The sequence below is a fragment of the Aethalodelphis obliquidens genome, unplaced genomic scaffold, assembly GCF_003676395.1.
Source record: "Aethalodelphis obliquidens isolate GAN/ISIS:26980383/991018 unplaced genomic scaffold, ASM367639v1 scaffold9, whole genome shotgun sequence".
Lineage (NCBI taxonomy): Eukaryota > Metazoa > Chordata > Mammalia > Artiodactyla > Delphinidae > Aethalodelphis > Aethalodelphis obliquidens.
Genome location: NW_020837953.1, coordinates 8,398,861 through 8,644,928, shown reverse-complemented (window position 1 = coordinate 8,644,928; position 246,068 = coordinate 8,398,861). Strand labels below are relative to the sequence as shown.

The window sequence follows — 246,068 nt, the reverse complement described above, 5'->3', positions numbered from 1 at the left end:
CTCTTTGCCTAATCCAAAGTCAAGAAAATTTTCTCCCATGTTTTTTTCTAAAAGTTTTATAGTTTTAGCTCTTAAATTTTGGTTTATGGTCATTTTGAATTAATTTTTATGTAAGGTGTGAGTTAAAGGTATAAATAATCTTTCTGCATGTGAATATACAATTCTTCCAGCACTGTTGGTTGAAAAAACTTGTTTTTGTTTTCTAATAACCCTATTGTGGACAGAGAATGAGGATCTATGAGAGTAATCCTTTGAGATTTGTAGAGATTTGCTTTATGTCCCAGTGAATGTATGATTTTTATAAATGTTCAGCTTGTGCCTATAAAGAATGTGTATTCGGTAAATGATGGGTGCAGTGTTATATGTATATCCATTAAATCAAACTTGAGAATACATTAGTTCAAATCTTCTATATCTGTACTCATTTTTTTGTGTGTTTGATCCATCAATTACTGATGGGTGTTAAAATCTAACAACATGATAGCAGATTTATCTTTTTCTTCTTGTCCTTTTGATTTGAAATGTATATATATATATTTTTAAATTTAATTTTATTTATTTTTTTATACAGCAGGTTCTTATTAGTCATCCATTTTAGACACATCAGTGTATGCGTGTCAATCCCAATCACCCAATTCATCCCACCAGCACCACCCACCCCCTGCCGCTTTCCCCCCTTGGTGTCCATATGTTTGTTCTCTACATGTGTGTCTAAATTTCTGTCCTGCAAACCGGTCCATCTGTACCATTTTTCTAGGTTCCACATATATGCGTTAATATATGATATTTGTTTTTCTCTTTCTGACTTACTTCACTCTGTATGACAGTCTGTAGATCCATCCACGTCTCAACAAATGACCCAATTTTGTTCCTTTTTATAGCTGAGTAATATTCCATTGTATATATGTACCACAACTTCTTTATCCATTTGTCTGTCGATGGGCATTTAGGTTGCTTCCATGGCCTGGCTATTGTAAATAGTGCTGCAGAGAACATTGGGGTGCATGTGTCTTTTTGAATTATGGTTTTCTCTGCGTATATGCCCAGTAGTGGGATTGCTGGGTCATATGGTAACTCTATTTTTAGTTTTTAAAGGAAGCTCCATACTGTTCTCCATAGTGGCTGTATCAATTTACATTCCCACCAACAGTGAAAGAGGGTTCCCTTTTCTCACACCCTCTCCAACATTTGTTGCTTGTAGATGTTCTGATGATGCCCATTCTAACTCGTGTGAGGTGATACCACATTGTAGTTTTGATTTGAATTTCTCTAATAATTAGTGATGTTGAGCAGCTTTTCATGTGCTTCTTGGCCATCTGTATGTCGACTTGGAGAAATGTCTATTTAGGTCTTCCATCCGTTTTTGGATTGGGTTGTTTCTTTCTTTAATATTGAGCTGCATGAGCTGTTTATATATTTTGGAGATTAATCCTTTGTTCACTGATTCATGTGCAAATATTTTCTCCCATTTTGAGGGTTGTCTTTTTGTCTTGTTTATGGTTTCCTTTGCTGTGCAAAAGCTTTTAGGTTTCATTAGGTCCCATTTGTTTATTTTTATTTCCATTATTCCAGTAGGTGGATCAAAAAAGATCTTGCTGTGATTTATGTCAAAGAGTGTTCTTCCTATGTTTCCCTCTAAGAGTTTTATAGTGTCCAGTCTTACATTTAGGTCTCGAATCCATTTTGAGTTTATTTTTGTGTATGGTGTTAGGTAGTGTTCTAATTTCATTCTTTTACATGTAGCTGTCCAGTTTTCCCAGCACCACTTATTGAAAAGACTGACTTCTCTCCATTGTATATCCTTGCCTCCTTTGTCATAGATTAGTTGACCATAGGTGTGTGGGTTTATCTCTTGTTCCATTGATCTATGTTTCTGTTTTTGTGCCAGTACCATATTGTCTTGATTACTGTAGCTTTGTAGTATAGTCTGAAATCAGGGAGTCTGATTCCTCCAGCTCCGTTGTTTTTCCTCAAGACTGCTTTGGCTATTCGGGGTCTTTAGTGTCTCCATGCAAATTTTAAGATTTTTTGGTCTAGTTCCGTAAAAAATGCCATTGATAATTTGATAGGGATTGCATTGAATCTGTATATTGCTTTGGGCAGTATAGTCATTTTCACAATGTTAATTCTTCCAATCCAAGAACATGGTATACCTCTCCATCTGTTGGTATCATCTTTAATTTCTTTCATCAGTGTCTTACAGTTTTCTGCATACAGGTCTTTCGTCTCCCTAGGTAGGTTTATTCCTAGGTATTTTATTCTTTTTGTTGCAATGGTAAATGGGAGTGTATAAAAATCTTTCAGATTTTTCATCATTAGTGTATAGGAATGCAAGAGATTTCTGTGCATTAATTTTTTGTTTGTTTGTTTGTTTGTTTTTTTCTGCAGTACGCGGGCCTGTCACTGTTGTGGCCTCTCCCGTTGCGGAGCACAGGCTCCGGACGTGCAGGATCAGCGGCCATGGCTCACGGGCCCAGCCGCTCCGCGGCATGTGGGATCCTCCCGGACTGGGGCACGAACCTGTGTCCCCTGCATCGGCAGGCGGACTCCCAACCACTGCGCCACCAGGGAAGCCCTGTGCATTAATTTTATATCCTGTAACTTTACCAAATACATTGATTAGCTCTAGTAGTTTTCTGGTGGCATCTTTAGGATTCTCTATGAATATTTGTAATGAAAAATTGTTGGAAAAATAAGCAGCTCAAAAAAAAACTATGTGTTTGTTCCTGACACATAGTAGATTCTGCATACATGTTTGTAGACAAAATATTTGTAGACAAAAAAACTAACTTGTTTTTGGTCTCAGTTGCCTTCCTTAGGACCTGGTCACTTGCTTCTGATAGGTCCTGGTAAGCCTTGTAACTGATTTTGAATGAGTTACCAAATTCAGATTTTCAAGAACTAAATTTTAGGTAGAAAACAATTATTAAAATTAAAAATGAAAGTAAAACCAAAAAACTCCATAAAGTCAAAAGGCAAGTGACAAACTGGGAAAAATTATTTGTAACTCATGTCACAAAGGATTAATCCCCCTAATATCTAAAAAGCTTCTAGAAATAAAGGAGAAAAAGAACATCGATCTAATAGAGATGGGCAAAAGACAAGCATGAAAAGTTCACAGGTAAATACAGATGGCCCTTAAACATGTGCAAAGATGGTCAACTTCATTCAAAATAAGAGAAATATAGATTAAAATGACTAGAGGGTGTAATTTTTTACCTGAAAGATTGGCAAAAATCCAACAGATTGTATTTGGTGAGTTTGTGGTGAAACAAACATTCTCATCATTGCAGACAAGAAAGCAAAAACCTCTGTGAGCAGCAAACACCATCTATGAAATTTCCAAATTCATTTGCCCTTTGATCTTACACCCCACTTCTAGGAATTCATCCTCTGACTCGAATAAATGTGAAATGACGCATGCACAAGGGTATTAAGTATGGTAATAGCAAACAGTAATAGCAAAAGATGGAAATAACCTACAATCATTAAGCGGGAGATGGTTAAATACTCCATGGTATATCCACACTACGAAAGCATAGGAACGTACAGAAAATAATGAACTTTGTGTTTAATAGAAAGATCTCTAGTGCACGTTAAGTAATAAAACTAAGATGCAGAATAGTAATTGTATAAGAAGGGGAAAAACAAGAATGAATATTCACGTTACTGCTATTTACAAAAGAGACACTGGAAGGATACATCAGAAATGAAGAGAAATGTTTATTAGACTAGAGCAGTAGTTCTCAAATGCCAGCATGCATCAGCATCACCTGGAGGGCTTGCTACAACACAGATTACTAGTCCCACCCACAGAGCTTCTGCTTCAGTAGGTCTGGGATGGAGCCCAAACTGTGCATTTCTAAAGTTCCCAGGTTACCAGTCAGGGGATCATATTTTGAGACCTACTGGGCCAGAAAAATAGAATAGAGTCAGAGGCTGGAGTAAGTCTTCTCAAGGTTTATACTTTTTTATCACTTTGATTTTTTTTTAAACATACGAAAGTATTACCTACTCAAAAAGAAATCTCAATTTAGAGAAACCAATGTGTCCAATAAAATAACCTGCTCCTCAATCACTCTCTATCCCTTGAACTGTTTTATTTTTCTTTATAACACTTATTATTATACCTAAAATGATGTTATTTTGTTTACATGCTTTTCTCCCTGTCCCCCCCTCACTAGACTAAAGTCAAGACATTGCCTTTCTATTGCTCACTAATTTCCAACATGCTATGTATCTGGCACATAGTGGGTGCTCAAGAAACAGCTGTCGAATGAATAAAGTATCTGCTGAATTCTCTTAATAGACAGTCAGTGATCCTTGGTTGATCACCTGGGGAGCTTTTAAAACTTACCACTGACCCTGTTAAATGCCCGGGTTTTGATGTAATGTGGGGAGGTGGACCCAACATTAGGTTGAGGCTGATGGGAGTCATTGGTCTAAACCACAGCAATTTAGAGACTTATGGTTTGTATTCTTAACATAAAATGTATTAGTATATAGACCTTGCTGCATTTTTGTACATTGCTTTTGGGACCGGTTCCAAGACCCTTTTTGATCGGGAGACTGATGTCCTCTGTCTCCTATCTCTTTAGGCTGCCTATTGCAGATCTGGAAGCCTCACTGAAAAGATACCCTAATGCCCAAGACCCTCTTCTGGGCAAGGTCTAGTTCAGGCATTGATTGATGGAACACAGTTAACTTTAATGGTCTTCAAGTAGGTTTCCCCCATTGTGAAGCAGAGCAAGGCAATGAGTCTGAATGCTGGGCGCACAGACTTTGCCCACTGCCATGACATTATACTTCTGCTGTGAAGTCGAGGGGCCTATGGGCTCAGGTGACACTGTGTTGCAATCTTGCAAAGTCATCAGAGTGAAAAGAGATTGGGTTTCGGAGGCACAGAGAGGTGGCATTCAACCCTATTGGCCCCTCACCAGTTGTGTGATCTTAGGCATCTCTGGGCCTCAGTTTCTTCATCTGTAGAATGGGAGTGCTAATGCCCATCTCTTGAGGTTGCTGGGAGAATCAAATGCTATAATGTGCATGACACATAGAACCCAATTAATGTTAGTTGTTTCTTGGCTTTTCAATTTAGTTGTTGCATCAGCTGCTTTTATAGTTCTCCCCTGGGGTTTATTAAGTAATAGCTGTAAAAGTTTATAACAGGTCACAAGTTGGCAGCCTGCATCTTTATTTTGATTGGCTTTCAAAGTGTTTTACAAAAATCCGACTTAATTGCCAACATTTAAAAACTAGAGATCTTACATAAAAATCTGGATTTGTGGTTTCATTAGAAACATCTGCACGACCATAATCACTGGAACGAAGTGCTGGCTTCTTGCTCTGCCTGCAGTCCCCATGACTCCTCCACCTTCCACCTCACCACCCCGCCTCTCCCTGGGTTCCCTGAACAGCTACCCGCTGAAGGCTTTGAGTCCTAGATTAAGTCCTCAGTGTATAAAGGGCTTTCACTTACTTCATCTCACTTGAACCTTACCCATGAGGTAGATGTTACTACAATCCCCCATTTTACAGGGGAAGAAACTGAAGCTGAGGTGTTATGTGACCTACTCAGGGTTGTTCATACCAGCGACAACAATCAATAGCTAATGTTTATTGGGTATTCAACATGCGCCAGGCATTATTCTAGGCACTTTACATTGTCTTGATTAATTTAATCCTCACCACAATGTTATTAGATGTTTTCATTATCCCTATTTTATAGATGAGGGAATTGAGGCAGAGAGAGGTCAACTAACTTCCCCAGGGTTAGACAGCTAGAAAGCACAAAGTAAACCCAAGGCTTCTGAGTCCTAATCTGCACTTATTCTACTGCACTGCAACATAGTCTTGCCTGCCTTCCTCCCTTTCTCTTTTTTAAAATAGGCAAATCTATGGCCCCCAGCTTCTGGTAAGATTTTGTAAGGCTTTTTTTGGTGGGGAGCAGGTGGGATTACATTTTGTAATATTTACTTCCTGCTGTATCCTCAGCACCTAGAACAATGCCTGTAGCATAAGCATAAGAAACACAGCAAAGGAAAGAATATAGTAATAAAGGTATTAATCATTATCATCAGCATTTAGTATTCCTGGTGTCTGTAAATAAGTTAATTGGTTAACTAATTAGCATAAAGATAAAGAGGACCTACTGTGTGGACATATAATGGGTTCCCTGCTCTTGAGTAGCTCAAGTCCAGGTGAGAAATACTGACAAATATAATTCAAATACAAGATATACGTGGACATGTCACTTGCCAAGAAAGTTACTTTTCCCATTAGAAATGATCAATGATCTACTTGTGATGTTTTCAGTAAAGGCTAAAAATATAATCAAGTTAGTTTAGAATGATAATTATCTTACTGAGTTTTTATTTTCAATAGTGAAACTGGGTCCATGAGACAGGAAGACCTGAAGTCTGGAAAAGTTTTATGATGAAAACACAAGACAAAATGCAATTTGAAAGAATTTCCTGCTAAAATATTCCTGTGTCGCTGGGGTAGGCTCATGGGGATCCAGCAGAGACATTGAAGTTTAACATGTTTGATAAAACTAATTTCTACCACTGTTTCCCTTACCAGGGCTTCTGCAAAGTCCAGGTAAGGACTGCAGCCTTCCTGAGACAGGTGGGAAAAATAGAACCTACACAATTTAAATATTCAACGTGGAGCTTCAAGAAGTTAAATATATCCAAAGAAGATGAAATTCCTATCTTGAAGAGATCGCTGCACTCCCCACAGCAGCATTATTCACAATAGCCAAGACATGGAAACAACCTGAATCCACAGGCCCCTCTACTGCAGAAGTAAAATGCTAGGGCAACGGGCAGAGTCAGTGGGCCCAGCATTCAGACTCATTGCCCTGCCCTGCTCCACAGTGGGGGAACTTACATGAAGACCATTAAAGTTAACTGTGTTCCATCAATCAGTGCCTGAAGTAATTCTTGCCCAGAAGAGGGTCTTGGGCTGAAGAGGCAGAGGGGAAATACACATCACACAGACCTTGCCAGTGGAGATACACCCTTCCCTGCCACCACGGCCCACCAGTCAGTTTGTACCTGTACTGCCCGTCTCGTTCCTTTTTTCAGCTAAAAAAGAAAATGCTTCAAAGAATATGTGTTCATTGCTGAAAAGTAAGAAAAACACAAAAATATCCTGTATTCTAACACTCAGAAATAGCTTTTTAGTTTATACTCCCATACATTTTTCCTTTTTTTTTTTAACATCTTTATTGGAGTATAATTGCTTTACAATGGTGTGTTAGTTTCTGCTTTATAACAAAGTGAATCAGTTATACATATATTCCCATATCTCTTCCCTCTTGCGTCTCCCTCCCTCCCACCCTCCCTATCCCACCCCTCTAGGTGGTCAAAAACCAACGAGCTGATCTCCCTGTGCTATGCGGCTGCTTCCCACTAGCTATTTTACATTTGGTAGTGTACATATGTCCATGCCACTCTCTCACTTTGTCACAGCTTACCCTTCCCCCTCCCCATATCCTCAAGTCTATTCTCTAGTAGGTCTGTGTCTTTATTCCCGTCTTACCCCTAGGTTCTTCATGACTTTTTTTTTTTTTTAAGGGTACTGGGAAAACTGGACAGGTACATGTAAAAGTATGAAATTAGAACATTCCCTAACACCATACACAAAAATAAACTCAAAATGGATTAAAGACCTAAATGTAAAGTCAGACACTATCAAACTCTTAGAGGAAAACATAGGCAGAACACTCTGTGACATAAATCACAGCAAGATCCTTTTTGACCCACCTCCTAGAGAAATGGAAATAAAAACAAAAATAAACAAATGAGACCTAATGAAACTTAAAATCTTTTGCACAGCAAAGGAAACCATAAACAAGACCAAAAGACAACCCTCAGAATGGGAGAAAATATTTGCAAATAAAGCAACTGACAAAGGATTAATCTCCAAGATTTATAAGCAGCTCATGCAGCTCAATAACATACATTTTTCTATGTTTAAATATTGTTTTGCAAAAGCTTTCATATTGCTTGTTTCTTTTTCCCTTGCGCTAAAATATGCGTAACACAAAATTTACTCTTTTAACCATTTTTCGGTGTATGGTTCTGTGGCATTAAGTACGTGTACAGTGTTGTACATCCACCACCACCTTCCATTTCCAGAACTTTTCCATTCATCTTTCCCAACTGAAACTCTGTACCCTTTAAAAACCAACTCTCCATTCCTCTCTTCCCCAGCCCCTGGCAAGCATCATTTTACTTTCTCTCTCTGTGAATTTGACCACTCTAAGTACCTCGAATAAGTGGAACATATACTATTTGTCTTTCTGTGACTGGCTTATTTCACGTAGCACAATGTCCTCAAGGTTCATCCATGTTGTAGCATGTGTCAGAATTACCTTCCTTTTTAAGGCTGAATAATGTCCCATTGTATGTATATACCACATTTTGTTTATCCACTCATCCATCCATGGACACTTCGGTGGCTTCCACATTTTGGCTCTTGTGAATAACGCTGTTATGAACATGGGTGTACGAATATCTGTTTGAATCTCTGCTTTCAATTCTTTGGGGTATATACCCCAAAGCGGAATTGCTGGATCACATACACACTGCTTTCTTTTTCCAGTTTTTAAAAATTGTAGTAAAATACACGTAAAATATAACTTATCATTTTAACCATTTTTGTTTTTTTGGCCGTGTGGCTTGTGGGATCTTAGTTCCTGACCAGGGATTGAACCCGAGCCCTCGGCAGTGAGAGCACGGAGTCCTAACCACTGCACCACCAGGGAATTAACCATTTTTAAGTGTACAGTTTAGTAGTATTAAGTACATTCATTTTCTTGGGCAATTATCACTACCGTCCATCTTCAGCGCTCTTTTTATCTTGTAAAACTGAAACTCTGTGCCCCTTAAACAGTGACTCGCCATTCTCCCCAACCCCCAGCTCTCAGCAACCACCATTCTACTTTCTATCTCTATGAATCTGACTATTCTAGGAACCTCATATAAGTGGAATCATATGGTATTTGTCTTTTTGTGACTGCCTCATTTCACTTAGTATAATGTCCTCAAGTTCATCCATGTTGTAGAATATTGCAGAATTTCCTCCCTTTTTTGAGGCTGAATAATATTGCTTATCCATTCATCTCTCAATGGACATGTGGGTTGCTTCTACCTTTTCACTATTGTATATATTCCTTCTTGATATATTATGAACATCTTTTCATATGAATAACCAAATTTCCCCAAGGCCTTCTTTATAGCACATTATATGGCTGTTCCACAATTTAGTTGACAAATCCCCGTTAGTTAAAAATTTGGTTCGTTTCAAAATTTTTGCCCAAGTGGTTTGACAAGATGTTTTTAAGACATGATAAGCATTTAATCCCTGACTTTTATCATCTCACTCCTGGGAACGTAGTTTGAGGATATGATGCCAATTAAAATTTTCATTTATACTAACTTTTGGGAAGAAGTATGGCTTAATGACAAAGTGTGGGTTTTGGAGACAGACTGACCAAATTCCACTCCAGGCACCCCTGCTTCCTAACTTTATGAATCTTTGGGGACATGTTGATTTACCTCTTAGAGCCCCATTTTCTTCATCTGTAATACCCATCTCCCCCCTCAAGCTCCTTTTTGCTTCAAAGAATTATTGATTGTGAGGCTTAGATAAAACCACACAGAGGGAAGTGTCTGGGCATGTGGTATCATAGGCACAGCATAAGTGGTGGTATTATTACTATTATTTTTCACTGCAACATTATCTGTAACAAAATGTTTGGAAATAGCCTAGATATGTAACAATAGGGATATAATTAAATAATTCATGCCTGCAGCTTCACTCTATGAAATATAAGCATGAACACAATGGTGGAGACAAGGGGGTCACATGGGATAATGTCTCCATTCTGAAGTTGAATGAAAATAAAGAATTGTGAATACTAGTTTTATAATACTCATAAGTATAATGAATGGAAGAGAATATGAAGATATAGAAAGAATCAATATGCCTGGTGAGGATCTTGGGTATTTTTTTTGTTTCTTTTGAAAACTTTTAGGTGGTTTTAACAGTGTTTCTATAAACATAGTACTCAAAATCACACAATTATTTGACCTGAGTAAAAGAAATTTCTTCCTATGGGTGACTATTCTTTTCCTATGGCTGCTGCAACAAATTACCACAAACTCAGTGCCTTAAAACAACAGAAATTTATTCTTTCACTGTTCTGGAGGTCAGAAGTCCTAAATCAAGGTGGCAGCCATATTAACAAATTGAAGAATAAAAACCATATGATCATCTCAATAGATGCAGAAAAAGCTTTTGACAAAATTCAACACCCATTTATGATAAAAACTCTCCAGAAAGTGGGCATAGAGAGAACCAACCTCAACATAATAAAGGCCATATACAACAAACCCACAGCAAACATCATTCTCAATGGTGAAAAATTGAAAGCATTTCCTCTAAGATCAGGAAAAAGACAAGGCTGTCCACTCTTGCCACTCTTATTCAACATAGTTTTGGAAGTCCTAGCTGTGGCAATAAGAGAAGAAAAAGAAATAAAAGGAATACAAATTGAAAAGAAGAAGTAAAACTGTCACTGTTTGCAGATGACATGATACTATACATAGAAAATCCTGAAGTTGCCACCAGAAAACTACTAGAGCTAGTCAATGAATTTGGTAAAGTTGCAGGATACAAAATTAATGCACAGAAATCTCTTGCAGTCCTATACACTAACAATGAAAGATAAGAAAGAGAAATTAAGGAAATAATCCCATTCACCACTGCACCAAAAACAATAAAATATCTAGGAATAAACCTACCTAAGGAGGTAAAAGCCCTGTACTCAGGAAAGTACAAGATACTGATGAAAGAAATCAAAGATGACACAAACAGATGGAGAGATATACCATGTTCTTGGATTGGAAGAATCAACATCATGAAAATGACTAAACTACCCAAAGCAATCTACATATTTGATGAAATCCCTATCAAATTACCAAGGGCATTTTTCACAGAACTAGAACAAAAAATCTTAAAACCTGTATGGAGAAATGAAAGACCCCAAATAGCCAAAACAATCTTGAGGGAAAAAAACAGAGCTGGAGGAATCAGACTCCCTGACTTCAGACTATACTACAAAGGTACAGTCATCAAAACAGTATGGTACAGGCACAAAAACAGAAATATAGATGAGTGGAACAGGATAGAAAGCCCAGAGATAAACCCACACACCTATGGTCAACTAATCTATAATAAAGGAGGCAAAAATATACAATGGAGAAGAGACAGCCTTTTCAATAAGTGCTGCTGGGAAAACTGGACAGCTACATGTAAAAAACTGAAATTAGAACACTCCCTAACACCATACACAAAAATAAACTCAAAATGAATTAAAGCCCTAAATGTAAGACTGGACACTATAAAACTCTTAGAGGAAGAACACTCTTTGACATAAATCACAGCAAGATCTTTTTGATCCACCTCCTAGAGTAATGAAAATTAAAACAAAAATAAACAAATGGGACCTAATGAAACTTAAAAGTTTTTGCACAGCAAAGGAAACCATAAACAAGACAAAAAGACAACCCTCAGAATGGGAGAAAATATTTGCAAAAGAATCAATGGACAAAGGATTAATCTCCAAAATATACAAACAGCTCATCCAGCTCAATATCAAAAAAACAAACAACCCCATGAAAAGATGGGTGGAAGACCTAAACAGACATTTCTTCAAAGAAGACATACAGATGGCCAAGAGGCACATGAAAAGCTGCTCAACATCACTAATTATTAGAGAAATGCAAATCAAAACTACAATGAGGGGACTCCCTTGGTGGTGCAGTGGTTGGGACTCCGTGCTCCCAATGCAGGGGGCCTGGGTTCAATCCCTGGTCAGGGAACTAGACCCCACATGCATGCTACAGCTAAGGTTTGCATGACGCAACTAAGGAGCCCTCCTGCCACAACTAAGACCCAGCATAAGCAAATAAATAAAATTAAAAAAAAAAAAACTACAATGAGGTATCACCTCACACTGGTCAGGATGGCAACATCAGAAAATCTACAAACAATAAATGCTGGAGAGGGTGTGGAGAAAAGGCAACCCTCTTGCTCTGTTGGTGGGAATGTAAATTGACACAGCCACTGTGGAGAACAGTATGGAGGTTCCTTAAAAAACTAACAGTAGAATTACCATATGACCCAGCAATCCCACTACTGGGCATATACCCAGAGAAAACCATAATTCAAAAAGACACATGCAGGACTTCCCTGGTGGCGCAGTGGTTAAGAATCTGCCTGCCAATGCAGGGGACACGGGCTCGAGCCCTGGTCCAGGAAGACCCCACATGCTGCAGAGCAACTAAGCCCGCAAGCCAAAACTACTGAGCCCACGTGTCACAACTACTGAAGCCCGTGCACCTAGAGCCTGTGCTATGCAACAAGAGAAGCCACTGCAATGAGAATCCCATGCACTCCAATGAAGAGCGGCCCCTTCTCACCGCAACTAGAGAAAGCCCACATGCAGCAACAAAGACCCAATGCAGCCAAAAATAAATAAATAATTTTATTTAAAAAAAAAGACACATGCACCCCAATGTTCATTGCAGCACTATTTACAATAGCCAGGTCATGGAACCAACCTAAATGTCCATCAACAGATGAATGGATAAAGAAGATGTGGTAAATATACACAATGGAATATTACTCAGTCATAAAAAGGAACGAAATTGGGTCATTTGTAGAGACGTGGATGGACCTAGAGACTGTCATACCGAGTGAAGTAAGTCAGAAAGAGAAAAACAAATATCATATATTAACGCATATATGTGGAATATAGAAAAGTGGTACAGATGAACCTGTTTGCAAGGCAGAAACAGAGACACAGATGTAGAGAACAAATGTATGGACACCAAGCGTGGAAAGGGTGGGTGGATGAATTGGGAGATTGGGATAGACATATATACACTGATAAGTATAAAATAGATAACTAATGAGAACCTGCTGTACAGCATAAGAAACTCTGCTTAATGCTCTGTGGTGACCTAAATGGTCAGGAAGTCCAAAAAAGTGGGGATATATATATATACATATACCTGATTCACTTCGCTATACAGCAGAAACTAACACAACATTGTAAAACAACTCTACCCCAATTAAAAAAAAAAAAGAAAGAAAGAAAATCCCAGCTCCCTGGTGACAGAAAAAAAAAAAAAAAAGGTGTCAGCAGGGCCATTCCACCCCAGAACCTCTGGGGGAGAACCCATTCATTGGAGAATCATGCCTCTCTCCAAGCTTCTGGTGGCTGCCAGCAATCCTTGGCCTTCCTTGGTTTGTGCCTGCATCTCTCCAGTCTCTGTCTTCACATTGCTTCTCCTCTGTGTCTGTGTGGCCCCCCTCTGACTCGCTCTTATAAGGACACTTGACATTGGATTTAGGGTCCACCTGTATAATCAAGAATAATCTACTTATCTTAAAATCCTTGATTTAATTACATCTGCAAAGATCCTTTTACCAAATAAGGTCACATTCACAGATCCCAGGGAGGATGTGGGCATATCTTTTTGAGGGGCCATCATTCAACCCACTATAAGCCATTTAAGAGAATTCAGAAACCGGGGGGGGGGGAAATTCAGAAACTTGGGGGAGGGAAACCAAGCTGAAACATCAGAACAGATGATGGTTATTGGGGGAAGAACTAGTGGAAGAAAAGGAAGACAACTTTAACACAACAATAACAAATAAAAATGTTTGTTGAATGGATGGAATGAATTGAAGGGAATTGAGGATGAGCTATAATAGAAGCCTGAAGTCCCAGATTTATCTCCCAGCGTCAATAATAAACCATGGACTTATTAACTGTCTGCTGTCCACTCATCACTGTGCTGAACTCCCCTCCTCACCTCTTAACCCAGCTTTGCCTCTAGCTTGTGTCCTATTTGATAAATGTCTCAATCTGAAAATGAAAATCATAGATGTGTGTGTGTGCTGAGAGATCAAATATATAAACACAATTGTCAGATCATATTTGACAATTGAATTTTGACCCACAAACTCTGCAGCAACCAGCTTGGGAAGCAAAACCACAACCTCTGCAGTAATCAGCCCAAAACAATCAGGACTGAGTCAACAATGGTCAGCTGTTTGAATCTTTGCCCTCACTTCAACTCAGGACCAGCCAGAGAAAACCAAATTTGCTCCCCAAACCAATTACACAGATGTCCCTCTTCTAGTCAGCTGTTCCACTCCTCTTTGCCAACAACCTCCAATCAGAGTACCCTTGAAGCCTTCACTTTTTTTCCACTATAAAGCTTTCCTGCTCCCTTGCCTGCCACATGCAAGTGATGGTAGCCGTCTCCTTTGCTATAGCAAGCTTGGAATCAGCCCCTGTTTGTTCTCATTTGGGTGGTCTTTATTTCCACAGTGCAGTCTCTTCCTTCTGCTCAGTTGAGAGCACTTAGGCCCCTACCCCTTGGCTATTCCTAGAAAGTTGAACCACTCTAGGTTAAGGTGAAGTGTGTTGCTGCAGCTTCAAGTTCTTAAATTAAATTCTGGGGAGTAAGTCCAGGAGATTTACTTTTAGAGAGATTCCAATGAATTCTTGGTTATTCTGAATTCTTTGGAAAATGGAGCTTTCTAGTTAACTGAACTTTCTGGTTGACTCAATCAAAGGGTCTGAATGCCCTCAAATATGGCCCTCACTGAACAGACCTTAATGATTCTTAAAGATGCAAATGGCATGTTATAATTTCACAAATGTTATTGTGAAAAGTCTTGAGTGCCACGCAAAATGAGTAGAAGTTAGATGGTGCCAGCTGAGGGGCTACACCCACCCAGGGGGCTATTTTTGAACTAAGTGCCTAACAGGAGCATGTTTTCTTATTATTTCTTGCTCATAGAATGGAATACAAACTGCTCTCATATACCATCACCACCGTGGGGTTCCCTGATTCTCTTGGTTGTTTAGATTGTGGATAAACAGGCTGTTGCTTGGTTACTGGGGAGAAAATCTGGAGGCAGCAGAGATGAGGAAAGCAGTGGGCCTGTAGAAAGAAGCCTCAGAAGAGGCTCCTGAGAGGTTGCTGTGCCCGTGAGACACTGGGACCACAGGATCTTCCACTTCTGTTAACTATGCAAGGTGGCAGTCACCAGTTCCAAAGCCCTGAGAAGACAATTTCCCTCAAAACAGCAAGAGGTTCTTCTGACTCTGCCCCACCCCCTGCCTTTTAGAATTCAAAATATCCTCTTCAAGTTATTTAGCTCTTTTCATAACTGTGTTTACACAAATTGAATAAATAAAATTTACTTAACATTTCAAGTTCAAGACCTTTGGCTGGTCACTGCATATTCTATGTTTGAATAAAATTTTGAGTTTGCACATCAGCAAGAATTGTGCCATGAAAATTTATTTACCACAAAGGCCAAAGGCTGTTCTCCTTGTCTACATCTCTCTTTACTTTCCCTTCTCTTCTCCTTCCCCTTGCCCCACCCATACTGAAATTCCTATCATTTCCCCAGCATACCCATACCCTTCCTTGTCTGAGTCTTGCATACGCTGTTCCCACTACCTGGAATGCTCTCTCCTCTCAGTCCATCTAGTGTACCAAACAATCCTTTAAGACTAAATACAAGAGGGGGTTCTGGGAACAGAGCACACTAAGAAACACCAGGAATCTATCTTCGCACCTAGACAACAATTGCTTTGGCACAATCTGTCTGATGTACCTATTTTGGTACTCTGGAGTCTGTTCCAGGCTTGCAACTTCCAGAGGAAGGCTTGGATAGTAAATTGCAGTTAATTTTGGTCAATTTCAGTTCTTCGCACAGGAGCGGCTGCCCACCCTCCATCCCAGCCATGTGGTAGGCAGCTGCGCATATGTTCCTGGAGTAGCTTGCTGGAGCTGGAGTGAACAAAAAGGGTCCTGTCCTCCACATGTCAGGGGTCTGTGCTCTGATCACCAATTGCTGTTTCTGATCACAGAGGCACAGACAAAGAGGTGGCCCAGCATTGTTGCTGTATCTCCCCTATCGTTGAAATCCCCTACCCATCCAGCCGAAGTGACTTCAAGGGAATTTAAAAGGCTGGTCCCCTTCCCCCTTCATTTTTTTCTTTTTTTTTTAAACATCTTTTTTAGAGTATAATTGCTTTACAATGGTGTGTTAGTTTCTGCTTTATAACAAAGTGAATCAGTTATACATATACATATGTCCCCATATCTCTTCCCTCTTGCATCTCCCTCCCTCCCAACCTCCCTATCCCACCCCTCTAGGTGGTCACAAAGCACCGAGCTGATCTCCCTGTGCTATGCGGCTGCTTCCCACTAGCTAGCTATTTTACGTTTGGTAGTGTATATATGTCCATGCCACTCTCTCACTTTGTCCCAGCTTACCCTTCCCCCTCCCTGTATCCTCAAGTCCATTCTCTATTAGGTCTGCATCTTTATTCCCATCTTGCCCCTAGGTTCTTCTGACCATTTTTTTCCTTTTTTTAGATTTCATATATATGTGTTAGCATACAGTATTTGTTTTTCTCTTTCTGACTTACCAACCCAAGAACATGGTATATCTCTCCATCTATTTGTATCATCTTTAATTTCTTTCATCAGTGTCTTATAATTTTCTGCATACAGGTCTTTTGTCTCCTTAGGTAGGTTTATTCCTAGATATTTTATTCTTTTGGTTGCAATGGTAAATGGGAGTGTTTTCTGAATTTCACTTTCAGATTTTTCATCATCAGTGTATAGGAATGCAAGAGATTTCTGTGCATTAATTTTGTAACCTGCTACTTTACCAAATTCATTGATTAGCTCTAGTAGTTTTCTGGTAGCATCTTTAGGATTCTCTATGTATTGTATCGTGTCATTTGCAAACAGTGACAGCTTTACTTCTTCTTTTCCAATTTGGATTCCTTTTATTTTTTTTTTTCTCTGATTGCTGTGGCTAAAACTTCCAAAACTATGTTGAATAATAGTGGTGAGAGTGGCAACCTTGTCTTGTTCCTGATCTTAGTGGAAATGGTTTCAGCTTTTCACCATTGAGGACGATGTTGGCTGTGGGTTTGTCATATATGGCCTTTATTATGTTGAGGAACGTTCCCTCTATGCCTACTTTCTGGAGGGTTTTTATCATAAATGGGTGTTGAATTTTGTTGAAAGCTTTTTCTGTATCTATTGAGATGATCATATGGTTTTTCCCCTTCAATTTGTTCATATGGTGTATCACGTTGATTGATTTGCGTATATTGAAGAATCCTTGCATTCCTGGGATAAACCCCACTTGATCATAGTGTATGATCCTTTTAATGTGCTGTTGGATTCTGTTTGCTAGTATTTGGTTGAGGATTTTTTGTTTGTTTGTTTGTTTGGGTTTTTTTGCAGTATGCGGGCCTCTCACTGTTGTGGCCTCTCCCATTGCGGAGCACAGGCTCCGGACGCACAGGCTCAGCAGCCATGGCTCATGGGCCTAGCCGCTCCGCGGCATGTGGAATCTTCCTGGACCAGGGCACGAACCCTTGTCCCCTGCATTGGCAGGCAGACTCCCAACCACTGTGCCACCAGGGAAGCCCTTGTTGAGGATTTTTGCATCTTCATCAGTGATATTGGCCTGTGGTTTTCTTTCTTTGTGACATCTTTGTCTGGTTTTGGTATCAGAGTGATGGCAGCCTCATAGAATGAGTTTGGGTGTGTTCCTCCCTCTGCTATATTTTGGAAGAGTTTGAGAAGGATAGGTGTTAACTCTTCTCTAAACGTTTGATAGAATTAGCTTGTGAAGCCACCCTTCATTTTTTTCTGTTTTCCCTTTTGGGAGAGACATTAAACACTAAGAAATTCAAAAACAACTGCATATGTGGGGAAAATTAGAAAGTGTGTTTGCCCAGGGAAAGGCTCAGAAAAGACCTGAGAAGACCTTTAATTTATACCACAGGCTGGTCCTCAGCACAAAGACAACTTACAGCAATTAAAAAAAAGAACAGTAAACAAAACAATAACAAAAAAAACAGCAAATCCTGGGGAAGGGGGAGAATCTGATTTCCAGAGTTACCACATTATTAGATTCAAATGCCCAGTTTTCAACAACAAAAACAACAACAAAACCCACAAGGCATACAAAGATCAGGAGAGTATGGCCTATTCAAAGGGGAAAAAAAAAATCAACAGAAACTGTTCCTGAAAAAAACCTAATGGCAGATATACTAGACAAAGACTTTAAAACACCTGTCTTAAAGATTCCCAAAAAACTAAAGGAATATATGCAGAAAGTTAAGAAAATGATGTATTAATTGGAGATATCAATAAAGAGAGAGAAAACCTAAAAAGAAATAAAAAAGAAATTCTGGAGCTATAAAGTACAGTAACAGAAATGAAAATTTCACTAGAGGAATTCAACAGCAGATTTGAGCAGGCAGAAGAAAGGTTCAGTGAACTTAATTATAGAACAATGGAAATTGCTTCCTTATACTTATGTCCTGGACACTGAGATGAGGGGAGACCAATAGATGGGGTGTCATGGCTCATGTGGGCAAAACAGGGCTGGAGACAGTCCCCTGAAATTCTCCCCAAAGTGGACCTGTTGAAGTGTGAAAATAACTGAGAGAGAGAAAGAGAGAGGGAGAAGAGAGAGAGAGGGAGAGAGAGAGAGAGAGAATGTGCTGTGGATGGACTTCCCCATGACAGGAAAGTGGCTGAATTCTTAAAGTACTGGGATGGTTAGTTTAATGCGTCAACTTGGCTGTCCACAGCACCCAGATATTTGGTCAAACAATATTCTGGATGTTTCTGTGAGGGTGTTTTTGGATGAGACTAACATTTAAATTGGTGGACTTTGAGAAAAGCAGATTGCTTTCCATAATTTGAGTGGGCTTAATCTGATAACTTGAAGGCCTGAATAGAACAAAGACTGACCTCCTGTGAGTGAGAAGGAATTCTACCAGCGAATGGTCTTTGGAGTTGAACTGCAACCCTTGCCTGGGTCTCCAGCCTCCTGGCCTACCTTGCCGATTTTGAACTTGCACCTCCGTAATACGTGAGTCAGTTGTCAATTCCTTAAAATCTCTCTCTCTCTCTGTCTCTGTCTCTGCCTATGTCACTCACTCTCTCAAAACACACACCCACACCCACACCCACATATATATATACATATATATATATATATACACACACACACGTATCTCCACACATTGTTGGCTCTGTTTCTCTGGAGAAACCTAATTCAAGTATCTTCCATGCCAGGGAGTCTAGGTGGGAACCAATTAACCACAGAAGAATGTTAGGGGCTCTGTTCAAATGAATATTTGTCACTTCTTGGCAGACATGGAAAATTATCCAAGAGCAGGAAGCCAGTTCAGGATCCATCAGAGGACTCTCCCTGACTTCTTCCACTAATCCCTGACCCTATTAATTCATCTAGTGACTGATCCTTTCTACTGCCTGCATTTTCTCTCTCTTACTGCTACCACCCTAGTCTGAGCCATGCAGAGAAATTCCCAACCCATCACACAGGGCCCTCTATGGACTAACTGTTGCTAACTCCCAGCTTTTATCCCCGCCACTCCCAACATTGGCTCCATGTGCTGGCTGCGAAGAACTCTTTGCCACTACTTTTATAATCCATGTTTTTTTATGCCTGTGTGTTTTTCAGTCATCTAACAAATCTCTAATGAACGTAGATTGACCTTGTGTTCAGCCCTATGCTAAAGGCTGACCCCATAGCACCAGGCCTCAGGAGCTCAGGGTCTAGGGGAAAAACAGGCATGGAAGCAGTAAAGTGTGACCATGGGTTGGCAGTGCCCCAAGAGAGATCCGTACAGACCATAGAGGAGAGGAAAGAAGCACGTGGTAAAGACACTTCGCAGACGGCAGAAACATCACAACTTCACACATGCTCTTCCCTCTGCTGCCTTGTACTTAGTCCCCAGTGAACTTACCCGGCAGCTGAGTATCATGTCAGCCCAGCTAAACATCATCTCTCTACTCAGTAGAGCTACTGTAGCCTCCACTGCTCTCTCCAGAGACCATTCACTGTTCCCTCTCCAGGGCTCCCTAACATTTCATAGTTACCGCTTTCCTCATTTATCACATTGAATAATACCTCCAAATACCACTTGTTGAGTGTTTACTCTGTGCTAGGCGTGTGCTCGCCCTGCAACCACCCTGTGTGGTATCTATCACCATTGGCTCAGAGGGGTTAAGTCCCTGCTCAGCATCTCATGGCTCATGAGCTTAATCATTTAAAACCCCAGGGCTGAGCATCCTGCCTGACGAAGAGTAGTTAGTAAATTCAAATGGAACGACATTGTAAAAAGTTGCGCAGCTTTGCAAGCTCACTGGACTGGAATAAAATAAACTAGAGGTATTTGTCAGGGAAGTCTTCAGAAGCAGAGAGATTTTGTTTCTCTTTCACCACCACTGACGATTCTCACCGTCTGGGGACAGGGCCAGGGAGGGAAGCCGGATGGTCTCCCTCTTTGGTACAGGTCACAGCACCTTGCTGCCACTAGCCGACACGGCGTGGAACGCTGCAGCTCTGTAACGGCCATTTGGGAAGCTCTCCCTTCTGTGTGCCAGTTGGGGTCTCTGCTGGCTGGAGGTGGCCCTGCTGAAGGCCAGACATTTGCAGACAGGATTTACAAAGTTCTGAGCTTTTGTGATCTCACCCGAACGCCTGGCTGTGGGGCGCAGACTGTTTTTCCTAGGCTATCAGCTCTGGGGTGGTGGAAATTACACCAGACTTGGGCTCTGATGCCTGGGTCTGGTTCTCAGCCCTGCCACTTTGCAGCAAAATGACACTGAACCTCAGTTTCCTTTGCTGTAAAATGTAAATGATGATTGTTCCTCCCTCACAGGGTTGTTATGAGAAGTAAGACATTACACATGGGATGTGTTTTTAACTGCTTGTTGCTGTAACATGCGAGAGATTGTTAGTAACTCAAGGAAGCAAGAGTTCCTCAAGCCGCAGTCTCAGGGTGATGTACCCAGCATGGTGAGTACACCCTTACTAGCAAATGCCAAGATGTCTAGACAACCCAGTCGGTTTATCTGAGTTTATTATTGACAGCCACACAACAGGGAAATTACTCGTTGAGCTGATTGGACCAGATTTGGTTATTTATAGAGGCCCTTTGGAACTAGCCCAGGATCTGGAAGCAGGCATTCTGGAAATGAATCCTAGATCCCCAATTTCTCTTTGTGTGAGCTAAGCGTTGTTTTCTCAGCTCTAAAACTGGGACTAAAATCTCTACTTTGTACGTGCCCTGTGACCCAGCAATCCTGCTCTTGGATTATAGCCAAGAGAAGTTCTCTTACAGGTGTATAAATAAGGGGACATGTTGGAGGATATTCATCATGGTGGTGTCTGTGGTAGTAGACAGCAAAGGGCTTGAAGGTTTTCACTGCCAGAGGAAAGGATGAGTAAACTGTGGTGGGTGCAGCTATAGGATTCTGAGAGCAGGTGCAAGCAATGAACTAGACGCACATACAGCAGCAGGGATGATTCTTCAAAACTGACTTGGGTAAAAGCATAAGAGGCAGGACGTGTACCATGATACCACAGACATGAATAAAAACCAGAAGCACACACAAAACAAGAGAATATATTTTACAAGGATACATGCATATTTACAGAGCTATATCAAATGCACTAGAATGGATGCCTATGAGTGGAGATTAGTGGTGAGGGGGGAAATTGAAACCAGAAAAGAGCATTGCACAGACCAATGACAGTAATGGGCCATTAACCAAGAGGTATGATCAACTTGATTTCCTGCATCAAAAGTTTAAATATATCCTTCCCTCAAGGTGTTGTCAGAATTATACACATTGTCCATAAGCACCCCTGGCACAGTGCTTGGCACATGGTAGGTGTTCCATCAGCTTTTTGTCTTTCACTCATTGAACACAAAATGTACCAAGTATCTACTTTGTGCTGGACATAGTACAAGGAGCTATGGAAGAGAGAGACTGTGTGTCTCTCGGGGACTTGAGATGGCAGAGGGGATGTGATAGCATCAGGAGGAGGGAACCCTCATCTGGGATAGCAGAGATCATGCTGTCAGAGCCCTTCGCTTTCCAAATTGAGGCTGAAAGAAGCGACTTGTTCAAGGTCACACCGCAAATTACTGATGGAGTTCAGGGCAGCTATCCGGGTCTCCAGGGCCCTTTCCAGAGCATTAGCCAATCCAGCACCTCTGAATCCTAGACCACTGTGAGGCTTGTCACACCTTTTACCCCAATAGTCCTCCATGAGGCCCCTTCCTTGTTTAAACACCCAGCTCTGTGTGTGTGTGTGTGTGTGTGTGTGTGTGTGTGTGTGTGTGTGTGTGTTTAATGGAGAAGGGAATCAACAGAGTGTTTTTAAAATGCAGTTTGGTAGCTAAAACCTTTCAGGAGACAGAGTTGAAGCTCTAAGGAGTCAGCTTCCTGCTCTTCTTCTTCTGGGCTTGTCCAGCTGCTTGAGTGACTCTAGGTCAGAGGTTTCCAATCAGAAGCAACCTCGACCTCCAGCCCTCAAAGTTGGCCCTCAAATCTTCCCACCCAAATGCTACTCCAAGGAGAGGGAGATGGGTCCCTATATTCCCCTTCTAGCCTTTATTATCCTTTTACTCATCCCTAAAATATCCTATTTCCCCCCCAGGTGACAGGTCCTCCAGAGGAGTAAGGAAGTCTCTGATGGAGCTCCGGACTCTGAGATTTGATGGAGGGGATGGGAGAACCCTGGGCTGGCTCACCCCACTCACATGGGGTGCTGTGTCTCGGGCAGCAGGTCCTTGTGAAGGCTCCAGGAAAGTGAGGAGGTGGTCAGAGAAGCCCAGAGGAGGAGGGGTAGACATGGGAAAGGGGAAGGACCAGTCCCTGAAGACTCTGCCAACATCTTGCCAGCCTTGATTCACAGGGCTATAATAGCCTTTTTCTACAATTTTAGAAAAACTCAAAAGTTTTCCCACAGATTTCAAAATGAGATTGGCAAAGAATGGAATAACATACTGACTTTCCAGGACAAGCATGATCAGCTGCGTGTCAGATATAAAGCGAGATGAAGAGGAAATAATTCTCTCGGGTACGGGAACTCGCCATCTCCTGGGAGTTCGGCACAGCCCTGAGCTGGGATAATGGCGGTGCTGAGGAGAAGCAGGATGGCTAACATTTAATAAGCACTCTCTCTGCCCCAGGCGCTGTGCTAAGCCCCTGCTAGATTATCTCCATTGAGAGCTCACACAGCAACCCCATGAGCTGGGCACTGTCATGTGACCATTTTATAGATGAGGAGATAACATGCAGAGCTATGGATTGCCCAGGATCACAGGATTGGAACCCAGATTGTCTCACAGCAGAGTCCATGGCCCTAACTGCTAAACCAAACAGCAGCTAAGCCATAGTCTGGTCATTAGGGATCTCCCAGCAAATGGCTGAGAACGCGAGATAAACAAATCCTTTCCACTCAGGGCAGGAATCCAAGTGCCCATCATTCAGTGCTCATTTTCCCTTATATTTTTTAGGAAATGCATTCCGGGAAAACATCAGTCTATAGCCCCTGCAGCATACTTTTGCTTTCTGTATTCTCAGTATCACCGCTAATATTTTATGGCGTGCTCTCTGCGAATTGAACAGCAGGGGTTTTATCACATCTAACCTTCCTTCCCTCGTAACTGATTTCCAGCAATGTTTTTCAGAACTCTCAGCAGCACCACTGTTTATGGAATGTTTGGATAACATTATTATAAGATATTTAAAGAGATTTTAGAACACAAAAAGCAAATACAAGCTACCACGGTTACTCGAAGAAATTCTGGAGCGTGTGAACTGGAGGGTTGCTGGTTCACACAATTTTGACGGGACCCGGCAAGGATTTCTGTTTACCGGCTAAGGTGGCGCCACCATGTGGCAAGAATGTGAACACCGTCCACAATTGACTTGGATAGCCAGTCTTGGAAGTTGTGGGTCCTGATTGTTTTTAATTCAGGAGAGTTGCATTATTTTAAAGTTGTACACATAAAGGCAGGCTTTATTAGCATCTCATATCACACCATTTCAAATTATCAGGGAGCCTCTAAAGTACAGTGTGGGTGACCTATAGATCATGGTTCAAGACTCCTCCTCCTGTCACTTTCAGCTGATTAAAGCCATGTGTAGTAGATGGAAATTCTGATAACCTAACATTAGGCGCATGATAGAGGGGGCTTGGTTGCACCCTATCTGGCAAGTCCTCAAAAATATGGTGACAGATCGACTTTAAATGGCACTCTGAAATTGAACCAAAGAACCTTGGGCTTTCTGGGCCAGAAGAATATGAACGACAATATGGGGACCCTTTGGGAAGGTACATGTTAATTGTGTGAATTTAGTCACAGTCACAAGCTTGTTTGACTCAGTAGGGTGTCTTTACATATATGTGATTTGAGAACCCATCCTGGATAGATTTCATTGGTTAAACTCTTAAAGTTCTGGATCTTATGACCTATGCCTATCTCCAAGGATTGTTGTGAGGATTAGATGACATAACATTGGTACAGCACACAGCAGAGGGTGGCAGTCAATAATTTTCGGTTGCTTTTCCTTTTACTATTTGAAATGTGCTTTGTAAATTACAAAGTGACAAATGTCATTGACAAATACTTGTTTGTATGATGTAGGTGGAACTGGTCCAGTGGAAGAGACCAGTGTTTCTTAAATGCTCGTGTACCTGCAAGGCATCTGAAGATCTTGTTAAAATGCAGTTTCTGGTTCAGTAGATCTGGGATGGAGCCTGAGAGTCTCCATTTCTAACAAGCTCGCAGGTGATTCCAGTCCACCAGCTGTGCTTGAATACCAAAGGTATAGAACAGTGATCTTAAGCAGACTGTACATTAGAATTACCTACTTGTAAAGTGTGGACTCTCAGCCCCAACACTAGATCTACTGAATCAGAATTTCCAAGGGTGGGGTTCAGGCATTTATAGTTTTAATAAGCGACCCAAATGGTGCTGGTGCTCAAAATCTTCTTAAATCTCTTCTCCAGACAATTCTGATTCATTCAATCAGCTGATATTTGTTGAGCTTCTACTCTGTGCCATGCACTGAACTTGGTGAGGAGGACAAACCAAAGAACAGCAGCACAAAGCATATGATAAATGCTGGACACTGAGTGCTTTAAATGGGACAGGGGGTGTGAGGGCTCAGCCAGACTGTTCAGTCAAGGGCAAGGAAGGCTTCTCTGTGGGAGGGGAAGTTAGGACTAAGTTTAAAAGATGAATGGGACCAAGTAAGAACAACAAGAAGACGTAACATGCTAGAAAAGACTTGGGTTTACCCATGGGAGCGGTAAGTAGCTAAGTTAGAGAAGAAATTAGGAACAAGATCATAAAGGGGTGCTAGGCTAAAGAGTTTGACCTTCATTATGAAGTCTAGGGTTTTTTTTGTTGTTGTTATTTGTTTTTTTTTTTTGCGGTACGCGGGCCTCTCACCATTGTGGCCTCTCCCGTTGTGGAGCAACAGGATCCGGACGCGCAGGCCCAGCGGCCATGGCTCACGGGTGCAGCCGCTCCGCGGCATGTGGGATCTTCCCGGACCGGGGCACGAACCTGTGTCCCCTGCATCGGCAGGTGGACTCTCAACCACTGCGCCACCAGGGAAGCCCAAGTCTAGGGTTTTAAGAAGTATCTGGCAAATAGCAAACACACAATAAATGTTAGCCCTCATCATTAGCATTATTAATTATTATTATTATTAATGTCAGTTTGTGGTTTAGAAAGATTATACTGACAGCATGATGGAGAGGACTGGAGGGGACCTAAACTGGAAACAGGACAGGTAGTCACAAACTATTACAGTAAAGCAGTGAAGGACTTGGTTCCTGCAATAATTTAAAAACTCATACCTTCATGAACTGTTGCAAATTCCTTTCACTTACAAACTTGAGAAGAAGTCAGTGTAAAGATTAGTCCAGTTTTATTAATAAAGGAAGCTGAGGATCTGAAATAAACTGACTTGTTTAAGGTCACATGACAAGTACATGGGAGCCCCTGGTCTATCTGACTTCCCTTCTGCTGCCCACAAGGTGCAGCAGGCAGAAACCCTATAAGAACACTGGGAAGGTTAGGTTCATTCCTCTTAGTTGGTGTGTTGATTGGCCTGGCCTTGAAGGGACCCAGAGTTCAGTCCTTGCTGCCGTTAGCTCCATATTCCCAATTACGGAAATTGTGGGAAACTGGAGCTCCTAACACTAGGATTCTCAGACAGTTTTGAGAGGTACCCGGATGTGGCTTCCAACTTTTCCCAACATGGTCTTGAAGCTGATGGGATAATGGAAGCAAAGCAGCAATAGCAAAAGTACAGATATTGGAGCAGGTGGCAGAGGTGAGTGGTGAAGTTATCTTGACCCATCCTTCTCTTCTTTCTCAGTTTTTGTGTTTTTTTTGGCCGTGCCATGGGGGATTTTAGTTCCCTGACCAGGGATCGAACCTCACCCCCTGCATTGGAAGCCCGGAGTCTTAACCACTGGACCACAGGGAAGTCCCCTTGTCTTCTCTCTATTAAAGACATGCCCCTTCCTCCAATCCATTCCCTCTCATTTCCTCCAGGACATTCTCCATCAGTTAATTTCTACCTGTATTTAATCTCTGTCTTCCCATTGGCTCCTCCCTCTCAGCCTTCAAATTTGCTCCAGTCTTGCCCGTCTTTAAAGGGTCTCCCCATATCAGTCCTGCCATATTCTCAAGAAAGGTTGTGAGGAAAATAAAGAACTCTCATGCACTGTTGAAGAGAATGTAAACTGGTGCAGCCACTATGGAAAACAGTATGGAGGTTTCTCAAAATATTAAAAATAGAACTACCATTTGATCAAGCAATTCCACTTCTTTGTATATATCCAGAGGAAATGAAAACACTAATTTGAAACGGTATATGCACCCCTATGTTCATTGCAGCACTATTTACAATAGCCAAGATATGGAAACAACCTAAGTGTCCATAGATGGATGAATGGATAAAGAAGATGTGGCATATATATATATATATATATATATATATATATATATATATATATACACACACACACACACACACAATGCAGTAGTACTCAGTTATAAAAAAAAATGAAATCTTGCCATTTGAGACAACATGGATGGACCTAGAGAGTATTATGCTAAGTGAAATAAGTCAGAGAGAGAAAGACATATACCATATGATCTCATTTATATGTGGAACCTAAAAAACTAAACAAAACAAAAAATCAAGCTCATAGATACAGAGAACAGATTGATGGTTGCCAGAGGGCAGGGGGTTGGGGGGTGGGCAAAATGGGTGAAGGGGGTCAGTAGCTACAATCTTCCAGTTATAAAATAAATGAGTCATGGGGATGTAATGTCCAGCATGATGGCTATACTTAATAATACTGTATTGCACATTTGAAGTTGCTAAGAGAATAAATCTTAAAAGTCTTCATCACAAGAAAAAAAAGATTTTTGTGACTATGTGTGGTGACTAATGGTAACGAGACTTATTGTGGTATTCATTTCATAGTGTATACAAATATCGAATCATTATGTTGTCCCCCCAGAAACTAACTTAATGTTATATATCAGTTACACCTCAATAAAAATGTTTATTGTTTTTAAGAACTTTTGTTTTGTAATTTTTTTTTTTTTTTACTGTACGCAGGCCTCTCACTGTTGGGGCCTCTCCCGTTGCAGAGCACAGGCTCCAGACGCGCTGGCTCAGCGGTCATGGCTCACGGGCCCAGCTGCTCCGCGGCATGTGGGATCTTCCCGGACCGGGGCACGAACCCGTATCCCCTGCATCGGCAGGCGGACTCTCAACCACTGCGTCACCAGGAAGCCCAGAACTTTGGTTTTTTTTTTTAGCTGTACGTGGGCCTCTCACTGCTGTGGCCTCTCCCGTTGCGGAGCACAGGCTCCAGACGCACAGGCTCAGCGGCCATGGCTCACGGGCCCAGCCGCTCCGCGGCATGCGGGATCTTCCCGGACTGGGGCACGACCCGTGTCCCCTGCATCGGCAGGCGGACTCTTAACCACTGCGCCATCAGGGAAGCCCAGAACTTTGGTTTTGAATAAGAATATTACTTAAACCTATCCACCATGTTCTGCTTTTTCATAGTTAATTCGAAATAGAGCAGAACTCTGGGATTACTTTGATACAATTTATTCTTCAGAACTTTTCTCTAAGTAGAGGAACTTTCTTGACCCTTACACAGCAAAATATGGTGTTTCTGGTCCTCCAGTTCATGTTTATCCTTAATGTGATACAAGCCCCAGGGCCATACCAAGAAGAAAGAAGGCAAGCACCTACCCATGATAGGCCCTGTGCTAGAAACCTGGGTACATAAATGTAAACAAGATCTCTGCCTTGCGTAATGAATCATAATATAGTTCTGTTTTCCATATATAACAGTAAAATATTGTGAAAAGTGCTGTGGAATCAGAGGGAGAAACTTGTTCTTGTGGGAAGGAGGAAGGATGAGGATTGAGGAAGACATCATAGAGGTTGTGAGTTTTGAAATGGGATTTGAAGGACGTTAGAGTGTACTAGGAAGAGATGCATGGAAAAAATATTTCAGACAGTAGGCACAGCTTAAAAAAAAAAAAAGCATGGAGTGAGGACAAGTTGTGGGAATGGTGAACAGTTCAGTGTTACTACAGCATAGGGTTCTTGGGGTGACATCATGGGAAGTGGAGAGCCAGGTGGGTACCAGAAAAAGGCCTTGGACACCCGTCTGAGGGGTTACATTTGTTGCTATTGGCCATGCACCTCCAGAAGTCTTTTGGGCCCTCTTCAGCTATTAGACTTGATGGGCACATTCCCTGGCCCTCTGTCTCTAGAATTGAGCCACTGCTCTTCGGTTAGGTTCACTGTTTCTTCCGGGTTCTCTGAACCCCTTAGCTCTACACAGCTCCTGATGTTTGCCTCAGGCTTCAAGGCTCTGAAAACTGTCTGGATTTGGAGTAAGCTTTTTCAGAAAGGATTTGATATTCTCCCTCTGGTCCTATACGCTACAGGCAAATGGCACTGATGTTTTAGACTTGGGTCTAAACAGTGCTGTCTGTTCTTCCCTCAAGGGAGGAGGATTAGACATTCAGTATTTTTAAGTTTCACGTTCAGTTCTTAGGGATTTGTAGTCACCACTGAATGAGTGTGGGCTCATTAGTGATCTTCCTGTTCAACCAGGGGTTACCTAGCTAGATGAGGACAGAGTTGAGACCAAAACTCAGATCTGACTCCCAGTCTAGTGATCTTTTCAGTGTGCTCCAGCTTCTGACACTGCTTATTCAGTTATGGGACAGAGCAGATGTACTGGGCTACCTCAAACCCACAGGGCCACGAGTGAGAGCTGAAGCTAAGGGAAGGTCCTGTTCCTGGAATGGAATTCTGTACCTCAAGCCAGACAGCATGATTCTGTGTCTTTTGATACTTCCTTTTCTTCTGTAAAATGGGAGCAGAGCCTGCTTAATCCTAAACTGCAGCTGAAAGCAAGAATGGGAGTGTGGTGGGGTTGCTTTGTGATGGGTAAGGGCTGACAGGTGTCTCTATTCAAGTTGTATAATCTTAGAGTCGGAGTTGGAAGGAAACTTGGAGGTGATCTGTGGGGACAGGCAGCCTCATGGGGTCCACTGAGCATAGAAGGCTTCCTAGGGCCAGAGGCAGAGCTTCCTGTCTTTGGAAATGTTCAAACTGAGAAAGGATGTTCTAGCAGAAGGGATCCTGCTCTAAAAAGGGTTTTCTGCACAGAAGTGGTGGCTGGATGGGAGACTCCAATGGTTTCTGGCTTCTACACACATTTTCTCTATTATTATTATTTTTGCCGCGCCGCATAGCTTGCGGGATTTTAGTTCCCCCACCAGCGATTGAACCTGGTCCACGACAGTGAAAGCGCGGAGGTCCTAACCACTGGACCGCCAGGGAACTCCTGCACACATTTTCTCTAATACCGGCTCAAGTGAGCTCGAAGGGCAGCTCGACAGGGCTAATCACGGTATGTCAAAAACCTTCTGCTGGGCAAACTTGACGGGTGACTAGTTAACGACAGCAGCCACCATTTACTGCTTAGAGCGCCAGGAACCGTACACACCAAGTTGTTTCATTTCACATCTAGGAACGTGGGGGCTGGGTTCAATGATCATACCTCTACTTCTCAGATGAGGAAACAGAGGTTTAAATTTTTTCCCACGATCTCCCAGGGACAGAGTCTGGGCAAAATTTATCAGATTCCAAAAGTTTTTTCGGCTTCTCTTTTTCTCCAGTTCAGTTTCTTGTTCCAAAACAGGAGAAGGGTGTGGCTTCGGAGCTCGGTTTCCTGCCGCCTAGAGAGCAGAAGAGAGACCAACAGAGCCGGGAGGCGACGGCCGTCCCAGTCCCGCAGTGGGCTGGACCCTCTGAGCTTCGGTGGGCCTGTGGGCGGGCCTATTTGCGGGCGGACCCATCTGTGGGCGGGGCCCTCCGTGGGCGGGGCCAGAAGGCCGGAAGTTGTTCCGCGTACCGGCACAAACTGAACGCGAATCCCTGACGCAGCGTCCTGGGGCACTGAGGGCGGCGGCCTAGTCTCTGTAACCAGAGCTCCGCATTCTCCGTGTTCTCGCTGCTGCCGCCTTCCGGGACGATGGTGGCCGGCCTGCTGTTGCGCGCCTGGCCCCGGGGCCTTGCTTTTGGCCCGGGAGCCCTCAGTCGGCTCCTAAGCACAGGCTTCGACCCGGGCCAGTACCTGCAGCTGAGCATCGTGCCCACTATGCACTACCAGGACAGTCTGCCCAGGTGAGCCCGGCCTCCCGGTCCCCGCCGTCCACGCGAGCTGGGGTTTGGCCCCAGCCTCTCTCCAATCACTCACGCCTATTCTGCTGAACCCTCTTCCGCCTCTAAAGTTTTACCTGGGACGCTGCCGCATCCTCCAATCTGAAAATCCTGTGACTTTCAGGATCTCATGGTACTGGAACTTCAGAATGCCCGAATTCTCTTCCAGAATCCCCCGCTCCCCTCAGCCATTGTTCTCTCAGATTTTCTCTCCTGAACTCTTCTCGAACTCCTACAAAAAACCGACTTCCAATCAAATATCTAATTGTCCCTCACATTTCTCCCTGAAAAACGTCCAACCTGCATATCGCCAACACGACCCTTAGCCCTCCAACTAGGTTGTCTCCCCGCATTCCTGCACAGAATATGGATCGGTCAATTCCTGATACATAATAGGTACTCTCCCTCAATTTCTCCCAGCACGCCGCCTTTTTCACGCCTGTTACTCATAACCTCAGCCCCACTCCCCATGCCTCCAGTCCTCCTGTATTTTAGCACGCTATCCTCCCCCAGGCAGATTCAAGTATTCATCTTACCCTCCAAGTCCTCAGCATTCTAAGTCCAATCTTCACCTGGAAACCTTTCACCCCTACCAAACCTTCCTCAACACGCCTCCCACCCTCCTCCCTAACCCACATTACTCCCTGCAACTTCAGCCCACCCTCACAGAATTCTAGGCGGCACCCTCAGTACCCCTCCCCAAATCTTCTTATTCACATTAGATACAGAGCCCACCCAAAGTCTGTGCCTCCTCACCATAGCTACGCCCCCGCCCCCTTCTAAAACACTTCTCCCAGAATCTACTTCCCCTGTGAAACACAGCTCCCATACATCTTCCTTCTCCTTCCCTCATCCAGTATTTTCTTTAATTCAGCTTCCAGTTTGCCCAGTCTTTGAACTCCCAGCCTTACTCTAAGCTGCCAGGTCTCCTCCAATATTAGAAATGTCCCTAAATTCCTTCATCTCCTAAAACCAAACTTTAACTTCTCTACCTACTCACCAGTTAGTTCCTGGTGCCAAGTTCCAAATTTGTTTCACAGAGCCTTTTTACTTCCTTTCTCCCCAAGCTGCCATTAGGGATCTCCCTCCCAGTCCAGGGGCTGGAGACCCTACCCCATGAACAGAACAAAGATTGTCACAGGCATCAACCCTGACTACTAGGTTGCTGTTTTTCTCTACAGCTGGGAACCCCTTAACCCATTGTCCTCACTGCCCACCCCCATCCTCTCAGGAGTATCAGCTGAGGGATTCTTGTCAAATTACAGTGTGCAAACATCTAAAACAAGTTAAAATGGGATTATCTAGCCCCAACGCACTGTTTAAATTTGGCAGGAGGATGGGGAAGAGAAAGAAAAAGTCTCTGTGCCTGTGAGATAAGCCTTGACCTCTTGACTATGAGCTGAGCCAGTATGTGGGGGAAAGGTGAGGAATGACAGAGCCTGTCTTCACTTGCCAAGCCCAGCAACAGATGGCCTTTAACTTTCAGACAGTCCCGGGCCCCACCCAGGTGTAAGGTCAGAGGGGTTTTCTCCATTTTAGAATTGGAAAGCTGGGAAGAATATTAAGAATATCAAAGAATATCAAGATCATTTCCTCTAATCCACAGCACAGATATCTTGGAGCTACAAACAGTAGCGCTCATCACCCGTGTATAACTTTAACTGATGACTCCCTCTCCAGGCCTCCACCACCTCACCTGTAAGTTGGAAGTTAGATAAGATAAGATTCCTTTTATCTGAGATTCTGGAGAGGTAAAATGAATTGTCTTTCACACTCGTTTTGATGTCACACTTGGTGAAAAGCCCTGGCTTTGAAGTCTGGTAGAACTTAAGTTTCAGATTCTGGATCTGATACTCTTTCTGTATAGCTTCAGGCAATTCAGTCAACCTCTTTGAGCCCTAGTTCTTACCTGTAAGGTAGGAACAGAAAGCACAATTCATAGGGCTATTGTGAGGCTAGAGTGAGATAAGATGCCAAAATAGGGAACTGTCCTTATTAGTTGGCATGGGAAGGACTAGTCCCTTAGTATTAAGTGGTCCAATTGGATCTCCCTCCTTACCTCTTTCTTTTCCTATTATATCACTGCCTTTTAATCAAGTGGCTTTGGACTTGCTTTCCTCTAGGAACCTTTGCACTATCATTTGCTTGGTTTTTAGGTGTTATGTTTTTTTCTTTGCTCTTTTTCAGTGTAGTCAAATATACAAAACATAAAATTTACCATTTTAACTATTTTTAGGTGTACAGTTCAGTTAGGTTTTTTTTTAGGGTTCTATGTATACACACTGAGCAGTTAATTTCAGAATATAAAAATGCAAGTCCAAAGCAGAGAAAGGGTGGAACAACCTGACCTACACATTCACATTATTAATTTGATAACCATTTATTAATAGGGATTTGGAGACCAGTCAGTCATGTTGAGGAGCTTACTGTATAGTGGGGGAGATTTAACAGGTAAACAGTTATGATATAATGGATAAGTAGCAAGCAGCATCTCATGGTGGTTACAGTCATGAGATAGGAGTCAGATTTGATTTTTTTAAAATTAATTAATTAATTTATTTTTGGCTGCGTTGGGTCTTCGTTGCTGCACGCGGGCTTTCTCTAGTTGTGGTGAGTGGGGGCTACTCTTTGTTGCGGTGCGCGGGCTTCTCATTGCAGTGGCTTCTCTTGTTGCAGAGCACAGGTTCTAGGCATACGAGCTTCAGTAGTTGTGGCACGTGGGCTCAGTAGTTGTGGCTCGCGGGCTCTAGAGCTCAGGCTCAGTAGTTGTGTTGCATGGGCTTAGTTGCTCTGCAGCTTGTGGGATCTTCCCGGACCAGGGCTCGAACCCGTGTCCCCTGAATTGGCAGGTGGATTCTTAACCACTGTACCACCAGGGAAGTCCCGAAGCACAGAGTCTTAACTACTGAATTTCCAGGGAAGTCCCTCTGCCCATTTTTTAAGTCAGGTTGTTTATTTGATGTTGAATTGTATGAGCTGTTGATATATTTTGGACATTAGCCTCTTATTAGTCATATCATTTGCAAATATTTTCTCCTATTCAGTAGGTTGTCTTTTTTTTTTATTTTGGATGGTTTCCTTTGCTGTGCAAAATCTTTTAAATTTGATTAGGTCCCATTTGTTTTTGTTTTGTTTTGTTTTTGCTTTTGTTTCCTTTGCCTTTAGGAAACAGATCAAAAAAAATATTACTGTGATTCATGTCAAAGAGTGTTCTGCCAATGTTTTCTTTTAGGAGTTTTGTGGTTTCCAGTCTTACATTTAGCTCTTTAATCCATTTTTAAAAAATTTTATTTATTTATTTATTTGCGGTATGTGGGCCTCTCACTGTGTGGCCTCTCCCGTTGCAGAGCACAGGCTCCAGACGCGCAGGCTCAATGGCCATGGCTTATGGTCCCAGCCGCTCCGCGGCATGTGGGATCTTCCCGGACTGGGGCACGAGCCCGTGTCCCCTGCTTCGGCAGGCAGACTCTCAACCACTGCGCCACCAGGGAAGCCCTTTAATCCATTTTGAGTTTATTTTTGTGTATGGTTTGATAAAATATTCTAATTTCACTCTTTTACACATAGCTATTCCATTTTCTCAGCACCACTTAAGGAAGAGACTGTTTTTTCTCTATTGTATATTCTTGCCTCCTTTGTCATAGATTAATTGACCATAAGTGTGTGGTTTTATTTCTGGGCTCTCTCTTATGTTCCATTGATCTATGTGTCTGTTTTTGTGCCAGTACCATAGTGTTTTGATTATGCTAGCTTTGTAGTATGGTCTGAAGTCAGAGAATGTGATATCTCCAGCTCTCTTCTTTCTCAAGATTGTTTTGGCTATTTGGGGGTCTTTTGTGTTTCCATACAAATTTTAAAATTATTTGTTCTAGTTCTGTGAAAAATGACATTGGTATTTTGATAGGGATTGCATTGAATCTGTAGATTGCTTTGGGTAGTATGGTCATTTTAATGATATTAATTCTTCCAGTCCATTAACAAGGTATATCTTTCCATCTGTTTGTGTCATCTTCGATTTCTTTCTTCAGTGTCTTATAGGTCTTTTACCTCTTTAGTTAGATTTATTCCTAGGTATTCATTTTGATGCGATTGTGAATGGGCTTGTTTCCTTAGTTTCTCCTCCTGATAGTTCATTGTTAGCATGTAGAGTGCAACAGATTTCTGTATATCAATTTTGTGTCCTGCAACTTTACTGAATTCATTGATGAGCTCTGGTAGTTTTTTAATAGTGTCTTTAGGATTTTCTATGACATAGTATCATGTCATCTGCAAACTCTGACAGTTTTGCTCCTTCCTTTTCAATTTGGATTCCTTTTATTTCTTTTTCTTGTCTGATTGTTGTGGCTAGGGCTTCCAATAGCATGTTGATTAAAGGAGCAAGAGTGGAATTCCTTGTCTGGTTCCTAATCTTAGAGGAAATGCTATCAGCTTTTCATCATTGAGTATGTGTTAGCTCTGGAGTTATCATATGTGACCTTTATTATGCTGATGTGTGTTCCCTCTGTACTTACTTTGTGGAGAGTATTGTCATAAATAGATGTTGAATTTTGTCAAAAGCTTTTTCTGCATTTATTGAGATGATCGTAAGGCTTTTATTCTTCAATTGGCTGTTGTGATGTATTACATTGATTTGTGGATATTGAACCATCCTTGCGTCCCTGTGATAAATGCCACTTGATCAGGCTGCATGATCTTTTTATTGTATTGTTGGATTTGGTTTGCTAATATTTTACTGAGGATCTTTGCATCTATGTTCATTGGTGATATTGGCCTGTAATTTTCTTTTTGGTGTGGTATCTTTGTTTTTTGTATCACGATGATGCTGGCCTCTTATAATAAGTTTGGAAGCATTACATCCTCTGCAGTTTTTTTTGGAATAGTTTGAGATGGATGGGTGTTAACTGTTCTCCACGTGTTTGGTAGAATTCACCTGTGAAGCCACCTGGTCCAGGACTTTTGTTTGTTGGGAGTTTTTAAATTACTGATTAAATTTCATTACTGTTAATTGGTCTATTCATATTTTCTATTTCTTCCTGGTTTAGTCTTGGGAGATTGTACATTCCTAGGAATTTGTCCATTCCTTCTGGGTTGTCCATTTTATTGGAATATAGTTGTTCATAGTAATCTCCTTTGGTCCTTTGTATTTCTGTGGCATCAGTTGTAACTTTTCCTTTTTCATTTCTGATTTTATTAGTTTGGGCCCTCTCTCTTTTTTATTTGATGAGTCTGGCTTAAAGTTTATCAATTTTGTTTATCTTTTCAAAGAACCAGCTCTTATTTTCATTGATCTTTTCTATTTTTTTTTAGTCTATTTCATTTACTTCTGCTCTGTTCCTTATGATTTCTTTCCCTTTACTAACTTAGTGTTTTGTTCTTTCACTAGTTCCTTTAGGTGTAAGTTTACATTGGTTATTTGAGATTTTTCTTGTTTCCTTAGGTAAGCTTATAGCATTATAAACTTCCCTCTTAGAACTGCTTTTGCTGCATCCCATGAAGTTTGAGTCATTGTGGGTTTTTTTCCATTTGTCTCCAGGTATTTTTTGTTTCCTTTTTGATTTCTTCAGTGATCCATTCGTTGTTTAGTAGTGTGTTGTTTAGCCTCCACATGTTTGTGTTTTTTGCAGTTTATTTCTTGTAGTTGATTTCTAGTCTCACAGCATTGTGGCTGGAAAAGATGCTTGATATGATTTCAGTTTTCTTAAATTTTCTGCGGCTTATTTTATGGCCTAGCTTGTTTTGTGACCTGTCCTGAAGAATGTTCCATGTGCACTTGGAACAGTGTATTCTACTGTTTGGGATAGAATGTTTTTTATGTATCTATTAGGTTCTCTGGTCTAACATGTAATTTAAGGCCAGTGTTTCCTTATTGATTTTTTGTCTTGATGATCTGTACATTGATGTAAGTGGGGTGTTAAACTCCCCTACTATCACTGTGTTACTGTCAATTTCTCCATTTATGTCTGTTAATGTTTGCTTTATGTATTTAGGTGCTCCTATGTTGGGTGCATATATATATATATATATATATTTTTTTTTTTTTTTTGCGTTACGCGGGCCTCTCACTGTTGTGGCCTCTCCCGTTGCGGAGCACAGGCTCTGGACGCGCAGGCTCAGCTGCCATGGCTCACGGGCCCAGCCGCTCCGCGGCATGCGGGATCTTCCCGGACCGGGACGCGAACCCGTGTCCCCTGCATCGGCAGGCGGACTCTCAACCACTGCACCACCAGGGAAGCCCGGGTGCATATATATTTAAAATTATTATACCTTCTTCTTGGATTGATCCTTTGATCATTATGTAGTGTCCTTCTTTGTCTCTTGTAACCATCTTTGTCTTAAAGTCTGTTTTGTCTAATATAAGTATTGCTATCCCGGCTTTCTTTTGATTTCCATTAGTATAGGATATCTTTTTCCATCCCCTCAAATCAGTGTGTGTCTTTAGATCTGAAATGAATCTCTTGTAGGCAGCTTATATATGGGTCTTGTTTTTGTATCCATTCAGCTACTCTGTGTCTTTGAATGGAGCATTTAGTCCATTTACACTGAAAGTAATTATTGATATGTATATTCTTTTTTTAAACATAAGTTTATTGATTTATTTATTTTTGGCTGTGTTGGGCCTTCGTTGCTGTGCACAGGCTTTCTCTAGTTGTGTCAAGTGAGGGCTACTCTTCGTTGCGGTTCGCGGGCTTCTCATTGCGGTGGCTTCTCTTGTTGTGGAGCACGGCCTCTAGGCTCACGGGCTTCAGTAGTTGTGGCATGCAGGCTCAGTAGTTGTGGCTCGCGGGCTGTAGAGCGCAGCTTCAGTAGTTGTGGCGCACGGGCTTAGTTGCTCTGCAGCATGTGGGATCTTCCCGGACCAGGGCTCGAACCCGTGTCCCCTGCATTGGCAGGCGGATTCTTAACCACTGAGCCACCAGGGAAGTCCCGATATGTATATTCTTATTGCCATTTTGTTCATTGTTTTGAGACTGTTTTTGTAGTTCTTTTTTTGTTCCTTTATTAGTCCTTTTTCTCTTCTCTTGTGATTTGGTGACAATCTTTAGTCTTACCTTTGGGTTCCTTTCTCTTTTTTCTGCGTGTTATCAATTATAGATTTTTGGTTTGTGGTTACCATGAGATTTAAATATAGCCATCTGTGTATATACATGATTGTTTTTAGTTGCTGGTTTCTTAATTTCAAATGCATTTTAACAGCCCTGCATTTGTACTGTCCTTCCATATCATGATGACGGTTTTTGACATCATATTTTAGATCTACTTGTTTTGTGAATCCCTTAACTGCTTATTGTGGCTATAGATGATTTTACCAGTTTTTTCTTTTAACCTTCCTACTAGCTTTGTATGTGGTTGATGATCTAACTTTTTTGTATATTTGCCTTTACTGGTGAGCTTTTTCCTTTTCTAATCTTCATGTTTCTAGTTATGACCTTTTCTTTTTTGCTTAGAGAAGTCCCTTTAACATTTTTTGCAAAGCTGGTTTGGTGGTGCTGAACTCTTTTAGGTTTTGCTTGTTTGAAAAACTTTTGATCTCTCCATCAAATCTGAATGAGAGCCTTGCTGGGTAGAGTATTCTTGGTTGTAGGTTTTTCTTTTTTATCACTTTAAATATATCATGCCACTCCTTTCTGGCCTGCAGAGTCTGCTGAAAAGTCAGCTGATAATCTCATGGGAGTTCCCTTGTAAGTAACTTGTTGCTTTTCCTTTGCTGCTTTTAATATTTTCTCTTTATACTTAATTTTTACCATTTAATTACTATGTGCCTTGATGTGTTCCTCTTTGGGTTCATCCTGTATGGGACTCTTTGTGCTTCCTGGATTTGGATGTCTGTTTTCTTTCACATGTTAGGGACATTTTCAGCTATTATGTTTTCAAATATGTTCTCTGCCCCTTTCTCTGTCTCTTCTCCTTCTGGGATCCCTATAATGTGAATATTAGTACAGTTGATATTGTCCCAGAGGTCCCTTAAACCATCCTCATTGCTTTTCATTCTGTTTTCTTTTTTTTGTTCAGCATGAGTGATTTCCACTACCCTGTCTTCTAGCTCATGTGATCTGTTCCTCTGTATCATTTAGTCTCCCGTTGATTCCTTCTAGTGTATTTTTCATTTCAGTTAGTGTATTCTTCATCTCTGTTTGATTGTTCTTTATATTTTCTAAGTCTTTGTTATAAACGTCTAACTTCTTGCTCTGTGCATCCATTCTTCTCCTGAGTTCTATGATCGTCTTTACAGTCATTACCCTGAACTCTTTATCAGGTAGACTGCCTGTCTCCACTTCACTTAATTCTTCTTCTGGGGTTTTAGTTTGTTCCTTCATTTGGAACATGTTCCTTTGTCACTTCATTTTGCCTAACTTGCTGTTTTTATCTCTGTGTATCTGGTAGGTTGGTCATGTTTCCCAATCTTGGAGAAGTGGCCTTTTGTAAGAGATGTCCTATGTGTCCCAGTATTGCACTCCTCTTTTGTCACCAGAGCTACGTGCTCTAGAGGTGCCCCTAATGTGGACTGCGTGGGTCCTTCTCCTGTGGTAGGCTGACTACCATGGGCAGTCTGATAGGCTTGGTTGTCCCCTGGTCTGGTTGGTTGCCAGGCCCTGCCGTGTGCAGAGGCTGCTGGCTGCCAGTTGGCTGGGCCGGGTCACAAGGTGGTTGGCTGCAGAGCTCCGGGGGTCCCAGGGCTAGTACTGGCTCACTGGTGGGCAGAGTCAGTTCCTGGGGTCTGGCTGCAGGGCCCAGGGGGCCCAGAGGTTCCAGATCTGGTGCTGGACTGCTGGTGGATGGGGCTGGCTCCTGACACAGCTGTCTGCGGGGTCAAGGGTGTCCCGAAGTTTGTGTTGGCCTGCTGGTGGGTGAGGCCAGGGCCCAACCAGCCCCAGGGCAGGTGCTGCTGGCCTGCTGGAGTCTGAGCTGGGTCCTCCAGCTGAGGGGCTGTTGTTGCCCTGGGGCTGGTGTCCACCAGCTAGTGGGTAGGCTGGTCCTGAGGCTAGAGCAGGCTTACTGGTGGGCAGGTCAGGGATTTGAGGGCTGGTGCCTGCTCACTGGTGGGTGCATCTGGGTCCTGTGATCTCTGGCTGCAGGGCCCTGGGGGTCCTGGGTCTAGTGCCTGTGCACTGGTAAAATTCCTACTTTTAAAGTGTACAGTTCCATGGGGGAGGGTTATATAATCACAGCGTTGTGCAGCTATCACCACTATCTAATTCATCGCCTCTCCCCGTCATTGCAGTCATTCCCCATTCCCCCAACACCCTTGGTAACCACCAGTCTACTTTCTGAAAAGTGACTTGTTTAAAATTGGAACTCGGGTTTGTTTGGCTTCAAAGCTTAGGCTTTTCCAGCATAGCACACTGTCCCTAAACAAAGAACGAATCCACAGTTGACAGGATTATGCCCCCTTGCATACCTTCAGTTTTCTTCCTCGTTGCCTGCTTGGAAGAGCCTGTGTAAGTGTCAGAGTTGATTCTGTCAGAGCAGGGGGGAATCACCGATGGAGTATCCAGTCAGAAGAGGGCAGAGGAGCCAGTCTTGAGAAAACTGGCACTTTTAGGGCAAGAGGACATAATGGAGGAAAACAGAATCAGAAGAAGATGTCAAAACCAACAGAATGGGAGAAGAGAATCTCTCCATCTTCTGCATCCTTAAAGGATCTCATGGTCTGCAGTCTGATGGGGAAGAGAGACATAAATACATAAATGCCTCTAAAAATGATAGAGAAGAATATAGGGTCCTGGGGTACATAGAGGGGTAAAGGAAGGTAATCAACTAATTCACTTAACACACATTGAGTACCTGTTCTGTGCCAGCCCACGTGCCAGTGGAGGTGAGAAAAGGGGATTCAGAGGAAGAATCCTAATGAGTGGTGAGCTCCCCTCTCTATACATCACCATAATCATGTGAGCCAACTCTGCATTTCTTCCCAGCTCCACATTCGGTGACATCATGTTGGTAGCTTGAACTTGGCCATGGTGGGAGATTTACAGAAATTGGTAAATGCTACAAATCAGGGCTTCACCCCCTACCCACCAGAGAGCTGGTTTACTAACCCAGCATTCCTTGGAGTGGATAACAGATGAGGATGGGGAGAAGGTGGTACAATTAGATTTGAGAGGAAAGAAACGTGTTTGATGTTGATGGCAGGTTGTGGAGGTTAGGAGGGTATCGGTCCTTCCTAGAAGTTGGGGAGTGGCTTTCTTTGAGGAGAAATCTGAAGGCAAGTGGTATTTACCTATAACCATATCAGAGAGATTAAGTGACAGAGCTGGGACTTAAGCCTAGGTCTGATTCTAAATGTCCTTGTCTTTTCACCATCAGTAGTTCTTATACTTTTAGACTTCACAGATCAGTAAAATTATAGGGGAAAATACTGTTATCAACATTATTTCTTAAAAAAAAAAGACCTTTAATGACTCTCACCCTAAAAGGGGGGGGGTGGGACAATCTCAGAATTAAGAACAGACTTTTCATGTAAGCAAATTTAGCTTTGTGAAAAGCTCACTGTACTGTCCATGTTTGTTTTATTTCCTTGTGAACCAGTAACTTCACAACTATGGCCATCTTCTGCAAGTATCAGATAATCCAGTGATATGGACTATGTTGTTATTTGACATTTACAACGAGGGTATTTTATAGAAGGCAAAAATATAGACTTGGTAAGTTTAGCATATTCATTAAGTGATCTTTGATAATTTTTATAGAAAACAGGTGACTTTGTATCCATGATAATAATTTTTTTGTAGAATCTATACTGCCTTAATTTAGTTCCATTGAGAAAATTCAGTTTGTTGTGCTAATAACTCCAAAATAAATCATCACTCTGAAAACTTACTTTACCCCACTAAAGTAAGCTCAAGCTAGAGTTAACACTCCAGAATCTTTTGAATAAGGACTGCTTTTATAAAACTGCCATTGCCTCTAATTTAGAATTGTTTAAAAAGAAGGTAAATTTTCCTTAATGTCCCTACTGTATCAAAACAAAGTCTTGAGAAAGGTAAGTAGGTAACTTTGTACTTAATGAGATAGCTGAGCTAGTGTTAGGGATTTTCTGCATAAGTCCATGTAAGGGGACCTACAGTGTTACAGTGTTGTGAATGGTTACTCAGTGCAGCCTAAGTCCATGATGGCTGTAAATTCAGATTTGTTTTTTGACATTGTATTTTGGATAAACATGCATTGAAAAATAAACTGAAGAACTACAGTGTATCTTATTAGTAAGGTCTTAAACTGTGTTTTATGGATAACTTTCAGTTTTCCTAAATGGCTGCTATATTTAGCTATTTTGAATGTATCAGTGTTCATTTTGAGTTGGCAGAGGTAACCTAACAAACTTGGATTAAGTTTTGGTACTAGGGGATATATCTTTCAGTAAAATTATTAACATGAAAAAAAAAAGTATGCCTCACAACATACCCCTGGTGTTTTCATTTCACTGTGGACCTGTAACTTCATTGCCATAGCTGTCATTGGGAATCCACCGGTAGAGAATGATGAGTAAGTAAGCACAGAGGAAGATTTGGTTCTTCCTCACAGGACTCCTGGTGAGCTGGGCATGGCTTGATGGTCGATCCCATGGTTGGCTGGCCCATTGGACAGACCTGTGTTTCCCTTTTGTATGATTCTCTGTCATAAAATACACTAGAAAATTTAAAAAATAGAAGTTTTTTTTCATCTTGGGAGAGAAAAAGACAGTCGTTCAAACTAAGGGTAGAAATAAAATCAGTGCCAGTACAGGGTTAACACAGGTATTATAACAGTGACAGGAAACAGGAATTTTGGGGCAGCTTCTGCTTCCCCATTTTGAATCTGTTAGTGTGTTTACTAATTCAGCTTATGAAATTCATCATTAATACATTAAAAAGTTATTATTTTACTTTAAAAAAAGAGCTACCAATTATACTTAAATTCATCTATTCTCATTTGTAAGTGGCTTCCTTTTGTTGTTTGTTTTTTTTGGAAAGAAGTTAATTATCCAGTAATTATTGGTTAGTTTGGGTTGGGAAGCTAGTTAACCTCTTCCACAGATTGTCACCCTTACACTTGACCTTACTTTCTTCCCAGGCTGCCTATTCCCAAACTTGAAGACACCGTTAGGAGATACCTCAGTGCGCAGAAGCCTCTCTTGGATGATGGCCAGTTCAGGTAAAAGCTGAGAACCCTGAATGGCCATGGATGGGTGGCTCAGGGGAGGCTGGCAAGTGCCGGGGAACCAAGTTTCAGGGAGTGTCTGTGATTTGATTGGGTCACCAGGCACCTAGGACCTGGTCTTTACGTTTGCAAGTTCAGGAAATAGATTTTTCACTCATGAAGGGCTGACCAGGCCCTGAGGTGAGAGTCTCTTTAACTAGACTCAACAGGCAATGGTTTATAAGCCAGAATGCCAAATTTGTGCTATCTTGGTGGGTGTTACCTGGTTGGCTAGCTGGTACCAGTCATTTACAGGGGGCGTGTGCTCTTGGTAGGGAGGTTCATTAAGGAGAGCATGTGGCAGACCAGAAGTTTGCTTGGTGAGCATATGTACTGGGTTGGATAGTGTGCCCTCCAAATTCATTCCCTTTTGAGAACCTCGTTATGTGACCTTATTTGGAAATAGGGTAGTTGCAGATGTAATTAATTAAGATGAGGTCATACTGGAGAGAGCTGAGTCCTTAATCCAATATGATTGGTATATTTATAAGAAGAGGAGAGACACAGAGACAGCCATGTGAGGACAGAGGCAGATTACAGTGGATTAACAAGCCAAGGAATGCCAAGGATACCTGGTAACACCAGAAGCTAAGAGAAAGTCCTGGAACAGATTCTCCACTGGAGTCTTCAGAGAGAATATGGTCTTGTCAGCACCTTGATTCTGTACTTCTAGCCTCCAGAACTGTGAGAGAATAAGTTTCTGTTGTCTTAAGCCATCCAGTCTGTGGTACTTTGTTATGGCAGTCCTAGGAAACTAATTCAGTATGGAATTGGAAAATAATATTGGATATTGTTAAAAAGCGGATTCCATCAAGCTCTTGTATCCTGGTATAGTACTCTTTTTCCACAATGGGAATTTGTCGTGCAAATAACTGGCCTTCTCATTAGAATCACGGAGTCCTTCAATGGACAGTGCTGGGAAAAAAAAGATGAACCATTCATAATGTAGTCCTCTGCTTTTAAATATTCCACATTAGTCACTTGAAGCTTCTATTGACATGGTAATGATGTAATAGCTACCTGCTACTAAGTATTATGTTTCAAACTATCCTAAATCCTTAGCTCTTATAAATATTTTAAAAATCATGTAAGGTGGTATATTATCTCTATTTTACATATAGAGAAACTGAGACTGAGAGAGATCAAGTAACTTGTCCACGGTTATACAGTTTGAAAGTAACAGAGCTAGAATTCAAACTTAGCTCTTCTTGGCTCCAAAGCTTATATCATTTTCTCCATGCCTCCTAGATTACACATTATTTTATGAGATGTGGATTCATCTTCCTAATCAATCATTTTAAGATATCCTAGATTTATCTGTTTAGATTGATTCCTGTTCTTCTGACCAGAGGTACTTTCTGATCTCAGTCCCTGGTTCTAGGGATATGCTATTGGGGACCCAAAGTTCTGTGATGAGTTCTTGGCCATGAATCTAAAAATCGTCTATTCCCCAGCCGCATAGCACAGGGAGATCAGCTCAGTGCTCTGTAACCACCTAGAGGGGTAGGATAGGGAGGGTGGGAGGGAGACGCAAGAGGGAGGAGATATGGGGATATATGTATATGTATAGCTGATTCACTTTGTTATAAAAGCAGAAACTAACACACCATTGTAAAGTAATTATACTCCAATAAAGATGTTAAAAAATAATAATAATAAATAAATAAAAATCATCTATTCCCTGCCATGGTTTGACTCTATCTTTTTTTGAACATTTCAGGAAAACGGAACAATTGTGTAAGAGTTTTGAAAATGGGATTGGAAAAGAACTGCACAAGCAGCTGGTCGCTCAGGACAAGCAGAATAAACATACGAGCTACATTTCAGGTGGGTAGGCAAGGCTGTGGGCTTGATATTTCCAGAGCCCTCTGTAATTGAAAGCAAGTCATCTTCTCTCCTGTTTTAATCTCACAGATATTTTTGGTGAGACCAGCACTGAAGTGTTATCTCATCCTCTCTTCCTGAGGTAAACATTAAGGTTGAGTGAGTTCATCCTCCACTGAGGTGCTGCCTGGAGTCCATGCTCAAGAGCAGTAGCTTGCCTGCTCTGTAGGTGGGATCAAGACAGAACCTAATCATTGGTTCTGTCTGTAAAGGATGCAGGATTTAGTCCTATGTCCTGTGTGTATCATTCTAGGTCCTTCACGGTCTGGCCCAACTGCCCGATCCAGCCTCATCTCTTATCATCCTCCCTGACACACCCATGCTTCAGCAAAACTGAACAACTCCTTCCCTCAACCCGTTAGTCTTTCATTCTTCTGTGCCTTTATCCATGTTGTTCGCCCCACCATTTTTTACCTGGCAAATTCTTCCTTTAAGACCCAGTTAGGGTGGTTATGAGAAGTTCAGGACAGGGGCTAGGCAAAATGGGAGATGGGGATCAAAAGGTACAAACTTCCAGTTATAAAATAAGTCAGTCCTGGGGATGTAATGTATAACCTGGTGACTATAGTTAATAATACTGTATTGTATATTTGAAAGTTGCTGTGAGTATAGATTTTAAAGCTTCTCATAAGAAAAAAAATTTTCTACGTATGTATGGTGATGGATGTCAGCTAGACTTATTGTGCTGAGCATTTTGCAGTATATACAAATATCAAATCATTATGTTGTACACTTGAAACTAATATAATGTTATATGTCAATTACATCTCAATTAAGAAAAAGAAAAAAAAAAAGATCGAGTAGGATGATTTTTCTATGAAACCTTTCAGCCCTTCTTCCCATTCAGAGTTGGTTGCTTTCACCTCTGTTCCCACAGCACTTCTTTTAACTCAGTTTATATTTTTAATAAGGTTATACATGCATATAGTTTAAAGAATCAGATAGTTTTCTCAGGCTTGTTAGGAGAAACAGAAATTTCCTGACCTTGCCCTAATTTCTCACTTCTCATTTTCCCCCATTCTCTAAATTACTGACTCATATTAATGCATCTTTTGTAGTTTTAGGCATTATCTATTGATGTCTCACTGTAAAAGATTAGGATTTAGCAGTCTCTTATATCCTCACCACATTTCTATCCCCTCATTGTCACAGTATAGTTATTTGTAATTTTCGTTTGCTCAATACCTAGTGTTTACACTATTATAATCATGTAAACACTATTGTCAGCTGAATTGTGTAGCACATTGGAATTGTTTTTCCTTTCCCATATGAACTTTGTTTTCTCTGAAGTTAATAATTCTACTTTCTTTTGCTTTCTATGTGCTTAATAATTTACCTGGGATTTTTTTTTTTTTTTAATTCTCATCTTCCTTCCTAGTCTGTCTCGAATTTGCTTTTTGCTGGTTTGTTTTACCCTCTTTTCTTTCTTCAGATGTTTCATAATCCTTCTCTGTTGTCTTAGATCTGAATGAGATATTTAAAAGTTGTGGCAAGCTCTGTAGATGAGGGCGTGCTTGTCAGTCACAGCTTCACTGTAATGTGATCAGCTAAACCATTTCCTCGGGGTGCCCCTAATGTTGGTGTCTTTGGGTTAGACTCCCAGGGAAGGCTTTTCCGGTAAACTGCCAAAAGGTATTTTCCTGTTTGCTTCTGTCGTAGGAGTGGGATAAGGGAAAAAGGCTTGAGCTCTCATATGTAACTTATGTCCCCCAATTTTACTTTCTCCAGTGAATAAAACTTAAGTCTCCTATTTGGAGTGGGGAGGGAATCTGGGGTGTGGGGTGGGGGTTTAATTGAACAGCGCTTCAACCAGATATATCTAGGCTGCTACTTCCTGAGCCCTCTGGGGGTTCTGCTGTGTAAATCATACTGTTTCTTGGCTTTCTCTGCTGCCAGGTTAGGTTGAATTGGCTAGAGAGCTTTCCAATTTCTAATATTTGTTCTTTTCTCGTCTCTCATTCTCTTTGCCTTATTGGTTTCTGTCTCTTTAAATTCTTTTACTGAACAGATCAGAGGCATAAATTCATGTCTTCTTTTGTCAAATACGTCTTGCCCCCATTTTAATGCATTGCATTATGTTTTAATTCTATTTGTCTCCTTCATCAGAGTTCTTCTGAATTAAAGTCCATGCCCTATTCCTCTCTATATCCCCTGGGCCAGGGCCTGGCACAGCACTGATTCGCAAGGAATGAAGGGACCAACAAATGAATAATAGATAAATTCATGTCCATTAATCCTTTTCCAATACTTTATATGTAAAAACTATTTCTTTGAATCAAAGATAGGCTATATTTGATTAGGAATTTCCTAATCCCACCAGGAACTTCCCTTGAAAACACATTTTCTGATAAGATACTGCCTCTGGAATTTTTACAAGCAAAACATCCACAGGAATACAGAGGGCTGGTTGGAGTGATTCACTCGCACTGATAGTTATTTCTAATTGCTTTTCAAGCATTTCCTAAAAGAGGGAGTGCAGTAATGTACATAGTACACAGAATGATGGTGAAGACTTTCTGCCATATTAGGGAGACAGTCAGGTGTGAATGTTGTCCCTGAAAGGAGATGAAGCATGAGAAACCTAAGCGGATGGGGTGGGAATTAACAACTATTCTATTTCAGCATGAATGCCAGTGAGGTATTATTGTTTTTTATTTCTGTAAGTGTCAAAAAAGGAAACGGAATGAGGAAGAAAAAGTAATTAATAAACATTAGGGAAATGTAAATCAAAACCACAATGATGGTTACCCACCAGAATGGCTCCAATCAAATAAGACTTATAGTAACAATAACAAATGCTGCTGAGGATGTGGAGAAATTGGAACCCTTGTATACTGCTGGTGGTAATGGTTCAGCCACTTTGTTTTTTTTTTTAATTATTTTATTTATTTATTTTTGGCTGCGTTGGTTTTTTGTTGCTGCGCGCGGGCTTTTTCTAGTTGCAGCGAGCGGGGGCTGCTCTTCGTTGTGCACGTGCTTCTCATTGCGGTGGCTTCTCTTGTTGCGGAGCATGGGCTCTAGGCACGCGGGCTTCAGTAGTTGTGGCTTGCGGGCTCTAGAGCACAGGCTCAGTAGTTGTGGCGCACAGGCTTAGTTGCTCCACGGCATGTGGGATCTTCCCAGCCCAGGGCTCGAACCCGTGTCCCCTGCATTGGCAGGTGGATTCTTAACCACTGCGCCACCAGGGAAGCCCTGGTTCAGCCACCTTGTAAGGCACCCTGGCAATTCCTCAAAAGGTTAAACATAGAGTTCAGTCCAAGATGGTGGAGTAGAAGGACATGGAGCTCACCTCCTCCCACAAATACATCAGAAACACATCTACATGTGGGACAGTTCTCACGGAACATCTACTGAAAGCTTGCAGAAGATCTCATACAACCAAAGCTGCAAGAAAGATCTCGTGTAACTGGGTAGGACGAATGGAAAAGGGAGAAGAGGATGTGGGACAGGACCTGTGCTCCTGGGAGGGAGCGGTGAAAGAGGACAGCTTCCCTCACCCTGAGAACGTCCTTCACTGGCTGGGAGGTCCACCAGGACAGATAGGGAGCTTCAGAGGCTGGAGAGGAGAGTGTGGGAGCTGGCTTGCCGCCCTGCAGGGTAGAGATACACCAACATAGATGGTTCTGGCCATGTTGCCACATTTCTGAGCCCAAGACGCGTGCCTGCTGGTGTGTGCAGTGACTGGGTGCTGAAACTCAGGTGTCAGAGGACAGACCAGGGAGAGGACACGGTTTGGCTGTGGGGAGACATCCCAAAGGGCCTGGAGTGTGACCCAGGCTGCAGCTGGGGGTGCACACAGGATGGAGCATGGGTCTGCCATAGGAGCCCCATTGTCAACACACGGGGGGAGGGGGTGGGCCTGCCATAGCAGCCTCACTGTCAGCATGCTCACAGCAGGGTGTGACTCCAATCACCACAGATGCTGTGAACTTTGTGGGTGGCACACATGAAGGCGGGCCTGAAATCTGAGCTTATCGCTGGCGATCCCACTGCAGGTGCTGGGTTGCAGCTTTGGCAGGTTGCCGCTCTGGCAGAATTTGGGTTCAGGACTGCACGTGCCTGCCTGGGGGCTGTCTGAGCTGATTACCAGCAGTCCCACTGTGGGTGCAGGGAGGTGGCCCCAGTGAGTTCTCACTATGGTGGATTTGGGACCAGAACCACGCATGCCTGAAGGCCATCTGGGTCGATTGTAGGCGGGCTCAGGGAACACAACTCCAGTGGGTTTATGGAGCAACCACTTTGTGAGTGCACCTGCACGCTTAAGGGACCTCAGGTTACCAGAGCCCCCAAGCAAAGGTGTCCCCCAAGGGCAGTGCCAGGCAATAGTGGTCTTTGTGGGTGCTCACACCAGGTGGCAGGCAGCATCACAGAATCGCACGTCCTGGCAGACAGTTCCTGGGGAGAAACATGCAGCAGCTCCTTTCCCAGAAGGAGTGCTCCAGTCCCGCCTACTTCACACCACAGCTTAGAACCAGATCTGGGGACTTCTACTACAACAACTGGGGAGCAGACCCTTCCCCTCTGCCGGGCTGTGACATCCACAAAGCAAAGAGGAGGCCCCACCCAACATCCAGTGCGGGCTCTGGTCACCACAACACCAAACACACCCCCTATCAAGGGTACAAGGGCCACCCTGAGGAAAGAGATGGCAAGCATCCATACCAAAAACAGCCCTCACACGAGAAATTTTGGATTCAAGCAGGCTACACAGGGACACTCCCACATAAATACAGCCCTTCAAGACCACAGTAGATAACTCTTTCTCCTAAATTCACAGTCGGAGAAATATAAGAAAAATGAAAAAGCAGAGGAATTACTCCCAATTAAAAGAATAAGAGAAATCCCCTGAAAGAACAATGAAACAGATGACCACTCCAGTCTACCAGACCACAAGTTCAAAAAGGAAGTAATAAAAATGCTGAAGGAATTAAGAAAAGCTATTGTTAGAAATTCAGATCATTGTAACAAGGAACTAGAAACTACAAAGAGGAGCCAATCAAAATTACACCACTCAATTGCCAAGATGAAAACAAAGCTAAAGGCAATAAATAGCAAACTAAATAATGCAGAAGAATGAATAAGTGATCTGGAAGATAGAATAGTGGAAATCACCCAAAGAACAGCAGACAAAGACAAATAAAAAAAAGTGAAAGCAACATACGAGATCTATGGGATAACGTAAAGCATGCCAATCTACACATAATAGGAATCCTAGAAGCAGAAGAAAGAGAAAAGGGGATCGAAAATGTACTTGAAAAAATTATGGCTGAAAACTTCCCAGACCTAAAGAAGGAAACAGATTTCCAGGCACAGGAAGCACAGAGGGTCCCAAACAAAATGAACCCAAACAGACCTACTCTAAGACATATCATAATTAAAATGCCAAAAGTTAAAGATAAAGAGAGAATTCTAAAAGTAGCAAGAGAAAAACAAATAGGCAGTTACAAGGGAACCCTCATAAGGCTATCAGCTGATTTCTCTACAGAAATTTTGCAGGCCGGAAGGGAGTGGCAAGATATATTCAAAGTCCTGAAAGGGAAAAACCTGCAACCTAGGATACTCTACTCAGCAAGATTATCATTTAGAATAGAAGGAGAGAGAAAGAATTTCTCAGACAAGCAAAAACTAAAGGAATACAGGAATACTAAACCTATCTTAAACTAAATATTGAGAGGTCTTCTCTAAATGGAAAAGAAGCAAGAATCTATAGGAAAGAGAAAACAACAGTAGAAGAGATAAGTATATAAAAGGATTAAAGCTCACTGAAATAAGTCAGTACATAGGTTTAAAATTTTTTTTTTAATTGTATGAAAGCGATTACAACTACAGTGTTCAGCAAAAGAATAAACATGAAGATGTAAAATGAGACATCAAATCACAAAATGTGGGGGAGGGGAGTAAGAAAATATAGATCTTTTAGAATGTGTTTGAGCTTATATGACTACCAGTCTAAAGCAAGTAGATTTAGTGATGGGTTAACATACTTGAAAATCAGAGTAACCACAAATCAAAATCATATTTAAAAGATTCACAAAAAAAAAACAAAAAGAAAAAAGGTACTCAAGCATAATACAAAAGAAAACCATCAAACCACAAAAGGAAAAACAAAAAGAAGAAACAAAGAAGATATACAAAATCAACTGAAAAACGAGGTTTAAAATGACAATAAATACATACTTATCAATAATTACTTTAAATGTCAATGGACAAAAGGCTCTGATCAAAAGACGTAGAGTGGCAGACTGGATAATAAGACAAGAACCTACAATATGCTGCCTACAGTAGACCCACTTAAGGGCAAAGAACACATATGGATTGCAAGTGAGGGGATGGAAAAAATATTTCATGCAAGTGGAAATGACAAGAAAGCAGGGATAGCAATACTTAAATCAGACAAAATAGACTTTAAAACAATGTCATAAAGAAAGATAAAGAAGGACACTGTATAATGATAAAAGGATCAATACAAGAAGAGGATATTACATTCATTATCCTATATGCTTTCAATATAGGAGCACCTAAATACATAAAACAAATACTAACAGACATAAAGGGAGAATTGATGGGAATACAATAATAGTAGGAGACTTTAACACCCCACTGACGTCAATGGACAGATCTTCCAGACAGAAGATCAGTAATGCAACAGAGACTCTAAATGACACAATAGAACAGATTTAATTGATATCTTCAGGACATTACATCCAAAAAAACCAGAATACATTCTTTTCAAGTGCACATGGAATGTTGAAGAGGAGGGAACACTCCCAAAGTCATCCTATGAAGCCACCATCATCCTGATACTAAAACCAGACAAAGACACTATCAAAAAAGAAAATTAAAGGCCAATATCTTTGATGAATATGGATATAAAAATCCTCAACAAAATATTAGCAAACCAAAGCCAACAGCGCATAAAAAAGATCATACACCATGATCAAGTTGGATGCATCCCAGGGTCACAAGGGTGGTTCAGATATGCAAGTCAATCATGTGATACACCACATCAACAAGAGAAAAGACAAAGACCATATGATCATCTCAGTAGATGCAGAAAAAAACATTTGATAAAATTCAACATTCATTCATGATAAAAACTCTTACCAAAGTGGGTATAGAGGGAACATATCACAATATTATAAAAGCTATTTATGACAAACCCACAGCCAATATACTACTCAACAGTGAAACGCTAAAAGCCTTCCCACTAAATTCTGGAACAAGACAAGGATGCCCACTCTTACCACTTCTATTCAACATAGTATTGGAAGTCCTAGCCAGCAATCAGATAAGAAAAAGAAATAAAAGGTATCTAAATTGGAAGGGAAGAGGTAAAATTGTCATTATATATAGATGACAGGATACTCTATATAGAGAACCCTAAAGACTCCCAAACACAGAAACTATTAGAACTGATAAACGAATTCAGTAAGGTAGAAGGATACAAGATTAACATAGAGAAATCAGTTGCATTTCTTTACACTAACAATGAAATATCAGGAAGACAAAGTAAAAAAAAATCCCTTTTAAAATTGTGTCCAAAAAAAGTGAAATACCTAGGAATAAACCTGACCGAAGAGATGAAAGACTTATATGCTGAGAACTATAAAAACATTGATAAAGGAAATTGAAGGTGATTCAAAGAAATGAAAAGAAATACCATGCTCTTGGATTAGAAGAATTAATATAGTTAAAATGGCCATACTACCCAAAGCAATCTACAGATTTAACATGATCTGTATCAGATTACCCATGACATTTTTCACAGAACTAGAACGAATAATCCTAAAATTTACATGGAACCACAAAAGACCCAGAATTGCCAAAGTAATCCTGAGGAAAAAGAACACAGCTAGAGGCATAATCTTCCCAGACTTCAGGCAATACTACAAAGGTACAGTAATGTAAACAGTATGGTATTGGCACAAAAACAGACATATGGATCAGTGGAACAGAATAGAGAGCCCAGAAATAAATCTACACACCTACAGTCAATTAATCTACAACAGAGTAGGCAAGAATATACAATGGAGAAAGGACAGCCTCTTCAATAAGTGGTGCTGGGAAAACTGGACAGCTACATGTAAAAGAACGAAATTAGAACATTCTAACACCATATACAAAAATAAGCTCAAGATGGATTAAAGACCTAAATGTAAGACCAGATACTATAAAATTCCTAGAGGAAAGCATAGGAAGAACATTCTTTGACATAAACCACAGCAATATTGTTTTAGATCTGTCTCCTAGAGTGATGGAAATAAAAGCAAAAATAAATGATTGGGACCTAATTAAACTTAAAAGCTTTTGCACAGCAAAGGAAACCATAAACAAAATGAGAAGATAACCTGCGGAATGGGAGAAAATTTTTGCAAATGATGTGACCAACAAGGGATTAATCTCCAAAATTTACAAAGAGCTCATACAGTTCAGTATCAAAAAACAAACAACCCAATCAAAAAATGGTCAGAATGGGACTTCCCTGGTGGCACAGTGGTTAAGAGTCTGCCTGCCAATGCAGGGGACACGGGTTCGATCCCTGGTCTGGGAAGATCCTACATGCTGTGGAGCGGCTGGGCCCGTGTGCCACAACTACTGAAGCCCACATGCCTAGAGCCCATGCTCTGCAACAAGAGAAGCCACCACAATGAGAAGCCCGTGCACCGCAATGAAGAGTAACCCTGCTCGATGCAACTAGAGGAAGCCCGCACGCAGCAACGAAGACCCAACGCAGCCAAAAATAAATTTATAAATAAATAAATAAATTGTATATCTTAAAAAAAAAAGGGGGGCAGAAGACCGAAATAGACATTTCTCCAAAGAAGATATACAGGTGGCCAACAGACACATGAAAAGATGCTCAACATTGCTAATTATTAGAAAAATACAAATCAAAACTACAATGAGGTATTACCTCACACCAGTCAAAATAGTCATCATCAGAAAGTCTACAAATAAATGCTGGAGATAGTGTGGAGAAAAGGGACTGTTGGTGGGAATGTAAATAGGTGCAATATGGAGAACAGTATGGAGGTTCCTTAAAAAACTAAAAATAGAGTTACCATATGATCCAGCAATCCCACTCCTGGGCATATATCCGGAGAAAACTCTAATTCGAAAAGAGACATGCTCCCCAATGTTCATAGCTGCACTATTTACAGTAGCCAAGACATGCAAGCAACCTAACTGTCCATAGACAGATGAATGGATAAAGAAGATGTGGTATATATATACGATGGAATATTACTCAGCCATTAAAAAATGAAATAATGCCATTTGCAGCAACATGGATGGACCTAGAGATTATCATATAAACTGAAGTAAGTGAGACAAAGACAGCCATCATATATCACTTATGTGTGGAATCTAAAATATGATACAGATGAACTTATTTCCAAAACATGTTTGAAACAGACTCACAGACATAGAAAACAAACTTATGGTTGCCAAAGGGGGAAAGGTTGGCGTGGGGGAGGGATAAATTAGGAGTTTGGAATTAACAGAGACACACTAATATATCTAAAATAGATAAACAACAAGGACTTACTGTATAGCACAGGGAACTATATTCAGTATCTTGTAATAATCTATAATAGAAAAGAATCTGAAAAAGGCTAGGTATATGTATATGTATAACTGAATCACTTTGCTGTACACCTGAAACTAACACAACATTGTAAATCAACTGTACTTCAATAAAAAAAGAAAAAATTAATAAAAAATCAAACAGTTTCAGTCAAAAAAAGGGGGGTTAAACATAGACTTACCATATGACCTAGCAATTCCACTCCTAGCTATATCCCCCAAGAGAACTGAGAACATATGTCCACATGAAAATTTGTACATACCAGCATTATTCAAAATAACCAGTAAGTGGAAACAACCCAAATGTCCATCTACAAATGAATGGATAAACAAAATGTGGTACATTATTGGAACATTATTTAGCAATAAAAGGAAATGAAGACTGATATATGCTATAGCATGGATGAACTGTCAAAACATTATTGTAAGTGATAGAAGTCAGATGCAAAAGACCACATATTATATGATCCCATTTACCATTTATGAATTATTGCAGAGGAAAAAAATAATCAGAAAATTCCATCCTCTGGAGGTTAATGTCACTTCTTCTGAATATGCTTGATTTTTTTTTCTTTAGGAACTGCATTAACTCTTTATTGTTGTTTTTAATTTTTATTTTTTAGGTCCCTGGTTTGATATGTACTTAACTGCTCGAGACCCAGTTGTCCTGAACTTTAATCCATTTATGTCATTCAACCCTGACCCAAAGTCCGAGTACAACGACCAGCTCACCCGGGCAACCAACATGACTGTCTCTGCCGTCCGGTTTCTGAAGACACTTCGGGCTGACCTTTTGGAACCAGAAGTGTTCCACTTGAACCCTGCCAAAAGTGACACTGATACCTTCAAGAGACTCATACGCTTTGTGCCTTCCTCTCTGTCCTGGTATGGCGCCTACTTGGTCAATGCATATCCCCTGGATATGTCCCAGTATTTTCGGCTTTTCAATTCCACTCGTTTACCCAAACCCAGTCGAGATGAACTCTTCACTGATGACAAGGCCAGACACCTCCTGGTCCTAAGAAAAGGACACTTCTATGTCTTTGATGTCCTGGATCAAAATGGGAACATTGTGAGCGCCTCAGAAATCCAGGCTCATCTGAAGTACATTCTCTCAGACAGTAGCCTGGCCCCCGAGTTTCCACTGTCATATCTGACCAGTGAGAACCGGGACATCTGGGCAGAGTTCAGACAGAAGCTGGTGAGTGGTGGCAACGAGGAGACCCTGAGGAAAGTGGACTCTGCTGTATTCTGTCTCTGCCTAGATGACTTCCCCATTAAGGACCTTGTCCACTTGTCCCACAACATGCTGCACGGTGACGGCACAAACCGCTGGTTTGATAAATCCTTTAACCTCATTATAGCCAAGGATGGCACTGCTGCTATCCACTTTGAGCATGCTTGGGGCGATGGTGTTGCAGTGCTCAGGTTTTTTAATGAAGTGTTTAAAGACAGCACTCAGGCCCCTGCTATCACTCCACGGAGCCAGCCAGCTAACACTGACTCTTCTGTCGCCGTACAAAAACTCAACTTCAAGCTGAATGATGCTTTAAAGACTGGCATTAGCGCTGCTAAGGAAAAATTTGATGCCACCATGAAAACCCTCACCATTGACTACATCCAGTTTCAGAGAGGAGGCAAAGAATTCCTGAAGAAGCAGAAGCTGAGCCCTGACTCGGTGGCTCAGCTGGCCTTCCAGATGGCCCTCCTGCAACAGTACGGGCAGACAGTGGCCACCTATGAGTCCTGTAGCACTGCAGCATTCAAGCATGGCCGCACCGAGACCATCCGCCCGGCCTCCATCTTCACAAAGAGGTGCTCTGAGGCCTTTGTCAGGGAGCCCTCCAAGCACAGTGCTGGAGAGCTTCAGCAGATGATAGCCAAGTGCTCCACGTACCACAACCAGCTGACCAAAGAAGCAGCGATGGGTGAGACAGGGTTTGGGGAGCATGCCCTTAGGTCTTGTTGCCCTCAGCACTGGGGTAAGCCTCAGCACTATCCTACCCCACATCTGATTTCCGCCTCTTCACTAGGTTTAATCCACCTGCCAACTGATTATTATTTTTTTCTACCTTAGCAGTCCAAACAGCCAGACTAGCCATTAGGGTTCAGAATATTCTCTCCTCTTAAGCAAGGATGGGGAAATGCATCCAACTTCGTCCTCATTTAAGGTCACTTTCAGCCATGTTACATACTCTCTTCCTATTATTTATTGGTCATCAGACTCACTTTTGACAACGTAGGATTTCTAAGCCCACGGCCTCTCTTACTTCACTTCAGTTGAAGTGTATTGGTTGCCTGTAAATAGGCCAACTCAGAAGCTCTTCCCAACCTAAGTGTCATCTTTCTTTGCCTCTTCATAGTAAAATTCGAGACCCAGAAAGGACCTGGAGGATCACACAGTCCAGTTCCTTCATGTAGCCAAAGTCCTGGAACTGAAAGGGACCTCCAAGACATTCTAGTCTCATCCTTCTCTAATTTTATAAGTATGAAACTGAGACCACTGGCTCAGGGTCACGCAGCAAATTATCAGGAAAGCGGAGATTAGAACCCTGGTCAAATACCCCTTCCATTTTGTTCCACTGACTCAGTCTTGTCTTTTACACTTGATTTGGACTTTGGCTTTTACCTTAGTTTTTGAGTCCATAGTGTGTTCTCCACGTACTTTTCTTGACTGTTTGACTAAACTGATTCAATTTCAAAATTTTAAAAATCATGTTCATTTTAGGCTGATTTTTAGCTCAGCTGTTCACAGCTTTTTAAAAAGGAATATTCTAGAATGAACTGAGCCAGAGGTTAGCAAGCCGGAGGTGTGCATGCAGAGATAAACAAACCCTTCTTCCACTCTTAAGGATGCTGTGAAGGTGCTCCTGCCATGGGTCGGAGGTTTTACCAAGTGAGGTCCCTTTCAGTTCTGAGATTCTTAGACTCTGGTTTTCCATTTTGTCTCTGACAGGCCAGGGCTTTGATCGACACTTGTTTGCTCTGCGGTACCTGGGAGCAGCCAAAGGGATTGACCTGCCCGAGCTATACCTGGACCCTGCGTATAGGCAGATAAACCACAACATCCTGTCCACGAGCACGTTGAGCAGCCCAGCAGTGAACATCGGCGGCTTTGCCCCCGTGGTCCCTGATGGTTTTGGCATTGCGTATGCTGTTCATGACAACTGGATAGGCTGCAACGTCTCTGCCTACCAAGGCCGCAATGCCCACGAGTTTCTCCAGTGTGTGGAGAAGGCCTTAGAAGACATGTTTGATGCCTTAGAAGGCAAAGCCATCAAATCTTAACTTCTGGGTGGATGAAAAGCCTCTATTCCTTCATCAACATGAAAACTGGGGCCTCTGTAACCAGTAGGCACTGTTCTGTGACTAATGAAACTAATTGTGAGGTGCCTGAGCACCAGTGCTATAAGGTTTGAGCTTTAAAACCGTGGTTTTAAAGCTAAACATGTAATTTCCAAGTGGAACTAGATCACAACTAAAGATAATGTGAGATTTCAATTTTAAGGACATTTGATCAGGAGGTAAGACTTAGAAAATAACTCAGGTGTATTTATTGTGGAAGCAGAAATAAAATGCAATTCATGCTTAGAGGTGGTTCCTCTTAGGTTTTGGGTTTTTTTGTTTTTGTTTTTAATTGTTTAACCTTGTTGCCTAATCCCCACAAAGAACTTTCCGGTAGTAAGTTCAGGTGATAGTAAGTTCATATTGGCTCCTGGCTCTTCGGGTGATGGTAGGAAATGCTCTTTTATCTTTCCTGTAAACTTGCTTCTCTCTCCTGGGATATCCTTTGTTTAAAAAACCTCTTCATTTTTCTAAGGAGTAAACCACTACTGCTCGATTCTGATAGTCCTGCTGCAATAAAGGGTTATATCCATGGATTTAGGGAGTTCTATATCACTGTTCTTCCAGCCAAATGAAGATTAATAACTGGTGTGTATTTATTTTTACCAGTTGAATCTTGTGTGCTAATTATGGAATAAGGTAGAATTATTGCTCTATACATTTTGCACTTGAAACCTCTCCATTGAGTGAGCACAGAATTTATTGTTAGAACATCACCGCTCTAACAATTTATTGTTAGAATACTGCTGTAATGTGAAAAGGAAGCGTGTTCTCTTTTGTTTTTGAAAAGGAAGGGTTTTTGTTTGTGTTTAATTTTACCTGCGTTTCTAGTGGCTTGCCCAGCAAGTTACTGGACAGCTGGGTTGAATTCTGGTATGAGCCAGTCACAAAGCTCTTCCAATGCATTATCTCATTTAATCCTCCTTACAGTTCATGTAAACACTCCTGCACGTTTTCTTAGCCGACCCTGTCCATCCTTCGCTCATTAACCATTTAGTGAATACCCAGCAGTCCCAGGTCCTCCATACTCCATGGTTTGATAGGAGAGAGGCATTTGTGGCTGCCAATGCACATAAACACATGCTGCTCTCATTCAGGAACCGTGATCAGGAATGCCTGAGCTCTGGTATCTTGGTTCTACCATGTCCTCACTTTGTGACTATAGGCAAGTTCTTTTGCCTTTCTGGTCTGTGAGTTCCATTGTAAAATGGGGATAATTCCTGTAGCATGGGGATGTCGTGAGAATTAGCTGTAACGATATAGGTAAAGCACCTGGCATACAGCTGAAGCTGAGCCTGTGCTGTCTTGTTCTGTGATGTCTTGCTGCCGCTGTTCCATTCCTTATTGAAGTGCTGACCCCTCTTGGATAGCAAGTTCCCCATAGCAGGAGCTCTTAAGACCAAAGCATCAATTGAAGCTTGGTGGAAAAGTATATTTCATGCTTACGTTCAGGTGGATGTACCCGTGGGCAGTACATCTTGGGTGCGAGCAGTCCCTTAAAGGGGAACTGCCGGCCTGTCCCAGTGTTCAGCATTCCTGTTTACAACTTCCTCCACCCCTCCTGATCTTGGATTCATGCTATGAAGGGTTCTACGAGGTAGCTAGGATGGCAAAAACAGTTATTAAGTCTCAGTCCAGTTGGAGCTCACACACAGGTCTTGCACATTTGTACAGAACTCAACTATTTGTAAAGCATCAGCCGATTTGATCCCCTCAGCTCTGAAATAGACAGAAGTTATCCCCATTTTCCATACAAAAGATGGACAGGTTGGGGGAGCTTGATAACATGTAGGATTAGGACCAGCTCTCTTGATTCCTTGTCCAGTGCTTTTTTTCCTATATTTGTTTGTCTAGGCTTCCGGTAATTAGACCTTAAATTAGCTGGCCTCCCAACTCAGGAGGATGAGTTTTGTTAAATTAATACCTGTTGCTCCTGACCCTCAAGCAGCTCCCATGTGGAGTTTCCCACGGTGCTTCGGGAAGCCAGCAAGCTCTGTCCTGGTGGCTCTTTTCCATGACTCCTGAACAAGTATGGCACATCTCCAGATCCACAGTCACACCATCCTCTCTGGAAGTTATCTGCTACTCTTTGAGGTGCCTCCAGGATCCCCAGGGTGAGTTTCGTGGATACTATGTAGGTTACATTTTTTATTTTTATTTTTTTAAATTTTATTTTATTTTTTTTTTGCTGTACGCGGGCCTCTCACTGTTGTGGCCTCTCCTGTCGAGGAGCACAGGCTCCGGACGCGCAGGCTCAGCGTCCACGACTCACGGGCCTAGCCGCTCCACGGCATGCGGGATCCTCCCGGACTGGGGCACGAACCCGTGTCCCCTGCATCGGCAGGCAGACTCCCAACCACTGCGCCACCAGGGAAGCCCAAGGTTACATTTTTTAAAAGACAGCTTTATTGAGCTATACTTCCCATACCATACATTTCACTTATTTAAAGTATATCATTCTGTCATTTTTAGCATATTCACAGAGTTGTGCAACCATCACCACAATCAATTTTAGAACGTTTTCATCTCCAGTAGAAAGGCTGTACCGATTAACAGTCACTCTCCTTTTCCCTCAGCCCTCTAACTTCCCCCAAATCCTAGACAAAACCATAATCTACTTTCGTCTCTATAGCTTTTTCTATTCTGGACATTTCATATAAATGGAATCATATAATATGTGGCCTTTTGCTTAGCATAATGTTTTCAAGATTTATCCATGTTCCAGAACCTGTCAGTGCTTATCTTCTTTTTATTGCTGAATACTATTCCAGTATATAGATGGATCACATTTTATTTATTCATTGATCAGTTGATAGTCAATTGGGTTTTTTCCACTTTTTAGCTATTACGAATAATGCTGCTATGAACATTTGTGTATAAGTCTTTGTGTTGACATATGTTTTCATTTCTCTGGGGTATTTACCTAGGAGTGGAATTGCTGGGTCATGTAGTAACTCTGTGTTTAATCATTTAAGAAACTGCCCGGATATTCTCCAAAGCGGTTGCACCACTTTACATTCCCACCAGCAGAGTGTGAATGTTCCAGCTTCTCCACATCCTCACCAACACTTGTTTTCATCTATTTGGATTATAGCCATTCTGGTGAGTGTGAAGTGGAATCTCATTGTGGGTTTTATTAGCGTATGTTTTAAATTAGACCACCTCGAACATATTTTCCAAATCTAGTGACACCTATCCAATTATCTTCATGTGACAGAATAACTGACAAAAAAGGAATGGGAGCCAGGATTGGAGGAGGTGGACATGAGACAGTGGGGTAGGTGCTGAAAGGGAGAGAGTTTAGGGTGTTTCAGGAGACACAGCTGGGGCTTGATAAACAAAGAGATGCAGGGAGCCTCCAGCAGAGACTAGAGCTCGGGGGACTGCTTGAGCAGAATTGGTTCCAAGTATATCTTCTTTCTGGGAATCTTCCATTGTAAAGAAGACAGGGCCACTGAATAAGCAGAATCACATTTGGTATTTATGATATTAAGTGGAAAACAGTTAAATATAATCTTAATGCTGCTAGGATTATAGCCATATGAAAACATGTCTGTGTGTAGATAGGCCCTGAAAGAGAACAGGGGAAAATAAACACACTTCTGTTAGGGAGCTAGGATGGTGGGGTTTAAGAAAATGTTTATTTCTTTTTCTTTTTTCCTTTATTGATATCATACTGTTTGTGCAACACCAAGTTGTTAGGCAGGAACCAAAAAAAATTCACGTTAGCAGCCCCCACTTCCTTACCAGCCGTCCTCGTGCCTCGTGCTTCAGCCACACTAAGCCTCCCATTGGTCTCAGACATGTCTGGGCTTCACTGTGACTCTGTACCTTGCAAATGCCATCCTCCATCCTCAGAATGCCCTTGGCTCCAGCACATCCTCTGCCAAATTAGTCCTTGTTCTTTTTAGCCCAGCTCAAATGTCCCCTCCCATGAAGCCACGCTCATGGGGTCTCCCCGGAAGAATGCGTCATCCCTTCCTCCATATTCCGCTTTGGCTTCTGTTTCGGCCAGCGAGGGGCCTGACACATAACGTGTTATTTCTGGAGACTGCATTGTTCCCTCCTGGCACCCGCACCTTTGCAAGGTGACTTTGTAGCGCCTCCTGTCAAGAGGCGGAGCCTATTTCTCCCCTCCTAACTGGCCTCTAGACTCCACTCATTCCCTCCAGTCCATTCTCCCCACTGTAGCCAGTGATTTTTTTCATGTACTAGTCTGATCATATCCCTGCTTAAAATTCCTCAGTGGTTTTCCATTAACTTGGAAAACAGTCCATACTCCTCAGTGTGACAGTTGTGGCCTTGATGGAGCTGGCCCTGCTCATCTTTTCAGACCCACCTCTCTTAACAGCTTACCCTAAGGAAGTTGCCTCTACTTGGAGCATAAGCCCCTCTCCACCCTTTCAGCTATCTTCTGCTCAACCTTCAGGTTCCTCTCACCCCACCTCTCTGAGGCTGAGTTAGTTGGTGCCCCTCCTGTGTATGCCCAGAGCATCCTGACAATCTAACCTTTATCGCAGTGCTTTTCAGTTTCTGCAGCTGTCTCCATTACTAGATTGTGGCTCTATTCCCTGTGCTGTACAATACGTCCTTGTAGCTTATTTTATATATACTAGTTTGTACATCTTAATCCCCTACCCCTATCTTGTCCCTCCCCCTTTCCCTCTCCCCACTGGTAACCAATTAGTTTGTTTTCTATATCTGTGAATCTGTTTCTTTTTTGGTACATTCACTAGTTTGTTTTATTTTTAAAATTCCTTGTATAAGTGATATCATACAGCACTTGTCTTTCTCTTTGACTTACTTCACTAAGCACAATACCCAAGTCCATCCATGTTGTTGCAAACGGCAAAATTTCATTTTTTTCCTTGTTCTTTTTTGTGTGTGTATCTGTTATAGATTTTTGGTTTGTGGTTACCATGAGGTTTATACCTAGCAATCTTTATGTATACGTGATTGTTTTTAGTTGCTGATCTCTTAATTTCAAATGAATTTTAACACCCCTGCATTTGTACTCTCCTCCTATCGTGATGACTGTCTTTGACATCATATTTTACATCTAATTGTTTTGTGTATCCCTTAACTACTTATTGTGGATATAGGTGATTTTGCCACTTTTTTCTTTTAACCTGCCTACTGGCTTTGTGTGCGGATGATTTCCTACATTTATAGTATATTTGTCTTTACTGGTGAGCTTTTTCCTTTCGTAATTTTCATGTTTCTATTTGTGGCCTTCTCTTTTTCACTTAGAGTTCCTATAACATTTCTTGTAAAGCTGGTTTGGTGGTTCTGAACTTTTGCTTTTGATCTCCCCATAAAATCTGAATGAGAGCCTTGCTGGGTACAGTATTCTTGGTTGCAGGATTTTTCCCTTTCATCACTTTAAATGTATCATGTTGCTCCCTTCTGGCTTGCAGAGTTTCTGCTGAAAAGTCAGCTGATAGACTTATGGGAATTCCCAGGTATGTTATTCCTTTCTTTTTGCGTTCCCCTTTCTGCTTGGAATAGTCTCTCTTTATCTTTAATTTTTGCCATTTTAATTACAGTGTGTCTTGGTGTGTTCCTCTTTGGGTTAATCCTGTATGGGACTCTCTGTGCTTCCTGGACTTGGATGACTGTTTCCTTTCCCAGATTAGGGAAGTTTTCAGCTATTATCTCTTCACATGTGTTCTCTGCCCCCTTTCTCTCTGTCTTCTCCTTCTGGGACTCCTGTAACGTGAATGTTAGTATGCTTGATGTTGTCCCAGAGGTCTCTTAAAACTGTCCTCATTTCTTTTCATTCTGTTTTCTTTTTCCTTTTAGCATCAGTGATTTCCACTACCCTGTCTTCCAGCTCACTGATCTGTTCCTCTGCATCATTTGGTCTACTTTTGATTCCCCTTGGTGTATGTTTCATTTCAGTTATTGTATTTTTCATCTCTGTTTGGTTCTTTATATTTTCTAACTCTTTGTTAAAAACTTCTAACTTTTGCTCTGTGCATCCATTCTTCTCCCGAGTTCTTTGATCATATTTATGATGACTATCCTGAACTCTTTCTTGGGTAGATCGGCGCTCTCCACTTCACTTAGTTCTTCTTCTTAGCTTTTACCTTGGTCCTTCATCTGGAACATGTTCTTCTGTTGCCTTACTTTGCTTAAATTGCTGTTTGTATTTTTATGTATCGTGTAGGTTAGTTGTTTCCTGACCTTGGAGAAGTGGCCTTCTATAGACGTCCTTTGTGTCCCAGCACCCCACTCCCCTCTTGTCCCCAAGCTATATGCTCTAGGGTTTCCCCCATGAGGGCTGCATGGGTCTTTCTGTTTGGCAGGCTATGTGGGCAGTCTGCTAGGCTTGGGTAGTCCCCAGTCCAGTTGGTTGCCAGGCCCCACCTTGCGCAGAGGCTGCTGGCTGTTGGTTGGCAGGGCTGTCACGAGGCAGCTGACTGCACAACCCCAGGCGGCCCTGGGGCTAGTACTGGCTCACTAGTGGGTAGAGCCATGATCCAGAAGACTCCAGGATTGTAGTCTGCCCACTGGTGGGCGAAGCCAGGTCCTGAGGTTAGTGTCAGACTACTGGCAGGCAGAGCTGGGTTCTGGAGTATGTTTGCAGGGCCCCAGGATCCCAGAGCTGGTGTTGTATCACTTCGGGGGTGGGGGAAGGGAGATTCCTGACATGGGTGGAGTATGGGGTGTCCCAAAGCTTTGTTGGCTTGCTAGTGGGCATGGCCAGGGCCCAGCTGGTCCCAGGGGAGCCTGCTGTGGGCCGACTGGGTCAGCAGGCTGTGGGATTGCGGATTTCTTGCCTCTCGTGTCTGTCCTCTTGTGGGTGAGGCTGGTCCAAAGGTTAGAGCAGACTTCATGGAGGGCAGGGTTGGGGCCCAGGGGGTTCTGGGACTGGTGCCTACCCACTGGTGGGTGGAGCTGGGCCCTGGGCCCTCTGGTGGGCAGGGCAGTGTCCAGAGGTGGCTCTGGGCTCATGAGGTCTTTAGCTTGTGTGCTGACAGGAGGGACTGTGTCCCCACCCAGTTAGTTGCTTGGCCTGAGGCATCCCAGCCCCAGTGCCTAGAGGCTGTTGTATGGGGTCAGGTCTTGGTGCTAATGAGCCAGAGGACGGGACCCACAGTGGTGCCCACCAGCGCCAGGGGCCATGCGGTAGAAGCAGCTCCCAAGAGTGGCTACCACCAGTGTCTATGTCCCCAGCGGAGCCACAGTCGCCCCCCCCCCCCCCCCCCCGCAGGAGACTGTCCAAGACCAGCAGGTAGGTCTGGCCCAGGCTTCTATCAAATTAGTGCTTTTACCCTGAGTTCCAGAGCATGTGAGGTTTTTGTGTGCCCTTTAAGTTTCTTCTTTCCCCAGTTTTGTGGGACTCCTGAAACCAAGCCCCTCTGGCCTTCAAGGCCAATTGCTCTGTGGGTTCTTCTTCCCAGTACAGGAACTCCTGTGGGAAGATCCTCTGCAATATAATTACCCTCATTTGTGGGTCATCCAGCTGGGGGTACAGGACTTGACTGTATCATAAGCCTGCCTCTCCTACCCATCTTGTGTGGTTCCTTCTTTATATTTTTAGTTGTAGATCTTTTCCAGGAGGTTCCCATATTTTTCATTGATGGTTGTTCTACAAACAGTTGTGATCTTTGTGTGCTCGTGAGAGGAGGTGAGCTAAGGGTCTTTCTACTCTGCCATTTTGACCAATTTATTGGTCATGAAACATCTTTGATAGACTTAATTCCCAGTTACCTTTGGGGGTATTTTTTTGGTTGCTGTTCCTATTGTAAATGGTATTTTCTCTTGAATTGTGTTTTACATGTTGCCAGTGTACTGAAATGCATTTGATTTCTGTATATTGATCTTAAATCCAGCACCTGATGCTTTTGGATTCACTAAGTGGAAAATCAAAATCTGTGAAAAGTGAGTTATTTCTTCCTTTTTAGTCCTTGCACCTTACTTTCTTTTCAGTCTAAGTGCTGCGGCAGGGGCAGTGTAGGGACAGTGATGAATAGTGATCCAGGATATCCTCATCTCACCCCAGCCGTGAATGGAGTGCTTCAAACATTTCATTTGCTCCGGGTTTCCTGTAGATATCCTTTGTGAGGTAAGGGGAGTTCCTTTCTGTTCCTAGTTTGCTAAGCATCTCTATGGTTTGTTGCTGAATCTTGCCGAATACTTTTTCTGCATCTGTTGACATAATCTATGTTCCATCTGTTACTGATTACTTGGGTTCCTCTACTCCCTACAAGATGAGAAAATAATTTACAATATAAAGAAAACCTTGAGATCCTTTTAGTGCTTGCCTTTATAACACATACTGGCTAGTATGGAGACTAAAACCCAGAAAGCCTGTTTATCCAGCCCGACGCTCCCTTGTTTGCTTTCAGGCCAGGCAATGGACCGTTCTAGTCGGTGGGGGCTGGTGGAGCTGCTGGCCGAGGGAGGCCAAAGAAGCCCTGCTCTGTCAGGTGCAGAAAGCACAGGCCCAGGGGCCGGGAACACAGGGGACCTAGAGGACACGTGACAGCTGCCAGACTGGAGAGGGGACAGGGCAGGCATCTCTTCCCCACCCTTGGCCATGGCCAGCTTTACCTGCCTCTGAGGAGCCCCTTCCTAGAGCTCCACAGCCAGCCTCGGAGTGGGCAGACTCTTTCCCAGAAGGCCACTCAGAAAATGAAGGTAGTAATTCTTCCAAAGAATTCCAGGCTGCAGCAGAACACTGGAGAGGAGTAAGGTCTCTCGTGACAGGTTTTCCGAATGGTGGAGTCACCGGTATGAAGACGTGCGCTTGCCCTCATGACTTAACTGTGCACTGAACAACTCTATCCACTGTAAGAGGCTCTTTAGACCCAGGGATCCAGGCCCACGAGACACAGAGGCCGGGACTGTTGTCGTCACACCTCCACAGGGCTGTCCAGGGGCAGAAGAACACAGAAGTGTGACCACAAAGGGGACAAACCAGGACCATCTGGAGGAGCTAAAGGAAGCATAGAGGCTGACTCAGCATAAGGAAGAACTTTCATACGGATTCCCTTGGTGAGAGGGATTGCCCCATCACAGCAAGTGAGCAAAGACCTGAGGACCATCTGGCAGGGATTGGAGAGAGAAGATTCATGCCAGGATGGAACTGCTGGCCTCCAAAGTCCCTTCTGTCCCTGGAATATGCAGTGACACCAATGAACAGAGTTGCCTGGGTTTACCCAAGAGCCAAGGTGGTCAACGTGACGTTCTGGCTCATGACATCATTCCGCAGGCTCCGCTGCCCTCTGTACCAATGAGTTTGACACCTCTGGTCCCCTGGGGTGGCCTGTGCTCTCCCCAAGAGCTTGAGAGCCCTTAGGAGCTCTGTGTTCCTATTTTGCAAATTGGATCTGGCTAAGATTCTGTACTGTGGGAAGGTGCCAAGAAGCCATCAAAGCCCTCCAACATGAAGGGGAGCGGAGGGAGTAGAGTGGTTGTTCATCCACCAGTGTAGCACAAACAGGGGCTTTATTGGTGGGGCTCGGGACGCTGTGACAGCCCAGCACGCAGGCTGTGAGGGCCTGGGCAGCTGCCAGGAGGCGAGACGTGAGGGGACCAGCCTCTGCACTGTGCTGCTTGGGGCACGTTGTCCCTTTTCAGTTCTTAAGAGGCAAGTGTGCAGGAAGAGGGTTCAGGACTTCACAAACTGGTGGGTGACCTCGTAGATTCCCACAGACTCCTGAGCCTTTTCGTCATAGTCAGTCCAGTCCTGTGGGGAAAAATGGCAGTGTTAGCCTCACGAGGCAGCCTGGACAGCATGGGGAGTGGAGGACTAGGACTTAAAAGGCCCAGCTCAGGCTCCGGCTCAATCTTCAGGAACACGTCAGACCCAGGACAGAGCCAGACTGCTCGGGCCTGAATTCCTACTCTTCTAGCTTTGTGATTTTGGGCAAGTCACTAACTTCTCTGAGCCTTCGTTCTGTCCTCTATTTAAAAAAAAAAGAGGACAGAAGTAGATTTTACACTGAATGTTGAAAGAATCAAGAGTTAACACATGTAAAAGTATTTAGCCTAGGGCCAGGCACATATGAGAGCTCAGTAAATCCAATTACTGTTATTAGGTGCTATGCAAACTGAATGATTTTGTCCTTCCTTCCTCTGAGGCCTGACCACAAGCCTTCCTTATCTGCAAGGCAGTAACATGTCCAGTTGATTCTTGGTATTCACAGTAGTTATGTTCTACAAAGTCCCCACAAACACTGTATTAGTGAATACTGAATCACTGCTCCCAGGGGAAATAACAGGGTTAGGTTCCTGGGAGCATATGATTCTGTTTAAAAACACCTTATTTAACATACATACATACATACATATATATATATATATATGTATATATATATAGCTGATTCACTAATACTGAACTCACAGCCAACAGTGCTGTATCTCACACCTGAACAAGCTTGTCTAACATGTATCTTCTCTGTAAGGCACACCCAGCTTTCCTGCATGTGAACACTAGGCAACGCTTTAGCACTACACTTGGGGCTATCGTAAACACCAAAATCACCAACAAAAAGCACGGAAGTGTGGAGTCGGCTTCCCACTGAAGAGCCTTGTTCACCAAAAGGGTTATTCCCACCAGGTGCCCTAGAGCTCCCTGCAAGGCCCCCAAGTCCCGTACCTTTTCCTGCAGATTAATGTCACTGAAGACTGTCCCGGATTCCAGACCCTCAGCAGCAAAGCCGGCCTGCAGGTGACAGGAAGGCAGCGGTTAATCTAGGGGAACGGAGGCACTGGTCTGGCCTGTGGGGCCTGGTCAGGGAACTGGCCTTTCTCACAACACCTCTGGCATGGGAAGACAGAAATACAGTTGGGCTACTGTTCTGGAATAACTACTGAGCTTCCATGCCCTGGCAGCTGCCCTGGGACTAGAGTGGTTTCTCCAAATTAGAGCCCTGGCCCAGAAGGCAGGAGGTGTGGGGTAAACCCGTCCATTACCCTTGATTTTCTGAAACACCTGGGCACGTCACTTCCCTCTCTGGACCTCAGTTTTCTTACTTATGAAACGGGGATGACAATACTCTCTCTTCTGCCTACTTCACAGGGTTGTGAGGTGAAAATGCTACACAAATAAAGTGGCCTGAGCACTGGCTCTGGAGTCGGATAGATGTGGGTTCAAATTACAGCTCCATTGCTTACTAACTGCATCACCCTGGGCAAGTGGCAAAATCTCTGAAGTTCTTTTCTCATCTGAAAAATAGGATGTATAACTTCACAGAGTTACTGTGAGGATTAAGGGAGGTAACATTAAAAGTGACAAGCCTGGTGCCCAACATATATTAGATGCTTAACAAATAACAACTGTTATTCTTAGAAATGAGAATTCCTAGTCCACGGTCTCTGTAGGAAGCAAGTTCTACTGTCACTTCCTATACGCCCTCCCCAAAGATACAGGTTCCCCAGGAAGACATGCACCTGGGGCTGGAAATCGACTGGTTCAAGTCCTCGGCACTCAAACTCCACTATCGTCTTGAACTTCTCGTTGTCTTCGGCCTAGAAAGGAAGTGTGTTGAGGAGGTAGGTCTAACTGTGCCCTCAGGTTGACTCCACAGCCCCTGAGAGCCCAGAATGGGACTCAGGGGCAACTCATCCCGTTCTGGAAGAAGGCTGCCTTGACACCTGCTTGCCACGAGATCTTCCTGGATGTGGGCTCTGGGGTCAGAGTGCCTGGATGTGAGCTCACACACAATTCTGCCTCTCTTTTCCTCTGGGCCTAAGATCGTCAGCTGGAGCTGAGGAAACCACTACAGGTTTATTATGAGAACCTGAACTAGGTGTAAATTGCCCAGTATAGGTCCCGATACTATGCTCAATGAATGGTAGATAAAATTATCAAAATAAAAACTATGAAGAATGTTAACCTATAAGGTTTCCAGGTCATCCAAAAGGCCCCAGTACACTTCGCTGTGGCCCTTTGCTAACCATCCGCCATGCTGTCAAGGCAGGGGCTGACTTAAAGCCTTTGAAGTGGGATATGCATGTGGAGGAGGCACACCAAGGGGGGTGGTACAGCCAGGAAATTCATGCCTCCCTGACCCCTGGGCCCACAGACCCCAAGGACACACCCACACATTCATTCTCATTCTGTCATTTACTGTAGAAATGCTTCCTGCACACCAGCCTTGTGTCTGGCCCTGGACTGGTTTTTGTTCGCTGGTCTGTCTTGCACTAGATTATGATTTACTTGAGTGTAAGTCCTTGTGTGATTTTTCCCTTTAACTTCAGGACAAAGCTGAGAATTTGGCATAAATCAGACATTTTTCAAAAATACCAAGTAGGAATGGATGAAGACACAGACCCAAAGCATACACTCCCTCCCTCACCTTTGGACTAATCTGTTAATGCAGTAACGTATAAATACTTAATAAAATCAAATATCAAGGATGGATGCACTGTCTCATCCATGGATTCAGAGAAGGCTCACTAGCCCTCCAAGATGTAGACAAGGCAAGTGTTCCCAGTGATGGAAACGGAGTGGCCAGGTTGGGTCAGAGGTCCCCTAGGCTCCCACAGCCCAACACTTACAATAGCCTAGTTACGAGTCTTTTTCCTGCCGAGCACTCAGTCAGGGTAAGGTGAATGAATGACTGACAGCGAATGAATGACTGAGTGAATGAACGAACAAGTAAGCACATGAAGTCCGTCAGTTCCATGTGGGTCACTCTGGTGCAGATATAACTCAAGAACCCAGGCCTCCTAGTTCCCGGCTTGGATCTGATCCCACCATGCCTGCCACTGCAGCAGGAAACTTACATTGTAAGGTTTGATGGTGCTGCTCAAAATCTCTGAAAGGTAAAAGAGAAGACAAAGTCGATTTAAGTCCATATCCCGGCCCCACCCAGGTACCCAGATGTGGCTCTGGGCAAGAGTCTACGGCAGAAGCTTGGATACCTCAGGCCTGGGTCCACCCACAGGTAACATGAGCATGCGTTCAGTCTGGCACCACAAAGCCGATGGCCAGCCTGGCAGAGGTCAGTCAATATCCATGGCCTACCTACCAATGGAGTTTTCCCTTGAACACAGCTTGCACTTCTGGACCATGGAGGCACTGCCACGGCCTCCCTTCAGTGCCACGTTGTCCTGGCAAGCAGTAAACAGAACCTCTAGTCACATATCAGTCAGATGTAAGGGTCCCCAGGAGACCCAGTCCTACCACTTATTATCAATTAATATTATAACAATATTTAAATACACACCATCTATATCTACCAAGACCCAGACAGGGTGAGCAACTTGCTAGGACAAGAATCCTGGGAAGGCTTCTTGAGAGCGAGGAAAGGACTTCCCCTTGATTTTGAACTCTGCCTCACATCCCAAAGCCCATTGTTCCCAGTTGATCACACTCTGCCTGCCCTCCCAAACCACAAAAAGCGGGGTCCAAAGACCGGGGAGGTGAGGGCCACATATCCCTGCCCAGAGGCCTATGTGTGTCTGTATATGGGTATAGTGGGGGGGGGGGAGCAGTTACCATCAGCCGAATGTACTGCCACTTCTCTGAAATCTCACCACAGTTGCCACATTTCATCTTGGGGAGGGGGAAAAAGAGTATTAGTAAAGAAGTTGGCTCAGTTGGGCAGATGCTGAGGGAAGGGTAAGAACAGTGTGAGGTGGGCAGGCTCATCATCTTGTCAGCAATCTTACCTCATCCTTATGACCAGCCCCACTAAGGACATAACTAGACTTCTCTCTGGGCAAAGTGTTTCTCGTGTTGGCTTGCTCATCCTCCTCTAAGAAGTCCCCAGTCTGGCTAGGGATTCAAGGCTCAAGTAGTACAGAAATGGCTTCAAAGTCCCCCCCCCCCCCCACCCCGGTTGAGTTAGGCGCTTCCTGTGTGTCCTTACAGGCCCTGTAGGTTCCTGGTAAAAGTATTTATCACTCTGTTGCTACTCCTTCGTCTCCTTCTCTAGACTCTGCTTTTTGAAGCCAGGAAACATCAACTCCTCATATAAGCCCTGGCACTCGGGCTTCAAAATATTTGTAAATAAAGGTGGGCAGAATGCTTCCTGAAAGATAGGGCTTTTGTCAGGTACTGAAGGATTCTGGGATTTAGACTAAAAGGAAAACAGATCAGAAGCTCCGGGATCTGGGAGAGTAAAGGACCTCAAACTGCTCAGTTAAGAAGAGGACCTCTGTATACCATCTCACTAGAGTACCAGATTTACCAATACAGGATGGGGAATTAAGAATGGAGCCATGCACAAAATTAAATGATTTCACAGTAAATAAAACCTGAACAACAAAAGAGAAGGTGAAATTATTCTTACTAAGTCATCACAAGATCCCTTCAAGTAGCCTTTCGTTTAGTGTTTGTTTATATACCATGAAATATGTTACGGAGGAAAAAATTACAAAAGATATTTCAAGATACTGCCAATTAAGAATTAACCTGTAGGGCTTCTCTGGTGGCGCAGTGGTTAAGAATCCTCCTGCCAATGCAGGGGACACGGGTTCGAGCCCTGGTCCGGGAAGATCCCACATGCCGGGGAACAACTAAGCCCGTGTACCACAGCTACTGAGCCCACATGCCTAGAGCCCGTGCTCTGCAACAAGAGAAGCCACCGCAATGAGAAGACTGCGCACCGCAACGAAGACCCAACGCAGCCAATAAATAAAATTTTTTAAAAAGAATTGACCAATAAACTTAAAAAAGCAAACATAAAATTCTACCCAGAAGAAAAGAAAACATTTAATAAGCATTTCTCATCTAGCTGGAGAGAAAGCTCCCGTTCACCACTGAGATCAGGGTGGGAAACCTTTACGCGGCCCCGGCCCTGGCGCCCCCACCACAGCCTTACCTTCAGGTACCACCGGAAGTCCTCGCCCACTGGCCGGAGGTTGGTGACATTCTCCAGCGTGGCTTTGAGCTGCAGCGCAATTTTCTGAGAGGAGGAGCGCCAGGGCGACGGCGTCAACAGCGCCCGGGCAGCCCCGCGCCTAGCCCCTGCCCGGCCCCGCCCCTCTCCTCCCCTCCCGGCATGAGCTGTGCCTCCCCGCTCCTTCTCAGCGTGAGCCCACTCCCCTCCTTCCCTCCTGGCGCGAGCTCCTGCCTCCCAGGTTCTCGCCACCTCCCGGCCTCTGCCCCGGCAGCAGCTCGCCTCCGCTTACCCCCATAGCGACCCGGCTCAGCCGGCGCTGGCTGCGCCCACTGCTTTCCGGCCCGTCGTAAACGGCGGGCGCCGCATGCGCACCCTCGCTGCGGCTCTGGGCGGGGCGCGGGGCGGGTCTCAGCGCGCCGGGGCTACCCCCGCACACCTGGCTTTCTGTCCCAGGCAAAGTGGTCTTGTGGAGGTAGGCTGAATCCGCAACTAGCCGGTGCTCAGACCCGCGGAAGGCTGCCTCCAGCAATCGGTAATTCCAGATATTTACTGAACGCCATGCTAGTCTGAGGGATACCGCAGCAAACAAGACAGTCCTGCCCGAAACCTCTGCGGGGTCCGCTTCCTGCCCTTCAGACTCTGCCTTCCCTCACCCAACCTCGCGCTTGGTCCCTGCCTGCCCTTGGAGGCTTCTTAGATCACGTTCACCCAGCCCAGGGCCGGCTTCGTAGGTTTGAGAGACGGGACCTTTTTCATCTTTAAACTGCTCCTTCCTCCTTCCCCCAGGGGACCTTTCAGGGGGTTGGCTCGTGCACATGTCCTCATTGTGGTCGCCAAGACTGGACACTCCCTTTCAGCTGGCTCTTCTCTGAGTTCCTGGTTTATTTTCTGTCATACATTTACTGAACCTGTGCTCTTGTGCAGGGTACAGCTGAGACCATACAGAAGCTGTGAGCATTATAAGGAACAGCCTGTTTGAGGCTTTTACAGCTTCCTGAGGTCTAGTTTCTTTAAAATTTGGAGTGACCCTTTTCGGATGTCTACTTTGCCACGAATTTACCTGATTGCCAGGTACCCTTCTGTAGCAGAGGGTGCACTATAGCCAGGAAGCCTGACATCTCAGGTCCCAGATCTGCACCTAACTTGTTGCCCTGTAATCTTTGAAGGAGGCAGAGTGTGTGTGTGTGTTGTGGAGGAACACTTGCCTAGGAGTCACCAGACTTGGGACCTGTCCCAAGTTGGCCTGTCTTGAGGGATGTTGAGCTCAGCCTAATCACCTTCCCTCAGTCAAATGAGATTTATCAAGACCTAGTTCCTTTCAGCGCCCACTGTCTGTTCAGTCAGCAATTTGCCTCATTAAGGAAGCCATGCAATTTAGCAGCAAGAAAAAGTTCCTACAGATTTACCTGCTGAAAAAATCCCCACACTATCTACAACAACTAGGTTGCTTCTTAATGGCCGCTGGTATTCTGATTTTAAAATGAATTATTGGAAAAGTTTTGAGACCAGGCATTTTATCCCTTATATGTATTAAACCAAATATTTCCCCCCATACTGAAGTAGCTTCAGATATATCTATAAAGGTGATTTTAAAACCCCCAACCTCAGTTATGAAGCTGGATGAAAACAACAAAACCCAAAATACCAACCACAATACTATTTCACATCTAAAAAATTAACAATACTTCATTAATACCAAATATTATGTTCAAATTTCCTTAATGATGTCAATTTTACATTTCCTGAATCATGATCCAAATAGGGTTCAAATGTTGTATTGTGTGTCTCTCAAATCTCCTTTTATAGGTTCTCACTCCATCTCCATTTATTTTATGTTTGCAGCTTATTTTTTGAAGAAATCAGATCCCTTGTCCTGGAGTTTCCCAGGACAAGGATATTGATTGGATTTCCACTGTATTTATTAGCATGTTTCTCTATTCTTTTACTTCCTGTAAACTGGTAGGTATATGTATAGAGTTGATTAGATTTTTGGCAATACTTCACATAGCATGTTAGTGTTAAAAAGTAATTGAGAAGAGTGCACATGTTCGGGTCTTTATAATAAAAATTGCATTTTGTTACGTATTTATTAAAGACAATCATTTCTAGTTTATAAAAAAAAATCCTGCCCTGATATACACAAAAATGTCTTGATAATGGTAATTAAAAGCAGCACTCCCACCCACCTTGTGTCCACACAAATATTCAATCTAGATTGGCTTGATCTTGAAGTGTAATCCAATAAGACTGAAGACCAAACACTTCAGGTCCTGGACAAGATAATAAAATACTCGTAAGCCTTCTGGATCCCTATAATGCAAGAAGAAAAAAATGTTTAAAAAGCTGAGAAAACTCAGCAAAAAAATACCATTTACTAACCCAGATTATTTATGTACCAGGATATTCCTCACAGAGGTATTTACAGAATTAAAACTTTGAAAACAACCCAGTGTCCAAAAAGAAAAAGCCTATGTACTATATATTAAAATGTAATATTATGAGGTAATTTAAAATGTTAAGGTTTCTTCTTAATGAGGAAATGCTTATATTAAGTGGGAAAAAATCATGATTAAAGTAACAGACTGTTGATCTCAATTACATTTTTTGTGCTTTAAAAGATTATATATATTTTTTAAAGCACAGGAAAAAGACAAGAAATACTTTAAGATTAATGGTTATCTAATTGATAAGTTTACGGGCTATTTTCACCTTTCTACTTTTCTGTATTTCCTATATTTTCAACAATGAGCATGTATTACTTTCAGAATTAGGAAAACTTATTTTTGAAGTAGTACTAAGCAGGACCAAGAGGCTGAAGATTACTACAGCATAACTGGGTAAGAACAAGACTGTTCACAGGAAGACAGTTATGCCTAACATGTACTAAAGGTGAGCCATATCTAACCCCAAATCCTCAAAGCACAAGAGCCAAAGAGGTTGCCAAATTCTAAGGATTCTTTGTGGCATGTAGATTCATGTCTCAACTTTATATTTTACCCTACTGACAAAATGAATTTTTAAACTTATATTCTGAATAATTTCAAGTTTCACTAAAGTCAGGCTTTAAGATGTGCTATCGGAATAGCCAACACGGAGGAAGGTGTTCAGACTCATTGATTCTACAGTTTATTTCCAGCACTTGTTTTTTTGTGTTTCATTTCTGTTCTGGCCAGATTCTTACCCACTTTGGCTGCTCTTATGGCATTACTCTGTGTGTGTGTCACTGAGAAGCTCTTATTAGCAATGATTGACTAAAACACCAAAAGCAAAAGGAGCAAGCCCTTGAAAATATATAATTTGGAGTCTCTCTATTGAGGGGGACAAAGCTGACCAATTCTGTCTTACATTTGTACCAGATCTTACCATAATGGTCCCAATTTGGTTAAGGGTTTCATATCAGCCTGCTCTAAAACAGACACATCTGGATATAAGGATCATGGATACTTACTTGGATTGATTGACATCAATAAGGGAACCAATTTTTGACGTTGTGAAAGAAATATGTTCATCTCCAATGACAATTTCAAGCTCCTAGAAACATGAAACGTCAGTTTGAATTGGATTTTTCATCAGTCACACAGGAGAAGGGTTCATCATCTGCCAAATCACATAAACTCTAATACAGTTGGCCACATTCCCAAGACCAGTTCAATCTGAGCCCTAAACTGTACTGGGCACTGGAAACAAAGAGATAAATAATTGGTATGAGATAAATACTGGTTTAGCCCTTGAGTAGCTTATACTCTTAGAGGAAGTTGTGTGTGTGAGGCTCCACCATTTAGAAGAATTTACATCATGCTTTGTATAGGAGTTTTCATTGTTAACAGTGTGGAGTAACATGTATAAATCTGTTTCACGAATACCAAGAATCTAACTTTTCTGGGCAACATGGGACAAGTAAAAGAATTCCAGACCCTGAGCAGATCCCAGCTTTGTCACTTACTAGCTGTATGCCCTTGGGTCTGAATTTCTGAAGAGTGAAACAAGTAGTATAATCTTAAAAAAAAAATCTATTGGGTGGGGAATTGGAGGGCAGTGCCTATGGGACAGATCAGCAAAACCAAACAAACATCTCTGCCCTTGTGGAACTTACAATCTATTTTTTAAAAATTTATTATTTATTTATTTAATTAATTTTGGGGGGGCTGAATTGGGTCTTAGTTGCGGCATGTAGGATCTTCATTGAGGCATGTAGGATCTTCATTGAGGCATGCAGGATCTGCTGCTGCAGCGCTCGAGCTCTTCCTTCGTTGAGGCACGTGGGCTTCTCTCTAATAGTGGCTTTAGCTGCCCCGCAGCATGTGGGATCTTAGTTTCCCTGACCAGGGATTGAACCCGCATCCCCTGCACTGGAAGGAGGATTCTTTACCACTGGACCACCAGGGAAGTCCCAAACTTACAATCTATTGAGCTCTACTTCTTAACACTCAGATTTGAAAATGTTAATATTTTATCATATCTGTGTCAGATTTCTTTTGTAAGAAATATTAGAGTTTAGACCCACCTCCCACTCTGTTCTCCTTCCTGCCTCCCCAGAAGTTGGGGTGTATTCTTTCCAATCATGATTTTATATTAGGTAGTATATTTTTAAAATTTTACATAAATGATCGTACTATATCTTTTTGCTTTTTTCATTCAACAAGGGTTTTGTTAATTTGTTTTTTATTGAGTTAACATTGTTTTTTTGTTGCTGTTGTTGTTTTTGGCCACACCACGCAGCTTGTGGGATCTTAGTTCTTGGACCAGGGATTGAACCTGGGCCCACGGCAGTGAAAGCAACGAGTCCTAACCACTGGACCACCAGAGAATTCCCATATTGGGTTAAAATTGGTTTAAAAGTTTCATGTGTACAATATTATATTTCTACTTCTGTAAATACTAGTGTGCCCACCACCCAGAATTTAGTTTCCATCTGTTACCATACAGTTGATTCCCTTTACCCATTTTGCAACACCCCCTCCCCACCTCCCCCAGCCCCTTCCCTCTGGTAACCACTACTCTGATTTCTCTATCTATGTGGTTTTGTTTGGCTTGTTCATTTATTTTGTTTTTTGTTTTCAACAAAGTTTTTGTAGGTAGATCAAGTCCATTAGTTTTAAATGCTTTAGAATATTCATTTCCCTATTGAAGCAGACTTAAGTTTCCAATTTTTGTTTCTATAAACCATGTGGCAAAGATATCCTTCTATGCATCTTGTGTATATATGTGAAAATCTCTCTAGGAAATTCCTAGAAGGTAAACATATTTTCAGCTCTGCTAGACACTAACAAATCGTTCCTTAAATGGTTGTAGCAATGTTGTTTCCACCAGTATATATGAATCCCCCTTTTCTTTCTCATATCCTTTTTAAAACTTGGTGCCTTTTTTTTTTTTTTTTTGACCGTTCTAATAGGTCTGACATGGTATTTCACTGTTGTCCTCATTTTCACTTTTCAAATAAAACTGTAAATGTTTTCATAAATTTATTGCCCACTTGTTTTTCCAGTTCTGTAATTGTCTATTCATAACCCTTACACATTCTGCCACTAGTTTACCTTTTTATTATTAATTTGTAGTTCTTTATATATTCTGGATTGAAATGCTTTGCCAGTTATGTTTTGCAAATACCTTCCTCTAACCTGTGGCTTATCTTTCTATTTTATCTTGATATCTTTAGATAAAAAGAAGTTTTAAATTTAAAGAAGTCAAATTTACTAATCTTTTCCCTTGAGGAGTTTAAAAAACTTCTCTACCAGGAAATAATAAGACAGTCTATATTTTCTTTTATGTTTTAAAATTTTGCTTTATTTCTATAAATCGTCTAATTAAAAAATACTCTGTAAATATATTGCCAATCAACTTGGTATACTTTGTTAAACAGTCCATCCTTTTTCTATTAATTTGAAAGCTCAATTCTGTCATATACTGTTCCAAGTTCCCGTATACTCATGGGTTAATGTTTCTGGGTTCTCTATTCTGTCCCATTGGTTTAGTGGTCAATTCCTGAGGCAGTGTCACCATACAAATGACTATAGTTTTATAAGAAATCTTCAAAATTATCTTGGCTACTCTTGCCCCTTTGATCTTCCATGAATTAGAGGCTCCATCAGGTTTTAGGAAAAATTGTGTTGTGATTTTGATCTGAATTGGAATGAATTTATAAATTATTTTGGTGAAAATCGATATAATATTGAGTCTTCCCATCCATAAAAATGATACATCTTTTTATGTCCTTCTGTAAAGCCCTTTCCCATAAGTTTTATATATCTTGTTAAATTCACTCCCAAGTTCTGTATAGCTTTTGTTGCTGTTATGAATGGGATTTTGTTTTTAATTACACTATCCAGTAGGTTGTTGCTGGTATATAGGAGTATGCCTTGCCTACTTCACAGGACTATTGTGAATGTTGAATGAGCTAATGGAGCTGAAAATTTTATCAATCCTAAAGCAAAATACGTATATATAGTATTACTAAGATCTCATGAACGTTAATTAAAAAGTTAACTTGAGTAAGTACTGAGGATGAGATTTTTTTCACTCTTCCTCAAGAGTTGGCCCATCATTCTGAGGTTAATTAGAATAAGCTTATACGAGTTTTCGTATTAATTTAATAAATATAATTATTATTGAGCTTTTACTATACACTGGCACTATTTCAGTCACTAGAGATATAGCAGTGGAAAAAAATAGGTAAAGTCCTTGTACTGAAGGAGTATGCATGTGTATGTGTACGTCTGTTGCAGTGGAGGAGGAAGAGGGATGCATAAGGAAAATCAAACAAGGCAATTTCAGACAATGATAAATGCTATGAAGACAAAAACCAGATTTTTTTTTAAGTGGTGGGGAAAGGCATTTTAGATTGGATGGACAGGCAAGACATCAATCACTGAAGAAGTGACATGTGAAGACCTCAATAATAAAGACAGTCTTGGATAGAATGTTCCGGGCAGCATGTAGGAAATGCAAAGGTCCTAAACTAAGAACCACCTAGGTGTATCTGAGTAACAGAAATAAGACTGGTGAGGTCTGAACACAGTGTGAGATGGTGAGAACAGTAGAAGGTAAGGTGGGAGTTTGGACTTTATTTTAAATGCAGTGGGAAGCCACTGGAGAGTTTAAAATTAGTGGAATAAACCAATTTACATTTTTAAAGATTACTCTGGCTTCAGGAAGGAAAAAATGGGCTGTACAGGACAAAAGAAGAAACAACGAAATCAATTAGAAGTCTGGATTAGGAAAGCAGCATTAAAGTGGAAAGAAAACCTTTCCTATTAACTCAGTCAAATATGACAGTGGCTTTTATTTTTTAATTGCCACAATGTTTTCAGAATAAATATCTAAGCCATGAATTTAAACAGATATACTTAGTTGCCTGCATGATTTTCCATTAGATTGTTGAAATAACTATGTTTTATTTATCTCTGTATCCTCACAACGTTTTGTCCATAGTCGTTACTCAGTAAGTAATATGGGCAGCAAGTACTCTGAGAAGCAAGGGAGGGATCACAAGAGGAAATTAAGGGCTGGGCTCCAGGTGGGGAGCAGCACCACCTGCTCTCCCCGATCCTCTGTGTGGGATTAGTGCTTTCTTAGACCAACGTGCTGGGAATCTGCTCTGTGTAGGGCTCCATATCGCACACCCATACATGAGTATATTCAGTGTCACATGCAGAGCAGTAAACCTCATCTTATTTGTAAGATTTCTGCACGGTGGATAGTTGCCGAAACACCCACCTGCCGGCCCACTCGGTCAGGAGGAGGCCACAGAGCATCATCCTCTTTGGTAATTTCACTGTCATCAATTATTCTCTTCAGTTCCTCCATCACACTTCTATGTACATAAGCCTGAAATCAAGTTAAAAAACAGAATTTAAACTGTATCGCTAAGCAGCATTCTGACTCAGATAGTGATGAAAAATAAAAGACTACTCATGAAAACTTACTTCTGGCACCTCTGTAAGTGGGAAGACATTCCGGCTTGACCTCAGCATGCCAAGAGGACGGCAGGGTCAGAAGTGCCCAATGACTACACCTCAGTCCCCCAACTAGTTGCTTCTATTTCTTGGTACATCCTGTTCATGTGGACCTACTCCTTGCCTACCTAAAAAACTCACACTTGAGCCCCAAACAAAAGATCTGTGAGTAACTCTGGTTAATTTTAACTAAATGACATGCTTCTGAAGAGCAGAGATATGTCTTTTACATTTCACATATTAGTCCACATTAAAAAAAACTGTGAGGATGCTGACATGTGTGGGTAAGCATAATACTGATTGCTAATTAAATACAATAGCATGAGAATATACTGACTGTTAAGACATTTTCAAATGTGACAAAGTGGTTAAAAGAATAACTTTGATGAAACCTTAATGGTGTGGTAGAAATCATGCCAAAATGGAGCACACTGACTCGACAAAGGCAGGCATAGGTCTGAATTCCTGCTCAATCTCTTACTAGGAGGTCTAACTTTGTACAAGCCCCATAATTAATATCTGGGCCTTCACTGTCTTATCTTTAAAGGGTATATAATACCACCCATTACAGAGACTTACAGTAAGGGTTAAAATCAGCTCACAGATGTAATACCTAGTGTCATGCCTGGCATCTAACATGCATTCAGTGATGTTAACTGCTTTCCCATGCTCCCTTTCCCCCATTCAAATGCAAATTAAAAGAGCTCTAGGAGTGCTAGGTACCAGGGAATATATCAAACACTAAGTTAGTGGGGGGGTGGGTTTTCTGTTTTTGCAGATTAAGCAACTGAAACTTATCAAGTTCAACCAGGAAGTGTGCCCAAGGTCACAAGGTTAGTAAGTAGCAGATTCAGGGTTCAAACCAAGATTTGCAAGACTTCAATGATTACCCCTTACCGATTCAGCATTGTTAAAGAAAATATAAACTAAAAGAAGATTTGAGAAAAACTTTAGAAGCTATCTACAGATATGTCTATACTTCCCTATTCTTTATCTTTCAATACTACTCACAGAAAGAACAAAAACAGGACAAAAGGCTAAACGGCTCTCAGAGGATTCATTACCTCTTTTCTGATCATGACATCATTTTTGTAATTGCTGTTGTTGGCGTATCTCAATTTCCCTGTGAGGGGCAAAAAACAAATTCAATATATAATAAAAACATATAAATAAAGCCTGCCTTATCAGTAAACAAAGGATGTTGCCACCATCAAGCCACCAGCCACACCACTCCCAGCTCCCTCCCCATGGGTGCACTCTAAGGGGATTCAGGATAGGGGAAACAGGATACTGGCCCTAGATAGTTAAGGTGCATATCAAAGGAATGATCTCAAGCAGCCAAGCAAGAACCTCTACATAGGAAAGTGCTAACTTCTTTAACTTGAGCTGTCTGGTATTTCTTTAATTAATAGTTAATTGTAATATTTTGATGTTCTGACTACCTGTTTTTTTTTGTCTTTGGGTTTTGTTTTGTTTTTTTTGCACAAACTCCTATATATCCTGGCTCATCCCTTACCTCTTCGGAACAGTCCCCCAAAGCTATCTGAGAGCCTGTCTCCCAGGCTTAAGTCCTCAGTATTTCTGCCGAATAAAACATAATTCTCAATCTTTAGGTTGTGTTTTTTTTTTTTTTTTCCAGTCGACACTATTAAATAGCCTCCTAGCCAAAAATACAGCTGACAATGAATTACAATTCTTGCAAAAGCCAGCTCAGGTGTGAGAAAAGAACAGGCTTTTGTGACTGGCAAATCATGTCTCTGCAGGTTAATGTCCTCAGCTGAAAATAGGAGTAATTGATAACTCACCTGCACCCAGGGCCTTCTAAGGCTCAAGAGTGGTGAAAATTTCTGAAAACTGTAAAACACTTTTTACATATATTAACATGTGGCTGTGAAAAACTCCCATCTATCCTTATGATGGAAAAGCTGTGGATTTATTATTGAGCATATTTGGTATACAAGGCCCTTTGTGCATATGTGCATCTAACAGGCTAATTTGGGTATATAGGGTGGATATGAAGGAGAAGATAAAAGGAAATAGAGGAGATAATTATTTCCCTATAGAAGGCACACTAAAAAGAGCCAAATTAATTGATGCCTCACTGCACTGTCTCTCTGCCTCAAGTCTCTCTCCTTTCAGGTCATTCTCCATACAGTGGATAAAGTGATATAGTAACAGATGGCTCTGACTAGGTTACTCTAACACTCTGATACTGACAATGGCTTCCCACTGCCTTCTTGATAAAATCCAAATTCCTTAACGTGGCTTACTGTTAAGCTGAGCCCCTTTCCAGCCTCACTCCTATAATAGTCCTCTCTCACAGAGCTGGAGTTAATCAAACTACAGTTGACCCTTAAACAACGTGGGGGTTAGGGGCGCCCACCCTCTACACAGTCGAAAATCCGAGTATAACTTAAGAGTCAGCCAGCCCTCTGCATCTGTGGTTCCTTGGTATCTACGGTTCCTTACCCGAGATTCAACCAACTGTGGATCATGTAGTACCATAGTATTTACTCTGTAAAAAAATTTGCATATAAGGGGACCCATGCAGTTCAAACCTTTGTTGTTCCAGGGTCAACTGTCTTGGTTTCTGCCTGAAACATCCTATGCACTTTTTGGGGTTTCAGCCTCCTTGCTGTTAATGCTGTCCAAAATGCCTTCCTGACTCATCTGCCTAACCAACTCCTACACATTCCTAAAGACTCACACCCGCCTTCCCCGTGTCATTTTATACAGGAAGCCTTCTTTGACCCTTCAGGATAGGTTAGGTGCCTTCTTTCTGCTCCTAGAATCTTCTGTTTCTTTCTACCACAACACCCAATACACTGTCTTGCTATTGTTAACAAAACTTTCTCTACAATTGGGGCTTGTCAGTTCATCTTTGTGCCCCCATTTACTGGAAGTTTTCTGTCATCTTTGACTCCTTTTCCTTCACCATACTGGCCACGCCCCAAATCTTATCAATTGGCAGTCCTTTTGGTTCTGCCTCCAACAGTATCCTAAATCCTTCCCTCTACTTTTACTATCACTCTAGTCCCAACCAACATCCTTTTTGTCTTAACAACTGTAACCGTCTCCCATTAAGTAGTTGCCATTCTTGCCCGTTCTGCACGTAATAGTTACAATACTTTTTCAAGAACAGATTACATCTCTGCTTGAAACTTTCCAATTGCTTCCTGCTGCACTTAGAAAAAAATCTAAACTCTACCATGAACTATAAAGACTACATGGTGTGGCCCCTGCATACTTATCCGACATCATCTCCTACTATCCTCCCCAGAGTTCAGTACTCTTCAGCCACACTGGGCACCTGAAACATGCCTAGCTCATCTCTGCCCTACGGCCTTGACACTTGTTTCTCTCCCTGCCTAGAATGCTCTTCTTCCTGAGCTTCACAAGGCTGGCTCCTTCTTGGCAATTAGATCTCAGTTCAAACATCTGCTCTTCAGAGAGTTTTGCAATGGCCACCCTTTCTAAAAGCGGCCCACCAGCAATTATTTCATCATTTTGTTTTATTTTCTGACCACTCATCACTATCTGGAATTTTTTTTTTTTTTTTACTATCTCCCAGCACGAGGATACAAGTTCCATGAAAGAGAAAGCCTGTCCATCGTTCACTCCTGCACCCCAGAATGTGGAACAGAACCTGGCACAAGATAGGCGCTCAAGTAATGTTTGTTGAATGAAGCATTATGGTCAAAAACGTCACTAAACAGAAGTCCCTACACACATACAGAAAGAACCAGTGGGGAGGACATAGGATCGTTCCCTCCAAATCAGCGCCTCACAGCCATCTGTCCCTTCCTCCTCCAGTTCCTCGTACATTCCGGACCCCCGGCCTCCCCACTAGCCCGCCCCCAGGCCTAGTCCTCGCTCCCGGGGAGCGGGGAGGCTTCTCTCACCGTCCGGCCGGAACTCAAACTCCAGGAATTCGTGGCCGAATTTGCCCTTGTGACCCACATAGTAACGCAGATAGAAATCACTCTCCATAGCTGGCAAAAGGCAACCAAGACCAAACTTTAATTGCAATCCTCACCGCCGCCGTACGCGCCCGACACTGACGTTTACGGCGGCGCGCGGAAGTGACGTCAGGCAACGGCACGGCCTGTAGCGGAGAGACCCCCTCCCTAAGCCGTCCACCCGGAGGTGGGACAAGGCGCCTGCGCCCCTCCCGTCCGAATGAAGCTGCATTTCCCCGGAGGCGGGGTCTGTGCAGCCCTGCGGGCTCAGCCCGAGGCGTGAAGGGCCTGAGGCTGGTCGACCTGCCTTCTCCTGGGCTTGAGGCCGGAAGCCGTCCGTGGACTTCTGGGCCCCGCGGCGGGGGGCGGGGGTCTGGAGGTCGCGTTGCCTGACCTCGGGCTTAACACCCGGAATCCTGCGTCCCCCCAGGCTCCACCTCCATTTGGGACACCCGACTGTGTGGGTCGGAAAAGGCCCTTCACCGTCTCTGGACCTAGGTCGTCTCATCAGTAAAATAGGGTTAAAGGGAGACCTCAAGGGAGAACGCAGCGTACCACGGTGAATGCGTCTAACGTACGCTCCGACTGAACTCTGCCTGTTTAAGGATCAGTTCTAGAAATCCTTCTCAGCCACGCTTTCCCTGAATCCGCAGGGGAGCTTTTCATTTCCCTGCAGCTAACTCGGGCGCACTTATCCCACATTTTATCTCTTTCTACCTTTTATTTCTTCCTTTCCCTTTCTACCTCACGGGTCTCTAGATGAGGTGCTGTGAATAGGACTTAAGTTGAATATTTGATCTCCCACTCCCCAGCACAGCTTACCCAGCAGTGATTCTCGGCCCGGCCTGCGCAATCGGATCGCCTTGGAGCACCTAAAAAAATACTGGTGCTTGGACCCTACCCCAAACCAATTCAACCAAAATCTCCTACAGTGGACCTGTGTGTCGGTATCGTTGTTTTGTTTTGTTTTGCAGAGCTCTCCAATTGAGTCAGGATTGAGAATTACTGCTCAAGAGGCTCTTGTCTTTTCAGGCCAAAGTGGTTGACCTCTGTGAAGGCTTTCTGGCTATGGAAAAATTTTCCTCCTTGCTTAGGCCAAGGGCAACAAAACTCCTAATTAGTAGAAGCCTGCTGTAGTTCATCTAAGTTCCAGCCAGAGGGGAAAATGGAGTTGGATCTAGAGACAATGCCGAAATGGCATCATTCTTGGCGCCTGTAACTACACTATTCTGTATTTGGGCTAGTGGTCTCTTCTCATTCCCAGTCTTGCCATTACTACTTTTCTCCCAGAAAAAGAATTGGTAGCAGAGTGTAGAGTGGGTGTGATGGGGGGAAAAAGTCACTGGAGATTTGTATTAAAATAATCCCTTGTGTGACAGTGATTCACTGTGACCAAAGGTGAACTGATTGAATTTTTTGGACCTCAGGTTTCTTATCTTTAAAATGAGCATAATAATGTTATACATCTGGCAGAACTGTTGCAAGGATAAGAAACAATGTCTTGGAAATTGAAAAATACTTTGTAAACTGTAAATTACTATAAGGCATCTTATTAAAAAAAAAAGTGGATGTGGGTGACAACAAGGGACTTGTATAAAAAAGAGAAGGGATCCACCGTGTATTAGGCACCTAATAAATGTCAACCCCTAGGCTGAGTCTGTTTACAAGTGCTTGTTCTTCGAATCCTCATGACAATCTTGAGGTGGTAGTTGGAGTTAAGTATTTAGAGACATTGGGTAATTACCACAAGGTTATTTTCCAAGAGTGAAATTATAAAAAATTATAATGTAATTGATGAATCTGGGCATCTGCAGATATGGCAAATATCAAAAATGCTGAGAAAATTTAAAGGACACCCAACTTGGGCTTCCCTGGTGGCGCCGATGCAGGGGACACGGGTTCGTGCCCCGGTCCGGGAAGATCCCACATGCCACGGAGCGGCTGGGCCCATGAACCATGGCCGCTGAGCCTGCGCGTCTGGAGCATGTGCTCCGCAACGGGAGAGGCCACAACGATGAGAGGCCCGGGTACCGGAAGAAAAAAAAAAAAAAAAAAAAAAAAAAGGACACCCGACTCCAATCAAGCTATAAGGTGATTTCAGGTTTGGGGGTATGAGGCCACATAGTATAGCTGAAAAAGCATGGTCTATGTGTCTGATGTGCCTGAAGTCAGCATAATTTAATGAGCATCTACTATGTGTCATGTGCTGGGAATACAGTGGTGAACAAGATATACCTTTATAGAGCTTACAGAGGAGGCAATCAAGGAACATACAAGCAATTATAATGTAGGGATAAAATTTACAAATAGGGGAAGCACAGAGTACTATGGAAGCACATGGAGTGGCTCCTAATCCAGTCTAGGGGGTCTAAGGGGAGTCTTCCTGAAGAAAATGTTCCAGACAGAAGGCCCAGAACTGTGTGGTTTGAATACAGAATAAGGTTGTGAATATAATAATGAGGTTGGAGAAGGGGTAGAAGACTAATCATGAAGGGCCTTACAACCCATATTAAGGAGTTTGGGCTAAAACCCAAGGCTACTGGATTTAAATGGAAGGAAAATGGATGAAGGGCTTTAGGCAGGAAAGTGGAAAGAGGTGGTGGTGACATGACCTATTGCATTCTAGAAGGATCACTCTGGCTGGTTGTAGACTGGATTGGAAAATGGAAAGATTAGAAGTATGAAACTCGTAGGCAAGGAGATTAAGATGTAGCCGGAGAGGTAGGGGAAAAACCAGGAGTATGGTGTCAATGTAAGCCAAAATAAGAGTATTTCAAGACAGGAGTGGCAACAGTGTTACATACTGCTTCCAGGTCAAGGAAGATAAGGACTGAAAATATTTACAAGGTTTATAATCAAGGAAGTCCTGGGTGACCTTGGTAAAAGCAACCTCATTGGCATGGGGGTTAGAGGCAGAGCAGGAATATTGGGATACAAATGGAAAAATTTGTTGTGGAAGCACAGAATTACCTAACCGTATGAGTTAGGTCTGAGTCTGAGAGAATAGAGAAGGCTTCCTAAGGAAAGTACTCAAGGACAAATAGGAGTTAGCCAGATGAAGAGGCAGAAAAGGAAAATCGAGGCAGAGAACACCACATGTGCTACACGTACTTTGGGGGCGCTAAACATAACTATTGACTCTGGGAAGTTTCTTCACTCATATTTCTCATCTCTAAAATGGGAATGATAATACTGACAGTCCTTATCTCACGGTATCATTCACTCCCCCCCTCGTTAAAGCATCACAGTACTTTCATATTTTAAAAAAATGAATTTAATCTCTCTCTAGAAACAGTGCACTGATTTTACAAATGTCCACATTTGGTTTTTAGTTCACCAAGATGATGTTGGTACAATTAGTGAGATGCAGCACACCACCCTTTGCCTCTGGAAGAGAAACCAGACTGCAAAGGGGACTGAGTACAGAAGCGAACGGAACTCAGAAGGACAAGACAAAAAAGCGTAAATGGTTAGTGTGACCCAACATTCTAACATGCCTGTTACATCAAATATGGTCACTTGGGGGTGTTCATAGGAAGACAAACAAGGAAAGTTCATTTGTGTACAACGTGATGGAGTTTGCAAACCAGTAGCTCACCCCACATCAACAACAGCTTGTATAGAACAAAATGCTATTTTAAAACACATGGTTTGCACAGATATTTGTTTTCTCTTGTAATTTTTGTAAAAAAGTATCAAAACCTTCACGTCTTTAAATATATATATACATATACAGGTGGCTTTTTAAAATTACTCTTCATAGCACAAAGTGTTTGCAAATGCAGAGGATTTCTGCTGATTCTTGACTATGTACATGGTGCATAGCCTGAATGAACAAAGCTTCCTGATTTCTTATATTAACTGAAAATTTGAAGCTGTAATTCCTCCACCTCTAAGTTCTCCATATCCTGAAAATCCCCAATACCCTAAAAATAGTGTGAGAAGATTCTGATACTCTATCTTCATGCATTTCCAGGAAAAGAAATTATTTACTCTGAAGCATTTAACTGATAACTCATTTATATCTTGTGAAATGATGAGTGTATAGCAGGTGTGAGGGAGTGGGGTAGAGAGGCTCACATTCCTGTGCTCTCTCCCCATTCCCCCTAGCACCCGACTGGGCAGTGCTTGGGGTCCCCTCTGCAGACCCCACGTCTTCAAAATTTCCAGTTTTCTTTTTCACCGTTGAGAAAATCCCAGAGGCTGTTGACAACATGGAATCCTTCTGTGAAAATCCCACTGCCCTTCTATCAAGTCTTCATTGACCGTATCAAAAAACTTCAACTCAAATTTATGAAAAGCAGTCACTGTTTCCCTTTGGCCACAGGAAAGCTTGAGAGTGAAGACTGTCATGTCTGCAAAGTGCTGGCAACACATTCTGATCAATTTTCCATGATGCACTTGGTGCCTTATACACAGTAAATGACCAAGAAATGTTTCATTAATTGAATCAGAAACTAAATAGAAGTATTCTATAAAGTGCTTACATTGAACCTGTCTTTCCATCCAGCCTCGTTTCTTGCTAAGTCTCCCTTGAGCCTTTTGCTCATTACAATGAATTACATGCAGTTCCTTAAGATGCCCATGCTGTTTCATGCTTCTGTGTCTTAGAACAGTGTGTCCTCTGCCTGAAGCAGCTTGGACACCCCTACTTAATTTCTAAGACTTAGCTTAGGGCCACTTTTCCTACAATGCCTTTCTTGACCCCATTCTTACACCTTTGTAAACTAACAGTACCCCCCAAAATATCTATTCCTTTTTTTTTGTTTCCACATGTCTTCCTCTAATTGCTACTGTGAGTTCTGTCAGGACAGAAAGTGTTTGACTGACCTGTACATCTGCAGTACCTGGCACTTAGTTGGTACCTAGCAAATAGTTTCAGTGGACGAATATACATATTGCAATCACACAGAATTGGAGGGATGAAAAGTACTTATTGCTATACATTTAAATACGGTCTCATTCTGAGGTTACAGTTTACCTCAATCTGTTTTATATGTAATCATGCTATCAAGAGTAAATAAATAATATTTTAGTTTTCCTCATTTCTGGAAGGATATTTCTGCCAGTGCTTTCAAAATTCCACCAGAAAGATAGGCCATAAGATAGGCAGCAGGTTTGATACAATGTTCAGGCAGCCCAAAGTAGTCTCCTGGAAAAGGAAAGCGAGGAAAAGGGCTGGGACTAGTTTCTTTTACACATATAAAAAAATGTCTGATAAATTTTCTGCCCCTCAGGCCTTATCTCTAAGCTTCCTTCCAGCTCTGTAGTCCAATGACTCTGTGATCCATTATTGGCTGTAGGTACATGATGACGCAGGGGCAAAAGGCCACAGAAGTGCAACTGTACCTCAAAACGCATCCAAGAATAGAGAAGAATGAACCTGACTCCTCAGATTTCATCTTATTTACTGCCGTCCAACACATGAGTATTCCACAGTTTTTTGTAGGTTGCTTCCATAACTGTCTCTTCCAAACTGCAGTTGTAGCATATTCAGGAAACATGGATGTCTCTCAGAGAGTTGTATTTCATCATCATTTTGAGATCTCAGGCTGAATCATCCTGACCCTATTCATTATTTTTTTCTGTGAAGGACAGGATCTGACTAAAAGTTTAGAAACTATGCATTAGTCACTATTATCATTTCCCCAGGAAATTCTATTTCTTTGGAGGCAGGTTACAGAAAAAGTTGCTTGTTTTGTGTAAATTTCAGTGCTTTTCACTTTCATGATTTTTCTTCAGTCAAAAATAATTTTACTTTCCATTCTTGAAAGAATAGTAGTAAGTGATTAAGCTCTATAGGAGTTGGCCACCTGTTCTTAAAATTCTGTTTGGTTTTGGTCATTTTAGGTCAATTGCATATACCCTCTCAATGAATGTTTCAGGACTATCAACACATGTATATCATGAAGAAACCGCTTGCTTATGCAAAGCTTAGTGCCCAGGCTCCAGAATACAGTTATTTTCTCAGAAGACAGGAGACCATGAGTGATGTAGAGAAAGGTCCTAGGAACAGGGTGACAGAACCCCAGAATGTCTGCCTGGAAATTCAGAAGGTATCAAGCTGGTGACACATCCAAGCTTCACAGAGTTGGGGGCAGCTGGGGAGTAGAAGGGGAGGAATTTGCTTAAAAGTGTCAAGTTCCAGGTATGTTAAGGTTAGATACATGTCCTCTGCTCCTACTTAAACCAAACACTTCCATGTCACACCTTGTCCCTGGTTGTCCAGTGGGAGTGAAGTGGCAGAACAGCAGAGTTAAGACCACACCTTGGATAAGAGCCAACGGGGACTGAATTCCTTCTGGGACTGTAGGATTACCTTTTCAATGGTAGACCCCACAAAAAGAAAAGTGCACTTCTCCCTGCCTCCCCCAAGGCCCAGGAAAAGCAAAGTAAGTGTCCACAATGAAAAAAAAAATCTATACATATACCCAGAGTTTCTCCTTTTATTTACAAAGCAGTAAACCAAATCCCTGTGTGAACATATATATCCAATATACTGTAGCATTGTGTACGCCGTTTCCCCCTCAAACAGGACTTTAGGTTTGGCCGCTTTTTCTGATTTAAGCCAAATATTAGTTTCATCTATGTGAACACATGATGGCAACAAACCTATGTATCACTTTAAATTGTTTTCTCCACCTAAAGGAAATGGTAGAGAGAAAGGGGAAGGGAGAAATAGAGATGTAACAAAACCTGTTCCTCCATCCTCATCCTCAACCCACAGCATACTCGGAGGTCAGTGCCTGAGCCAGTCCCAACAGTAAACTTGGGCTGTTCAAGAAACGTCTCCATTTAGCTCTCTATAAGTAAGGATGGCACCCTCAGTGTGCTTCAGAGGAAACAGTGAATTCAACCCAAGTCTCCTAAAAGAAAATGAAGTTACTTGAAATGCTGAACTTTAAAACAAGGAGTAGCCAAGGTTCAGGCATGTTCTCACCTGAGCTCGCGGGAACTTTGGGTACTGTGTGAAGTCTGTACACTGGCTGTAGCCACAGAAGAGAACCACAGTAGCCACGGGTGAGCTGAGGGCCTTTTGCTGACTGATTGGAATCCCAAGGACAGCCAGAGGCAGAAAAGATCTACCTCTCCCCACTGCGTGTTTGCACAAACCATGGTATCTCTTTTCTGATCCAAATTTCCAAAGGCTTCTCTGAAAACTACAGATAACCCTTCCTGTGGACTGTTTTAAAATATATTTATCTTTATGTATCTGAACAACAGCCATAGGTGTGCCTCTTCTCTACAGATTTTCCTTTCTCACTCACATACACACATAAACATAAATGCACACAGAGTCCGGGTGGTAGGCCAATCATACCAAAAATAAATACTCTCACCTCTCTAAATTACTTATAGAACTAATCTTATTTTTGAAATATGTTAATAAATAATCTAAACGGGAGAGGGAGTTGAAGTGTTTTCTTCGTTTTACTTATGTTGATGGATAGCCACAAAGCATAATCATTCTATTTACAAAAAAAAAAAAAACCTCTGAAACCTAAAAAAGCCCCCCAAAACCAAATACCCTCTGTAAATATAATTTTTAAATGATGAGTAAGCTACTGTACCATCGGCCCCATTTGGTTATGTACATCACGTTAGTCACTCAGCAGTAGCTATTCCATGAATTCCTCATGGGTAGTGCAACCAGTTAAAAAGTGTATAAAACATTATACATATAAAAACTCTCACATCCTTTGGATGTTTGCAGTTCATCATAACTTTGTGGTTACCTTTCCGCAATATAAATTAAAAAAAATTACACACGCACACACACACACACAGACACGCAGACTCATGTACAGAAACCCTTCCATCCAGGCATACACCATCCAGGGTGTAGTGCACGGGACTGAATTCTGTGAGGCACGAAGGGAGTGGTCCCATCCTCAGGGCAGTCCATCATCTTCAAGGCTTAATGCCACTCGCTGGGGGAGACAGAGCAAAGAAATCACCATTAGACCCACTGGAGCTATTTATTGGATCACAAGGTACCAGAAATTCTATTACTTTATAGGCAGTAGCTCACATACTCTTCAAGAAGCTACCTCAGAAGACGCGTTTGTCATATTTATTTTACAGATGAGAAAACTGAGACTCAACGAGCTTAAACAGCATTTGTCCTGGATCATAGAGCAAGCGGGTGAACTCAATTTGAACCCAGATCTGTATGAATCCAGAGCTATAGCTTTTTTCATTATTCTGTTCTGCCTCTGTAAAGAGGAGGGCTGTGGAGATCTAAACTTTCTCCATCCTCCCTTACAGGATTTTAGGTTTGCTCAACTTCAGTGGGTTAGCTTTGGCAAATGTTTAATCCCAGGCCATTAGCTACTTGTCTCTAGCATGCTAGTCACAATCAGGAAGGTAACTGGCTGCACCCCTCCCAACTAATTATCCAGAATTGGAAGGCAGTGGAGATCAATTAAGTTTAATCCCTCTTTCCCTCTCCCCAACTTTCTAGTCATTAGATACTAGACTTCCCTCTGCCACAAATGGCTGACCACCCACTAACCCTTGAGCCAGTCTATTCCATTGTGGACAGTGGACTTAAATTCTTTCCTATATTGTCATGAAATCTGCTTCTTTATATCTTCCGATGTTCCCTGATTCTCTCTCTTAGACTCAGAGAGTTCTACACAGACAACCCTTGAAATTTTCAGTGTTTGTGTTCCCTTCCCTTCCTTCTGAGTGTTTTCTTCTCCAGGCTACACATCTAGCTTCCCCCACCTGGTCCTGATACAATGCTGTGTCCCACTCTTCCATTTCCTGGATACCCTCCTTCGGATAGACCCCATTGTTTCAAGATCTTTCTCATCACTATATGAATTTGAGCTAGCCACTTCACCTCTCTGAGCCTCGGTTTCATCATGTTAAATGGGAGTACTAATAGGACCTACCTCATAGGGTTGTTGGGAAATCAAATGGGATTATGTGTGTAGAGTGCTTAATGTAGTACCTAACACACATGGGGTCCAGAGTATTCTAAACCAACCTAACCAGCGTAAGATAGAACCAGACTAGCATTTTCTGTCTCTGAACATTCTATAAACAATAAAAAGTAACTCCACTGCCTTTCAAATCATCTTTGGATTATTTGTGGTTTTGCACGAATGTCACGGCCTTGCTCCACTAGACTATCTTTTTCTAGTCTGTGACCCTCCCACTCTCCTCAAGATAGATCTCTAGGCCAAAGTCAGGTCCTAGCAGTGATGGTGGAGCTACCTGAGAAGGGGACAGGGGAGAGAACAGGCTGTTGAGAATACTGATTTCCACAGCTTCAAGGCCATATACCCTGAGAAATAGTGGAAAGAGCATGGGCTTTTGTGTACATACAGATAGGAGTTTCAATCCTGGTTCTACCACTTCCTAGTTGTGATCCTAGGTAAGTTATTCAATTTCTCTGAGTCTCAGTTTCCTCATCTGCAAAATGGGGCTAACAATATCAAGTATATAGGTTTCTGTAAAGACTAAACAAGAAAATACATGTAAAACACTGAGGAGCGTCTGATATACAGTAGGTTCTTACTAAATGTCAATTTCCTCACTCTCCTACTCTATTTCTCTGCAGTTGGCAGGAGCTTAATTCTTCAGGCCTTAGATTCATCAGGAATAGCTCCTCCTGAGTGGTTGCTTCCTTCTGTGGAAACAATGACACTTTACATGTGCAGAGCGCTTTATAACTCACAAAGCACTCTCACATGTGCTATCTCACTTGAACTTTATAAACTTAGGCAGCAGAGAGAATGGGGGTTATTATTCCCATTTTACAAATAAAAGTAATCAGAAAGAAGGGACTGAGATCACAGAGCTGTGGAATAGTGAAACTGGGAGTCATCTCCACTCTAAGCTCAACATTTCTTCCACTGTGCCCCCTCTGATCTTTAAAAATTGGTTAAGCAACTGTCTGCTTGGATTGGCCAAGGTTAAGGATCCTCAAGGCCATCTGCTAACGCTCCTCACTTGCTTGACCTCATTTCCCACGTCTCCCCTTCACGAACAATTAGCTTCAGCAGCAATTCTGTCTGTCCTGCCCCGTACTCAGTCATTTCTTCCACATGCCATTTCCTTGGTCTGCAACTAACCCATCTTTCATCTTTGCCCCGACACCCAACTCACAGTTTGCAGCCTTCTAGAACCAGAAAGCCTTCTAGGATTGACTGCACCTGCCTGGTTCATGCCCTCGCTCATCAGCCCCTCAGACTCAGAGTGGCACTGCCCTACCTTGCACTTGACGACAGGCAGCTCGGAAAGAGTGTTCTTCGGGAGTTGGTGCAGCTGTGACCTTGGTTCCCCCGGCAAGACAAAAAGCTCCTTGAGGGCAGGGGCTGGGTCTTCCATTTCTCTGGTCTCCCCAAGACAGGGCTCTGCCCACAGTGGGTGATCAAAGCTGCTGATCGCCTGACAGGGGGATGGACTGGATGACCCATGAGGTCACACCCAGCCCCGACTCCGCTATACAACCATGACATCTGCTCCAGCCACTTTGTGGTCCTTGATCCCCCAACAAGCCATGCCCTGTCGTGCCTCTCAGCCTTTGCACATGCTTCTTTCTGGAATGCCACTTTCCTCCTTCTCTACGTGGAAGACTGCTATGAATCTTCCAAGGACACAGTTCTTCTGTCACCTTTGTTGATGTTTCCATAGCATTGGTTCAACAAATACTTACTGGGAGCCAAATATGCTGTGCTAGGCACCAGGGAAACATTAATCAGACAATCCTGCCCTCAAGGAGCTCACGTTCTAGCAGGGAGACCAATGAGTAAAAAGACAAGTAGACTATAGTGACAGGTGCTGTGATGGAGAGAGGTGGTGAGAGAACAGAGAAACCAGGGAAAGCTTCCTAGAAGAGGGGACTCTTGAGCTTCCACCATGGCACTCAGCACACAGCTGTTCAATAGCCAGTGACTCTCTAACTCCCCCACCAGCTCCCTGGGAGCAAGTACATCCCTTCTTTACTTTGGAACACTTGGTATCTTATGTGGTACTTGGCACATAACTGGTATACATTGTTCACTGAAATGAATGCATTTGAACTGAATGGCCACAGTTGCCTTTCTAGGCCAAAGGTTCTGAAAACGTATTCAGCACAAAGACAGGCCTCTTTCCTCCAGGAAGAGCCTCTAGGTACAAGGTGGTCCTGATACCCTTCTATCCCAACCACCTACCCCAGCATTCCTGTGTCCCCAGGGCCTAGAACAGTGCCTGGCACATGGTAGGTTCTTGATAAATGTCTGAAGGAGGGAAGGAAGGAGGGAGGGAGGGAAAGAAGGAAGGAAAGGAGGGAAGGAGGGAAAGAAGGGAGGAAGGGATGGAAGGAAGAAGGGAGGAAAGGAAGGAAGGAATTCTTCCAGCAAGGAACACTTACTGCTGGATAGACATGGCCAATCTGAGCAGCCCTCCCTATGTGGAGCTCATCCTCATCCTCTTCTTCTGTCGTTTTCCTGTATACAGGGTTGTCGAAATTCATGCTTTTGGTGTTCTTCCGCTTCCAGTTTCTCCAGATCAGGTAGCCACTCATGCACAGCAGGGCTATAACCACTGGAGGAAGAGACACGTTACAGTGGATCTCCAGCAGGCTCCAGCCCGTTGCCCAGACATCAGTCATTTCTCGCCACCTCTCCAGCTTGGCTGCCCCTTGTTCCCAGGCTCTGTTTCTGCATATTCTTTTTCTGCTGCTGGGAAGGCCTTCTCCTAGCTCTTTGTTCATTAACTACTCATCCTTCAAGATCTAGCTCAAATGTGAAGTCTTTCTCAACCTCTCATGGTACAGTCAGTTGTTCCCTCGCGTGTGTTCCCAGACCACAGTGTTGTACTTTATATATGTGTACCCCCAACTAGACTGAGCTCTTTGAAGGCAGGGACCGTGCCTTCTTTCTCTCACTGTGCCCAGTGCCCAGTAGCGAGTAGGTGCTCAGTAACATGCTGAGTGAGTGAGTGAATTTCTTCACCACACTCTTGCCCTAATACTGCTACTTCCCTGGATTTCTCTAAGAAACCATTCTCTCCCAAAATTGGAGGGTGGAGGGTGGGGTACTTCTTTCCAAAGCTGGGGCTCTGCAAGAAGAGGAGCATCTCTAGAAGGGAACACAGCAGGGAAACACAGGTTCTGAGTTAAAATAAATGGATATATTAATGAGTAAATGAGGAAGTTCTCAGACAGAGCCGGGAGAAAATGGGGCAAGCAGCTTCACAAGATAGTAAGCAGTCACCGTGAGCATTCAAGTGGAGGCTGGGTGATAGCTATCTAGGATGCTATAGGGGGGTTTCTACAATACTTTGGTAAGATTATAATAATCAATAATAACTGATATACATAAAGATAAGAACAGGGCAAGGATGTCTGTTATCGCTGCTATATTTGTTGTTCCAGAGATCTAGCTATGCAGTGAGACCAAATAAAGAATTGAAGGGCACACATGGGAAAGGGAGAAATCAAACTGTCATTAACAGATATTGTATGCTTGGAAAATCTTAGAAAAGCAGATGAAAAACTATTAGAAATGATTTTAGTTCATCAAGAATCAACAGAAAAAATCAATAGCTTTCTTATTAATCAGCAATAACCAATCAGAAAATGGATGGAATAAGAAAATATTCGTAATAGCCCAACAAAAAACTATAAAATACTTGGGATAACCCAATAAGGAATGTGCAAGTCCTATGTGACCTATACAATTCTACTGAAGGCCATAAAAGAAGGCTCAAATAAATAGAGATACGTCATGTTCCTCGATGGGAAGGTTCAATGTTGTAAAAATGTAAATTCTCCCCGCATCAATTTACATACCCAAGGCATAAGATTCCATCATAAGTTTTATAGAATTAACAAGATGATTCTAAAGTTCACTTAGAAGAGAAATTGAATAAAAATAGCTAAGAAAATGTTCCAAGAATAATAATACCCTATTAGACATTAAAACATATCATAAAGTTGTGTTTCGAGTATATAGGAATAGTATATAGGGATTGGTGGAGAATAAACAGCCTAAAATCAGATCAGTATGTATAGGCATATAGTTTACAATAAGATGACAAGTCAAGTCAGAAGGAAAAGATGGACTATTCAATAATGGTCTTGTGAAAACTAGACAAGCATGTTGAAAAAAAACCTTAAATCTCTACCTCTTGCTGCATTCTAAATTCCAAATGGATTAATAATCGAATACTAAAACATGCTTAAAATAGTAGAAAAACATATAGAGAGATATTTTAATAATTTAGAATGAGGCAGACCTTCCTAAGCAAGACACAAAGCCCAGAAGTCATAATGTAGGAGATTAACAGATCTGATACTTAAACATTTTTAATTCATGCATGGCAAAAGAGACCATAAACAAATTCTAAAAATCAAGTGGCAGGATGGGAGAAATGATTTGTAACATATATTACAAAGGTCTAGCATTAATTATGTATAAATATTTCTACAAATAAGTAAGAATAAGACAAGGAACCAATAGAAAAATAAGAAGAGGCTGTGAATAGGCAATTCATAAAGGATGAAATGTAAATGGCCAGTACGCTTGTGAAAAGATACTCTGCCTCCCAGGGAAATATCAGGGAAAGAATATTCATCTTTCAGCCCTCAGATAAGCAGAAATTTAAAATAATGATTCTATTAGGGCACGTTACATCAGGGAGACAGCATACACATGCCCTTCTGTGGAGCAGAGTATGGCAGGAGAGGAGTTGATTTCTCTTTCACTAAACAATGCTGAGTATTTTCCATTCTACTCAAAATGAGCCTGGAATAGTCTCACCATCATCTTTACTAATAAAGCCTTTCAAGGCCAATTCAAATGCCACCTTCTTTAGAAGTGCCACTCCCTCTCCTCCACAGAGCATCGGGTCTCTATTACAGCACCTTATAATATGTAGTAACACGTCTCTTGTATCACCTTTTTTATGATTAAGTCTTACTAAAAACTGAAAGCTCTTTTTTTTTTTTTTTTTTTTCCCGTATGCGGGCCTCTCACTGTTGTGGCCTCTTCCGTTGCGGAGCACAGGCTCCAGACGCGCAAGCTCAGCGGCCATGGCTCACGGGCCCAGCTGCTCCGCGGCATGATGGGACCTTCCCGGACCGGGGCACGAACCCGTGTCCCCTGCATCGGCAGGCGGACTCTCAACCACTGCGCCACCAGGGAAGCCCAAAACTAAAAGCTCTTAAAGTCTTTTCTCTTTTTCTTCCCTGGATCCTTGGCACCTCGCACAGTCCCTTGGATGGTGTTGAAGTTTTTAAAACATTCACTCGCTAACTCACCACCATATTGGGGATTCTTAGGATAAAAGGGCCAAGTCCTTATCCTTGAGGTACTACACATGGGCAAGTAAGGGAGATAAAACGATGAATGGACAATCGCAATTCAAAGATCCGACCAAGAGAAGAGACTGGTACGAGAGACAGGATGTGCAGGATACTAAGTGAATATCAGGGTAAGAGAGAATGAATCAGCCCACGTGGCTCTCTGTGAGGTTTAACCAAATGTTATATTCTGGCCATATTCCAAACCCACCCCACTCCCGCCCTCCCATGCCATCTCTCATTCCTGGCTTTGCCCATGTTGTCTTCACCTGCTTGGGTTGCTCTAGGAACTCTCCCCTGTCCGCTTCCCTCCTCTCCCAATTCCAAGATAAGTGCCTCAGCATTTCTACTGAACTGCACACGGCTTCATTTTAGGACTTACCACGTCAGAATCAAATTATCTGTGTCTCTCCAACAAGTCTATAAACTTTCGGAGGACAAGAACCATGTCTTACGTATTTTTAATCACCTTCCCTCCCCTTATCACAGAATCTGGTACATCATAGCTGCTTGATAAATGTTTGTTGAAAACGAAACAGAAAGCAAGCAAGGTAGCACGATCTATTAAAGGAATGGCAAGCAGCTCTATGAATTTTTGTTAATGTATGTTTTTTCTACTCATTAATTCGACAAATACTTTATTTCGTCCCCTGTGCCAGACACTGCTAAGAGCTGGGGAGAGTGGCGAGCAAGAGAGACACCAGACCTGTCCCCGTGGAGCCTACAGTTTGGCTTCACATGGCTGGTGTGTAGAGTATCCGTGACGGGTAGTGGGGGAAATATGTGGATAGCTGTCTGGGGCCAGGTCCTGAAGAGCCTGGTGTGCCAAGCTAAGAAACCAAACGAAATCAGGACTGGGAGGTGCGCAGGAAGGCGGCCAGGGCAGAAAAAGTCAGAGAGAGAGGTCCGTGTGCTCAGCGCTCTGTCCTTCCGGTGCTTTTACCCAGACCCTGGGCAGGGTCTCTCTCTTCTCACCAGTGACTTGGGGCCACACTCACCCATAGGCACAATGATCCCAATGACAGCAGCAGTGACTGTTGAGCCCATCTTGCCACTTTCATTCCCATCTGCAAAACACAAACGTTAGCAGAACGATGCTCCATCACTGTGAGTCCCAAGTCCTTGCTGGCCTCAAGCAGTAAAAACTACCCAACTGCTTCTTGCCCCCGTTCCAGAATGATGATCCCGGCTACTGCTTAATAATTTAGTCTTTCCAGATCTTATCAGGACAGAGGTCATCTCCATTTCACAGATGAGGAAATTGAGTCTTCTTGGGGTTTGGGGGACCCACAGAGAAGTGGCAGAGCTGGGATTCAAACCCAGGATTTGTGACCTAAATCCCTTACCCTTTCCACAGTATTTGGGTGGTGGGAAGCTCGGGGCTGAGCCCTTAGGTCTTTATGTTGCTGACTACCTGGGGCAATTGCCTTTTTCAGCCAGTATCTGTTGTTTTGTCTCTCTTATTTCTGTCTGTCCATCTGCATCATCAGTGTTTTTTTTTTTTTAAATAAATTTATTTATTTATTTTTATCTTTGGCTGTGTTGGGTCTTCGTTTCTGTGCGAGGGCTTTCTCTAGTTGTGGCAAGCGGGGGCCACTCTTCATCACGATGCATGGGCCTCTCACTATCGCGGCCTCTCTTGTTGCGGAGCACAGGCTCCAGACGCACAGGCTCAGTAGTTGTGGCTCGTGGGCCCAGTTGCTCCGCGGCATGTGGGATCTTCCCAGACCAGGGCTCGAACCCGTGTCCCCTGCATTAGCAGGCAGACTCTCAACCACTGCGCCACCAGGGAAGCCCGTACTATATATTTTTAAAAGTAGGTTGTGCCATCTTTTCCACTCTCTTACACTCATCTTCAGTATAACATCTGTACAGAACTTTTTAGTTTAAAAAGCAGTTTTCCCTTGGATCCTCATGACAGCCCTCTGAGGTTTGGAGAGGAGCTATCATTTGCTCCAAGAGAGGAGATGATTGTCTCCTGGCAACGGCGCAAATGCTATCCTCTCAGTGTGTCTGTTTCTCCAAGTTACTCCAAGGGAACCTAATTATTAAGGGGAGAAAAGACCTGCACTGCTTACAAAGTTTACTGTGGAAATGCCGTTCTCTTCTCCCTCCGGGTCCCAAGCATACACAGGACAGTGATATTAAAGCCTAGAGCGTGATGAAGCCAGTGGGGAGACTCCCTGGTCGGAGGCTCAGCCCAAGTGAAAGGAACTGGACTTCACACGCGACCCACCTGCCTCTCCAAACTTCAGGGTAAGCGCTCAACTCTGAAAGCGCTCCTGCTGGCAAGATGGGCCTGATTATTAAGGTGCTACCACGCTGCTTAGTTTCTGGGCCATGTGCATATGGGAAAAAATTTAAAAGATAGTTTATCCTCTTAAATGAACTCCCCCAGCAGGTAACTCAATTTAAAAGGTATTTGCTGGTTAATGAGATAGAACATTTCTAGCAGTGACAATTACTGCTCCTGATGATTTAATAAGTGGTGAACTTAATTATTTTCATCCCAGGGTTTGCAGAGAGGCACTAACAGACCATAGTTATGGATATCACTATATGGGGAACCTACCGAGAGTGCTGAGAACTGAGACCAGGGCATTTGAAACTTCCAAATCTGAGGGATGCTCCCTCATACATGTCAGTAACGTGTGACACAGACACACTATCAGAGTCAGCAGAGGCTGTGTGCATGAGCACTTCTGTTTACATGGATGCCTCTGTCTCTCGTGGCAACCTTGCGAAGCAGGTAAGGGAAGGGTTATTATTACCCTACTTTGTAGATGAGGAAACTGAGGCTCAGAGATAGGAGGTAGCTTCCCTCGAGACCCTCTATAAGGTAGGAGCACCTATGACTCCTAAATTGCGGGTTGGCACTCTTCCTCCCGCTGCTTCCTCCTTGTAGACAGCCAACATTTAGCTCTGGTATGACCACTTCTTCCCACAGATCCCCCGATCCTGGCTTCCCTAGGACCCTCCCACGTCATGAAAGAAGGCAGAACTCATTTCCTTACAGTGCTGGGAGTGGTTGCTGGTTGCAGGGCTTGGGGTAGACGGGTTGATGCTGGGAGCCCTGGGGACACTAACTGAGCCTGGGACCGCTGCTGCCAGGCTTGGTGTCTCTGTGCTGTGGTTCTGGTAGGCGGGGCTGTGGACGGTGGTCCCAGGGGCTCTGGTGGTGTCGGCTACTGTCCTCGTTGTGGTGGAGGCTAACGTTGTAGTTGAGGTAGACTGAGGTGCTGCGGGGGAAATATCATGAAGGTCACTGGACAAAGAATTTTGCTGTTTTAGTGCCTAAATTATTGCCTCGATGAAGTATACTTATGAACTCATCCTCATGGCTCAGCTCAAACGCCTTCCTTAAACCTACTGAATGGGCTATGATTTTTACTTTAGCTGAATGCCAAGCATCTTGTCTGTGTTTATACTGCATTTCGGTTTGATAAAGATGAGTCATTAGGACAATGCTATAGAATTAGGTGTGGGCAAGACCACGATAAAAGACTGGGAGGAGTGGAAATTATGTAAATGTAGAAGGAGTTTGCGTGTATACTGGTACACCACTAGGTTCAAATTCTCACTCCACTTTAAACAATTGAACCTGGAAATGATGAATGCTGCAGCAGACTTATGCTCAAACAAAAGGCCTCGTGCCTCCACTGAGACTGGAGGATGGATATACATGTATATGGTTGAAGTATTAACTGACTGTTAGTCCCAATCATATCACAAAAGGGCTGCTAGATAGTGTGTTAAGTTCTGGGTGAGAAACAGGCAACATCACAGTCACCTGCATATAAATAGTAATCAAAGCCATGGGGATCAAGGTTTCTTAATTTGAGGCCTTCAGGGGATTCCTGATCCCCCTGAAACTGAATTTAACATGTTGTATGTGTATGTGCATTTTTCTCGGGAGTGAGAAGACAAAGCCTTGGAGGGACCCTATGGGACACCAGCATTCAAGGTCGGTACAGAAGAGGAGCCTGCAAAGGGCAACAAGTAGCCAGAGAAGATGGAGGAAGACCAGGCGCTCATGGTTTTCCAGAAGTCGAGGAAAATTTCAGCAGATGGGGTCTGGCATTGCCAGGGGCCATCCCTCCCAGTAGCTCTGCTCACCTCGGTAGCACCTCTTCATGTCAGGGCCCAGTCGCATTGTGTCAGGACAGGCACAAGTGTACTTGGGGGAGTGGCTGGACATCTGAGGAGCAGGAAGGCACAGGTACTCACAGCCTCCATTGGGCTGGGCACTCAGCTCGCAGGCATCTGCAGCTAATGGCACAGAGAGAGATGGGGAGAGAGAGTACTGGGGCACAGACGGGATGTGCCAGGCTCTCCCTCCCCCACGCACGAGGCCCTTCCCACTCGGCTAAATCAAAACGATTTCTCTACTACTTTTACTGGGCACCTTCCGTCACTGTACCTGCTGTTTTATCCCCACTCTTTCTTCCTTTTTTTTTTTTTAAACATCTTTGTTGGAGTATAATTGCTTTACAACGGTGTGTTAGTTTCTGCTTTATAACAAAGTGAATCAGCTATACATATACATATGTCCCCATATCTCCTCCCTCTTGCATCTCCCTCCCTCCAACCCTATCCCACCCCTCTAGGTGGTCACAAAGCACTGAGCTGATCTCCCTGTGCTATGCGGCTGCTTCCCACTAGCTATCTATTTTACACTTGGTAGTGTACATATGTCCATGCCACTCTCTCCCTTCGTCCCAGCTTACCCTTCCCCCTCCCCGTGTCCTCAAGTCCATTCCCACACTTTCATTTAATGCTGATGACAGCTCGGAGTGGGGTGTGTTATGCCCAGGTTAACAGATAAAAGACTGTGGCTCAAAGAGAACAAACTTGTCAAAGCTATACCTCTAGTAATTTTGGAGACAATTTAAATTGAGGTCTGTTGGACTCCAAAGTCCATGTTTTTTTCTCCCTATGCCACATGCCTTATCTCTTTCTTATTTAAATTTCTAATCTAGAATCAGGCACCAACCTTATCTCCTTACCCCTTTTTGCTTTCCCACCTTTACCCGTCCCATTACAGTTAGAATGAGTATATCCTAGTGACAGAGGAAGGGACAACCTAATTGCAGGATTCCTGGCGTCTGTTGCCAACCAGCAAGCTGACTTACTGACGGCCCTAGGATACGTTACTTTATACCACTGCAAAGTACGAACAAATAGCAAATGAGAAGCAATGTGCTCCCTTATGGCAGAAGGAGCTCTGGAATCAGACAGGCCTAAGTTTAGGCTTTAGCTCTACCACCTGCTAAGGTTATTTTACCCCTGTGAGCTACAGTTTCCTCAGCTGTTAAACGAGAACAGTGATATCCATACTTTGTAAGAATGGCAAAAATGGGACATTAGTATGTTTATTTATTTCTACCCAGCCTTAGTTCACCAAGAGCTTGAGGCAAAATGAAGTAAATATGTGACAGCAAGGCAGTCCACCAACGACAGGGACTGTTGCCGCTACTGGGGATGCCGAGACGTGACGTGCATGTGAATACAGCCTGCCTGCTAGAGGGAGAGGATGTGGGCAGGGGACCTGGGACTGGGCAAGGCTCACCTCGTGGCTGCTTCAGCTCATGGAAGATGACAATGTCATGTGGGTTATTGAGGTTCTCAGCTAGGACGGAGATTTCCAGGCCATTGAGCCGATTTGCACTGAAAATGGCCTCGTTCTCCAGGTCTGTCCAGAACACCTTGTCCTGTGGGGTACAAATACAGAGGATGGGAAGCCTAGAGCTTAAACCCATGACCTCAGCCTGAGGGCTCGGCCTCAAACCATAGTCACAAGAACTGCTCTGGCATCTCCCCTGAACTCTCTTGTCCACAGATTCACAGCTCTGGGGGACTCTCAGCTCTGATCTGTGGCATAGGCTCTGGTTCCCTTCTGTCTCAGAGGGTTATTCAGTGCTCTGGCCTGAAGGCTGCTCATTAACGCTGAGCTAGGCCTGCTTCCTGGAGTTCAGCAGAAACTGAGGTTGGGTCTCTGTAGCTGTTACCATTACTGGGGCCTGGGACCAAGATTGGAGAGGATGTATGATCTAGCAAGCACTATCCCTATGGGGCCTCCTACAGCCTCTGGGTATACACGCATACACATCCAATGGTTGGTCCACACAAGCCTAAATGCGTATCTGCAGGCGAATCCACATTTATAGGTACAACCGTGCAGCCTCATGTGCAGATCTAGACACATACCCACATGCTCATCTACACACCCGAAGGCACACTTGTGCCTAAAATGAACTTGTCTAAGCACTGGTGTGCATATGTACACTCACAAGCACTAGCACACACAGGAATGCACATTTTTAAACAGACGCATTTATGTATACACAGGCACGTACACATACATGCCACATGTACGTACAAGCACGAACACATGTGTCTGAACACACCTGTCTTTCGAAGCAGAGGCTGGACTTGGGAGCTGAAGCTTTGCCCACAATTTCAGAGCTGTGCTGGGTGATGTCACTCCAAGCAAATATTGCCAATGCCCACCACAGGCCACTGTCCCCTTGCTTTCCCTCCCCTTGGTGGAAGAGTTAGTTTTGGGGAAGAGGTATGGGTGTGTGAGAACTTGGTCGCTTCTGGCTTCCTCATTCCCCAAGGAGAAACGTTGTTAGGGTCAGAACACAGGAGGGTCTTGACTCTTCACCCTCCTGTGAGCTTCTTGAGGACGGGGATGATGTCTGATTCACTTCTATGACCCCAGGGTCCAGCAAAGGTCAGTGAGAGTGTGCTGAATTGAATAGCATCTCTCAGGCCATTTCCATAGTAAATAATACTAAGGAAATGCGTATTCCTTTTCCCTTTCTTTATTGGGTACCTTCTGTATACGTGGGTACAGTGCTGGGTGCCGAGGGTACCTGGTCTAGCTACTTACCTGTGGGAAGTGCTCTGAGGGAGGGGCCTTGGGGAGGAAGCACAGGAAAGGCTGCCAGGTGGACAAGGGGCTGCATAGCCTCTGTCTGAAGACAGCTCACGTATTATGTACAAACAAGCCAGTCAGCTTCCCTGTCCCTTTGTTTCCACTTGGACGAGTCTCAGGGAGTCATCCTATTTGAACAGCCTTTCCTAGGCTTCAGCTTCCTGATGGGGCCATGCCTCCCCTCACGGAGCTCACCTCAAACACAGCTATCCCGAAAGGGTGGCTCAGGTAGTCAGGGGAGGAAATCAGCATCTTCCTGTTGCCTCCGCTGAAGTCAATGCTGGACAGCTGGTGCAGCTTGGAGTCCACCCAGTACAAGCGCTGGTTCAGCAAATCTTGAGCAGGAAAAAGGGACAAGGGGATCGGGTTGTGAGCCTGGGACCACAGCCTGGAATTCTGCTCCTCTGTGGCCCTTCCCTGCCCACATCTCCAGGCCAGGCCTCAGAAGGAGGCCAGCCCAGGGCAACCATCAGGAAACACAGGCAGTGGCACTATAAGGGGACACAGCAACAAGACCCACGGAGCCCCAGGCAGTGGTCAGCTCCAGGCGCTAGAACAGGCCCCCCAGTGGGGGAAGGCAGGGCTCACCCAGGGTGATTCCGTTGGGCCACTCAATACCATCTGACACCAGTGTCTGCCGGTGCACACCGTTGAGCCCAGACTTCTCGATCTTAGCCTCGTACCCCCAGTCAGACCAATACACGAACCTAGGAGACAGAAGAACCCAATGGGCTTCTTGTCAGGGAACATGACTGGGGTGGTGTGGGTCACAAGGGCTCAGTGGCCCTCTGAATATTGAAGATTACGCTTAGTGAGGACTGGAAAGACCTCTGAAGTTCACGGGAGCCATCAAACCTTAGCACTGGCAGGCGTGTCGGTCTTTGCCTTATCTGAGTCTCTGGAGAAGCCTGTATTTCCAGAGTCCACCTGACCTCAGCTGAACAGCCTGTCAGCCCATCTGTCCCACCCCAGCAGCTCCAGCTACAGCCCTAGCGTGCCAGAGCAGGAAGGGAAGGGCCCCGTCAACCCTCTTACTTTCCTGGTTGACAGAGGAGAAAGCCGATGACTTAGCCAGGGTCACACAGCTAGAACTCTGTCCAGGGCTTCTCTCTCTTTTTTCTTGAACATTTATTGAGTACTTACTAGGTGAGTGGCCTCATCTCATGTACTTACAAATGCAGTAATCACTGCCCCTCTAATCCAATCCCTACAGAGCAGACAAAATGAGCTTCTAAAAATGGAAATAAGCTGTCATTATCCTGCTTTTTGAAATTGAGATATAATTGACATATGACACTAGTTTCAGGGGTACAACATAATGATTTGATATTGCAAAATGAGCACCACAAGAAGTTAGTCAACATCCAGCACCCCACAGAGCTACAATGTTTTTTTCTTGTGATAACTTTTAAGATCTATTACTCTCCAGTTTTTAAACTTTATGATGGTTTCTCCTACTGACCTTAAAATCAGATCCCAAATCCTTACCATATCCGACAGGGCTCTGCATGACTAGGTCCCTGCCTACCTCTCTGGCTGTCTCTCCTGCCACCACTGCCCACTTCCCTTACAAACTCCACACCCGCCGCCAGGGCTTCTCTTAGATCCCTCAGGGCACCAAGGCCTTCACAGAGCCTTTGCCCCCACTTGTGTGCCATTTAGAACGTCTTTTCAGTAGAGAACCTTCCTCCGACCCTCAATGTAAATAGGTTCTCCCTGTTATTGACTCTTAAAACGCCCTGTTTTTTCCCTCCAGAGCGCTCACACCGTCGGTTATTTACGTGTGCATTCGGTATGTGGCCTATCTGTTTACTGTCTGTTTTCCCCACTAGTCTATATGCTCCGCTGAGGGCAGGCGCCTCATCTGCCTTACTCCTCATTTTGTACCTGGCAGGTAGCTCGTGTGTGGCCTATAGGCCTTATTTACTATTTGTTGAACGAAGTAGCCTCACAATTACCCCAGGAGGGTGTAATTATTAGTCCAATTTTACAGAGGAGTAAACTGTGGCTCAGAGAGGCTGACTTCCCTAAGATCACGTGGTGAATAAGTAGTAAGGCCAGGCTTCAAATTTAAGTTCAAATTAAGTTGGGCTCTAAAGCCCGTGTGCTTAACCCTCCCCAAAATGCCTCTGCTGAAAGCTGGTGTCAAGCCAAGGCTGGCTCCAGGCTGGGGGGCTGCGTGGTTGTTCTGGATCCCTTCCATTTGCCACTTCGAATCCCATGGCCATTCTGCTCTGTATACCAAAAGGCTGGCGCATGTGGGAACATCATTGGGCTGGGCTCCCTAGCCGTCTGGCTTCCAGTTGTATTCAGCAAAATATCGGAGGGAGAAGGGGAGAGACTGAGGTCAGGATGTCTATTCCCCTAACTCCCCCCTACAGAGGTGCCTCCAGCTGGCTAATGCCCTAAAGGTGACCCTCTCTACCCAGCTCTTTCCCTCCCAACTCGGGTAACCCTCCCTGCTCCTGCCCCTCAGGCCTGTTACCTGTTACTAGTCCAGGATAGTGCATGAGACCTTACCCGCTCCTTTGTCAATAGTCCCTTTATTAACCGGCCTTAAATTATCTTAAAATGAGTGTGCAGTGGGTTTTCTGGCGGGACCCTGACCGAGCCACAATGGACCAGGAATGGGCTGGGTGTAACTATATGGTTTGGGGGACATGGCAGGTGCAGCCCCAGGTCTGTGTGACAGCAGACAGAGAACAGGGTTGAGGTGGGGGTTAAAGGAGATGACAGTTGTCTGCAGAGGGCCTGGATGCACCTGTGCAAAGCGGCAGCTGTCCGCCACTGCCCAAGGCCACGCACAAAGGCCACGCACACCCTCTCAGGTGGCCAGCCTCACCCCCAGCTGCCCTCACTGGAAGAAGAGGCTTTTCTTATCCCTGCTTAACAATTAAGGAAACAGCAGCAGGAAGAAGCTGGTGATCCTGGTAAACATAATATGATGCAGCTGCTTAAAAACCATGCCATCTCAGGACATCCCCACTGAGGGAGGCAGGGAGGGAGGGAGTCGTGCTCTGTTCAGAATCCCTACCCCTGATATGGAGGCATGGGCAGAGCAGGGCAGCCTGGGTGGTGAGGGGCCCAGAGGCTGTGGACCACAGGGATGGGGATGGAGGCGGGTAGGCTGGAGCAGAGCTGACCCAGTAATCTCAGTCCTCAAATCTTGCTGGCTGTCCTGCAGGGCAGGGAGTAGACATGCTAGAGGTAACTCCGGAGGCCAATGGAGGAAGTTGAAGAGAGGCAGATGTGGGAACATGAGAACGAAACAAACAAAAGAATACTTTCTAATGGGCAGAGCTGCCCCAAAATGAAACAGGCCGTATGAGAAGTGACAAGCTCCTGTCTCTGGAAGTGCGAGCAGTCGCCAGATGCCCACCTGCAGCGCGCAGCAGCCTGAGGGAAGACTTCCTGCCCCAGGAGCGTCTACCAGGCAATTTCTAGCGCCCTACCCGGCTCTGAGATGCTCTGCTTCTATGATATGGTGAGAGAGTAGCAGAGTCCTAGGAGCACCCTGGCGACCAGTGCGCAAGGGACCCTGGGTCAGGGGTTCACAGGCTGAGGGGCCCACACGGACTTTCTTCCCTGTGGCTTGTGTCTGGGTGGCCCAGGGCCTTCCGAAGCCCTCAAGGCAGCTCTTGTGACAGACACATGAGGACTGAGCGCCTGGGGCAATTTGGGGGTGGGAACACTCACCCTCGCAGGGGGTCGACAGCAATGGCCCGGGGTTCACTGAGGTCACGGCTGAAGAGAGTGCAGCGGCGTCCGCCATCAACTGTGGCCACTGAGATGGTCTTGTTGCCTGAGTCGGTCCAGTAGATGTGCTTGTGGACCCAGTCCACTGCCAGGCCCTCCGGAGAGTGCAGCTGCTCATCAATGAGGACCTCCTGCTCCGCCGGGTCGCTGGCTTTGTCCATGTAGGCGCTAGGAGCAACCAGGGCTGGCGTGGGCAGGTGTGCCACCCCCGGGCCCATCTGGAGCTGCCCTTCCCCTCTCTCTTCCCTCTGGGTCACAGCAGCGCATTGGAGAGGAACTTGGCTCATTTCTACTCAACACATTCCCTGGGCCACCAGGGTAAGGATACAGGCTCAAGTCAGCCACGGTCTCTGGCCTGGAGGAGCTCAGTTTAGTAGGGACAGAAATTTACAGCCAGATAATTACACCAAGACACTGTGATTACAGAAAGTATCAGAGGCTATAGCGGCAGAGTAATGGAGACTACATCATCCTGGAGGGCTGGAGAAGGCCTTGTAGTTGAGCCCTGAAGGCCCAGTCTGTCAGGAGCACAAAGAACAAAGGCAGAGGGAACAGCATGTGCAGATGCCGAGGCGTGTGCTCTGGAACAGTGACGGATCCAGTGGGGGTGGAGTGGGGTATGTGGGGTGTAAGACAGGAAGTAAGTGTAGGCAGGGGCCACATCCTGACAGGCTCTGTGTGCCACGCTAAAGGCTCAGGATTTCACTGTGGAGGGGTAACTGAACAGGTCGGAGGACATGGCCAGAGAGGCATGTTAGATCACTGTGGCACCTGCAGAATACGCGAGGAATTGGAGGAGGAGGGAATGAAGGCAGAGAGACCAGTTAGGAGGCTGTGACCGCACCCAGGTGAGAGACGAAGAGGGTGTGCAGAAGGGCTGAGGCAGTAAGAATGGACAGAAGGGGCCACAGTACAGCAGACACTCAGGAGGCAAAATTAGCAGGGCTTTCTCTCTCCCAAATGCTTTATTTCCCAAGGTTTTCTTCTCCACTTACCCTCTCTTCGGGTGATTAGTTCCACAGTGCCCACAGCCATCCACAGCTCTGACCCTCTGATCCTGACAACTGTCTAAGTTCCAGACTATAAAGCCAACTGGCCCCCGTCGGACGTCCCTTGGACACCTTGAACTCAACACATCCCAAACTGTTCATCCCCATTCCCCTCCTCTCAGCCACACAGACAGACTGCCTACCCCCCACCCGAAACTCCTCCCCTGCTTCCATCTCAGAGAACGGTACCACCGTCCATGAAACCTCCCAAGCCGGAAACTGAAACTCCCAAAGTGAACCTGGGAATTCATTCTGACTCATCCTCCCACAGCTCCATAACCAGGGCATCATCAAATCCTGCCTCTTTCCGTCACAACCATCGGACAGGCACTGCTCAAGCTGTTTCTGGGTGTGCGACTGTGAGTGTGTCTGTGTGTGCTGGGGTGTGATAAGCATCGAGTTGTCGGTGAGCAGCACGCGGACTGCTTCCATCCATCCATCCACCATTCGTTCAACAGTCCGCCCAGTGCCTGATCATCGGCAGTCCTGCCAAGTGGATCTCAGGACAAAGAAAGGGGGCCTGGGCACGCAGAGGCTCCTAGGAGAGAACCTCCTGCGTGTGCAAGGAGCCTTCCCAAGCGCCAGAGTCCACTGACTGTGCTGGGAAGGGCTGGACTGCAGGTAGTGCCACCCTTGACCGCCAGATTGGGTCAGAGGCCTCCTCTATACTTTTCCCTAATGCTCATCACAGTGGATTTCGCTATGCTCTGAGTGGGATCTTCCAGGCAGGACCAGGTCTGAGTCATCTTTGAGTCCCCAGCATCCAACACACATATATGTGAGCTGCTCTGAAAATTCCTACCAAAGCCCAGAGGCTTCTTCCTTTCCGCCCTGGCTGAACATTTCCTGTGTCTCGCACTGCCCGCTCAGGCCACCGGAGGTCAGTCAAAGCCCCCATGTGTGGGGCTCAAAGCTGCTTGCCCATCCAAGCCCTCAGCACCCCCCGGAAGGCCCAGCAGGTGGAGAAGTCCTGGCAGTTCCACAACCGCTGTGATCCCCCGTGCCTTCCTAAGCCCGATCTCTGTCCTGGGGAAATATAGAGGCAGAAGGGGTGCAGAGGCCACCCTTCCTCTCCTTCTTTGTTGGCCCCAGCCCCGCCCCCCAGGCCTGGTTGCAGGACCCAGGCCTCGACTCACCTGTAGATCTTGCGGTAGGAGAGGTCACACCAGTAGATGCGATTGGTGGCAACTTCGACGTCCAGCGCCACGACATTCTTGAGCATGGGGATGAGACGCGAGTAGTCCCGCTTCACCAGGTCTATCCTCCGCACTTCGTGCCGGTTGGTGAAGATTAGGGACGGGCTTCTGCCAGCTGCCATGCAGGGGGGTTGAGAGGGAAAGGGTCAGTGCAAGAGGCGGGGGATCTGGAGACCAAGGCTCTGCCACTGGTTTGCTGGGGGACTCCTCATTTCCTGTAAAAAGTGGCGACGACTCCTACCTCACAGGTTAAAGAAGCAGGTGAAATGATGGCTACAAAAAGCATAAGATGCAAAGCCCCATGCATAACAGAGTGATTTTTATTCTTTTTATCGCGCACAAACTCCCCCCAAATCTTTGATGACTCCCCATTTCCTCTGGCCTGCACGGAAGGCCTTCTGCAGCATGACCCCAGCTCCCTGTCCAGCCTCATCACTCACCCCCCTGACACCTTGATTCCGGCCACCAGACTACCTGTCATCACCTTGCCACGGCAGAGCTTTGCTGCCTCGGGGCCTTTGCTCAAGCTGTCCCTCTACCTAGAATGCATGTCTCCCCAGCAGCTGCCACCTCCTCTGCTTGGGCCCCACTGCAGTGTTCAAGAAGGGGCAACATGAGCGTCAAATGATTTAGAAAGATGACTGAGGCTGCAGCATGGAGCACAGCCCTCAGGGCTGGGGGTGGGACTCGAGGGAGGAGGTTCAAGGAGGTCGTTGTGAGACTTTAGTTTATACAGAGTGTACTGGCATGAGACGAATCTGCAGATGCTGGAAGGGACCAGATCACAAAGGATCCTGTGATCCAGGGAGAGAGTTTTCACTTTATTCTGAGCCAAAGGCAGGGGTGGGATGTGTATAATATGACACAGACTATATACGTGCAAAGGGACAACACACAACCTCCCATGTATACACAAACCCATTTTTAGATTTAGGATTAGATTTTGGGAAGATCTTCAGTGAGCTAGACATTCCTGGCTACTCCATGGGGAGGGTCACTGTCCCCCAGGCCTATGAGGGCCTAGCACTTCGCACAGGCCGCCACCCCTCCAGCCTGTTTTCAGATGGAGCGGACCACTCTCAGGCACCTGCAATACTGAATGGCAACACCTGCCCCTGTACCTTCTCCCCCTCTTGTTTTCCAGCTGACACTTCTGCAGGCCACCTGGTTCCTGTCACTGTCCATCGGTGCCAGGCTAATGTGCTCCCTGGGGACAGGGTAGGACCAGCACAGAGCCAGGTGGGGCCTGGGGCTGGGTGTGTGACCTGTGTGTAGTGATGGAGATTATTTCAAAGCAGGGTTGGCGTGACAGTGAAGGTGTGGGACAAACAGATACCATGGAAAACTAGAGGTCTAAGCGCAAGGAGAAAGGAGGAAAGCTGGATGCAAGGCCCAGCTCCGCCACTGACCAACTGTGATTTTCCTCACCTCAAAATGAGAGCAAAGACACTTCATCTTCCTGAGGGCAGGAGCTGGGTTACAGGGTACCTTGAGGTGATTTTTACTGAGAGCTGTGACTGTGACAGGAACCCTGTGTGTTTATGATTTGAGTTTTTGAGTAACTGCACTTTAGATATTCACACATAAGGGTTTGTGTATACATGGGCCATTGTATGTTGTCTCCACTGCACGTATGTAATCCCAGTTCTGTGTCACACCTGTCCCATGTGGGGGTAAGAACAGGTTGCATGTTACATGTGATGGGCTAATGTATGTGCTGTACATTGTGCAGTTTGGGTGGTATGTGTTTTGGGTTTACGGGCTACATGTCAATTATTGTAGCTGCTGTGTTGTTATAACCTATAGAATGAGTATTCGTGCATCTGAATCCCAGGTTCGTATATCCAACAGCCTACACAATACTTTGCTAGATGTCTAAACCGTTTTGTTAAATTTAGCATGTCCAGATCAATCTAATATTCTCCCAAACCTGCTTTTCTCACCGTCTTTCCCAACTCCATAAATAGCAATCCTATTTTTCCAGTTAGTTCGTCAAAAACCTTGGGGTCATCTTTGACTCCTTTTTTTCCTTTCACATCCTACATTTAATTCATAAGCAAATCCTGCTGCTTCAAAATAAATCCTGACCTTCAAAATATATTCATACTGTCCACTTCTCATTATTCCCACGCAAGGCCCTGATCCAAGCCACCATCACCTCTCTCCTGGCTGACGGCAAGGACCTCTGCAGCAGCTCCCCTGCTTCCTCCCCTGCCCCCGACAGTCTATTCCCAACACAGCCTACAGAGGAAGTCAGTTAAAATGTAAGGCACACCCTGTCCCTCTACTCTGAAGCCACAAAGGCTTTCTTCCCCGACTGACAGTGAAACCGAGAGTCAGCCCTTAGAATGGTCTCGAAGGCCTTTGTGATCTGCCCCCAAGTCACCTCTTGGACTTCATCTCCTCCTATGCCCTGGTTGCCCTGGCTGCCCTGGCTTCCTCGTTCTTATCTGAACACAGCAGGCATGCTGCTGCCTTCGGCTCCTGCAGGTGATGCATGGCTCACTCCTTCATCTCCTTCAGGCCTTTATTCAAATGTCACCTTCTCAGTGAGGGCTTTCCTGACCACTCTATCGAAAACTATAACTTCTCTACTTTATATTTCTCCTGAACCCTCATCACCATCTGCCATGCACTGTATTTATTTTTCTGATTTCTTGTCTGTCTCACCAACTAGAGTGTAAGTCCCATGAGGACAGACAGGGATTCACGTCTGTTTTGCTTACTGCTGAATCCCTAGTGCCTACAACAATGTTAGGTGTCCAGTGTAAAGAACTGAATAAAATAAGTGAATTCCGTTGGCTGACGTGACGATCAACGTTAGGTCTGCACATGGCCTGCTCTTTGTGTGGGCTGCCCGTGCCGTGTGTAGCCAGCACGGTCCAGCCTGTGTCTGGCACTGTGTGTCGTGCGAGTGCAGACTCTGTGGGCTGTACCAGGTGGCGCTGTGCAGCGTCTGCGTGGGTGTACATGCACAGTGCATCGTGTGTGTGCTGAATATTTACACTCTGAGCACCGTGTGTGCAACCTGCCATCTGTGTGTGTACACGCAGGTGTGCACACCCGCTCCTCACGTATGGGAAGCACACTGCTTCCTGGACTCCCTCAGAGCTGCTCCCCTGCCCCACCCCCCCCCACCTTGCAGTGTCCATACCGACGGCCTTGCAGTTCTTGGTCAGGGTGTCCATCTCGTAGCCAGGGTGGCACTCGCACTTAAAGTAGCCTTTGTAATTGACACAGATCTGGCTGCAGGCATCTGGGTCCTCACACTCGTCAATGTCTGTGGGGGGGAGCAGAGGTCAGCACTGGCCGGAGGAGCCGCCTCCTTGAGGGGCTCGGGGAGGGGCTCACCACCACAGGTCTTCTGGTCCAGGAGCCGGTAGCCCGATGGGCACGTGCACTCAAAGCCGATCTTGAGGTCGGTGCAGATGTGGGAACAGCCGCCATTGTTGTGCAGACACTCGTTCAGCCCTGGGGAGGGACGTGGGCTCCTGAGGGTCCAGGAGCTCAGATTGGGGTGGGGGCAGGACAGGGATGTGCCTAGAGCTGAAACAGAGACCCGGGGCAGCGAGCTTCCCCCAGAGCCTCACTGAGCCTCAGCCTCATTAGCCAGGTGACTGGGCAAGAGGAGGCTCAGAGAGGGCCGGGTCGCATAGACAGGACAGAGTGGAACCAGAACTCGGGTCCTTTGCCTCCCAGGCCAGGGCTCTGTCCACCACCAGGCTGAAGGCAGCTAGGCTGCCTAAGGTCTTTCCTTTCACAAACACGTTTCTTATGGCTCCTCCTTCCTTGTGACCTCAGAGTTGAAGGTGCCTGCAGGTACCACGTCCAACCCTCAGGGACCCCAAAAATCCCTTCCGAAATGCCCTCGCTTAAACACCCCCAGCCTCGGGAAGCCTGCTTTCCTCCTGAGGCAGCTGGCTCTGTGTGGGGTTGACCAGAGTCCAATGGCTCCCCCAGAATCTCCTTAAAGCGCCGATTCCTGGTCCCCCGCCATTCAAGTGCCTTTCTCTGCCTGCACTCCATCTGTCTGTGTCCTTCTCCCGCACGGCCCAGAGCTAGTCTGCCACCCAGAGGAGTCTGAACGACAAGGGCTGCCCGCTACTGAGCTTGTGGTTATCTAAGACTGCCAGGCCTCTTTCTCCACGGAGCTGCTGCTAAGTCAGTTCTCTCCCACCATGAACTATGGTGGATTTTTTCACCTCCTCTCATTTCAGCACCTGTCCCTATTCCTACACTTAGTCACAGGCCTGGTCCCAATATTACCAACTGCAGCAAGGGATGAAGGGATGCCAGGAGGTCATCTGGTTCCCCCGTCCTCCACTCCCTTACCACCTCCTGGCAGGGTCCTAGCGGAGGTCAGGGAGGCCAGGACCAAGGCTCAGCAAGTTCTCACAGCATCTTTGGGCTTTAGAACCACAGAGGGTTAATTCTGCCAGCCAGGGAAGGTGCCGTGCCACCCTCTGCCCATCAGGCCCACGTCCCACCACTCCAGCCAAGCCAGGCAGAGCTGTGCCCGGCCAGCCAGGGCCATGCACACAGCTGGTCTGAGCTGCCCACCCCAGGCCATGCACAGCTGTGGTGCCCCACCTCCAGCCTGAGCCATGCTTAGGGAATGCTCCTCTTTACCCCTGGGCCGCCTCCTGTTTCTCTGGGATGTTGGCAGAACTGAAAGAAGAAGACCATAGCAACCCCATGACTCGGGGGCCGGGGGATGACTCAGCCAGGCCCAGCCCTGGGAAGCCCCAGCCCCTCGGGGTGGGCTGAGCTGTGGTAGCTTTGCAGTGGTCTCTGTAGGGTACCACCTCCAGGACTCTTTCTGTCACTCCAAGCCCTCCTTGACTTCTCCCACACCACACTATTCCCTCCCATCCATTCATTTGTTCACCAGTTCACTCACTTCCTACCCCGCCTTCTGCAGGGGCAGCAGCTCAACCATTGTATTTACCGACCACTGGGTGGAGGGGCATGTGTAGGATGGCTCTGCAAGGGGAAAGGGGAGAGCCCCACGTGACTCAGGCTTCGATGAAAGACCAAGGAACTGAGTCCTCCAGGGCTGAGGTGAGTCGGGGTCAGAGAATGGGTAGCGGGTCCCGAGCTGTCTACCTCCGTCAACCCTTCCCTGGAAGACCAGTGCTGAGGCAGAGGCTGAGGGGAGTCTCCGGGCCTTCCCAATTCTACCTACCCTGGAGGTGATTCTGCTGGGGGGCCTGCAGGGTGGGGAGAGGGGAAGGTGGCCCAGAGAGGCCTGAGGAGCATTTGAGGTCCCCTGTTGAAGGAAGGGGCAGTGCCCTTCTCCCAGCACGCACGCCCACCTGCATGCCCACACCTGCATGCACACACACACCAGCTTACGTGCACAGGCAGGCACATTCACACAGACGTGGGAGCCGCACAGAGATACGTGATGCAATTCCCTTGCCTTCCTCAGAGAAGGAGCCATGGGTACAGACACTGGCCTCTCACCAGCACAGAGACACAAACACATGCGTACATACGTCTCTTTGGTGTGTCATGCAAAAGACAAGAGAGAAGAGAGTTTAGCAGGTTAGTAGTCTGTGGGTGGGGGGCGGTGGCTAGGCTCAGCTGCTCCTGCTTCCTTATCCTCTTTTCCATAACTTCCTTCTTCTGGGACTTTCCATGGCAGGGCCTGGGGGGAGTCTGTCACCTGCAAGCTCAGGTGGAGGCCGAGGGACCTTCACCCAGCTACTCCTCCTTCCGAAATCAATTTCTTAATCTTCAGTAGGGGCAGAAACGTGCTATTCCAGGGAGCTCCAGGGGATGAAGCTCCTCTGAGGGCTCAGGAGGGGAGGTACTGGGTGGAAAAGGGTCTGCCAGGAGGGTAGGGGAGGGAGGGTCTGACCTAGGCTCTGTCCCTCAAGAAATCCTCTGTCCCCTGACCTCAGAAATGAACCTTCCTGGAGCCCACGCTGGGTTTCCTGTGTGCTCTCTAGGATGCCCGCCCACCTACGGTCCAGACTCTCCTGTTCTTTTTAGCCTGGAACCTACCCCTACAGCTCTGGCCGTCAGGACAGCCGCCTCTTTCCACTCCTAACTCGTGTCCAGCCCGTGAGTCTGGTCTCCCAGAAAGCTTCTCAGGATGGTGCTACCCTCTGCTGCTGGCTCTGCCCTATGCTCACCCGGGCCTGGCCTGAGCCCAGTGGCCTCCAGATGTGCCTCGTCTGCCCACCCGCCTGCTGTTCCCCACCTCTTCCTCTGCAGGGTCTCCTGCAGGGGGCTGGAAGGCCTCAGAGGCCAGCGCCCTGGCTAGGTCGGCAGGGCAAAAATAATGAGGAAGAGAGAAACTTCAGAGTGAGCACACACTCAGAGGTCTGAACGTGGAAGAAGTGAGGAGAGGCTGCATTTGTGAGAGGAAGCATAATTTCTGAGCATCTGGAAAGGAAAGGCCCTTTGATTTGCAGAGTAGCAGAACAAGAGGCCCCAAAGGCAAAGAGCCCCGTCTGAGACCATGGGACAGCGCACGAGTCCAGAGACAGGGTCAGATCAGAATGTGTGCAGAGGGGCAGTCGAGGGCTGGGGCCAGGAGGGGGCGTGGCAGGGAGGGTTAGTCCAGCAGCGGGGCGGAGAGAGGTACTGTACCACACTCTTTCAGAGGCTCATCTGACCAGTCCCGGCAGTCCCTCTGAGCATCACACACTTTCCCGCCGTCCACGCACTCGCCACTCTTACACTGAAATCTGCGGGGACCCTCACATGTTGACTCTGTCGGGCCGGACAAGAGAGTGGACAGCACTGGTGAGACCTTGGGCAGGGAGGGCTGGGGTGGGCTGGGCCCATGGGAGGTGAGAAGAGCTCCAGCCCCAGTCCCTGCTGGTCTCCAGAAAGTGACCCAGGACAGACAGCTGAATACAGGGCCAGAGGGAGCTCTGCTCACAGAAGGACAGGACCCCAGGGATAATCGGGATACCCAAGCATCATCTAGGAGGGCAGGGCATGGGGCTCTGCGTCTGATCTGTCAGTATTAGGGAACTTGGAGGGAAAAGCAGCAGCTCTACAGAGACCCTGGCAGATGCACTGACCATCTCCTGAGGGGGACCTATGCTCCAAGTGCCCTAGGTAGAGGAGGCCACGTCACTGCCCAATCGCTGATCCATTTCTCCAGATGACCACTGGGTCCGGGTCCCTGCTGCTGCTGCAGGGTGATGACCGCAGAGCCATCTGAGAATTAAGTGGTCTCCCTGGGAAGTGGGACTCAGCCTCTGCTCAGTCTGGGAACGAGTGAGAGAGGCTGCTTAGAGGCGTAGATGTGGACCAATGATGGGGGCTGGACTTCCTGCAGTGCCTTCACGTCCCCTCCCCCTAGGCCTCTTTCAGCTTTTGCAAAGTCCTTAAAAATCCAGGTCTAGTGCCACTAGGACCCCAGGAAGGGGATCTGGGTGGTTTAGGGGCAAGTAATGCTCTGAGGGAAGATGCATCTTAGGGACCAAGGGGTGATGTCTCCCTCGCTGCTCTCTACGGAGCCGGGGGGAGGAGCTCAGGCATTCGCCTCAGAGGATGCTGCCCCTTTGCTGCTGACCACACGCACCCTGCAGGCAGCCAGCTTCATCACTCCTGTCTGGACAGTCCTGTTCCTGGTTGCAGCGCTTGATGGCAGGGACACAAGTCCCATCCCCACACCGGAACTCGTCTCCACGGCAGGTGCCCAGCGCTGCCAGGAGAGGGGAAGGGGAGAGAGTCAGGGCCATTGTGGTGCGGGGACAGCTCTCTTCCCCCAACCTCCACCCTCACCCCCACTCCGTATCCACCCCTGGCAAAACCAGAACCGGTCGCTGAGCTTGGGAGTCTTCGGAGGACACCTGGCCAAGGCACAAAACGGGAAGACTGAAGCTCAGAGAGGGGGAAGGCCTCACCCAGGGTCACACAGCACTCTAGCTGGCAAAGGCAGGACTACAACTCAGGTCTCCTGTTTCCCACTCCACCGTCTCTCCCCAGGGCCACCCCTCCAAACAGACACGTGGTCTTCTTTGGAGTCTCCGTGCTCATTACTTAACGACCTCATCCCTTCAGCAAACCCTTCCTGAGCGCCCAGTGTGTGTGCGGTGCTGTGCAGGGGTGGGGAACACAGAGATTACTAAGAGACTCCCCATCCTCTAGGAGCTCACAGTGGGGCTGAGGGGCGAGCAACGAGGGCATCACAGTGTGGATGTGCTGTAAGAGAGGGTGCCAGGGACCTGCAGCAGCTCAGGGGAGAGACGCAGCCCAGCTGGGTCCATCAGAGGAACCTGGGCAAGGCCTTGAAGGATGAGCAGGCCCAGCAGGTAGGCAGGGTGGGGGGCTTCCTGAGTGTACCAAGGTGTCTGGCATTGGAACCACTGGTGACTGCTTGGGACAGGGAAGGGCAGAGATGGGAGGTATGGGGGTGGGGGGGAGCGTTACTGAAGGTCACAGGTACCTGTGAAGACCCTGAGCTCCGCAGCTTAGCAGCCACGTGGCCTCACACAAGTCACTTCACTTTTCCCAAGTCCTGCTGCCACCGTTAAAACATTACTAGGATCAGAGTAGGGCGAGGAGACGCGGCCCCTCGGCGGACAGTCGCGCACCCGCGGCTCTGGGCGATACGGAGGGGAGGTGGCTTACGGCAGTCGGCCTCGTCCGACTTGTCCTTGCAGTCGCGGTCGCCGTCGCATCGCCAGCCCAGGTGCACGCACTCGCCGCTGCGGCAGGCGAACTGGGCGGCAGCGGCGCAGGTGGCGGGCGCGGACGTGGCCCTGGGGCCCGCGCGGCCGCAGAGCTCGGCCGCCTCGTCCGAGCGGTCCTCGCAGTCGAACTGGCGGTCACAGACCCAGCGCTCGGGGATGCAGGCGCCGCCTTCGCCGCCGCAGCGGAACTCGCGGGGCCCGCAGGCCGGGTCGGCGCAGCCACGCTCGTCGCTGCCGTCGCCACAGTCGTCGTCGCCGTCGCACACGAACACGGCGGCCAGGCAAGAGCGGTTGCTGCACTGGAACTCGTGCGGGGCGCACACTGCGCGGGACAGAGAGCCGGTCGGCCCGCCGGACCCCATCCCATCCCCGGTGCCCCGGCCCGCTGGTCCCGCTACAGGGGCCCTGACCCTCACCCGCGGGCCAGAATGAGCCCGGCTGGGAGGCCGAACAGGGGACAGCAAAGGGGGCCTCCAATCCGGGTCCTGCCAGGGTCATGCTGGATGACCTGGGGCAGCACACTTGCCACCCTGAACCTCCCCAGCCTCGTTGGGAGTAGGAATTCCTGTGCTGCTCCCAGCAGGATGGTGGGACTAGGAGAGTCTCTAAAGCTGCAGAACACGCCCTGTCTTGAAGGGCTTTGTGATGTTCTCAGGAAATGATATGTAACATGACACTGACCCTTCCAGGAAACAAGGTCTGGACCTGCTTCTTTACAACACAGCTCAGGTCCCTCCCCGTCCCCAGTTTGTCCAGAACTATCCTAAGTCCCTGGGCTTAGCATCCAAGGCCACTGGCACGGAGCTACTGCTCTGCCCCATCACCTCACTCCCGCACATGCTCCGGCTTCACGTCGCACACTGGACCATTTGTACACTTTCCCACCTCCCGGCCTTTGCCCAAGCTGCCCCATCTGCTGGGCGCCCATCTCTTGCCCGCCACTGTCTCTGTATTTCACAATGATGAGTTCGCATCCTTCAAGGGCCCAAATTCTACCTCTTTCATAACACACTTCATGCTCCCCTGCTTGGCAAGTTTCCACCCACCTCCACTCTCCTTTCTGGTACCCTTCACAGCCTGCTCAGGTGTCTGGGTCTTGTGTCCTTCTCTGTCTGCCCCGTGACCACAAACTGCACGGGGGTGGGCTCTGAGACTGATCCACTTTTGTTCTGAAGGCCCGGCACAGAGGAGCTCCCTGCAGTGAGTGGGTGTGGTGTGGATGGAGGCTGGAGCGGCCCTGGTGTGAGGAGTAATTTAGGGATGTGCAGTAGTTAAGGGCACAGGTCACTGGCCCTGCCTGGGGCCCTGGGCTTCCCCTCTCTGGTGGGCTGCTCTGAGCTCAGAGGCTGGGGGAGCCTTAGTGACCACCAGCCCAGCTACCAGTTTACAGATGGGGAAACTGAGGCCCAGAGAGAGGAGCAATTTGCCCAGGGTCACACAGTCAGTCCATGGTGATGAGGGAACCAGAACTCAGGTTTGGGGCTCTTACTTCCTACTCTAACTCATCTCGGCTTTCTGGTTTTCCTCCCATCCTGGAGTGTAGGCTGTTTCTAGAGCAGCGACCTGGCCTCCTTCCCTCCTTCATTCCTTACACAGAGGCCAAGAACAGGCCTGGGGGCCCAGGCAGGGTGTGGATGCAGGAGCTGTGGCCACAGGTAACTCGGTGGTGGCAGCACCAGATATCTCCACGTGGGGGCGCCAAGAGCCTGTGTTTTTATTTTCCGGTGGGAAAAAGTCCTTTCTCATCGTTAGGGAACATAAAAGAGAACGATGTCTTCAGTTTCACCATGTAGGGCAGCTCGTGTCATGTGTTGCTGACAGCGCTACCAAGTTTCTGACAGATGCATTTTTTTTCCCTTTCTGGGCTTTTGGGATGTTGGGGCATTGGTGGGAAAAGCACACCCTACCCTGTGATGTCTGCCCCTCAAGATTAAGCTGATGCCTAGGTTAGCTCCCCTCCTTCCTGTCCAGACAGGGAGGGAGGACTCATTACGATCAGAGTTCTGAGAAGACGTGCTGTCTTTATCCTGAGTTCGCTCCAAGGTTTGGAAGCTGACAGCACCTTGAAGATCTACATCCTCAGGCCTGTGCCCAGAGACCCCCCTCGCCCAGCATTCACGAATGGAAGAAGCTCTGAGGGATGAGAGAAGGGAGAATTCTTTTTGTTTCCCCCGGTGGTTGGGGAGCTGAAGCAGAGAAGCCCCACAGGCCCTTCGAACACCACTATCTCCTATAATTAACAGGAAACAGTCCTGCCACAACATGCCCTCGTTAGAGCTATTCCTACCCGCTGCGGTAGTGGCTGATGGCCTTGATGACTGAGGAAACATCTGATTTTCAGGGAGTGGGGGAGGGAAGAGGATTCTCACTGGCCAGTGAGGCCCCACAAAATGATCACAGCTGAAGAAATGAGCCAATGCCATCAACGGGGCTTTGAAACTGCTGGCCCCAGCCAGGATCTGCCCCCATAACCAGATGCTTCCGGCTTCAGACATATCCAAACTCCAGACTCAGAATCCTAGAGTGCTGTGACTCAGAAGCCCCCAGAGGAGACGGCGTTCCCCTGGGCCTGGAAGGGTGGATAGGATGAAATACAGAAGCTGATGAAGGGAGGGGGTGGGAGACAGTGGTGGGCATGAGCTTGGCAAAAGCCCCCAAGGGATCGCCCAGATCTCAGCCCAGCCTCACAGCCTTGTAACGATAGCCAGTCTGTCTACCCCGTTAATCATGAGCTCCCAAAGGGAGGACTGTGTAGCAGTCACCTTATCGGCCCTTTCGGAGCCTGGCTCCGGGCCTGGCACACAGTAGGCGCCCATCAAACATGCACGGTCGGGTTGTGCTCCCCACTGGCCCAGGCCCTGCTGGTCCGCTCCCTGGGAAGGAGATAATCCCTGTGTTTGAAGCTCAGTGATGTGGAACTGCCCCAGTGACCACTTCCATCTGTCCCTGCCGAGGCTGCTGGGAATGTCTTCCTGCCCTGTGGCACGGGGGCTCAAATCTGAGATTTTAGCAACAGTCCCCCTCCCTACCCTGACACTGCCAGTGCCCTGGCCCGGGCCACCACCATCTCTCACTACGGTCCCCACCCTGGTCTCCCTGCCCTTGCTCAGAGATCAGTACAGACGTATGGAATGGATGAGCAGATGTCAGGCAGGCATGGTTTAAGAACGCATGGATTTTGCTGTCCAGACCTGAATTTGAATCTCAGTTCCAGCACTCAGCCGTGGGCACTTTTCCTCGCTTGTCTGAGCCTCAGTTTCCTCACCCACAAATGGGGATGATAATGGCTGTTCGTGAGGTGTTTGTGAGGATGAAAAAGAATGTCTCTGCAAAGTGCCCGGCCATTACTAGTGTCCTGACCGTTACCTTTTCCTCTCCACCTGCCAAGCCCCCTGGAGAACCTGGCCCCTCCCCACGAGCGGCCACTGCTCCCCGAGCCTGCCTGACTGTGCTTGGCGAACCCTGGGGACCTGACCCCGGACTCACAGGTGGCACAGCCGGCCTCGTCCACTCCACTCTCGCAGTCCTTCTCTCCATCACAGCGCCACGAAGCAGGCACACACTTGTGGCTGGTGGGTCCACAGCTCAGCTTCTCTGCGGGACACACCTGCTTGGCTGTGGAGACAGACACACGTGCATGGCTTAGCCGCGGGGGACACAGGGCATGGTGCCAACCGGTCCTACTGCCTGGCTCCAGCCACCTGGCCCGAGGCCCTCGGAATCCACCAGGGCCTTCCTGCCCCATGTCTCAGTTTCTTCGTCTGAGAAGAAGCCCCTGTCTTCCCCTAAGACTTCCTGAATCCTATAACTGACCCCACCACTGCCCTGCCTAACACCCTTTCGTGGCCCCCTGGCCCCTGGCCCTCAAGGCCCTCCTTGATCCAGCCAACCCCTGCCTGCCTCACCGGCCCGACCTTCCACCCTTCCAAGCCTTCCCTTTAGGCTCCAGCAATGTGGAGCCGCCTTGCCCTGCATGAGTCTCTGCCATTTCCAGCTGTGTGCCCTTGGGTGAGATATGCCCCATGTGGGCCTCAGTTTGCCTTCCAGATCAGTGACTCCATGACTGCAGATGTGCAGGGCTCACCAAGGCCCCAACAGCTCCCTCCAATCCCCCTCCCCTGGCGATGGTGCTGAGAGCAGCCGCTGAGTGGCAGGGCCCAGCGGGACCACACAGCTATAATTACTGCAGCTGCAATCAGAGGCTGACTCAATCAGGGGCTCGAAGCCCCAGGGTTGATTCTCAATTTGGAAGAAAGAATGAGAACCCTGATCAGGCCTGGGGATGGCTCTCATCTTGAGCGTCCCAGAAGGTCCCACGTGACAGACCCAGCTGAGGCAGACGCATCTCAGGCCTCCGCGGCTGGCTCCCTCTGCCTTTCAGGGGGTACACGAGGCCGAACTCAGTGGTCTCCAGGACGTGCCAGGCACAGAGCTAGACGCTTCCATTTAATCTTTACAACAACCCAGCAGGGTGAAGATTAGGTTGGGGCCTCCAGCACGAAGGTCGAGGCCATGGGCTCTGGGGCTTGGCTGCCTGGGTTCAGCTCGGTCACTCACTGGCTATCTACCTTGGCCAGCAATCCTCATCTCTGTGCCCATAAAGTGGGGACAATACTATTCCCTATCCCACAGGATTGTTACGAACACCTACGTTAATGTCTGTAAAGCCCTTAGAACGCCCAGCCAGTGCTCACTAATGATACCTACTATTACTCTCCACGCGTAGAGCTGAGGACTTGTTTGTTCCCTCAGTGAGTAGCTATTGAGCACTGCTGTGTACCAGACACGGCACCCATCACCAGGTACTAGTCACACAGCTGTCAAGAGCCGAGTGAGGATGCAGTCAGCTGTGTCTGATGCCAGAGACGGCACAGTCCCCTGCACCCTGCAGGTGGCAGGTTACTGGTGCCTTACCCTCAGTTTTTCTCTCTGATCTCAGACCAGTTTTTCTTCCTCTTACTTCCATAGCTGGGGTGAGAGGCCAGAAGAGATGGAGAAAAGGGCACAGACAAGGTGGGGTTGGGAGCAGGTATCTGAGTCAAGGCCCCCAGACACTACTACGCTGGGGGAGAGGAGTACCTCGGACCCCTAACTGTGGATCCCAAAGTTATCCCTAGGAATACATTTCACAGATACAAGGCGACCTGTTGGGAATACGGGATTCACAGGATTCATTTTACAGAAATTTCCCTTTACAGATACTGTCGTGTAGAGCCCTGGAAAGCACTGACACTCAAAGACCCTTTACCACGGCCTCCTCGGGGCGAGTGCAGGGTGGTGAGCGGCCTGGGAGTCAGAAGAGGGGCCCAGAGCACCTCCATCACCCACGCACTGCAGGACCCGAGAAAGCACTTCCCACTCTGGGCCCAGCAGAACACGAGGGGGCTGCAGCGACCAGTGTGTCCTGGAGTCCTGACTAAGGGGTGGGTGCGTGAGGGCTGTTGGAAGTGCAGGTTCTTTGGCTCCAGCTCACTCTAGACTGAATCCAAACTTCCGAGGGCAGAGCCCAGGCATTTTAGCCAACTCCCCCCCACTTCACCTCCCCTGGTGATTCTCATGCACCCTATTTGAGAACCCCTGAGTTATCATTCTACAAGTCTAAAAGATATAGGATATTTCATCTCTTAAATTCAGTCCCAGAAAAGTGATAGAGGAGGTTCTGTATGTTTCCTGAGGGAACCATGGGATGGAGGGACGAGGCAGCCATATATCCCTGCGCCAGGCCTTAGGAAACAGAGGAGCTGGCAGGGAGCCACATTCACTGGGCACCTACAGTGGGTCAGGCTGCTCCATTCTGAGGAGCTGATACTTTCCCATGTCATCCTGACCCTCACCCTGCCAGGTAAGTGGGCCCTGCAGGCTGTGAGTGCAAACTCCAGGGGCACCATTCGCAAAGATCATCATGTCAGTGGCACCCCTGGAATGGAGTAGGGCAGTGGTCCTGCAGGTAAGCACTCCATTTTACAGATAAGGAAACTGAGGCTCAGAGAGACCAAGTAACTGGCCCAAAATGCACAGCAGTGAGGGGCAGAGTCCCGGTTCCTTGGACTAAAAACCCTGCCCTTTTCCCTCAAACCCCTCCTGCTCCTGTGGGTAGAGAAGTGGCCCAGAACCAGCCCCAAATTCTCTGCCCAAAAGCCCAGGTGACTGAAATGGCCCCTGACCTGTCCACACCATCTCTGGGGGCCTGGTTCTGCATACCCCAGTGCAGCAGGCAGCTGCTTGAACTCTGAATGAATATTTATACAGTTAATTGCATAACCTTTCAGCAAGGACAATGATTAAACAATCCGTCTGCTTCCTTTCTTTATAATTAATAAGACATTTGCTGTGTCCCTAAATAGACAGCTCTAATTACAGGCTCTCGAGGATTCAGCAGTGCCTGACACCAGCCCTCCTACGCTCACAGAGCCAAGGCACCTTCTTGGAACGCCGGGACACAAGAGGCCTTGGAGGGCACACTGAGGAGCAGCCATTGGAGTGACAGGAGGCAGAAGCCCAGAGAGGGGAAGTGACCTGCCCGGCTGCTAGATGCTGGGTGCTCCAACAGCTGTCTCTCCTAGAACCTTGCCGTCTCCGCTGGGGTGCAGCTGTTCCCCAAAGCAGGACACAGACCTTGCCCCGCGGGCTCCTGGGTGAGGCTTCTCACCACTCAGCCCTGGGAAGTGAGTCTGGGGAGTGCTGATGTGCAGTATCTCCTCACGAGGTGGGTGGGGAGAGCAAAGCCCAGAGAGTGAAAGTCGTTTGCTCGAAGTCTTGTGGTGAAGGGCAGAGCTGGGCTTCCTCCCCAGGTCCCTCAACTCCAATTGCACTGCTTAACTCATGGCACTGGACACTGCACGTGAGAAAAGTAGGCCCCACCGGTCTCCCGGCAACCCTGGGCTGCAGAGGGGTCACTGGAGGGAGGAGGCTCACCGGACCTTTGCTCAGGCAGAGTCTGTGAGATAGCAGATGGCCGTCTGATGTCCACTTTCAGGATAACTAAAGCTAAAGGCCCCAGGCAGCACGACGCAGGAGACAGAGCATGGGTTTGGAGCCGGACAGGCCTGGGTCCAAATCTCATTTACTAACATGAAGGTCCTTCAACAAGTCACTTAACCTCTCTGCACCCTGGCTCCCCTCACCTGAAAAAGGGGTTACGTAATCTCCCAGAGTTGATGGGTGGTTTAAATGAGGAAACATGGAAATCCCTTCACTCAGGGCCTGGAGCAAACTTGGAATTCAGCAAACAGTTGCCCTAGTTTTATTTCATGAAGTGCAGATACAAAGGGCTGGGAGGGCCCTGGTCTCACCTCTGGGGATGCACATTACACATTATTAGAGTCCACAGGGCCTGCCACGACGCAGCCTCCACCCCTGAACTGAACACCTCTCCCTCTCTCCACCTCTTGTCCTCTCCTGCCCTCTCTCTCTCCCTCCCTCCTTCTCCCTCTCTCTCTCTCTCTCTCTCTCTCTCTCTCACACACACACACACACACACACACACACACACAAACAGATGCCGCAAGGGATGCCTCTGGCCTGCTGTCCAAGTAACCCCAGGTTCTCCGAGGCAGGAGTAACAAGCCCCACTGTGTCTCAGACATCAGGAATCCTCCAAGTCACCAAGGGCCTGCAACTGCACCCTGGAGTGGCCGGAGGCATTTATAAATTCCCAGAGAAGCCTGCACCAGAAATCCAAATCCAATGGTACTTTCTCTAATTCATAAGTTCACAAATTAACAAAAAGGGAAATGTCTGTTGAATAAAAGAATGAAAGTGCCTGACAGCTACTTATTGAGCAAGCACATCTGCAGTGTCAGGTCACAAGAGGCACAGGGGCAGACAACCTCCGCACGGGGACTGCCAGCTCCGAGGGGACCAGCGGCTCAGGCAGTGGGAACTTCAGGGTCTAGCTGCTGCCCCAGGAGGCACGACATGGGACGTCCCACTGTGCAGAAGGGGGCAGTTACACCAAGCTTCTTCTCACAGGGTCAGCTGGGTTGGCCTCTAACCTTGCTGGGATCTCATAAAATCTCTGGTCTCTGATAGGAAGGTACGCTTGGTTAATCTGTGAGGTCCCCCTTTCAGATGGGAAGGCTCTAAGACGCATGAAAAAAACCTCATTTTCAATAAGCAGCACCCAGAATTGTAACTCCTTCACCTTGAACTAACCTCCCCACCCCCATCCCACGCCCCTCCCAACAGATGCCTGAAGGTGGATCACAAATGGCCCCAGTCAAGTGAGCTATAATTAGAGCTGAAATGCTACTTTCATTAGGCAAATGTCCCCGCTTTCCCACTGTGACTCCTGGCTCAATTTGATAGACACAGAACCCGGAACCAGAAGGAAACAGAGCTGGGAGAAACCCCAGGCAGCGAGGGGCAGATGACATAGTGGGGGAACACAAGAAGGGGGACCTGCTCCCAAATTCCTTTCCCTTCCCTGCAAACCCCACTCACTTAGACTATTCTAAGGCTTTAAATGGGGAGAGGGCCTACAGTCAAAACGTAATCACAAAATAACCCTGCCATTTGCTCCCGCACTGACACGTTGTGTGCATTTTTTTAATTTGATCCTCATAACCCCCGTAGGGTAGGCACCATTACCCCATTTTGCAGACAAATGAACTGAGGCTCAGGGAGATTGGACAACTTGCCTGAGGTCTCACAGGTTAAAGGACCTAAACCCAAATATATCAGACATCAAACCCACTACCCTCTACTACTGCCTATAATCTTTCTTTGCAGGTAGGCAGGGGGCTCTATCCTGCAAGCTGGCACAGTCCCCAGGAACCTGGTAGGCTGTGGAGGTTGCTATGACAACGCCAATTAAATGGGCAGTGAATTGGCTGCCGGGTTCTCACTTGGTCAGGAGGCTGTGAGCAAGCCTGTTACCAGGTCCTGAGGCTGTGAGCAAGCCTGTTACCAGGTCCTGCTCCCGCAAATTCTGCCTGACCCTCAAGGACCCACTCTGGCTGCCCTCCCCCAGGCAGCCCTCCCCACCCACAGACCTTGCCCACCTGTGACCAATGTAACTGTGCATGGAGAGTGGGATCCTGGGCCTTGTGCCCCAGCTGGGTACAGGCAAGGGAGAAAGAGGGCCTCAGAACCCTAAGAGTCCAGGAGTCTTAGAATCACAGTCTTTGGAATTCTGGACTGTTAGAAACTAGGGCCCAGAGAGGGGCGGGAAAGTATGCAGGACCTCACAGTGAATCACTGGGAGAGCCCAGAGGAGAGCCGGGCCGCCGACCCCCAGGGTGTGGCCTCGGTGGCAGCTCCCACGGAGCCCCCTGTCAAGCCTCAGAGACACTGTGGAGCCTGCCTTTTGTCCTGGAAGGCAGACCAGCCATGAACCACCTGTGTGTCTTGGAAGCAGGGCCCTCAGCTTCCCTAAGCCTCCAGCTACTCAATGGTCAGATAAACGTGCTCTACAGCTGAACACAAAGCAGGCCTGGGAGGCAGGAGGCGTGAGGCCCGAGGGCACCCACACAGCCCAGAGGATGGGAAGGCAGCAAGTGCTGGGATGGCGAGAGGGAGGAAGACAGAGGGAAACGTGGGCAGGGCAGCAGAGAGAGAGCCGGCAAGAGGGAGAGGGAGGAGGGGCAAGCAGGGAAGGGAGGCAGCCCGACAGTGCAGGGTTGGGCAGGAGGGAGATGAAAAGGAGCGTCAATGCAAAGAGACAGAGACCTGGGGAGGCGGGGGAGCACAGCGCTCAGGCAGCAGGACAGACCCCAGGAATGACCCTGACGATGTTCCCCCTCCCCTCCCACCTCCAGTGTCCAGGGAAACCGCAGGCATGGGGTCTGGATGACCGAGCTGATTGCCATGGTGGCCACAGCCCCCTGCCCAAACACACAATCTGGGCTGCACACAGCTCTGCCCTATATTAGCTGGGCAGCCTTGAGCAAGTGGCTGAACCTGTCCCAGCCTCAGTTTCTTTCTCTCTAAACAGATCCACCCCCGCTCCCAAGGTTGCCAGGAGGATGAGGCACCAGTGGGCGTGGCTGGGCTTTGTTCCTCCTGAAGCCAAGCTCAGGACAAAGCACTGGGCTGCCCTTGGGCCCAGACACCTGGGGCTGCACCAGCTTTGGCTACTTGGTGGGGTGAGGGAAGAATAGGGCCTGCAGCAAGTCCGGGGAAGGCAGGGCAGCTGTGCAAGGGAACGAGGGGGTGCCCTGTCTCGGGCGGGGACGGCTCCTGCTCTCCCTTTCTCTCTCCCTTTCTCTTTCTCTCCCACGGAGACTGGTAGCTCTGTTGCTAGGAGACAAGGAAACCCAGTTATCACCAGCCGCAGCCCTAGATGGGACGCTGGGCTCCATTGTCCCCACCTCCGCCTCTGGGGTGACTGTGACCCTTAAGGAAGATCCGGGACTGTGACTCGCAGGTCCCTGCCAGCCCCACCCCCACCCCAACCAGGTCCCCCCCGCCTCGCCCCCTGTCCTCCACGTGCGGCCCCCACCCCGGCCTTTTGTCTCAGGCTCATTCTGCTGAAGCTCTGCCTCCGGGACCACCGGGTCCTTCCCTGCCCCCGTCTCATCTCCTTTTTAATTTAACAAATGTCATGGAATGACCTGGTGGGTGTAAGTTTGCTTTGAGGATTAGGGCCTGGAAAAGAAATCCCAGAGAGACAAAGCCTGAGTATGGGAGGCGGGGGCCTGGGGCTCCGCTCTGGCCCTCGCCTCACCCCTGGCTGTCTTCGCTGCCAGCAGCCCGCCCAGAGCAGAGGACAGAGCTGGGGTCTCAAAATCCCTGCCGAGTGGCCTTGGGCAAGTCACTCAACCTCTCTGAGCCTCAGTGTCCGCCTCTGCAAAAGTTAGAAAGTGACAGTACCTGCCTCATGAGGCCGCTGTGGGAATTAGATGAATGAAAGCATACACAGCGCTTAGCACAGTGCCCGCTACACACTGAATGCTCGATACGCACCAGCCGCCATTAGCACTATTAGAATTATGATTAGAGTCCTCAAAACAAATTAGTGGGGGAGGCTGAGGGGAGGCCTGGAGGATGTGCTCTGGCTACTTCTGGGCAGCAGGGCTCCCAGAACTACAGGAGCAGGGCCCAACCTGCCGGAGGGCTGGGAAGAAAGTCCAGAAACAGGTCACCAGACACCAGCAGCTAGAGGCACCGGACTGTCAGCCCGGAGCTGGCAAGGGCTCAGCACAAAGTGAGTCTGAGGCTGCGCGTGACAGATCACCTCACCAGAGCCTCCCAACCTCCCAACCGGGAAGACCTGATGAGGAAACTGAAGCCCAGAGCCAGGTCCCCTCCCCCAGCCTAGGGGCAACACTCACTGCAAGTGGCCTCGGACTCGTCCGAGCCGTCGGGACACTCCTCCTCGCCATCGCACTTCCACCGCTCTCGGATGCAGTGGCCGTCGTCACAGGTGAAGTCGCTGTCCGCACAGGTCTTCTTGGCTGCGGGGCAAGGAGAAGAGCGTGAGGGGCCTGGTGGGCACGGGGCTTTTCTAGGACATACACTCAGGTGGCTACGGGGTGACCAGACTGTGCTGGTCTGCAAGCTGGACCACGTGACCTCCCATAGCCTCCCTGACCAAGAGGAGTGGACAGGAGAGAAAGGCTTATTCATTCCACACCAGGAGGAGACGGGCAATCCCTGGCCTTGCTCTCCAGGTTCAACAAGGGTGACAGGATTCATCCATCCGGGGAATGCCCATTCCCATCACACCTCTCTCTTCCTCCCAAGGCCAGGTCCACTGTCACAGCCTCCAGGAAGCCTTCCCTGATCACATACGGTAGCTGCCTTAGCCCCTTCAGCCAGTTCTCAGTCCCTTTACCTGCCTTTCCTGCTCCCCACAACCAGACTGAAGTCGAGGCTCCTTCTGCAAGCACCAGGGAGCTGGTGATAATAAATTATGAAAGTAAATGATCACCTTGCAGCAAGATTAATGAGGTGTGTTTTGTTCAGAGCGAGGGAAAGAGAATCTGTGGGCAAGACATCCAAATAAGTCTCTGCTCCCAAGGCGCTTATGGCCACACAGGGGGTTGGAATCCCAGCTCTGCCTCTTTCTATCTGTGTGATCTTGGGGATGTTACTTAAGCTCTGAGCATCTGTTTTCTTATTTATATAATGGGGAGAAAGAAACAAAGGGCTCCAAGGAGAAGTAACAAGAAGTTATAATGTATGAAGATCAGGCAGCAGAGACCCTGGCACACAGCAGATGCTCAGTAAGTAGCAGCTATTGCTGTTTTTATGGTCTGAGCCTTAATTAGAAGCAAAGGAAATGGGGTGTTCTGTGCCCTCATAGGGGAAGCACACAGCAGGTCGGAGCAGCTGGGAGCAGAACTCCCAGCTGGGAGCAGAACTGGGACAAGAACACAGGGACCAACAGGGTTTACTTTTCTCCCTCCCTGTCCCTCCACTGGCCTGACACTCCCCCAGCGCAGGGATTGCATCAGATTCAGCACAGGACCCAACTCAGGGTAGATTTCAGTGCAGGGCATTGAACCCATCGGAAACGTAGCTGTCCAGCCTCTGCTCCCGCACCTCCAGGGCCAGGCTCTCCCTCTCCCCGGGAAGCTCCTTCCCAGTGACCAGCCTTGGGTTATGTAAATCCTCCCACAGGCCCTCTGGCCCCCTCTGGAGCCACATGACTGCTCCCCCACTGAGCAGCCTAATAGGGATTTGGGGACAGATGCTAGGCCTCCTGAATCCATTCCATTTCTGTCTTTCTTTTCAATGAAATCCTTGCAGTACATCTGCATTCTAAGCTGAGCTTTCTTCACACTTTCCTTAGAAGAACATCTCTGCCTGTGCAGGGTTGGAAGAAACCAGAGGAATCAGAGTCTACCTACAGATGGGGGCCTGAGACCCAGAGAGAGAAAAGGGCTGGCCCAGGGAAACACAGGAAGGCAGCAGTCAGAACGAGCTCACTTGCCTCCCAGTCCAGGACCCCCAAAAAGCCCTCCCTGAGCCCTGCACTGAGGGGTCCACATGGGTGATAAATACCAATGTGGTATTTGGTAAATCACAGCTTTTGGTAAATCATGGCTTATAGTGCATCAGAAAGGAAGTATACTTATGAACCACGGCACCTGGGGCATTTCCTAATATGAGCACCAGGGCGCCCCTTCCACAGGAAGCTCAGCATTCAAAAAAGAAACATATATTCCAGTGCTTTCTTTTTCCGATTCTAACATTCTCCAAGTGCATCCTGTGTGCCAGTCTCTGTGCCAGGCACTTTACCAGGAAACCCCACGACAAAGGGCCTGTTCTGTCCCTACTTGACATGTGGGGAAATTCAGCTCCAGGGTGTTAAGTTACATGACCAAGGTCACACCTCGGTGGGAGCAGAGCCACAGTTGGACCTCACAGTCAGACGTCCCTCTTCCCCACCATGGCTCTCCAAACAAAATGCCCAGGGGCATCAGATACGGAAGAAAAGCCCAAGAATAGGTGGGAAGTCCATGGAAGCTTCAGCTCAGTGCTCAGTGAGCTTGTGTCTGTGCCCTGAGCACACGGATGAGAAGTCCGCCCAGCCCGTCAGCACGAGTGCATGACCAGCAAACCCCAGGAGAGCAAGGCAGGCTTGACGAAGAAGGGGATGGAGGGGCTCCATCGCTGGGCCTCGGCCAGCCAGATGCTCGCCACGGACCCTTTCCTCCCTGGCATCCTGGGAGCCTGGGAGTCAGCTTGGCCTCCCACAGTGTGCCAAGTCCTGACAGGCCAGAGCGGCCACAAGCAACATCACAGTCCTGAAGGGCAGCACTGAGGCCAGGAAATGGCAGGCTCGGGTGCATGTCCCATGGTGGTGTTTTGGGGAACAGACCTGTTTCACTGTCATGACCAGTTTGGACGTTTTCCACCCTTGCTCTGCCCTGCCACCTTTCACTCAATATCCCAGTGATTCCTCGTAGCTATTCTGGCAGCTGTTGTTAATCCCATTTTACAGAAGAGGAAATTGAGGCTCAAAGAGGTGAGGGTGGTAGGTGGCAGAAGTGGGATTTCAAGTCCATGTGGCAGCTTCCAAAGCTTGGACTCTTTATACTAAGTCCCTTAGCCACCTCAGCATTATCGGGCAAAAAATGAGGACCCCAGAGAGGCAAATGCAGTTGGACTAGATCCCAGGGGCTGCAGGACAAGGCAATGTGGCGGATCCACCACAGACCAGAGGCACCTGCATGAAGGGCTCCCCTGGAATGTGCCCAGAAATGTGCGGTAAAATAAACCTGGGCCTGTGACAACTTATGCTTTGCTAATGGACCACTCTGGGGAAACTGAGGCAGCATGGTCAGTTTCAGGCTGGGGACTAGACTAAACCACCTTGGCAGACCCTGTATGACGTGTAACCACGTGGAAGGATTTGGAAGCAGAGCTGACCCTGAACCCTGGCACGGCCACCTCCTCTCTGGGTGACCCTGGGCAAGTTCCTTCCCTCTCTGGGCAAGTGAGGATTGTGGCTTTCCCAGGCAGCACTGCCACACAAGGTCAAAAGGCAAAAAGGGATCTGAGCAAGCATCCCAGTGTCAGGTTGTGCAGTGTAAAGAGCCCAACAGCCCCTTGTCAAGAGGCTACATCAGCCCCACCAAGAGATGAGGGCAGGGCAGTCTTTTGAAGCTGTCAGAGCAAACCATGCCAGCCCCCACTCTCCTGGCCTTGGCAGCCTTGGCTCCAGCTTCCAGGGTGATTCCCAAGCTGGGCTCGAGGCCGTGGCTCTATATTTCCAGGGATTTATGTCCCTCCATGCCAGTCACCCCTTGGACAATTCCCACCTCTGTGAATCCCTGTACTCCACAGCCCAGGAGCAGTACACAGTCATCCAGGATCTGCGACATCATAATCTGGTGCCATGGCAACAGATGGGCTGCCACAAAGGACTTGGGATTCCTAAGGGCAGTGGGGAGGGGCCAACCCCAGGGCAGAGGGGGAGAGAATGGGAAATCCAGGACAAAAGAAGGGGGAGCTGCTAATTATAACAAGAACGCAGGCCAAGGAAAGCGTCAGGCTGCTCACGGTTGATGGAACTCTGTTCTGCCACTTGTGGGCTGTGTGACCTTTTGCAAGTTACACAACTTCTCTGAGCCTCACTTTCTTCACCTACATTCAGGGATAAAATCTCTGCTTCACCACAGAGGGTTGTTGTGAGAAGCAAACAGGCTAAGGATGGTGCAAGGACCTTATGAACTGAAAAGCAGAAAGGTGCAAGTTTGCGGCGTGTGAAGGCAGCAGCTCCAGCTGCTATGTGTGTGACACTGGGCTCATCAGCCACATGGGCCTGCCTCCTCATCTGGATATGCAAGTGCGGACCTGACTGAATCTTCAGCCCTCTGTGCCCAGAGTCTATGATCTTGCGAAATTGTTATGATCACTCATCACCTCCCAGCTTCCCCGCCCCCAGAGGCGTCCTGCCCCGAGACAATGTGCGTCCTTCGTGCTGTTATTCCCCACCCATGCTCTTCCTGCAGCCCCAGTGCAGACAGGAGGCTTCAAAACAAAGATTAGCCAGGACTGCCGGGTGGAGCTGCTCGGTGTGGCTTCGTCTTGGCAATCACAACGCTCTGTCCTGTCAGAGCCCAGGGCTTTGAAGTCCCCTCTGCGGCTCTCCTGTTCTAGAAGCTGAAGTCAGGCCCGGGGAGAAGGGGCTGCTCCAAGGCACAGCACGTGTCTCTGGGAGGGGCTGTGCCTGAGCCCAGGCATTCTGACCCCCAGTCCCACTGTGTGGCCAGGAAGCCAGGCGAGGGCCACCCAACCATCCCAGGGGGCAGGGAAGGCTTCCTGGAAGAGGGGGCTGTGTTCAAGGAAGAGAGGTCATCCAAGCCGTGGGAGTGAGGAGAGCAGAGAAGGGTGTTCCAGGGAGAGGGATAACAGGCCATGGGGTGTGGAGGAGCCAGCGGAATGGCCGTTTGGGGCTGGGGAGGAGGCAAGTGGCAAGGGACCTGGGAGCTCCACTAGGCCAGGGGCCAACTCGCCCCACCTGGCACCAGGCTGCCCTCAGAGGCCCAGTGCAGGGACCTGGCTTTCCCTGAGCTCACCTAGGGACTCACCCCGCCCCTGCTAAGCACAGGGCAGCCAACAAAACCCATGGCTCCAAGCTGCCTGGGCCTCCTTCAGGATTTGGCGTGTCCGTGCACACGGACCATCAGGCCCTGGCAGAGGAAGAGAGAGGCAGACGGCAGGACAGAGAGCTGCAGGACCGTCCACCCAGAGGTTTGGGTTAAGATTTATTACCTTCCCCTTGAAGATTCATGATGCCCACCGGCTTCCTAAGGGCCCTGAGAGGCCTACAGTAAAGATATCAGATGGATTTTGTTTCCTCCAGCACATCCCAAACTTGTTTAGCCAAGGAGTGTCTTTGTTGGATGCCACGTCTATTAATTTCCCAAGAAACAAGTGTCCAATGAACCACACTTCACGAAACACTGCTATAGTGCCAGCCCCTCAGATCAGATGAGGCCCAGAGAAGGGAAGGACTGGCCTATGGTCACACAGCAGAGGCTGGGACCCAATCTTCTGTCTCTGGGCCAGCTCCACCAAGCCATGAAAAACAGGAGAAGGCATTCCCGGAGTACTTGGGGCAAAGTGAAGCTGAGGGGACTCCACTGGGGAGACCCCAGTCCTAAGAGCAGGGACATGTCTAGAGGCAAGCCCAGGATGGGGTCGGGGGGAACTAATACCAGGCCACACGGGACAGGGAGATGCGAGAGATGCAGGCTCTGCCTGCCCTCAGGTTTCTGCAGACAGGTCGTGGGTCCCAGGGAACATTCTTTGAGGGCAGAGCAGAGACCCACAGACAGGTGATTCCAGCTCAACATTGTTTCGGAGCCACCTGGGGCAGGTCCCTTCCCTCCCAGGGCAGTTGAGAGTCTGGCAGAGCAAAGATGTAAACCCTCACCTTGGAGCCCTGTGCGCAGAAGGGACTCGTCTGTTCCCACTTCCTCTCTCAGGCTCGGACCAGCACCGAGCGGCCTGGCTCTGGCCCTGCCGCCCAGCCCTAAGGCAGCTGGGCCACTTGTACCCGGGTCGGGGAGATGAAAGAGCTGCTCCCCCCGACGGTTACCCTTCTGCAGAGCTCGCCAGGCCCTGGCGTTGCCAAGACGACCACTGCCAGCAGAACGAAGATCCGGGGTGGGGGCAGGGGCGTGCCAGCCGGCCCCGGCCTACTAACCTGGCAGGCAGATTTAAATGACAGCCCAGGAAGCTACTATTAAACTGTCACCCCAGTCAACGGCACGACAGACCCGGAGTGTTCTCTGGCTGCAGCAACAACACAGCAGGAGCGAGAGGGGGAGGAGCCAGTGGCCCAGAGCAACCTGCATCCCCTCCCGGGAAGCCCGGTCTGCCTGCCTGTTCACCCGCCGGCCAGAGCCACCCTCTCAGCCTGAGGCGGGTCCCGGCCCAGAGCTGCAGCATAGCACCGGGCCTGGGAAACTTTATTTTTAAGCAGAGGGATGCTTTTCCTAAGTGAAACCCCAGCATATAAAATAGAGTAAAATGGAGCTGCACGACTGGAAGCAGGGCGAGAGGGGACCCCATCGCTCCCTTAGCAGCCCTGGTGGGGCCGTGAAACCCTGGGCTCACAGCCCAGCGGCAGCAGCTCTGGGGTCCAGCAGCACTGGGTTCAAACCCACCCCCGATCCCGCCCCCGACACATGATGTTCCTAAAAACCCTCAGTTTAAAGATCCCGTGAGTCTAATACAACATTTAGAATAGCTTTTGTGGGTTTAAGGTTCTCACTCTCTAAGGACCCAAGTTTTTAAGACTGCACCACCCTGATCCACACACCCTCAGCCTCCTGACGGGACTCCAGGACAGTTACTGCGTGACGCACACGTGTCGACAAGCTGTGGACACCCCCCGACCCCATCCTGCAAGGGACTGTGTCCCCGAGTCCACGCTGACAGTCAGACTCGAGGCTCTGGGTGGTGCCAGAAAGGCAACCCGTTCCCACAGTGTCCCGACACCCACGGAGCGCGGTGGGAGGGGCTCAGCTTGCGGCTTTGTGCTGCCCAGCGGGCTCCGGGGCTCAGGCCACCACCATCCATCAGCAGGTGACATCTGAGTCCGCTTTCTCCTCCACCCTCGCATCCCACCTGGGGAGTAAGAGGAAACGAAGCAGCAGATGCTGGCGGGGAGGGGTGGGCATGTGAAGGGCTTCAGGCAGAAAATAAAAGAATGAAGCGGGGGTGGGAGGGTCACTCTTTGGGGAGGGCGCCTTTGCTTTTAAATTGGACACGGTGTCCCCAGCCGGGTGTCCACCTGACTCCACACACCACTGCCTGCCAACGTTTCTTTCAGCTCAGCGTCCCCCTCACACACAGTCTGATGCCAAGCAGGTGCTCAAAGAATACCTACGGTCCCACGCCTCTGACAGACCGTGTGACTTCCCCCCCTTGGCCTCAGTTTCCTCAGGTGAACATATCTTTAAGGACCCCCTCCAGCTGACATTCTGGGTCTGTGACTCTATGACACAGGTGGGTTGCGCTTCACGGTACTGCTCCAGGGGACCACCTGGGGCTTCCCACAGCCAAGTCCCTCTTCCAGGCCCTGGCACATCCCAGCTGCTCTCGGACGCTGCCCGACCCCGGCCCCGCTGTCACCAAGGGAGGTCCAAACCATCACTGGGATATGTGGGTCTCCCTGTCGCCATAGGGAAGATGCGCGTCTCCGAGGGACAGACGACAGAGGGGTCTTCCTGTCGCAGTGATTTGTGGACAAAGGGGTATTAAGCCAGTGACAGCTGTGAGGGGGTCGGGGGGGGGAACGGGTGTGGGGGAGAGGTAGATGGGATCAGCAGGGGTCCCCGGCGGGCGCCTGCACAAGGCCCGAGCACCATGCAAGGGGTGCTGCTCGGAGAAGCAGGCAGCAATGGAGAGGACGGCCACTCCCTGACCAACTTCCAGGCTCAGGACTGCCCACTCCGGATATGGGACACCCACTTGGCACTGGGATTTGAGGTTGCAAGGAAACAGCTAGAGGGAAACTCACAGTATCCTCAGGGTAGGAGCCTCCAAAAAGCAGAAGGTGTGGCTAGGAAACCCTCCACGACCTCCAGCCAGAGCCCTGCCTGGTTCCCAGCCACACACTGTCCCTCCGCTCAGGTGAGAGCACTTGGCTGGCCCCAGTGGGGACTCAGCCTCCTCTGAACTTGGGGACCTTCCTGTCTAACCCCAGTCAGTCACAGCTCCGCCTCCCACGAGCAGACCTCAGAGCCTGCCAAGGACTCCACCTTCCAGGCCTCGTTCTCCCATCACCAGCCCCAGTGGGAAGAGGGACAGCTCTTCTGCAGCTGAGGGAAAGGCTCCAGGTCTCATTCCAGCCGGGCTCTGCCACCAACAAGCTGGGTAACACCGCCAGGCCTCTCTGGGCTCTGTTGCTTCCACCCCGCTGACTTCGAGTGGGAAACCCAGGGCTCCCTGGACAAAACTCTGCAGCGGTGGGCGAGGAGGTCAGGCCAGAGGGGCCTGAGAAGCTGCCTCAGTCAGTAGCCCGCGTCGGGTTCGCTAAGGGAGTAAAAGCCGGGTGGCCAGTCGTTCCTACCCAAGCAGCCAGGTGGCACGAAGCCGTGAATGACGGAGTGATGACCCCCCACCTGTCTGGGGGAGGGGCAGTCCCTCCCCACTACCCCCCCCATAGGCAGTAAGGGATGCCGCACCCTCTGACCACAAGGCAGCAGCTGGGAAGCAGCCCCACCTGAGTGGAAAAAGCAAACGCTTTCACCAATTAGGCTGGTAGGAGAAGCGTTTTGAGAGGAGCCCCACTGGGCTATCCTGGTGATAAATGGGCAGTGACACCCTGTTATTGGGAAATCCATCCCCTGGGGCTGGCTGGGCTGCAGCCTCTCTGGGGCACCCTCTCTGGGGCACCCCCTCTGTGCTGGCCCTGGGCTTCTTGCCCAGGAGGCTGGTATGGGCTCTCTGCCACCCTCAGCCCCTTGCCGGCCATCCAGGGGTCCTTGGCCCACTGGGTGCCCAACCAGGAGGCCTGAGGGTTAGGGCACTGCTCTGCAAAGTAGTTGAGGCCTGTGTCTGGGAGGCTGCTAGCTTTTATTTGGAAAGAGGTTAAGACCATTTCACTGCAAACAGGGTTGGCACTGGGCTCTCTCCCACCACTGGCCTGGGGACCTGGTTCTACTGTGTGACCTTGTATAAGTCCTCTGCCTTCCCTGTGCCTGGCTCTCTTCCTCCACGACGGGACTGGATTGGACGAGATGACCTCTAAGTTCCTTTTCTTTTAGTTATGGTGCTAAAAAGAGGTCCAGAGTGAGGCTGGCAAAGGAGGGGATCTGTGGCTCAGTCCCCAGGCCCTCCCAATCCACCGCTGTGACTCCAGGTAGGGGGCTGGAAATCCACACTGGAAATCCTCCACTGTCCCGCTGGAGGCCTCTCCATCATCAGAAAGCCACCTTTCCTGGTCCTGCTGGGTTCCCATCTCCCCTAGAATCTGACCAAGTGTCTTAGCAGGGTGCTCAGGAACACTTCAGGCTGCCCCGCTAACTGCTCTCGCCCACCCCTAGCTACCAACGCCTCCACATCCACCCAACGGTCATGGACAAACCGTGGGCTTGCCTACCTGGTGTCCCACTCATGCAGCTCCACCTGCAGGAGGTGCTTCTTCATCTCTACCTGGCAAAACTCTCCCCACTCCTCAAGGCCAGTTCAAGCATCAGCTGTTGATGGCGTCTGACAACGCCCTCTACCTCCGACAAGGCCCAAAGGAGTGGAGTTCCTGCCTGGGGCCTGCCAGAGCCCAGACACTAGCAAGCTTGAGTCACCACAGGGTACTTACTTTGCTGCCATATTTTTGGCAGGTCAGACCTACCTGGACAGTGCCCGCAGCAAGCCTTCCAGGCTGTGCCCACCCTGGCCGTCAGCGCCGAGGTGAAGCTCTGCAGCTTGGCTGGACATCACTCATCTCCCTGTTGACAGCCTGGGAGGCCCCGGGAGGCTCCACCAGACCAGAGTGGGCTCAGTGAGTCATCCCAAGGTTCCCTGTGGAGCTGGCCTCAGGGAGATGCAAACCTTCCCCTCCCACTGTAGCTGGGCCCTTGGCTATGGGAAAGCCCTTCACAGGGCTATTCTGGGGGCATTCTGCAAACCCAGGCCTGGGTTGTGGCGGGGGAGGTGCCACTGAGTGGCCTGGGCCTCAGAGCCCTGGGCACTACTCCAGGTTGCCCCTGACCGCTGGGGTGACCTTGGACAAGTCCCTTGCCCTCCCCGTGCTTTGGTCTCCTCATCTAGACATCGGAGGAGAAAGGAGTCAGGTTTTCCACGTGCATCATTCACAGGCCTGCCTTGGTACCCCTCCAGGTGGAGAGTGGAAGGGACAGACAGAGGGCACTCCCGGCGTGCGGGCAGGGCTACATGCCCCGAGCCGGCACAGTCAGCACCCACGTCTAGAAGGGGAGGCAGGTGTGCAGCTGGGCGGTGAGGACAGCAGAGCACGTGCATGGCTCAGGGTGGGTGCTCCATGGAGAGGGGGCAAGGGCCTTACAGCAGGGGCCACAAAGCAGCAGCAGCTCAGACGTGGGGAACCGCGGGGCTGTTCTGGGGACAAGGAGAGTCTCTGGCTGGAAACTCAGCGAAGGCCAAAGGAAATCTGGCAGAACTGGGATCCTGAATGAATGCGGTGCTGAGCAGCAGATTCACGACCTCAGCCCCCCGCCCCTCAGTCTGGCTCCTTACAGAGGACAGTCTGGCTCCAACTCTGTGAGGCAGGGGGCATCACCCCCTTTGAGAGATGAGGAAGCAAAAGCCCTTGAAAGGCAACGGACTGTCCCAAGGTCGCAGAGCTCAAGGCAGGACCAGAACCCAGGGCATCTTATCCCTAATGCTTGACAAGGAAAGCAAAGGATGAGAGGTGGACCTTCCCTCACAGATATTACAGCCAAGCTGAGGAGACAAGAACTCAGATGTAACGGCCGGCCGCAACCCAGAACAAGGTAGGATAGTCCTGATCAGAATCGAGGGTGGCGAGGCTGCTGTGTGGCCTCAGACAGTCATCTCCCTCTCCGGGCCTCAGTGCCCCAGCTGAAAACAAGGATGCTGAACTCAGCCCTGGGGAGCTCTCCCCAGTGCCGCTCGTCTCTGGGGGTGAGGGGTGCGTGGGGGACAGGGGCGGTGAGCTAGGAGCCTTTTGAGTTGGGCCTCAAAGAAGGGGTGATTTTGCACCAATGGGGAAGCAGTGGGGGCTGAGGAAGCCCGCCCTGAGAAATGCCGTTTGATCGAGAAGGAAAAGGTAGATTCTAAAAGCAGATGAAGAAGGCAGTTTCTTGTCTGGCTTCTTGGTGCTTTGGGAAGGAAACAAGGTCCATTCTCTGAAGCCCTTGAACATCCCAGGGGTGGTTCCAGGGGAGAAGCATGAGTGTGTGGGTGGCAACCCCACCCTGCAGCAGATTCTGGGGAGAGATGCCCCTGGGCTCCCTCATCACACTGACCACCTCAGGCTGCTCACGCCTCGTTCAATCCAGCCTGCACGTGGCCGGCAGCTGAGCAAGCAGCAAGCGACACAGGGTCCTGGAACTCACCAGTACAGGTGAGTAAATCTCTCAGAGCCTCAGTTTCCCCACCTCTAAAATGGGGCTAACAATCAGTAACTACACCCCTTGGGAGGCAAGACTTAAAGGAGATTGTAGATGCTGAAATTGTAGACTGAATTGTTCAGCTCACAAAGACAAGGGAGCTCTTGTCAATGATCTGGTTTATTTCTTCTTATCACCCCCACCGGCTTTCCTGCTGGGACTTTGGAGGAGAGCTGGGTCGCCTTCCTGCTGGAATGCGAGAGGGCTGGGGGCAAGTGGGCAAGGGGTGTGGCTCAGATGGGAAAAGCTTCTGGGTTCCCAGAGGTGCCGTGGGGTGGCCAGCGCTGACGGGGCACTGTGTGGACGAAGCTCAGAAGGAGCTAAAGGAGCTGCAGGCAGAACACACCTGCGAGGCAGGACCTGGAGGGCCCTCTGGTCCAACCCTCGAATTTCATAAACGGGGCAACTGAGGCCAGAGAAGGCCTGGGCTTTTCACACTCCCAAAGCAGCCTCGGCAAAGCAATGACACTCCCTCCTGAGACCCAGTCATGGAGCAGAACTGCAGCTTAAGAGGCTCATGGAATCATAAAATAGCCTAGAATCACAGAACAGAATCTCCAATTCCATGAGAGTATCTTAGAATCTTAAAGCACACGATTTAAAAGTACTTAGACCCAAATGGCTCAATGGTAGGATCATGGATTCACAGCTTCTTTTCAACTTGGAAATCACAGAGAAAATTTTAAACTTACAAACAACAGAATCCTAGAAGCTTCAAATCGCAGAATCTAATCCAAGCGCCAGGAGTGGCAAAGTCCTGTCCCTTCCCCCCAGCAGTGCAGGAATCCTCTGTTCCCACCGCTGACATATGGCCATCCCGCCCTCTTGAATGCTCTCAGCGACAGGGGACTCAGTCAGCTGTGCCGGCTGGAGGCTGGACACGTTCCTTCCTCTTGAACAGGGAGGGAAATAAGTTCTCAACAGGAGATCCCCACTTCGTACAAATGGATTTTTCACCCCTCCTTGTTCTTTGGCTCTGGTCAGAAAGATTCCCAGGGAAGTGGAAAGGAGCCAAGAGCTGCCACAAGATGACTTTAACCAGCAGACAGGCTGGTAATGTGTTTCGGTGGGAAAAAGGAAGGAGAGCGGCGATTAATTCCAACTTGCTATGTGATAAAGGAAATTAAGGCATAATACAGAGGAGACAGCAGTTCTATTAACCTGTGTGGAATACCAATTACTCAGGCTTCTCAAAATTGCTGGAAATAGAGAGAAAACCCCTAAAGAGACTGTGATTGTGGCCTAGCGCTCATCTGGATTAGGCTGTTTGTTTGCCCTGGCACCCTCATAAAGGGAATGAGGGAAAATTCCACGTTTCCTGGGAGATGGCTCTGCCAGAGTGGGGGAGAAGAGGCAGGCCCACGTGTTGCCACTGGACCGCTTGGCGAGAGCTCATGGTGGGGGGGGGGGTCCCGGCCCACTTAAGGAAGAGTTTGGTACAGTCGGGGTCCAGCACACACCCTTAGTCCTGTACTCTGGGAGGGACCCTGGGAGGGCCAAGCTTCTGATGACCCCTGTTCCCACTGAAAAGTCTCAAGTCTCTGCTTCTGGAAGCTGAAAGAATCAAGTACTTGCTGTGTGCCAAGTACCCTGCTAGGTGCTGGTAAGCCCTGCCATTAGGCAAGATCTTCAGAGGTGGCCGTGTCTCAGGTGCTGGTCCTGCTGGGCCGGCGCCCAGGGCTCTGGCCTGCACCGCCCACCTCTCTGCAGCCAGCTAAGGGACAGGCAGCACGGGCAGAGTTAATGGCCAAGGGCCGCGGCTCGGTGCCTACGGCCAGGGCCCCAGCAGGACTTCTGTGAGGGCTCCCGGCCAGAGCTGGGCAGGAGGAGATGGTTGTGGCCGTGGGAAGTGAGCTGAGAGAGGGAGTGAGGCAGGTGCCCAGCAGAGCCTCACGCCCCACTGGCATCCTGGCCTAGACCCTTGCCACTTCTCAGAGCCCCTCTGACAGGGGGCCGTCACTCGGGCTCTGAGCCAGCATGGTTCCTCCAACAAGACAGGTCCCACCACAGCCTGGCTGATAGGGAAGCTGCCTCTGAAACAGCCTGCTCCGTGAGCACGCCCACCACCCATGACAAGTCCATCCTCCTCGGCCTTTTCTTCAAGTGGACGTTTTCTCCCAGTACAGAGATTTGGAAGATGCTCGTCTGCAGCCCTCTGTGGCCCTCCTCCCACGAGGGGCAGGTTAAGGAAGCAGAGCTCACATCCTGGCTTGGCCCCTTACTAGCTGTGTGACCTCAGCCAGGTTACTTGACTTCTCAGAGCCTCTGTTTCCCTCATCTAAAATTGTGATGCTGCATCCTGACTTGCAGGGTAGTTGCTTATAAGATAACACAGCAGTGCCCGACGTAGTGATGCAAGTTCCTCTCAACTTTTCTTTTTCGCTCTCCCACCCCCAGGCTCTGTACCTAGTAGGTCCTCAGGAAGTTTTTGTTACAATTATTAAAGGGCATCAGGAGGCCTGGCCATTGTCATCCTGGGCCTCCTGGTTCTTCCTAACATGGTTTCTCTGTGTATAAAGAAGGGCTGTTCCTTGGAGAAAAAGGTCCAGGTGGAATCATGGCTGGGCAGCCAGCTGGGCTCAAAGGACAAGCTATTTCAGAAGTGGTGTCGCCACTAATCCCCCCGTGATCATAACCCTGAGTGGGGCAGAGTCAAGACTGGCCCACCTAGGCATACAGGCGGCGAGCTCCGGCCACCAGCACGCCCTGCCATCTCCACCCACGGACCCACAGGCAGCCAGGGTCCTCTAAGGGGGCCTCTCCTCCATTCTTGAGTGTGGGCCCGAGCCCAGGGAGAGCTGCATGGGGGAGGGGAGGGGAGTGGAGCTGGAAGGTGCCCAGCGGCCCATTTCTGGGTGAATGGTTAGCCTGTCCAAGGTCAAGCCCATGTGAGGCCAGGGTGTCTGGTGGGCACATCTTCCTCATTCTTTGGGGTTCTCCCATTCTACTGAAAAGTCTTCCATGAGCCCACATGGAATCTGAGGGCTGTTCTGGCCACAGCCTCATCACCCCGTGTTCCTGTCACTCAACGACCCTTCCCCACCAGACTAGCAGCTCACTGGAGGCAGGATAAGATCTACATGGTGAGCACCAAGGGGATGCTTAGGAAATGGATGCTGGATGAATGAACGATGAATGAATAAATGAAAGAACATGTGCAATCTTGAGGCCTGGGTCTCTTCTATCTATACAGAACTTACAGTCCAAGATACAAACCATCTTTACCATCCAGCATTCTGCATACACAGTAAAAACAACAATCATTGAAACAATGCTTTAAAAATCCTTCATTCATGCATAATGAACTGGAGCTTCAGGGGATCCCAAGTTCTCTCCAGCTGGCTGGTACCCCCACCTCCCTCCCTGCAGGTACAGGAACCACCTCTCTGTTCTCCTTCTCCCTTTCCAAAGACACAGGACCAAGGAGAACAGAGCCAGGGGCCAGGAGGCCTGTATTCCGGTCCCAGCGGTACTCCTGAGCTGCTATGTGGCCTTGAGCAAGGCACTCACCCTCTCTGGACCTTAGTGTCACCACCCGTTGGAGAAGAGGTGGGTCCCACTGCTCTTTGAGCCCTGTTCCTGCTCTAGTTCATCATCACAAGCCACACGTGGGAGACTGGAGCTGGAAGACAGTAAGGGCCGGCACTCAGCACCCAGCCAGATAGTGCTGGGGAAAGGTTCACAGTCTGCAAGGCTGGGGAGGGCACCAGCCTCCGTCCAGGGCCCCACCTCCTACCTGCTCCTCAGGGAACCCTGGAGACACGTGGCCCTCAGCATAGTGTGACAGCCGCCCCTGGGCCAGGCCCTCGTCTATCTACCACACCTTGAGGTTTACAAAGCCCTTTGCATGCATCTCCTTATTTAGTTCTTACAACACCCATGAGGCTCAGAAAGGGACAGGATGGGGCTTCCCTTGTGGCTCAGTGGTTAAGAATCCGCCTGCCAATGCAGGGGACACGGGTTCAAGCCCTGATCCGGAAAGATCCCACATGCTGCGGAGTAACTAAGCCCGTGCGCCACAACTACTGAGCCCACGTGCCACAACTACTGAAGCCCACGTGCCTAGAACCTGTGCTCCGCAACAAGAGAATCCACTGCAATGAGAAGCTTGCACACCACAATGAAGGGTAGCCCCCGCTCAGCAACGAAGAAAGCCCACGCGCAGCAACGAAGACCCAACGCAGCCAAAAATTAATAAACTAATTGATAAAAAAAAAAAAAAAGAAAGGGACAGGATGGGCCCAGGCCACACAGCAAGTCAGTGACCATCCATCGGCCCAGTGTTCTGCCCTGACTCCACCCTCCTCCACACAGTAAGAAGGATGCAGGATCTGCAGTGCAAGTCCTGACCTTGCCCCCTGAGCAGCCCTGAGAAATGGGAGTGGTACCCTCTCAAGAACCTCTCTGAGCCTCCATGAAAATCCAACAGCATAAAAGAAGCCAAAGGTGCGAAAAGAGCACTGCACAGGGGGCCCCAGAGCCAGGGCTCCAGTCCTGGCCTCTCCACACACTGGCTCAGTGCTTGGGCAGGCCTGGGTTTCCCCATCTGTCAAACAGGGGATGAGAATCCCACCCTGCCCGCCCCCTGCAGGCCTGCTGTGCACTTGCCAAACCTACCCCTGTCCCACCTGTGCACGGCCCACCTGCCCTTCTGTGAGCATCACCTCAGCCAGGAAGGGTGGAGAGGCTGCCCCCTCTCTGCACACAGCTCAGTTTGACTCCCTGCCCCCAGAAGCCGGGCCTGGGCACAGAAGTGTGCTCAGGCAGACATGCAGACCCTCGGGCGCATGCACACAGCACATGCAGATGGGCACACATGCACACAAACACACTGCCCACTTGCACACTCAGATGTGCACCACATACCAAACACAGACACACACGCCATGCTGTGCACACACTGCAGCACACGGGCCACACACACACACAGGTGGCTTCATGTGATGCTCACACGCTACAGACAGATAGGCATAGATTTTCCTGCCTCTCCTGCGACAGCCAGATGGTGGGATTCTCCCAGAGGGCTACCATTTAATGCTCTAATTAATTTTTCAAAAGTTCTATGTACCCAGAGCCTGGGTTTGTTCCAAATGTCCCAGGCATGGCCCAGTTCGAAACCAAGGAAGGCAGCAGACCTTAGGGGGAAGGACTGTGGGGCCGGGGAGGGAGAGGGGCTCCCACTGCCCGGGAGAGCCTGCATCCTCACCTGGAGGTCTGATACCTAGCCTAGTAAGGGGGGTCCGGACTCAAGGGTCATCTGCCCAGATGTGGTCCTGATCCTGGTTCCAAGAGCACCCTATAACCCAGGACAGGGAGAGACCCCTCGCAGCACCCCTGGCCGGGTTGTCTGGTCCTGCCTGCACACTTCGGTTCCTCAGACTTCACTGCAGAGGAAGGTGTTTACAGACACCAGGGTGGTCTCTGGGGCTCACGTTCAGATCCCAACTCACCCTTTACGAGCCCTACTGTGGGACTCCAAGGCACTGTCAGAGGAGACAATGCACAGAGCCAGCGCGGTCTGCCGGGTGAGACGGATGAGGCGGGAAGACGACGGGCCAGCCCAGGGGGACTTGCAATGCTCCCTGCCTTCCCACTTACATGCCTCCAGTGAGGGGAAGCTCACTCTGTCTCCAGGCAGCCTGCTCTGAATGGACCAGAGCCCATCCTCACCCAGGTCCCCTGGTGAACCCCCGCCGTTCTCTGGGTCACGGTCCCTGGTGGTCCAGGCTGGCAGGAACCAGGCAGCAGTTGCCCTCCAGGCCTTTCCTCTGACTTTCCCCGGGGCACGTTCTTTGCTGCTGAGTGTTTGGGAAAACGCAGCAATAAATTTACTGCCTCACTTATGAGTAATTTGCTGTCAGGAGCTCTGCCTAAGCAGAGGGCTGAATTAACGAGGCTTAATTAACATGAATGTTGTGACAGATTTCAACCGAGTCGGGAAATCCCCCATCCTCGAAGTCCAGGCCCTCGCCTGCCACTCCCCAGCTCACGTGGGAGATGAGAGGCCCGGGGAGAGCACTCAGAGCGGCTGATGGATGTGACCCGGGGCTGCCTCTTTCCCAGGATTAGGAGGGATTTGGGATCTGGGGGATGGAGGTTTGAAGATCAGCACAGGAAGCCGGGAGCCTTTGCAACACCACTTCCAAAGGAGTTTTCAGGCTAAGCCCTTCGTCCCTACCTGGCTCAGTGACAAATGCATGGGCCTCGGAGCCTGAGAGACCAGGGCTCGGATCTGCCGCTCACATGCTGAGAGGCCTTGGGTGAGTCACCCTACCTCTCTGTGACTCACCATCCCCGTCAGCAAAGCAACAAGACAAATCCCCCCTCACAGAGCTGTCAGAGGATTCCTGAGGTCATGCGTGGAGAGCCAAGGTGCTCCGAGATCTTCATTCCCCCCCGCACCCCATCCTGAGCATAAGAACAAACATTATTGAGTGATTACCGTGCGCCGTGCTCATCATCCATCTCGTTTAATCCTCCTCATAGTCCTTTGAGGAAGAAACTACCATAACCCCATTGTACAGATGAGAAAACCAAGGCACTCTGAGGGGAGCTAATCTGCCCAAGGTCACACAGTCAGGGGGGTCAGGGGACCACAGTCACCCATGACGCTCACTGAGAGCCCCTGGAAGGATCTCGAGAGCCACGGCAAGGGGTGAGGTCAGGCAGTGGGGGCCGTGCTGGGTGGGCACGGGGCCTGGCAGTAATGTTAGGGGAATCAATCTGTCAGTGATGGAGGAAGGGGAGAAGCAGGCCCTTGGGCAGTAGGTGTCCCATCAGAGAGGTATCTGTTTTTCAACCACTAAGACTTTACTAAGTTGACCCCCGAGGGCCCAGCCTGTGTCAGGCTCTGGGGAAGAGAAAAATGCAGTGGAAGTTGTACCCACTGCTCTCAGGATTGGTCCCCCCCTTCTACTCCCCTCGGCTTTCCCCCAGGGCGCCCAGCCCAGCCCTGGCATGGGCCGGGAACACCATAATTTATCATTAATGATTGCCATCATTAATATTAATGTGGAGGACACCTCTGACCAGAACCAACTTTAAGGAAGCTCCCACCTGCCCATCCCAACACCTTGGGCCCCTAGCCATCACCCTGCACACCTTAGATCACCCAACAGGACAGGCCATGTTAAAGTCCTGGGGCTCCCCCTGGAGCACAACCAGGGGAACAGGAGGGGCTCTGGGCCCCAGGTCCCCAGGGCTCACCTGAGGGACACTCAGTTGGAGTCTTGGTGTGAAGGATGTGTCTGGGAACAGTGTAGGGAGGAGGGAGTGGACAGTGTGTGGTGCAGGGTCACATCTACCTCCAGCGTATAACCCTTCTCAGCCCTGCCAAGCCCCACACACCCCCCAAGTCCTGCCCCAGGAGGCCTTCCCCTCCCCAGCTCACCCCCCAACTTCCTGACTCAGTCACTAGCCCCACGACCCTGGGGAAGCTGCTCATTACCTCTGCCTCATTTCTCTCCTCTGCATGATGAAGGATAAAAACAGTACCTATTTTATCAGGCTGACCTGAGGGTTGAGTGAGGTACAACCTGGCACTGAGTGGCAGCTCAATAAACGATGGCTATGATTACTGACCCCCCCCCAGGTTAGTGGAGACCAGCCCTGACAGGTGCCACTGAGGAGCCAGGTGGGCTCGGGGGTTCTCTGGTCTCTACGGGGCAGCTCCAAGGCAGCAGGATTAGCCAGGGGGCTCTGTACAGCCCCTGTGACAGGCCTGGGACCCACAGGGCCTCTCAGAAAGAACTCTGTTTTTGGAAATAAAAAGAACTACCTTATAAAGAAGTGAGGTCTCCGTCCCAGGAGGTGTGCAAACAAGAGATCCATCCATCCATTCAACAAGCATTCACTGGGCCCCTCCACTGTGCTGGGCCCTGCGTTGGCCAACGGGAGTTGGGAAAGAGAGCATGAGACACAACCCTGCCTGGAGAAACCCACGATCTAAAAAAGCAAGAGCTACTGAAGTTGCCAAACTAACCCCCGGGCCAGGGCTGCCCACCCCTGTACACGTGTCAGAGCCTGGAGAAAAAGCAAGAGGCCCTTCGGCATGAAGGGGGCTTTGGGGAACATCCGGGGCGGCTCAGTGAATGCACTCTGGCCCTGCAGACATGAGGTCAGGCCCCACCTGCTCTGAGCCCCTCGTGGCCCTGTGATCCCGATGGCCTCCTGGTGCCTATGCTCTCCTTGCCCTGGTCCACCTTGACCACAGCTCAGCATCAGCCTCCAGAGCCCCCATCCACCCCGAAACCCGGTCAGGGGGGTAGGATGTGTCCTTGGAGGGAGGGCCCTGCTGGTAGCAGGGAGCAGAGGAGAGACGGGTGGCTGTCTGCCTGGACAGGGGCAAGGGCACGGCCAGTCCCAGGCAGGTGGCAGGCTCACCCCTTGCCCACTTTCCTGCCCCCCCAGCATCTACAACCCTGCCAACCACGGTTCCCGGGGAGCAGGCTCCCAGGAGGCCCAGCAGGCAGCCCACCAGCTGCTGCCCCCTCCCCGTACAAACACTAGCCACAAAGCGCCCCCCCCCCGCTCTGCCCGCCTGCGGTGACAGCCTCTTGGCACCAGCTCTCCCCTTCCCTCCATCTGTCAGGAATCGGTGCAGACAGGCTGTGAGAACCACAAGAGGAAGGAGCGATGCTGCTTGGACCCCACCCCTCCCCCCTACCTCCCCAGCGCTCTCCCCCGCACCCCACGTCCTCTCTTTCCCCACTCCTCTCTGTGTCCTCCTTTCCCTTGCATCTGTCTCCTACTGATGAAGCCATTGACAAAGCTGGGAGTAGGGAGGGGAAGAGGACCAGCCAGCCAGTGACCCCCACTTACGGGTAATCACCACACACCGCGGCCACAGCACGGCCACCCACCCATCAGTCTTCATCCTTTACGTTCTCCCAAACCATCAAGGAGTCGAAATCCCGTGCGACTGTGGGCTCAGTGTCCCCATCTGTACAACTGGTACAGCAAATCCTGCTGAGCCCACCTCCCAAGGGATACTAGGAGCCCAGAGGCAATACACGGAAAGGGCTCTGTAAACCACAGAACCTTGTACAAGGCAAACGGCCTGTGTCCCCAGCTTCTTCCTATCTGATGTGGGAATAAAGGTCCTAGTGCCGCCCGCCTCCTGGGAGTAGCGAGGCCAGAATGGGACGTGAACAGACAGAAAAATGCCTTGAAGAATATAAAGGGCGGCAGGAACGCAAAGGCAGGGCTGTCGAGGTAATGATGTTCACTGTACTGATGTGAGGTGAGCAGGGCAGAGCTGGGGAAACTGAGGCCCAGAGGGAGCTGTCACACAGCTAGCTGTGTCAGAGGCAGGGTCAGAACAAAGGCCAGGCCTCCTGGCCATGTCCACACCAGCACCCCAACAGGGGTGCTCAGCCCTGGCTCCTCCAGACCTTCCAAGGGGGTCTATGTCTCTTTGAATTCTCCCAAAACGTGGGGAAGAAATCAGCTTTTTCCTTTCTTTAGAGTGAGCCCTGCCCAACTGGCAGCAGAACCCACAGGTAACAGGGGAAGACCTGTTGCAGAGCCGGGGGAGCAGCGACGGGGGTGGGCAGGGTGCAGGCCGGCAGGCCAAGTGTCCCATTGGACATGAGACTTTTCATTTTAAAACGGGGGCGGTTCCAAGCCGGGCACCCTGCGTGGGAGCAGGCGCTTGGTAATGCCAAAGTGCAGGCAAACATGGGGGTGGGTCTTTGCAACGAACAGAGAGCATAACCCCTTTCCCCCTTCATCCCGGCGAAGCTTGGCCCAAGGCCCCACAGGCCCCAGAGGGGAGGAAGTTCTGGTCTAGCTGCCGTCTCAGGGTCCTGTGAAGCCACGTCTGCCCCCAACTGCAGCACAGATGTGCCCAAGGAAAAGGGGAAGGAGACATGGGTCCTCCACCCCTTTCACTGCCAAAGAAGCTTGAGGTTCAGAGAAGCCAACTGCCCAAGGTCACATATTGAGTTGGGCGACCAAGGCCTGCTTTTCCATCTGCAGATCCTCCCCAGGTCCCAGCAGGGCACTGGCACAGAGGAGGCCTGCAGTGGATGCTGGAGCTCAGACTCGAAGGCTCCAGTCCACACAAGGCACTTCTCGGGGGCTCACAGAAACACCATGTGTGAGCAGGCACGTGGAACAGGAGATGCAGCGCGAGGAGCAGAAACACAGCCTGGGGTGGGAGGGGCGCTGGGCGTGTGAAAAGCCAAAGAGCCCCACCCGCTCTCCTCCCTTCCCTGCTTCTCCGCAGGCCCTTGCCAGGTCCCCCTGCCCCATCTCCTGAGGCCCGTGGTCTGGTGTGAACCACAGACTCTTAATCGGACCATCCTGACGCAGAGTGGCAAGGATGGAGATGGAAGGAAACACAGGGACGGGGGAGCCCAGAGGAGGCCCTGACTCAGCTGGGGTGTGAAGGCTCCCTGGAAATGGAGACTCTTAAAGCAAAGTGGGGTTGAACAAACAGAGGAAGAGCGTTCCAGGCAGAGGGACCCACATGTGAGAGTGTGATGATGCCCCTGTGACATCAAACACATGTGGGGTGTGGCTGGAGCACAGAGCCATGGGGTTTGGGGGGACAAGTGGATGGTGAGGTCTGCAGCAGGAGAGATGCCAGGTATGTGTTTGGGCATTGAAGGGCCCTGAATGTTAGCAAGTAGACTATCCTGTGAGTGGGGGACGTCCCTGTAGGACGCTGAGCAAGGGCAGGAGAAAGCGCCACGTGTTTGAGAGCCTCGGCGGCAGAGCGGAGAGTGGACAGGAGGGAGGGAACAGAGGCGAGGTTGGTGCTGCTACCATGGTCCGGGGAGGCTGAAGTGGGCTGGGGAAAGGGCCTGGACCGGCAAGCAGGAGGGGAGGATCAGGCCTTGGTGGCCGTTAGAGGTAAGGGAGACGGGGGCTGTGATGACTCCCAGGTTCCTAACCAAGGCCAGGACAGTGTCCATGCTGTGGACTGGTCTCAGGGCAGAAGAGGTCCTTGCACAGCCCCCAGTGCCCGTGTGCCCAGCCACAGGTCGTCGCGGGGTCTGGGCACTACCACCTTGCTGACCCGGAGATAAGCTGTCTGCAGAGGTGTCACCTTTACTGCTGGACATGGCACATCTGTCTTCAGCCCCCCACTTCCTTGCGAGGTAGGTCATGGTTACAGAAAGCAGCCAATGTTTATAGAGCCCAGACTGTGCAGCCCACCAGGCTCCAAGAAGCAGTGGCCAGAGAGGGGACAGGCCTTCCCCAAGGCCACACAGCATGTCAGCTATCACAGGCCAGGAAGGTACACTGAGCAGGCTTGGAGTGAAGGCAGGGGGCAGTGTTTGTGAGCTGAGGTCCCAGAAACAGAGCTGGGACCTGGGTAGGGCAGAAGCGTCACAGGAGACAGATTTGAGATTGAAAGGAAGACAGATTTTGTAACAGGAAGGGCTATCCAGGGACAGAAAAAGCTATCAGGTTGCTCAGTGAGCTCCCTGTCCCTGGAGGTATGTAAGCAGACAATTGCCCCCTCGCCATCTCCAGCCCCTGGGGCTGCTGAGGGGATTCCGGCATTGGGATGGGGGTTGGGAGCCTGCTTTGGCCAAATGAAGATGCTGCTCCAGCCCCGAGAGCCACAGCTCACTCATTCAGTCACTCAACACACATTCACCAAGGCTTGCTCTGTGCCAGGCCAGAGACATTGGGCACCAGGGGCAGGTGGAGCAGAACAAGAGAAACCTCATCTCTCAATCTTCCCCACCCCCATCCAGGGGGGTGAGGCCAAAGCTGGGCAGGGGGCAGAGGATGGAGGCCCTGACTGCCCACACTCCATGTCACAGGTCTAAGGGGCTCGGCTCCCTTATCTTTCTGGGCACATTTGGGGCATGGGGGCAAGGGCTGGGCAGGATCAGACACAATGCAACCTCCTCCTGCACCCCACCCCTCCTGGAGGTCCCCAAGGCTCTGGGCTCATTTCCTAATGAGGTCCCTGTAAGGACTCTTCCTAATTAAATTAGGACAGTAAGTTATGGCCTGGGGCTGCAGGGGAAGAAGCAGGGACAAAGGTGACTTCTGGGGGTGCTCCCTGGCCCCTCCCAGCCCACCCAGCAGTGCAGCAGCCTGGCATGGGAGGGGATTCCTAAAGGACAGATGGGAGATGGAGGTTCAGAAAAAGAGGTCAAAATAAGTGGAGCAAATCTTGAATTGAGCACCGATCACGTCCAGACACTATTCTTGGTGCTTTTCCTAAACAAACTCGTATCATCGTCCAACCACCTAGAGGGTTAGGTGTTGGTGGCTCCATTTTAGAGAGGAGACAAGTGCTCAGAGAGGTGAAGTAACTTGCCTAGGGTCCCACAGCTAGGAAGCAGTGAAGTATGGACTCGATCCCAGGCAGCCTAGTTAGAGGCCCTGCTGTTATCTGAGCCACAGTGGAGTTGCTCATGGATGAGGCAATGCGGAAGCAGTCAGACGTAGGGGACCTGGGGGGCTTCCCACCCCCACGTCTATGGCTCCCACCTGGCCGCACAGCAAGCAGAGGTTTGGAGTCAGACCTAGACAGGGGTCAGGGAATCTGCATTTCAAACGGTGTCCAAAGTGACTCACTCTCCTGATCCAATCCTCACAGGTGGGAAAACTGAGGCCCAGGGAGGAGCAGAGACTTGCCCAAGTCCCTCAGCAAGTCAGCGACAAGGTGAGGCTACCTGGCTCCTGGTGTGGTGAGGGTGAGGGCCTGGGGGGGACTCGCTCGTAACGGATCAACAGCGACAAGGGCTCAGGTCTCTGCTTCCAGGGGGAGAACTCAGGGCAGCGTTTGCAAGTGTGGGAGAGGCCAAAGGCCAGGGAGAGGGAGGGCGAGGGGTCTGGGAGAAGGGGTGGCAGACAGAACAGGGGCTCCAGCCACATGGCTGGCAGACCTCTGTGTCCTGGTATGGCCCAGTTCCCGGTGTAGGAAGAACCGACTGGCTCTGTGAGATCCAGTGAGGCTTCAGGTACTGTACCCAGACCAGGAATTGCTCATTACCCGCGTGCACAGAGCAGGAGTCTGGGGTTCAGATTCGAGGGACTTATCCCAGGCCTCTAACTAGGACGTGGAAGGACTGCAGTGGAAACCCCAGTCCAGCTGACACTGGGAGGCCACGCGTGTGCCTTGTCCGTGCACCTCCAAGAAGCAGGCAGCTGTGCAGATGGGGGATGAAAAGAGGAGGAGACAGGAGAGCATTACATATGCAGCATATTTAAAGCCTGGGGCTATGGGTATTAAAGAATTGGCCTGGTCAGACTCAGCAAAAAAATAAACAGGCGGAAACCCCCGAGCAGATATAGGTGCTGCTAATTAACAGTTGGTTCCAGCTTTGCACATACGGTTTATGCCACATCCCCTGTGCGATGGGTTGGATTTCACAGCCCTTGCTCCCTGCTCTGGGCCTTCTGGGCCTCAGGGAACGGGGGCAGCTCCTTGGACCGCCACATCTGGGTCCTGGCCATGGCGGAGCTCCTGTGAACTCCGTGATTCTCAGGGGAAAACAAAAGAATCCCAGGGAATTGCGGCTGAGAGGGGCCTGGAGATGCCCCGCTCCCAATGAGCAGAGACCCAAGAGGGGCAGAGACCTGCTGATGGCCATTAGGTAAGGTAGGAGCAGTGGGGGAGCTGAGGTGGGCCTGGTCTCCAGGCCATGGCGTTTATATCAACCTCAGCCCTCTGCGTGGGGCGTGGGTGGGTGCAGACAGTGGGCTATAGGCTGAGGCTTGGAGGGGAGAGGCTGCCATGGCAGGGGGCAGGCTGGGAACAGAGACCGCTGGCACCTCTCCAGCTACAAATAATTCCCCACCACAAACAGCCCAGTGGGGGGCTTTGGCTTTGCCTTGGCTGGGCGGCCTTGGCCAGCATGGGAGGAAGAGCGTCACCTTGTCCCTGCAGCCTCTGTGCGTCCAGAACAGTCACCTCCCTCCTGGTGCACACCTGCTCTCTGAGCACGCACACTCCATGCACACGCACGTGTGCGGCTCTGAGAGTGATGGGGGCAGCAGATGGCAGCTCGGGGTCCAGGAAGTGGAGAGGGAGGGAGGGCGGGAAGAGCACTGGCACGAATATCCCTGGATTCGCGCCACCAGGAAAGCCCACCCTTGGCCTCCAGCTATTCGTACCAGCAGCTTAACCTGGGTCAACAGGCCCTTCCTGCCTCTCTCAGCTGCCAACTCTCTGATGTTAAACTGGACCCACTGGTGAACCAAGGTCCCCTCTTAGATAACTAACTATGCCAGGCCCGGATGGTTAACTAGCTCTCCTTGGTTCTCTCTGCGTAACCAGCTCCCCTAGGCCACCCAGGAAGCAGCCACCCTGGGGCCCCCGGTGCAGATGGCAGCGGATGAGATGATTCCTACAGTCCCTCCCGGCCCGAGAAACTGCTGTTCTCCCAGGCAGCCAAGTCCTCCCAACTGGCCAGCTGACCTACATCTCTCCTGCTGCTATTTCAGCAACTGCCCTCTTGTTATGTCCTTGGAGGAGGAGAAGGAAAGCTGTTGACGGTCGCTTCCACTTGGTGGGGATCAGGGGCTCGGGAAGGGGAAAGGGGATGCTCATTTCAGGGCCAGGTCTGGGCAGAACACTTTACATCAGCCTGCACACCTCTGAGAGGTGGGCTCATCATCCCCATTTCAGAGACCAAGGATCTAAAGCTCACAACATAAGACCCATACCAGGGACCCTGGCTAGTGGGTCACAGGGCTGGTGGCCTGACTCCATTTTTCTCCATCACTCCACTGCATCCAGTGCAGTCACGGGCACAGGAAGAAGACAAAAGGGAAAGTGGCCCAAGGAACCTGGGTCTTAGGGCTGAGTTCTGGAAGTGGACCCTAAAAAGTCCAGCTACCCTCCATCTGCCTGCCTGGAATCTACCCACAAAGCCAGGTACACTCCTACCAACCCTCACCAGGCATTAAGGAGCTCGAGGGCCACAGGTCCCCCTCCCCCAGGCCAGGACTGGTCCTGAGCCCAGCTCCAGGGAGAAGAAATCTGCTCAGAGTGCTGGTTACAGTGCAGGTGGAGCAAGGACCAATGGGTAAAGGGGAGATGAAGTTCAGAGAGGGAGAGCGCCTCACGCAGGGTCACACAGCAAGTTAGGGGCAAGGGCAGAACAACTTTTATAAAGCTGTGGAGGAGACAGATTCTACAAATATTTTGAGAAAAATGAAGACCAATTATACTCCCTTCTGCTTTCTTTGGTGGGGGTGGGGAGTCCTTGGGGCCAGAACACAGTTGTTCCTTCTCTTTGCTTTGTTTTGTGAGGCCTGGATCTGGCTACTTGGTCTGCCCCACAGGGCCAGGGTGAGGTGGCCCTGTGCTCAAGGAAGAGGGAGGTCCTGCTGGCCGCCAGCCTGGCTGGGAAGGGCCATGCGGAGTCAGGGGGTGTTGTGAGATAGGAAAACATCTCCTTGAGGGACTGCGACAAGGTGAGGATGAAAACGCACATGCTCAGCCATGCCTTTCCTAGGACTTCCTCTTAAGGGAAGAACCAGACAAATGCACAAAGGTGTAGTACTGGTATTCACCCCAGCACTGTGCAGAACAGGAAAAAAATATAAATATATAGATATATATATATATATATATATATATAACCAACTAAACACATGTCTGTCAATAGGAGACTGTGTCATTAAATTAGGGAAGATTCATGCAGTAGACTACTATCTAGCCCTTTAAAACGATAATACGTACCTACTGTTACTGACACTGAAAGATGTGCATGATGTGGGGAGAAAACAACTGACATAACACAAGCTCGTTTTGCAAAAACACCCAAAAACCAAAAAAAAAGAAAACCCAGAAACACACATGTTCATGCACACCAGCTCGCATGCAGAGAATGCAAGAACACCTCTGGGAGGACAGGCAGCTCCCACTGTGGTATAACCAAGGGGGACTCCTACCTTCCTCTTTTCCCTTTTCTGAATTGTCTGTGTGTTTTCTTTTCTTTAAATTACAAGTATGAAATTACCTTTATATAATCAGAAAAACTTACTTCCGTTGGAAAAACAAAGGAAATCAATTGAAGTGAGTTTCAGCTTCAGCACTACCAGTAACAGGCTGTGTGGCCCCAGGGGAGCCCCATGCCCTTGCTGAGCCTCACTTTCCTCATCAGGAAAATGGGGATGATAATGAACTCCTGCACCACCTTCCTCCCAGAGCAGCTGTGAGGCACAAACTGGAAGAGGCCATACTGTGGTTCGAATAGGCTGAGAGGGCCGGAAACGGAAATAGTCTCCAGAGCGGCTGGGGTAAAGTCCCTTGTGGCATCTCAAAGCCAGTGACCAAGGGAGGGCGGTGGTCACGTTCACCATTCCCATGTGACCATTCCCAGACTGGCTGACCTCAGAGAGGCTTTGGGCTGCCACATCCAAGGGGCAGGTGCGTGGAGGCCGTGAGGGGTCATAGGAACTGTGTGGACCTAGGAGCCCCATGGCCCTGCCTCTCTGAGTAACTCTCCTAGTCACTAGAGGGTGTTCCAAGGGGCCTGATAAAAAGCTGGGTTCCTCGCCCGCAAAGCAGCCGGCTTGTGGGCACCTGGCCTGGGCCCTGCCAGGGTCAGGGAGGTCAAACCAGGTGCAGGGGGATGGGGGAGCTCACAGGCAGGGCCCGCTCCTGAGCCACTGCAGCCGAGGGGCTATTCCTACGGCCTGTGACATACACTGGCTTGTAAGAGGAGCCATGGCGAGCACAACTGATGATCAAAGCTGCCACCTGGGGCCGCGCTCATGCCTGGGGGCACCCAGGGGCCAGAGCTGCTCGGGAGGGAGCCGGTACACCCACTGGCAGGGGCTGGCAAGGACGGATGCCTGGGGTACCTAGAAAGGAAGGGCGGTCGCAGCACACCCCAGGCCACTCCCACTGTAGCTGTGACTGGGATGTGTGAACGTGTATCTCTTCCTTTCACCTGTGTCACAATGCAGCCAGACAGGCATGGCCCAGTCCTGCCGCTGACCCGCTGACCTGCCTGGGGCAAGTGACTTCACCTCTCAGAGCCTCGGCTCTTTCTCTGTGAAGTGCAGTGATGATGCGTCCAGGCACCGGCTGAGGGAGGTATTGCATGAGAAAGCCCCCAGCAGTGAGCATGCTCGTGAACTCTTACTATAGTTAACAATATTATTTTAGATGAGTTCCCAGCGATCTGGGGGTGGGCAGCAGGCCCCAGCCAGGGGCAGTATGCACCTGCGGTCCCCGTGGGGAAGTCCCAAGCCCTTTCTGTGTGCAGGAGCCAGTGCCCGCCTGCAGCCTGAGAACACCTTGTTCCCTGGTCCAGCAGGAAAAGGAGAGGGGGGGCGGGGTGGCAGCAGGTGGGAGTTGGGAGCGTACTGTTCTGACTCAGTCCCAACCCAGGAACTGAGGACACCCTAGTTCTGAGAATGGGTCCCTGCTGACACCAGGAGCTGATGTCCAGCCACCAGGGCCTCGGTTTCACCTTCTGAAGCCTGGAGCTGGGAAGCTCCCAAGTTTACAGTGTGAGCACTGAGAGGCCTGCATGCCCAGGTCCTGTGTGACTGTGGATGTCACTGGTGCCCTCGGGGCTTCAGGTGACCCAGCTCACAAGAGGGGGCCTGACTATGGTCCCTAAAGGATGCTCAGCTCCCTTCTCCAGCTTCAAGGACCCCCCAGGGCCTTCTCAGAGGCCCCTGGGTCCCCTACACCTGACCGATATATGCTTCTCACCCTCAAAAGTCGGGGACATTTCCTCAGTCCATTCATTCATGCACACACCATCCCTCAAATGCCTCGGCTCTGGGCCAGGCCCTGTGGTCCCCCACCACAGACTCTCCCAGCAACCACAAGCTCCTATGATGGGCTATTACAAGGGTGCACAAAGCCATGGGCATCCAGACATAGGAGAGGTTAGATCACACCAGGAAGACAGGGAAGGCTTCATGGACGTGGTAATGAGCTGGGTTTTGAAGGATGGGTAGAAGCCAGGGAAGGACAATCCAAGCAGAAGAAAAGCATGTATGTATGAGACCTAGAGTCAGCGAATTGCATGGGGGTCAGAGAACCGAAGTCCACATTTTGGATGACTTGGGCTCTTGGCCTTTTCTGAGGAAGGATGGCAATATTGGAAATGACACCCCTTGAAGTCATCTGCATCAGCGACATATCACTGGGTCCTCAGTTTCCCTATCTGTACAATGGAAACAGTACTCACCACCCCACAGGCAATGGCCAAGGAAGGCCCTTGGAAACTGTGGAGGGTCACACCCATGGGGGGGTGCTGGACAAGGGGGGCCTTATGTTGAGGCCCCATGTGGTCTCCAGAAAAGACAGTCCCTCCTAGACAGAAACCTGTAGTGCAAGAAGGCATCACTGGACACTGCAGCCCCTCACCCTCTTCTTCCATGTCCTCTGAGCCCCAGGCCCTCTGACCCCAACTGGGTAGACAAAGCTCAGAGAGGAAGACGCTAAGGAAGAGTCCGGGCTCCAGAGTGGACAGGCCTGGGCCAAATCCTGGCTCTAGCACTCAAACATCATGACCTTGGCCAAGTCACTTCTCTTTGAGCCTCAGTTTCATCATCTTTAAAATGGGAATAATAAGAAAACAGCCCTCACAGGGTTGTGAGTAGTAATATTAATGAATGCAGATTGTCCAACATCGTGCCAGGCATGGGGGTGAGTAGTCAGTATCTGTTAGTAGTAATTCCCTCAAGGGAGCTATTTATTTTGGAATCCCTCGTGCTCAGCACAAGGATAGCAGAGCAGACAATGTGGAGAAGACAGATCTGAGACCGAGGGGAGAACAGGGACATGTTGTGGGTGCTCAGGGACTAGGGAGCAAGAGGACAAGAGGTCAGGGAAGGCCACCTGGGGGAGGTGGCATCTCCATCAGGCCTTCAAAGACTGGGTGATCTGGGCTTGCGGGCATTTGCAGAGCTGTTGAGATCCAGGGCCCCGAGGCCTGGCTGCCCAGCCCCCAGAGCAGGGCCCCACACCCTCTCCTAGGCCCAGGACTGGCTTCATGGGGATGGCACTGGCCTGGGGGTCTGACCACAGACCCTGGGCCAGGAGACTTGCACTTGGTAACAGCCCTGAAGGGTGGCACAAATAAGCCTATACCCTCCTGCTCCATCAGCCCTATGGGTCCTCTCGCTCCTCACCCTCTCCCTGGGGCAACTCTCTGGTTTCACCTGCTGTTGCTACTTCCCTAAGGAGGGAGAACTGTCAAGTCAGCTGCCTGCAGACAACCGAGAGGACTAAGCCAACCAGCCCTGAGGCCTATTGCACTCGGAACCCCCAGCAGGCCTGAGAAAGCCCAGGGGGTTCCCAGAGGGGAACTCCGTCCCAGGAGAGCCCCCAGGAAGGCCCATGGGAGAGTCTTCAGCAAACACTCCCAAGGCCTGCTGGGGCCAGCCACGGAGACACAGACCTGGCCCTAGGGAAGGGAGAAGCTTAGGCCCTGTGGGGCAGAGCCATGGGGGCTGTAGGGCTTCCTCCCCTTCCCAGGCACAGACAGGTCTGGAAACCAGCCTTGGGACAAGCATACGGCCTGAGGGAAGTCTTCCTCGGCCCCTCCCAGGGCCCCCGGCCACTCATTCACTGAGACCAACCAGGCCTGTTTGATTCATTTCTTCCCTCAGGCCCTCCTTGGGTACCTTCCTCCACTCCCAGGTCCATCTCAGGGCCGAATGGCCTTGGGACCACCTCCACTGTGGCTGGGGAACCCTCTGGCTGAGGCACGCCTCAGCTGCGCGAGCCTTTGGATCTCGGGCTAAGCAAATGCGGGCAGGAGAACCAGGGGGGTCCTGGCAGACAGGTATCTAGAGACCTCAGTGAGACTCCTCCTCCAGGAACAGACAGACCCACTCCATTCATTGAACACCTACTGCTTACCAGGCACATTATCTCACTTAATCCTCATCACTGGGAGGGAGAAACTATTATCACCTCCAAGGCCATTCAGCCAGAGGTCACAGTTGGGATAGAAAACCAGGAGTATCTGATTCAAGGCCACATTGAGTTATTCCAACACACATCTCTAAGTCCCCTCTTTCGACTCCTGTATCTCAGCCCTGGGGAAAGAGGGGAGCAGGGAGGGCTTTCTGGAGGAGGTGATACCTGCACTGATGATTCTAAGATGACAAAAAGAAGGTAGCCAGGTGAGGGAGCAGAAAGTGTTCCACACAGATGGAATAGCACGTGCAAAGCCCTAGCAGTAAGAAGCAGTTGAAAGGCCAGAATGTGACAGAAGTTTGGTGTCACAGGTTCATAGGAAGAGCAGGAAGGGGCTGGAGGGCAGTGGGGCAGCGGAAGCTGGTCACAGAGGGCCAGATGCAGAGGAGTCTAAGCCGACCCTATCCTATGGGTACATGGGAGCTTCGGGAGGACTCCGAATGGTGGAGCTGGTGGGTCAGATGAGGAAACCGAGGTTCAGAGAGAGCAGCACGATCTGTCAGATGACTCCATCCAGGAAAGGACATGAAGCTGGGCCTCGTGTCAGGGGTGTGAGAATGGGCTAGGCCAGGCGGCACACTGAAGACCAGATGCGGGCTTGCAGCCCCAGCTGGGAGCTGTGGCCGAGCTTTAATTATTTACAAGGCTACTTCCCAGCAGGCCTCAGCACTCCTACAGCCTGGCCTTGCCAGCTAATGAACTCTCGGCCACGGGAGACCTTGCTGCGGCCACTCTTTATTAAAACTGGAACGGAGCGGTGATGGGGGCTGGGAGAACAGGGCAGCCTAAAGAAGCCTAAACAGGTAGAGGAAACTGAGCATACGACCAGTCCACCTGTCTAAGCAGTCCATCCACACGGAGAAGCGCAGAGCTCTTCCCAGAGCTGGAAGTGGAGTGTGGGGGTTGATGTCCCCTCAAGATGGGGAAACAGAGGCCTGGGAGGACTTGCCTGAGGTCGTCAGCTAGTGCTTGATGCAGCACAAGTTCCATTAGTTGGGTGCCTGCATTCACACCCCAGCAGTTTCAGTTTCACTTAAAAATCATACACCCTTGGGCTTCCCTGGTGGCGCAGTGGATGGGAGTCTGCCTGCCGATGCAGGGGACGTGGGTTCGCGCCCCGGTCCGGGAGGATCCCACATGCTGCGGAGAGGCTGGGCCCGTGAGCCATGGCCGCTGGGCCTGCGCGTCTGGAGCCTGTGCTCCACAACGGGAGAGGCCACAACAGTGAGAGGCCCGCGTACCGCAAAAAAAAAAAAAAAAAAAATCATACACCCTTGTTACTTAACCCCTCTGTGCCTTTGTAAAATGAGGAAAATGCGGGTACTTCCAAGAGTCACCCCATTTTATAGACTCGAGGTGCACGAGGTGATACATGTAGAATCTCAGCACAACTGGTCCACAGCAAGTACTCAGTAAGCGTTCATTGTTGTTGCTGTTGCTACTCTGGGGGCAAAGGGCTGGCTGGAGACCAGAACCCGTGTCTCTGCTCCCAGACACTAAGCAGCAACAGGAAACTGAGGCCAAGGCGCCAGCTGGCCTACGTGACCCAGGTGCAGCCAGGAACCCCACCCCTTCCCCTGGCCGGGCCGCCCCTGGGCTTCCAGCCCCTTCCTCCACTTTGAAGGCCCTTTGAGCTGGGAACTGAAACCCCATGAGCCTTTCCCTTCCCCATCCCCGTCAGACCTGTGTCTCCAAAAGGCTGAGTCCCATCCGCTGCGGGTGAGCTTCCGCGCTTAGAAGGTCTTCCTTTGAGTTCCAGCTCCAACCCTGAGGAGCTGTGTGAATTTGGGGGAGTCACTTCACCTGTCTGAACCCCAGTTCTTCCTCTATAATGCGGAGACTGCATCACCTATTTTTAAATGGTAAGCTCTGAGGGAATGGCATTAGTTACCATCTTTCAAGGCCTGCCTTAGCTGTCTCTTCCTCCAGAAAGCCTTCCTTGGTTTCCCCCACATACAAGCTCCCTCCCTCCAACCTCCATCAGCTCTCAGAATTCACGGTCTGCATTCTGACCCCTTTGGGAGCCTGAACTCATTTTGTCCCACACAGACTTCACTTACAAATGGCAATCCCCATTTTGCAGGCCGAGAGGTATAGAGATGGGGTGATTCAGGCCCTCTCACAGGGTGGAATGGTTGGAGTGGTCAAATATAAGGCAGGGAGGATGGTTCCAAGAAATGCAGCTCGGGCAGGTGGCCCGGAATGGAGGGAACTCCCCAGATAGGGAAGGAAGGGGTGACAAAAGACCATTTTCCAACACCAGGCCTCATACAGCCACCCAAAGCTCCCACCCCTTTCTTCAAGATTTCTCTTTGTGGCCCCTAGGGGTCCCTTTCTAAAGACCTTGGTGGTGTGGACACTCATCCATTCCCTTCTCTTCACCAGCGCCAGGTGAAGACTTCCTACGGGTATAACCGATGGTAGAGGAACAGCTACCCCGCATTTGGCAGATGAAGAGACAAGCCCAGAGAAGCCCAGAAAAGCCCAGAAAAGCCCAGTGTGGGGGACGGATACTTGACACCAACAGCAAAGCCCTCAACGTCGGTTGCTTTTGTTCACTAACCCTCTGCCTGTGATTCCACCCCATCCATCTCAGAATGAAAGTAGGAGCCCAGAGTGGCCGTCAGATTGGCCCTGGTCCCATCTGGGGTCGCCCAGCCACCCGCTACTTCACTCCTCCATCTTGCCCAGAGCCTCGATGGAGATGAAAAGCACCCGGATCACCCTCCTGGGTCCTTCTGCACCACACTCCCACCAGAGCAGACAGTGCCCCTGAGCTAGGAGGCAGGTGGACACCCTCACCAAGTTCTGTCACTCTCAGCTGTGTGACCTTAGGCAAATCACTCAACTTCTCTGAGCCAGAGTCCTTATCTACAAAGGGGGATGACAAGAAACACGTCTGCTCTTCACGGCCACCCCCAACAAAACTGTTGTTATACAGAGCCAGGGAGATAAGGTAAAACCAGCCCAGAAATGCACAGTTTCCACTTCCTCGCCTCATCCTCAGCACTCCCCCTGTAAGGAAACCAAAGAAGAACAACTCCGGGCGAGGAGACTCACTATCACATTTTACCCTGGCTCAGGCATTTTCAGAATTTCAATATCATTGGGAAATGGTTAGGGTCATAATTAGACTAAGAACTCTGGAGTCAGATGCTTAAATTTAAGCTCCTACTTAGCAGCTCAACAGCTGTGGAATAACTGACTTGATCTCTCACTGCCTTGGGGCTTTTTTGTTTTGTGTTTTTTGGTTTGTTTTGGTGTATAAAATAGGACTGCTCTGAAGGTTACAGGAGTTTATATAAGATAAGCACTTACCACAGTGGTTGGCACACAGCTAACAGTCGGCACATGTTAGTCGCATCACTTTCAATTACATTTCTAGAACTGGTCTTCAAAACCAGGGCAGGAATCATTAGCCCAAGTGGTCAGGAGAGGAAACTGAGACAGGAGGGAAAGATGCGCCCATGTCACACAGCCAAATCTGGGTTGGTCTGAGAATGAACCTGGGGGCTGACTAGCAAACCCCGAAAAAAACCACTATAACTCAACAGACAATGCCTGTCCAGGTGGTCTCTCTACCCCTCTTGCCACTGCGTGGTGCTGTGGGCCTGCCTGTCCACCTGTTGCCCTCCTCCCACAGAACCTGCACTCCCTGGCCTGCGGGGTGGGCCTGTTCTCCAAAGTGTCCCAGTGCCTGGCATACAGCAGGTGCTCAGTAACGATGAATGAATGACTGCCCGCGTCTGTGTTTTTATAGAGTCCTGTTTATCTGTTCCTGGAACTATACTCCTTCCACTGTGGCAACTGCTTGCTAACTCGCCTCAGGTCCCACAGACATCAGAAACCACGTGCACCTCACGAAACAACTTCCAAAGCAGTCGTGCCCAGGTGTACAGACACCACACTCGGCAAAGGCGGCCGGCCACCTGCACGTGACCATGGGTTCACGCGCGGCCTTGGGATCCTCACCCCCCTTCCAGGAAACAAACTCATCCCTCTGGCCCCCTCCTTCCTGCTCTGCCCCATGACTCATGCCTCAGTCTGGCTGGCAGGAGAGCGCAGTCGGCCAACCAGGGTGGCACAAGAAAGGTCTTCACCATGACTAGGCAGAAAGGCAGCGGGCGCCAGCGCCCCGCCTGCACCTACTACCCAGGGGAGGAGCGGGGGTGTGGCCAAGGCGGGGCCAGGGCAGGGCCCCAACGCCAAGGGCGCCAGAAAAGTGCACACCCAGCCGTTCCACGATTGGCCTGCTTCGGCCACAGGGACCTATGGGGTGGTCCTCGCACAGCCAATCAGGGGCCCCGGGGAGCCCATTCATTCACAAAACCCAGCAGGAAAAGGAGTGAGGCTAGGCCCAGAGTTGCCTGGAACTTTGAGACACGAGTGCGTTCCGTGGGGCCTAGGCAAGAGTCCCGGAGGGCCTGATCGCAGAAAGCTAGACGCTTGCAGGGACCGTCGCGTCGCCGCCCCACAGTTCCGGCCCAGCAACCCGGGCGTGGCGTGCCCTCCTCCCGGGCCGTGCTGCGCCGGGCTTCGCCCCCGGCTCCATCAGGACCTGCCGGCCCAGAACCCGCTGGGTCCCTAAGTGCCTGGAGGGAAAGGGCTCCCGGGAGGGTTCCCGGCTGCAGGCTCCGGCAGTAAAGGTCCAGGCAGGTGGCCCGGTGGCGGCTGCAGCCACGTGGACGCTGAGCAAGGAGTCCCCCACCTTTCCCTCCCTCCCCGGCCGGCCACTCACGGCAGTCATCCTCGTCGCTGTTGTCCGAGCAGTCGTCGTCCTCGTCGCATCTCCACACAGAGGGGATGCAGCGCTCGTTCCGGCACCGGAACTGGTCCTCTTCGCACTCCTTGACCGACCCTGCGCGGGGGAGAGGGGGCGTGAGCCGGATCCCCGGAACAAGCGATCCCGGCCGCGGGGAGGGGTCTACTGAGTGAAGGAGAGGGCCCGATGCTGAAGCCAACGATCTGGAGGCCTCTGGCACCCTCGATCAGGAAGCAGGGCAGGATGGTAAGGGTTCCTGGGATGACGGGCTGCTCTGTGGCAGGCACACACAGTCGGTGTCCCACCACTTAGGTATGCCCCCCATTCAGAACACTCACCCGCACACACGGCCCTTAGTGAGAGACGCACGCAGACACGCAGGGAGCCCCTGACACGCACGCAGACACGCACGCAGCCCACAGGGAGCCCCTGAACACGCCGCGACACGCACACTGGGCGCTGCGGGCACATCCGCCTCGCACGCAGCCCCTCTTTCTCTGCCACACGCAGGGGTCGCCGGAAACGCATTGTCAGGCGGGGTAGTCTCCGGGCTCCGCTCAACGCCGCTGCGGAGCGCGCGTGTCAAATTAACGCCAACGGCGAGAATCACACAGCCCTCCCGAAAGCATCAGTGATCACCCCCAGCAAAGTTCCCGGCCCGCCCGGCCCCCACGGCGCCCATCCCCCAAGAGCAGGTGCCGGAGGGCAGAGCCCACCACACAGGGAGCCGCGGGGGCGGGGGTCTAGGGCAAATTAAGGGAGAGCTGGGTCCCGAGGAGCATATCCCACCCGGGCGCCTCCCTGCCAGGCCCGGGCTCTGAGGCCCCGGCGCAACCCTCCCCCCGGCCGCCGGGCCGTGCTTTGTTGGCCGCTCCGGCGGCGTAAAGCTGGGCCGGGGACCGGCCGCACGCACCTTGGCCGCCGCGCAGTGGATCCGCCGCCGCCTCGAGATGCTGGAGCTGCAGCAGCAGCAGCAGCAGCGCCAGCGGCCGGAGCGCGCCCCGTTCGGGGAGGCCCATGGCGGGCCCCGGGCTCCGGCCGCCGCTCCCCGCGCACCCCGTGCCGCCGCCGCGCCTCAGCCCTCCGAGTCCTTGCCGCGGCGCCGGGGCTGCCGCTGCCCCCGCCGCCGCCGCCGCCGCTGCCGCCCGCCCCGGCTCCTCGGCTGCATTTCAAGCAGGTTCCGTGACGCTCGGCGGCGGGGCGGGCTCAGGCTGGGCGCGCGGCCCCAGGCCTGGGCTGCCTCAGCCTGCGCGCGCGCCCCCCCCCCCCCCCCCCGCTGCCGCCTCCGCCCCACGCTCCTCCCGCTGCCGCCTCCTTTCCCTCCTCCCTCATGCCCTTGGTCCACTTCTCCCTAGGCCCGTGCTCGGTGACCCTGCTCAAGGCCCGCCGCGTGCTGGGCGTTGCAGACGTTGGGATGAGCCAGGCGAGGCCCCTACCCCCAGAGGTGGCAGACAGCCCAAGGGAAGTAGCACAGGCTGCCTGGAGGAGGTGACATGCTGATAGGTGGCTGAGGGAGGCCTAGGAGTGAACCTGGACGGGAGGGGAGATGATGTTCCCGGGTGCACAGGCCTGGGCATGTGCACACGGAGCAGGGATGGTAGTGGACAGGGATTGGGGTGCCAGGATTCTTGTGATCAGGGAGAAGCTGGGGGAGCAGGAATGAACCTCTGCACCCCTCCAAGACTCCAACCCGGATGTTACACGTCTGTGTAGCTGGTTAACATGCCTGTGTTGCATTCTCATGTGAGAATTCCCACGGCCAAGGATGTGAGGCAGGTGGCTTGGGCCTGGCTCACAAACTTGATCCATTCATTCTCATTCAGTGTTCTGTTGGGCCAGGCAGAGGGGCAGACAATCAGGGGGAACTGCATGGGCGACAGGGTAGTGGAGATGGAGAAGGGCAGAGACTGTGGGACCCCACAGAAGGGACGCCTCATCCCTGCTAATAGGGGACGCACACCCAGGGCTGCTGTCTGCTTCTGCTGGCATGAATAAGACCTCTCCCCTGGAAGGTCTCAGCCCCATCTCATCCATGCCAGGGTACAGGTGACTAGATTTTAGCTACCTGCTGGTAAGCAAGGCCCAACCAGCCCAGCCTTTTTGGACAATGAGTTTTGAGGGCACTGGCCACTAAAAGAGACAGACTGGGAGGTGGCTAGGCCCAGTGTAGGTCCACCCTCCCCTCCTCTCTTGCTGCCTCACATCCATGGCAGAGGGGCAGAAAAAGGGGCTTCAGGAGCTGTTAGTCTCAGGCCTGGAAGCCACTCTGTCTCATCAGCAGTACTGTTACTGAGCCTTGTTTCCTCCCACAGAGGGCAGCCCCTTAGCAATTCGGTCATCCAACAAGCACATCCCAGCTCTGCTCTGTGCCAACCCTGGGCCTAGGAGTGCCAAGGTGAATCAGACATGGTACCAGCTTGATTGGTGGGGAGACAGACTATCAACGGACAGACAATGAAATGCAAGCATGCTTTCAACAAAAACTTATGGAGCACCTCCTATGTGCCAGGCATTGCCCAGGGATACAGTGTAGAAATAGATGACGTCCCTCTTTGCTCTCCTACATCTTACATCTTAGTTGGGAGAGACAGACACAAAAGCAAGAAAACAAACAAACAAGAAATGATAATAATTTCAGATCATCATAACTGCTATGGAAAAAATAAAGTAGGGTGATGTGAGAGTGATGGGAGGTAACTTTAGAGAGGTGATCAGGGAAGGCCTCTCTGAGGAGGTGACATTTCGCTGAATGGCAAGAAGGAGCCTGCTGTGGACTGAATGTTTGTGTCCTCCCAGAATTCATATGTTAAAACCTAATCCCAAATGTGAGGGTATTTGAAAGTGGGGTCTTTGGGAGTCAATTAGGACGTAAATGGGATTAGTGCCCTTATAAAACAGGCCCCAGAAAGATCTCTGGCCCCTTCTACCATGTGAGGACACATCGAGAAGAGAGTCATCTATGAAACAGGAAGTGGGCTCTCACCAGACACCAACTCTGCTGGCATCTTGATCTTTTAGTGCCTTGATCTTGGACTTCTCAGGCTCCCAACAAATTTCTGTTGTTTTTAAGCCACCCAATCTATGATATTTTGTTATGGCAGCCCATATGGACTAAGACGGAGCCCAACCATAGGAAGATTGGCTGTAAGGGCATTCCTGGCAAAGGGACCAGCAGGACAGAGGCCTTGAGGTGGGTTGGAGCTCGGTGAGGAGAAGTTGGGTGACCAGGCGAGGTCAGAGTCAGCAATGTTCTGATCACATGAGGGCTTTGTAGGCCCCAGCAGGAGGTTTGGATTTTGTTCCAAGTACAACGATGGCCACTGTGACAGCAGGATGCCTGGGACTCTGGAGCCCTTCCTGCAGCCAAGACTGACTGCTTCATCTCAGCCCCTCTTTCACTCTGTGGTCTCAAGGAAAGTCAGTTCCCACCTCTGAGCTTCAGTTTCTCTTCTGCAAAATAGAGATGGAGAATTTCAAAGGTCTATTCTAGTTTTAAGATTGTGTAGATTAAAGTTCGGAGGCAGCAGGGTAAAGAGATTAAGAGCATGGGCTCTGGGTTAGACTACCTGAGTTTAAGTCTGTTCCTTCCCTTCCTAGCTACATGACCTTGGACTTAACCTCTGTGGTTAACCTCTGTGGCTCAGTTTTTTTATCTGTAAAATGGGAATGGTGACAGTACCTCACAAGGTTGTGAGGATTACATTAGAGGACATGCACAGCATGCACTGTACTGCAGGTGCATAATAGCTATTAGTTATGTTACTGTTATTCAAACATAATTCCCTGTCAAAAACCCCTGATAACCTCCTAACACTCAGAGAATAAAGACTGAGCCTTCCTTCACCTCCCCTCCAAGAGGGTCTTTGCTCATACTGTCCGACACACATCCAGCTGCCAAAGGGGGCAACTCCTTGTCTCTCGAAAACCCCCTCATTGGAGGTTCTCCAGGCTCCTCTCAGCCCCCACCCAATCTGGACCACTTCTCTCTCTCCCTAGTCAGCCTGTGACCTTCCTGAGGACAGGAACCAGCTCTCCTGCATTTCTGGGTTCCTACAGGGCATGTTTGATCAACGTTTGTTTGTTGTTGCCTTTACCATGGTTTCTGTATGCCTAGGAGGATTATGTCTTATTCATCCCTATTTTCAGAGGATAGATACAAGGCTTGGCATATAACAGGCATTAGATAAATGATGTTTAAATCCTTGAAAAGGTTAAAAGGAAAACCATATCAAGTAATAATAATAACTAATACTTATTGTACACTTGCTGGAGGTGGGGAGGGGGTCAAGCATCATCTAGGTGTTTTAAACGCTTTAACCCATTTAGTCCTTACAACATCTCCATGAGGCAGGTTTTATGTTGATCCCATTTTACAGATGAGCAAACTAAGGGGTGGGGAGGTCATACAGCTAGTAAATGGCAGGCCTAGCATTTGAACCCAGAGGGCAGAAATGGGAATTTTTCAGGGCACCTAAGTTGGTTAATCTAGTGAAGGGCAAATGAAGAAAGCTTTGACACACACCATACACCAAATGGACACTGAGGTCCTTGTACAACTTGTTCCCAAGTGACTTCTTGTCCTCACCTGTCCTCTCTCTCCATCCTGGGCTGACTCAAGCATACAGGCCTTGCCCAGTCCTGGGTTTCCAAAGAAAACCCTCAAGCCCAACCCCAAGTGCAATGAATTCCCCACGAGACAGAAACAGGTGACATTCCAGCTGCTGTCAGCATGTCACCCTGCCCATCCCAAGTCTCTGTGTCCTGCTTTGAGAGCCACCAGAGGCCAGTGGCCCACCCCTTGCACATTCTACTCCCTCACCCTGTCCTCCACGAGAGCCTCAGGCCTCAGGCCTCTGCCAGGCTGTACCCTCTGCTGAGAACAGCCTTGCGCTGGCTGACGTCTGTGCATCCTTTGGGCCTCAGCTCACATTCCTCCTCCTCTGGGAAGTTCTCAGGCCTCCTCTAGAGAGGTCCTCCCTACCCCTCTGGCCTCCCACAACACGCCATGTCCCAATCTCTCTGATCGCACTGGGCTATCATTGTTGTATCCTCCATCCAATAAGGAGCTGCTCAAGTCAGAAACTGGGTCATCCTGGTCCCTTCTGTGTGCCCAGTGATAATTTGTTAAAGGGTAGTGTGACCATATGAATTCTCTCCAGGGCCAGGGCCAGAGAGCCTTCTGCATATATACCTCCCCCAGCCTGCTCTGACTGGCCTTGCACCAGGCAAGGGGCACAGATGAGCAAGACTCCATCCCTGCCCTTGAGGATCTCTGGTCTGGGGGCAGACAGTGTCAGTGCAGGGTGATAAGAGCCCCAGAGAGGGGCTGCCCACAGGCATCACACCCCCACCCCGAGGTATCCAAGGCTGCGTCAACCACGCAGCCAGGGACAGAGACCAGTGGCCCCAAGCTGATCACAGCTGAGCTGCAAGGGCAGCAGAGCTCTCCCACTGTCCACTATCATCACTTTACAGAAGTCTAGCCTAAGTCTGTTATGCTGTACTGGGAACCAATTGCCAATTTCTCTTTGCCACTGTCCCTGTGTTTCCCTCTCTCTCTCTCTCTTTCCCAGCAGTGTCTTCATTCCTGTAAAAGGGATTCTAATTTATTACATGAACTTTATACAGATCCAAACCGCCATGGTTTAAATCACTTGTTAACTGTGTGATCTGGGACAAGTTACTTGAACTCTCTGTGCCTCAATTTCCTCATCTATAAAATGGGGATGACAATGTTACCTACGAGTATTAATTACCTATTGCTGCATAACAAAATACCCCAAATTCAAAACAACAACAACTCAAAACAACAACAAATATTTATTATCCCCCACATTGTCTGTGAGTTAGGAATTTGGGAGCAACTTCGTTGGGTCACGATGCTGGCCAGGCTATAGTCTTCTGAAGGTTTAACTGCAGCTGGAGGGTTTGAGTTGGCTCACTCACATGGCTGGCACGTTCATATTGGCTGTTGGCAGGATGACTCAGTTTTTCACCACACAGATTTCTCCACAGGACTGCTTGAGTGTCCTTATGACATGGCAGCCAGCTTTCCCCATCCAAGAGGGGGAGAGAAAAAGCAAGGAGGAAGTCACAGTGTCTTTTGTGACCTAACTAGGGAGGTCACACTCCGTCATTTTGGCAATATCCTATTGGTTTCACAGGTCAGCCCTATTCCATGTGGGAAGGACTATATAGGAGAGCAATAGCCAGGAGGCAAAAATCACTGTGGGCCATCTCAGAGACTGGCTGCCACACTATCTCATAGGGTTGGTGAGGATGAAATATGTGAATATAAGTAAAGTATTTAGAAGAGTTTTCTGTACACAGTATACCTTGTATATGTGTTTGCTATTATAATTGTTGCTGCTTTTTCTGGTACACAGTAAACACTTCCTAAGGACTATCTACAATTATCATGAACATTACTGCTATTAGCTGCAGAACCTCATACAGAGGAATGCACCCGGGAACTGAGAGGATGAAGGCGTTTCAGGGTTTCAGAGCTGACCAGAGCAGAGCAAGACAGACCCAGTGTTGGTTTCCTGCCTCCTGGCCATGTGCTCTCAGGGGAGTCACATCTGTCTCCTTCACTGCCTTACTAGAGGACACTGGGCAAGTCCTTTTTCCTCTCTGGGCTGGGCTCCCCATCCCTAACATGAGGGTTGGACTAGGTCAGTATTTCCCATGACCAGTCAGTCATTCTTATCGCCGGGGAATGACTTTCTCCATTTCCCCTTACCTGCTCTACTGTCATCCTAGTATTTCCCTTTAAATCCTTTCACTTAATAAACTTCGCTTCGTCCTAAGCAATAATCTCCATGAAATCACAGGTTTGATATGCTAATCATATTCTCCAATACACATTAAAATAAATGTGTGCTCATTCAAATAAACAATGCTCCTCCGTCCATCCAGATGTGTCTCGCTTCTCTCAGGGCCGCCAGCTCTGCGTCCCCCATTTAATCTGGGAAAAAGGATAGAGGGCAGACGCCCTGGCCACTCTGCCCGTGACAACAGGCTCCTCAAGGTGACTCAGAGGTCGTCAGGCCCTGGATACCCATCTCCTGAGTCACAGGGCCTTCTAGGGGAGGCTCAGCAATGTTCTGTTTGCTTTTGTTTTGGTTGAGTTTTTATTTTATTTTTTCTTATCAGAGTTTTACTTCACATAGTTTAAAGAATCAACTCGTTCTGTACACTTTGTTATGAGAACCTTAGGTCGTTCACTCCCCACCTCCATCTCCTTCTCCCCAGATGCAAACACTTTCAAATCTTTTAGCTGATTCTTTTGGTATTTACCTCTCTATAGTTAAATAACACACATTTCTATTTCTTTTTTTTTATTTTATAAATTTATTTCTTTTATTTCTTTTATTTTTGGCTGCGTTGGGTGTTGGTTGCTGCACGCAGGCTTTCTCTAGTTGTGGTGAGCAGGCGCTATACTTTCGTTGTGGTGCACAGGCTTCTCATTGCAGTAGCTTCTCTCGTTGCAGAGCACGGGCTCTAGGCATGTGGGCTTCAGTAGTTGTGGCACGTGGGCTCAGTAGTTGTGGTGCACGGGCTTAGTTGCTCCGTGGCATGTGGGATCTTCCGGACCAGGGCTCGAACCCGTGTCCCCTGCATTGCCAGACAGATTCTTAACCACTGCGCCACCAGGGAAGTCCCACATTTCTATTTCTTGATCTTTCGGTTTCAGGCACTATCTTTTGACTTCCCACCATGAAGACAATGATTTAGCTCTCTCACCACCACCCCCCTGCACCCCCAGACACCTACACACACGGACTCTCACACACTCACTCTCTGAGTCAACCGTCACCCATCCTTCCAATATGGTTGTGATTCTTTGATTTTAAAATTTTTAAAATTATTTTTAGTTGTGGAAAGATATGCATAACATAAAATTTACCTAACATTTTTAAGTGTACCATTCAGTGGCATTAAGTACATTCACATTGTTGCATAACCATCACCACCACCCATCTCCAGAACTGTCATCTTGCAAACGGCAACTCTGTACTCATTAAGTAACTCCCCATTCTCCTTTGTCCCCAGCCACTGGCAACCACGTTCTAACTTCTGTCTCTATGAATTTGACTACTCTAGGTACCTCATGTAAGTGAAATTGTACAGTATTTGCCCTTTTATGATTGGTTTATTTCACTGGCATAATGTCCTCAATGCTCATCCATGTTGTAGCGTATTGCAGAATTTTCTTCCTTTTAAGGATGAATAATATTCCATTATATGTATATTCCACATTGTGTTTATCCATTCATCTGTCAATGGACACATATGTTGCTTCCACCTCTTGGCTATTGTGAATAATACTGCTATGAACATGGGTGTACAAATATCTCTTCAAGTCTCTGCTTTCAGTTCTTTGGGGTAATATACCCAGAAGTGGAATTGCTGGATCATATAGTAATTCCATTTTTATTTTTTGAGGAATTGCCATACTATTTTCCATAGTAGTTGCGCCATTTTACATTTTACCAACGGTGCACAAGGGATCACATCTTTGTCAACACTTGTTATTTTCTGTTTTGTTTTGTTTTTTATAGTAGCTATCCTGACAGGTATGAGGTGGTATCTCATTGTGGTGTGTTTTTTTTTTGGCCGCACTGCCAGCATGCGGGATCTTCCCCAACCAGGTATTGAACCCATACGCCTGCAGTAGAAGTGCCGAGTATTAACCGCTGGACCGCCAGGGAAGTCTCCTCGTTGTGGTTTTGATTTGCATTTCCTTGATAGTGATATTGCACATCATTTCATGTGCTTCTTGGCCATTTGTATATCTTTTTAGGAGAAATGTCTGTTCTAGTCCTTTGCCCATTTTTAAATTAAGTTTTCTGTTTGTTGTTGTTGGGTTGTAGGAGTTCTTTATGTATTCTGGATGTTAATCCCTTACTGGATACATGACTTACAAATATTTTCTTCCATCCTGTGGGTAGCCTGTTCACTCTGTCGATTGTGCCTTTTGATACACAGTTTTTATTTTTTATTTATGTTGTCCAGTTTATCTATTGTTTCTTTTGTTGCCTGAGCTTTAGTGTCATATATTGAAAGGATTTTTATGTGATCATAACAAAATAAATGCTATTCACAGTGTGCCATGATTAGCATCTTTTCCTGCATAACTGTGTTTTTCCTGGAGTTAGTAATGGATATTTATTTATTTATCATTTCATTTTTTGCTTCATTTCTAAGTATTCATCCCTTATCCCCAAACTCTCCCTCATTTGTGTAAACTCCTATTAATACAGTCACCCATATTAGTACTCTACCAATTTACTTGACTGGGAAGTCGCTGCAGATTTCTGACTCTCCATCCTGGACTGGTTGATAGCAAGACCAGCTGCTCAGCTCTCCTTGTGGGCTTTCCCTTCCCCATCATCTGGAGGTTTCTCTGCACTTTTCTCCTGTGTTGAATCTCCTGCTTCCGACATCCCGTGTCTTCCTCACGACCTTATTTGGGGCAACATCTGCTCATAGCTTTTTTTTTTTTTTTGTAATGCAGTCCACTGGTTAAGACTCCATGCTCCCACTGCAGGGGGCGTGGGTTCGATCCTTGCTCAGGGAACTAAGATTCCACAAGCTGCACCACATTGTCAAAAAAAAAGGATAAAATGAAATATAGTTGACTTACAATATTGTGTTAGTTTCAGGTGTACAGCAAAGTGACTCAGTTTTATATATATATATGTATATTTTTCAGATTATTTTCCATTACAGGTTACAATAAAATATTGAACATAGTTCCCTATGCTATACAGTCAATCCTTGTTGCTTATCTATTTTATGTATAATAGTTTGTCAATCTCATATACCTAATTTATCCCTCCCCCTTTCCCTTTTCCCTTTGGTAATCTCAGGACATGGAAACGACCCAAGTGCCCGTCAATAGACAATTGGTTTGAGAAGACTATATATAATGGAATATTACTCAGCCATAAAAAAGAATGAAATAATGCCATTTGCAGCAACATGGATGGACCTAGAGATTATCATATTAAGTTAAGTAAGTCAGACAGAGGAAGACAAATATCATATGATATCACTTATATGTGGAATCTAAAATATGATACAAATGAACTTATTTACAAAGCAAACAGACTCATAGACATAGAAAACAAACTTATGTTCACAGCTTTCTGAGAGGAGGTATCTGAGGTAAACGTTTTGAGACCTTGCATTTCTAAAAGTGCCTCTCATTTAATTGGTGGTTTGAAGAGATACAGATTTCTAAGCTAGAAATAATTTTCCTTCTGAATCTTGAAGTCTTGCTCCATTGTCTTCTAGTTCCTGTTGAAAAGTCCAATGCCATTTTGTTTCCTGTTTACAGAACCCTGTTCTTTCTCCCTGGAAGTGTTTAGGCACCTGTGTCCTCAGTGTGTCTTTGAGTAAATCTGTTTCCATTCACTGTGCTGGGCACCCAGTGGGTCCTCTTATTCTGGAAACTCATCTTCAGTTTGGAGAAAATTTTCTAGAGCTACCTCTATAACAGAACGATTTCCTCGCCTCCATTTTCTCTGTTTTTTACTTTCTGGATCTCCTTAATTATTCCAATATTGGCCCTCCTGAACTGGTCTTCTACATTTCTTATACATATATTTTCACCTCTTTTTTTTTTCTATCTAGAACATTTTTTCAACCTTCTACAGAGATTTTTATTTTTCCTCTGATCATATTTTCAAGAGCTCTTTGCTTTTTCAATGTCTATTCCTTTTTTATTGTACCTTGTTCTTTTTTCATGATGCAATATTTTCTCTTATTTCTTTCAGGATGTTAATAGTGTTTTGTTGTTATTTCCTGTGAGTATTTATCACCATGTATAGTCTCTGCTTCCTCCAAGTTAATTTTTTTCTCATTGTCTAAAAGACTAGCCACAGATTGGGAGAATACATTACAGTACAAACAATGAACAAAGCATTCTACCCAGAATACATAAAGAACTCTTACAAACCAATGCTAAGAAGACAAATAACTCAAAAAAATAGCAAAAGATATGAACAAGCATTCACAGCAGAGGCAATATGAATGGAAAATAAACCTGAAGAAAAGATGCTCAACCTTATAGTAATCAGGAAGAAGCAAATTTATACCACAATGAGATTTTCCACACAAAATGAATCTGACAGTGACAAGTATTGGTGAGGATGTGAAGCAACAGAATTTTCCTATGCTCCTAATGCAGTGAAAATTACTGCAACCACTTTGAACTTGTGATTTCATTACTAAGTGTAAACCCTAGAGAAACTCATGCATACAAGCATCAGGAGACCCATACAAAAATGTTCATAGTAGTGCCATTTATAATGGCAAAAACCTGGGAACTAAGCTAATGTCCTTAGAAGGAAAATGAATTAATAAATTATGCCATCTCCGTATAATGAAATCCTATACAGCAGTGGAAATGAATCAAATATAGCTGCAGACAACTATGCGAGGAAATCTTAGAAACAACGCTGAGGGAGAACAGCTTGTTGCAGAAGACTTCATAGGACAAAATCCAACAGTTAGAGGGCTCAAAAACAAGCAAAAATAAAGTATATTGTTTAGGTTTTCATACATATGTGATACAAGCTTAACTGAGGAAATGATTCAACAAAATTCAAGATAATGGTTACTTCTGTAGGGGAGGCAGGGAAATGGGATAAGGAAGAAGCCCATAGCATTAGTCATCTCTCACGTTTAAGTTGGGTTCAAAGGTGTTCATTATTATGCTTTATACCCAGGGTGGCCATACATCCGGGGTTTCCAGAACAGTCCTGATTGATACCTGTTGTCCCACATAATTATTCACTGCAATCCCTTTCTTTCTCAGAAAGTTCTGGTTTGGATAATAAAGCATATGACTAGTCTGTTTATTTCTTATAAAAATGCAACACACGTCTATTTTATATATATCTATTATTAGATAATACGTGTAATTTTTAATGCCAGGGCCACAGCCTGGCCACGGTCTAAAGGGATGTTTGTGGTTTGGCCCTGGCATCCTTCTGAATCAGTCTGGGTATCTGTCCCCAAGAACTCAAATGACCCCCTCCAGCCACTCTAGTCTCCCTATGCCCTAGTCCTCACACCCTCCCCCCACCCTGGGTCTTACCCCCAACTCCTCTCCACCTGTCACTCTGTGTGAGGCCATCCTCAAGGGTTCCTGAGACCTCACCTGCAACCCAAGGTCACTGATGTCCCCTCTGTGCCAGGCCCTGTGCTGGGCAATGTTGGGGTCCCAGCCCAGGTCCTGCCCTAGAGGAGCTGTTACGGTTCAGACGGAGATGGAGACTGTGGCAACCCAGAGGATCAGAGGAGAGACACAGCCCTGGGCTACAGCACTGCAGAAAACATGACCAAACCTGGAGACCCCGGGACGGCTGCCTGGAGCTGAGTGAGCTGGTGGGAAAGGTGGGGAGAGAGCTCCAGGCAGAGACAACATGGAGCGAGACATGGGGTGGGAAAGAGAAGGCAGTTCACACAGTTCAATCTAAGTAGAGCACAGGGCACAGGACAACAAGACAGTGCAGCGGCAGGAAGCAAGACTGGAAAGGGCACCTCCTGGGGCCTTGAATGCCAAGCCTCAGATCTTGGGCTCTATCCTGAGGGCAGCAAGGAGGCTCTGAAAGAATTAAAGTGAGGCAAGGAAAACTATGAAGTCGGGAAGAGTGGTATCAAATGAGCTTAAGAAGGAAACTGGGGAGAGAGAGTCAGAGAGACAGAAGGGGACAAAGCAACAGAGAAATTTTACTATTCAGCTTAATCTTGGAAGCCCACTCCCTGGACAGCCTCCCCTCCTCCGTCCTGCATCCGCCACCCAGACACCGCTGCTACACATGCTAAGAGATCTGAATAGCCCAGAGGTCTTGTGTCCAGGCACTGCTGTAGGACTTCCTGGGTTCAAATCCCAGCATTGCCCACATCCTACCTGTGTAACCTTGGACAAGAGGCTCAGTCTCTCGGTGCCTTCAGTTTCCTACTCTGTAAGAGGAGGATGAGGAATGTACCTGCCTGAGTGAGGCTTAATTGACTCATTAAGGGCCAGGAACATAGTAACCTCTTAATGAGCCATCACCGTGATTAGGTCAGATACCACCCCCTCCTCCAAGACAGAGAAGATACAGCTGAGAAGAGAGACGGTCTCTCTGCAGAGCCTTGCCTTGTGGCCCAGGGCCCCACACAGGGCTGGAAGTGTCCCCCAAGCGAATGAATGAAATTTCATGCCTTCTTGAAGTCTCTTTCCCCTGACCTTGCCTGTGGTGGGTGTGGTGGGTGGGATGAGCATAATGACAAACCGTCAGTGCATTCCCTGAAGCAAATCTCCCCCTTTTACAGTTTACAGTTGCTCACTGATCTTAACAGCAGCCCTGTAGGTGAAGCATCTTTGCCTCTACTTTATAGGTGAGAACACCGAGGCTCAGAAAAGTGTGAAGCTTGCCCAAGGCCACATAGTCAGGGTATATGACCAAGTTCAAGCCACCTGACTTCCACTGCCCACAGCTGTCTAAATACAGAATGTCAGGACATCAGAACTGGGAGACCTGAGAGAGGACACTTTGGATGTGGGATTTTAGTCACGGAGTTCTTTCTTCAATAAAAATCTTTGTGCAACCTCAAGATATAAAATCCATCCAAGAGGAATATATTAGCCATGCTAGTCTGGGTTCTGCTGAGATGACAAATAAACCCTGAAATCTCAGTGGGGTAACACAATAAAAGTTTGTTTCTCACTCACACAAATACAATGTGGGTTAGTGGCTCTCCTGAGCATCTCTCCTCCACATGATTACTCAGGGATCCAAGTTGCTTCCATCTTAGTGTCCCTATCTATGATGTAAGTTCAATACATTGTCACTATGAGAAGCAAACAAAAGAGCAAAGAGTGTCACATTAGGGGATTTAAAACTGGGCCTGGAAACAACGTACATCACTTCTGCTCACACTCTTTCCAAAGAACCCAGTGACTGGCCTTTGTCACCTTGGCAAGTTAGGTGAGAAATGCAGTCTTCCTGTGGGCCCAGGAAGAAGAAATAAGACTGGCGAGCCTGTAGTCACACTGAGTGCTCCTGCTGAAGGGTGGAGAGGAATCCTAGAGCCCCAAAGCTGGCAGTCCTCCACCCAGGCCCCCTCCCCAAGTGGGGTACATAGTTTGAAAATCTCTGCTGGAGTCCAGCGGTTGGGGAGGCCCAGGCCTAGAGCAGCTTCATGCTTCCTCTAGATCTGAGCTCGGTCTGCTCCTGGCTGTCTTGCCTAATTTTTAAAGGCAATCAGCCTGGCATGGAGGTTTCTTAGCTATAAGCTTTTCCTGTGGTAATTTCTGAAACCCTTGGTGCCAGATCCAGCCATTCCCTTGCAGTGCCCACAATAAACTGAGATACTCAACCCCTTTGGGTCAGGGGCTTCAGGAGCCTGGGGTCCCATAGGAATCTTCCAGGGATGCTGCCTCTACCTGGTAACTGGGTCACAGCCTGTTAGGACCCAGAAATGGGGCTGGGAGCACAGGTAACAGCAGCCACTGCTGTTCCACCAATGTCTATGGCTTTCAGGCCTGGAGTCCCTCTCCTGATTTGTCAAGGAGTTGACCTCCCAGAGGCAGAAAGTCCAGGCTGCACCACAGCAAAGTTTACCTCATTGCCTCCCCAGACCCCAGAAAAGACTCCACCTCACCCTGGGGTCTCCCTGCTCCTGCTGCTTCCCCCAGGAGTAGGTGAGGGTGACCCAGTGCTGTTCTGGGAGCCCAGGGACCAGGAGCTCCCTTGGGAAGGCTGGTCCATTTCTGCCCCACCACCCCCTGGCTGTGTTACTTTGGGGAAGTCCCTTGACCTCTCTGAGCCTCCATTTCCACTCCTTTAAAATGTGCAGAATAATCCTACATGTCAGGTGTCAAGAGGATCCCTCCAGATGGTGTCAGTGCTGTCAGGGTAGACACCAGCCTGAGCCCTGTGAGGCCACTGGGGTGGTGTTCTCCCAGTCTGGCCCTGTGCTCAGCGAATGCTGGTAAAAGCTGGTTCCATTATTTAAGGACTAGGCTGCCAAGGGCGCCTAGAGGAAAAGCTTAGGCCTGGCCTGAGGGCAGGGGCTTGCTGGTCTGAAAGCACAAGTGGCAAGTAGGAAACAGGAGCCAGGAATCAGCCCAAGAGCCCCCCTCCCTCACAGGACCCTCCACACAGGAGCCCAATAGACACATCGTTTATCTTCCCCTCCGGGCGCAAGCTCCAGTGGGAGTTGGTAGCCTGGTTTCCCAGGCCCTGTTACCCAGGCTCCAACTGTCTCCGAGGAGACATCCTCCCAGCCTCAGGCCAGCCTACCCAGGGAATGACTCCGGAATGTACGCAGTTCGGCATCCCCACGTGTGATCCCACTGGTGGGTGTTGTTGCATGTTTTTGCATGATTGAACATCTATGTGTGTTCAAGAGTGTAGAAGCCTGACTATTTCTGCAGTATGTGATTCTCTGTGGGTAGCTTGGCCCTGTGTGCTTGGATTGTGTGCTGTGAGTGTGTATGTGCGTGTGCGTGTGTGTACACATATGTAAAGTCACAGATGTTACCTTGATACTTGCTTGAGTGTAAGCACGTACATGCGTGTCTTGGTTAGAAGGTCATAGTGCATACATGGGCCTTTGGGTGTGGGAGTGTACCCTGTGAGAAGAGAGTGGTATATTTCTATGTGCTTACATGTTTCTGAGTTTGTTGCTATGTGTGTAGAGGGCATTGTGTGCTTGAAATGACACATACACAATCACAATGGTGTGTGATGGGACATGAAAGGGGCGATGGGGGCCGTAGGGTATCAGAGGAATGCAGGACAAACTCTGCCTACAGGGAAAAGGAGGTCTTTCCGAAGGGGTGTGAGAGAGCCTTCAGGCAGAAGGAGTTGTCCAAGCAAAGGCCCAGAAATTGAAAAAGACATAATGAAACAGCGTCATAAGTGTCCTCACTTAGGAGGACCTGGAGGGGTGGGATACAGGAGAGAAGAAAGTGGAGAGTATGCTCATGGCACCCAGATTGTGGTGTCTTCCCTGTCTAGGCTCAGGGAACTGAGAGGGGGAGGTCCGGGTGAGGATAGAGAACAGGAGGCAAACACCTCATCCCTCCCTGCATCAGCTGGGCCAGCCCTGTCTTGGGTTTCTAGGGAGATGGGTGGTGCGACTCCTACATTGTTCTCAGGCTGTTGATTCTTTGTCCTGGTGGTTATGGCCTGTGTACCCGACCAGACCCTGGGGTGGGGCTGGAGTGATGGGCTTGGGGAGCAGTCTGGGGCAGGAATCCTTGGGGCCTGCATCCTCATTGCTGGCTCTGCAGCTGACATACTGATGACGGAGCTGATGGGGAGAGCTCCTGTGGGTTTGGGGTTCAGCACATGCCTCATGCATGATGCTCTATGTTCACAGCATAGTGGGTGAAAGCAAGGACTCTGGAGCTGGAAGGCTTGAATTCAAATTCTGATTCTACCACTCACTAGTTTGTGACCTTGGGCTTGTTAACCTCTCTGTGCCTCAGTTTCTGGATCTATAACAAGGAGATGATAATAGGAGCACTGATGCCTGCTGATACTGTTGATGTGTGGGTGAAACCACTTAACATGTGTAAAATACTTAGAACAATCGTACCAATGTTTTCTTAGGTCAGTCTCCCAAGGCGATAGAAATAAAAACAAAAATAAACAAATGGGACCTAATCAAACTTACAAGCTTTTTCACAGTAAAGGAAACCATAAAAAAAAAAACCCAAAAAACAAAAAGACAACCTATGGAATGGGAGAAAATATTTGCAAATGATGCAACAGACAAGGGCTTAATCTCCAAAATATACAAACAGCTTATACAACTCAACAACAAGAAAACAAACAACCCAGTCAAAGAATGGGCAGAAGACCTTAATAGGCATTTCTCCAAAGACATACAGATGGCTAGTAGGCACATGAAAAGATGCTCAACATCACTAATTATTAGAGAAATGGGAATCAAAACTACAATGAGGTACCCCCTCACACCGGTCAGAATGGTCATCATTAAAAAGTCTACAAATAACAAATGCTGGAGAGGGTGTGGAGAAAAGGGAACCCTCTTGCACTGTTGGTGGGAATGAAACTTTGGTGCAGCCACTATGGAGAACAGTATGGAGGGTCCTCAGAATATTAAAAATAGAATTACCATATCATCCAACAGCCCCACTCCTGGGAATATATCCAGACAAAACTATACTTCAGAAAGATACATGCACACTTATGTTCATAGCAGCACCATTCACAATAGCCAAAACATGGAAAGAACTTAAATGTCCATCAACAGATGAATGGATAAAGAAGATGTGGTACATATATACAGTGGAATACTACTCAGCCATAAAAAAGGACAAAATAATGCCATTTGCAGGAACATGGATGCAACTAGAGATTATCATACTAACTGAAGTAAGTCAGAAAGAGAAAGACAAATACCATATGATATCACTTATACGTAGAATCTAAAATATGGCACAAATAAACCTATCTACAAAAGAGAAACAGACTCATAGACACAGAGAAGGGACTTGTGGTTGCCAAGGGGGAGGGGGACAGGGAGAGGGACAAACTGGGAGTTTGGGGTTGGCCGATGCAAACTGTTACATTTAGAATGGATAAGCAACAAGGTCCTAATGTATAGCATAGGGAACTATATTTAATATCCTGTGATAAACCATAATGGAAAAGAATATTAAAAAAAGAATGTAAAATATTTAGAACAGCCACTGGCACGGTAATTAAAGGCTATGGAAGCTTTAACTACTATTTTATTTTATTTATTTATTTATTTATTTTTTGGTCCATGGGCTTCTCACTGTTGTGGCCTCTCCCTTTGCGGAGCACAGGCTCCGGACGCGCAGGCTCAGCAGCCATGGCTCACGGGCCCAGCCGCTCCGTGGCATGTGGTACCTTCCCGGACCGGGGCACGAACCTGTGTCTCCTGCATTGGCAGGCGACTCTCAACCACTGCGCCACCAGGGAAGCCCTATTTTATTTTTTATTCTATGTTCTCACAATGACCAGATGAGGTACATATCACTTTCTTCATTTAAAGAACTCAGGCTTTGGATTCACCCGGACCTGACTCTGAATCTACTCCCAGCTGTGCAACTAGGGGAAAGACTGAGCTTCCATCCTCCCAGCCATGAAACGGGTCTGTCATCGGGAATACGTGGAAGGATGCATGCAAGGCTCTGAGCCCAGTGCCTGGCTCAAGGCAAACACTTTTTTTTTTTTTTTTTTTTTTTGCGGTACTCCGCCCTCTCACTGTTGTGGCCTCTCCCTTTGCAGAGCACAGGCTCCGGACGTGCAGGCTCAGCGGCCATGGCTCACGGGCCCAGCCGCTCTGTGGCATGTGGGATCCTCCCGGACCGGGGCACGAACCCGTGTCCCCTGCATCAGCAGGTGGACTCCCGACCACTGCGCCACCAGGGAAGCCCAAGGCAAACACTTTTGATGAGTCATAAAAGATGAGGAAAGGAGAATCAGAGGGTCACAGAGCTGGTAGGTGGCAGGGCTGGGAGGAGTGAAACCCAGGCACCTCCACCCTGCCAGGCTGCCTGTCCCCAGGCCTTGGTTCCCCCATTTGGAGGGCGAGGAGCTGGGCCGAGAGGGTGGGTGGGTGGGTCAGCCGGAGGGAGGGCACTGGGTTCAGGCTGCAGGTCGGCAGCCTCCAGACACCTGCTGCAAACCTGGGAGGGGAGAGAGGAAGCCCAGAGTGCCAAAGCCAAGCCAGGGCTGGAATTATGTTGCTGAGGCTCCAGACCTCTGCTCTCCTGCCTCCCACCTTCTCTACCCAGAGACCCTCTCCTGGACCCAGCCCCCTCAGGACCCGCTCCATAGCAGCGGCCCCCGCTGCAGGAAGTCACGCGTCTCCGCATCTGAGAATCCTCTCCAAGCCACTTGCCCTGTGACCTTGGGCAAGTCTCAACCCCTCCCAGCTCGGGGGGGCTCATCTGTCCACCACACGAGATCACTGCTGTGAAAGTACCTGGCTTGTGTGTCAATGGCCCGCGCTTACTGAGCACCTGCTGTGTGCCAGGCTCTTTTCCAGGCACTTTACCTTCATTAATTCAGTTAATCCTCCCACCAACCCTGTAAGTGGCATACTATTCCCTGTTACCCTCTCCTCCCCAGGATGGAGAAGGTCCCACCTCACAGGGGCATGGTGAGGGACAAATGAGATAATGGAAGAAAATTGCCTTGGACAGAGCTAGGCACCTGGTAAGTGCTACCTACATATTTGTTATTGTTATTCCTGGGACTTCAAGGTTTATAAAATGCCAGGACCTCCTTGTGCTCCTCTGGGAAAGTGGGGGGCAGGGAGCAGGCATGATTACTATCATTTTTGCTGTGCTCATCTATTTATTCATTCATTCATCAACCCAGCACATATACAATGACCAGGCCTGGGCCAGGAGCTCTGGGGTTGCTGAGGCAAGAGGCTGGGGGCTCCCAGCTTGACTCAGGGGTAGAAAACCCACCAGCTTCCAGGGGCTGCCTGGCCTGTGAGGACTGGAGAAAGTGACTTACTCTAGTGGGTTATTACCTGACGGGGGTGGGAACCCAGTGAGCCCAGATCTTCTGATTTTTCAATGAAACCTGAAAATCTAGATTTTTTTGTGTGAAATTTCCTGATCTTTTATGTTTTAAATGTTGGCAACCAATTTGATTCAAACAAACAAACAAACAAACAAACTACAGTACAGGCTGTGTCCTGCCCTTGGAATGTTTGAACCCTCTGGGAAATTGAGGCCCAGAGATGTGAGGGAACCTGCCCAAGGTCACACAGCTGAGGGGAGAGCTGGGATTCAGACCCAGGACTCTTGAGACTGCATCCCCTTCATCAGGTCTGGAACATGTAGAATTGGTGGAGTGGACTCAGGTCATTAGCCCTCCAGTGGGGACTGGCCACCTGAGAGATGCCCCTGGGACTAAAAGAGAAGCTGCTTTAATGGATGGAACCCCAGGCAGCCCAACCCTCAAGCCATGTTAAGAGATAAAATGCTCTGGCCCCACCCACACTTCCAGCTTGCACACCTATGCAGGCGCATGCAGTCCCCAAAGGCCATACTGGGGACAGGGCCGGGAGTCACAGCAATTCCAGCTTCCTGGTTCTTCTGAGAAGCTCTGACCAGCAGGCATGTGTCCAGCAGCTGGGACGATCATGGTGGCCAGGGCAGGGCTGGGCCCAGCCGACTAGACAGTGGCCAGAGCCCTTGGACACCACTGAACAACATGTTTGGTCCAATCCTCCAGGGGCATAACTGTGACTTGGGCCAGCCCCATTTCCTCTCTGGGCCTGTGTTGCAGGGTTGATGGTTCCAGGGCTATGTGATAGAGAGCAAGCAAAAGTGGCAGGTCCGTGGCTCTGCAGAGTATCAGGTCTAGCCTGAGGAAGGGGGCATTTTCTCCTGGGAAGGGGATCTGTGGGGGCCTGGGGCAGAGGCAAAGCTGTCCCTCAGCTCAGGCCTTCCTACCCCGTGAGGTGCCCAGCTAGAGGGGAACCCAGAAGACAGCTCGCCCTCCCCTCCCCTCCACGCAGTCACCGCCAAGCATTCACTTGATCTCTAATTGCACATCTTAAGACGGGTCACCTACCCCTCCCTAAGCAACCCCTCCATTGCTGGGCTGCCGTGTTGATCATAAATTCCTTTTCTGTGTGCCTTCTGCCTGGCTTCCTTTCAGAAGGCAGCATCGTGGAGTAGAAAGAGCTCTGCCACTGTGTGATCCCCAAAATTACTTAGCTTCTCTGGGTCTCAGTTTCCCTATCTGTAAAATGGGGGTAACAGTACCCACCTTGCTGTCTGTAAGGATCAAATGCATATAGAGCACCCATCCCATGCCTGGCACAGAGTAGGTGCTCAGCCAGTGACGGTTCCCTTCTCCCACAGGGTTGCACAGCCGAAGCCTCAGGAGCCAGGTACGTGGTGTCAGCTGAGCTCCCCACACTGGTTTAATTTCCCTGTTCCACACCCCGCATGGCAGACACCAGGTGGGCAATGCTGGCTGCAGTTTCCTGCCATTAACAGAAGGCACCGTGCACCCCTGGAGTCCCAAGAGGCAGGGCCAGACTGGGTCCCCTGGCTCCCTGCCCCTCGTGGGGCAGCCCTGCGGGGCGAGGCTAGCCAGACAGAGCCGGTCCCAGAGGATGCTCCCCACTGCCTGTCAGTCCCTGCCCAGCCCAGGCCTCCTGCTCGCCCTCCAGGTCCCACCATGACCCCCCACCCAGGTGCCCGCCCTCTCTCGCCTGACTACTTCCATGGCCTCCTCACTGTTCTCTCCACTCCCACTCCTCTCTGCCCCACAGTCCTCCCTCCCACCCAGCCAGAAGGGTCTTTCTAAACCCCGATGTGACACTGTTGCTCCCCCATCCAACGTCCTGCCGTAGCTCCCACCCCCCTCTAACCTTTGGCCTGGCATTCAAGACCCTTCTCAGTTTGGGCCTTACTACCTTTTCCCACCTCACCTCGAGACCACACTCTAGGAATCCTGCGTTCGGTGGCACCTTCTTCCTTCCCACACCCTTTCACACCCCTGAGTCTCTGCATGTGCTGTGCATCCTTTCTTTCATTCATTCTTTGTTTAACTAATACTTGAGGCTACTGCACACGGGCACTGCTTAGGCACAGAAATATGAAAGCAAACAAAAACAACAAAGGCCCTCCCCTCAGAGAGCTTACATGCTAGTGCGAGAGCCAGAGAATTAACAAATCAGCAAATTTAAAGTGCATCAGATGAGGACCATGCTCAAAGGTTAAAGCAGAGAAAGGGGACTGGAAATGTTAAGGCAAGGAGGATGCTGGCATCTTACACAGGGTGGCCAGGGATGATCTTGCTGGGCCCAGCCCAGGACCTTCCCACCTTGGGAGAAGCTTATGTGCCTGGGAGTTAGGGGGCTGAATCTGAGCCATTCCAGCAGGGCTTCCTGGAGGAGGCATCCTGATGCTGACCTTGAAGCATGGGAGGTTAGTACACAGGGTGTGAGAATCCCAATAGGAGGGATTCCTGATGGAACCTGGGAGTTGATTCACTCCTAACCCATTGGATGCCAGGCAGGGGACAGCCCTCACCCTAAAACTGGGCCTTGAACCTCGACTACTGGCCCAGGTACTTCACTCCCAGGAGCACCTCAACTCCTACCAGACCCTGTTCTCTGGATCAGGAACTGTGGGGCTGAGCCAGTCAGGGAGAGCACATCAGGCAGGAACACGGCCTGAGCAAATGCCTGGTGCCCAGACTCAGTGTGGCCTGTGGGGAGGGCAGGTGGACATGGTGGACAACGGGCTGGGCCTTCCAAGGGGCAACCGTGCCAGGTCCCCAGCCAAGGTGGCCAAGGAGCACAGTTTGTGGCCAAGTTGCCACAGCCCACTCTGACTTTATTTTATGAACTTAATTTGTCCCACACATCACGCCAACAGCTCAGAATCAGGCCGCCACGGGAGCCACTTACCTTGTTCTTCTGCTACAATTCTGCCTGTGCTCAGGTAAAGTGGGCCCCGTGGTGTTTCTCTGCTGCTGATTTGTGCCCGGAGCCTCTGGGGATGGGGTGGTTCCGTTGCTATTTGCAGAAGACCCCTGGGGCTTGGAAATCTGACCTAGTATAGTTTCTTATCCCTGGGCTCAGAGCAAACTCACTGTCCCCATTTTACAGGTATGGAAGGTAAGGCTCATGGTTACACAGTGATTCTGTGGCAGAGAACCCAGGCCTGCTGCGTCTCAGCTGGAGCACTTTCCATTGCCTCATCCAGTTCAGGATTTTGTCAACAAGTCTTCTCAGGTGAGAGGATGATGTTCCCATCTTTCCACCAGTAGGGAAGTGTGGGGGCAGTGCGGACCCCATAGACCCAGAGCCTGATGGGAAACTGGGCTCTTACTCAGAAATATGCGTAAATGGGAGTGAGAAGAAAGCAGAGGGTCCTTGCCCTCCCTGAGTCCCTGGCAGGCACGAACTCCCTCTCATTTCCTCGGGAAGTTACATTACTGTTTGAAATAAACATAAGTCTCAGCTTTGGGGAAAACATAAAAAATCGTATCTGTGGGAAAAACCTAGAAAGTAACTCTTCGAATGTGGTCATCTTTCAGGAATGTAGGGACTGAGATCCCCATCACTGAGGGCATGCAAGCGGAGGCTGGATTTCCCCTAGTGACAGCACCAGGTCTAGAGTCCGAATCTGAACCCCAGGCCACGGATTTATTCATTCATCTGCTCATTCAACCCTCATTTATTTAGCACGTGCTAGTGTCAGTCTCTGTGCCAGGCATGGGAGTGTAGTGCTGAGTAAAGAGCGCTGTGCCCCTGCCCTTATGGAGCCGACAGACTAGTGTAGAAAACAGTGTCGTGGTCTGAAGTGTTTGTCTGAAGAAAAATTAAGCAGGTTGAGCGGGGTGGGGGAACTGTAGCTAGGTGGTTAGCAACGCCTCTCTGAGAGGGACATCTGAGCAGACACCCACTTAAAGGAAGGGAGGGTGCCTCCAAATACACAGGAAGAGTACAGGGAACAGCCAGTGCAAAGCCATGACTGCACTGTCCTACTTCCCTTCCCAGCCTAGGTGGAAGACCCCCAGGATGCCCCTGCCTTCCCCACCTATACCCCACAGAATCTCCCTACACAGCTCCCAGCCCTGCCACCAGAGGGAACTGGTGAGTTTAGGTGGCATCCTTGCTGAAAACAACCATGGAGGTCCACGGAGATCCATCCCACATTAGGAACTGATTTCCCCAGTGTGTGGCGGTCATATCAGGAAGGATGCACAGGGTGATTTTAGGAGGTACATGGCCAAATATCTTCTTTTCACAGTAATGTATTTATTTTCAAGTGTATTTAGAAAAAAATAACAAGCACATCAAACCTGGTATTATTGCCAAGGACACATGAAGAAAGGCTTTGTTTCAATTCAAAATAGAAGAATACACACAGGTAGACAGAGAATGTTAGCGATTGTTGAATTTTGGATAAGGATATAGGGTGTTCATTTTCTAGTCTTTCACCTCTTCTATGTAATAGAGGAATTTCAGAGTACAAAGTTGGTTGGGGGAGAATAAAACTGAAGAATGGTGGATGTCACTGTGCAATGCTGAGCAAGGGCAGGTCTGAAAGGGCAGCTCTATTACACAGAGCTCCACGTGTTTGAGAGCGCACGGCTGCAGAGCGAAGAATGGACAGGTAGGAGAGAACAGAGGTGAGTTTGATGCTGCTGCCGTGGTCCGGGGAGGCTGCAGTGGGATGGGGAAAATGCCTGTTTTCTCTGCTCTCAGTAATAGAGCACAGCCACATGCAGACTTGGGAGCCTGACTACCCCCGTGTGGCTCTGGCCTGTGGCCTTGAACAAGTTCCTTAACCTGCTTCAGTGTCTCCCTCTAAAAATTGAGGTAATAATAGTACCTGGTACCTCATCAGGTTATTCTGAGGCTCTGACAAGTTAATAGATGTAAGGCATCGGAACAGTGCCCCACCAGAGGCAGGACTCCATAAACGCTGGCTGTGCTATAGCTGGTCCATTCCTCAGAGGACTCTTGGCAGGGCACTGACGTGGGTCATGGTGGAAAACAGCCTGGTGCCTGGTGATGGCCCTGCACTGGGGAGCGCTTCATGACACACACGCACAGATCCCAGCCAATTCTGTATGCAAAATGCATTATATAAATCAATCAGATTTATTAATACTTCTATTGGGCTGTTAATTTTTTATTTTAATTTAAAAAATTTAATAACATTGTTTTGTTTTCATTGTTCATTTTTAAGATTAAAGTCTGAGGCACATCATGCTGGTTTCATTTGCAGGAATAATGAAAAGTTTCCTTTTAAAATAAAGTTTAGGAGAGTTGGTCGGTCTCTGAACTACCTTCACAATATTCCTATAAATCTAAAACTGTTCTAAAATTAAAAATTTATTCTAAAAACTCAGATTCAATTTTTTTTTAAGTTTTTACAGAAAAGAGAGTTGATTAAAGTGAAATATTAAAGACTGGCTTTGGAGATTTGCAGGGACCGATGGGTGGGAAACACTTCTTTGCTGGGAACCAGCTTGATCGGTCTGTTTTCCTCCCAACCCTGTGTCCACAGGGGAAGGCCTTGTGGGGCAGGGAGAGGGGAAAGGAGGAATTATGGGTGACAGAGCACAGGGCACTTTGGGGGCAGGAACAGCCTTGCGGGGGTGTCTGCCAGGGTCCTTCTCAGAGTCAGGATGGAAATGAGTCCAGTGACAGGTTTAGGGGTGGTGAAACACCCTGAGCCCAGCAAGAGTGGGCAGCAGTCAGCGCCTGTATGGCTGTGAAGGCAGCCCTGCTCAGGACCCTGAGGGCTGAGGCTCTGGGGGGTGCCACCTGACAGAGGATGCAGCCTGGCCCGGCAGGGAGGGGCCTGGGGAACAAATCCCCAGTCTCCCTCACCTCCACCCTCCACCCTCCGAGCTCCTGCTGCTGCTTGCCGGGGGCTGAAGGAACCGGAAGTCGGAGGCGAGGGGGCTCATGTGATGCAGTTGGTGGAACAGAGGGCAAGGCAGAGGGTGTGTCTGCAGGGCCAGTGGAGCACATCTGGTTTAATCCCGGGCACGTGGAGGTGGGAGGGTGGCTGCAGACATTCAGCAGATTTGCGGAGAAAGCCAGGAATCCGAGTCAGACTGCGTGTGCTTCACACCTACTGTGTGATACAGGGCAGTTGCTTCCCCCGTCTGTCTATCACGGTAGCAAACACCCACTCCAGGAGTGCAGAGAAGCTGAAGTGAGTCCGTGCAGACTACGTGCAATTGGGCACACAGTGGGCTTGCTGGTCAAAGAGGAATATCATCTACCCTTTCCAAGAGAGGACAGAGCCTCTCCCATCTCCTCCCTACTCCACGGGCCACCCCGCTCCTCACAGCCACTCTGGGGCCCGTAATGTCCTCTGCACAGCTCATGGTTGTCCCTGCCACCTCCAGGTCTCCTTGCTTTCTCAAATCCCCCCACACTGTGTCTCCCCTTGTCCCCTTCTTCATGGTACAGACCAGGAGCCCGAGGCCCATAGAGAAGAGCAGCTCTTCCAAAGACACACAATAAGTTAGTGGCAGGTCAGTGGATTTACAGGGACCTGGTTGGCCGGTTCATCAGCAGGAAGGTCCTTTCACCGGAACTGGGCTGATCTCCTGGCCTAGGGACGCCTCCCCAGGAGGTGGGAGAATCATGGTCAAGGCTTCCGGCTGTCTATAATTTTCCAGCCTAATTAAACACCTGTAAATCCATTTGCTACTACTGATAGAGAGGGAGCCCCAGGGAATATCTGGAGGGGAAAAATCCAGTCATTCAAATTGAGGGAATAAATAAGCACAGTCCTGCAGAAGTATAGGTGCCAGTGGGTTTGGGTGATTTCAACACCCACCCATCTCCATCAAGCCACCCCTCCCCATTCTTTTACGAATACTTGATGGCCTCTTGGTCTTAAGTAAGAGATTACAAAAGCACCATCGGGGCTTCCCTGGTGGCGCAGTGGTTGGGGGTCCGCCTGCCGATGCGGGGGACACGGGTTCGCGCCCCGGCCCGGGGGGATCCCACATGCCGCGGAGCGGCTGGGCCTGTGGGCCATGGCCGCTGGGCCTGCGCGTCTGGAGCCTGTGCTCCGCGGCGGGAGGGGCCACGGTAGTGAGGGGCCCGCGTACCGCAAAAAAAAAAAAAAAAAAAAAGCACCATCAAGCCCCCCTTCCTCCCATGGCCTCCCTTGGCCCAGCAGGGAAAGTCCTGGTTCCAGTCCCTACCCATGCTGTGTGGCCTTGGGTGTGTGCTTGCCCCATCTGGGCCCCAGACTTTCTCATCTGTATAAAGGAATCATGGTCCCTCTCCTGTTGTCCTCATTTGCCAGTCCAGGAGATGAGAAAACACACAGACCCAGCCATTCTTATCTCTCTCCCATCTTCTGACAGCCCACTATGCTCTAGCCACACTGAACTTCCTGCCCTTCCCCAAATATACCCCATGAGTTGGGAGTATATCAGTTAGATTTTGCTGTGTAACAAACCGCCTCCTAAATTCAGTAGCTGGTTTCAAACAATAACCATTTACAGGTCAGCCAGGCTTATTGCTACATCTGAGTCAGGACTTCCCTTATGTGACAGATTGATTATGAAATTGGCCCATTTCCCACACTTGTTCCCATATCCATGCCCCTGGCAATGTGCCTCTCTCATAAAGAGGGGGAGGCTATTTTCCTACCCCTGGTCTTAAGACTTGCTTTGATCAACAGAATGTGGCAGAAGTGACGATGTGCCAGTTCTGAGCTTTGGCTTTAACAGGACTTGCACGTGTCTACTTGCTCTCTTGGACTCCTGTCATTGCTGCCATGAGAACAACCTGGGCTAGCCCACTGGAGGATGAAAGACACCACATAGAGAGGCGCCAGCCATCCTCACCCAGGCCCACCTAGACCCAACAGCCCCAGTCAACTAGGGTGACCAGCTGTTTCAGTTTGTCCAGGATTGAGGGGTCACCGGGGAGGCGGGTCCTTTAGTGCTATAACTGGGACAGTCCCAGGCAAACCAGGATGGTCGATCACCCTACAGCTGACTCAGTAGCAGGTACAGGAATAAGCCTGCTTGAGATCAGAACTAGCCAGCTGACCTGTAAATGCTTATTGTTTTAAATCAGCTGCTGAATTTGGGAGGTGATTTGTTAGACAGCCAAGTCTAACTGGTGCACCTTCTCCATTTCTGTGTGAAGAACTCAGAGTTGCCCTGCACAACTGCAGGGGGAGCCCGAGACTACCTTGTGAATGGCAGCACTTGAAATTGTGCAGGATAGAATCCTGGATAAACTTCAAGGCCCCAGTTCAAATGTCACCTCCTCCGTGAAGCCTTCCCAGACTTTCCCAGATCTAGTTTACTAGGGAAAAGAAGTCTTTTGAGCTGAAAATGATAGGGATAGAGCAGGATAATTAAATAATTAGTTTAGAAATCCCACTAGGGGATTAAAGACAGAAAGGGAATATTAAGGTAGTTTGAGAGACTGTTGTAAGCTAATGACCACTCAAGAAAAGAATCCAGTAACCTAGCAACAATCTACACTACCTTGTAGGAAGACCAGGTGCATCCAAACACCAGGCACACTCAAGCCACAAACCCTAATAGTTAAAACACAAGACAATAGATATGGGGTCTGAATCTTGTTACATGAAGTCAGAGAGGTAACAGTCCTTGAAGAGTAGCATTTCTGCATGTAGCCAAAACAGGAATATAGGTGAAAGGTAAAAAAAAGTAGGGGAAAGGGAACATTATACCTAAACCTGAGATAAATGACCATACTTTAGTACATGTTGCAACACTTTTGCTAAAATACATATTATTGAAATAGTGCCATGACAGTCCCGTTTAGACCATGCAGGGTCAAAAGAGGAGATAATGATGTGAGTGTTGACATCTGCCCAAGAACGAGGAAGAAGGTGGTCTTCTCCCCTCTCCATTTTTTCTTTGATTATAAAAATGTACCCCTCCTTGTTCTCGGGGCTGCACTCCTTTGCCAGCTCGCTTGTATCTCTCACTAGCATCCTTTGCTAATAAACCCACTCTTTGCCCATCTCTTCGCCTCACACTGAATTCTTTCTGCCATGAGACAAAAGAACCTGAGCTTCAGTAAGTCCTGACACCAGGTGAATGGTTTCAATTAAAAGACAGTGGGTTCATGTCCCCTGCTAAATCAGGGATTGTGGGTTCAAGTCCCAATCTGAGGTGCAGCTGGGTTCAAGTCCCATCTGAGAAGGAGTGCAGTTTCAAAAAGAACCTGTTTTGGAGTCAGACCTGGTTCAAAGGCTCTGCCACTTATACCTTGGGCAAATCACTTTTACCTCATCTGGAAAATTGGGATGACAAAAGATAACCATCATCCTCTGGGATTGTCATGAGGAGAAAGCGCACAGTGCCCAGCAAACAGTGTGTGCTAAGTCGGGGTGTATTCCATAAAAGAATGGAGCACAGGGCTTCCCTGGTGGCTCAGTGGTTGAGAATCTGCCTGCCAATGCAGGGGACACAGGTTCGAGCCCTGGTCTGGGAAGATCTCACATGCCGCAGAGCAACTAGGCCCGTGAGCCACAACTACTGAGCCTGCACGTCTGAAGCGTGTGCTCCACAAGAGAGGCCGCGACAGTGGGAGGCCCGCGCACTGCGATGAAGAGTGGCCCCCGCTTGCCCCAACTAGAGAAAGCCCTTGCACAGAAACGAAGACCCAACACAGCCAAAAATAAATAAATTAAAAAAAAAAAAAAAAAAAAGAATGGAGCACAAGCCTTTTTCCTCTACACTTCTGAATTCTTTCCTCTCTGTCCCCACCGCTGATGCTCCTTCCCCAGGTTCTAAGAATTTCTTTTCTCCTAAAATGCAATCAGTTCCTCACTGGCCTCCTGGAGGACCAGGCTTGCTCTGTATTATGCATTAGAGCCAAAGGGACATTTTTTTTCAATTTTTATTTTTTAATCATCACACAGAAAAATTTACTTTTATCTTTTTATGTACAGTTCTATGAATTTTAACACACGTATAGATTTGTGTAACCACCACCGTAATCAGGACACAGAGAGTTACATCACTTCAATGGATTTTCTTTTCAAAATATATATTTTTTATTTTAAAATTTGGGAATAGATAATACACATACTTTGTAAAAAATACATTTAAAAGTATACAAGTTATTCATCGAGAACTCTCTCCCACCCCAATCACTCCCCAGATGCAATCTCTAGTTTCTCGTGCCTCCTTCTAGAGATATTTTATACATATGCAAGCATAAATATGTAGAACTATGCTGCACACCCTGGTTTTATACCACTGGAACCGCATTTTGGTTTTTTGTACTTAATATATTCTGGAGATGGTTTCAGATCAGTAATAATTCTAGTCTATCCGTACCTGGTACTTACCACGTGCCACACCCTGGTCTAAATGCCGTAAGACCAGTTTTACTCATTTACTCTTCAGCATATTTTGAGGTAGGTGACATTATTATTACTGCTACTTATCCCATTTTAGAGATTAGAAAACTGAGGTACGGAGAGGTTAGGTTAGGTAACTGGCTCAAGGTCAGTCCCCCAGCCAGTAAGTGGGAAAGCTGGGGTTAGGACTCAGGCATTGTGGCTCTAGAGTCCATGTTCTGAGGGACCACATTAATCTACTTCATGCAGTGTCATGGAATCCCATTACATCCAGACACGGTCATTTATTTAACCAGCCTCCTCTTGATGGTCATTATTTGCCACTGTGAACAAGGCTGCACTGGTTATCTCCATCATTCATCTTTCTGGACATGTGGAAGTGTGTCTGTTGAATTCATTCCTAGAAGAATGTCTGGGTCACAGGGTATATGCAGTTTTATATTTGATAGATATCTCTAGATTGTCTTCTCAAGAATTGTAACAATTTTTACTCCCATCAACAATGCATGAGAGAGCTTGCTGCCCTACACTGTCACCAACACAGCACATTATCAAAAATTTTGGTCTATGCCATCTATTAGGGGGAAGTGGTAACTTGATGTAGATTTTGTTGACATTTCTCTTACTGTAACTGAGCATGGACATCTTTTCATATGTTTAGAAGCCATTTGTATACACTTTCTGTGAACCATCTGTCCATGTCCTGTGACCATTTTTCTTTCAGATTTTTGATCTTTAAAAAAATTGACATGTGGTCTCTCATGTTTACATGATAGTTTATTCATTTTCTTTAAATTTTGTTTGTGTTTTTTTTTCAAATCAGACATGTTCAATTTTAGTGGTCATATTCATATTTTCTTCTGTGGCTTCTAGTTTGAATCACTTTGAGAAAGTCTTTCCCTTTCTCGAACTCAGAACCACAAAAGAATCATCAATGTTTGCTTCAGTACTTTCATGGTTTCATTTATTTACCTTTAAATCTTTGATCCATCCAAAATTAATGTTGGTGTGAACAGTAATATGTGGTTCCAAACTACTTTTTTCCAGTTATTTCAGTATCATTTGTTGAATAATCCATTTTTACACACTCACTTGAAACAACACCTGTATCAAATTAAAGCCTAATATGTGTTTGTGTCTAATTTTGCATTCTTTTTTTATCATCTACCCAGCTATTCTTTTTGTGTTTTTTGTGATATCACTTACATATAATAAAGTACACAGATCTTATGTGTTCAGTTCACTAAATGTTGGCAGTTGCATACAATGTATAACTACCACTCAAGAGAAGACAGAACATTTCCATCATCCCAGAGATTTCTTCATGCACCTTCCCAGCCAACTTCCACCCCTACCATCCCAGAGGCAGCAGAATACACGTTTTCTTCAAGTGCACGTGGAACATTTTCCAGGATAGATCACATGCTGGGCCACAAAGCAAACCTTGGTACATTTTTTAAAAATTTAATTGACGTTATCTAGTATTTTTTTTAAAAAATTATTATTTATTTGGCTGCACCGGGTCTCAGTTGCAGCATGTGGGATCTTCATTGCTACGTACAGGATTTTTAGTTGCAACATGCAAACTCTTAGCTGTGGCATGCATGCAGGATCTAGTTCCTTGACCAGGGATTGAACGCGGCACCCTGCATTGGGAGCGTGGAGTCTTAACCACTGGACCACCAGTCTTAACCACTGGACCACCCAGGCCTTGGTAAATTTAAGAAAACTGAAATTAAATCAAGTTGGGAAGTGCTCATATTATTTTTCTCCATAGATAATAAAATTCAACATTCATTGCTGATTTTTAAAAATATTTATTTACTTATTTGGTTGTGCCAGGTCTTAGTTGTGGGAGGCAGGCTCCTTAGTTGCGGTTTGCATGCTCCTTAGTTGTGGCATGCAAAATCCCAGTTGCAGCATGCGTGTGGGATCTAGCTCCCTGACCAGGGATCCAACCTGGGCCCCCTGCATTGGGAGCGTAGAGTCTTAACCATTGCGCCACCAGGGAAGTCCCTCATTGCTGATTTTTAAAAACACTATTTCCTGAAAGAACTTGTGTAGAATCACTATTATTTCTTCCTTAAGTGTTTGAGAAAACTTACCAGTGAAGCCCATCTGGGCCTGGAGTTTTCTTTGTGGGAGGGATTTTTATTACAAATTCCATTTTTAAAATAGATATGGGGCTATTTAGGTTCTCTATAACTTCTTTTGTCAGTTTTGCTAGAGTTGCATTTTTAGGGATGTTGTCCACTGCATCTAAGTTGTCAAATTTTGCATAAAATTGTTTATAATGTTCCCCATGTACATTTTTTTTTTTTTTTTTTTTTGTGGTACGCGGGCCTCTCACTGTTGTGGCCTCTCCTGTTGTGGAGCACAGGCTCCGGACGCGCAGGCTTACAGGCCACGGCTCACGGGCCCAGCCACTCCATGGCATGTGGGATCTTCCCGGATGGGGGCACGAACCCGTGTCCCCTGCATTGGCAGGCGGACTCTCAACTACTGCGCCACCAGGGAAGCCCCCCCATGTACATTTTTCACGTGAACTTAAGAATCTGTCAATTTTCCCATGACAAAGAGTGCTTTAAACTCAGTTCCTCTATTTCCTGAGCACTCGGACAACATAGCATAGCCTCTTGTAATTAAATATAGTTATGTGATAGAGTTCTAGCCAATGGAATGCAAGTAGAAGTGATGTGTATTACTTCTCAGACTGGCTCATGAAAACCTGCCATGCTTAATCATTCATATTCCTCTGCCAGCTTCAGGCAGATGAGCATAGTCACCTTGGAAACCATGTGTTGAAAATAGCAGAGCCAAAGATTAAAGAATTCTGATTGAGAAAGACACACACATAGATGCCCACAAATCAGGAACATCCATTTTGGGATTTATGTAAGTTAGAAATAAACATCCATCATGTTCTAGCCATTATATACTCAGGGTTTGTTTGTTAAAGCAATTAGCCTACTCTAATTAATATACACTCCTAAGAACCCTATTTTTATTTTTATTGGAAACATTCTAAATGTATATAATAATATAGGGAAAACTGATTTCTTTTTACTATCTTCCTACACAGAACAAATTATCCCTTCCATTTATTCCTGTTTTGTTTTAGGTTTCCAGTAGCATTTAAATTTTTTTCATGTATATCTTGCATTTTTCTTATTAAATGTGTTGCTAGACATTTTATCTTCTGTACTTTGTCTTCTTTGCTATTTTCATAGATGGGATTTTTCCTTTAAGTATCTTCTATAACTCACTGTACATGTATAGAAAGTTATTAATTTTTATGTTTTAATTTTGTACCCAGTTATCTTACCAAGTTATATTATTTGTAATAATTATTCTATTTTATTGGGCTTTTCAAGTGTATAATCATATCATATACCAATAACAATACTTTTGTCTCTTTCTTTCCAATATTTATGCTCCTCATTTCTTGTGAAATTTTAGTGGCTAATATCTCTAGAGTAATGTTAAGTCTGGTAGAGGGGACATCTTTGCCTTGCTCATGAATTTATTGGGAAGGCTTCAAGTTGTTCACCATTACACATGCTGATGGATTTTGCCTTGATATACGTGATCTCATTAAGGAAGTATCCATCTATTCCAATTTTATCAAGAAGTTTTTAAAAATCAGGAATTAATCTTGAACTTTATCAAATGCCCTTTTAGCATCTATACAGAAGATAACAATTTTCTTCCTCTTTTGATCTATTAATGATGACATTTTATAATATTACATTATTTATATTAATATACATTACTAGGTTTTCTAAATTACTAGGTTTTCTAAAACTGAACCATGCAAAGATTAGTTACAGATGTGTGCTATTAATGTGCTTCTGGATACTGAATGATATTTCTGATTAGTCAGGGTTCTCCAGAGAAACAGAACAAATGGGATATGTGTGCATGTCTGTGTGTGTGTATATATATGTATGTATGTATATACATATATATATATGTATGTGTATATATATATATATATATATATATGTATGTATATATATATAGATAGGGAGAGATTTATTATAAGGAATTGGCCCATGCAGTTATGGAAGCAGAGAAGTCCAGAACCAGGACAGCAGATGATGTAGTTCTAGTCTGAGTCTGAAGGTCTGAGAATAGGAGAGCTGATAGTTTAAGTTCCAGTTCTAGTCCAAATCTGAAGGCAGGAGGTCAGTGTCCTAAATGGAAGACAGTCAGGCAGAGAAAAAGAATTCCCCCTTCCTCAGCCTTTTGTTCTGCTCAGGCTCTCAACAGATTGGATGAGACCTACCCACATTAAGGAGGACAATCTGCTTTACTCAGTCCACCAATTCAAATGTTAGTCTCATCCAGAAACACCCAGAATAATATTTGACCAAATATCTGGACACCCCGTGGCCCAATCAAGTTGACACATAAAATTAACCATCACAATTCCTATAATTATTATTTTACTTAGGATAGTCACTCCCCCAATATTTATGTGAGATTGATTTATTGCTTCTATGTTGCGCTTTGTTGTGTTTTGTTATCCGTGTTAAAACAGTCTTCATGGTAATAATGGGAAGCTTTCCTTCCTCTCTGCTCTGGAACAGTGTGCTTCAATAGAACTTATCTGTCCCTTAAAGGCTTAGAAGAAGCCTCTGTAAAACCTTTAGAGTATGGTGGTTTTAGAGAATAACGCTTTAACAATGTCCTTTGTTTATTCTCTGCTATTTGGCCTTTTAACATTTTCTTTCAGAAAAGGCAAATTTGACCCTATCACACACCTGCTTAGTCACCTGCAGTGACTGTTTCTAATGGTAACCTAATGTTTAATAAAGGGAAGTTTCTCTTTGGAGAAATAGTCTAGCTGAAAGATGATAATGGGATAATAGAATCAGAATATCTTCATTTTGCAAACCTTAATGAACTGATGGCTCTAGTCAATGTTCATCGATGACCACTAATAGCACAAAATGAGTGCACAGATTGCAGGAAGCCCGCCCTGACCCAGCCCTGCTCAGTGCTCCCTGGTGCTGTTACTCCTCTCCCTCTACCTGGTGAATCGCCCCCTTCCATCACTCATCATTGGTAGGTCCCAGCCTTCTTCAGTTCCAGGTGGGTCAGGGGCTCTTCTGAGACTGTAGCCACTGGGTATCCCTCATTGGTATGGGGTGGGGTGCATCATCTCTAGTCTGTGAGCTTCCTGAGGGGTCTACCCCATACCCCAGGCCTGTGGGTATTTGTAAGTGATGAGCACATTTCTTCTGACTAGGACACTTGGGTCCGCAGAAATCTCACTTCCAGCAGGCAGCCCCACTGTTTCAGGTGGGAGCGGACCCAGAAGCCCTTGGATCTGTTATCTCTTGCTTGGGTGCCTCATACTGCCCCGGCCCCAGGACAATGAGGGAGACAGTGACCAGCAAACCCCAAGGCATGCCCATTTGGCAGATGGGAACACTGAGACTGGCAGTGGGAAGGGACTTACCCCATGCTATGTAACTAATAAAGGGATTGGCAGGCTGGGAATATTGATCTACGATGGGTCTTTCAATTCTGTCCGGGGAGAGGAACAGTCATCGTGAGCAGGCACATGTCACACATCTTGACTATTTAGGGTGACATCCAAGCTCAGAGAGGCTAAGGCCCCAAGGGCACACAGCTAGAAAGTGGGCAGGTGACTTCTTTGCTAAGCCTCAGTTTCCTCATCTGTGCAAGGGGGTATCAAGCTGGGAGAGGGTCCCAAGGAGCAAAGGAGGGGCTTAGGAACCTCTCAACACTTGTCCATGAGAAGCAGCTCCTGAAAGCCAGGGTTCCAGTGATACCAGGTCCCGACACCAGGCCAGAATCTCCCTGGGGAAGAGGCAGGGAGCAACCTCTTCCCCCTTGTGTACACCAGCTCTCCTTAAAAGTCACCCCTGCCCTCAGTGGCTGCCCATGGGCTGCAGTGAAACCTTCTTGTGTTATCACAAGGTGACAACCACCACATGAAGGCCTGCATCTCCCAGTCATCCCTGCTCCCCTTGGCCACATGCTCACCTCACTGGGACCCAGAAACCTGATCAGGTGAGTCACAGTCCTCAAGTAGTTCACAGGCTTACAGGCGTGTGTGTGGGCACGCATGTGCGTGTGTGTTCGTGCGTGCGTGCGCGTTTGTGTGTGTTGCGGGGTAGGAGCACGCGCATGCATGTGGATGGCGGTGGGGAATGTTTGGGGGTCAGGGAGTAGAGAAGGAGAAGAGGGAGGAAAGAAGCTGATGGTGACTGCATAAGTCGATTGGCACCAGGGAACATGGGGGTGAGGAATCACAAAGGAGGTAACCTTCCCAGCCTGGAGATCAGGGAAGACTTCTTGGAGGTGGGAACCCTGGAGGAGGAGAAGAAAAGCAGGGGAAGTGCATGATAAGTGAAGGCAAGAACAGGAGCTAAGGTGGAGAGATGAGGGCCGGCCTGCTATGTCTGGGGAACTGCAGGGAGTTTGGTGGAAGCTGTAGGCTGAAAAGCGGTTAGGAAGCAGACAGGTGGAATGAAAGAGTCCCAGGCTAGGAACTTGGAGGTTACTCCGTAAATGATGGAAAGCCACTGAAGGTTAGCATTTTTAAAAAAAAACACTTTATTGTAGACAATTTCAAATCTGTATACAAGTAAAGAGAATAGAATAATTCACCCCACGTACCTGTCTTTAAACTTCAACAATTATCTGCTCATGGCCAAATTTGTTTCATTTTTACTTCCACTGCAACCCTCCCCCACAAACTGGACTATTTAAAAGCAACCCCTAGATAGCATATCATTTAATGCATTAACATTTCAGAATAAAATATTAAAAGATACGGATTCTTAAAAAAACATAATCACAACTGTTATGGGTTGAACTAGTTCCCCTGAAAATTCATATGTTGAAGTCCTAACTCCCAGTACCTCAGAATATGGACTGTATTGGCAATAGGGTCTTTAAAGAGGTAATTACATTAACATGAGTTTATTAGAGTGACTCTGATCCAAAAGGACTGGTGTCCTTATATGAAGAGGAGATTAGGACACAGACACATAGAAAGGGAAGAAGATATGAAGACACAGGGGAAAAAGGGCCAGCTACAAACCAAGGAGGGTCCTCATAAGAAACCAATCCTGTCGACACCTTGATCTTGAACTTCCAGCCTCCAGGACTGTGAGAAAATAAAATTCTGTTTGTTTAAACCAACCAGTCTGTAGGACTTTGTTGTGGCAGCCTGAGCAAACTAGGGAAGACAGAGTTATATTTATTTATTTAGGTGTAATATTATTATAACACCTAAAATATTAAACAGAAACACTTAATATTGTCAAATATCCAATTCTAATCATCTCATGATTTTGTTTAACAGTTGGTTTGAAGGAAGATCCCAATAAGGTCCACAAAGTGCATTAGATCCTGAGATGTATGTAAGTCTCTTGATCTAAAGGTTCTCGCCTCTATTTTTTTTCACCATCTGGATTTTTCTTATTTGCTTACCAGTGACATTATTTAACATGTTCCTCTGTCCCCTGTATTTCCTGTAAATTGGTGGTTAGATCTAGAGACTTTATCGTATTCATGCTCATTTTCTAGAAAAAAAAATTCATGAGTAGTATTGTGAACTTCCATCAGCAGGAAACTGCAATCAGAGGGCTTTCAAGCTCTGCAGTCACCATCATCTTGAAATTCTTAATAATGTTCGAATGAGGGGCCCGACATTTTTATTTTGCACTGGGTCCTGCAAATTATGTACCATTCCTGTGGGGGCAGATGAAACTGTCACCAAAGGGGACAGGGAAACAGCACACTGCAGAGGAAGGGCAGGATTGGGGCGTGACTTATCCCTGACACTGTGGACCCCGACAAGTCCTTTTCCCTCTCTGGGTCTCAGCTTCCCCATATGAACAGCGAGGAGGGCAATTAGATGGTGAAACATTTAGAACAGTGCCGGGTGGGAATAGGAGAGCTCAGAGTGGAGGCCTTTTCCTCGCCCACTTTCTCTCCCCACCCCATCTTCTCATCCCTCCTGGGAGCTAATCTGATTATAGAATCCTGTGGATGGAATTTGCTGATAGTGCCAATGGGTGCCTCATTTTCCCTGCAAACACCCTGTTTGCGCTGTTCCGGGGTCTTCATTCCTATGAGGATTTGGCTGCCATCCTGGAGGATCTCCAGTCCCCTGCAGGCTGGTGGGATGATGCCCCCCGCCACCACACGTCTCCCACAGCTGACCCCTCCACAAAAAACCAAACCCTCTTTAAAGATCTCCCCCTACCTGGGGACAATAGGGTGGCCCGAGACCTCCCAGCCCGAGGCTGGTCTGAGCAAGCTTTGGGTAACCCCCTTCCCCCTCCACCAAGCTTAACCCAGCCCCAAGGCCCTAGATCCCCAGGCTGCCTTCCTAGGGTCTGGCCACGCCCACAGATCCCACGGGTCACCCAGCAGCCGTCTTGGTGACCCTGCAGAACTGCAGGAGGCCCAACACCCCTGGTGTGTGCCCCCCAACAAAAGTCCTCCAGGGTCCACCCTCCACATTCAGGCAGGAGCCTATGTGCCTGGGCAGAGCTCCAGGCAGGTAGGGGGGAAGGTGGGTGACCTCAAAGGGTGCCAGGGGGACCATCACAGGAAGCTAGACCATTTGGGATCTAAGCTCCAACCCAATATTCCACCCCACCCCCAACATATTTGGGGCTTTTTGTCATGCAAGCAGCCTAGGCTGGCTGAAATAGACCATAAATGGAACTCTGCATCCTCCTAAAAACCTGCTCCTCCTTCTGTGTTCCCCGTCTCCAAGGGGCATATCCATCGATCAGGCACCCAAGCCAGGAGCCTGGACATCAACCTAGACCCCACACTCTGCTCGCTGGGCCCCCTCCCACCCTCCTCTATCCTGCTCTGAACTTGCCCTCTGGCTTCCAGGTGGGTTTAGCCAGTGGGAGGTACCATCTGCAATGGCAGTTGGGAGAGGCAGGAGTGAGGTTGGGGTATTTGCTCCCCAGGCTCTCTCTCTGCCAGGTTACAGGCAGGCTGGTTCCTCTGAGCCTCAGCTCCCATCAGGCACCCTCCCCCTCAGCTGCCCTGCCCAATTCCAGGGACCCTGGCCTCCCTCTGCCGTAGGGCTGGGGGTGGCGATGGCTCCCAGATGTGCCTAGCCCGGGGGTAGCACCACCCCTCGCTTGCTTCCTTTATCCTGCCTGGACTTGTAAGCAGCCCCTTTGTTACACCCTCCTCCATAACCCACTTTGAGGGCACCATCAGCTTCCTGCCAGCATCCTTCATGAAACACCCTCTCCCCTCTCCCACCCCTCCACCAGAAAGTCACACAGTCCTCTCATCTGTACCTCGTAAGTAACCCCCAAATCCACCCTCTTCTCCTGCCCTTCCTCGAGTTGTCATCTAAATGCCCTGAGAGCTCTGAACTGGTCTCTCCACTCCACCCTGGTTCCCCAAACTCATCCTTCACAAGAAACCACAGTGGACTCCTTACAATGCAAATCTCCAAAGAAATATTTTTAATATTAAAAACATTTTATCATGAAAGCCGTACTTGCTTATTGTGCAAAATGTCAGAGAGGTCTAAGTGAAAAGTAATAGCCCCTCCTCCTCTACCCCTTCCTCAGAGTCACCACGGACGATGGTTCCTTATGGGTCCTGCCACACATTTTCCATTCCTATGTGCATATATAAATGCACATCTTTTTTATTCATGCAAATGGCTTCATTCATGCATATGAGCCTGTGAATACTTTTTTCACTTGTAATATATCTTGGAGAGTTTCACGGCTCCGCATGCAGGGATTTCCCTCTTTCTTTTTAATGGCTGTTTGGTATTTTGTGAGATGGGTCTACCTCATTCTCTCATCCGTTGCCCTTTCAGTGGGCGCTCCGTTGTTTCACGTTTCTGATGGCTACCAATAGCACTGCCATAGACACTCCTGTCCAGGTATCACTGCACCCGTGATCAGGCACGTCTGCAGCGTTGACTTGCTAGGCCTAAAGGTATGTGCATCTAACATGTGGACGGATGTGTCCAATTGTGCCTCCAAAACACTGTTCTGATCTCCACGTCCGCTGACAGAATATCAGGGTGTCTATTTCCCCACATTTTTGTCAAAACTGGGCTTTAAGAAGAAAACCTGACTATGTGAATTTCCTGCTTAAAACCCCTCACCTTCAAGGAGATGGAACATTATCCTCCCACCCTGTAAGGTGGGTGGGCTGCGCAGAATGACCTGCTGCTAAGGAAGATATGGTGGAAAGGGGGAAAAAAGAGTAACTTCACAGTTATAGTGGAGAAGCCTGACAAACACTCTCTCAGCCAGGGGATCAAGGTCAACAACAACAGTGCTAAGTCCTGCTGGCAGCAAGTACAGTTGTTATGTCATGAAAGTGGCCCTTTATCTCTGGGCTCTTCCTCCCCAAAACCCACAACCCCAGTCTAATCATGAGAAAAGCTCTAGACAAATTCCAACAGAGGGGCAGTCTTACAAAATACCTGACCAATTCTCCTCAAAACTGCCAAGGTCATCAAAAACATGGGAAGAAGAAGAAACTGTCACAGCCAAGAGGAGCCTAAGAAGACATGCAACTAAATGTAATGTGGGATCCTGGATGCGCTCCTGGAACAGAAAAAGGATATTAGGTAAAAACTAAGGAAACCTGAATAAAGGGGACAGGGAAACAGCACACTGCAGAGGAAGGGCAGGATTGGGGCGTGACTTATCCCTGACACTGTGGACCCCGACAAGTCCTTTTCCCTCTCTGGGTCTCAGCTACCCCATATGAACAGCGAGGAGGGCAATTAGATGGTGAAACACTTAGAACAGTGCCGGGTGGGAATAGGAGAGCTCAGAGTGGAGGCCTTTTCCTCGCCCACTTTCTCTCCCCACCCCATCTTCTCATCCCTCCTGGGAGCTAATCTGATTATAGAATCCTGTGGATAGAATGTTCTGATAGTGCCAATGGGTGCCAATGGGTGACTTAATGTACTGAATAATTAATTGTAACAAACGTACCATACTAATGTAAGATGTTAATAATAGGGGAATTTGGGTGTATGGGAACTCTCTGTGCTACCTTTGCAATTTTTCCAGAAAGTTAAAACTGTTTTAAAATATAACATTTAGAAAAACAAGCTTCACGTGGGCACCCAGAGAGCTCTGAGATGGGGCCCTTGCCTCCTGTTGAGTTGTGTCTCTCTCCTCTCTCCTCTGGGGAATTTTCTACTCCCACGATATCTACAAGTTGAATTTTCTGGGACGCACTATGAGTTTCAGTTCTCTGGGCTGTTGCAAACTGTGTTTCTCTCCCTGGCTTGTCTTCTCCCCTCCCTTCCTGAGGAGTACTTCCTACTCAAGGTCAAAATCCAGGATAGGCAAGACTTCCCCCGAAGAGCCGGCCTCTCTCTTCTGACCCCCAGCCCAGGCTGGGAGTGCTCAACCTCGGGGACCTCCAGGGATCTCCTGGAAAGTTTCCCCAAGCTTCCAACTGGATATGAGGCCTGTACTCCTTTTCTGCAACTGCGGTACCAAATTACCACAAATTGAGTGGCATAAAACCACAGAAACGTATTCCTTCCCAGTGTAGAGGCCAGAAGTCCACAATTAAGGTAGGACTACACTCCCTCCAGGGGCTCTGATGGGGTTCCTTCTTTGGCTCTTCTGGTGGCCACCAGCTTCTTTGGCTTGTGGCCACATCACTTCCATCTTCAAATCACCTTCTTGTCTATGCATGTCTCTCTCCTTTGTCTCACTTGTTCAAGGACACATCATTGGATTTAGGGCCTACTTGAATAATCCAGGATGATCTCCTTATCCCCAAATCCTTAACTTAAATGTCTACGAAGACCGTCTCTCCAAATAAGACAAGACTTACAGGTCCTGGAGATTAGGACATGGCAGTATCTTTGGGGGCTACCATTCAGCCCACTACAGGGCCCAGTGTGGCTGGCTCCACAGGCATCTTCCTGCCTCACCTTGCACACAGGTTCCTCATTTTCATGGGTTCATCCTTGCTCCTCCTAGAGTTTTTTTTGGGGTGGGGCTCGAGAGCTGGCTACCGGAGCCATGTTGCTCACAAAGGAGTCTGTGGGCACAGCCAGGACTCGGCCACCCTGGCTGGAACATAAATGTACCTGTTGCAGGTGGGGTTGTCCAGGAGCAGAGCCCTAGATGGAGTCTGATGGGGAGGATATTTACTAGGGATCAACACCTGGGGAAGGGACGAGGCGGAAGCAGGATTAGGTAGAGAAGCTAAAGGGTGATGCTGGTCCAACAGAGCTTCAGCCACCCCTGGAGCCGATAAGACCCATCTAAATTTCCATGGTGGACAGAATTGTCTGGACCCTTACATCCTAGCCATGATCAGTCACCAGTTTGCCCTTCTGTGAAATGGGGGAAATGACAGCTCCTACCTCCTAGGTTGGAAGGGAGAAATGAAAAGCCCTGGGTTCACGGCTGCCATCTACAACAACCCCAGGAGGCAGTTCTTTATATTGGGGGAAGTCAAGGTTCAGAGAGGGCAAGCAACTTCCAAGGCCACACAGCAAGTAAGGGCAGAGCCAGGACTCAAACCCAGGTGTGCCTGATGCCAGAGCCTAAGCCCAAGACAACTGGCCCAGCTGAACCCGGGAGCCCTACCCACAGTGTCTCCCTCCACTTCCAGCTCTTCCCTTCTTGCTTCTCTGTGGCCTGTGCCCTGTTTCTCTTCCTCCCAGCCATTTCCCATGGGCTTTCCCTTCTCCAAACCTCAGAGAGACTTCCATTCCTCAGGGGACCCCACCAGAGGGCCACCTTGCCTCCCTCCCCTCCCTACTCTCTTGGCCAGTGCTCCAGCCTCCCAGGACACCCCACAGTTCTCCAAGCCGCCCTGACCCGCTCTGCTTCCAGGACTTTCCTCCTGCTCCTCCCATGCCTGGAATGCCCTCCCCCATCTTGCCATTTAAACCGGTACCAGCAGCCCAGATGTCCCACTCAGACACTTCCCTCTCCTTCTTCACTAAGTACTTTTGATTGGCACTCTCCCTCCTGTCTCTCTCTCCCAGGGGAGTTTATATCTTAATCACAGCTCAGTTGCTTTTGGTCTGGTATGAATCTGTTTCCCTCACCAGACTAAAACTTCCAGGACGGCAGAGAACTGTTAGCTCTGACACAGCCTGCTGCGTGACCCAGGGCTGGCCACTTCCTTTTTTCTGAACCTCAGTTTGCCTGTCTATAAAATGGAGCTAATGGCCCCAGGCACAAAATAGGTGCTCAGCAAATGCTGGCTCTGAGCCCTTAGCCTGTGTGCAACCGTGCATCACCTGCAGCGCCTGAGAACTCTCCACGCTCAGCTGTCCCCTTTGCTTTCAATTGCATATTTTCTTCCCACACTCTCTAGCCCTCAGTTTCTCTGGTGTTAACTGGGCTGTCATACAGTTGCACGCTGCAGGTTGTTGTGAGGATGAAATGAAAACAAGGCAGTGCTTTCTGGGGCTGGCCCAGCCGAGGTTTTGGGGGGGAGTGCTGCTTCCTTCTTTGCACCCTTCCAACTGGGGGGCAGGTGGGCCCTGATGGCTCAGCCTCCCACGTGGCATCAGCGGCAGGCATCCCTCCCAGGGCAGCAGCTGCTCTTCACCTAGGAGCAATTGCTGGGTTTTGGCAGGGGGCGGGAGGCGGCCCCAGTGCCAGTGACGCAGATCTGCTCCTTGAGTGGGGGTGGGGGCGAGGCTGCTGCCGCTGTCGACAGTCTGTCCTCTCCACACACACCCCCAGACCTCCCCTCCTTCCTTCTCCCACAGTCCCACGCACAACTCCAGCAGCCTGAGTCCTTGGGCTCAGCCTCCTCCAGGTCCACTTTGACGGGAAAGAGCAGAGCTCACCACCAGGCTCTGGGGCCTTGGCAGGTTCTGCCAGTGTCTGGGTCTGGAGGGTAGCAAGGGTCAGCTTTGACAACCCAAGAACTTGGAAAGCAAATCTTCCCCATCCGTACCAGTGCACGGTGTGACGGTTAACAGTGTTGACTCCGAAGACAGCTTTAGCCGCTATTGGCTGTGTCTCTGGGGAAGTTACTTAACCCTCTGTGCCTCTGTGACCTCACCTGTAAAGTGGGATAATAGTACCTACCTTTCAGGACTATTGTGTGGGCTAAATGAGATATACATGAATGGCTCTTAGGGCAGCAGAGCCCCCAGGAAGCACTCGATAAGGATGAGTTGTTATTATTTATCTGTGTCCTGTGAGTGGGTAGGGCAAAGACTATGATTCCCACCCATAGGTGGGAAACTGAGGCCCAGGAAGGGGCCACGGCTTCCTAATATCACACAGCACCATGCACTGTAGCCAGGCCTCAGTCCTGACCCCCTCATTCCCCAGACTGGCACCTCAACCGCCACACCAGCTCTCTACCTCCCAGTCCTCTGGGACTCAAAACACATCCTGTGTGCTGAGCGCTGGAGGGACTCGCCCCAGCCAGTGTAGGGCCACGGGAGGTGGAGCTTGAAGGTGCTTTACATTAAAGTTACAGATGAGATGGTGGAGGCTCAGAGGGCTCAGAACACTGGTCCAGGGTCACAGCTGGCACATGGCAGCCAAGCCTTGAACCCACTTGGCTTGAGTACTTTGCCCCAAATCATCTCCCAAACAAAGCTGTTCAGGGATACCCTGAACAGAGCCCACGAACCTAGGCACCCACTTTTCCTCAGACTTAGAAAGAAACCCAAGGCTCAAGTACCCATTCCCCAGTCGAGAACCCCCTCCTCCCACCATTGCTCCTGGGCCCTGCCCTGCCCTGCCCCTTGCAGCCACCAGCCCACTCTGTCCCCCACCTGAGAGCAGAAGAACCTTGGCAGTCCCCAAGAACGCTGCTACTTAGGTTACAGAAGGCACGAATATCATGTGAGATACCAGTTTATGTTTTCCTCCTGGTATTTCTCCCCCTCTTCCCTCTTTCAAGCAGGGGCTCTTCTCTTCATGGTTTGGATTTCAAAAGCTCATTCAGGAAATTATGCTTCTGAGGGGCCCTCTGAGGGCAGCTTGGGGAGAGGGAAGGAAGGAATTTCCCCAGAGGGAAAGGACAGCAGCCCTCGCTGGGGGGGTGGGGGTGGGGTGGGGGACACACAGGCCCTGAAATAACAGGACCTCAGGCCGGACTGGACACATGATTCCAGCTCCTCCAGACACCCGAGCGAGGCCTCAGAGCCAGAGGCCTGCCAGCACCAGGGGCTGGGGACAGTACAACTGGACAGTGACTGGTGGGGACCAATCTGTGCTTTAGCCTAAGCGCAAGCCCCTTCTTCTCACCACCTGGGGCAGATTAAGTTCTCCTGGAAAAAACGGGAAGGTATTACACACCTGGGCATGTGGGCTTGACCCCTGCTTCCACTCAATGGTCACCAGACCATGCTTTACCTCACCTCCCCACACCGGGTGACCTGAGGGGGCTGTGCTCTTATCCTCCGCGGAGGGAAAGCAAGCGACCTGCCTGCAGCCCCCTGCCCTGGTTAGGACCCCTGTCCAGTCATGTGGAAGAGGGCTGGCATCCCACAGGCACACCTGGGTCCCCATAGTGACAACATAGGCCCCTGAACGGTCCAGCCTCTATTTCTGCCCCTAAATCAGAGGTGCTTCTTCAGGCAACAACCACATCCCTGGCTGAGGTCTTCCACTCTCACAGGGCATCCCTACCCCACGCCTCCCTGCCTGCCATTCCCGCCATTCCCGCAGAGGCGCCCCATCCCGCTTCCTGCCTGTGTCGGGACCCCTTTCCCGTCTGGGGGGCTTCTGAGGGGCTCTCTCCAGTCCTCTCAGCCTGTGACCCCGGCCTGTTTTCCCTGCCCCGTGGTTCTTCGATGGTTCTTTGAGCTCAAGGGTGAGACCGTCCCCATCCCCCGCCGCGCCCGCGGGTATAATTAACACGCAAACGCGGGCGCGGAACCACCTGCAGGGGGCGCGGGATGAACCGCCACGGCCAGCGCAGGAGCCCTGAACCTCCCCTCCCGCCCCCACCCGCTTATCAGCCTGGAGTTTCATCCCCGCCTTGCGGAAACTCTCTTAAATAATCTATTCGAACGTTATCAGAAACCCACTCCTGGCGCAGTGGGAAGCGCGTGAGCAAAGGAAGCCGCGGCCGGAATGACAAGCAGGGCAGGCGGGCTCCCGAAGTGGGAGCCGGGCACCTGACTGAGAGGAGGGGCCGGCCCAGAATGCTGGGGGAGGGGAGGAGCTGGCCTGTCTTTAAAGAGGCTCACGTGTAACAAGGGCAAAGACACACCTGCCCTGGTCATCTCTTGAGATAAAGAGACCCCGCAGAGCACAGTGGGTCCTGGTACACGCAGCGTCCTTCCCTCCCCCAACCCCGTCTCTGCTTTCTAGGCTCAGAGCCGGCACTGAGGACCTGCTTGGTCTCCCTCCCTCCCTCCTTTCTTTCTTCATCAATGGCAGGCATGAGTGTGAACACTCAGGGTACAGCCAGTAAACAAGACAAGGCCCTGTTTTCATGGGCTTTGAAAATCGGAGTGAACAACAAAGAAGTCAATTACTAAATGAAATAATTTATTGAGAAACGAAAACAGGGTGATGGAGTAGAGGGACCCCGTGTAGGTCGGCCACCACAGGTGCCAGGGCTGCCAGGGACGGGGTGTTGAGCTGAGACTGAAAGATGATGGGAAGATGTTTCAGACAAAGGGAACAGCAGATGCTAATGGAGAAAGAGAAGGACATGGGAGAGGTCGACCAGAGTGTGCATTACTCAGGGCCTTGTAGGCCAGGTGAGGAGTTTGATTTCTATTCTAAGTGTGATGGGAAGTCAGTGGAGGATTTAAGGTAGAGGACTGATACTCTGCCCCTCTTAGCATGTCTGGTGAATGAATGAATGAGAGAATCAGTGATTGTGTGCGTGAATGGGTTTAGTCATACGGATATAGCATTACTGTTATCACCACCACGATGAACACCAGTGTGATTAAGTTTACTCACCCCCTCGATTATTTTCACAGAATAATAGTATTCTTGGAACATGTGACTTGGTGTTACAGAGAGAACCGGGAGAACGTGGGAAGCAGGACACATCTGTCAGAAAGCTGCCCAGAGCAATGAGGTGGTGACCCTTAGACCTGACAGGTGAGTCTGGCCCCTACCCTTGGCCCCTGCACAGGCGTGCGGGACAAGGCTGCTCCAGGTGGCCGATCTCAAGGTGCCAGCTCTGTATTAGTGTCACATGGCCAAGAGTGTTCCTGAGGGCCAGCAGTCTGCCTTGGGCCTCCCCCTCCATCACAGTCCTCTGTGCTGTATCATCCCCCAGTCACCCCCGCAGCTCGCTTCTGTTCTCTTTCCAGGCCCTTGTCACCCAGGCCTTGGAGCTCCATTATGAGTGAGAAGCTAGGTGTCAGCTTGAGAGGAGGGCCTCCTCCGTGAATACCACTGTCTTCTCCCCTCAGGGCCATGCCTGTCCACTAGCCCGAGGAGTTTGTCTGTCCCTCTCCCCCTGTAGCCAAGCTGGGCCAGGAACAGGTGCCGGAGACCTGGGACTGAAGCCAGGGCGGGAGGAACCTGGACAGACACGCATGGAGTCCCAGGCAGCCCCGGAGCCTGAGCTAGAGCCATGGCATCCAGGTCCAGTTCTAGATCTAGAATGAATGGTCAAGGTCTGTGGTCAACCTCCTGGCTCCTTAGCTGAGTCTCTGGGCCTCTGTTTTCTCATCTGTGAAATGAGACTAGTGATCATGCCTCCCTCACACAATTGAGATAATAAATAATAATAACATTTTTGTTATTATTATAATAGCTAACCCTTTAAAAACACTATGACTAGGGACTTCCCTGGTGGTCCAGCGGTTAAGACTCCGTGCTCCCAACGCAGGGGGCCAGGGTTCGATCCCTGGTCAGAGGACTAGATCCCACATGCTGCAACTAAGAGTTCGCATGCCGCAGCTAAAGATCCCACATGCAGCAACGAAGATCCCACGTGCTGCAACTAAGACCCGACGCAGCCAAATAAATATTAATAACTAACTAAGTAAATAATAAAATAAAAACACTATGGCTAGGCACGGTACTAAGTGCAATTAAAATTATCACTACAAAGTACATAGCATGGAGCCTGGTACTCAGTAGGTGCTTAATAAGTGGTGAGTGAATGAACTGAATGAACCTTCCTAGTTTCCAAGGACAAGTCACCCACTCACAGACAAACATGCACGGGGACCTAGTGTGCACCAGGCCTTGGTTGGGGGTCGTGGACCCTGCCTTTCCCTCCCATCCAGATTGCAGAATGCTATTGTAGGCTGTCAGAATGAGACATAAAGAGTGAATTCTGGGCTTCCCTGGTGGCGCAGTGGTTAAGAATCCACCTGCCAGTGCAGGGGACACGGATTGGAGCCCTGGTCCGGGAAGATCCCGCATGCCACGGAGCAACTAAGCCCGTGCGCCACAACTACTTGAGCCTGTGCTCTAAAGCCTGCGAGCCACAACTACTGAGCCCATGTGCCACAACTACTGAAGCCCACATGCCTAGAGCCCATGCTCCACAACAAGAGAAGCCATTGCAGTGAGAAGCCCACATACCACAACAGAGAGTAGCCCCGGCTCACTGCAACTAGAGAAAGCCCATGAGCATCAACAAAGACCCAACACAACCAAAAATAAATAAATAAATTTATTAAAAAAAAAAAAAAAGAAGAGTGAATTCTGAGGCTGTGGTAATTAATACATGTCATTATTGTTTTACCCTGTCTTCCCCATAGTGATTAGCTCTCCACAGACAACTGACCAAGTTGTCTGAGGGTGGCCAGGTCTCACGCCACTTTGGGAGGTGCGGAAGGGAAGGAGGGTCTCATTTGCTCTGAATATGGCTCACTGACAGCCCAGCACACAATCTGATCAAATATTTAGTTCCACAGGAGCCCTGCCTGCAATATTAATGTGGTGAACCAGAGGCCATGGCTGTAGCCATACCGAGGCTGGGGCTTCAATAATGAACGAGGGCTTTGCCCGGAGAAACGTGAGCCATTCTGGCCGTGAATACGACAAAGACACCACAGGAAAATATGTGAGATAAGCCCCCTGCCCCCCGCCACACACACACACTTCGAACCAGTCCAGTTGCAGACGTCAACATGGCATTTGGTAACAGGCATCCAGAGACTTTTCTTTAAAAGTCTGTACAACTGTACCCCTGGGTTTTCCTTTCTTGACATCTAGATGAAGGAAATAATAAAAAATATGGGAAAGCTTTACGTTTAAGAATATTCATTTATTATTTATGATAATAAAAATTTAGAAATATCCCAAATTCTAAACGATAGGGGATTAGTTAGGGAAATACGAGCATGCTCTCTGGCAAGAATATTCTGTAGCCAATTAAAAATTATGTTTACAAATAGTTTTAATGACATGGGGACATGATAATAATATAGTTCAGTGAAAAAGGCAGGATAAAAATTGCCATGTCCAGTACTAACACAATTGTTATGATAGTTGTTTAAACTTGAGAAAATTTCTTCATCCCTCTGGGCCTCTGTTTCCTCATCTGAAAATTATGTACAATACCTACCACATGGCTTGTTGCGAAAAAGAATAAGACGATATCTGGAAATGTTCTAGGGCAGGGTCTGGAGTAGATAAGCAATTCATGGTTCTTGCTATAAAAACTTTAACAAAAGGGACTAGAAGACATTATCCCAAAACATTAATGACAAGCTGTGTTCAAGTGGTAAACACACCCACTGGATGTGGGTGGGAGAGACAGAGTCTTCCAGGTTGATCCCAAGGTTTCTGGCCTGGGCAACCGGAAGGGAAAGCTGTCCCTGCAGATGAATTAGGAGATGAGGAAGGAAATAAGTATATCTGAAAATAAAACCGAGCGCAGAGAGAGAGAAGCTTTTGATGTGCAAGGCTTCCCAGGTGAAAGGAGCCGGGGGAGGAGTGGACCCCAGTGCCCGTGGATCTGGGGGAGCAGCCCGGGCCTGGTGAATAACGGAGGAGGCTGAGCCTTTGATGAGGAGAGGCTGCTGGAAACCAGGGTGGGAAACAGTTCTGCGTTGGCCACTCTGGGACTCCCAGGGGACCCCTTCCCCCGGTGGGCTTCTTCTGTTCCGGCAGAAGTGATGCTGTGACTATTCTAGAAGCCCAGAGCCTCTCAACACGACTTCCACAAGGGCAGGACTTCCTGCCAGATGGTCCCTCTGTCCCTGGGCAGCAGGGGCTGGGGTTGGTGGGGTCGCAGGCAGAGGGAGAGCCCTTCCATGGTCGGAGTGGAAGGAAGTCAGCCTTCTCTACTGTTCTTGCCGCCCCACCCCCACCCCGGAGGCCCACCCAGGCTTCCTGGAGACCCTGCCCAGGTAAAGGCCTCTCCTGCCTGTGACTAGGGGCCCAGCGAGGCCCAGACTGGAGAATCTAGAACAATGAGCTAGCTACAGGGATAAAGCCTGACTCCATCTTTTGCAGGTAACTTATGGCTTAACCTGCATCCTCCTAATCCCATCCCTCACCATCCACCACCCTTCCATCTGCTACTTACTCGTCTGTCGGTCGACATGTCCAAGACCATGTAATTGTCCTCGCTCCCCCAACTCCCACCTCAGACAGAGCGGATCTGAGTACTGGCTTGGCCACCTCCTAGCCTTGTGGCTGGGACATGCTCCCTGCCCTCTCTGGGTCTCAGTTTCCATCCCTGTAAAACAGGGATATTAATCCCTACCTACCTAGCAGTGGTTGTGGGAGCATCACACGACACGTTGTGAAACACCCAGTGTACATCTGGGAACAGCTGGCCCTTGTGAGGGTCGTTTCCCTTCCTTCCCATCCTCCCCTGGGTAGAAGAGCCAGCCTCCTCTATGGCATCCCAGACCCCCTGCCCTGGCCCTTCCCCCGATGGGGAGGCCTCCAGCACCTTCCTGCTCCTCACTAAACCTGCCACAGCAAGGATGGAAGGAGACGGCAGGGCGCAGAGGCGAGCACCCTAGCCGGAAGCCAGCAGCTGCTGCTTCTCCTTCTCGAACATTCCATCCTGGAGCACTCAAAGCGCTGCCCTCTGGGAAGGGGCAGGAGGGGAGCAATAATGGATTAGGATCAAGAACTCCAGTCTCATGGTAGAATTTTAGGCAGCAGTTCACAGGTGAGGGGAGAATACTCACCGAATTGTATTCCTTTGTTGACCGTAGCATGCTGTACAAATGCAAGCATTGTTATGATTGCCATGACTTCTGTCTGATCCTCAGAATAACCCAGTAAAGTGGGAGGAGCCATTGCACTCATTTTTTTTTTTTTTTTTTTTTTTGCGGTACGCGGGCCTGTCACTGTTGTAGCCTCTCCCGTTGTGAAGCACAGGCTCCGGACGCGCAGGCTCAGCGGCCATGGCTCACGGGCCCAGCCTCTCCGCGGCATGTGGGATCTTCCCGGACCGGGGCACAAACCCGTGTCCCCTGCATCGGCAGGCGGACTCTCAACCACTGTGCCACCAGGGAAGCCCCATTGCACTCATTTTAAAGAGGAGGAAACCAAGGCTTGGAACGAGCAGCGGGCAGTTGGCACCGGTCTTTTCAGGGCACCCCACCCAGCTCCACCTGTGTCTCTACTGACGTCTCCACAGTGGAGCCCCGCTGGCTGATGCACTTAGCCCCAGGCCAGTGCCAGGATACAGCAGCCCCCCAATGCTGCGGGTTCTCCATGCCGGGCAGCCCTAACCCTGCCTGCGTGGAATGAAGATTGCACCTTACGAATGTCACTCATCATGAGGCAGTGGCTCCCCTTGGATTGCATCCTGCCTGAGTTCATGAAAAGCAATTTACTGTGTGTCAAGTGACCGCAGGAGATACAAAGAAGGCCCCACCCTGTGCCGCCTCGGGCGTCTGAGTGAGACAGTAGGCTGCCCAGCAAGCCTTTGATTAAAGCTGGGAAGGAATGATGCCCATGGGCCCAGGTGAGCTGATTCGAAGAGGCCCAGAACCTCATCCCAGTCACACTTGCCTGCTGGGCATCCTCCCCAGATGCTTCAGTTCTAACTGCTGAGCCCAGAGCAGAGCTCCCGACACCTCCCAGAGCCAGCCCTCCCTCCATGGAGCACCTTGCTGTGCCTAGCTCAGGGGCTGGATGGACTGGCCTGGCCACAGTGGTCTCAAGTGCTAAGTTAAGGATTTTGGACCGAATGAGGCAGAACAAGGCAGGGGCAGGGTGGAGTCTCTGTAGTTCCGCTGAGGATCTGGGTAGGTTTGGGAAGAGTTTAGGGAAATTCTCTAATGGTGGGTGAGTGATGGGTTACTGAGGGGAGCAGGACATGTTAACTTTGAGATAGCCATCAAGGAGGCCAAACTTGGGCCTTCGCAAATCCCTGCTTTGATGGTCTCTGTGCCAGAAACAGAACCTATTCGGACATCCTTCCATCTAGCTATTCATCTGTCCATCCATCCACCTATCCACCCACCTGTCCACACACCTCTCCATCCACCCCTCCATCCATCTATCTATCCATCCATCCAGTACATACAGAGTCCATCCTCTGTGTCTGGCGGGGGGACTCTGTGAACCTTGGCTTGTAGGGCATCTCAGATGGGCCCCAAGGTGCGGGGGAAGGTCCAGCATCCTGTCTGGACAATAACCATGATGTTAACTCTCATACTCAAAGTATTAACTGGGTACCATGAACTGTGCAAAGTGTCAGACACATATTCTCAGCATGGCCGGCCCACACCACCCCCACGTAGTAGATCTCATCAGCCCATTTGCAAATGTGGGCACTGAGGCTGCGATATTAAGTGCCTTATCCGAAGTCCCATCATTCATAGGTGTTGGGGTTAGGACTGAAATCCAAGTCCACATGACCCCAGAGCCTGTGCTCCCAACTTGTTCTAACGCCTAACGTGTGATGGGGCTCTGGAGAGGAGGGTGTGGGTATGGGCTTGCGGGCGTGTCAAGCGCCCCCTCTGCCAGACTCGTTCTCTTGTTCAGTCCCCAGAGCAGGGCCACGGTGTGTGTGGTGTGCGGTGTGGAAGCTCCCATGGGAACCAAGCCAAGTCTTGAGAAAGACTCTTGGCATATTGTAGCGTGAAGTGGTTCTCCAAGCAGCCGGATTTAGCGTTTCCCAGGTTGGAGGGAGGCAGACATGGCGCATTAGAAACGACAGTGAGAAGCGTAAATTATCAGGCACGGCTGCTTAGGTTCACGCACTTTGTCCGCAATTCTTGCTCCGTTCCGGTGTGATCAGAAATGAAATCCGGACAGGCTGCGCCCGTTACCGTGTGTGGGCCTGGAGTCTTCCGGCTTATCTATCCCTCCTAATCCACTTGGCAGTTTTCAGGCCCGCTAAAAGGCCGCCTGCCACAACACCTCCTAGTTTTTTTTCAGCTGAGGATCATCCCTCCTCCCTGCCTGGCACGGGGCAGAAAACGGAGGAAGCCGAGAGTCGACGCCGGCGGTGCAGGGCTGCAGGGGGAGCAGCGCACAGTAAACTCTGACACAAGCTCTCTGTGGGCAGTTCCCTCTGTGTCTAAACGCAAGGGGTCCAGAGATTAACTTGCTGAGTGACCTTCAGCGCCTCTGAGCTTCTCTGAGTCTCCATTCCCCACCCGGGTTGGACTTGGTAACACACATGCCTGCTCTAGTTCCCAAGTAGGGCTGCCCAGCACAGAGTGCAGACGCTGACTCAAAGGTGCCCCAGGTTCACGGGGAAAGATGCCCGTCTGATCAGTAACGTTTGCCGTGGTCAATCTGATTGGTGATGCTACATACGCCACGTATTTACAGCTCCTAATAGCTGCTTCTAAGGGCCTTCCAGCTCTGACATTGGGGCCTTTATTGTGCTTCTCTGTATATTGGAGGGATGATATTTCTCTATGTGTAAACTGGAGGGTTTGGCCAGGAGACTCAAAGTCTTCCTCTGTGCTCCTGTAGCATATTGTAAAGGCTACTGTTAGCCAGTACGTGTCACATGCTAGACTGGGATATTTTGAGGGCTGGCATCTGATTTATGTCTGGGTCCCTGGCAGCCAGCACAGAGCTTGGTACAGGGCAGGCACCAGTGAATGTTTGATGAAGGGATGGAAAGATGAGTGCCTGTGTGGAAGATGAATGAATGAATGCACGAATGCATTCCAACCTCATAGAGTGTTAGTGAAGATTAACTCCACGTTGTTCGGGTCACGGGAACAGGGAAGGGAAATGGAACGTGAAAGATAAGACGTCCAGAGTGTCCAGGGTGGTGAGCACGAAGAACAAGGATACAGCCGAATGAGGAGGGAGTGTGTGGGGGCTGGAACCCATCTGGGCCATAAGCAGGGCTGGGCTCCAGAAGAGGGCCAGCTAGGGGGCGGCCGCTGCCTCTATCTGAGTGCACTGGGCCAGCACACAGGCACTGGTGCCTCTGGTTTTGTTGAGCAAATGGGATTGCCCTTGTTGCTTTCTCGGATGCTCTACGCAATACATTCTCCTGGTAAAAACATTCACTCAGAACACAGAGTAAACAGAAAAAATGAAAAATCACTCCAAATCCTACCACTGCAAGATTTAGGTGAACCTTTTTCAGACATCTGTGCACCTAAATACATATGCACGTGCACATATGTTAAATATGAAGACAAAGCTGCGAGATGAAACACTACATGCTGCGCCATAACCTGATTTTGTCGCTCCACAGCGTGTTGGAATGTATTCGTCTGTGTCATCATTTTCAAGGTGAAGAAATTTCAGAGATGTGAGGCCGTTTGCCCACATGTCCACACTTGGGGTTCTCTCTCTGCCTGCCTTGTTTCCTTCTCTCCTTCCTCCCTTCTTTCCTTCCTTTCTTCTTAAAGGAACTAATTCACTGGTAGCACAGAAACAGAGAATTATAAGTCTTACCATGGAGTGTGTGAAGGGATGATATTTAAATGACATTTTCATCTGACTCTAAACCCAAAAAGCAGTCTGCACGCAGAACGTGCAGAGCGGCTGTGCTGATTATGTAGGTCTGTGTCTTTTCTCTTCTTCTGAAAAGCCCAAAGCCTTGATTCAAAGGGCAACAGCGCATCGCCGTGGCTTGGGAGTTGGCAGGTGTGGTGCAAAAAGGGGCTTGAAATGTGCTCGGTGGGGAGCGGGGGGCTGCGTGGGTGGGGTTTGCGTGTCCCTGCCACTGCTAGGAAAAGAATGTGTCCCAGCTGGGCTGCTGGCCTGGGATGAGGATGGAGTGAGAGCTATGGAACAGAGCCACTCTAGCCAACCCACAAATGTGTGAGTGAGGGAGAAATAAATGCCTATTGTCTGGCACCGCTGCGGTTTTGAGGTTGCTTGTTCTGCAGCTGTGGTTGACCAACACATCAGGGATACAGTGCTGAGTTATCCCAGCCTTGGGTCCCAGTTCCCTCAACTGAAAAACAGGGATAGTGATGATCTGCCTAGTAGGGCTGTTGTGTGAGTGAGATCGGCTCCCAGCTGCAGAGTCGGTAGTGAGCATTCCATTAACATTAGTTGTTATTAATGTGTTACCTTAGAGTGAGGCTTTTCAAATCATACAACCCACTCACAGGCCGTGGAATCAACTTAGTGCGTCACCACTAGCATTTTCTTTTGATAGAACAGAAAGTTATCACGATACTCACAATCAGAAAGGGTAAATATTGTCTTGTAGGACTTGTTTTAAAGTGTGTGTGTAAAACCAATTTCTTTCTGTGGGTCACAGTCAAAAGGACTGGAGAGCCTCTGCCTGAGCGAGGTCAGGCTGTTTCTTCCCTGGAGACGGGCCAGTGTTGATAGGGCAAGAGCAGAGGTTGGGGGATGCCAAGGGCACCGCTACACTCTGTGTGCTTCCCCCAGGCCCCTGCCTCCTGTCATTGAGCTGCCAGGCAGAGAAAGCCCAGGACGTGGATGGCAGAAACATGGAGGCTGCCCCGGGCTGGCCTCCTAACCTCCACTGTCTCAGCAGCTTGAGGGGGTTCCCTGGGCAGGGTTGAGGGGGACACACCCCCTCCAGGTTCTCAGCTGCCCTCTCCCTGGTCCTCCCAGAGCACATAGGCAGAGTCCAGAAGGGACAGGATTTAGAGTCAGACTTGGACACAGAGCCCAGCTCTGCCCATTACTAACAGAGGAAACTAGGGAACATTCTCACCTTCGTGCAATGAGACCGTGGGGGGCGTCTTACCTGAAAAGGGTAAAGTACTGGATGAGACATGTATTACTGTGCCCATTTTCAACCAGTATTTACTGAGCTCCTCCCAAGTGGCAGGAGGGGGATCAAGTTCAGCACACAGTAGGTGCTTAATAAATGGTATTATTATCATTATTATTGTGTAGTTCCCAGCATTTTTCTTGTTTTCACTTTATTCATCCATTCAGTCGCTTCGTCTACAAACACATATTGAGTGCAGAGTGCTAGGGACATGAAGATGACCCAGGTGTGGCCCTCCTTTCTCTCCAGAGGCTGGCCCTTTGTTGACGAACCTACACTGCAGTGAGGGGTTAAGAGCTCTGAGTCTAGAACCTGGCGGCCTGAGTCTGAATCCCGACTTCTCTACTTACAGCTGTGTAACCTTGGGCAAGTTATCTATCCAGCCTGGCTCCTCCATAAGATGAGGCCATTGGAACACGCACCAGTTTGTTGAGTGGGCCAAATAAGTACTCCCGTGGGCCAAGCGCTCAGAACACTGTCTGGCCCACAGGAAGTACACAGCAAGGGTCTGTCGGTTGCTGCTACTACTCTCAGAGTTGAAGTGTGTGACCTGGAAGGGACCCAGGAGACTCTTCTAGCCCAGGGGTGGCATCACACTTCATCTCAGCGCCAGCTGCCTGAAGTGTTGTTTTGAGAAGGATTCTGAGACCAAATGTGGGCTCAGTAAATAAAGCCTTGAGTAATTAGAGCTGTCAGCATGGGCAAGGGAAGGAAGAATGGGGGTGCAAGATTCACGTACTTGTCACCCCTGATCCAGCCCGATCTTCTGATTTTACAGAAAAGGGACTAAGCCCCAGAGGGGGGAAAGGACATGCCCTGGGTCTTAGCTGGCATTTGAGCCAGACCCTTAGACTCAGTCCAAGGCTCCTGGTCACTTGCTTCTGCCTCAGTGTGTTTCAGGAGGCATTGTAGCATCTCCCCTCCACACCCCCTCTGCTGGGGTTCAGTAGTTTGCACCGGGCTTAGTTGGGCTCGGGAACATTCGAGGCGAAATACAGGCCTGCGGAGAGCGTTCACTTGAATGGCACTTTTCGCAGTGATGAGCGTGCTTGTTTGGATTTGAATGAGTCTGAATCAGCAGATACAGTATTGCACTGGAAACTGAGGGGGTGGAGAACTCTCCTTTTTTTCCCTTGGAAAAGCATGATTTTTTATACTGCAATTAAACAGCCCTTTTGGGCTGATTTTGCTTCTCTGCTGCTGACATTGAAAAATGCCAAAGATAGCAGCCCTGCTCTCCTTGAGGTGTGCCTCCAGGGATGGGCAGGCAGCCGCTGCATCTCTCGGGAAAATTGAGTGAGGGATGACGACACCGTCCTGGGAAGCATGGCTTCCCATCCTGTGTGGAAAAAGGCCCGCGAGCATCTGGGGAACCCCAGCCCAGAGGTCCCCATGAAGGACCACTAGCTCATGCTGCAAGTTGCCCATTCTTCCCTGGAACCTGGGAAGACCCTACTTGCTAAGGAGCCCAAAGTCTGTGTAACTCACCGCCCAGCTAGGGGTCCGAAGGTTTTGAGGACCCGACATGGCAGACAGTCCTTATTAGGAACTATCTCAGGCCTGTAGGGGTCATTGGCATTTGAGGGTCACCCGGCATCTGAACCCCGATGTGGGGGAATCTCAAGAGAGTTGAGATGCAGGGCCATACCTTTCACTTTGGAAATTGAAGCAGAGAGATGCTCTCCTCTCCTCTCCCTGAAAGCTGGGCCATGGGCTTAGCTCAGAACTGTGCTGGGACCTTGGATCCTGAAGGAGTGACACAAAGCAGAAGGAACCGACAAGGATGGTAGCAAGAAAGCAAACCATGGTGGCTAAGAGTGTGGGGTCTGGAAATTGCCAGCATGGTGGAATCCTGGCTCTTCCATTTATTGGCTGTTAATTTTGGGCAACCTGCTTCTCCTTTCTATGCCTCGGTTTCCTTGTCTGTAAAATGAGTAAGTACAGGTAAAGAATTTGGCACGTGCCCGCACCTGGTGAGGGCTCAGTGGAGGTTAGCTGATGCTGCTGTTTGTGATGGTGGTGACGGCAAATTCCTGCCAATGGAGGCACGTCTTCCATGGGATCCCCAGTCATGCTGCAGGGATACCCTAAGCACACTGATGCCAGGCACGGTTGTGGCTAGGTCCTCTGTGGCCTGGCCCCCTTGGCTCAAAGCAATATCCTTTCAACAAGTCTCTTTTCTGCTCAAGTTGCTTAAGTCTACTTTTGTTGTCCTTAACCAAGACCCTGAGGGGTCATGCCATAATTAATCCACAGAATGGGTTAGAGGAAGCTTCAGAATCCATTTGTGTGGTCAGGGTTGCCTCGGATTAAGAGTGTCATATCTGTTATCTGTCTAATCCACCACACGCCCCCTGGGAGGGACAGAGGGCCTTCTGTTTTCCACTTGCTACATAAGTACTTGTAGATTCACAAAAGAGATAAAGGATATGAAGACTCGTGATAAATGAGGAAGAAGTTCACCACCAGTGGTTCATATTTTAGCAGAGTATGGCAGGATCTGCAGCACACCCCAGTTCAAATCTTATTTCTTTTGCTTTCTTTGGACATATCATCCCCCACCCCCTAGCCTTGGTTTCTTCATCAGTAAACTTGCAAGAATAACACCCAGAAAAGTCCAAAAGCGAATACTGTAATGCACCACAATGGGAGTGTTGGTTGGCAAGACAATGGCAGACTTCACTAAAGAATTTTCTGGGGGGAGGGGCAAGATAGGGGTAGGGGATTAAGAGGTACAAGCTACTATGTATAAAATAAATAAGCTACAAGGATATATTGTACAGCACAGGGAATATAGCCATTGTTTTATAATAACTATAAATGGAGTATAACCTATAAAAATTTTGAATCACTATGTTGTACACCTGAAACTAATATAATATTATAAAACAACTATACCTCAATAAAAAATTTGAGAACAAAAATATGTGATAATAGTAAAAAAAACTCTAACAGTGCATCACATCTTTTTGCTTGTTAAAAGATAGAACAAAACCCTAAACAGCATTCTGGGAAGGCAACCCCAGAAACCAAAAATAGCCCCCCCCTTTTTTTAATCAGGGACTTACACACTCTTATGCCTATGGTAAAAGTGGATTAGATTATGTAACAACTGCAAAATATTAGATTAAATTGGAAGAAGACTTACCAAAAAAAAGAAGAATTTTCTGGTTCTTTCAGGCCTCAGGGCAGGGGAAGAGCTCTGGGACTTGGGGGCAGGGTGTGGGCATGGGGGCAGGAGAGACCTGCGCTGGGCAGAGGGTCCAGTCGGCTCCCTCCAGGATGGAAGCATGGCCTCTGTGTGGCTCTTGGCTTTAGGAGTCCTCAGGTCCCTTGCAGTCAGTTCCCAGGACTGCATTTTCTTAGGGGCTCAGCAATTCTCAGGCTACCCCAGCCACCCAAGCTCCCCTGGATTTTTGTGGAGAGAAGGGTGGATAGGTATTGGCGGTGGGGGGGGGGGCTTCTGTTAGCTAAACAAATCATAGCAGTTAACAGAAAGGTTTTTGTTGTTAGAGTGTCTAGGTTAGAATCCCAGCAATACTACCAACTTGCTGTGTGACCTTGAGCAAGTTAATTCACTGCTCTGAGCTGTAATTTCCCAATCTAGTGCTCACAGGGTTTGGGGGAAGAGTAAGTATTTAGCACTGAGTCTTTTTTTTTTTTTTTTTTCTCGGTATGCGGGCCTCTCACTGTTGTGGCCTCCCCTGCCACGGAGCACAGGCTCCGGACGTGCAGGCTCAGCGGCCATGGCTCACGGGCCCAGCCGCTCCGCGGCATGTGGGATCTTCCCAGACCGGGGCACGAACCCGTGTCCCCTGCATCCGCAGGCAGACTCTCAACCACTGCGCCACCAGGGAAGCCCCTAGTGCTGAGTCTTAATAAATCCTGGTAATTAGTATTACATTGTTGCTGAGTTTATCTTATCAATCACCTCCTAACAGGTTCCCTTTATCTGCTACCCCAGGTCTCTACCAGCACCAGAGGGAAGAAAGATTGGTCAGAGCAGAAGTTCAGCTAACAACAGACCGTGGCCTGCTCTAGGCTCCCAGGCCGAGGCCTTCTTGGTGTTCACCAGTATTTGGAGCAAACCACTGCCTGGCTCTGGTGCCCAGGAATGTGCCTGGTGCATGGACAGAACTCCCCAAATGAGAGCTATAGTTATTATTTTGGGCACAGGGTTTCATTCAGAAAGTGGATGAGTTTAATTACAGGAAATTTGTGAATAATGTGATCCTTTTCATTCCTGTAACTGTGACTTACAGACACCTGCTCCATTCAAGAAAAAAATAGGTTTAATTTGAAAAATGCTTCTTCTGCACTCCTCACTACCTCATTGAAGTTTGTGGTACAGAATGTCTTCCGTTGAGGAAGTGCATCAGAGTGATGGGAAAAGTCTGGGAGGGAAGGTGGAGCCCCTGGTGTGGGAAGAGCTGCACCTCCTTTTACTTGGCTGGGATGGGCCTTGTCCAGACTCACAGGCAGGGTCAACGAAACTTGGCCACACTCTTGACAGAATATTTTGCATCTCTCACAGTGACATCTATGGAACGTTTAAAGTCCCATGAAAATGCTGATGTTAAAATATTGAGTGAGAAAAAGAGATGATGCTGACTTCCTAAAAACTGACAAAATTTCTCACATAAAAAAAGACTGGAACTTCACTTCCATCCAAGCTGGAGTATCAGGAACTAGACACCCTCCCACCCAAGGGAGCTAAAACACTATACAAAATATATGAAACAATGGATTCCAGACATTGAACAAGAGGCAGTGCAGGACAGTCACCCTGAGAGAGGAGACACCCCTAGGAGTGAGTCTTTGACTGTCCCAGCTTCCTGTCTGGAGAGTTTTCTGGCTTCGGTGCAGGAAGAGGAACCCAGGTGGCACCTGGTCCCCCTGAGCTAAAGAGACAGAACAAAAGTCTATGGAGCCGAGACAACTAGAGTCCTCGGGCAGAGTACCAGAGGAGAGGGGGCTGCCCAGAGAGAAAGCTCTGCAGCTCTGCCTCGCTCATGCCTTCAGATGAGAACTGATCAGGGCATGTGTGTGAGGAGACAATGTGAGTCTGGGGAAGAGCTGCCCCAAAGGAGCAGGGGACACAGCATCCAGAGCTCACACGACATAGGGAATCATTTGTGTTCCTACCAGTCGTAGGTGCAAAATTCTTAGCAAAATTTTACCAAGTGGAATCCAACTATATATAAAAAGGACAACATATCATGACTAAGTGGAGTTTATCCTGAGAATGTAAGATTAGTTTGATATTCAAAAACTGTAATCAATGTAATTCATATTAACAGAGTAAAAAAGAAAAACATATGATCATTTTAATAAAAGAAAGAGTTTTGACAAAATCTAGTCTCCATTCATGACAAAAATTGCTCTCAGCAAACTAAGGATAGAAGGGAATTTTCTCAACCTGATAAAAGACATCTACAAAAGACCAAATGCTTTCTAGGAGAAAGCTGAATGCCTTCTAAGATCAGGAACAAGGCAAGGATGTCCTATCACTTCTATTCACTTCTATAATGCTGGAGGCTCTAGCCAGTGCAATAAGGCAAGAAAAAGCAATAAAATGCTTTCAGATTGGAAAGGAAGAGGTAAAACTTCTTTATTCACAGATGACACGATTATTTATGTAGAAAATCTTATACCTCCTACAAAAAAGCTACCAAAAATAATAAGAGAGTTTAACAAGGTTGCAGGATACAAGGCCAATATACAAGAATCAACTGTATTTCTATATACTAGAAATAAAATATTGGAAATTGATATTTTAAAAGTAATATCATACTATAGCATCAAAAATATAAAATACTTAAGGATCAATGTGTTAAAAAGATATTCAAGACCTAAACAATGAAAATTACAAAACATTGCTCAGAGAAATTAAGACCTAAATAAGATGAGAAATAGACCATGTTAATGAATCATAAGCCTCTATGTTGTTAAGATGTCAGTTCTTCCCAAACTGATCTATAGAGTCAATGCAATCCCAGTCAAACCCAACAGGCTTTTTTTTTTTTTTTTTGCAAGTGTGTGGAAATTAACAAGCTGAGTCCAAAAGTTATATGTAAATGCAAAAGACCTAGAATAACCAAAACAACTTTGAAAAAGAAGGATAAACTTGGAGGACATACACTACGTGGTTTCAAGACTTATAAGGCTACAGTAATCAAGATAGTGTGGTACTGGTATAAAAATAGACAAATAAATCAATGAGACAGACTAGAAAGTTCAGAAAAAGATCCATACATATATGGTCACTTGATTTTCAACAAAGGTGAAAGGATGCTCTTTTCCACAAACAGTTCTGGAACAATTACATGATCAAAAAGACCAAAAAATAAATTTTGGCTCTTATCTCACACCATATACAAAAATTAATCTGAAGAAGATCATAGACCTAAATATGAGAGCCAAAACTATAAAACTTCTAGAAGAAAACGTAGAAAGTCTTCATGACCTTGGGTTTCACAAAGATTTCTTAAATACAACACAAAAACTACAAATTACAGAGGAAATAAATCTGTAAGTTGGACTTCATCAAAATGATAAAGGTTTGTTCTTCAGAAGGATATGTTAAGAAAATGAAAAAGCAAACCACAGGCTGAGAGAAAATATTTGCAAACATATATCTGACATAGTGATCAGTGCATAACTTTGTGAATATACTAAAAGCTGCTGAATTATACATTTTAAAAGGGTGAACTTTATGTTATGTAAATTGTATCTCCAAAAAACTGTAAACAAAAACAACACATATCTGACAAAGGGCTTGTATCTAGGATATATAAAGAGCTCTTGCTCAATAAGATGATAAAAACTCAATTTTAAAAACTGAGGAAAGATTTGAACAGAGACTTCACTGAAGATATAAGAAGGGCAAATGAGTACTGTACATGCAAGGATGCTTAAGATCATTAAGGTCATTAGGGACATGCAAATTAGAAGACACCACGCCCACTGGGAGTTCCGTTTTGTCAGCTTCCTGCGGTCCAGGGGTTCCAGGCACAGGGGCAAGGCTGGTTCCCGCTCCCACCTGCAGTTCCAACAGAGGAGCTTGGCAGCCAGAGGAAGTTGGGTAAAGGATGAGCCAGATTCAAGGGCCTGAAGTTGGAAGGGACTGGGGAAAAGTGAAGTGAGCAGATCTGAGAACTTAGCAGGTGGCATCAAAGGCACTGGATGAGAAAGTGGATTGGGGCGGGGGACAAAGAGAGATGAGTGAGGATGAGCCAGGGGGCCAGGGTCATGCTGTTCACTGAGCCAGAGAGTACGAGGAGGAAGAGAGGGTACACAGACAGACACCAGCTTCCATTGTGCAAATGATCCATTTGGGTGCCTGGGGCATCCGGGCACTTATCCAACGGGCTGCTGGCTGTGTGGGTCTGAGCAGGCACCTCGATGATCAGCAGAGGGAGAGTCTGGGAGCCTTGAGAGTGGAGCTGTTACCCAGGGAGGGGGAGAGGAGAACGGGGAGCCAGTGCCAGGCGCCGAGAGGCACCTATGGTAAGGGAAGACCAGGTTCTTGAAAAGGAAAAGGAAAGCCAGTGGCCTGTTTCCCTGCCAGCTCCTTCCTGGCTGGGACTTGAGACAGCATAAGGGAGAGAAGGGGAGTGGGGGAGGACTCTGGCCCCGAAATTAGAGGCCTTCTCAGAGGTGCCAGACAAAGTGCCCACCCCAAGGAACGAGACAACCTGGTGTCCTAATGTTCCGATCTGATTTTTTTTTTGGTAAGAAGCTGGACCAAATTCCTCTCTGTAGTCCATCAGCCCTTCTGCTGTTTTCTTTTCCATTCACTCATTCATCCAGCAAATGTGATGGGGATACTGAGCTACCATCACATGCCAGGCATAGGCTGGTGCTAAGGACACACTGGGGACTGAATCAGACACGGTCCCTGTCCTTAGACAGGCTGGTGGCAGCCAGGTTAATGAGGGGACTGGCAATGACTCTGGTGGGGCTCTCCAGAGTTGTCATCTCCTAACCCTTTCCTTCTCTGTTTCCAGCGTTTCATCCTCCCTTTATGCGGGTGCCCCTCGGCACCCGGCCCAGCTCCTTTGTCCTCCTCTCCCCTTCCCTGGGCAATGACTCCACTCTCAAGGCTCCCAGACTCTCCCTCTGCTGATCATCGAGGTGCCTGCTCAGACCCACACAGCCAGCAGCCCACTGGATAAGTGCCCGGATGCCACGGGCACCCAAACGGATCATTTGCACAGTGGAAGCTGGTGTCTGTCTGTGTACCCTCTCTTCTTCCTCGTACTCTCTGGCTCGGTGAACAGCATGACCCTGGCCCCCTGGCTCATCCTCACTCCTCTCTCTCCCTCTCCTAGCAAATCCAGTCACTCAGGGAGTCCTATAGTTGATGCCTGTTAAGTTCTTCTTGGATCTGTCCAATTTTCTCTCCCTAGCACCTGTCTAACTTCAGGTTCCTTCCCATTCCCCATCTATCTTCCTTTGGCCTTAACCTTCTCTAACGTGTAGCAGAGAGGAGATTTTTAATTGCAAGTGACCTAAAGCTAACTGAAATTGACTTGAGCAAAAAAATGAATTTATTGGCTCACATAACTAAAAGGTTCAGCAGTAGCTTCAGGCCTGGCTGAATCTAGGAGATCAAATGATGTCAATAGGACCTGGTCTCTCTGCTTTGTTTATTTTCATCAACCAGAATAAATTTGGGATGGCCTCACTTTTCCTGCATCAGGGCCCGCAGAAAGAGATTTTTTCCTTCCCTGCAGATCTAAGAGTCCATTGACTGTGACTGGGTCACACGCCCATTCCTAAACTAGTCACTGGGGCACAGGTGTGGGCAGTGTTCTACCTGGGCATGTTTGGGTCACAGGCTCACCCCTGAAGTTAGGTGTAGGGTCAAGCACTGTCAAAATCACATGGATTGCAAGTAGGGGAAGGAAAGTTTCTCCAGGAAAATCACTGTCTCTGTCAGTGTGGGTAAGATGGACATGAAACTGATGTCAACCCGCCCTTAAACAGGAAAGCACTGGCAAAGGACAGGAAGCTGTAGAAAGGTTTGCTGAGCAAAAGCAGTGTTAATTATAGTCATTTACGTGACACATGTTCTATTTCTGCCCAATTAATCCCGCTACACAATCGCCTTCACACATGTCTTTAAGTATGTGTGGGATTAACTTTGTTGTATGTAGTATTTAATTACAGCGCTGAACTCTGCTCATATGACGCTTATCTGCACAGTGCATTGCGCGCTCCTGAGCAAGCCTGCCTGCTTTCACCTTAAAATAACCAGAGAAGGTCTCCCCGCAGCCTCACAGCACCCTGTGCCCCTCCCAGGGCGGTTCTGAGGTAACCTTGGAACTGACTTCAGGGTGAACCGACCTGAGCCCTTGAGCTCGGTCAGGGCCGAACCTGCCAGTGCAGGTGTCCTGGGAGTCGGGCTCCCCGATCCTGACACCCCTCCCGGCACGCCGAGCCCCTGGGAGGGAGGGGCCTAATGAGGGAACGCGTTGAGTGGGCTCCGAGAAATGGCTCTGGTGAATGCCCTGGGAACCTCTTCCAATCAGCAACCCCCAGCCCCCCCTTCCTCCATAAATAGGACAAACTAGTTATCTTGGAAAAAGCTTCTCCTGGCGGGGGCTTTTCAAGGATCCCTCACTCCAAAAGACTGGGCTTGGTCTAGTGTGTCAGGTGCAGAAGGGTTTGTCTGAACGTGATTTACTGAAGACATCTGACCATATGGGCTTTAGGAAAAAGAGGAAGAGCAGGCACACTGGTTTTGAGTGTATGAAGGACTTCGTTCCTGGGTGATCCTTGCGGTCGAGTCCAGAGTCATCTGTCCTGGGGCGCCCCCTGCTGGCCATAGTCGTGAATGGCGTCCAGCCCAGCTCAGGCCTCCACTATGTGGACAGAGGCTCAGGGGGGCAGATGTATCTTAGAACTGCTCTGCTCTTCAGGCCTGAGGCCTTCCAGTCCTGCCAGGCAGTCCTCTTGGGTGTGGGCAGGTAGCACCCCAGGGGAGATGGCACCCAACTGCTGAACACAGAAATGCGTGAATGACATTTTCTCCTCTCCCTCTTCAGCGGGCAGGGTGGCGAGGAACGTGCCAGCCTCCAGCCTGGACCCGCCACAGGATGACTGGGACTCTCTACGTTATCTGCCCACCCATGAGGTGGGGTACACACACTCGTGGGTTCACAGGGTTGTCCGAAGGGGGCCATGACAGTACATAAATTCACAAAGTGCCTCTGTAGATGTTTCTTGGACGGCACTCACGGCTCCTGTAAGAGCCACACACACCCTAAACCGGCTGGTGTGGCTCATGTAAATCCCCCGCCACAGGGACTTTTCTGCCATGAAAGGCTGATGACGTTGCTCTTCTGGGGCCTCACCATTGCCTCAGGAGAGTCCAAAGTCCAAGAGGCTCCCGAGTCATCAAGACGTGGGAGGGCCCTTACCAGCTGCCTCATTCCTTATTCTCCAGGAAGAACCGATCGCTGCCACCCCCCAGCCTTCCTCCCCAAGGCCAAGGTGCCTCATGCCTGCCCTGGCTCAGGGCATTCCCTAGGCCTCTCACCTGCTACCCCCTCCTCACCCTTGGCCCAGCTTAGCCTGACTGCCACCTCTGCCAGGAAGCCCCTCTGGCCTTCCATCAGGGCCGGTCCCTCCTCGGGTTCCACAATCCAGGGATTTCCTCTGACCTGCCTGTCATAATTGTCTGCAGCTGGCCCTGCCACCCCCACCCCGCCCCGCACTAGAGTGTGAGCCCCTCCAGGGAAGGGTCTGGCGCCGAAGACAGGCTCAGTGCGGGGTGGGTGAGAGAAGCAGGCTGTCCTCGGGAACCCCGCCAGGACAGCGTCTACCAGGCAGCCTGCTGGGCGGAGGCTAGGGACCGGTCTCCCGCCTTATCTGTGAGAGCTGTGCTCGGAGGTGCCCCTCCTGGGGGAACTGTCTCTGGACTCATTCATTCACACGTGTGCGAGGGCCAGTGGGCGAAGGGCCTGGTGAGGGCTCCCCACAGGGCTGCCCCTCCCCAGAGGGATGCTGCAGGCACCCTTCCCACCTGCACGAAGGCAGAGACTGGGACCCAGAAACAGCCAGTGGCTGCTACCCTTCATTCATTCATTCCCTCACTTTTCAGTGATCTATCAGCTGTGTAGAGACAAAATTCACATACAATACCGTTTACCTATTTAACACGGTCTGAGACGTTTTGACAAAGTGTAGCCACACCCCACAAAACATAGGGCATTTCCGTTATCCCCCGAAGTTCCCTGGGGACCCTTTGCAGTTCATGCTCTACCCACTCCCAGCCCAGGCCACACTGGTCCCCCTCTAACTCTCCATCCCTGTAGCTTTGCCTTTTCCAGAATATCGTAGAAATGGAATCATACAGCACGTATCCTTCCGAGATTGGCTTCTTTCACTTAGGATGTTGTTTTTGAGATTCATCACTGCTGTTGCCTGTGTTCATGGGTCACTACTATTTATGCTGAGTAGTATTCCTTGATGAAGATGTACCACAGTCAGTTCAGCCCAGGCCCCAGTGGAGGGACCACCCAACCCCCTTCCTTTTTAAGGGAGAAGGATTAAAGGTCCTAAAGAGCTGTGTGGATGTGGTTCTGGGAGAGAAGGGGTGGCAAGGCCGGTTCCAGAGGGGACAGTCAGGACAGGCCCTTCCCAAGGGCTTCTCTAACTGGGTCATTGTTGCCATTCCCAGCGAGGCTGTGGAAAAGATTTTTTCCTGGCTGCATTCCCAGATCTGATCAAGAGCTTTCCCCAACCGAAGTCTTTTGAACAGAGCATTCATGTAATTTTCTCTGTGTAGATGTTCTTTTTTTCGATGTGCAGGTATTAAAGGTTATGACAAAGCTGCATGCACTCTCCTGGATTATGCCTGCCCTTGCTGAGCAGAGCAGAGAAAGCGGGGCCTCAGCTGGGCCAGCCGCCACGTGAGGACCCCTGCTTGCCCAAAAGGGCGGCAGCTGCAAGGGTCCGCACTTCTCTTCCTGGTGTGGGTGACCATGGTGGGAAAGACCCTCCACCCATAGTGACAGTGCCTGGCCTTGGGGGAGCCAGGCCCTTGTGGAGGAGACAAAAGGACAGGATGAGAGAGACAGAGAGACACGGAGCCCTGTCTCTGGCCAGCTGGGCCCTCAACAAGAGCCTTCACCTCCCGGGTCCTCAGTCCTGGGGGCCTGAGTAGGAGGAGACTCTCACAGTTCTTAGCTGTAGGCAGGCGAAGCTAGCACCTGGAAGACCCAAGTTCAAGTCCCAGCTTGTACTCATTGTGGGGCCCTGGCCAAGCTGTTTAGCTCCTCTGGACCCATAGTTTCCTCATCTGTCAAGTGTGAGGTCACTCAGAAGTTATGTGAGCAGACAAACGGAGGAATCACCCCATGCCTCCTGCTTGGCCCTGCCCTTACTCCTCTCCTGAACATCATTTAAATGGGGATAATAGGCATCCCACACACACACCGGTTTAGTGTCCCCAGGCCTGTATCCTTTTAGGGATTAGGGAGTCTATACCCTTAAAATCAAAATTTTAGATGACTGGTCCATTAACAAGAATACCCCCCTATTAATTCTTCTTGCTGGCATCTCAACTCCCCCCCTCTCCCCGACCCTGCACGCAAGACTTTGAGCAAGTGACTTAACCTCTTTATGCCTCGGTTTTCTCATCTGTAAAATAGGGATAACAATAGTACTAACCTTCATAGAACTGTTGTGAGGATTCAACAAGACAATCATGAAAGATAGAAAGTGTTTCAAACATTGCCTAGGACAAGGTGAGCACTCAATATAAGCTTGCTGCTGTGGTGGTGATGATGACGATGATGGGGGGGGGAGGGGTTTGTCCTTCTGCAACATGACCAGACGCAAGACCGGGTCTGCTCCTTCATGCAGCTACCTACACATGGGCTACTGCGTGAGGCTGGAAGGACTGGCCACCAGCCGCCATGCAACTATACCTCTACCTGTCACTGTCCCAGTGCAGCCTCTGAGGGCGCCTCCTCGCACCATACGGCTGGTCTCTGCCTCCACAAGCAATGGTGGTGTTGATGAGGGCCTCAAGCCCTCCAAAATCACAAGGACATTAGTATGTATCCTAAAAGTTAAAAACTCAACTAACGAAACATGTTTTTAATGTTTTTCTCCCTCAATGTCATGCTCTCCTTTGCTCTGGATTAATACTAACTTACTGCCTTATCAAATGCACAGGTGAATTTCCTTTCAAACATGTGTTTTATTATCCTATGTTTATTGTTACACCCTGCTTTCAAAATGCATGTTCGAAACACTTTTCAAACAGTTAAAATTTGTTTGCTTGTGAGAAAGGGCCTCCCTCCCCTGGGGGATCCCAAAACAATTTCTGGGAAGCTGGTGAGGTTGGATCTTGGGCTGGACTCATGAGTGAATAAAAGAGACCCTGAAAAATCAGTGTGCTGAGGACGGAGGTGGGCTGGTCTCTGCGCCCAGCGGATGTCTTGTTCTTTCCTGCACATACACTCTCGCAGGAACCATGTCTCTCCTCACAGGATCCGGGTTGCCAGGTGATACTGAGCACACAGAAGGTTCCTGGAGAAAGTGTGAGGAATAATCCTTTTCTCATCGTTACCAGCCACGGCGGCTCTACTTTGTCACAAGCACCTCACTCTTATTACCTCTCACCCTGACAACTCCAAGTCTGCTTGTGACTATCCTCATTCCACAGTTATTATCGTTATTGTGCAGAAAACAGGCTCAAAGCCCCAGCACAAGTGGCCAAGTTACGACCGCAGGCAGAGGTAGGGTGAGAACTCAGGGGAACTTTGGGCTCCAGGATCCACTGTCCTTGAACAAACCTGCTTGGGAATGACTGACAGCGTGATCACTGTATCTGCCCATCTGCCATGTGCCTTTCCATTTTATGTCTCAACCTCTTGTACCAAGTCTTGTACACTTGGCTGCATTAAAAGATTTCTTAAATGTAGAATCATTGCTCTCTTTTTGTATGCAATTTGACGTTTTGGCATATGCATACTCTCTGTGAAACCATCTCCCATCAGGCGAGAGTGAATTTATCTATCACCACCAAAAGTTTCCTCGTGCCCCTTTGAAATTGCTTCCTCCTGGCCCCTTCCGGGTAACCCTCTCCTCCAAGCAGCCACCAGTCTGTTTCCTGTCACTGTTGAGTAGTTTGCACCTTCTAGAGTTTCCTATGCACTCATGTTTTGTCTGACTTCTTTCACTCAGAATAATGATTTCTGAGATCAATACATGAACCATGTATTGATGGTTCATTTCTTGGAATCTTCCTTGAATTCCTGTAATAAGCCCTATGCGGTTATGGCCTATTATTCTTTGAATACTCTTGGGTTGCTAATAGTTTACTTAGGACTTAAGCATCTGTATTCCTTAGTGAGGGTGGTGAACCAAGATTTGGACCCAGGATAGACTGACCAGATAGCCAAGAGCAACCTAGAAAAAATCTGGTAGAAGCTTCAGGGCTCCAGCAACAAGACTTTAGGAAACGATGTGATTGCACGAGCCTGTATCCGTGTGCAAACCCACATGGGGCCCACGATGGGCTCCTATATATTAACGAGAAACCAACGGTTGTCCCCTCACTGGGCACAGAGTGGACTCCTGCTGAATTAACTGAACCATCTCCATTTGGGGCTTCCTTTTGGAAGGAGGAAACAACCAGTGGGTTTTTAAATTTTTATTTTCTTAATTCCATAGAGAATTCAGAAGGGTGAAAAAGCCAAATAATTATTATAAAATGCTTGGAAAAAGCAGACCCAATCCGTGACAAGTTTGGGAAGGAAAGCCACTGTGGGGCCACTAAACAAAGCAGAGACTTAGGATTTTTATAACAACTGAGAATATTCTTCCTGCTCATCACACCTGAGAAAAAATGGTGTCCTCTGGGCAGAGACTTGAGCAAGGAGGGTGGGGTGGGAGAGGGTCCGGGATGAGGAGAGTGGGAAGTGAGGGGGGAGAGAGGCAGAGCAGAGAGACAAAAACCTGGGAGGACAAGAGAGGGGGGAGAGGGAGAAAAGAGAAAAGAGACAAAGAGAGGGAGAGAAAAGGTACTGGAGAAAGAGTAAGATACTGGGCATTTAAAAAAGCATCGGACAAGGGGAGCCAGTTAGCATCCTTCCTGATCCTTCAAACAAAGTAATGGTACCTGAACAGCTCTGAGGGCAGGAGGGCAGGGGCATAAGGAGACGGGGTCCATTGTGGGTTGAACTGTGTCCTCTAAAAAAGATATGTTCAAGTCCTACCTCCCAGGACCTGTGAATGTGACCTTATTTGGAAATAGGGCTTTTTTTTTTTTTTTTTTTTTTTTGCTGCACCGCGCAGCTTGCGGGATCTTAGTTCCCCAATCAGGGACTGAAGCTGAGCCCCGGCAATGGAAGCGCCGAGTCCTAACAACTGGACCGCCAGAGAATTCCCTAGAAATAGGATCTTTGCAGGTATAATCAAGTTAAGTGTGGTCAGACTAGATTAGGGTAAGCCTTAGAAGAAGAGGGAAGTTTAGACACAGACACACAGAGAGAGAATGTCACGTGAAGATGGAGACAGAGATCAGAGTGATGTGTCTACAAGCCAAGGACTGCCAAGCATGGGCAGAAAACACGAGAAGCTGGAAGAGACAAAGAAGGAACCTCTATGAGAGCCTTCGGAGAGACAGTATGGCCCTGCCAACACCTTAATTTCAGACTTCAAGCCTCCAGAGAAAATCAATTTGGGTTGTCTTAAGCCACTCAGTCTGTGGTAATTTGTTCCAGCAGCCCTGGGAAACTAATACAGGGTCCCTATCAAACTAAAGTATCAGCAGCGCCTGGTCATGGGCTGAATCATGTTTCCCCCCACAAATTTGTATGTTGAAGTCCTAACCCTCAATACCTCAGGGTATGACTGTATTTGGTGATAAAGTCTTTAAAGAAGTGGTTACATTAAATGAGGTCGTTAGGGTGAGCCCTAATCTACCTTATAAGAGGAGGATATTTGGATACAGACAGACAGAGGGCAAACCATGTGAAGACAGAAAGAGAAGGCGACAGAAGAAACCAACCCTGCCGACCTTGATCTCAGACTTCCAGCCTCCAGAACCGTGAGAAATACACTTCTGTTGTTGAAGGCATCCCATCTGTGGCACCTTGTCATGGCAGCCCTAGCGAAAGGATACACCCCCCAAACCCCGATATTCACCAGCCCCGCTGGAGGGAGGGCAGCTGCAGCTTTTCCCTGCTACTTCTCAGGCCGGCCTCAGTGGCTGCCGTGAGTGGCTCAGGCTGGGGTGGGAGGAGCCACGCTGTGCCGTGGGCTCCCCTGGCACCTGCCCAGCCCTTCCAGGAGCACAGAGTCCTCATCTAGTGCCCAAGTGACCAGTCCAGGGGGCACCTCTGTGCCAGGCTCCCTGCAGTAGCTCAGTCTGGGCCCTTCCTCCCATGACCTGGAGACAAACAGGGGCCTCCACACCTGGGTAAATGGTTTAGACGTTTCAATTCTGTCCCTAACCCTTCATTTTCTGCCAGATCTGGGGATTCATCTTTCAGAGCTGCCTGCTATTGAGTGGACAGCGTTCCTGAGGAGAATGTACGAGCAGAAAGATTCAGTTTCCTTGTGTTTTGTTTTGAACACATGAGGAAACTAAGACCCAGAGAGGGGAAGGGACTTGTCCCAAGGCACGTAGCTATTTGGGGTTGAATTGACCAGAACACCAGGCTCCTGAAGCCAACCAAGCCTTCAGCATGTTCAACAAAGGTACCTCGTGAGTTCTCAGACAATCCAATTAGGTCACTGTTTTTTCTGCCTAACAGTCATATTAAGATTTGGGGTGGGCTGTAGTTTCTTTTTTTTTTTTTTCCAAAATTTAAAAGCACTTCAGCATCTTATATATTACAGCAAAATCCAGTTCACATCACTGTTAATAAAACTGTGATTTAACAGAAACCTTTTTTTTTTTTTTCTTGGTACACGGGCCTCTCACTGTTGTGGCCTCTCCCGTTGCGGAGCACAGGCTCCGGACGCGCAGGCTCAGCGGCCATGGCTCACGGGCCCAGCCGCTCCGCGACATGTTGGATCTTCCCGGACCGGGGCACGAACCCGTGTCCCCTGCATCGGCAGGCGGACTCTCAACCACTGTGCCACCAGGGAAGCCCCAACAGAGAGCTTTGAATAACTGCTCAACCAGACATTTTGCAATTAAAAATAAAACTGTGCAGTAAAGAGAAATGCAATTCACAATAAACTAAGTTGTTCCCTCTCCCTGCCCTCCACCCACCAGGGCTCCACAATATTGCTTCCCAATTTCAAACCATTTGCTGGCATTAGGCTGATTAGTACTTCTCTGTTCTCCAAATATTTGGACAATTTCATATTTTTAGCTCTGGATTGAGTCCCCAACAGATAGTCACACATTCTTTCAGTCCATAACAACCAGCTCTATCAAGAAAATAGGGAGATGGCGGTAGCCACCCCTGCCAGCCTGTCAAAGGCAATAACCTCACTGCCTACATAGTCACTGAATGTGGCTCTTTGCTTAATGTAATCCTGAATTTTTATCTCATCACTGTCTAAGATGAAAGCTGAGAGTGTAAGAACTACATTGTATTAGTCTGTTAAGGCTGCCATAACAAAATACCTTAGATTGGATGGCTTAAACTACGGATGCTTCTTATTTTCTCACAGTTTTGGAGGCTATAAGTTTGAGATCATTGTGCTAGGATGTCAGTTTCTGGAGAGGCCTCTCTTTCTGACTTGTAGACAGCCACTTTCTCATTGTGCCCTCACATGGCAGAGAGAGAGGAAGCAAGTTCTCTGGTGTCTCTTCTTATAAGGGCACGAATCCCTTCATGAGGGATCCACCCTCATGACCTCATCTAAACCTAAGTACCTCCCAAAGGCCCCATCTCCAAATACCATCACACTGTGGGATAGAGCTTCAACATATGAATTTAGGAGGGGAAACAATTCAGTCCATATACCCAGATACTAAAACAGCTGACTGGTTATATGCATAGTGCTCATGTGTAAATTTGCACTTGGAATCATATTAGTGAGAGTAGTTTTTTCTCTTGCATGTCTCTCATCAAAAATGTTTTTTCCTCCAAGCAATTTCCCTTTTGGTATGCTGGTGAGGATAATTGAAAAGGAATGAGCTATGTTTGAATCCCATTAGTTAAAAGCCAATTGAAGGGTTAATTGGTGTTCACAGGTCTGGAACTGCTCTTTTTAGCTGCAGAAACTCTGAACTACTCCCAGTAGGAGACCCCAGGCATCTCTGATAATTTCCCCCTGATTATTGCTGTAATAATTCCTCACTCCTCCAACCTTTCTATAATTTATGGGTGAAATAGCTCTTAAAGAAGTAAAAAAATTAGGCAAATGCTTTTGATCATAAGTGCAGATAATACACATCCCACAGACTCTCTTTTGTGAGGGTTTTCTATATATATTGACACAGCTAATCTTTGCTTCTACAGCATGTACATAAATACTAACTAAGATGACTGGCATACAGTACTGTTGTGTGTCTTTTAAGAAAACCTCCAACCGAATCCAATATTTCCCATGTGGCACCTGATACACTGTGGGCGTGTGGTATTTATAGAGCAGTAATAATGATATTTGAAAACGCTGTAATGTCTGAAGGCTTTATTTCCCTGCAAATGTCATCTAGAAGGCTGTGTTTTGCAGACATCAGCTCCTGCCAGCCCTTCACAGGGACTGCTGGAATGCTGAGCTTTGCTGGGGTTCACAAATGGCCATTTTGAGCATCTCTGCCTCTGAACCCCTCAGAAGGCAAGTCACCTTCTCATGTGGGTGGGAAATATTTGTAGGTAAGGACTTGCCACCTGACTTGGCCTTCCAATGCTGGTCTTTTGCCCTTCAATAGAATTAAGTTTTGAATGCATGTCCCCTTAAAAACCTCAATAGAGCCTCAGGCTACACATGGTAATTCATAAAACTGTCGAATCAAAGAATCTTAGAATCAGCTCATCTGTGAGCTGAGAGTGAATCTAGTTACCAATTTAATCAAATCTTCCCCCCTTTTTTTAAGCCATGGAGGACATTGGTTCGGTGACAGAGGTAGAACTGGGATCTTTTTGTTCCTATCCCTGTGCTCACTCCATCACCCCCTGGTATGTTTCTATAGCTAATGCAATAATACATCAGCCTTACTGCATTTAATTTTACAGTATTTACCAAAAAAGCCACTGGGATAATATCTCTCACTTTAAAGTATCTACTATGTGCAGGGCCTTACTCATCAACTCCACTCTACACATGAGATAACTGAGGCTCAGAGAGTTTAAGTGTCTTGCCCAAAGTCCCAAAACTAGTAAGTCATTGAGTCAGTATTTGAAGCTAGATGACCCTGCAGCCCTGCTCTTGTCACCAGAGTTGAAGAGGAGTAGGAGATGAAGTTGGAGATAGGGTCCTTTCACATGAGCAGGGCACATCATTCTGTCTGCCCAAGCCAGAGGCATGGGCGTTGGATCTTCACATCCTAGCCTGAGCGCCATTGCAAGTTAGCCACTGACTGCCCATCTGTTAGGCTCAGGGGACCCAAAGGTGAAGGGGCATGGCCCTGTCTTGGAACAACACTCTAGTTGTCTGGGAGACATGTGTAGACAGACAGCAACAGCGCCTTAAGATCCAGGCTAGAAAGAAGGACAGTTAGGAGCTGTGACCTTAACCCTAGAGGCTGAGGTTGGCCCCAGAGATAGCAATGCAGGAGCTGGGTCTGGAAGGATGGTGAGGAGTCAGCCAGTTGAAGAAGGAGGCTGGTGGGGGGAGGTAGGCCTGCCAGGCAGGGAACCTGCAGGAGGAGGGACCCAGGAAGTCAGAGGGGTAGAAAGGGAAGACGTAGGCTAGAGTGGTTGGCGGAGACCAGATCACAGGGGGTCATGATGTATTACCAAAGCCAGGGGTAGATTCCCCCCAGGGGGCTAGGGGAGCCCTGAAGATCATGGATGGGGGAAGGGGGTCTGACTTGCAGAGATAACCCATTCAGAGAAGAGGGAGAACTAGAGGAGGGGGTGAGGCTGGGGGCAGGGTGCCCGGGAGGCTAATGTAGGAACCAAGACCAAAGGTGACCATGACCTGAACCAGCGTGATAGAGAAGGTAGCCCATCAAGACCTGTTCAGAAGAGAGAATGGATAGCCTGTGGGAAGGGACACCCGGGGAGTTGCTGGTGGTACCAGCAGTTTAGCCCTGGAACACCGAGGTTGAAATTTCCCAGGGAGAGCTGGAGCCAGGGGACAGGGCTGTGGACAGAAGGCTCAGGAGAGGAGTGAGGGGTTGAACTGGAAGCTGGGTGGAGTGGGGAGAATGACAGTTCTGAACATCCAGAAGTGCTGAGAAGCCAGCAGTGCTCAGTCACCCGGGTAGGCATGGACGAGGGAGACTCTTGGACTGTCCCTGGGTCTGGTTTGCCAGGAGGGTGCGGGGAAGGACTGGGGCACAGGTGTGCGGCTGGAGTCTGGGCCTGGTGAGGATGGAGCGTGGGGCCAGGACACATTCACAGACTATAAAATTTCCAGGATCAGAAGGAAGCCACAGACGAGGCTCATGTCATTAACTTCTCCAGACAGTAACTGTTGGTGCCAGGATGACCCGCGTTCAACCTTAGGGGGCTCCACAGTTAATAGGGGCCAGACCCCAAAACAGCTGCTTTGAGCACAGCGTTTGCTGCCCCTCTTCCTTCCTGCAAGAGGCTGGCTGTGTTGCTGGATCAGCAGGAGGAGCTCATCCAAGCAAGTGTCTCCCTGGGCGGCTGCACTTCAAGACACGCACGCCCAGGACCAAGTGGAGGACAGCAGGAGTGCTGGACCAGGAGCGCAGGGATATCACCCACACCTCTGCCACTGCCCTTGTTACTCTGCCCATGACCCAGGTGAGCACCAAGGTCCCTTCCGGCTCTTTGAAGCCATTAATGCCAACTATGAAAGGAGAACACACCAAAGGAGAGAAAGTTTAAGAGAAGTGGTCATAGGGCAGATTGCAAGCTATCTCACAGGGCAAGTGAAGCTCACCCACGATGGAGTTTAGGTCCAAGTGCCAGGGCCTGGTTGGGAGTTTAAATACTGTTGGAGAGCTCAGGGAAAGGAGAATTCCCCGTGCACTCGGGAGGAGGGGAGGCCTCTCTCCCTAATGGCCATCTCTGTTTCTGTTCTCAGGGCAGTGTCTCAAATGTGTCACACTGGCCACCTTTTTAAAGATCTTAACAATAGACAAGTCCAGTAAATAGGACACCTGGAGTGTGCCAGGTGCCATGCTAGGTGCTGTACATGTGCACTTCTCAGCTTCAAAACCACCTCTGGAAGTGAGTACTATTATCCCCACTGTTCCTATGAGGAAATCGAGGCTTGGATGGGTTAGGAAACCCGCCCGGGTGGCTGTGCTGGAATCTGAATGCACAGCTGCTGACCCCAGGTCTATCTGCCCACAGGCAGGCCCAGGGACCTTCAGTCTGTCCAGGCAGAAAAAAGGATCACTGCTATTGGTCCACAGAGTTTTCCGTGGACAACACGAGATGTTTAACTCACCCCGGCGGTCCAGGTAGGTACCCCCAAGGAATTTGCAATGTGAACAGCAACCTTAGAGAAGTTTTAGGAAGACTGATTTTATGGGGTTTAGACCCCTGGGAGAGGCAAGCCCCCTAAACAACCAGCGGCAGGGCCAGACTTGCAGCTGCTGAGAAACTGTTACCCTCTCACAGGAACACGACCCGGGAGCAGCTCCGTTGTGACAGCGTCTCTGTGGTCTGAGCACCACACATCTGCCTGCTGCTCCGCTGCTGACAACAGGATGTGACAGACCAGCCCGAGGGCGTGTGAGCGGTGGGGTCTGGGAGGAGAGCAGCGTGTGCTGTGAGGGCTCCTCTTCTCCTCCTGAGGCCCCCAGCGCCAGGTGTGGACTGTGCGGGCATCGCTCACTCCTAATGCAGCCTGGCAGGTGCTCTGCCGAGGGGAGGCAGGATGAGGCTCTGGTTGCAGCCCTGACTCATCTTTGTGGCAGGAGATTGATGAGCTGTTGGAGGGGGACTGCACGCGCTCTAGTTCACCGCCTTCAGGAAAGGATCAAGCTGGTGGAAACGAATTCAGTCATTCCGATTTAGGGAAACGCGTCTTGAGGCCTTTCCCTTCCTTTTTGGGTCACTCCTGGAGTCCTACATCTTCAATTGCTTTTTATTCAAAACAACTTTATTTCTAAAGCATTGGCCCATTGTCATTTGAGAAACTTTATTCAGAGTGGAGTTGAAGGAGCTGGTCGGGTACCTTCTAACCACAACTTGGGCCTGCAAAGACATGGTGTACTGTGCCCCACTGTATTGATACTTTGCTTTTAGAAGGATGGCTTTAATGTTCAGACACTATCTGACTGCCGTGCCCACTACAATTATGGATAATTATGATGTCTTGCTGAGAAATCACAGTGGAATATGGGCTCTGCAGAAGAAGACAAACTGACACACACGTTCTTGCCTGGTAGCTTCAGAATCTAAACAGTCGTATTTAGATTTCAGTCGTGGCGTGAAACGTGACAAATTCTCTCATGCTGTGTGTGTGTGTGTGTGTGTGTGTGTGTGTGTGTGTGTGTGTGT

At 48.2% G+C, this 246,068-nt stretch overlaps 4 protein-coding genes and 1 long non-coding RNA gene across 27 annotated transcripts; 2 read left to right on the top strand and 3 right to left on the bottom strand.

Annotated features, from left to right (window-relative positions):
- Nucleotides 1–30,480: 30,480 nt before the first annotated feature.
- CPT2 (carnitine palmitoyltransferase 2) lies at nucleotides 30,481–58,011 on the top strand. 3 transcript variants are annotated; one of them, XM_027108503.1, is made up of 5 exons: nucleotides 30,481–30,725; nucleotides 42,810–42,890; nucleotides 44,656–44,762; nucleotides 55,028–56,332; nucleotides 57,361–58,011. In XM_027108503.1, the coding sequence occupies exons 1-5, from the start codon at nucleotides 30,574–30,576 to the stop codon at nucleotides 57,690–57,692; spliced, it is 1,977 nt and encodes a 658-aa protein (XP_026964304.1). In that variant the 5' UTR covers nucleotides 30,481–30,573; the 3' UTR covers nucleotides 57,693–58,011. The 3 variants fall into 3 exon arrangements, with proteins under 3 accessions (XP_026964304.1, XP_026964305.1, XP_026964306.1); XM_027108504.1 differs by lacking the exon at nucleotides 30,481–30,725 and adding an exon at nucleotides 41,271–41,404; XM_027108505.1 differs by lacking the exons at nucleotides 30,481–30,725; nucleotides 42,810–42,890 and adding an exon at nucleotides 44,850–44,901.
- A 9,175-nt stretch (nucleotides 58,012–67,186) lies between these two features.
- CZIB (CXXC motif containing zinc binding protein) lies at nucleotides 67,187–72,916 on the bottom strand. Its single transcript, XM_027108501.1, has 8 exons — nucleotides 72,843–72,916; nucleotides 72,533–72,616; nucleotides 71,206–71,262; nucleotides 70,736–70,817; nucleotides 70,491–70,522; nucleotides 69,153–69,230; nucleotides 68,359–68,424; nucleotides 67,187–67,446 (listed from the first exon to the last, which is right to left on the bottom strand). The coding sequence occupies exons 1-8, from the start codon at nucleotides 72,846–72,848 to the stop codon at nucleotides 67,369–67,371; spliced, it is 483 nt and encodes a 160-aa protein (XP_026964302.1). The 5' UTR covers nucleotides 72,849–72,916; the 3' UTR covers nucleotides 67,187–67,368.
- A 1,678-nt stretch (nucleotides 72,917–74,594) lies between these two features.
- On the bottom strand, nucleotides 74,595–84,587 carry MAGOH (mago homolog, exon junction complex subunit). The gene is made up of 5 exons (XM_027108502.1): nucleotides 84,408–84,587; nucleotides 81,570–81,628; nucleotides 80,267–80,377; nucleotides 76,002–76,084; nucleotides 74,595–74,863 (listed from the first exon to the last, which is right to left on the bottom strand). Exons 1-5 carry the CDS (start codon nucleotides 84,493–84,495, stop codon nucleotides 74,764–74,766), a joined length of 441 nt encoding a protein of 146 aa, XP_026964303.1. The 5' UTR covers nucleotides 84,496–84,587; the 3' UTR covers nucleotides 74,595–74,763.
- Nucleotides 84,588–90,052: 5,465 nt separating this feature from the next.
- LRP8 (LDL receptor related protein 8) lies at nucleotides 90,053–169,098 on the bottom strand. Of its 17 annotated transcripts, XM_027108485.1 has the most exons (22): nucleotides 167,496–167,600; nucleotides 166,076–166,198; nucleotides 132,144–132,205; nucleotides 131,641–131,763; nucleotides 123,854–123,982; nucleotides 120,306–120,689; nucleotides 119,254–119,376; nucleotides 118,308–118,430; nucleotides 116,298–116,375; nucleotides 115,059–115,178; nucleotides 114,862–114,987; nucleotides 111,648–111,822; nucleotides 109,403–109,630; nucleotides 106,295–106,413; nucleotides 105,902–106,041; nucleotides 104,336–104,477; nucleotides 102,883–103,035; nucleotides 101,781–102,005; nucleotides 99,765–99,833; nucleotides 95,833–96,005; nucleotides 94,689–94,865; nucleotides 90,053–92,395 (listed from the first exon to the last, which is right to left on the bottom strand). In XM_027108485.1, the coding sequence occupies exons 2-22, from the start codon at nucleotides 166,171–166,173 to the stop codon at nucleotides 92,357–92,359; spliced, it is 3,006 nt and encodes a 1,001-aa protein (XP_026964286.1). In that variant the 5' UTR covers nucleotides 166,174–166,198; nucleotides 167,496–167,600; the 3' UTR covers nucleotides 90,053–92,356. The 17 variants fall into 17 exon arrangements, with proteins under 17 accessions (XP_026964286.1, XP_026964284.1, XP_026964285.1 ...); XM_027108483.1 differs by lacking the exons at nucleotides 132,144–132,205; nucleotides 166,076–166,198 and adding an exon at nucleotides 168,433–168,721 and having other exon boundaries at nucleotides 167,496–167,615; XM_027108484.1 differs by lacking the exons at nucleotides 132,144–132,205; nucleotides 166,076–166,198 and adding an exon at nucleotides 168,433–168,721 and having other exon boundaries at nucleotides 116,337–116,375; nucleotides 167,496–167,615.
- A 17,046-nt stretch (nucleotides 169,099–186,144) lies between these two features.
- LOC113621555 (uncharacterized) lies at nucleotides 186,145–192,429 on the top strand. Of its 5 annotated transcripts, none has more exons than XR_003433222.1 (4): nucleotides 186,145–186,745; nucleotides 188,416–188,444; nucleotides 189,943–190,301; nucleotides 191,070–192,429. It is a non-coding gene; the product is annotated as an uncharacterized LOC113621555 (long non-coding RNA). The 5 variants fall into 5 exon arrangements; XR_003433221.1 differs by having other exon boundaries at nucleotides 188,416–190,008; nucleotides 190,176–190,301; XR_003433220.1 differs by having other exon boundaries at nucleotides 186,149–186,745; nucleotides 190,176–190,301.
- The last annotated feature ends 53,639 nt before the right edge of the window (nucleotides 192,430–246,068 follow it).

What these genes read in the sequence shown, in the direction of transcription:
- CPT2 (XM_027108503.1), top strand. Translation starts at nt 30,574, where the DNA reads ATGGTGGCCGGCCTGCTGTTGCGCGCCTGGCCCCGGGGCCTTGCTTTT. An exon ending in ACATACGAGCTACATTTCAG is followed by an intron (nt 44,763 to 55,027) that starts GTGGGTAGGCAA and finishes TTTATTTTTTAG; the next exon opens with GTCCCTGGTTTGATATGTAC. An exon ending in GACCAAAGAAGCAGCGATGG is followed by an intron (nt 56,333 to 57,360) that starts GTGAGACAGGGT and finishes TGTCTCTGACAG; the next exon opens with GCCAGGGCTTTGATCGACAC.
- CZIB (XM_027108501.1), bottom strand. An exon ending in ACTTCCGGTGGTACCTGAAG is followed by an intron (nt 71,263 to 72,532) that starts GTAAGGCTGTGG and finishes CCCCTCCCCAAG; the next exon opens with ATGAAATGTGGCAACTGTGG. An exon ending in TTCAAGGGAAAACTCCATTG is followed by an intron (nt 70,523 to 70,735) that starts GTAGGTAGGCCA and finishes TTTACCTTTCAG; the next exon opens with AGATTTTGAGCAGCACCATC.
- MAGOH (XM_027108502.1), bottom strand. Translation starts at nt 84,495, where the DNA reads ATGGAGAGTGATTTCTATCTGCGTTACTATGTGGGTCACAAGGGCAAA. An exon ending in GTTTGAGTTCCGGCCGGACG is followed by an intron (nt 81,629 to 84,407) that starts GTGAGAGAAGCC and finishes TGCCCCTCACAG; the next exon opens with GGAAATTGAGATACGCCAAC. An exon ending in ATGTCATGATCAGAAAAGAG is followed by an intron (nt 80,378 to 81,569) that starts GTAATGAATCCT and finishes ACTTGATTTCAG; the next exon opens with GCTTATGTACATAGAAGTGT.
- LRP8 (XM_027108483.1), bottom strand. Translation starts at nt 168,538, where the DNA reads ATGGGCCTCCCCGAACGGGGCGCGCTCCGGCCGCTGGCGCTGCTGCTG. An exon ending in CGAGTCCGAGGCCACTTGCA is followed by an intron (nt 123,983 to 131,640) that starts GTGAGTGTTGCC and finishes CTGTCTCCACAG; the next exon opens with CCAAGCAGGTGTGTCCCGCA. An exon ending in GCTGTCGACCCCCTGCGAGG is followed by an intron (nt 106,414 to 109,402) that starts GTGAGTGTTCCC and finishes TCTGTCTCCTAG; the next exon opens with GTTCGTGTATTGGTCTGACT.